General features: G+C 45.0%; 2 protein-coding genes, 2 long non-coding RNA genes and 1 pseudogene across 20 annotated transcripts; 2 read left to right on the forward strand and 3 right to left on the reverse strand.

Annotated features, from left to right (window-relative positions):
- Nucleotides 1-39,484: 39,484 nt before the first annotated feature.
- On the reverse strand, nucleotides 39,485-39,587 carry LOC112428490 (U2 spliceosomal RNA; annotated as a pseudogene).
- Nucleotides 39,588-66,376: 26,789 nt separating this feature from the next.
- On the reverse strand, nucleotides 66,377-75,507 carry LOC105491904 (uncharacterized). Of its 2 annotated transcripts, none has more exons than XR_011607321.1 (3): nucleotides 75,024-75,507; nucleotides 72,270-72,323; nucleotides 66,377-69,388 (listed from the first exon to the last, which is right to left on the reverse strand). It is a non-coding gene; the product is annotated as an uncharacterized lncRNA (long non-coding RNA). The 2 variants fall into 2 exon arrangements; XR_011607320.1 differs by having other exon boundaries at nucleotides 66,377-70,500.
- Nucleotides 75,508-96,522: 21,015 nt separating this feature from the next.
- TDR (testis development related protein) lies at nucleotides 96,523-172,635 on the forward strand. Of its 6 annotated transcripts, XR_011607322.1 has the most exons (7): nucleotides 144,250-148,053; nucleotides 148,753-148,856; nucleotides 150,595-150,880; nucleotides 160,205-160,326; nucleotides 162,183-162,338; nucleotides 162,480-162,638; nucleotides 171,717-172,635. XR_011607322.1 is itself a non-coding variant. In XM_071068691.1 (6 exons), exons 1-5 carry the CDS (start codon nucleotides 96,687-96,689, stop codon nucleotides 162,328-162,330), a joined length of 765 nt encoding a protein of 254 aa, XP_070924792.1. In that variant the 5' UTR covers nucleotides 96,523-96,686; the 3' UTR covers nucleotides 162,331-162,338; nucleotides 162,480-172,635. The 6 variants fall into 6 exon arrangements, 5 of the variants coding, with proteins under 5 accessions (XP_070924792.1, XP_011756946.2, XP_011756945.2 ...); XM_071068691.1 differs by lacking the exon at nucleotides 144,250-148,053 and adding an exon at nucleotides 96,523-96,791 and having other exon boundaries at nucleotides 162,480-172,635; XM_011758643.2 differs by having other exon boundaries at nucleotides 162,480-172,635.
- LOC105491906 (F-box protein 25) lies at nucleotides 160,464-239,522 on the reverse strand. 11 transcript variants are annotated; one of them, XM_071068685.1, is made up of 12 exons: nucleotides 233,569-233,590; nucleotides 233,156-233,296; nucleotides 212,592-212,695; nucleotides 211,106-211,155; nucleotides 208,100-208,192; nucleotides 193,541-193,634; nucleotides 192,193-192,377; nucleotides 184,493-184,675; nucleotides 179,817-179,960; nucleotides 175,221-175,247; nucleotides 162,441-174,259; nucleotides 160,464-161,360 (listed from the first exon to the last, which is right to left on the reverse strand). In XM_071068685.1, exons 2-11 carry the CDS (start codon nucleotides 233,287-233,289, stop codon nucleotides 174,170-174,172), a joined length of 1,104 nt encoding a protein of 367 aa, XP_070924786.1. In that variant the 5' UTR covers nucleotides 233,290-233,296; nucleotides 233,569-233,590; the 3' UTR covers nucleotides 160,464-161,360; nucleotides 162,441-174,169. The 11 variants fall into 11 exon arrangements, with proteins under 11 accessions (XP_070924786.1, XP_011756932.1, XP_070924789.1 ...); XM_011758630.3 differs by lacking the exons at nucleotides 160,464-161,360; nucleotides 233,569-233,590 and adding exons at nucleotides 237,885-238,009; nucleotides 239,369-239,522 and having other exon boundaries at nucleotides 165,069-174,259; XM_071068688.1 differs by lacking the exons at nucleotides 160,464-161,360; nucleotides 233,569-233,590 and adding exons at nucleotides 237,885-238,009; nucleotides 239,427-239,445 and having other exon boundaries at nucleotides 165,069-174,259.
- Nucleotides 239,523-250,514: 10,992 nt separating this feature from the next.
- LOC139355957 (uncharacterized) lies at nucleotides 250,515-253,459 on the forward strand. The gene is made up of 2 exons (XR_011607323.1): nucleotides 250,515-252,362; nucleotides 252,905-253,459. It is a non-coding gene; the product is annotated as an uncharacterized lncRNA (long non-coding RNA).
- Nucleotides 253,460-266,634: the final 13,175 nt, after the last annotated feature.

Below are 266,634 nucleotides of genomic sequence, written 5' to 3' on the forward strand. Positions count from 1 at the left end.
TGGGACCCTGGGAGGCTCTGGAATTACAGATGTAAGCAAAAGATAAGAAACGCCAAGGCAAGGACGAGGCGCCCCGCACGTGGTGGGAGCTTCTACAGGATGCTGGGCCCTTTCCCGGCAGGTGCTGGGCCTGGGTTGCACTCCCACAGCCTGACTGCTGCCCCAGGTCATGGACGTAAACGACTCAGGACCTCCTGGAGAGCAGGCTTCTGTGTAAAGTCGTTATTTTGCTTCCTCACCAAATCCTGCCCCCGCAAAGCACAGTCCACAGAACTTAGGGACGTGTTAAAGATGCGTCTGTTGAATCAAAGTCCTCAACAGAAAGCCTGGCCCCTGCAGTGACCCGAGCAGGCTCCGTGTTGAGAGCAGGCTCCGTGTTGGCTGCTCTGCCCTGGCACAGCTGGTGACTACAGGCGGGTGTGGACGTCAGGCAAACACGGGTTGGACTCCCGGCTGCTCTACTCCCCAACTGAGCGGCCGTGCTCCTGCGGCAGGAACTGCCAACGCTCCCCAGCTTTCCTGGGCACACAGTGGGGCTGTTTCCTACCCCACCAGGTTCTGTGGCCCCGTGATGTCGTCCTAACAGCAGAGCGCCCCACACAGCTTCCCTGCCCTCTTCTCTTGAATTCAGCATCTGCAGTGACCGTGAGCAGGGCCAGACAGCAGGAGCTGGGCCCTGGACGCCTCCACGGGAGAAACAGCCAGAACAGGGATGTGGGGCTCTGCTCCTAGGCCAGCCGGCTCTTTGGGGATGCAGAAATCCACCCCAGGAGTGGCAAGCTGCCCTAGCAAAACCCCGAGCACGCGGTGAGGATGGAATGCCAGGCAGCGTGAGAGGAAACACACAGGGCTGGAGGAATGCCCAGCCCAGAAGCTGCAGGATCAGGCATAGCCACGGCTTTCACCCACTCAGGCCACTGAGGTCCCAGGGCGGCAGCTGTGGGAAGCAGCTGGGCATGCAGGATGCCAGGGACGAGGCTGTTGCTTGCAGAACCTCACCGGGTGTTTCACAGAACGAGTGCAGCCAGATCCAGCCTGTTTCCAGCAGGGCGAACACAACTGCAGAGTCAGAAGCTGCAGCCCCGGCAGGCCCAGAGAAGCCACAGTGGCTGCAGAGAGAAGAGAGAAGCAGAAACGTGTGGTCAGCATTCAGGCGACAGGAAGCGGCTATGGTGTGGTCACTGCACAAGGAACTGACTTGGTCAGGTGGTTTGGACGCGTTTGGAATCTGGCTTAAAGTCCTGAACCAACCCTCAGACACTGCAGAAAGTGGGCTGTGCAGTCTGGGGAATGCTGAGAAGGCGATTCCCAACACGTGGCCTGGAAGTCATGGAGGACTCTGGACGGAGCAGAGCGGAGAGCACCCCTCCTGGGAGCACGTCTGTGGCCTCATCAGGGAGCTGCCTGCGGGGGCCAGGTCTGCACTGTTCCTGCCCAGAGGTCGCAGTGTGGGAGGCTGCACAGCCACTGCAGCAGCGACCCTTCGTTTGGACTGGGCTTTTGTTGCAGGCGTCCTGTCTGCTGTTCTGCATTTGGTGGGACAGGGCTGAGGGTCTGGTGGACAGGGCTGAGTGGAGCGCTCCTGCTCAGTGCACAGGCGTCTGTCCATGAGGAGACTGTTGGGCCCACGTGGGGCAGAACTCACGCAGATGCCCCAATTCTGAGCTAACCCGGAGAGAGGAAGGCACTCTGGGCTGTCTCCTTTGGGAAAAGCTAAGAGTCTTTTCTAGGAGGGAGGAACGATAAAAAGGCATCCGTGACCAGAAGGACAGTCTCTAGCAGAAACCATCAGTGATTTCCACACATCCCAGGCCTTGGCTCCCTGGTTGCGGCTGCTCCCAGTTCCCAGCTGACGTGCAACCCCACGTAGTCAGGCAGCTGAGCTTCAGGTGGGCTGTGCGCGCCCAGCTCGGCTCAGGGCGGTGGAGGTGGCCGGGGCGCAGGGATCCAGCCTCCTTGGACCGCCCCAGACATTAGCCCCGGAGTATTTTCCGCGGAGAATGCTATTAACAGGATCCCAGCTCTTGCATCCCTGAGGGACGGCATGAAGGAGCCCACAGCCTCTCTGCACCGCCTGGCCCTAGCAAGGTGCAGGTTTGCGCTGTTCCTCCCGAGGCGGAAGCCTTCTCGCTCTGGTTGAACGGCCCGCAGGGTGAGGAATCACCGCACCTGCCCCGTAAGAGCCGCTTGCAAGTTAAATGGGGTGAACCCTTGAAGGGCCTGCCGCTCTTTGGATCCAGAGTTTCGGTTGACCGCACACTTTGGTGAGCCAGCGGTCCCTGCTGTGGGGCGCAGCACGCATGTGGACTGCAGACTCACACGGACACACACACGCCGGGGGAGCGTCGGCCCCACTGGATGGTGCTCACACCCCGTTGCTGGAGCCTCCAGGGGCCCTGCCTGAGAAGCCAGTCATGACAGGTGAGGGTGAGGGCGCCGGGGCGGGTTGCTGGGCGTCCCTGGGCACATCCTGCAGGGTCCTCTGGCAGGTCGGGGCCGGGCCGGCCGCTGCATCCAGGTCGACCGCAGCTGTGCCGCCTGCGGGCTGTGATCTGGGCTCCCAAGACCACCCGTGTATGAGGGAGGACAGGTCGGGGGCTGGGCGGGGCGCTGGTTCAGGTGAACCCTCTAGACAGCCCCGCACACAGCCAGCCTTGGCCGTCACGACTGTTAGTGGGGCTGAGCCCGGCGGGGACTTCGGAGGGAAGCTGAGGCTGGTCCCGACGGCCCGGGCTTGGCGTGCGTCTTTGCACCCAGATAAACCCGGGCGAGAGGCCCCATCACAGGCTGAGACGCCTGTCTTCTCCGTGGACCTGACGCGACTCGAGGGAAACTCCTAAGCTCGGACGTGCATTTCCTGGCTCTTTCCTGAGGCTGAGGGACCTGTCCTCGGGGGTTTCCTGGACAGGGGTCACCGGGAAACGTTCACAGGGAGAGGCAGAAGCGGCCACGCCCACTCTTTTTTAGCGAGTGGCTCCGGCAACCCCTTGAGTCCACGTCCCTGAGTGTCCAAGGCCTGGGACATCCCCAGGTGCGGTTTGAAGCCACGGGTGGCTGCAGGAGGAACTCCGAGGGCCGCCTGATCCCTTTTCCCTCCTTCCTTCCCCAGAGGCACCGAGAGGGCAGCCGCAGCCCCAGCCCAGCCCGGCCCCCGAGGTCCTTGCGGGAGGCTGCCCTGCTACCTGCTTCCTGGGAGGGGAGAGGCCATAGAGCTGCAAAACCCTTAAGAGACAAAAAAGAACATTTCCCTGACTTTCTGAGGCTTGACCTGGGCTGCTCAGCGGGGCTGGGAAGCGCAGAGTCTCCTGGACGCCATGGTCATCCCGCGTGGGACTCAGTCACAGCGGCCCCCTCACACCCGGACCCGCTGAGCGGGTGCCAGGGACAGCCCCCAACCCATCCTCAGGGCTGCTCTGCCAGCTGTCCTGTGCACACAGTGGGCACCTGCCTGCCTGGCACTGTGCTTAGAGCTGGAGTGAGCCGCACACAAACCTGCTGTTGAAGGTGCCAGCCCGACGGGGTGCAGACTCTCTTCCAGACCCTGCTTTAGTGTTTTGGGGGTGCGCCCCGGAGTGGAATTGCTGGATTCTGTGGCGATTCTGTTTACTTGTTTCAGGACCTTCCACGGTAGCTGCACCATTCCACATTCCCGCCAACAGTGGACGAGGGTTCCAAGTGCTCCACATGCTCCAGGGACATCCCGTGCCTTCCCTGTGTTGTTTCCATAGCAGCCATCCCAGCGGGTGAGGTGAGCACCGTTTCATGGGCTTATCAGCTCTTCGTGTGTCTTCTTTGGAGAAATGTTGATTCAAGTCCTTTGGCCATTTTTGAATCAGGTTTGGTTTTTTTTGAGTTTTAGGAGTTCTCTATAGATTCTGGTTATTAACCTCTTATGAGATGCATGGTTTGCAAATATTTCCCCCGTTGTGTGCTCTGCCATTTTACTGTTAATGTCATTTGATGGACAAAACGTCTTCGTTTCCACGCAGTCCGCTGTCTGCTTTTTCTGTTGTTGGGTCTTTGGTGTCACCTCCAAGAAGTCACTGCCAAATTCAACATCGTGACAGTTTCCCTGTGTTTCCCTGTGAGAGGTTTACAGTTTTAGGTCTCACATTTAGGTCTTTGATGTATTTTGCATTAATTTTTGTCAGCTGTAAGGTAGGGGGCCCATTTCATTCCTGTGTGTGTGGATGTCCTGTTTCTCGCACCATCGGTTGAAACGGCTATCTTTTCCCCTGAGGGGTCCTGGCACCCGTGCCAGAGCCCATTCGACCTTGCGTGTGAGGGTTTATTTCTGGGTCCTCGCCTCTGTTGCATTGGTCCATCCGCCGTCTTTATGTCAGGACCGTGATGCTTTCATCACTGTGGCTTTGCAATAAAATTTTGAATCAGGAAACATGAGTCCTCCAGCTTCATTCTTTTTAGGATTGTTTTGGGTATCCAGGGTTCCTTGAGATTCCATATGAATTTAGGGTGGGTTTTTCTGTTTCTCTGAGAAACATCCTTGAGATTTTCCCAGGAAGATATATTGCTTTGAGGGCTTTAAAGCTTCCTATAAATATTATTGTACTTTGGGGGCCCTTTTGTTCCCACACTGTGTTTTTGAGATTTACCCATGCTGTGAGTACCTCACTGAATGCAGCATGTACTACATCACACAAGTGCATCCTGATCCATTTCCCCTGGACAGATGTGTTCATTTTTTGTTACAGCAATGCTGCAATACACATTTTTAGCTGTGTCTCCTTGGGCTTGAATGTGAGAGGTTTTCTAAGGCGTAAACCTCAGAACATGATCGCCACGCCATAGGGTGTGCACAGCCTCTGACGGTCCTGGGTGGCACCACGCTGGCTCCACACTGGGTGTACGTTTCTCAGGCCACCAACAACGTCCAAGAGCTCTGGCCAATCTACCCCCCTCCATGCGTCTCAGTGTCTTTGTCTGGCACTGCTGATGGCTCTGGCTAAACGGCTCTTTGCCATGGGGCGTCCTGCACACCGTGGGGCGTCCTGCGCACTGTGGAGTGTTGAGCCGCATCCATGGTCTCCACCCACAGATGACAACGATACCCCCAGCTGTGAAACCAGAAATGACTCCACACATTGTCAAATGTCCCCCAGGGCAAAGTCACCCACTTGGGTGCTATGTTGCCTGCCGATGATCTGAGTTTTTGTGCATTTCACATGTCTAAGTTTGCGTGTCTCTGAGCACTGGTGGGACTGAGCACGTACGTGGCTTGTGGCCACTCCTGCTTCCTGTTTGTGAATGTTATATTCATAACATCTGCCCCTTTTTTTGGGTTTTTCACTTTATTCTTATTGTTTTGTATATTTCTTAAGTATTCTGGATACTTATCTTTCATTATCCTATTCTAGTAGTCACTGTCCCCAAAACAATGTTCATAAATTTGGTCTTACAAAGATGACAAATATAAAACATTGAATTTTAGAGCTGCATACATTTTTTAAAACATGGGCTTTAAGAACCTTTGGTCTATTTGATCTTTTTTTTTTTTTTTTTTTTTTTTTGAGATGGAGTCTCACTCTGTCGCCCAGGCTGGAGTGCAGTGGTCAGATCTCAGCTCACTGCAAGCTCCTCCTCCCAGGTTTACGCCATTCTCCTGCCTCAGCCTCCCTAGTAGCTGGGGCTACAGGCGCCCTCCACCACGCCCAGCTAGTTTTTTTTTTTTTAATATTTTCAGTAGAGACAAGGTTTCACCGTGTTAGCCAGGATGGTCTCGATCTGCTGACTTCATGATCTGCCCGTCTCAGCCTCCCAAAGTGCTGGGATTACAGGCTTGAGCCACCGCACCCAGCCTGGTCTATTTGATCTTTCCCTTCCTTTTCATCTGAAACAAGAAGAGATCATTTTTAAACATTTCTTGCAGCCTTGGCATTCATCATTATTATTATTATTTTACTGCTAATTAGAAATTGTCAGCAAGACTGGATGAAATCAATAGTTTTGAGAAAAACTATCTCAAAAGCAGATGTTATCAAGATAAACATGACAGATAATAGAAAAACAAGACCCCAGGACAAGTCACTGCAACATCAAAATTCAAGACTGAGGAACAGTCACAGCCTCCCTTGTTCATTTATGCTGCAAAATTTTCCTCTCCTGAGCACAAAGGTTACAGTGGGACTCGCAGCCCTGCCGGACACCTCCAGCTGGGGCAAGTAGAGCCTGTGTCCTGGGGAAGCAGAGATGCAGTCTGAGTCTGTTCCAGCTGTGGAGCTGTGGGAGTTCTAAGCAGCACAGGACATCTGCCCCAGCCCTGGAAGGACAGGGGCACCTTTGGGAAAAGAGGAGGGTTTGCGTTCCAGAGCGAAGCATGGGCTTTAAATCTTCCTCTAGAAACAAGTGCAGGATTGACTGAGCATGGGGGGCTGGCAGGGGGGCGGCACCTGCAAACCTTCACGTCACCCTACGAGGTCATCCTAGAAAACTAGTCAGTGCCTATGAAAATGGCAGTTCTTGGGAAGATGAGAACGTTCTGGAGATGATGGTGTGGACGGCTGCACCGGTGTGAAACGCTCAGTGCCAATGAACAGCACACTGAAAAATGGCTTCGGTGGAAAATTTTATGTTGTGTATATTTTACCACGATGTAAACAAACAACAACAACAACAAAACTCCTAGCATTGCCCCCACTCCCTGGCAGTGTCTACTGTGGGAGGAGAGACCGAAATTCCCGGACACACCCAGGCCTCAAGACTTCTCGCCCAATCCGTCACCACTTCCTGGTGCAGACATTGGACTGTTAAGGCCCCTCTACTTCCCGCTCAGGTCACAGACCCCAGGGCACATCCCCACCATCCCCACCATCCTCACCCGCCTGCATGACCAGGCTGCCGCCTGCCCTGCACACCTTTCTCTGAGCAGCCTCCTCTCTTCCCTCTGGCAGCTGAGTCACCTTCACCACCTCACTGGGTCTGGAGCAGCCAACTCCTAACACTTTCACATTCACAGATGGGGAGCAGCGGCACGGGGTGGGCATTGCCAGTGTGTGGGCAGCACCAAGGCAGTAAACACAGAGGATGGCGCAGGCACCTCTGTTCTCCTCCCAGTGCCAGGCTTCAGGCCATGTCCAGCAGGGGAGGGTATGAGTCAGCTCTGCCTCATGTGCGTGATCATGGGAGAGTGTGAGTCGACTGTGTCTGTGTGGGTGCTCACGGGAGGGTGTGAGTCGGCTCTGTCTGTGCGGGTGTTCACAGGAGGATGTGAGTCAGCTCTGTCTGGGTGTTCACAGGAGGGTGTGAGTCAGCTCTGTCTGTGTGGGTTCTCACAGGAGGGTGTGAGTCAGCTCTGTCTGTGTGGGTGCTCACGGGAGGGTGTGAGTCAGCTCTGTCTGTGCGGGTGTTCACAGGAGGGTGTGAGTCGGCTCTGGGTGTTCACAGGAGGGTGTGAGTCAGCTCTGTCTGTGGGTGTTCACAGGAGGGTGTGAGTCAGCTCTGTCTGTGGGTGTTCACAGGAGGGTGTGAGTTAGCTCTGTGTGGGTGTGAGTCAGCTCTGTCTGTGTGGGTGTTCACGGGAAGGTGTGAGTCAGCTCTGTGCGGGTTCTCACAGGAGGGTATGAGTCAGTTCTGTCTGTGCAGGTGTTCACAGGAGGGTGTGAGTCGGCTCTGTCTGTGTGGGTGTTCACGGGAGGGTGTGAGTCAGCTCTGTCTGTGTGGGTTCTCACAGGGGGGTGTGAGTCAGCTCTGTCTGTGCGGGTGTTCACGGGAGGGTGTGAGTCAGCTCTACCTCGTGTAGTTGATCATCTGCGTGTTCCACATGCATCCTGGGTTAGCGTGTCGGCAGTTTTTGCTGCCATTATAAAGCCCTGAGTGTTGCTGGGAAGGGGGTGCTGGGTGGGACCATGTGATCATGTGTGCTCAGTTTGGCAGGTGCGGTCGTCATGTGACTGGGCTCACAGAAAGGAGCTTGTCCCTAAACTTTCCACTCTGACCCCAACCTTTGGACTGGCTCCTGGCCTGGCCTTTGGCCTCCTGGCTGAAATGGGAGGAACCTGGGGAGGGGGCGAGGACCGTCAGAGCCTTAGGACTGATTCTCAGCCATCCCCTGGGCCCATCACCTTGGAGGTGCTTCGTGTTGGGGTGTGGGATGCGAGCGATGGCCCGAGTCCCCCTGTCTGGGTTTGCATGGCCCCACGAGCCCTTCTGAGCAGAGAATGCTGCTGGATTCAAGCCAGCTTAGCGGTGCCAGGCCCTCCCTCCCATCTCCTTCAGTCTTGACGTTGATCTCGAGCTGGGGTGGTCCTGGGACCCCGAGGTTCGTGCGGGGAAGGGCTTGCAGGAGGACACACAGGAGGGGAGCTGGGAGGGGGGCTTGTTTACCTCAGCACTGGGTGAGCCCAGGAAATGTTCATGAAATCTTCTGAAAGGGAAGCAGGAAGGATTTTCACCCCAGGGCTGTAGCTTCAGGGACTGCGTGAAGGTGTGGGTGGGGATGAGGGGAAGGCCCCCAGGGCGTTACTCCCATCTCAACGTCCTCCTCTGGCTTTGCTTTCTGTTGTGCGGCCGCAACCTGAGGCTGACCTCCATGTGTTAAGAAAGGCAGCCCTGAGCCTTTGGTCACCCCAGGAGTTCCAGAAAACACCAGGGAGTCCTCTCAGGCCCCTCCCAGCCCCTGGTGGTCACTGACGGGCCTGGCCAGGGTCGCCAGCTGCCTGGGGACCGGGGAGCAGCCACATGCCCTGTGCAGGGGAGTGGTTGCCAGGGAAGGTGCAGGCGGAGGCCCTGCTCTCCATCACAACGGTCCTGTTTATGAGATCATCACTCTCAAGAGGCCAAAAGTTGTGACCAAACTTCAACAAAAACTCCCAGTAAAGTAGAATTTCCACAGCAGACAGTTAGGACGCGGGTCCACCCACAGCCAGCTCTGAGCTGACACAGGGGCCCTGGCCAGGGTTCCATCCCGCTCTGCCTGCCTGGGGCCCTGGCTAGCCTGCAGATAACATCAAGTAATTTCGTAATTTCCACACACAGCACTTCAAGAGCCTCATAATGAACCGTCTAGAAAGACTCTAGGCCCCGTGTTGCTTCCTCATGGCACCTGCTTTCCTTCCTCTGCGGTCTGGGGCAGGGACAGAGAGAGGACCATTTAGATGAGAATGGAAGGGAGGGGAGGGGCTGCTGGCTTCTCGCTCCCCAGGAAGGCTCCCCTGCTGAGGCCCCTTGAGCTGGGAGTGTCCTGCACTGTGGTCTCAGCACGTTCCAGGCCCCCCGGCCCCTGTTCTCTGCTGGGCCTCCCCTTCCCGAGGGAACTAGGGGAGGAGGCTGGGATCTGCCCAGAGCTTGGTCCTCACCTTCCTCTTTCTGGGCTCCCCAGCCTGTCAGACCCTTGCTGTCTCTTTGCTATGACCACACAGTTGGACAGAGGCTTCTCCAAGGAAAAGGCAGAGGCCAGGGACCAGCAACCCCCCTGTGGCTGAACATGGAACTCTCAGGCCAAGAGGAGCCCCTGGGGCGAGCAACAGCCCCGTGGCCTTGCTGTTGGGTTCAGGCAGTGCAGGGAGGCACCACGGGCCTCCGTGAAGGCCAGTGAAATGGACAGGACAAGGTGCTTGACCTGTGGCTGGAGAGCCATCTTCTCACCTGCTGGCCGCGTGGCTCTGGGAAGGCACTGACACTTCATAAAACTTGCCTGGTGTGAAAAATGATGGTGGTCATATGTCCTAACTCAGAAGGCTGTGCTGGGAGTTAGATGTAACGTAGCGCAAGTGCCTGACCCCTGGGAGAGGTGCAGTGAGAGTTTGTTGAAGTTGGCATGTGAAGTCGAGGCTCTCAGTGAGGTGCAGACTTTTCCTGTCCAGGGATGGGAGAGAAGGAGCCGTCATTCACTCAAGCACTTCGTTTGCCATCACCTGGCGTGTTATACACCCCTTTTTAATCCTGTAAGGTGAGTGTTCTTATCTCCAGCTCAATCTGAAGCTCAGAGAGCCTGGGCCAGTGCCACAGGTCACACAGCATGTCAGTGGCCGCATGTGAGCTCAGACTTGGATCTGCTGCTGTCTGTCTTCCCGATATCCATGACCTTGACTGATGCAGGTGTTCATCGATGCCTCCATCCCCGTCCTGCTGGAGCGCAGAGCACGGAGGCCTGGCCCTCCGAGGAGACAGAGGGGGTGTCAGGCACCATGACGAGAGCTTAGGGAGTACCAGGCTGAGCTGTGCTTTCCTCCTCCACAGCACAGCTGGGGTTGGGAATCCAGAGGGTCCCAGCTGGCCCTGGAAGGCAGATTCCAACCGCCAGCATTTCCTTAGCTCTCCCTGTACAGCCTCCCGGATCAAGAGACTAAAAACTCCATGATGTGATGTAAGTCAGCAAATATAAAAAGCAGAAAATCTTCACTCTGCAACCGAGAGACAGGACAGGAGTCCAGGGGCTCAGGGTGAGGATGGTATTGTGATGAGAGACAGACCCCAGCTGGAACACCCTCTAGGCAGGCCATCAGCCACAGTTCCATATTTAGGAGGACCTTGACAAGGTCATTCATGATAAAATTATCCCCCGGCACAGTGTCAGTTCTCGGAGGGACCCGTGCCTCTGCAGGCAGCGCGTCCGTTCGGTTGTGTCCCGGGGATCTCTCTCCGTTGCTTACCTTTGTACCTGCAGCAGGTGCGCTAGGCACTGTGTTATGTGTGTCTCAGAGCTGAGTTCATGTGCATTTCTTCATCTAAGAACCTGCTCAGAACGACCCACTCCTGCCCCTGCAGACCTGGCAGAGGCTCAAACTTGGCTCAGGAGACAAGTACGGTCTTTGGAGCAGCCCCCGGGTCACGCCCTTTGAAGCCGCGAGTGCCCAGGTCCTCAATATTTGGCTCTGAGTAGAATTGTCAGAGAATGGGATTTTCTCAGCCATACAATTTCCAAGTAGACTCAGGCCTAACTCCCAGCAATTTGTACGTCAAACTCTACAGATAATTCTGTGCAGTCTATTTTCACTCTTCTTTAAAACAGCCACAAAATATGCAGTTTCCTTTCCCTGAGAAAATGGCAAAGAAAATTAAACACAGAAGGCCAGGGAGGGTGCGTGGAAATGGTTCACATGTTCAAAAGTTTTATATGTATAGAAGAAAGCTGTGAAGTGTGAAGTATATTTTCTATTGTAGAATGGATGAAAATGGAATAAAAATAATATTCTTTGCTAGGCAGAATAAATAACTTCTTTAAACAATTTTATGGTATGAAGAAATCTGGACCAGTTTCTTAAATGGGATTTCTGCCACAAACCTTTGAAGAATCACGTCGTCTTAGCCCAAGGTGAAAACTACATTGCGTAACAGAGAACATGACCATGATCCACGTACACATCCCCCGGCAAGGCAGGACACAGGCCAGCGACAGAACACTTGAGACAGGCCTACAACTGCGCATGGTTCAGAAGCAAGTTTCAGCACACTTGCTGCTGTGAGACTCCATTTCCGTCTAAAGAAGATGTGTGAGTTCTGTCCTTTGTTATTATTTTGAATGTCTTAAGACATAATTTGCTTACCATAAAATTCACTTATTTAAAGTGTGTAATTCAGCAGCTATTAGTATATTCAGAGTTGTACAATCATCACCACACTGAATGTGAGAACACTTGTGTTACCCCCAAAAGACATCCGTGCTCTTTAGACCCCACCATGCACCCAGACCCCGTACCCTCAGCCCCAGCAACCCCGAATCTACTTCCTGTCTCTGTGGATTTGTCCACTCCTCTGGTCGTGTCCTGTAGACAAGCACGACACTACGTGACCTCCTGTGTCTGGCTTCGTGGTTTCAGGGCTTATTCCTGTGGTAGCATGAACTGCTGCTTTCCTTTTTGTGGCTACGATTCCATTGTTGGAATAGGTCTTGCTTTATCCATTCATCGGATAGCAGGCATTTGGGTTGTTTCTACTTTTGGGTGATTGTGAAGGACTCTGATATGGTTTGGATTTGTGTCCCCACCCAAATCTCATGTAGAATCTCATTGTAATCCCCGATGTTGGAGGAGGGGCCTGGTGGGAGTGATTAGATCACAGGGCTGGAATCCACCTGGCTTTCCTTGTGACAGTGAGTTCTCAGGGAGCCTGACTGTTTAAAAGTGTGTCGCTCCTCCCCCTTCACTCTCTTCCTCCTGCTACAGCCATGCAGGACGTGCCTGCTCCCCCTTCACCTTCACAGGATTGTAAGTTTCCTGAGGCCTCCCCAACCATGCTTCCTGTACAGCCTGCAGAACCAGGAGCCAATTAAACATCTTTTCTTTAGAAATTACCCAGTCTCAGGTAGTTTTTTATAGCCGTTCAAGAATGGACTGATACCGACTGTGCTGTGAGCAATCATGTACAAGCTTTGGCGTGAATGTGTTTTTGCTTCTCTTGGGTCTGTGCCTAGAAGTGGATCATGTGGTGACTCTGTGTTCACCTCTTTGGGAAATTGCTGGACTGTGTTCCACATGGTTGCACCATCTCACATCCTCATCAGGAATGTGTGCATTACCTTGGTTCCTCATGTCAGTGGTTCTGATGTCTTCACATCCTCTCTAATCTTGCATCATCTATCTGTCTCATCTAGCCATCCTCACAGGTTTGAGGTGATGTCTCATTGTGGTTTCAATTTGCATTTTCTTGGTGGATAATGAAGTCGAATATCTTTGCGTGTGCTCATTGGCCATTTGCGTGACTTCTTTAGAATCATGTCTATTCAGATCCTTCACTAATGTGTAGTTGGGTTTTTTTATTATTGAGTTGTAAGAGTTATTTGTATATTTTGGATACTAGTCCCTCATTAGATTAGGTATATGATTCACAAAATTTTCCCCCATTCTGTGTGTTGTCTTCTTTATTGGTGGTATCATTTGCAACAAAAAAATTTTTAATGTAGCCAATTTATCTACTTTTTTCTTTCATTACTAGTGCTTTTGGTTCATATCTAAGAAATCATTGTCTGATCCAAGGTCACGAAGACTTACACCTGTGCTTTCTTCAGACAGTTTTATAGTTTCGGTTCTGACACTAAGGTCTGTGGTCCATTTTGAGTTAGACTTTGTGAGTAGTGTAAGAAAAGGGTTCAACTTCATGTTTTTACATAAAATCCACTTGTTCCAGCATCATTTATTTAAGTAACTGTTCTTCATGCACACAAAATGGTAATTCTGTGAGGTGATAGATGTGCTAAATAGCTTTATTGTGGTAATTATTTCACAATCTACACATATATGAAAAAGTCCTACTGTACAACCTAAATACATACAATTTTTATCATTGATACCTCAATAAACCTGGAAAAAATAAACATTTTTAAATTAAAAAATAGAGGACTATTATTTCCCCTTCGAGTTGTCATAGTATTCTTGTTGAAAATCAATTGACCATAAACATAAGCATCAGGTGGAGGAGGTTTCCTTCAACTTCTAGTTTGTTGAGCATCCTCTTAGCATGAAAGGGTGTTGAGTCTCCTCAAATTTCTTTCCTGCATCTATTGGGAAGCCACATGGATTTTGTACTTTATTCATATGGTGTCTGTTACATTGGTTGTTGCTGTTACTTTGGTTGTTGCCAAACCAACCTTGAATTCCTAGGATAAATTCCATTTACTCATGGTGTGTAATTCCATTTATGCATTGTTTTAAGTTGTTTGCTAGTGTTTGGTTGAGGATTTTTGTGTCTGTATTCACAAGGAACATTAGTCTGTAGTTTTCTTTTGATATCTTTGCCTGTTTTATCTCTGGGTCATACTGTTCTATAGAATGAGTTAGGAAGTGTTAAACCGTTTTCTATTTTTTGGTAGGATTGGTATTGACAGTATTGGTATTGATTATTATGGATGTTTTATTTATTTATTTATTTGTTTGTTTGTTTGTTTGTTTGTTTATTTTATTTAGAGAGAGGATCTCCTCTGTTGCCCAAGTTGGAGTACAGTGGCACAATCATGGCTCGCTGCAGCCTTGAATTCCTGGGCTCAAGCAATTATCCCACCTCAGCATCCTGGGTTGCTGGGACCACAGGTGTGTATCACTACACCTGGCTATTTAAAAAAAAAGATTTTTTATAGAGATGGGGTCTCACTCTGTTGCCAAGGCTGGCCTGAAACTCCTGGGCTCAAATGATCCTCCCACCTCAGCCTCCCAAAGTTCTGGGATTACAGGTGTGAGCCACTGTGCCCTGCCTTTTTAAATGTCTGATAGAATTTGCTAGTGAAGCTGCCTGGCCTGGGTTTTCAAGGATAGTCTGTTTGGACTATGATATCAAAATACCCCATACTGGGTACTTTATAAACAGCAGAATTTATTGCTCACAGTTCTGGAGACTGGACAGTCCAAGATCACAGCACCACCAGATTTAGTATCTAGAAAAGCTTTGTTCTCTGCTTCATAGATATGGTGAGTTCTCACTGCATCCTCACATAGCAGAAGGGAAGGCAGCTCTTGGGGGCCTCTTTTATAAAAGCATTAATCGTATTCATTTTCACAGGGCCTGCATCACCTAATCACTCTCCAAAGGCCCCACCTCCTAATAACATCATCTTGGTGATTGAGTGTCATATATACATGGTGGGTGGATACAAATATTCAGACCATAGCAAAGAATTTATTTATTTTTATTTTTCTGAGAGACTTGCTCTGTCACCCAGGATGGAGTACAGTGGCATAATCTTAGGCCACTATAACCTCAAACTCCTGAGTTCAAATAGTCCTCCTGCCAGAGTCTCCCAGGTAGCTAAGCCTACAGGTGCACATACCACCACACTTGGTTAATTTTTTCATTTTTATTTTTTAAAGAGATGGTCTCACTGTGTTGTCCAGGCTGGTCTCAAACTCCCAGCATCAAGTGATCGTTATCCATGGCCTCCCAGTGTGCTGGGATTACAGGCATGAGCCACCACATTCAGCTGCAAGGAAGTTTTAACATTATTAATTTAATCTCTAATTGTTTTAGATCTATTTTCTTTTGAGTTGGTTTGGGTAGTTTGTGTTTTTTCAGGAATTGTATCTAACTTTGTTGGCATATAATTGATATTATTCACTTATAATCCTTTTTTACTTTTGTAAGGTCATTATTTTATAAGATGTCCTCCCTTCCATTTCTAATTTTGGTAATTTAGTCCCTCTCTTTTTTTCTTAGTCTTTCTAAAGGATTGTCATTTTGTCAATCTTTTCAAAGAACTAACCATTGGTCTGGTTGATTTCTCTATTGTTTTTCTATTCTCTGTCGGTTATTTCTGCTCTAATCTTGATTATTTCCTTTCTTCTGCTGGTTTTAAGTTTAGTTTGCCCTTCTCTATCTAGTTTCTCTTTTTAATTATTTAATTATTTTTAAAATTTTTATTAACATATAGTTGACAAAAATTACATATATTTACTGCATATTTGATATATATATACATTGTTAAATGGTTATATCAAGCTAATTAACATATCCATCACATCACACACTTATCTTTTGTTGTGAGAAATTTTTCTAGTGTCTTAAGGTAGAAAGGTTATTGATTTGAGAGCTTCTTTTTTAATATAAGCATGTAGAGCTATAACTTTTCCTCTGGGCACTGCTTTAGCTGCATTCTATAAATATTGGCATGATGTACTTTTGTTTTCATCCTTCTCAAGGTTTTTTCTAATTTCCCTTGTAATTTCTTCTTTCATCCATTGGTTATTTAGGAGTGTATTGTTTAATTTTCAGATATTTGTGCATTTCCCAAGTTTCTTCCTATTACTGATTTTTAACTTAAGTCCATTGTGCTCAGACAATATACTTATGATTTCAATCCTATTTAAAGGTATTCAAGTTTATTTTATGGTGTATGCACCATATTGTCAATTGTGGAGAATGTTTTATGTGTACTTGGGAATATGTATTCTGCTGTTTTTGGTGAAGTGTTCTGTAGGTGCTGGTTAAATCTAAGTTTATTTAAGTTTTTATTTCTGTGTGGATCTTCTGCCTATTTGTTCTATAAATAATTAAAAATGGGGTATTGAAGTTTGTAAAAACCATTATTAAATTGTCTACTTCTCCCTTCAGTTTCACCAGTTTGCTTTATATATTTTGGAGTGCCACTGTTAGGTGCATATGGGTTTATAATTGTTATATTGTCCAGATGAATTGACTCTTTTATCATTACAAAATGTTCATCTTTAGTAACATTTTCTGTTTTAGGGTCTATTTTTTCTGATGTTAGTATAGCCTCTCCAGCTCTGTCATGGTTGCTGTTTGATGGCATATGTTTTTCTGTTCTTTAACTTTCAACTCATTTATATTTTTAAAAGCTACACTGGATTTTCTACAGAATATGAATACTTTTTCTATAGGAAGTCAGTGTACATTGTAGCTACTATACAGACACACAGACACACACTTGATAAGCCGGTTTCTTGTTTCCCTTTATTCAATCTGGTAATTTCTGCCTTTTGATTGACTTGTTCAATTGATTCACATTTAAATATTATTTTTATTGATTATTGGATTTATATCTACCATTATGCTTTTTGTTTTCTTATTTATTTATTTATTTATTTTTTGAGACAGAGTCTCACTCAGTCACCCAGGCTGGAGTGCAGTGGTGCAATCTTGGCTCACTACAACCTCCGCCTCCTGGATTCAAGCGATTCTCCCGCCTCAGCCTCCTGAGTAGCTGGGATTACAGGTGTGCGTCACCACGCCTAGCTAATTTTTGTATTTTTAGTACAGACATGGTTTCACCATGTTGGTCAGGCTGGTCTCGGACTCCTGACCTCGTGATCCACCCACCTTGGCCCCCCAAAGTGCTGGGATTACAGGTGTGAGCCACCACGACTGGCCCACTTTTTGTTTTCTATATGTCCTTATTATTCCTCCATGTTCTTGTATTGCTTTTTGGTATTAAGTGGATATTTTATAATGTAATACTTTTTATTTCTTAAATGACTTCTTTACTGTATTGTTTGAGTCATTTTCTTAGTGGTTGCTCTAGGGCTTACCATGTACATCTTAACGTCAAATTTAATTTTAGATTTATACTAGCCTAATACCAGTGAAATATAGAAACATACTCCTGTGGAATGAGTTCAATTCCATAGACTTCATAAAACATAGTTTCATTCCATAGACTTCTTTTTTGTGCTCTTGTTTAATATATTGTCCCTGTATATGTTACAAACCCAACAATATATTGTTGTAATTACTACTTTACATAATCTTAAGTCTTTTAAGGAAGTTGAGAGAAGAAAGGAGAGAAAGTATATGTTTATAAAGTTTGTTATATTAACCTCCTGATTTACCATTTCTGATTCTCTTTTCTTCCCCCTGTGGATTCTGGTCACTATCTGATGCCATTTCTTTCACTCCAGTACAGCTTTGTTTCAACCCGCCTTCTTTGTGCTGCTATTTTCAAATGTATTACATTTCTATATGTTATAATACAAATAATATAATTATATACATATTCTTTTATGTAAGTATTTTTTAAATAAGTTAAGAGAAGAAAGAAGAAATATAGTATACTGTCTTTTACAATTATCTACAGAATCCCCTTGTGCGAGACAGGTCTCCCCGGGGCTCCCTCCTGCACAGCGGGTCACTTGCCCTTGCTGCTCTCAAGACTTTCTCTTTATTTGGCTTTCCACATTTTCAAAGGGGGCTGGGAGGTGGGAAACACAGGTGGCCAGAGCCCCAGACTGGGCGCTGGGGGAGTAGGGCCCCCGTTTTCTTCTCCACGTCTGCACAGAGCAGAGCTCCCGTTTTCTTGATGGGCTTGGAGGGAGGGGAGAAGGAGGCTGAGGCTCAAATGCCACAGACTCTCACTGTTCTTACCAAGATTTACTGAATTTTCCTGAAGAAATAGTTTTCAGTCTGTGTATGCCCTTAGGATCATTTCAGAGACTTTAAATGACGTTTAAAACCATTTTCTCCAGTTAAATGATTGTCTTCTCGGGGCAGTCCACCACTCCCAAGGTGGTAGCTGTGTCCTCTACCTTTGAAAATTCCACCACTGATCTCCAACTTGGTCAGGCATTTGGGGGACCACGTCTCAAGTGGCCCTCTCAGTCTGTGTACTCTTGCATTAAGATTACACGTAGCAGTGTAGTCCATGACACCAGGTTTAACCACCGTTTTAATAGTTAATATCATTGGGTGCTGTTCCAAGCGTGCTGTGTGTGATAACGCAGTTAGTCTCATCACAGCCTGGAAGGAGGTTCCAGTCACACCCATTTCATAGCTGAGGCCTGGAGGATTTGATAATGTTGCCCAAGGTCTCTGAAAGAGAGTGGGGTGGGAGGGGGAGGCTGCAGTCACTCAGTCAGTTAGCGTGTACCCACTGAGCTTATGCCAGGCACTGCTCCAGGCAGTGAGGACAAACCAAGCACCAAGCACTTACAGGGCAGTGAGGACAGACTAAGCACCAAGTACTGAGCACTCAGAGGGCAGTGAGGATAGATCAAGCACCAAGCACTCAGAGGGCAGTGAGGATGGACCAAGTACCGAGCACTCAGAGGGCAGTGAGAACAGATGGAACATTGCGTAGTGAGCACTCAGAGGGCAGTGAGGATGGACTGAGCATCAAGCACTCAGAGGGCGGTGAAGATGGACCAAGGGCCAAATACTGACCACTCAAAGGGCAGTGAGGATTGACCGAGCACCAAGCACTCAGCAGTGAGGATGGACCAAGTACCATGCACTTAGAGGGCAGTGAGAACAGATGGAGCACCAAGCACTCAGAGGGCAGTGAGAACAGACTGAGCACCAAGTACTGAGCACTCAGAGGGCAGTGAGAACAGATGGAGCACCAAGCACTCAGAGGGCAGTGAGAACAGACTGAGCACCAAGTACTGAGCACTCAGAGGGCAGTGAGGATGGACCAAGCACCAAGCACTCAGCAGTCAGAGGGAAGTGAGGATAGACTGAGCACCAAGCACTCAGCAGTCAGAGGGAAGTGAGGATAGACTAAGCACCAAGCACTCAGCACTCCCCAGTGGGGCCAGATGAGGAGCAAATGGATAAACACGCAGGTAGCAGATGACAGGGAGTGATCAGTGCTGAGAACGGTGAGGCAGGCGTGGAGCCATGAGCAACGGCGACGCTCGGGACATAGTGGGGGAAGCCCTCTGAGGAGGCATCCTCTGGCTGCCCTGAACCGCCAGGAACATCCCAATTTAGAAGACGCTCCCAGCAGTTGGAGTACTTCCCGCTTTTTATGGAAGCGCTTCATGAGGGCACCAGTACCACTTGGAATCGTTTGGTCCCCACCGCCTGTGCCCCGAGTGAACTCCTGCCTTCTTCCATTCTCAGTTTCCTAGCCAGCTAAACTGGAATCATATGAACTGTCATACAGTCATGGGTGGGCTGGGACAAAGAATCAAAGTAGGAACCAGAATTATTCCATTGGTCCTGAATCGTTTTTCTTCCTTCTGGGTAGTTGCTTGCTTATATAATCAATGTCTCTCTCTCTCTCTTTCTGTCTCTGTCTCCCTCTCTCTCTATCCCTCTTTCTCTCTCTCTCCCCTTCTCTCTCTTCCTCCCCCTCTCTCTTCCTCCCCCTCTTTCTTCCTCCCCCTCTCTCTCTTCCCCCGCTCTCTCTCTTCCCCCATCTCTCTCTCTGTCTCTGTCTTCCTCTCCCTCTGCCTCCGTCCCCTCCCCCTCTCTCTGTCTCTCTCTCTCCTTCTCTGTCTCTGCCTCCCTCTCCCCATTCACTCTGATTCTCTCTCCCCAGCCCTGACTTTATCTGCTTTTCAGCTCCATTTCCCAGATGCGTGTGTTGTGGTCCCCAGATACCAATTTCAAATTCCTGGGAGCAGTGCTCTGGCCATACATATCTGGGTTTGTTGTCCAGCCCTGAGTCTGCTTAGCCAGGAGAGCATGACCAGGGGGTGCGGGGCTCTGTCAGCCTCACCCACGTGGCGGGAGTCTGTCTCGGGATGGCGGCTGCGCACACCTGGCCGACAGGAACCTGTCTTCAGCAACTGCCAGTTAACGCCCTCCCTCTTGCCCCTCCTGCCGCACAAATGGGAAAATGCAACGTTACAGAGATCTGTGCCCCAGACACCACCTGGACACAGAGAAACTGTCATGAGCCCGCGTGACTACACTTTTCAGGTTATGGAATTTCTTTTAGGTGTACCCTTGAGTTTAATATACTTATTAACAACTTATCAATACAGAGAAACAAATTACCAGAGGTACAGGGTGTTTTTAACAGACTTTCTTCTCTCGCACATTTCTGGGCATGGCGTGCACTAAAGGCGACAGAGGGGAGTGATGGGCTGAGAACGTGTGTGTGTCCTCTCCAACAATTCCCAAACATCTACATTTTCAAGAAAACAGCAATCGAGGTCATCTGGAAAATTGTAACTTAGTAATTCATTAGGTTAATTTCCCTAGGTTCTCTGTACTGCATGAGACCACAGCATATTCATTAAAGAGGAAAGCAGAATATTGACAGAAAACAGGGTTGCAAATTTGTAACAAGATGTTCTATCAGAAAATGAAACGCAATTTTCTGTCCTCTCTGAGCTTTTACCAGGTAGCTCATAGCAATGGGTGTTTTCTCTGTCATTCCACTCAGTTCTCGCTCGAGTAAACCTCCAAGCAATAAGAATGTTGTCTTTCCTGTTTAGACTAGACTGATTGCCTTTCCAGGACAGTCCATTAAGTTGATTTCCAATGGTGATGGGTCAGAGGCGCGCCTCCCCTGGGCCGATCAGGGATAGTTCATAGCACTTGCCAAATAGCTGTCTGCAGCTGCAGCCATCACCGTAATCAACACTGCCATTGTCTGAGCCTGCCCTTTGCAGGAATGGCATCAGCGCACCCAGGCCTCATAGAGACGACAGCCACCCCGGGCACTGCTGTGATCCTTGCTTTGATCATTGTCCTGTTTATGGCTGAGGAAAGGAGGGCTTAGGAAGATTAATCTTAGTTATCTCTTTATCCTAGCAATCGGCACATATCTGTGGATCAATAAACATTGTATTAAAATAATGAACACAACGGATCTCCCTTAACCTGATTTTCCAGGAGTTCTAAGCAGGCTTAAGACCGAGAAAATAAGAGGAGGAAAGAGAGAGGGGCCGCCTTAACCAGCTGTGGTGCTGACTGGGGCAATTCCAGGTCAAGCTTTTGACTTTGAACTGTCTGCTTTCGACTTTGTGTGATGAGTGACTTTTTAAGCAATGGACCAGGAACCCAAGACTCAGATGCCGCGAGCTTTGCGAGGCGGGTGAGAGCTGAGATCTTCAGTGGCCGGCGGGTCCAGGGCTGCTGGGAGCGGGGTGTTATCTGCTCCAAGGTGGTTTGAATGAGGCAGTGCCCAAGCCCTTCTGACTGGCTGAGGTGAGCCTGTGGCTCAGTCACGCACTCTGTCCCTCTCCTAATATATGCAATCCCCAGAGAGCAGCTCCCTGGTGTCACGCAGCTGAGGAACCTAACTGGCTGGGTGGGTTGTTCCTGTCCAGCTTCCACCTGAATGAAGGATGCTTTTTCAGATCAACAGCTACCATCCACAGCTGCCATCGTGTCAGGCACAGAGCTGGGCATCAACAAGTGTATGTTGGATAAAGAATGAATTGATGAAATGAAGTGAATGGAAAACATTGACTCAACACTCCTTCATACTTATTATTTAGTCCAACATGAAATACTAAGGAAGAGAAATCCTAGTCTTTATCCATGAAGAGCTTAGAATTTGGAAGGGGTCATAGACACGCGCACATGACCATTAGTGATCCTGACACGGTCCCACTAGTAACCTGACAAATCTGTAAAAATACTGCATTGAGTAGGCAGCACCTGTCTAGACAGATGCCAAGGGGGTTATAACACTTGGAGTCAGATGAATCAAAAGTGCAAATGCTAACACAATTCCAGAACTGAGAGAGGTTAAATATCTGTAAAAACATGAAACCATACCCAGCGGATTTGGCTTAATGAAGACGTGTGTCGGTGTTTCTTTTGCATTTCCGAAAGGTGGGCCCCAAGTCTCAAAGCGAGAGAGTTTTCCAAGGGTCTGAGATAAGGTTCCTCAGACTCCACCCCTCGGTGGCTGGGAAGCTGTTTGTGGGACAGTAGGCGATGGCCGGGACTGCAGACAGCTGACAGAGGAGGCGTCAGATCATTACAGAGGAATGTGAAATCTGGCCTGTGGGCTTTCCAGAGCAAACAGCCTGTTGTGTACAGGTGATTCATGTACAGAAATTCTCAGACACTGGTCGAGTCCCCACAAAAGGTTTTCCGGGTTATTTCTTCAAGGCTGTCCTTGTTTCAACCACTTGTCTGCAGTGCCGGTGCCTCCTGGGAATCCTGCTTGCATCTCTGGGCAGATTCCAATGGGAGGCGGCCCTTGCTACAGCTGCACCTGCCTCCTCCATCACCACCTGCCTGTCACCTGGGAGTCAGGCCTGCTGCGCTGGAGCTGGGGCCAAACCAGTACCAAGAGCCAGCCAGGGCCTGGAGTGCTCCCTGATGACATGCGGGCAGCGGGTGAGCATTCTAAGCATTCTAAGGCTGACACTTCTGGTTCTGGGCAGTCGCTGAGACCTTGGGAAAGAAATAGTCCCCCAGCCCTGCTTTCACTTACAGATGGGAACAGCAACTGCCCTGAGTTCCTGGGAGGAGAAACATGCACGGTGCCCGGCCTGTGGCACCAGAGCTTTAGGGCACTGGTCCTTCATCGCTGGCCATGAGATAGCAAAGCTTTGAAAGGCAGCTTGATGGAGTGTCCAATCCTTGTGGGAATCTTCTCTTCTTGGCAAAAGAATGAATAAGTGAATTTGGTCATGGAGAACATTACATGCTAGAGGCATCTTGGTAACCACCATCTGTGTTTGTAGCAAAGCACTTGATACATATTTGCCAAAAGAATGACCAATAAATCAATACAACTCTTAAAGTTTTCAAACCAATTTGAGACTTTATGCAACTCTTGAAGCTGTTTCACAGATAACGAAACAAAGGCACAAAGAAATTAAGCCATACGGGGGCCTTGGAGAGATTATTGACCAAATATTTTGTGTTTTATTTATCAGTTTTGACTAGGATTTTATAATTTACTCATATAACTTTTCATATATTTTCCTTTTCTAATGTATTGTCTAGATTGAGTCTCATGAATATTGAATTTTTATTTTAAAAAATTTGGATCTGTCTACACATATGAAATTCAACCCATTAGGCATTCTTATAATTTAAACAACTGTTCTTACATAAGAAGAGTAAAACATTTAAGATATTCCTTTGTCTCACAATTTCTGAACTGTACCGAACGAAAATTCTCTTTCATGTTTGGCATATTTTCCACTTCAAATGCGTTTTATCCACATAATGAGGTTCATAATTCATTCTTTAGTGTTTTTATTTTGCACATTCTATGTATATTATGCATGCATCTGCACAAGTACTTTACTGGTCTCCAGATTTTATTCACGGGCATGTCATTTTAAATAAAAACTGGAAATTGAAAGTCTTTGTACTTAGCTAAATTAACATTAATAAAAGATACAACAAATCTGCAAGATTTTCTTCATCCATGGAAATGAGGCCCTGAGCATTTTCAAATGTTGAGACCTTTCAAACTCTACTACTTACTGTGTTAGTTGATTCATGTTCAGGTTGCTCAAACCCTCAGGACTCGCCCAGACATCCGAAAAGCAGGCGTTGCAGTGCGTTCCTTTGTTACTCTGCATTGTCGTTGTCTTTGAGCCCTTGAGTAGGACATGGAGCTTGGAAAAGACCGAATCTGGCTCAGTCACGCATGCTCCATTGGCTCCAGTACTTTGCTTTTCCTCTTTTAATCATAAGAAATTGAGTTGAAAGAGAAATAAAGAAAATCTATGTCTTTTATTTTGTGAGGGAATGTATTCATGCTGCAGAGTATAGTGTTGGAGGCAGAGAAAGATAGAGCGCGCTAGCTCCAATCAAAATGGATCCATTTCAGATGGGAAGGAAGATGTTCGTTAAGGACAGTCACGGGAGCATCTGGCCAAGAGTTGATCATTTCCTTCCTTTAACGCTCTGGTGCATTCAAAACCAGCCGTTGAGCTCCATGGTACCCGAATCCCTCACTCTCACCACGATGGCTTGTTGCAAATACAATTCATCCTTTCTTACATTTATTTAGGGACAGCGGCTCGCTCTGACATCCAGGCTGGAGTGCAGTGGCGTGAACCCAGCTCATTGCAGTCTCAACCTCCCAGGCTCAAACAGTCCTCCTGCCTCAGCCTCCTGAGTAGCTGGGACTACAGGCATGCGCCACCATGCCCAGCTAATTTTTGTATTTTTTGTAGAGACGGGGTCCCTATATTGCTCGGCTGGCGTCAGCTCCTAGGTTCAACTGATCCCCTTGCCTCAGCCTCCCAAAGCATTGGGATTACAGGCATGAGCCACTGCACCTGGCATGATTTTCTATAATGAGATTTTTAATGAGCACTAACATCGTATGTAATCCATATGCAATAGTATTTATATAACTTTTTGAATATTTGTGATGTCACCCTTTTTTGCTCCTCTAAAAAAATCATATATTTAAAAACTTAGTGGAAGATGCAATCTAGCCGGAAATCCTGATACTAGGTTTTAGATATGGTCCTTCTCCTCAGGCAGACCCCGTGAACTCTGGCGAGTCTGTGGCAGCCGGCGGGGTGGGTGTCTTACTCGGGTGCATGCTCCAGGGCACTCTGCTGACAGCGTCAGGTCTCAGGAAGCACAGTTGTGCAGAAAATCTGAGATTCTCCCCACAGGGTGTTGTGTGCTTGGGCCCTACACAGTAATTATCTGTGACCATTTTGGAAGCATAATTCTGCAGCAAACTGCATTTTAGAGTAAAGGATGTGGGGTAATTCATGACATGATTTACTCTAGTCTCCATGTAGTCACTCTTTGGTCTGGGTTACATAAAAAGAAAGTCTAATAAACTAAATTGCAGTTGAAACACAGTTGAGCTTGGCCCACAGAAAAGAAACCAGCAAAAAATATCATTTGTCTCTGAGGTTGATATGAATGACCCTGTTAGACATCTATTTTCTCCAAACTCACTTTGGGACACTTCATCTCTCAGAATAAGACTCATTTTCCCAAGTCTTTCTGAACCAAACCACGATGCGTTCCGGAACCTTCGTAGGCAGTGTCTAGAGTGTTGCGATGAGGTGATGCTCAGTCTTTACAAATGAGAAAGACAAACTTAGAGACAGCTCTGGATCACAAGAGAGAATGGCAGCGGCTTTTCAATTTAGGGCAATCTAAAATAGGAAAATTAACACCCAGGGCTCACGTGTGGAATATAATGACAAATTGTTCCAAGATAAGTCAACATATTAACTTCCTTTTAAAAATTCACTTGAAGATAAAATAAATGGAATTGGTTTTCACAACAGTTAATCAACTCCACTCCACTGGGCTCTGCACCCTCAATGTGAAAATCTAATTGCAATAGTTGAATATATACTTAATTGTAAGGCACTTTATTTTAGGAAATGGAAGTCACGCTTAGCACTTATTCCCCTGGAAAGAAATAGATAAGTTACGGTATTTGGTAATTGGGTAATGTTTGGAGAAAGATTTTGCATTATTTTTCAAGCGTTTTTCAAACAGATGCTGGTTCTACACAAACCCAAACCATCCAGGAAGTTCAGTAAATCAGACAACTTGTGTTTTGTTGGCAGAGACTGACCTCCTCCCTCGCCATCTGCAGAAAAATGTGCTACTAAATATTTATTACACCCCATCAGATACTAAATCATAGTTACATTTAAAAAGACACACATTTCACAAGGTCCCCAGAGCCCCTTCTAGCTACTCAATGACTCATGGGCCCAGGACATCATGCAGCTCTCGCGCCGGGAACTCACAAGACAGACCCTGCCTGACTCCCACCCGGCCCAGGACGCTGTTATTGATAAATGCAGCATTACTGAGCAACTGAGCTGTTCGCTTTGTTTGAGGGGTTGCCATCATCCTCGCAAGAGCCCCGGGGGATGCAGCATGGTCCCTCCTGGCAGGGGAAGCATCCGCTCGGAATGCGGGGGGCTTACAGGGATTCGGTGGGGGCACCAGAGATGATGCTTGTGCTCCTGCCAATCAATCAGCCATCAGGATCAATCAGTTCTGGGTTTTCTATTTAGTCCCTCCTCTAAGACTTCACCCCATCCATCATTTTCATACCTTTAGGGGCAGGTGAAGAAGTTTAACCTTCACTCAAGACAATGGGATATGATTCAAGGCTAAAAAGAAAATAACTTTCAAGCCGTGAAAAGACGTGGAACAATTTAAATGCAGATTACTAAGTGAGAGAAGCCAATCTGAAAAGGCTGCACACTGTGTGATTCCAGCTACAGGACATTCTAGAAATGGCAGAACTATGGAGACAGGAAAAAGCCCAGTGGTTGCTGGGATTGGTGAAGAGAGGGATGAAGCCACAGAGCACAGATGATGTTCAGAGCAGTGAGTCTGTGAGATACTGTGATGGCGGGTACAGGTCATTACACATTTATCTAAACCCACAACATTTACAGACCCAACAGTGAGTTCTAACCGTTCTAAATGATTGACTTTAGTTAATAATAACCTACCAGTGTTGGTTCATGAATTGTAACAAGGGCGCCAGCTAAGACAAGATATAAATAATAGGGAAAACTGGAGAGAGGAGGTATGAGGAAACTTTGTACTTTCTGCTCAATTTTTATATAAATCTAAATTTCTCTTAAAAAGAAAGTATTTTTAAATGCAATATTCAAAGTTATAGCATAGAGAGTATGATCTCAATTATACGTATAAATACTGGAAAAATACACCAAAATGTTAATGGCTACCTCTAATGATGGACTATGGATAGTTTTGTTTTTTTTCTGTATACTTTACTGAATTTTCTTATTTTTATGCAGTGAAAATATGATTCTTTAATCATTAAAAAAGTGTTTCATATCGTTTTGTTTAAATAAGACACAATTCCACAAGTGCAACTGTACTTCAGGGAAAATAGAAAAGAATTTTGAAATTGTTGTTGTTTCAGAAAATCTAGGGACCATGTTTTCTGTTATTACACAGACCAAGGCACATTCCCCAAGGGACTGACACTAAAATAAGAATAAATGTTGGACAAGTTCATGTGTGTCTCTAGCTAATTCAAGGCAGCAGAAGTTATATAAAAGTATTGGTGTACATTAAGACAAGGGTTTGAGAAAGCACGTTGCAATTGTTTAAACTCCCCCGTGGCAGAATGAGATCCAACAGGAAATCATAAGGATGCACTTGACTCTCTTAAATTCCACTCCATACTGGAGTGTGTATGTCACACTTCAAAGTGTGTATGTCAGAGTGTGTAAGGCAGAAGGATTGCTTGAGCCCAGGAGTTCAAGACCAGCCTGGGCAACATAGTGGGACTCCATCTCTACAAAAAAGGTTTTAAAAATTAGCTGAGCATGGTGGTTTACACCTGTGGTCCCAGCTACTCAGGAGGCTGAGACAGGAGAATCACTTGAGCCTGGGAGGTTAAGGCTGCAGTGAACCATGATGGTGCCATTGCAGTCTAGCCTGGGGGACAGAGCAAGACCCTGTCTCAAAAAAAAAAAAAAAAAAAGTTTCTCTGGTGCTCTGGGGTAGAGGCTGTCTAGAGTAACTCTCCTCCTGGTACAAGATCTTTACTAACAAGCCTTTCCCTTATCAGTGTCAGTTCCTTTACAAAAGAGGAAACTTACACATTAATTTAGGCATTTTATGAGGAGGCAAAGAGCATTCTTGTGTTGGCTCTCAATTTTTTAATTTTTTTTCACTGCAGCCCCCAGCTCCCAGGTTCAAGTGAGCCTCCCACCTCAGCCTCCTGAGTAGCTGGGACGACAAGCGCATGCCACCACACCCACCTAATTTTTTTACTTTTTTCTAAAAACGGGGGTCTCCCTATGTTGCCCATGCTGGTCTCAAACTCCTCGGCTCAAGAAATCCTCTGACCCCAGCCTCCCAAAATTCTGGGATTACTGGCATGAGCCACTGTGCCTGGCCTTCAATTTCTTTTAGCTCAAACTAATCAATATGCTATTGTTGCATATTTTGGGGTAGCAAGTTCTGGACCCCTTAAGTTAAAGCAAACGATGTTAGTCCTAATCCAGCCACTGAACTTGGTATTCTGACATTGGACAAGTAGCCTCAGCCCCTCAGTCTCCATCTCCTCTTCTTTAAAGAGAAAATAATAATCATTGCAAACCGCCAAACTTGCAGAGGTATGCAGAGGTTCAAAGCAAACGTCAGATGTGAGGAAGCAGCATTTGTAAATTTAATTCAATCAACTTCTGTCTGGCATCTGATATGAGTCAAGTCATGTGTTGGGCACAGAGGGCAGCTCAGAGATAACCCTGCTGTGACCTCGGATCTGATGGTGCTGCCATGATCACTTCTGTACAAATTCAAACTGCTGTCTTCACTTGCAAACCAGAATTACAAGGAAGACTTTCTTGAGCTCATGAGTTCAATCTGAAATCTTACAGAATGTAGAAGAAAATTCAGGGACATTTGTAAAGTTGCCACCTAGGAAAGATTTAATCTCCAATAAACATTATAATACACAGAAAGCCAAAAATAAAATATTTACACATCCTGAAAGATAGTGGTCATTTGTGACATTGTCACTTTGAAAGCTCCTGTATGGGAGGATCCTTTATGAGAAGGATCCTTCAAAGTGACAGATCCTTTCAGCTCGACTTTCTTTCCTCAAAAATGAATACTAGGATTTCCACTCATGGGAAGATGAAGATGTAATTTTCTCTATTCCTCATGTTAAGTTCAATTAAAAACCACACAGCATATAGAAAGGAAACAAAAACTGAAAGGTGAGAAGAAAGCATACTGACTGGGGACCCCAGCATTGAGAAGTGATACGAGGTGAGCCATGGATTTTTCCTGGTGTATCCCAGACCTGGAGCTGAAGAAGCCAGGAAACTGCAACACAGACAATAATAGGCCCGAGGGAAGCCTGCTCACACCAGCCACAGGACCAGAAACCAGGGAGCTTAAAGAGAGAATGTTCAGGCAGAGAGAGCTGGGGCCACAGCTTCACTTGCGCCAACCTTGCTTGCACCAGCAAAGGGTATGGGGGCCTAGACTCCCCCACTCAAAGATCTGCAAAGAGGCAACAAAACCAACAAAGCTCTGCCTGGGCTGACGACAAAACCAAGAGAGAAGGTACTGATCAGCATCAGGAATGAGACAGGGCATCACTACAGACCCCACAGACATCCAAAGACAATGAGAGAACACCATGAACAACTTTACACAGATAAATTTGACAACTTAGATGAAATGGACCAATTCTTCAAAATACACAAACTTCCACAACTCACCCAATATGGAACAAACAATTCAACTATACCTATATCTATTAAGGACATTAAATTCGTAATTTAAGAAGTCCTCACAAGATAGCTCCAGGCTCAGATGGTTTCACGGGAGAATTCTAACAAATATTTATATGAGAATTAACACTAATTCTACACAATCACTTTCAGAAAACAGAAGAGAGAATGCTTCCTGATTGATTTTATGAAGCTGGTATTACGCTGATACAAAAATCAGACAAAAAGACAGTACACAAAAAGAAAACCATGAACCAATACTCCCCATAAATACAGATACAAAAATTCTTAACATAATATTAGCAAATAGAAGTCAGCAATGTAAGATATAATTATTCACCCATGGCCATAAGGTTCATTGCAAAATAAACACACAAAAATCCATTGCATTTCTATATACTAGGAAGGCACACGTGGATACTGAAATTAAAGACATGATACCATCTATAATTACTAAAAAGAAATGTGTGTGAATGTAACACATCCTCTACAGGACTGGTGTGCTGAAAACTAGACAACACTGATGAAAGAAACCAAAATCTAAATAAATAGAGGTAGCTTACCAATGGATTGAAAGACACGACATAGTAAGGATACCAATTCTCCCCAAATTGATATACAAGTTTAGCAAAATTCTTATTAAAACCCCAACAATTAGCTGAGCATAATGGCTCACACCTATAATCCCAGCACTTTGGGAGGCTGAGGCAGGCAGATCACCTGAGGTCAGGAGTAAGACCAGCCTGGCCAACATGGCAAAACTCCATCTCTACTACAAGTACAAAAATTAGCTGGATATGGTGGCACACACCTTTAATCACAGCTACTTGGAAGGCTGAGGCACAAGAACTGTTTGAACCTGGGAGGCAGAGGTTGCAGTGAACCAAGATTGTGCCACTGCACTCCAGCCTGGGTGACAGATTGAGATTCCATCTCAAAACCCAACAATTCATTTTTTAAATATAGACAAAATTATTCCAAAATTTGATGAAAAGGCAAAGGAACTAAATTAGCTAAAACAATTCTGGAAAGAATAAAGTGGGAGGGAACACTTTATCCAGTTTCAAGACTTATTTTACAGTGACAGAAAAGACAGTGTGACACTTGTAGAAGGGCAGACCCTGGATCAAGATGAGAGACCCCGAAATAAACCTGCGTGAACTCGCCGTGCTGACGTTTGACGAAGGTATGTGTGCAGCTTGGGAGAGGAGGTCTCTGTCCACAAGCAGTGGGAGGCACCGGACCCCTGAGGCAAAAACAAGCCTCAACCTGAGTCTCACATCTCTTACAAAATTAGCTCAATGTGGACCCCGGACATGCAAGTCAGGAAAAGTGCAGGAGAAATTCATCAGGGTCTACCAAGGCAAGGAGTTCTTACTCTTGGCACTAAACACCCAAAGGAAAATGATTACAAATTGGACTTTGGCAAAAACGTAAAACTTGCTCTGTGAAAGACCCTGCCAAGAGGATGCGAGACAAGCTCCAGGTGGGAGCGGCCCACACAAATCCCACACCAGACCGGCAGCTTGAACGCTCAGAGAACGCTCACACTCCAACAGCACAGGAAAGCCAACACTGCAATCAGAAAATGAGCGAAAGATCTGTAGAGGCATTTCCCAAAGAGGACGTAGAGATGGCAGATAAGGACATGAGAACACTCCACAGCATTAGTCATCAGAAAACTGCAAATTGAAACCACTGCGCCCCTATCCCGATGGCTAACATGACAGTGACAGTGCCAGGCCCTGGGCCAGGGAGAGGCCGCTTGCTCTGCTTTGCTGCTGGGAACAGGAGATGGTGCAGATGCCCTGGAGGGCACCAGGCAGTGGCTTTAAAAACTAAACCTGCGGGCTGGGCGCGGTGGCTCAAGCCTGTAATCCCAGCACTTTGGGAGGCCGAGACGGGCGGATCACGAGGTCAGGAGATCGAGACCATCCTGGCTAACACAGTGAAACCCCGTCTCTACTAAAAAATACAAAAAACTAGCCGGGCGAGGTGGCGGGCGCCTGTAGTCCCAGCTACGCGGGAGGCTGAGGCAGGAGAATGGCGTGAACCTGGGAGGCAGAGCTTGCAGTGAGCTGAGATCTGGCCACTGCACTCCAGCCTGGGCAACAGAGCCAGACTCCATCTCAAAAAAAAAAAAAAAAAAAAAAAAAGCTAAACCTGCAACTACCCTGCAACCCAGCATTCATACCCCGGGCACTCATCCCAAGGAAACGAAGACTTACGTCCACACAAAAGCTGTGCACAAGAGATTACGTCAGCTTGTCCTTCAATGCCTGAAGGGTCAAATTGCCTTATGTCTGACCATGAAATTCTACCCCCACGCTAAAAGGGAGTGAATATGATACCATAACCTGGATGAATCTCCAGAGAATTGTGCTGAGTAGGAAAAAAAGTTAATCACAGAAAGGTATAGACTGCATGATTCCAGTTACAAAACATTCTTCCAACAAAATTAGAGAAAAGGGAGAGCAGAGGAGTGGCCGTCAGGGTAGCAGGGAGACACAGGGCTCAGGTGCAGCCGTGAAAGGCATGACTGGGTTGCATCTTGGCCAGATGGGTGTTGACACCGGGCTGTGCCGATGTGACATGGTTTTGCAGAATATCAGCACTAGGGGAAGGGATGAAGATAATGTAGGAGCTCTGCATAATTTCTTACACCTGCTTGTGAATTAAAGGGTTTAATTTAAAAGATGAATTACTAAATCCCTAGTTATATAACCGCTTATCTAATTTTTAAAGAACTTGGATCTAATAAAAATATTACATATATTTCATCTAAAAGCACTTAAATCTGGTTCTTTAATCTGAAGCTCCCAAAGTAATTTCAGGAGTCACCACTGGGACATCAGCTGTTGGGGACCAACTAAAAACAAAACAAACAAACAAAAAAAACTTCAAGCTTCCTAGTGCCTTAGAATCCATGGAAATAAATCGTATTCCCATTTCTACAGAAGAAACCACAATTTGTTTTCCATGGTGTCATTGTTGCAGTTGAATAAACATGAGGTGAATCATAATGGGCTGCAGCATCATTAAACACGCTGGGTGTCCTGGCCTAGAACTGGTAGGAGGCAAATGCATCTCAGGAGGACACAGCTGTCGCCCGATCTGGGAGGGGCTGTCACATGCAGGAGGGTTGAGGCTGTGGGTAGCTGCAGAGGCAAAGCGTGGGTGTGAGCTGCAGGGGCAGGCTGCTTTTCCTCAAAATGAGAAAACGGCAGCACAGGTCAGCTCACCTTGAGGGGCAGTGGCAGAGTCTGGGGGGCCTGGGTGTTGAGGTGGGGTCTGGCAAGGGGGGTCTGGGCACTGAGGCGGGGTGGAGTGTGTGGGGTTCTGGGCGCTGAGGCGGGGTGGAGTGTGGGGGGCCCGGGCGCTGAGGCGGGGTGGAGTGTGGAGGGTTCTGGGCGCTGAGGCGGGGTGGAGTGTGGGGGGCCCGGGCGCTGAGGCGGGGTGGAGTGTGGAGGGTTCTGGGCGCTGAGGCGGGGTGGAGTGTGGGGGGCCCGGGCGCTGAGGCGGGGTGGAGTGTGGGGGGTTCTGGGCGCTGAGGCGGGGTGGAGTGTGGGGGGTTCTGGGCGCTGAGGCGGGGTGGAGTGTGGGGGGCCCGGGCGCTGAGGCGGGGTGGAGTGTGGAGGGTTCTGGGCGCTGAGGCGGGGTGGAGTGTGGGGGGCCCGGGCGCTGAGGCGGGGTGGAGTGTGGGGGGTTCTGGGCGCTGAGGCGGGGTGGAGTGTGGGGGGTTCTGGGCGCTGAGGCGGGGTGGAGTGTGGGGGGCCCGGGCGCTGAGGCGGGGTGGAGTGTGGGGGGTTCTGGGCGCTGAGGCGGGGTGGAGTGTGGGGGGTTCTGGGCGCTGAGGCGGGGTGGAGTGTGTGGGGTTCTGGGCGCTGAGGCGGGGTGGAGTGTGGGGGGCCCGGGCGCTGAGGCGGGGTGGAGTGTGGGGGTTCTGGGCGCTGAGGCGGGGTGGAGTGTGGAGGGTTCCGGGCGCTGAGGCGGGGTGGAGTGTGGGGGGCCCGGGCGCTGAGGCGGGGTGGAGTGTGGGGGGCCCGGGCGCTGAGGCGGGGTGGAGTGTGGGGGGCCCGGGCGCTGAGGCGGGGTGGAGTGTGGGGGGCCCGGGCGCTGAGGCGGGGTGGAGTGTGGGGGTTCCGGGCGCTGAGGCGGGGTGGAGTGTGGGGTTCCGGGCGCTGAGGCGGGGTGGAGTGTGGAGGGTTCTGGGCGCTGAGGCGGGGTGGAGTGTGGGGGGCCCGGGCGCTGAGGCGGGGTGGAGTGTGGGGGTTCCGGGCGCTGAGGCGGGGTGGAGTGTGGGGTTCCGGGCGCTGAGGCGGGGTGGAGTGTGGGGGGCCCGGGCGCTGAGGCGGGGTGGAGTGTGGGGGTTCTGGGCGCTGAGGCGGGGTGGAGTGTGGGGGGTCCGGGCGCTGAGGCGGGGTGGAGTGTGGGGGACCCGGGCGCTGAGGCGGGGTGGAGTGTGGAGGGTTCCGGGCGCTGAGGCGGGGTGGAGTGTGGAGGGTTCCGGGCGCTGAGGCGGGGTGGAGTGTGGAGGGTTCCGGGCGCTGAGGCGGGGTGGAGTGTGGAGGGTTCCGGGCGCTGAGGCGGGGTGGAGTGTGGAGGGTTCCGGGCGCTGAGGCGGGGTGGAGTGTGGAGGGTTCCGGGCGCTGAGGCGGGGTGGAGTGTGGGGGACCCGGGCGCTGAGGCGGGGTCGGCCGTGGGAGCTGATGGTGCCCTTTGCAGCCTGACTTCCCCCCACTCCCTGACCCGGGCCCTCATTGGTGAGAAACCTGGACGTATCCTGGGACGTTTGAGGCAGCCACGCAGCATCCTGAGGGTGGCCGTATCTGCCCTCTGTCTACTCACAGCCCCATGCTCCTTCAGGGGGAGGACGTGGCTCCCCCAGGCTGAACCCCACTTCTGTACCCACAAGCGCCATGGGAGAAACTCAAAAGAGCCCGCTCGCTGCCCTGATTCTCTTTCCTTGTGAGCCAGTGTGGAATGAACGGGTAGCGGGATGCTGAGTGCCAGCGTGGCATTATTTGTGGATTATTTGTGGATGCCTCGTTTTAGTCACGGCTGGGTCCTGACCTAAAGCAATTTTTCTGGTGTACTTTGTGGTCAAAAGAATTTGAAGCCACTGCTTTGGGGCCTGTATTTTCTAAGGGGATGTTTATTTAAAATGGGGCCTGCGTGTGCCCCTCCAGCCTCAGGGAGGGGCCTGGGTGTGCCATTGGGTGCCTACTGGCCCACCAGAGCCTGGCAGGTCCCAGGAACTCTCCTTGGTCTTGGGGCTCCCCTGTCCCCCCTTGGAGGTCAGAGTCAGAGTTTCTTAACCAGGGCATTTTCAAAACCCTCCTCGTTGGGCGTGATCTCCAGAGATCCCAGTCCTAGTGGTCTGTGTGGCTCAGCCCTCCCTCCCATCCAGGGTCTCTGAGAGAGCTGCCGGTGAGTCCTGCAGATGCTTCAAGCTCGAATCCATTGGTCTGTGTGGTACGTGGTACAAACCTGGAGAGGCCTGCGGAGAGGGAGAGAGAATGAGATCAAGACAGATCCTGCGGGCGCGTGTGGTATGAGCGGAGGGCTTGCCTGGGTATCTCACACAGCCTGCACTGAGGGGCCAATCAAAGCTCATCCTGCTCTGTCCCTCTTGCTTCCCGCTGCCCAGCACCTCCCTTCCCTCCAGGCCTCCAGCACCTATGCCTTCTGACCCCTCCGTCAAGGTGCTCTCTGCCTGTGTGTCTCTCTGTCTCTGTGGGTGTGTGTCTCTGTCTCTCTGTGTCTCTCTCTGTCTCCTCCTCCTTGTTTTACTCCCTCCCACTTCCTGGTAAACCTCCTCACTGGAGGGGCAGCCACATGTCTTTCTGATCATGGGTTTGTCGCTGGTTGTGGAAATTCCCGTTAAAAATATTTGCAGTTGGTGCTTTGAGCAGTGGGATGTGCAAAATCATGCAGGGCTGCCCTCCAGAGCCATGAGGTTCCAGGCGCAGCATAAGTGGCCCTGGAGTGCCCTCGCCCCTGCCTGCCCCCTGCTCCTGGCCAGGCAGTAGCTCCCGGCTTCTTGCTGCTCTCTCGATCCTGATCCTGATGGTCACAGTTCTGTCAATGCTTGGGGGAGGTGGGAGGGGTGGCCTGTGCTGTCCAGTATCCCCTCGAGAGAGTTCTGGGAGCGTGGCAGTTCCTGTGGAAAAGCCCTGCCATCTGGATGACACTGAGCAGTTTCAGGACATAGAAAACCCTGTGAGGCTCCAGACAGGTGAAACGTGGCAATGCCTCTAAGCGGTGACTCCATGGCAGAGGGGGCTGAACGAGGGGATTAGAACCCAGGCTGCATGGCAGGCAACAGCCCCTTCCCACTCCCAATGCCTTCCACTGCTCCTCTCTGTCCTCTCTGTGCCAGGAGGAGTTGCCAGATGCACTCCTGCCCAGCTGTCTCCTCTAGCTTTGCAGTTCCAGGACTGAACCAAGGCAGCCACCACCTACCACATGGTGACTCCATGTTCTAAAGAGCCCAGATTTGGTAGAAGGAAGCTTGGCTTGACGCCCCATTTGCCAGGTGACCGTGGATAAGTCCCTTCATAACCCACACAATGGGAAAAGTGCCCATCATGTCATTATGCAAAGACAATATTCATGAAAGCACTTTATGAAGTGTGAAAGTACAAGCTTTTGAAAATATTAATACTTAAAGTCTTTCCATCTACCCCTAGTGGTCTATAAGGGTCTTCACACATTTTTAAGGCAGGCTGTGTATCTGAGCGTCTTTGTGCCAAGTCTGTATTTCCGTGTCTTCCCTCGTCATTAGCATAGTAATATCATAGTAATATTGCAGCGGCAAATCATGGGTTGGGAGAGAGGTCTTAGAAGCCAAGAACAATGGAGCTTTCTGAAATGTTTGTCCAAGTTCACGGGACTTGCCAGCACCACGGGCACTGAGTTTTCTAAATGGAAAAAGAAGAGCTAGCATGCATCTGCCCTGTGACATGCTCTGTGGAGTCCTAAGCAGGACAAAATGAGCCAGTGAAGAGAAGCGGGTACACATCTCATTAAAATTCTGCATTAAGCCTGAACTTGCAACCTCTTACAACGCCTCTCTGTGACACTAAATGTGGAGAATATTCACATTTTGTTCATTGGAAAATGAGGGCTGGAAACAGAGACACAAGTGGTGTGAACTGCTCCCTACTCATGTTTCACCCTTCATCTGCCTGGCAGCCTCCCTGCAGCCTCCCTTCTCGTCTCCCCATCACCTCCTCCCTCACCTCCTAGCCTTTTCTCAGTTCCTCCTGCTCTATTTTCTCTTCTCCTCGTTCCCTGTCTGTCAGGAAGCTTGGGCTGTGCTGGTTTACACAACTCTGTGCTGCGGGAACCACCTTGCTCCCTGCCTCGTGTAGCTTATGGCCTATGGTTCTTTTTATTTTAATTTCATTCATTCAACAAACATTCCAAGGTCTACAGTGTGCTGGGAGCATGTTTGGTTTACAAAGAGAAGTAAGAGGCTTCCCTGTTCAGGGACTCAGCATCTGAGCAGATACGGGGTGCTCTAAACTGGCACCGCTGAGTGCATGTCTGGGAAGTGCCTGTGAGTTCAGCGAATCCAGCAAGGCTCTCTTGGTCGCCCTCAGACCGAGAACCTGTGACCCTGGTGGGGTGAGGAATGAGCCGTGGCCACTGCCAGAAACTCTGTTGGCTCCTCCTAGATAAGTCACACAGAAGGGGCATTGGTGACCTCGTTGGTGCCACAGAATCTCCTGCTCCAGCCCTGCTGTAGACCTACGGCTTTAGTTTACTCGCTTTATTATGACCCGTTGCCCTCAGTTCTTTTTGACCTCTCGGTAGGTGAGTGTCATGTTCTGTTCATTTCTGCAACCCCAGTACCAGGTGTGGCACCTGGTGTGTGGCAGATGCTCCGTAGATGTTTATTGGACTCCTAAAAGCAGCATTGCGTGGGGTGCTCTCCATCCTAAAGCAGTGGTCCCCAAGCTTTTTGGTACCAGGACCAGTTTCATGGAAGACAATTTTTCTACGGACCTGGTGGTAGGGGGGATGGTTTCAGGATGACTCAAGCATATTATCTTTATTGTGTACTTTATTTCTATTATTATTACATTGTAATATAATTATACAAGTCATCTCATGTCAAATCAGTGAGAACCCTGAGCTTGCTTTTCTGCAACTAGATGGTCCCATCTGAGGGTGATGGGAGACAGTGACAGATCAGCAGCCATTAGATTCTCATAAGGAGTGTGCAACTTAGATCCCTCCTGTGCACAGTTCACAACAGGAGGTGTGAGAGTCTATCCATGAGAATCTAATGCCATTACTGCTCTGACAGGAGGCAGAGCTCAGGCATTAGATTCTCATAAGGAGCATGCGACTTAGATCCCTCATGTGCACAGTTCACAACAAGGTTTGTGCTCCCATGAGAATCTAATGCCGCCACTGCTCTGAGAGGAGGCAATGGGGAGCAGCTGGAAATACAGATGAAGCTTCGCTCACTCACCTGTCACTCACCTGCTGTGCAGCCCAGTTCCTTACAGGCCACAAACCAGTACTGGTCCTTGACCCAGGGGTTGGGGATCCCTGCCCTGATGTGCCCTGCAGTGCTCTGATCAGTGGAACTGGCTTGGTGAGAGAGTTGTACAGAGGCACTTAAAATATCCAAATAGAGAATAAAGCATTTCTCATCACATGTGGTTAAAAGTGGGTGTGTTTCCAGGTGATAGATTGTTTGGCTTGGTACCCAGTCTGGTACCCAGCCCAGGCCTTCCCACGGGACCTTCAGGAGAGACAAGGCCCCATCCCAGAGTGTGCCTCATTGAACAAGGATTTTGAGGAATGGCAGCTGCAGGAGAAGCTCTAAGAAGTCGCCCTTTTGGAAGGGGAGTTTGCCTCTGTGAAGGAATCTCTACCTACCGGGTATCTCCTCTGGGATCCAAGAGGAGGAGGAAAACTCAGTTACAAGAGACACTTGTTGAGGAGAAAGCTCTATTGCAAGCCCACAACAAGTTGTGACCTCGGTCACCTGCCTTTCTGGTCACCTCCCCACTGCTGGCCACCCCCACCTTCTTTCTTTGTTTTAGTTGAAGATAAGCTAGGGTTCTGGGCCACCTCCTGCAGATTTGTACATCTTCCCCTGGAGTCTCCCACCCATGCATGAGGTGTGTGGATTAATAAACTTCTGTTTTTCTCTTGTTCATCTGCCGTGGGTTACAGGCATCCAATTTTTCTTCTCCTACAGGGAAACAATTTGCTCCACTGGGAAGAGGGGAAAAGGTCACAGAAAGGCAAGTTGACCAGAAGACCCCTCACAGCGTCCCCTTATCACCACCTCCTCTGTCTCTAGGGAAGGCGTGGGGGCTGGTGGTGCATTGGCTAGGTACAGGGGCAATGGCCACAGCTGGGACCACTGTGGAAGCCCCCATACTGAAGACCCACTGCCTGATCTCATCATTTTACATCACTCTGTGACCTATGACTTTGACCCTCTCTCCTAACTGGCCTGGCCTGGTGGGAGCAGTAGCCACTTATTTAGGTCTAAGGACTCCAGGCTCTAGGGCTTTGCAGATGCAGGCAGATTTGGGGCCTGAGCAGAGGCAGGAATGAACTTGGAACACAACCCTCAGAAGTTCTGAGGTAGTCCTGGCCATGGGGTCCATGCAAGGACTACATCCCACAGCTTTCTGCTTTCCACTCTGCCATCAGTGCCCACACATGGTTCAGGAGGTGGAGATCATGAGATGGCACCTGTGTCCACGCACTCGGCTCTAGTTCTGCTCAAGGCTTGTGGTATTGCTCATGGAAACAGAGGATGCTGGAAGCAAAGGGCTGGTTTTGCCGCAGAACCACAGCATCTGTGGGCGAGTATGGGGGTTCAGGCCATGTCCAACCAGCTGGCCCCTGCAGCAGGACCTCCACAGCCTCCAGCCTCTGGGGACTTTAGGACCTAATGGAGACTTTTATTGGCACAGCTCTAAGTTGTTCAGCTCAGTCTCTTTCAGCAATTCCCGAATTGCAGCCTGTGTGTAATGAAAACTACCAGCAAAATTAAAAGCAATGTGTCCTCTACTCATAATTATTTTTTAAAATAAAATTTCAGAAACTAATTATCGAAATTTTATAAGCTGCATCTGCCTCAAATTCAGTTAAGCCTAGTAGCCCTGCTCTGTTTTATACATCAACACCCAAATTATTTGTTGCTATTTAAAACGTAACTTTCTACATATTTTTAAGGTTTTACTTGTAATTTTTATTACACTCATACATGTAAAATTCTTAAACGGCTAAGAACAGGTACTACACTTGATCTTAGCCAAAAGGGCAAGAATCACTGCATGCAAAGCTTTTAAGAGCCCAGCATTACTGCCTGGTTTGTGGTGAAAGCAGCTTCTTTATTCCACCCTCAGTCCCTGCGGCTGTCACTGTGTCTCTTGGTGTTTCCCTCCTGTGAGTGAACAACATGCTTGTGTTTCATGTTGTTTATTTTGGGGCTCATCTATTGATTTCCTTCAATGATGGAGGAGGACTTAACCTTTCTGCTAAGCACATGCATGCACCCACACTCTCTGCACCCTCTTCTCCTCCAGTGTGATAGCCACACTCTGTGATGACCTCCGTATTCCAGGTTGCCATCCTGTGATCACGCAGAGCTTATTCTCAGCTGAGCTGTGTAATTGTAAAATGATTAAATTTTCCTTCATGCACTCCCTGTTTCCTCTGGGGTTGGGAGCTGTTGCATTTTAGTTGTTATTTCCTTAGACTTCTAGGAAGGGACCACTGTTCTAGCCACGCACTTCCTAACAGAAATAAGAAAGACCCTTGCATGATCAGGCACATCGACGGTCCAGCCATGGTGTCCCTGAGGCCCCCACTGCCTCAGCTCCCGAGGCTCTGGCCACATCTCCCTGTGTCTCCCTGCTCCTCACCTTCAGGACTCCCTGAGAGACCCTGTGTGGGAGGAATACTTTGAGACCTGCAATGTCTGGAGACGTTGCCATTCTCTCCTTGACCTTTTCTTTCTGGGACCAGGATTCTAGTCTGCAAGTAACATCTCTCAGAACTGAGGAGGCCTCGCTTCCCGCCCTGCAGACTCCGGTGTTCAGTCTCAGCCATTCCAGTTCTGTCACGAGAGTGCTGGGGCCTGTTGCTCTGGCCCCTGGGCTGCTGGTGAACTCTGCTTGCAGTGTCTGGGCAATGAGGATGTGGATGACACAGGTGTTTTTACTCTGTTCTTTCATGCATGTGCTGCTCTCTCAATCTGGGCTCCTGTCTGCAGTTCTGGACCACTTGTTTATTTCTTTGCTGATCTCTCCTGTCTGACCTCTCTGGTCTCTCTTCTCATTAAGTGGGTATTGGAGTTTCTGGGTTCTCTATTTCTTTTGTCATTCCTCCCTAATTCTTCATCTGTGCATCTTTTTATTCTGTTTCTGGGAGATGTAAATGAGTCTAATATTCAACATTTCTATTAAATTATTTATGTGTATTGTACTTTTAATTGAAAGATTCTGTGTGTAGTTTTGTGGTGTCTGTTCTTATTTCACGGCCTCCCTGTTTCTCTGTGAATATCATAGGTTTGTCTGCGTCCTACTCCCTCCATCCACCCAGCTTCCTCCAGGTGTCTCTCTGGGTCTGTGTTATGTTAGAGTCTCCCTGGGTCTCTGGCCTACATCCTCCACATAGAACCCCCACCCCACCCAACCCGCTCACATGCAGGAAGCAGCCTCATGTGCTTCCAACGGGAGTGGATGGTGTGTGGGGAGGAGATGCAGCCGGGCTCTTTCCCAGTCAGGTTTCCTCCAGTCGTCTGCATCCCTCTCCTGAAGGCCTTACTGGGCATCCCTGCTGTCCCATGGCCTTCCTGGATTCCACTAACTGCCCAGGCATGTCCTTCAAGACTGGAGCTGGTGCTGGTGGCAGGGCTCTGCAGCTCTCCCATGGTTTCCCAAGGCTGCCTGCATGTTTGCCATTAGTTCCTTTTTGATTATTGCTTTTCATTAGCAGTTCCTTAATTAAACTTTCCTCGATTTACCAAGCTTGAGCGTGTCATAGATTTCCTGCTGGGACCCTGGCTGAGAACAGCTCTTCAGCCAAGTGCCCTTGGCTAGACCAAGGCATTAACAACTGTAGGCAGCATATGGGGGATTGCTTACGAGTGGCCCTCACCTCACAGCAGTGGAAATGGCCCAGTTCTTCCACTGGGAACCCCTAAATCCAAAGACTGCATTTTTAGATTTTCCCTCCACAGCCAAGAGAGGGGTATGACCTCCTGCCTGGGGGTATGAGTCTGGCCTTTGACATTCTGGGAGCTTGGGAGGTGGGTGAGGTATCCCACTCTCCACAGGGGGGCTCCACTCACCCCTCTCAGCACAGTGTCCTTCACCCTCACTGCCCAGCTGCCCCTGCATGCCTGAGGTGCCTCACAATCACCTGAGCTCCCTGACGTCCCTGACTTCTGAAGTTTCCTGAGTCTGGTGCAGATCTCCTGGGTGGTAGCTGGGCTTCCCTGTTCCTGCTCTGCCTGGGAATGCTCAGTCCTCCCACCTGGCTGACTCTTCCTATCTTCTCCTCTTTGAGTTTTGTTTTTATGCCTTTCAATTACTTTATTGCCCTTTTGATTGAGAGGTGAAGGAGCAAAGATGGGAGGTCTCTGTCTCTCCATCCTCAGCCCTGCTTTGCTTTACAGCAAAGATATTGTTGGTAAAAAAAAAAAAAAAGAAAAAAAAAAAGAAAAAAGAAAACCCTTATCCATGAGTGATGACCCCCAGTATTTATAAGCAAGTGTGGAGAGAAGAGCAGCTTGCATGTGAGCCACCCAAGGGGTGGACAAACGGACTGGGGCTCCTTGCACAAGGTCCTCTTGTTCTTGTTCCTGTCACTCTTGGCTGATGAAGAACCAAGGAGACTTCCATGATGACCCAGAAGAGAACCACAGTGACTGGCAGGAGGCAGGGGAGGTGACCAGGACCTTCTCACCAGGGACACTTTCCTGGTCTCATAGGCCGGAGCCTGCTCCCACAACCAGGTCAGCCAGAGGTGATTGCATGAGAGACAGAGTGAGCAACACTGGCTTCCGAGGTCCTGGCTGACCTTGACGGTGACCAGAGGAAGGTTCTCAGGGCCCCAGTGGCCCCCGGAGAACCTGCACTCTAGGGCTCATAGGAGGCCCCGCTCTCTTGGAGGCCATGGTGGTGAGGAAATGCTGCTTCAGGGGCCTTCTCAGCAACCCATGCCAGTGCCAGGCCTGTGTGGAGGAGCAAGGGGGAGAACGATGAAGGCGAAACCAAGGAACTGTGCTTAAAACGTCCCCTCGCTGAGCTCTCCTCACAGAGCTCACTCACATCCCTCCCCTCACAGCGCCCACTTCACATCCCTCCCCTCATAGCACTCCCCTCACAATGCTTGCTCACATCCCTTTCCTCACAGCGCCCCCCCTCACATCCCTCCCCTCAGGGTGCTCCCCTCACAACAACCCCCTCATAGCACTCTGGCACAGCGCTCCCTTGGCATCCCTCCTCTCAGGGCGCTCCCCTCACATCTCTCCCGTTAAGGCGCTCGCCTCACAATGCTTGCTCACATCCCTTTCCTCACAGCGCCCCCCTCACAGTGCTCCCCTCACAACAACCCCCTCACAGTGCTCGCCTCACAGCGCTCTGGCACAGCGCTGCCCTCACATCTCTCCCCTCATGGCGCTCCCCTCACATCCCTCCCCTCACAGTGCCCCTCTCACATCCCTCCCCTCAGGGCGCCCCTCTCACATCCCTCCCTTCAGGGCACTCCCTTCACATTTCTCCCCTCACAGCGCCCCCCTCACATCCTTCTGCTCACAGCACTCCCTTCACATCCTTCCCCTCACAGCGCTCCCCTCACAGACCACAGACCTCCCCTCACAGCCCTCCCCTCACAGGACCCCCCTCACATCCCTCCCCTCACAGCGCTCCCCTTACATCCCTCCCCTCACGGGCACCCCTCACATCTCTCCCCTCAGGGCTCTCCCCTCACAACATCTCTCCCCTCACAGCGCTCCCCTCACAGCCCCCACTCACATCCCTCCCCTCAAAGTGCTCCCCTCACTGCGCTCTGGCACAGCGCTCCCCTCAGGGCGCTCCCCTCACATCTCTTCCCTCATGGCGCTCCCCTCACATCCCTCTCCTCACAGTGCCCCTCCCACATCCCTCCCCTCACAGCGTCCCCCTCACAGTGCTCCCCTCACAACAACCCCCTCACAGTGCTCCCCTCACAGCGCTCTGGCATAGTGCTCCCCTCACATCTCTCCCCTCACAGCTCTTCCCTCACAGCTCTCGCTCACATCCCTCTCCTCACAGCGCTCTGGCACAGCGCTGCCTCACATCGCTCTCCGTGTTCCCTCACGGCACTCCCCTCACGGCACTCCCCTCACAGCGCTCTGGCACAGCGCTCCCCTCAGGGCACTCCCCTCACATCCCTCCTCTCACAGTGCCCCCCTTACAGTGCTCCCCTCACAGCGCTCTGGCATAGTGCTACCCTCACAGCTCTCCCCTCACAGCGCTCTGGCACAGCGCTGCCTCACATCCCTCTCCGTGTTCCCTCAGGGCACTCCCCTCACAGAGCTCCCCTCACTGCCCTCGCATCACAGTGCTCTGGCAGGTCTAGAGCCAAGGTGCCCAGGACATTCCTGCCGCCAATGTGTTCCTTTTTATTTACTTTTTGAGACGGGGTCTTACTCTGCTGCCCAGGCTGGAGTGCAGTGGCCTGAGCTCTGCTGACTGCTGCCTCAGCCGCCCAGTTAGCTGGGACTACAGGCACCACCGCGTGGGTGCCTGGTTCCTGTTCCTTTATCCTCCTCTGGAGTACTCTTTCTTCTCCCTCTCAAACCTACATGGATTCCAACCTTTGTTCTCTCTCCTTTCGTTCGGAATATCTCCTTTCTCCAAAATCGTAGAATTGACTCATAAAATATGGGAGCCAGGAAAGACTTTAGAGACAGCCTCAGCCCATGAATTTTGGCACCAGATATGAACCTGAAACCCTAAAGTTCACAACACTGCAATGGGTCAGGCCCTGCTGCGCTGGTGGAGGTAAAATGTACTGAGCAGAGGAGAGAGGCTGGCAGCATGGAAGAAGCTGACTGGGCTTCAGGGCTAGGTGCTGAGGGGAGCAGCTGGGTGCAGAGCCTCAGGACTACACCTGTGTGAGAGACAGAGACACGGAAAGAGGAGGAGGAGGAAGAGAGATAATGTGTTATTATGTACTACAAATGTAGCCTCCTCTCAAGATTTTGGGGGAGATTTCAGAAAAGATACATTTGGCTTTTTTCCTTCATTGGCCGTTTTTTGTCCTTGTTAGTTACTGCTCTGTGTCACTGACTTTCCAGATGGGATTTTTCAAGCTGACAAACTGTGGACTCCTGGAGGCGCCCTCCTTGCTTGCATGCGGATGTCTGACTCCCATGCATCTCCTCCAGGCCTGGCTGCCTGCTGCTGTGACCTCCACGGCTTTGTTCTTTATGAGTGTGTTCCATCACAGTTCCTTGGCCACGTCCACTCACACAACTGCGGATTCATTGAAGGGCCTGTGCATTATTCACTCCTGTCCCCTGAGCACAGAAACAGACACATAATAAAATGTGTGCAGTGACTCGGTGCCCCACATCCGGAGGTAGTGCCTCACTTGGCCTTCAGAGAGCTTTCTCCTCTCTCTAACAGACACATATCATAGGAGAAGGCATGCATAATTTTTCATTGCTCAGAGCAAGAGATAACATTTTGAAGACCATCTCAGGCTTTTATTCTCGTCCCTTGTATAACTTAAATAAACGATGCTTTGGGAATGGAACAGTGCACAGCTCGCAGTGCCTTGCTCTCTGAGTGACAGTTCATCTGGGGCATCTTTGTTGGATGAAAGGGAGAGGTGCAGCCACAGCAGCAACAGGACTAAGGGCTCCAGGGCACCTTCAGGTCATTGACAGCATTTGATTATTTGCAGCTGTGGGACTGAAACCCTTGTTTCCTCACTGACTGTCAGCTGGGGCCACTCTCAGCTCCTCAGGCACCTGCACCTGCATTCTTCTCCCAGGGCCACATCCATCTTTAAAGTCAGTGACGGCAATGAGCCCAGTCCTTTGCATGCCCTGAATCTGTCTGACTGCCCTTTGCACCAGCTGGGGAAAGCTCCCTGCTTCACCAAATATGTGGTGAGATGAAGCCCCTGCCAGGTAACTTAACACAATCATAGGAGCAGCACCAGGTTCAGCGGCATCCTTAAAACTCTGCTGTCTCAAACTACCTCCATCCCCAGCAGGCACTCCAGGAGGCCTAGAGGAGAAGCCATCCCTGTAGGGGGAGCCAGGAAGACAGGGCCGGCCGCTTCTTCCCACCAGTGGTGCTTCTGGCAGGCCAAGCCCATCAGAGCACCTGGGGAGAGCCTGGGCCCCATCTTAGGAGCCAGCCTGCAGTGCACGAAGGAGCTGAGCCATAGATGGAGGTAAGAGAGAGGATGTACATCCCGAATGAGCTGTTCCTCAGCTCTTTTTTTGCTTTTATAAATGTGATCTTTCCCTTTGTTTGTAGCTTCTAGCTTGTTATTTGCTTAATGAAAGCACTTGGATTGTGTCTTTTAATTTCATACCAGACTGTCTCACCAATTCTCTCATTGTTTGAGGTTGTTTTTCAGTTCATTCTGCCAGATTCTCCAGATATATGGTCTTTATCGGCCTCCTAATTTTGTTATTGCTATTTTATTTTATGTACATAACATAAGTTTACCATTAGTGACATTTAGTGCATTCACAATATTGTGAATCACCTCTGCCTATCTCCGTCACCCCAGTAGGAACCCCTGTCCCCACTAGAAGTCTCTCCCCATCCCCTGGCCCCCAGCCTCTGGCAGTCCCCAATCTGCCTCCTGTCTCTGGGCTTGCCTACTCTGGATATATAAGTGGAGCCATGTAACATGTAGCCTTTCATGCCTGCCTTCTCTCACTTGGTATAACGTTTTCAAGTTTCACGTATGTGTAGCGTGTATCAGTGCCTCCTTCCTTTGTGTGGCTAAATAACACTCCATTGTCTGTATACACCACATTTTTGATCACCCGTCTTCAGCTGATGGGCGTATGGGTTGATTCTACCTTCTGCCTATTGAAAATAAAGCTGCTATCAATGTTCATGAGCAATTTTTTTTTTGAACACCAGTTTCCAATTTGGTGTGGGGGGTTATATACCTAAAACTGGAATTGCTGGGTACTTGTTAAAACTCTTCCAGGGCAGCCTCACCATTTTACAAATCTAAGGCAAGGTACCAATACAATATAGGAATTCCAATTTCTCGGTCTTGGTTCCAAGATGGTCAAATAGGGACAGTGCTAGTCGACAGCTCCCAGTGTGAGCGACGCAGAAGACGGGTGATTTCTACATTTACAACTGAGGTACCAGGTTCATCTCACTGGGACTTGTTGGACAGTGGAAGCAGCCCATGGAGTGTGAGCCAAAGCAGGGTGGGGCATCGCCTCACCAGGGAAGTGCAAGGGGTTGGGGAATTCCCTTTCCTAGCCAAGGGAAGCTGTGACAAATGGTATCTGGAAAATCAGGACACTCCCACCTTAATACTATGCTTTTCCAATGGTCTTAGCAAATGGCACACAAGGAGATTATATCCCACGCCTGGCTAGGAGGGTCCCACACCCACGGAGCCTGCTCACAGCTAGCACAGCAGTCCAAGATCCAACTGCAAGGTGGCAGCAAGGCTGGGGAGGGGCGTCCACCATTGCTGAGGCTTGAGTAGGTAAACAAAGCAGCCAGGAAGCTCCAACTGGGTGGAGCCCACCGCAGCTCAGCAAGGCCCGCCTGCCTCTGTAGACTCCACCTTTGGGGGCAGGGCATAGCTGAACAAAAGGCAGCAGAAACTTCTGTAGACTTAAACGTCCCTGTCTGACAGCTTTGAAGAGAGTAGTGGTTCTCCTAGCACAGAGTTTGGGATCTGAGAATGGACAGACTGTCTCCTCAAGGTGGGTCCCTGACCACTGAGTAGCCTAACTGGGAGACATCTCCCAGTAGGGGCTGACTGACACCTCATACAGCTGAGTGCCCCTCTGAGACAAAGCTTCCAAAGGAAGGATCAGGCAGCAACATTTGCTGTTCTGCAGCCTCCACTGGAGTGGACCTCCAGCAAACTCCAACAGACCTGCAGCTGAGGGTCCTGACTGTTAGAAGGAAAACTAACAAACAGAAAGGAATAGCATCAATATCAACAAAAAGGACATCCATACCAAAACCCCATCTGTAGGTCACCATCATCAAAGACCAAAGGTAGATAAAACCACAAAGATGGGAAGAAACCAGAGATGAAAAGCTGAAAATTCTAACTATCAGAGCACTTCTTCTCCTCCAAAGGAATGCAGCTCCTCACCAGCAATGGAACAAAGCTGGACGGAGAATGACTTTGACGAGTTGACAGAAGTAGGCTTCAGAAGATTGGTAATAACAAACTTCTCCAAGCTAAAGGAGGATGTTCGAACTCATTGCAAAGAAGCTAAAAACCTTGAAAAAAGATTAGACGAATGGCTAACTAGAATAAGCAGTGTAAAGAAGACCTTAAATGACCTGATGGTGCTGAAAAGTATGGCATGAGAACTATGTGATGCATGCACAAGCTTCAGTAGTTGATTTAATCAAGTGGAAGAAAGGGTATCAGTGATTGAAGATCAAATGAATGAAATGAAGTGAGAAGAGAAGTTTAGAGAAAAAGAGAGTAAAAAGAAATGAACAAAGCCTCCAAGAAATATGGGACTATGTGAAAAGACCAAATCTACCTCTCATTGGTGTACCTGAAAGTGACAGGGAGAATGGAATCAAGTTGGAAAACACTCTTCAGGATATTATCCAGGAGAACTTCCCCAATTGAGCAAGGCAGGCCAACATTCAAATTCAGGAAATACAGAGAATGGCACAAAGATACTCCTCTAGAAGAGCAACCCCAAGACACATACTTGTCAAATTCACCAAGGTTGAAATGAAAGAAAAAATGTTAAGGGCAGCCAGAGAGAAAGGTCGGGTCACCCACAAAGGGATGTCCATCAGACTAACAGCAGATCTCTCGGCAGAAACTACAAGCCAGAAGAGAATGGGGGCCAGTATTCAACATTCTTAAAGAAAAGAATTTTCAACCCAGAATTTCATATTCAGCCAAACTAAGCTTCATAAGTGAAGGAGAAATAAAGTCCTTTACCGACAAGCAAATGCGGAGAGATTTTGTCACCACCAAGCCTGCCTTATAAGAGCTACTGAAGGAAACACTAAACATGGAAAGAAACAACCAGTATCAGCCACTGCAAAAACATGCCAAATTGTAAAGACCGTCAAAGCTAGGAAGAAACTGCATCAACTAACAAGCAAAATAACCAGCTAACATCATAATGACAGGATCAAATTCACACATAAAAATATTAGCCTTAAATGTAAATGGGCTAAATGCCCCAATTAAAAGACACAGACTGCCAAGTTGGATAAAGACTCAAGACCCATCAGTGTGCTGTATTCAGGAGATGCATCTCATGTGCAGAGACACACATAGGCTCAAAATAAAGGGATGGAGGAAGATCAACCAAGCAAATGGAAAACAAAAAAAAAGCAGGTGTTGCAATCCTAGTCTCTGATAAAACAGACTTTAAACCAACAAAGATCAAAAGGGACAAACAAAGAAGGCCATTACATAATGGCAAAGGGATCAATTCAACAAGAAGAGCTAACTATCCTAAATATACATGTGCCCAATACAGGAGCACCCAGATTCATAAAGCAAGTCATTAGAGACCTACCAAGAGACTTAGACTCCCACACAATAATAATGGGAGACTTTAACCCCCATTGTCAACATTAGACAGATCAACGAGACAGAAAGTTTATTTTTTATTTTTTATTTTTTTTGAGACAGAGTCTCGCTTAGTCGCCCAGGCTGGAGTGCAATGGCGCGATCTCGGCTCACTGCAAGCTCCGCCTCCCGGGTTCATGCCATTCTCCTGCCTCAGCCTCCCGAGTAGCTGGGACTACAGGCGCCTGCCGCCTCGCCCGGCTAATTTTTTGCATTTTTAGTAGAGACGGGGTTTCACCGTGTTAGCCAGGATGGTCTCGATCTCCTGACCTCGTGATCCGCCCGCCTCGGCCTCCCAAAGTGCTGGGATTACAGGCGTGAGCTACCGCGCTCGGCGAGACAGAAAGTTAACAAGGATATCCAGGACTTGAACTCTGCTCTGCACCAAGTGGACCTAATAGACATCTACAGATCTCTCCACCCCAAATCAACAGAATATACATTCTTCTCAGCACCACATCACACTTGTTCCAAAATTGACCACATAGTTGGAAGTAAAGCACTCCTTAACAAATGTAAAAGAACAGAAATTATAACAAACTGTCTCTCAGACCACACTGCAATCATATTAGAACTCAGGATTAAGAAACTCACTCAAAACCACACAACTACATGGAAATTGAACAACCTGCTCCTGGATGACTACTGGGTAAATAACGAAATGAAGGTAGAAATAAAGATGTTCTTTGAAACCTATTAGAACAAAGACACAACATACCAGAATCTCTGGGACACATTTAAAGCAGTATGTAGAGGGAAATTTATAGCACTAAATGCCCAAAAGAGAAAGCAGGAAAGATCTAAAATCAGCACCCTAACATCACAATTAAAAGAAATAGAGAAGCAAGAGCAAACACATTCAAAAGCTAGCAGAAGGCAAGAAATAACTAAGATCAAAGCAGAACTGAAGGAGATAGAGACAAAAAAAAAAATCCTTCAAAAAATCAATGAAACCAGGAGCTGGTTTTTTGAAAAGATCAACAAAATCGATAGACCACTAGCAAGACTAATAAAGAAGAAAAAAGAGAAGAATCAAATAGATTCAATTAAAAAATGGTAAAGGGGAAATCACCACCAATCCCACAGAAATACAAACTACTATCAGAGAATACTATAAACACCTCTACGCAAATAAACTAGAAAATCTAGAAGAAATGGACAAATTCTTGGACACATACACTCTCCCAAGACTAAACAAGGAAGAAGTTGAATCCCTGAATAGACCAGTAACAGGCTCTGAAATTGAGGCAATAATTAATAGCCTACCAACCAAAAAAAGTCCAGGACCAGACAGATTCACAACCGAATTCTACCAGAGGTACAAAGAGGAGCTGGTACCATTCCTTCTGAAACTATTCCAATCAATAGAATAAGAGGGAATCTTCCCTAATTCATTTTATGAGGCCAGCATCATCCTGATACCAAAGCCTGGAAAAGACACAACAAAAAAAGAGAATTTTAGACCAATATCCCTGATGAACATCGATGCAAAAATCCTCAATAAAATACCGGCAAACCAAATCCAGCAGCACATCAAAAAGCTTATCCACCCCAATCAAGTTGGCTTCATCCCTGGGATGCAAGGCTGGTTCAACATACGCAAATCAATAAACATAATCCATCACATAAACAGAACCAAAGACAAAACCACATGATTATCTCAACAGATGCAGAAAAAGCCTTTGACAAAACTCAGCAGGCCTTCATGCTAAAAACTCTCAATAAACTAGGTATCTATGGGATGTATCTCAAAATAATAGGAGCTACTTATGACAAACCCACAGCCAATATAATACTGAATAGGCAAAAACTGGAAGCATTCCCTTTAAAAACTGGCACAAGACAGGGATGCCCCCTCTCACCACTCCTATTCAACATAGTGTTGGAAGTTCTGGCCAGGGCAATCAGGCAGGAGAAAGAAATAAAGGGTATTCAATTAAGAAAAGAGGAAATCATATTGTCCCTGTTTGCAGATGACATGATTGTACATTTAGAAAACCCCATCATCTCAGCCCAAAATCTCCTTAGGCTGATAAGCAACTTCAGCAAAGTCTCAGGATACAAAATCAATGTGCAAAAATCACAAGCATTCCTATACACCAATAACAGACAAACAGAACCAAATCATGAGTGAACTCCCATTCACAATTGCTTCAAAGAGAATAAAATACCTAGGAATCCAACTTACAAGGGATATAAAGGACCTTTTCAAGAACTACAAACCACTGCTCAGTGAAATAAAAGAGGACACAAACAAATGGAAGAACATTCCATGCTCATGGATAGGAAGAATCAATATTTTGAAAATGGCCATATTGCCCAAGGTAATTTATAGATTCAGTGCCATCCCCATCAAGCTACCAATGACTTTATTCACAGAATTGGAAAAAACTACTTTAAAATTTTTATGGAACCAAATTAAGCCCACATTGTCAGGACAATCCTAAACAAAAAGAACAAAGCTGGAGGCATCATGCTACCTGACTTCAAACTGTACTACAAGGCTACAGTAACCAAAACAGCATGGTACTGGTACCAAAATAGAGATATGGACCAATGGAACAGAACAGAGCCCTCAGAAATAATGCCACACATCTACAACCATCTGATCTTTGACACACCTGACAAAAACAAGAAATGGGGAAAGGATTTCCTGTTTAATAAATGGTGCTGGGAAACCTGGCTAGCCATATATAGAAAGCTGAAACTGGATCCCTTCCTTACACCTTATACAACAATTAATTCGAGATAGGATTAAAGACTTAAATGTTAGATCTAAAACCATAAAAATCCTAGAAGAAAACCTAGGCAATACCATTCAGGACACAGGTATAGGCAAAGACTTCATGACTAAAACACCAAAAGCAATGGCAACAAAAGCCAAAATAGACAACTGGGATCTAATTAAACTAAAGAGCTTCTGCACAGCAAAAGAAACTACCATCAGAGTGAATAGGCAACCTAGAGAATGGGAGAAAAAATTTGCAATCTATCTGACAAAGGGCTAATATACAGAATCTACGAAGAACTTAAACAAATTTACAAGAAAAAATCAACCCCATCAAAAAGTGGGCAAAGGATATGAGCAGACACTTTTCAAAAGAAGACATTTATGCAGCCAACAGACACATGAAACAATGCTCATCATCACTGGCCATCAGAGAAATGCAAATCAAAAGCACAATGAGATACCATCTCACACCAGTTAGAATGGCAGTCATTAAAAAGTCAGGAAACAACAGGTGCTGGAGAGGATGTGGAGAAATAGGAACACTTTTACGCTCTTGGTGGGACGGTAAACTAGTTCAACCATTGTGGAAGACAGTGTGGTGATTCCTTAAGGATCTAGAACTAGAAATACCATTTGACCCAGCCATCCCATTACTGGGTATATACCCAAAGGATTATAAATCATGCTGCTATAAAGACACATGCACACATATGTTTATTATGGCACTATTAACAATAGCAAAGACTTGGAACCAACCCAAATGTCCATCAATGATACACTGGATTAAGAAAATGTGGTGCATATACACCATGGAATACTATGTAGCCATAAAAAAGGATGAGTTCATATCCTTTGTAGGGACATGGATGAAGCTGGGAAGCTGGAAACCATCATTCTGAGCAAACTATCACAAGGACAGAAAACCAAACACCACACGTTCTCACTCACAGGTGGGAATTGAACAATGAGAACACTTGGACACATGGTGCGGAGCATGACACACCAGGGGCCTGTTGTGGAATGAGGGAGGGGGTAGCGATAGTGTTAGGAGAAATACCTAATGTGAATGACGAGTTAATGGGTGCAGCACACCAACATGGCATATGTATACATATGTAACAAACCTGCACATTGTGCACATGTACCCTAGAACTTAAAGTATAATTAATAAATAAAGTATTCCAATCTCTCCACATCTGTGCCAACACTTGTTGTTTTCCTGTTTTTTCTTTCACCCCGACTGGAGTGCAGTGGCACAATCTCAGCTCACTGCAGGCTCTGCCTCCCAGGTTCACGCCATTCTCCTGCCTCAGCCTCTCAAGTAGCTGGGACTACAGGCGCCCGCCACCAGGCCCGGCTAATTTTTTGTACTTTAGTAGAGATGGGGTTTCACCATGTTAGCCAGGATGGTCTCGATCTCCTGACCTCATGATCTGCCTGCCTCATCCTCCCAAAGTGCTGGGATTACAGGTGTGAGCCACCGCACCTGGCCTTCCTGGTTTTTTTTTAAAAAGTATAGTCATCCTAGTGGGTGTGAAATGGGTGTGCAGTGGTTTCCATTGTGGTTTTGATTTAAAGCAAACTAAATATCCCCTGAAAAGGACTCCATACTTCTATATTTGAGTCCTTGTGGACAAACTGTAACTTAGCTTAATAGGCAGACAAGATTGAAAACCTAACTTAGGAGTATGTGCCTGTAACAACAGCTGAGTCTTGGCCAATCCCTGCGGCCATACTACAACCTCTCATAGACTGCTAAGTGTTCAAACTGTGTTCAAATAAGGCAAACACCAACCTGTAACCAATCCAGTTGTTTCTATACCTCATTGCTGATTTCTGTATGTCGGTTCACTTTTTTGTCTATAAATTTGTTCTGACCATGAGGCATCCCTGGAGTCTGTCTGAATCTACTGTGATTCTGGGGGCTTCCCAATTCATAAATTGTTCATTGCTCAGTTAAACTCCTTTAAATTTAATTCGTCTGAAGTTTTACTTTTAACATATATGTTTGTTGGCCATTTGTAAATCTTCTTTGGAGAAATGCCCATTCATTCCTTTGCCCATTTTTCAGTTGGGTTGCTTGTCTTTTGTTGTTGAATTAGAAGAGATTTTATGTATTACAGATAATGCAATTTGTAAATATTTTCTCCCTTTACATGGGCTGTATTTTCACTTTCTTGGTTGTGTTCTTTGATGCACAAAGTATTTTATTTTGATGAAGTCCAATTTATCTACTTTTTCTGCTAGTGTTTTTGGTTTCATATCTAAGAAATCATTGACAAGCCTAGGGTTGTGAACATTTACTGCTCTGTTTTCTTCTAAAGGTTTTATGATTTAAGCACTTGTATTTAAGTTTTTGATTCATTTTGAGTTTTTGTATATGTTGTGAGAGACGGGTCTAACTTCATTAGTTTGCTTGTGGATTTCTAGCTGTCCCAGATGCATTTGTTGAAAAGATTATTCTTTCTCCATTGAATGGTCTTGTACCCTATTGAAAATTTAGACATACAGTCTTAGTCCTAGTAAACAACTTTGTCTCCTCCTTTCTAATTTGTATGCTCTATGTTGTTTCTTTTATCTAATTGCATGCACTGATGCCTCCAGTATAATGTTATTCAATAGTGCTGGTACTGGGTATTTTTGGTTTTTCTTGATTCCAATGAAAGTACTAAACTAGCAAGCATATTAATATTTCATATTAGATATGTTTTTAGTAGTAAAGAAATATTTATCTCATTTTATTCAATATTAAGGAATGTTTTAAAAATATGTTTACAGTAATTCTGAAAATGATATAATGTCTTTTCAGAATTATTAATATGATAAATGTTAATAATAGATACTCTATCATAGAACCATCCTGCCATTCCTTGATCACTTTGCACTATTTTAAATGTGCTACTGTATCTCTACATTTTTCTTTCTGCTTTTTATGTATTTATTTGTTGCTCAGACCATTCTTGTAACAGACTATGTTTTATTTACATTTTTATTGATATGTATAGATGAGATTAGGGATGACTTGTATTTTTCTTTTTGGCGCAGTTTTTCAGGTTTTGGTCACTAATGTTATTCGCTGTGTAGAAAAATCTTTTACCTTCTTTTCCAATGCTCTGGAAGAGTTTTTAAATTATTGGAATTATCCACTATTTAAAGTTTGTTACAATTCTCCTATAAAAATGTTTGCACCTGTTGCTTCTGGGTGTCGGTGGTGAGCACCTCTTTTTTAAAATAAAGTGACTAATTTAGATTTTCCATCTCTTTTGAGATCCATTTGGTCAATATTTTCTTAGAAGATTGCCCATTCTTCTAGGATTTCAAGCTGATTTGAATAGCATTGAGCAGATGGTCTCGTGCTGCTTTTAATTTCATCTGTTTCCTGTTATTTTTACCTCATCATTCCTTATTTTGTATACTTGTGCTTTCTCACCTTGTATTCTTGACAACATTATCTATCAATTTATCTTGCTTTATTTTTCAAAGAATCAGCTTTCTAATTTGTTAGTCCACCTGTTATTTTTTTTCTATTGTATTAGCCTGTGCTTCTGTCTTAGCTCCTTCATTCTGGCTTCCTTCAGTTAATTTTGCTGTGTTGTTTCTAATTGTTGAGTTAGATGCTTAATTAATCAATTTTCACTCATTCTTTTTTATTACTATAAGTGTTTCATACTATGAATATTTATCTTCTAGCTCGATTTTTTGATGACCTCAATACATTTATTCTAAAATGCACGTGAAAGCAGAAATGCTTATTAGTAGATGTAGTAACTCTTTCATTGGAGATCAAGGCAGGAAAATAACCTACCAATAACAAGCCACAGTACACAGCCATGGCATCAAAAGATTAGAGACTGGTTATCATTGAGGCTGCAGATGGACACATGGGTTATTTATACTACTCTCTTCTGTTATATATTAAAATTTTAATGATAATTTTTAAAAAATTCACTATAGTGCTGACATAGGAACATTTTCATAGATGAAGGGAAAGGAGGGTTCAAAGTAGACCCACGTAAATGATGACAAGGACATCACAGAACGATGGAAGAATGACAGTTTGGCCAACGGTATTTAGAAAATCACAATGTGGATAAAACTGGTCCTACATTACAACGTTTAAGCAAAGGTAGATTCCAGATGGGTTAATTTCTTAAATAACAAAAAATGAAACTAGGAGCCGGGTACAGTGGCTCATGCCTGTAATTCCAACATTTTGGGAGGCCAAGACGGGAGGATCATGTGAACCGAGGAGTTTGAGGGCAGGCTGGGCAGCACAGACCCCATCTCCACATTCAAAAAAAATTAAAAAATAAATTTTTTTTAAAAAAGAGACAAGGACAGTAAGACTAAGAAACTTTGTAGGTTGGGAAAGATATTTTAAGACAAGAATCCCAAAGCACCATCCATAAGGTTAAAAAAAAGATAGAATTTTATGTCAACATTAATAATTTCTGCTCACTGAAGTCTATGGTGGGCAGAGTTCATAAGCCCATGCCATGCAAGGGGAAAATACTTGCAATGTTTCAGACACCCAGGATTATATTTAAAATATACAAGGAGTTCCTGCAAGTCATCACGAAGAAAGCAGGAAACCCAACAGAAGGATGTACAAGTGCTGTGGATGAATATCTGTGGTGAGATGTGACCCTCCCAAAGCTGCTGGGTCCCTGCTACCAGCAGCTGTGGAGATGAGTCAGGACACAGGGGCCTTTGCAGAGGTGCTGGGTGGGGGCCTGGACAGGAAAGGAGCCTGGTTCACCGGATGGGCCCGGGGATGTTCCTGGGGCCTTTGCAGAGGGAGGCAGGGGCCTTGCCCAGGAATGTGGGGCCTTGCCCAGGAATGTGGGGCCTCTGGGAGCTGGGAAAGGTGAGGAAGTCGGCTCTTCCTGGAGCCTCCGGAAGGAACACAGCCCTCCCGACCCACATTCAGACTTCTGACCCCAGAACTGCGGGAGAAGATAAGTGTGTGTGTTTAAGCCACTGCATCCGTGGCCATATGATAGCCACCACAGGAAGCCAGTTCAAGAGACACAAGCACCATGTGTGTGCTCATAACCTCAAAGTTACTGCAAAGGAGAGAAATGCAGATGAAAACAATGAGACACCACTTTACACCCACATGTCTTGAAAAGCCCGTGAAGTCGAGCCCCGAATGTTGGTGAGCACAGTGGAGCGGCAGCACGATCCGGCATGTGGGCCGCGGTCAGGTGGGAAGCGTGGGCAGGTGCCGCCTGGTGAAGGGGTCCCCAGCAGAAGCCAGGGGCAACCTGGAGGCTCCCACAGCACCACGGATGGATGCGCCAAGCAGAATGGAGAGAACAGAGTTAGAAGATAGTGCAGTCGACAACCCAGTACCGCTCACAAACACAGCCAGGCACAGGAGCTGCAAAGCCACTCATCAGATGCGTCCTGCACTCAGTCTGGGATGTGGTGACCAGGTAGTGAATGGGACACTGAGTTCCCAGCCTGCAGTGGTGACAGGAGCACAGGTGAGCACAGGGCCAAGCACACTGGGACTGAGACATGAGGAGGGAGAACAGGCAGCCCAGGCAAGGCTGCACCAGCAAGCAAGGAGAGGCTTCCGGGGAGCACCAGGGAGTGCCCTGAGCAGCCCTCAGACAGGAGTAAACGCACAGGACCAGGACCACCATGCCTGATGGGCCTCAGGCAGTGCATCTGCGGACAGCACCTCCCCACAGCTCACACACTCTGCCTGAGTGACTCCGCCATGCTGAATGGCATCTCGAGACCCTCATTGGCACTGCCACTCATGTCACTGAGGGGCACCTCCATCACCTGTGCCCAGCTGGGCTCCGTGGTGGGGGCAGTACTGAGTCCCAGGCCCTCTGGGAACTGACTCTGGCACTCAAGCACATATGAGCCGGCATGCTGGCGTCGTGAGGAAGCCATCACCTGGCATCGAGCAGACATGGTCCGGTCACCCTGGGGCTTATGTCCCTTCAGAGGGGACATAGAGATGCCAAGTCCATGCTCCTTGCTAGGGCCCAGGTGAGGGACACAACATTCAGTGCATGGCACCAAGGTACCCGGCACCATCATGTCCTTGGTCCCATGTGCTGTGGGGAAGTGAGTGTCCACACCTTGGAGGGAGGGGTCCCAAGCAGACCCTTGTCTTGTGCTGAGGTCACTGTCCACACTGCCAGGGCCACAGGGCCCACGGATCCACCAGCCTTGCTGGGGTCTCTGCTCGGGGCTGTGGCAGATGCTCTTCTGAGGCCAGGTAGCTGCTCCCTGAGAGGAGCAGCTGTGCCAGCAGCATCCTAGCTCAAGGCCGCTTGGGTTAAAGCTGCATTCCAGGGGCTGCTGTCCTGTGTCTTTACCAGTCCCGTTTCCTGCACTCCACGGCCATATACCCATCAGAGGCCCTCAGTGACTTCACGAAGGACCTGAGGAAGTGCAGGGCGATGGCGGCCATGGAGCCACGGCGGCTGCTTGGAACTGCTCCAGCCATGGGGCACCACGAGACCACATGGCCCACGCCTCTCCGACGGAACAGACCAGAGCTAGCTGGGGAAGGACCGTGATTCGAGATACAGTGCGGTCTGCGCAGCGAACCTGTTCGTCAGCAGGTTCCAGTTCGGGAGAGGGATGATTTGTACCTGAGTTTAGTACCCACAGCCGGAAATGTGGATGTTCCTAGCGAGGCAGCCACGTGCTGCCACTTCAGCAGCCGGGGGACAGGGGTCTGCAACGATGCCTTGAACAGTCTCCTGTGGACTTCAGCAAATCCGGCAGAGTGTTTGGTGGGAGGGAGGGCAGGGGCAGGGGTGCACCCAGCATGGTCTATTCCTGGTCTCCAGTGCTCACTGTCATAGAGGATGTCCGGTGACTTTCCAACTCGTTACATCAATTTTCCTTCAATAGCCACAATGAAGCCGTTAAGCCCCAGAGGATGATCCTGGCAGCTTGTGGCACTTTGGGCTTTAAAACCAGTTGCATATCCCAGTGGCTTTCACCGTAATTTAAAGGACTGTGCCAAGGAAAGTGTTTTGACAACACATGAAACACGTCCCTAGCCGCATGTCTCCCAGTTCCTGGGATCTGGGGGCAAGGGACACATCTGGGCTTGGGTGGTCCTGACCACGCCCGCCGGTCATTGCTCGCTGTGAGTCCCCTGCAAGGTTGCAGACTACTCTGTCCTCATACTAGGGCAGAGAACTCACCCCTGCTGCAGGAAGTGGGTGCCCCTGGCCCACACACAGCAACATGACTTAGGGATCAATGTGGTCTGTGCCACGTGGTGTTCACAGGAGTCCCCAGGCCAAGCTCCCAGGCAGTGTCAGGACCTGAAGGAGGATCTGAGCCCAGGGACGCCTGGCGCAGGAAGCAGGACCACAGTGGCCCAGAGGACTTGCGGGTTAAGCGATGTGGGCCCTGCCTTCTGTGGGGCCTCCTCTCGCTCACGTTCAGAAGAAAAGAGAGGCCCAGGCAAGTCCAGGGATTGGCCGGGCTTGGACTGCCCAGGTCCTGTGTCAGCCTCCGAACCTGGGAACGGCACTGCTTAGGGAGGGCTGAGGAGGGCTGGGGAGGGCATCAGATGCTCCCTGGAAGGGAGGCGAGTGCGGTTGGCAAATCACCAAGAGCCCAAGGTGGCAGCTGGGAACTGGCTGGGATCCTGACCACGGAGGCTCCGACCCTGGCCACAGTCCACAGAGTCAGCCTGACCCGAGACAGAGCCACTGAAGGCCTTCCATGGGGATCTTCTGGCCAGAACGTCCAGGAACAAAGGAAACAGCCTGCCACTTGGGCCCTGGGTCTCCAAGGCTGTGAGCCCAGAGCTCTGCCGTGGGAGAATGCTGGTGGCCTGCAGAGATGGGCAGGAGAAAGACAGAGCGAGCCAGGCTGGCCCCTTCGCTGGCATCCAGCCTACTTCGTTCTTTCCTTCACGGGCTTTTCAGGTTGAAATAATTTCCAGCATACAGAGAAGGTTCAGGAATAACAAAGATAATTCCTGTTTGCCAATTATACCCTCAACCCAGAATCACCGACCTCTAACCTGTTGCCCTGTGACTTCTCGTCCGCCTGCCCATCCCTACCTCTGTTCCAGCTCTGCCTCCCGCCCTCCTTCTGCTTCCCAGCTCATCCATTTATCATCCATCATCCATCATCCATCACTGTGTCTGGTGGAGACTCACAGGCAGGCCAGGGAGCGGAAGTGGAGACGGTCCTGCAGCATTGCGGGGGGACGGTCCTGCAGCATTGCGGGGGGATGGTCCTGCAGCATTGCGGGGGGACGGTCCTGCAGCATTGCGGGGGGACGGTCCTGCAGCATTGTTGGGGGGACGATCCTGCAGCATTGTGGGGGGGATGGTCCTGCAGCATTGCGGGGGGACGGTCCTGCAGCATTGTGGGGGGGACGGTCCTGCAGCATTGCGGGGGGACGGTCCTGCAGCATTGTGGGGGGGACGGTCCTGCAGCATTATGGGGGGGACGGTCCTGCAGCATTGCGGGGGGGACACTGGGCTTTCTCTGATTGATCTTAAATTACAAGTACGAGAAAAATCAGGGAAGGTGGCTGGGCGCAGTGGCTCACTCCTGTAACCTCAGCACTTTGGGAGGCTGAGGTGGGCAGATTGCTTGATGTCAGGAGTTTGAGACCAGCCTGGCCAACATGGTGAAAACCCGTCTCTACCAAAAATCCAAAAATTAGCTGGGCATGGTGGCGCGTGCCTGTATTCCCAGCTACTCGGGAGGCTGAGGCAGGAGAATCGCTTGGACCTGGGAGGTGGAGCTTGCAGTGAACCGAGATCGCACCACTGCACTCCGGCCTGGGCAACAGAGTGAAACTCTGTCTCAAAAAAAACAAAAAATCAGGGAAGGTATTGGTTATGAGTCAAGTCCTGGCTGCATGGGGCAGCGACTGCTAAGGGGTCACTGTTTGGCCTCCTGGACTCGCTCCTGGAGCAGTGGCCGCCCCCTCGCCATGGCCAGCTCCAATGCAGGGCCTGTGTCAGGCTGGGAGTGGCTCCGGGAATAGGAAACCAACCCAGTGGGGCTTAGCATGCCTTGGGGCAAGTCAGGCTCCTCATAAACTGTTGTTAATGGATGAGTGACTGATTCAAAACTAATAAACGCGTGCAGAACCCTAAAACACTGGCCTTTCAATGATGGAGTTGTGGTCTCCTTGTGCTCCTTGCAGCTCGGGCTGTGCCGCTGCCCACTGCTGAGTCTGTATTCGTGGAGCCTCATTCGGGTATGGTTTCTTTTGAAATAATATCATGCTGTCATCTCAGCTGCAAAGCAGGCCTCTGAGGTTTCCTTATCTGCAGCCGTACTTTTAGTAACAATTAGGCCAACACCAGAACATACAATTCTCCCTCCTGCTACAGAAGTGCCAGCGGCAAGAGGACCCTGTTCCACCAAAACCGTTAACAAGTCGTCAGTGTTTCCTGGGTTGACGTCAGCGTCAAGGAAGCCATGTCAGCGTCTTGGGAGAAGGGTGCCAGCGGCTGAGAGGGCGTCACAGGCACGAAGGGGCCAGGCTAGTTGGCAGCACTTAGGTGTAATTTTAAACTATTTCCAATAAGAAAAAGTAGTTCCCACCTCTTTCTCTCTCGTTTCTGCACTGATACTAGTGACTCCTTCTGTATGTAATTCTGACCCTTAAATTAAGTCACATTAAGGTCAGCCTGAAAGAAGTCAGCGCCCGGCTGCAGGGCCGTCTCCTGCCGTGTGCCCTGGCTCTCACTTGGCTGGGTCACCAGCAAGCCCAGTGGCAGGTCAGTGATTACCCAGGTTCCAAATTGGTGCCCACGGATTTCAAAACAGGCAGGAATTATTTTTCTCTGACAGGATCCCTGGACTAAGAGGAAAAGGGGGAAAATTTTTTAGTCACAATATTACACTGAGTGTGATTGGAGAATGATGAGATCATTACAAAGTACTAAAGATACTTTTTAATGCAGTTGTGTTAAGAAAAAGATTTGTTTTACACTAGGAAAGGAAGCAAGACAATATTCAACCTTTTGGAGACAAAATTTACCTATTGAGATAAAAGAGACTTCTGGATATGACACAGGAGTTCCTTTTGGAAAGTAAAACTTCCTGCGGGGGCGGCAGATGGGCAGCTAGCTATTAACCTTCGGTGCATTCATTTTGTTCTCTTCTTGTTCTATGAAAGTATCTTTTTCTTTCAGCGAACAGATTACTGGGCATTATCTAAACTCCTTCCCCTCTGCCGTTCTTGTCTTTAAACAAGCAGCCGGAGTTCAGCTATTTTTCACCAACATCTGAACAGGCTTCAAAGCCTGAGACCAGATTTCCTTCCAGGAAACAGGAACGGAGGGAAGGGGCTGTAAAATGACTCCATTCCTGCCCCGATAAGGAATCCTCGGGTCTGAGAGGGCTCCTGGCCTCTGGGTCTACGCTGAAGCTTGTTTTCTCATGCAGAGATTTCCATCTGTACACAAAACAAATCCCTCTTCTCCTTTCTCACAAAGTGAATGGCTCCTTCTGCTCTCTCCCTCTTTCAGAGTTATTTGTTGGAGAAATCTAGGGATCAGAGATTTTAGTAATAATTGCACTTTGTTAACACTACATTCCTCCCCAGACCAACACAGCCCAGTTCACGGAGGGAGGAAGGACAGAAGGATGAGGAGAGAGCACCACAGGCTTCATACCGGCTGCTGCCTGCACTGTGCGAAAGCCAGTGTGGCCCAGCCGTAAGGCCGGGACGGTGCTGACCCAGCCGGTGTGGCGGGCGACCGTGTTCTGGCCCTGCCTCTGCACCACCCCCAGGATTCTCACCCAGCTCTGCCTGTCCGCATTCTACTTCTTGCCTCCTCATTGATTATTGAGGGGAATACAAAAATCTAAATGCTCATGAACTGTTTTATAATTATTTTTGATTTCTAATTTTGCCAGTTTGAGGGCAATGTGAGAGGTTTCCAATTGCAGAGTTCAGTTTACAGACATCAGTGAACGCTCAGAAAGTATCCTCAGTGGCTGGGTCTCTACTGGGTCAGCTATGCTTTATTTTGTCATTCATGGATGTGGAGATTTTCCACGTTTTCTTGAGAATTATATCTTTCAATTCCTCTCCCATAAATAGGCATATTCACTCAGTAATTGGCTAAGCATCCTTGGTTTTAATCATTCTAGGCATAAATTAAGGTACCTTACTCCTAATTTCAGAAACTGGACATAAGAGAAATTCCGTTTCCTTCTTAGGCATCCATAAGGAAAACTGGTATCTCATTTAGAATGAGATAACAGTGTACCGTGGCAGGCTGCTCAACAGGATCAACCCAGATGTTCATTCACTCTATTTGGTTTTGTTCTGTGGACTGTTTTAATTGTGTGAACTAGAAAGTCCTTCTTGGACAAATCCCAAGTACACGGATAAAACATTAGGAAGTTACAGGTATTCCTGACAGCCTCTTCTTCAGAAAAGCAGCTATCATAATAAATAGTATCAATTACTTATCACATCGTGAGGCACGTTTGTTCTCATGGATTGGTGGTTTGGAGTCACCTGCCTGCTCTTCTCAGAGGGCCACACTGTGAACACCGTCAGAAGATCACAGGTCTGGGCGTTCGCAGGTCTGGTCCCCACACGGCTGTTTGACCTCTGGGCAGCCAGGTGACCCCTCTGTGAAAGGTGAATGATGTAGCACAACGATGCTTGTCACTTGCGGAAACCAAATATAAAATTGTAAGCCCCCCATGCAGCTAGCAGACCCTCCGCAAAGGCATTCCAAATTATCCTGAAAAATGAGTTCAGGCCATGATGGGAAGTGGGGGTCAGGTGCACCTCACAAACATCAGCACTAGACCTAAGACAGACAAGAAACATTTACTACCCGTTCTCTCCAAAGCCCGCTACCCCAAGGCTTCATCTTCAGGATAAAACTTTGATCTCCACAACCGCTTATTGTAACCCAGGCCTGCCTTCCTATTGATTTCAGGTTTTTATTTATTTTTTATTTTTATTTTTATTTATTTATTTTTATTTATTTATTTATTTATTTTTTTGAGACAGAGTCTCGCTTAGTCGCCCAGGCTGGAGTGCAGTGGCGCGATCTCGGCTCACTGCAAGCTCCGCCTCCCGGGTTCACGCCATTCTCCTGCCTCAGCCTCCCGAGTAGCTGGGACTACAGGCGCCCGCCGCCTCGCCCGGCTAATTTTTTGCATTTTTTAGTAGAGACGGGGTTTCACCGTGTTAGCCAGGATGGTCTCAATCTCCTGACCTTGTGATCCGCCCGCCTCGGCCGCCCAAAGTGCTGGGATTACAGGCGTGAGCCACCGCGCCCGGCCTGATTTCAGGTTTTTAGATAGTAACTCAACCAGTTGCCAATCAGAAAATATTTCAATCTACCTGTGACCCAGAAACCCCCACTTTGAGTTGTCCCCCGTTTCCAGACTGAAGCCATGTATACCTTACAGGTATCGGTTCAGGTCTTTGCCTGTAACTCCTGTGTCCCTAAAATGTATAAACCAAGCTGTGCCCCGACCGCCTGGGCACACGTTCCCAGGACTTCCTGAGGCTGTGTCACGGGTGAGTCCTTAATGTCGGCAAAACAAACTAAGTTGATTGAGACCTGTCTCGGGTCCTTTTTCAGTTTACACATTTGACCCGGTGTCAGAACCACCTGGGGGGTAGGCTGGGGGTTAGGAAAACTCAGACTCCAGGCCCTGCTCGAGTGTCTGACCCAGTGGGCCTGGATGGGGGCTGGACGATCTGTAACAGGGCCAGGGCTGCAGCTGCTCCAGCCACACACCCAGCAGTCACTGTTCTGGGAACATGATGTGACAGGGCAGTAAGAGAGGGCCAGTAATTCCTTTTAAAGCGCCATACATTTTAATAAGCCAATTAAAAAATTGGATGCCAAAAACCCACTCAGCCTCTGTGCATAACGATTCTATTTTCTGAACCAGAGCTCTCGATGCAAACGTGGTAAGTGTGAGTGTGTCCCTGTGGAACCAGAGCTCCCAGGGCCCCCAGCATCTGGGGCTGAAACCTCGGGGAGCCCCGGCTTTAGGAGGGCATCGTCCCCGATATGTAGGCCCAGTCTTGGAGAGGCTTGTGGCACGCACAGGATGGGGGCACCCACAATTCTGCCTCTGCTGTGATCTCAGGGAGAGGAGGCTCCGAGCAGCTGCCGTGGCCGAGGGAAGCTTCTAGGAAGGCAGGGGCTGCACTGGGGCTGCCGCAGGCTCCTCTGTTCCGTGGCCACGCAAGACAGCAGGCGTGGCAGGCAGACGAAAGCAAATGATTGTGCTTTTATTTTGGGGGGTTTTTTGTTTGTTTGTTTGTTTGCTTTTTCTTTTTCTTTTTTTTTTTTTTTTGCATTCTGCCTTTGCGCATGGTTTTAGTGACTGGCTTGATTGCATCTCCGTGAACCTCCAGGGTTGCTGAGAGACCACAGGTGCCGGGTCCTCTTAATTGCATTCTGTGATCTTCCTTTCATTTTATGTCTCAAGGCCTCAGTGTACTTTGCAAACACCTTTTCTCTAGAAGGTGCCTCTGAGAGACGTGCCAAGCGCTTGGGCCTCCTTGATGTGCATCAACCAGGGACCGAGTGCATGGACCCCATCAAGGCCTCGGCCTGGCCTGTCCCTGGCTCCCAGGATGCCTGCCTTTCCGGGGCCCTCCGGGACAGGCCTGTTTCCCCTCTTGGATGCTCTCTTTCCTTTTGGGCATTTCCACATTTAATGCGTCTTCGGTGCCTCTGTAATCTACTGACTCCACATGACACCCCCCACATCATAGTGAGCTGACCTCTGAGAACATTTCCTGTCTACTCAGCACGAGTGTAAAATCTGTGGGCATGTTTTTGTGGAGATTTTATTTTTAATTTTAAATTTAAATTGCTGATTGTGTGAAAACATGACTGGGCTTTTTCTGTTTTCATTCAGAAAGGGTTTAGTTTACAACTGAATAAGACTTTTTAGGACAAGGACAAAGCGTGGACAGAAACAGCACTAAGCGTGAAGGTGAGCCGTGGACTTAGGAATGCCCGCACCTTTCTCACCTGTGCCCCCAGCCCCACCTTCCTTCCTGAAGGAAGAACTCTTGGAATGTTTTTCCCTTACAGGAAGGAGAGCCGTTTGATCTGTAACCGGATCTTGGTTGTTTTATAAACTTATGAGTGGATTTTTATATTCACACAGGAAACGTTTAGAAGAATGACTGTAAGCTGCAAACACACTTGGTCTTGCACTTTTCCTCAAGCACTGCAATTCTGTTAGAACACTGCCTGTTTAGCTACTTAACATCAAAGCGTCAGAGACTTTTGAACTGGAGTGACTCCATTTTGCGTGAGGGCTGGGAAATGAGGCTGGGACCCGCTGAGCTGCATTCCCGGAAAGAAAGGCATTCCTGGCCTCTAGATGTTTACCACGAAGGGAACAGATTAATGTTTACTAAACAGACCCAGGCTTGAGAGTGTCCTAATATCCTGATATCTTGGGAACAAAGGCGTTCCTAATTTTGCTTTAAAGATAATCATAAGAATTCTTGCAAAATATAGTAATTAAGAAAATTAATACTTTATCACAAACCCTTGTAGCAGAGCACATCTCCCCATGACCTTTTTTATCCTATACATAAACAAGCGTTGTACCTAGGGTGGACGCGTTCCTCCTCTCACTGTTGGGAACATCCTGCTCTGTCTACAGAATAGCTGTTCTTTCACCACTGTACTCTCTTAATAAACTTGCTTTTACTTTGCACCGTGGACTCGTCCTGAATTCTTTCTTGTGCGAGATCCAGGAACCCTCTCTTGCAGTCTGAATGGGGACCCTTTGCGTGTAACAAAAGTATGCCAAGCCAGGCTTCCACTGGCCTAAATCCCCACCCGCTCCCCTCACAGGCCAGCGGCAGGGTGTCCTGGCAGTTAGGGCCATACCGGTGTTTCCCGGTGTTAGCTGAAAAACCAAACCATGTGAAGTATTTAAAAAGGTTTATTCTCAGCCAGTAGTGTGATCACGGCCCAGGGAACCATCTCCAGAGGTCCTGAGAACATGTGCCCAAGGCAGCCGGATTACAGTTTGGTTTCATACATTTTAGAGAGGCAAGAATTGTGGGTAAAATCGTAAATCAATACATGGAAGGTGTACCTTGGTTTAGACTAAAGAGGTGGGACATCTTGAAGGGGGGCATCCAGGTCAGAGGTGGATTCAAAGATTTCCTGATTGGCGGTTGGTAGAAATAATAAAGCTTTGTCTAAAGAGGAAGTCAGCAGAAAGAGATGCTTGTATTAAGATAAGGGGGCCGGGCGCGGTGGCTCATGCCTGTAATCTCAGCACTTTGGGAGGCCGAGGCGGGCGGATGACGAGGTCAGGAGGTCGAGACCATCGTGGCTAACATGGTGAAACCCCAGCTCTACTAAAAATACAAAAAACTAGCTGGGCGTGGTGGCGGCGCCTGTAGTCCCAGTTACTCGGGAGGCTGAGGCAGGAGAATGGTGGGAACCCAGGAGGCGGAGGTTGCAGTGAGCCGAGATTGTGCCACTGCACTCCAGCCTGGGCGACAGAGCGAGACTCTGTCTAAAAAAATAAATAAATAAATAAAAAGATAAGGGGGATTGTGAAAGCCGAGGTTCTTGTGTAGATGAAGCTTCCAGATAGTAGCCTTCCGAGAGAAGGATGGAAAATGTCTCCTTTCCAACCTCAAAGGTGTCAGGCTCGATTCAACTCTCCTGGATCTGGGAAAGGCCTGGCAGTATGAATGGAGACTCGCTACAGATGCAAATTTCCCCCACAAAAGGCTCTGCAGGGCCATATCAAAATATGTCAAGGAAACATTTTGGAGTGAAATACTTTGATTTCCTTCAGGACCGGCTATGTCATGTGGTTCTGCTCCAGAGTCAGGTTGGAGTTTGGTCCCCACAGAGGGTCTGTTCTTACTCATTTTGGAGTTAGTGCTGGTCAGCCGTGGCTGCCCTCCACTGGGACGGCGTATAATGGGAGTGTCCTCCCTCCCTCCTGGAATTCAGTTTTTCAGGTTTCTCTCAGTCAATTGAGAGCTTAGGATGTTACCTTTGGTTTACAACTGGAAAATCTTCCCTTTCAGATGTCAGAAATCTGCTTTTCACGTTGCCCCCAAGATCCATTGTTGGTGCAAAATTCCTGTCTACCAGCCATTGGTCCAGCCTTCTTCAGACTGCGGTGAGGGTGGAGGCAGCGTCAGGCAGGGAGCTCCATGCCTCTCATCTCAGAGAACAGGGGTGTTTGCAGTTGCTCTTTGCAAGAGACCTGGAGGTGGTGCTGCCTGTGTCAGCCTGAATGGAAGAAGCTGATGCAAATTAAGCTAAGTAGAGGGTTTATTTGAGCCATGCTTGAGTCTGCAACCCAGGAGCAGAGATCTGAGGTGCCCTGAATACACACTTCAGTCAGCAGCAGTTACCAGTAGGTTTTTAAAGAGTAAGAAGAGGCAGTTCCCCAGCTGTTTCCCAAGAGTTCACCTTAAAATAACGCAGGCTCCTGACGGGCTGCGCATGGTTCTTCGTGCCCCAAATCCCTAGAGTGTGGAGATAATGGGTGAGGCAGCCGTTCTGCCGTAGGCGTGGGTGTGGCAAGAGGGGCCTGACTGGCTCCTGGCTGGGATGAGCCTCTGTCAGCCCAGGGCAGGGGCTCTGGGCAGAGCTGGGTTACGCGATGAGGAAAGAAGAGACTGAAGTGTCTGCCAGCACCCTCTTCCCAGACCGGGCTCCAGGGCCTGTGACTCCTCTGCAGCCAGGCCTGAGACAGGGCACACCCCCTGCTCCTAGATGGGAGACCGAATACACAGACAGACAAGGGACCAGTCAATTGTAAAAATAGAATTCAGGCCCCTGATGCAGAGTAGCCAGCCAGGGAAGCAGCCCCCGCCGGGCAGGAGGGCCGGCCACGCGCGCCAGGAACAGGTCCCAGAGGCCAAGCAGTGGCCCCTGTGACAAGCAGCCCCAATGTCCTCACATGACCCTGCCCGGACATGTGTCCCTGCCCGTAGCTTCAGGTCAGCAGAGAAAGTTCAGTGCCCCCTCCAGTCCCACAGTGCACCAGCTCCTGGAGAGCCGCCCCTGCCCCGTCAGGCCCACCTGGGCCTCTTATTCCTGCTCCTCAGCCTGGCCGTGTGTCTCCTGCAAACGCAGGGACAGCGCCGCTCCCTCGCCTCAGCCAGCTGTGGATGCCTCGGCCTGTCCACGTCCATGCGGCTCCTGCCCTGAGACTGGGCACCCTGGCTTCTGCTGCTGCCCTGGACACCTGTGGTGTTGCGAGGCATTTGGTGTTGATGTGTTTTCTGTTCTCAAAGTGTCACATATTCTCTTGGTGTCTATGATCCACAATATCTGGGGATGAATTGGCCAACCAGCATATACACTCCAAGCTGCTACGTGCAGTTTGGAGGAAAAAGCCCCCAAATCAACCAACCCTCAGCGAATCTCACTAGCCCATCAAAAGTTCATGATTCAAGTCACACTTTTAAACACTGCAGGCAACCACATTACCTGTGACAGCGGGCAGGGGCGCAGCTCCATCCGTGTACTTGCTTTACGTCCTCTCCGGTATACTGTGTTTTGGATATGACGTATTTTTCTGTGTTTCTGAACCTGCTCATCTTAACAAAATATATTCATCCAATTCGCAGAATGGAAACAGTAATTTTTTTTTTTTTGAGACAGAGTCTTCCTCTGTCACCCAGTGACATGATCTTGCCTCAGTGCAACCTCTGCCTCCTGGGTTCGAGTGATTCTCCTGCCTCAGCCTCCCGAGTAGCTGGGATTACAGGCGTGCACTACCACACCTAGCTAATTTTTTATATTTTTAGTGAGATGGGGTTTCACCATGTTGGCCAAGCTGATCTAGAACTCCTGACCTCAGGTGATCCGCCCGCCTTGGCCTCCCAAAGTGCTGGGATTACAAGTATGAGCCACCACACCTAGTCAGAAACAGTATTTTGTTGTTGTTGTTTTTAATATGAGGCCTCACTTTGTAGCCCAGGCTAGAGTGCAGTGGCACAGTCGTAGCTCACTGCAGCCTTGAACTCCTGAGCTCAAGTGATCCTCCTGCCTCAGCCTCCTGAGTAGCTGAGACTGTCGGTGTGCTCCACTAGGCCCAGCTCATTTTTTAATTTTTTGTAGAGAGAGGAGTCACCTGTTGCTCAGGCTGATCTTGAACTCCTGACTTCAAGCAATCCCCCGTCTCAGCCTCCCAAAGTGAGGGGATTATAGGCATGCACCACCACTCCCAGCCCTAAAGTCCTTCTTATCAATCAGTGAAATTATAGCCTGTCTGTTTTGACCACCCGCGTCAGCCACATGCAGGGCGGTCACCCATGCTCCTCTGGGAGGGACTCCGCGGGCATCAGAGCCGTGAGAACGCCACCTCCTTGACGAGGTCAAATACTGCATTTTCTAAGAGAATCTCATTTTTAATGGGCAAGGATCTTTTGAAAAGACCTTGGGACATGGTGAGGTGAGTTGCTTTGTGAATGGATCCATTTAAATTTGTTCAGTCAGCCTGTCTGTTTTGAGTACCTGCTTCCTGAAAGGTCCTAGCTCTGAGCACAAACATGAACAAGGGGGAGGCATCTACTCCAGGGACTCTCAGTGTAGCCGGACACACAGTTGTGAGGACGATGGCTGCGTGGCCAGAGCTGTAATAAATCACGGAGCACTTATCTCCATCTGGACACTGTCATGGTGCTGAGAAACTTGGCTGGGAGCATTCCTACAGAAATACACAGATTTGTATTACTGAGAATTTTTAATGTCTTATTAAAATTCTTATTACATGATGTTAAATGGAAAAAGGCTGGATGAAAAATTTGAATTTAGAGTACAATTTTTTTTTTTGAGATAGAGTCTCGCTCTATTGCCCAGGCTGGAGTGCGTGGCGTGATCTCAGCTCACTGCAACCTCCGCCTCCTGGAGTCAAGCAATTCTCCTACCTCAGCCTCCCAAGTAGCTGGGATTACAGAGGCGCACCACCTTGCCCAGCTAATTTTTGTATTTTCAGTAGAGACGGCGTTTCACCATGTTGGCCAGGCTGGTCTCGAGCTCCTGACCTTCTGATCCACCCGCCTCAGCCTCTCAAAGTGCTGGGATTACAGGCGTGAGCCACTGTGCCTGGCCTAGAGTATAATTTTTTAAAGGGCAGAAAAAGAGTGAACAGAAATGTTCTTAAACATTGAAACAGAAATTCTGAATGAAGTTTCCCCAAATGCAATGAATGTCATCTAGGTGTGTATTGCTGCTAAAATAATGTTAAAGAAATAAAATAAGTTAATTAAACAAATTATGGTCTGGAAGTCAAAATCTGAAACAGGCTCGCTGGGCCTGAAACCAAGGTGTTGGCAGGCCTGGCTGCTTCGGGAGGCTCCTTTTCCTTTTCTTGGCTTCAGAGGGTCCCAAGCTCCTGGGCTTAGGCCGCTCCATCTCTGCAGCCAGCAAGGCTGCCTGAGTCCTTCTCGAGATCTCTGGTCCTCTCTTCCGCTCCTGCCTCCACTCCTAAAGATACTGGTGGCTATGTTGGGCCTACCCAGATAATCTAGGACAATCTCCATATTTTAAGATCAGTGTTGGTGACGTTAACTGCATCTGCAAGCACAATCCCCCTTTCCTCTTTTACATAGTCACAGGTTCTGGGGCTTAGGACAGGGACATTTTGGGGGAAGCCATTATTCTGCCTCCCAAACTGTGAGCGGCAGGAATCAATGTTCGTTGCTTTATTTCGGCATTTTCTCAGCATTGTTTAAATTTTTTAAATGAACACATATTTAATTCTTATACTTTAAGAGTTTGTTGTCTTTTTCCTTTAATTTTAGGGGAAACTATTTTTATAAATGACTAAATCATATTCTGGGGTCTGGATGTCCCTGCCTGGGGATTTTGTGGCTAGGGTCCAGGAAGAACAGCTCGCATAGGTAGCTTAGTGAGGACCCTGCCTGGCCTGAGACCTTGGGATGGCTCACACCTGCTTGGAGGTGATTTTGGATCTTGACGCTGTCCTTCCCACATTTCCCAATCAGCGCATGGACTGCAGCTACTTTGGGGATCCGGTTGTCACCAGCATTAACCTGCCAACCAGCCCAAGCCAAAGGGGCCTCATAGGAACATCCTGGGCGTGATGCCAACCAGCCCAAGCCAGAACCATGCTGAGCATGGGGGCCACTTTCCCAGGGCAGACTCAGACCTCGAACTGGGGGTGTGCGCCCGCTCCCTTCCCTGCACACGCCCTGCCTCACTGGGGGTCTCTGAGCCCTCCTCGGACACAGGGCACGCAGCCCTTCGGGGTGAGGATTCTGGCTGAACCGGCCCAGCAGGGTTCCTCTAGAAAAAGTGACACAGAAGTCTAAATTTGAGGCCTGGTTGCGAGAGGGTTTGGAGGAGCCTGGCTGGAGAGGTTCAGGGAGAGCCTGCCTGGCATGCCTCCGGGAAGGGGCTGATGGAGGCTGCTGTGTGGCCCCCAAGAAGAAGAAGGAATGGTGCAGCACTCACCCTACTGCGGCGGGCGGGCTGGGCTCAGACTGGTCACCGCCGGTCACCGCTGGTCTGTGGGAGGACGAGAGGGAGGGGAGGTGGAGGAGGCGATTACTCCTGAAAGGAGATATTGGAGAGTAGCCAAACTTCCAGCCAGGCTGGACCCCATCCTAGGGGATGACTGGGGGCCACCTGTGAGCTGTGTGGCTGGAGGGAGGGCAGGGAAGGGAGCCTTGGGGTCTCATCACAATTTTGAGTCACCAGGCGTTGGCCAAAGGCAGCATGGGCTTTCCCTGCGTTTGGTGAAGTGCCAAGTTGATTGGCTTGATTATTAGGTTATCAGATTGGCGAATTTCTTGTTACTTTGTGCTTTTCATTAGCTACCAAGTAGCCTATTATGAAGTGCATTATTCATTAAAGCAGGAAAAAAACACACACAATATATTTTAAAAGATATAGAATATTTTAACACCATTATAGCAAATATTTTACTGCTAAACGGGACAAGCAAATTGTCTAAGGAGAAACCTTTAAAAATAGAATCATTGAAAAAAATAGGCAGATGCCAGTGGCCTCAGCCAGGGAGCAGTAAACCTGAAAAGGGCTGGGAATGACCAGGCCATTGTTGACTGATACCTGAGCTTCCTCACATTGTTTCACCCAGAGCTTTTCTGGGCAAACCGTGGAGCAGCGAGGGCGGGTCCAACTTCCTGCCCCCGGGTCTGGCCTTACTCCTCTGGGGTTCGGAATTTGCCACCGAGAAAGCAGGAAGGTTGGCCTGAGACTGCAGTCACGTATCCTGCTGTGTCTCTGCTTTAAAAATGTTCTGCATTGACATCTTCACAAAAGGCAAACTCCATGGTGGACGGGGACCTAGCCGTGGGTCAGCACCACCCCCTCCTCCTCCACTTCCTGTCCCTGCAGGAGGTCAGGCCTAGGCCCCGGCACTGACTGGAACACACGGAGGGAGACGGGCTTGCGTCCTGCCAGTATTGCTGGTGTGTGGTGCGTGTAGAGTACGTGTGCCTGTGTTATGTGTTGTGTATGGAGCGTGTGTGTGGCATGTGTGTATATGGGGTGTGCCGTGTGTGGGCTGTGTGGCATGCGTGTGCATAGCGTGTACTGTGGGTGGTGTGTGGATGCCCCGAGCTCAGCCTGCTTTGGCCCGGCCAGCTCCCAGTGAAGGAAGGAGAAATAGCTCTGGGCTTGGGAGGAGAGAGGCCCCAGCCCACAGCTCTGCGCCCGCCCACCCTGCTGGGCCTGCCCCCAGCTCTCTCTTCCTGGCCCTGTGGTTCAAAAACAGTTTTCCAGTCTAGGCCTGGCTGTGCCTCTCAGGGTGACTGCAAGCCCCTAGAGATCAATAATCATAGCAAAGGCTTGGTAAGCACCTCCTACAACCACACACTATTTTAAGATCTTCACAGCCACTCCATGGGCTAAGCGCTCCTATTACTCCTGTTTGACAGATGAGGAAACTGAGGCACGGAGACAGCATGTGATTTACCCAAGCCCTGAAGCTGGCGGCTGGAGCCTGGATCTGCAGTCAGGCTGGCTGCCTTCTAGGGTGTTCACCTCCACTGCTTTGTCGTGACTATAGGTCACAGACTTTAACAATGCGTATGTTTATGAGTTTCAGTTTCCACATTTTAAAGGCATATAAATATAATTATTTAAATACAGGATAGCATTTCACAAAGCTTCTCTCCTTGACCAAACTCCAGTTGGACTCCTGAGTTTTTTTTCAGCTATGCCTATCCTTGGATGTCAATCAAGAAATATGATGAGGCAAGTCTCAATCATTTTAGGAGGTTTATTTGCCAAAGGTTGACGTGTGCCCGGGAGACGGGTCTAGGCCTTTTTCTGAAGATGATTTTGAGGGCTCCACATTTAAAGAAGAAAGAGCAGGATATTGAGAAGTACACAATTTTCATGTGAGGGGGCATAGGGGGAAAGTATGCTCAGTGAATCTGCATTTTTACGTAAGATAATATAGACAAATGGGGCAGGGGAGCAATCCGATGTGTATTTGTGCCAGGTGGGCAGAGGGGTGAGTGCACCTGTAATGAGAAGCTGTCCATTGACATTACCATGGTGAGCTCTAACAAAAATGCTTTAGGGTATTTTTACTGTAAATAACAAGATAATTAGGGTAAATATCTTGGAGTTCCCTAGGGATTTCCTTGTGGGCCAGATATGTGGGAAATGTGTAGCTTTTCACCTTGTAGCCATCCTATTTAGGAACCAAAAAGGGGAGGCAGTTTTGTGTGACCCAGTTCCCAGCTGGACTTCTCCCTTTGGCTTAATGAGTTTGGGGTCCCAAGATTTATTTTCCTTACACATGGACACGTCCTCAAGAGACTGATTTAAGCAAGAATCTGAAGTTGGTTTAGTAGGAACCCCTGACCCTCGACACCTGATGGGGTTCCTCACCCCACCCCACCCCCACGTGATGTCTGATGGCCCCACCTGTCTTCAGCAAGAAGCCTGCTCTGATGCCTAACCCTAACCCTGACTCCGGCCCTGTTCCTTGGCTATAGATTCCTGCTTTTCCTTGTCAAATTTGGGGTTGAGCCCAGTCTCTCTCCCCCACTGCAAAACCCCATTTCGGTGGTCCCCGCACCTATGGCGAAGTCCTGAATGGGGTCTTCCTCACCGCGCTCTGACAGGTGCTGGGGAATCGTTCTGCCATTGACAGCTGTGGAACCACATCTTGGATGAGGTCAAGTTCACCACTGGACCCCGGACCTCTCACCCAGGCCCCTGAGCGCTCACCTTTGAAGCCTCTGTGTTTGCTTCTGATTCAAGGGATTCACTGGAGAGTCAGGCTCCAGGCAAGTGTCCTCTGGAGGTCGGGACAGGCTTCGATTCCTCAGGGTCCGCGCATGCTCCAGGAGCGGGGCTAAGGCTGGCTTTCCTTTGAATGGTGCCTCCTGGGCTAGAAGCTCTTCTCCCAACCCTGCACACTGAGTGGGACTTCTTCTGCCTCCTGGGCTGGAAGCTTCTTTCTCCCGGCTCTCTCTCTGAGGCCCCCTGTTCTCTCTGTTGGATCCAGGGCTGCTTCTGTGGACTGAACCCCCTTCTTGAGCCCTGTGGACTGCGTGCTCCACCTCCCACCCCTCCCTGCTGGCCGGAGTTTGCTGAGGGTCATGTGGAGCTTCTCCAGCCTCTTTGGAACCTGAAGCTCTCCCCAGGTTCTGGGCACTCCTTCTTTTTCCCTGCTTCCCCTCCCTGCAGCCCTTGGCAGGCACCCTTCATGCCCGACCACCCTCCGTCGACCTGCCAGACCTTCCCTTCCCACCCCAACCCCTCAGTCTCTGGAACTTAGGGCCCCGCCCTCAGAGGGACTCTTGAGGGACTCAAAGAATCCCTTCAAGGAGTTCTATTGAAATTGACTTAGAGATATATGAGCACTTATACTAATTAAATATTTCCCAACTCTCAGAATAGGAACTACTCCAAATGCCTTTTTGAGCTTGCACGGCTTGAGCAAATCTTTGGTAAATAAGATTAGTTTAATATTGTCAGTATAATAAAAACACTGTGTCTTCTGAGTTTTTAGCATTAAGTGTAATACTTGGGTTTACTAGCCAAATAAGGTTAAAGGAGTTAACAAGGAAATAACTTGAGATGATTAGTCTTGTGTAATGTTATGTCTGCCTAAAAGAGTTTCTTGTTAGTAACTTGAAACCTTGAAGTTATACTAGGTTAAATTAAATAATAGATATTCATTAAATATCTGCAGCCCAGGGAGTTATATTCCTTTGGGGGTATACCCAGTAATGGAATTGCTGGGTCAATGGTATTGCTGGTTCTAGATCCTTAAGGAATCACCACACTGTCTTCCATAATGGTTGAACTAATTTACATTCCCACCAACGGTTCCGACTTCTCCACAGCCTCACCCACATCTATTGTTTCTAGACTTTTTAATAATCACCATTCTGACTGGCGTGAGATGGTATCTCATTGTGATTTTGATTTGCAGTCCTCTAATGATCAGTGATGATGAACTTTTTTTCATATGTTTGTTGGTCGCATAAATGTCTTCTTTTGAGAAGTGTCCATGTCCTTTGCCCACTTTTTGATGGGGTTGTTTTTTCTGGTAAATTTGTTTAAGTTGCTTGTAAATTCTGGATATTAGACCTTTGTCAGATGGGTAGATTGCAAATTTTTTCTCCCGTTCTGTAGGTTGCCTTATTGCTCTGATGACAGTTTCTTTTGCTGTGCAGAAACTCTTTAGTTTAATGAGCCATTTGTCAATTTTAGCTTTTGTCACAATTGCTTTTGGTGATTTCATCATAATTTTTTTTGCCCATTCCTATGTCTGAATGGTATTGCCTAAATTTTCTTTCAGAGTTTTTATGGTTTTGGGTTTTACATTTAAATCTTTAATCCATCTTGAGTTAATTTTTGTATAAGATGTAAGGAAGGGGTCCAGTTTTAGTTTTCTGCATACGGTTAGCCAGTTTTCCCAGCACCATTTATTAAATAGGGAATCCTTTCTCCATTGCTTGTTTTTGTCAGATTTGTTGAAGATCAGATGGTTGTAGATGAGTGGTCTTATTTCTGAGGTCTCTGTTCTGTTCCATTGGTTTATATGTCTGTTTTGGTACCAGTACCATGCTGTTTTGGTTACTGTAGCCTTGTAGTATAGCTTGAAGTCAGGTAACATGATGCCTCCAGCATTGTTCTTTTTTTTTTTTTTTTCTTTAATTTTCTTATTTTACTTTGAGTTCTGGGATATATGTGCTGAATGTGCACTTTTGTTACATAAGTATACATGTGCCATGATGGTTTGCTGCACCTATTAACCCATCATCTAGGTTTTAAGCTATGCATGCAATAGGTATTTGTCCTAATGCTCTCCCTCCCCTTTCTCCCAACACCCCAACAGGCCCCAGTATATGATGTTCCCCTCCCTGTGTCCATGTGTTCTCATTGCTCACCTCCCACTTATGAATGAGAACATGTGGTGTTTGGTTTTCTGTTCCTGTGTTGCCCATCAACGATAGACTGGATAAAGAAAATGTGGCACATATACACCATGGAATACTATGCAGCCATAAAAAAGAATGAGTTAATGTCCTTTGCAGGGACATGGATGAAGCTGGAAACCATCATCTGGCTTTGTTCTTTTTGCTTAGGATTGACTTGGATGTACAGGCTCTTTTTTGGTTCCATATGAATTTTAAAGTTTTTTTTTTCTAATTCTGTGAAGAATGTCAATGTTAGTTTGATGGGAATAGCACTGAATCTATAAATTACTGTGGGCAGTATGGTCGCTTTCATGATATTGATTCTTCCTCTCCATGAGGATGGAATGTTTTTTCGTTTTTTCTGTGTCCTCTCTTATTTCTTTGAGCAGTGGTTTGTACTTCTCATTGAAGAGATCCTTCACATCCCTTGTTAGCTGTATTCCTAGGTATTTTATTCTCTTTGTAGCAATTGTGAATGTGAGTTCATTCATGATTTGGCTCTCTGTCTACTGTTGGTGTAAAGGAATGCTTGTGACTTTTGCACATTGATTTTGTATGCTGAGACATTGCTGAAGTTGCTTATCACCTTAAGGAGCTTTTGGGCTGAGACAATGAGGTTTTTAAAATATAGGCTCATGTCATCTGCAAACAGACAATCTGACTTCCTCTCTTCCTATTTGAATACCCTTTATTTCTTTCTCTTGTCTGATTGCCCTGGCCAGAACTTCAAATACTATGTTGAATAGGAGTGGTAAGAGAGGGCATCCTTGTCTTGTGCCAGTTTTCAAAGGGAATACTTCCAGCTTTTGCCCATTCAGTATGATATTGGCTGTGGGTTTGTCATAAATAGCTTTTATTATTTTAAGATATGTTCCATTGATACTAGTAGTTCATTGAGAGTTTTTAACATGAAAGGATGTTGAATTTTATCAAAGGCTTTTTTTTTTTTGTATCTATTGAGATAATCATGTGGTTTTTGTCATTGGTCCTGTTTATGCGATGGATTACATTTATTGATTTGCATATGTTGACCCAGTCTTGCATCCCAGGGATGAAGCTAACTTGATTGTGGTGGATAAGCTTTTTGATGTGCTGCTGGATTCGGTTTGCCAATATTTTCTTAAGGATTTTCACATCAATGTTATCAGGGATATGGGCCTGAAGTTTTCTTTTTTCGTTGTATCTCTGTCAGGTTTTGGTGTCAGGATGATGCTGGCCTCATAAAATGTGTTAGGGAGGAGTCCCTCCTTTCCAATTGTTTGGAATAGTTTGAGAAGGAATGGTACCAGCTCCTCTTTGTACCTCTGGTAGAATTTGACTATGAATCCATCTGGTCCTGGGCTTTTTTTGGTTGATAGACTATTTATTGCTGCCTCAATTTCAGAACTCATTATTGGTCTATTGAAAGATTTGACTTCTTCCTAGTTTAGGCTTGGGAGGGTGTATGTGTCCAGGATTTATCCATTTCTTCTAGATTTTCTAGTTTATTTCTGTAGAGGTAAACTCTAGTATTCTCTGATGGTAGTTTGTATTTCTGTGGGGTCAGTGGTGATATCCCCTTTATCATTTTTTATTGTGTCTATTTGAGTCTTCTTTTCTTTTTTTTTTATTAGTCTAGCTAGTGGTCTATTTTATTAATTTTTTCAAAAAACCAGCCTCTGGATTCCTTGAGTTTTTGAAGGGGTTTTCATGTTTTTATCTCCTTCAGTTACACTCTGATGTTAGCTACTTTTTGTCTTCTGCTAGCTTTTGGATTGGTTTGCTCTTGCTTCTCTAGTTCTTTAGATGTGATGTTAGGGTGTCAATTTGAGATCTTTCTAGCTTTCCGATGCAGGCATTCAGTGCTATAAATTTCCCTCTTAACACTGCTTTAGCCAAGCTTTCTGTTAACCTTTGTTATGTCTTGGATTACTTAAGAAAATGGAGATTTCTTGCCTTTAAAATAGCTAAGGTTTTTAAAAAATATTTTTGACAGTTTTGCCTTCCCAGATCCTAAATGAAATCTTGTTTTTGAACTGACCTGAAACTTCCCAGAAGGTCCCAGATAATTCCAAAGGACTTCTTTCACTTTTGCTATGTTTTTTTTTTTTTTTTAATTTTTATTATACTTTAAGTTCTAGGCTACATGTGCACAATGTGCAGGTTTGTTACATATGTATACATGTGCCATGTTGGTGTGCTGCATCCATTAACTCATCATTTACATTAGATATATCTCCTAATGCTATCCCTCCCTGCTCCCCCCACCCCACAACAGGCCCCAGTGTGTGATGTTCCCCTTCCTGTGTCCAAGTGTTCCCATTGTTCAATTCCCACCTATGAGTAAGAACATGTGGTGTTTGGTTTTCAGTTCTTGCGATAGTTTGCTGAGAACAATGGTTTCCAGCTTCATCCATGTCCCTACAAAGGACACGAACTCATCCTTTTTTATGGCTGCCTAGTATTCCATGGTGTATATGTGCCACATTTTCTTAATCCAGTCTGTCACTGATGGACATTTGGGTTGGTTCCAAGTCTTTGTTATTGTGAATGGTGCTGCAATAAACATACATGTGCCACTATGAAGACACTTTTGCTGTGGTTTGAATGTGTCTCCCAATGTTCACGTGTTGGAAATTTAATCCTTGATGCCACAATGTTGAGAGGTGGGGCCTTTGGTAGGTGATTAGGTCGTGAGTGCTCTGCATGAATGGGTTAATGGAATGGGTGAGTTATTGCAGGAGTGGACTCTTGTAAAAGGATGAGTTCAACCTGTTTTCCTCCCGACATCCCACCACCTTCCACCATGGGATGATGCAGCCAAGAGACCACTGCCAGATGCAGGCCCTCAACCTTGGACTTCCCAACCTCCAGAACTGTAAGAACTAAACCTCCCAGGTACTCTGTTATAGCAGCACAGCACTGACTAAGACAACCTGTAGGAGAATGTCAAAACCTAATTTGGTTTATTTGGTATGTTGAATTGCATGAAAAGTCATTGTTAAATAAGAAGGGGTGTGTATCCTTCTTTAGGTTGCATTTATATAGGTAAATCATCTTAATGTAACTCTTTCAGAAGTTGTGCAGAGATATGGACAACTGTCAGTGCCTGCAATGGCCATGCTTTATCCAGTTCGACATTATTGGTCACAATTTCAATTGTTATTATTAAAAAAAGTATTTTGTCAAATGAATTCTCATCAGATATCTAACCATACCCATTTAAAATCTTTTGTTATTCACAGATGGTTTTGTGTTACTCAGATTCTTCCCTGAAAGCATTTGCAATCAGGTATAGGCCAGAATGATTTGTGATGGCATCGCTTGAAAAACTTTGAGACCTGTATTAGTCAGGATTCTCTAGAGAGACAGAACCAAGAGGAGAGAGAGATAAGAGGGGATTTTTTTTAAGGGAAATTGCTCACATAATTATGGAAGCTGAGAAGTCCCACAACAGGCTGTCTGCAAGCTGGAGACTGAGGGAAGCCAGTGGTATGGCTCAGCTCAAGTCTGAAAGTCCTAGAACCAGAGAAGCTGATGGTGTAACTCTCAGTCTGAGTCCAAAGGCCAGAGAACCTAAAGCTTTGATGTCCCAGGGCAGGAGAAGAAAGATGTCCCAGCTCCAGAAGAGACAGAGAGAATCTGCCTTCCCTCTGCCTTCTTGCTCTTTCTGGGCCCTCAATGGCTTGGATGATGACATCCACATTGGTGAGAGGAGGTCTCCCTTATTCAGTCCACTGATTCAAATGCCAGTCCCTTCCAGAAAAACCTCACCGACATACCCAGAAATAACACTTTACCAGCTATCTGGGTATCCCTTAATCCAGTCAAGTTGACACCTAAAATTGACCATTACAAGACCATGCTGGGCTGAATCAGAATTTTTAGAGCTCTTCTGGAGAAGCTGATAGTTCATGAAACTGCTATCTCAAGGTCACACAGAGCAAGTTTTAACCACATGGGACTGAATGAACGGATAAAAGATGATTATGGTTATTGTCTGGAACACTGATGATCCTTTACTGTTCTCTTTTCTGGACATAAGAAACCCCTTTCTCTTTTCTCTTAAGTTATTGTACTTTTGTAAACAGAAATGAAACATTTATTGTTTCTCCCCTCCTGATTGCTCCCGGATTGGAAAACTCTAATCGAGTATTTTTGTTTTCATGGCAACACAGTTATTTGCATGCGTTCAATAAGACTATGTTTTACTTGTAACAGGATACATTGGATATATTACCAAGGCTTTTACTGGAATGTCACATGTGAAAATCTGCATAGAATCTGAGGTGACCAGATAGCTTTAGGGAAGTAAGGCTAACTCCAAAGAACCAATGCTTACAGAGTCCACTTGGAAAAACCATCCTGGTACCTCAATTACAGGATTCCCAGCCTTGCAGGTAATTAAGGAAAGTCACTTCCTGGCAGATTCAGGAAACTTAAGATATCTTTGGGACCTCTGGTAGAGAAGAATTCACCCAAATCTATAGATACTGCAAGCAAAGTCTGGGTGAGCTCCTGAATTGAAGAATCTTCCTTGAAGATGTTTCCTTGAAGAAGCTTCAAGGAATCCCCCACAGTAGATCACATATGTGTAACCTGTGTGCCCACTGCTGAATAGGCCACTCCAAAAGTTCACTGGAACACCCACTGCCTTCACCAAAAACATTAAACTGCACACCAGGAAACTGTCAGATCACCACTGTGGTCTTCACACCTCCATTGAATGATGCTTTGAGCTTAATTTAGAAATCTTGACTAGCTGCCCTGTGGATTCAGAAGCTGGGTTTCCAACCATTAGTTATAGCTTTTCTTTTTTTTTTTGTTTTTGAGACGGAGTCCTGCTTTGTTGCCAAGGCTGGAGTGCAATGGTGCAGTCTCGGCTTACTGAAACCTCTACCTCCCAGGTTCAACTGATTCTCCTGCCTCAGCCTCCCGAGTAGCTGGGATTACAGGTGCCCACGACCATGCCCAGCTAATTTTTATATTTTTAGTACAGACAGGGTTTCACCATCTTGGTTAGGTTGGTCTTGAACTCCTGACCTCAGGTGATCCACCCACCTTGGCCTCCCAAAGTGCTGGGATTACAGGAGTGAGCCACTGTGCCTGGCTGGCTTTTCTTTTATTTTCAAAGAAACATCCTTCATTAAATGCCTGACTGCTCACACCATCCTGCAAATGCCCTTTACCACAAAGTCTCACCAGATGGATCTGCTGGTCCTTAATAAACAAGAGGGGACACAACAAGGAATGGATTTACATTGTTCAGAGGAAAGAAGGACATTTGATTGATGGCAACTCTCTCCTGCACCAGATAGCCTCCTGAGCCCTCTCCTCCACCAGGCCTGACCTGGGGCTTCCATCTCCACCCGCAGGGCCCACCTTTAGCAAGAACCCTGCTAGGCTGGTTTATCCAGATCCGCCCCACTCTCAATACCTGATCACGCTTAATATTAGTCAAATTCCTCATCCCCACCCTCCCCCAGCGATCATCCTGGCCTGCCTTCTGAAGAATCCTGGTCACTCAGCTTAGCCAGAATCCCCCTTAACTCTTATGTTTCCTCTCAGCATTTTTCATCCACAGACCCCCACCCTGCTCCTTTGCTGTAAACTCCCAATTTTCCTTGCTGTATTTGGAACTGAGTCCATCCTTTCTTTGCCACTGCCAAACCCCCGTTGCAGTGGTCCCTGCACCTGTCACAATGGCCCCTGAAAAAAGTCTTCCTCCCTGTCTTAACACATGCCATGGATGACTTTTTAACAACTTTAACAACAATTATAATTTTTAAAAAGGAAATAAATATTACCCTTGTTAATTAAGATTTTGGTTGTGACTCATACAAGACACCAGATATAAAAGTGCTTTGAAAATAAAGCCTGCTGTGCAAGGATAAGTGTATTTATTGTTCTTATAATTGTATAATTTCATTGCAGTGAAGTGGGAATTAATGAAAAGGCAATGGCCTCTGGCATGGTAATGAGAGCATGGCGGTCACCACTGGCCTCAGCAAGGTGAGGCACCTTGGATGGGGACACTCTCCCGGGAGGGGGCCCTAGGGGCTGGGGTGGGGCACTTCTGCTTGTCCTTGCCTTCATACTTCATTTAGGAATGTGAGTGGGCAAGGCTGTCCTGATGAGGAATAAAGGCTGTGTCCAGATCCCCTGAGCAGCCTCAACACCCCACACAGAGCTTGTCTGCCAATGAACAAGTGGGTTAATGGTTTTAGTGCTTCACACATTGCATGCACCCATTGTGTGCTAGTGGGGCTCTGCAGGTGGTGGGGGTGTCATGCTCAGAGTGTGAGTGAAGAGCTGAGGCTCAGGGTTGGGCAGGCACTCAACCTCCCGAGCCTCACAGTGACTTGCACGACATCTGAGTGCCAATACTGTGCCCCATCCATGTCTCATCTGTTCATCTCTGTGACCCCATGAAGCCATATCATCCCTATCTTATAGGATGATCATAGCTACCATGCTAAAATGCCAAAATGCCTTGCTCAAGGTCACAATAGTTAGGAAGCTATAGAGCAAAATTATTTATATTTGTCAAATAACTTTTTAATTTGAAAAATATACAAAAGTACCAAGACAAAAAACAAATTTTGTATATATATGTGATTGTTAGTATTATTATGGTGTACTTTATATTTAATGGCAGAAGTATGACCTTTTATATATGCACATTATTATGTATATATTTGGATATGGTCACAAAGGTTATGGTAGGGCTTTGAACATGAAAAATAAGATAAATGAATTAGAAAATATCAATCATATTTAATTTAAATTTGTTGTAAATTTCCTATCCGTTGCAATGTTTAAATGTTTTACATTTTATAGAGCATTAAATTTCTTAAAACTTCAAAACAGCAGATAAGTTTTAAATACTTTGCCTACATAACACATACTAGATATATAAGGTTTATACAAAATGTGTGTGTGTGTTATAATTCATACATCTATGACTATACAAACCAAAGTGGAATTTTCTCACTCTGTTCCCCCAAGCTTACCCCTCACAGGTAACCAGCATTACAGTTTGGTGGAAATCCTTTCAGATTGTGTGTTTTCTTAGTAGAGCTAAAATTGCAGTCCAGGTCAATTTGCTCTGTTCTTTCCATTAAATATGAAAATGTATATAAAATACTAACGAATGCCTGGCATAGAGAAAGCAGTCAATATTAGATGTAACTTTTATTTTTATTTTATAAATACTGTTCAATGAAGAGAATTAATTGATCAATTAGTGAATATTATTTGGCAAACACCTTGTTCTTAACACTGTAGTATATAGGTGTAGTACATATGACTATGGTATAGTCATAGAAGCATGTATATGAGAAGGTTTACAGAAGGTAGGCAAGGGTATAGAGTGTTATATTAACATACTCTTACAGTTTCAGGTAGTGCAGAGAGAAATGTGGGTGGATACAAATATAAATTTTAATGTATCAGGATATAAAGGTTGATCTTTAAGGCCATATTGATCTTAAAGTTTACAGATTACCTGAAGTCTCCAGATATTATTAATTGTTTCCTTGATATTAATAAAAACCACTTTCAGGAGAGTGGAAGTTTCTCTGTGAGTTTCACTTTAACTTGGTGAATATAACCACCAGGAGTAGGGAGCGCAGACTCTGTTGAATACTCATGCCCTCCGTGGTCCACAGGTGTTTGAGGAATGGGCACCATGGCAAAACATAACCCACCTCATTGATTTCAAAGTCTGAGAGGAGGGCACTGGCCCACCTAGCCCACTGGGGCTACCACCACGTGGGAACCAGAGGGTTGTCCCTCCACTACTACTGCCATTGTCCCTGTCATGCTTGCTACCCAGGGGCCCAAGGACCTACCCACTCCCCTGGCCCACTACTGTCACCACTGACACCTGAGCAAGCCACCTGGAGGACCAAGATTTGGCTCAATCAGTGCAGCAGAAGCTGCCCTGAAGCCCAAGGCCAGGCATGCCTGACCTGCTGCTGCCACCACTGGGGCCTAAGGACTGGCTGCCCTGTGTCCCTATCTCCAGCAAAACTCTACCACAGCCTCCACTAACAATCGCACCCTAAGCCACTGAGGAAATCACAGATACCACTGACACTATTTACAGCCAAAGAAATCATATGGAGACTAGACCACTGCATGCATCCAGAATCAAAGCCAAAGTGCCCTACCCAGCCAAAAGCATAGATACATCTTCAGAAAAAATCCTCTCCTACAAAAGTAAATTTAAAAAATTGGAAAAAGCAACAGTTATACCAGATACACAGATACCAACATGAGGATGCAAGAAACATAAAAATGCAAGGAAATATGACACCTCTAAAGGAATATAATTCTCCAGCAATGAAAAAAAAAAAAGCTGTAAAATCCTGGAAAAAAATTCAAAATAATGATATTAAAGAAGTTAAGCAAGATACAAGAGAACACAGATAAACAATACAAATAAATCAGAAAAACAGTTTACAGTATAAATGAGAAGCCAGGCGTGGTGGCTCACGCCTTTGATCCCAGCACTTTGGGAGGCCGAGGTGGGCGGATCATGAGGTCAGGAGATTGAGACCATCCTGGCTATCACAGTGAAACCCCGTCTTTACAAAAATACAAAAAAAATTAGCCGGGCGTGGTGGCGGGTGCCTGTAGTCTCAGCTACTAGGGAGGCTGAAGCAGGAGAATGGCCTGAACCTGGGAGGCGGAGCTTGCAGTGAGCGAGATCGCACCACTGCACTCCGGCCTGGGCGACAGAGTGAGACTCTGTCTCAAAAAAAAAAAAAAAAAAAAAAAGAAAAGAAAAGAAAAAAAGAATATACATGAGAAATTTACCAGAGATATCATAAAGAACCAAGTATTAGTTTGGTGCAAAAGTAATTGCAGTTTTGAACCATGAATTTTAAATCATTATAATAGGCTCAACCACATCTTTATTAATCAAAATAGGAACCATTACAATCAACACATTTTAGCCAATGAGAAATAAGGTTGTTTATTCTTGTAGTGTAAAAATCCGTGCTTTGGGATTTGATGAACTCCTGGAAAGCATTTTCTGCATCCTGCAGGTTGTGGAGGCATTTTCCCAGAAAAAGTTCTCAAGATGCTTGAAGAAGTGGTAGTAGATTGGCAAGAGGTCAGGTGAATATGGCAGATGAGGAAAAACTTCGTAGCCCAATTTGTTCAACTTTTGAAGCAGTTGTGCGATGTGCAGTCAGGCGTTATTATGGAGAAGAATTGAGCCCTTTCTGTTGACCAATGCTAGCTGAAGTCATTGCAGTTTTCAGTGCATCTCACTGATTTGCTGAGCATACTTCTCGGGTGTAATGGTTTTGCTAAGATTCAGATAGCTGTAGTGGATTGTCTACCAGCAGCAGACCACCAAACAGTGACCATGACCTTTATTTTTGGTGCAAGTTTAGCTTTGGGAAGTGCTTTGAAGCTTCTTCTCAGCCCAACCACAGAGCTGGTCATCGCTGGTTGTCATAAAAAATCCACTTTTCATTGCATGTCACAATGCAAATGAGAAATGGTTCATTGTTGTTACGTAGAATAAGAGAAGATGACGCTTCAAGATGACAATTTTTAAAAATTTTCACTCAGCTCATGAGCACTCACCTATTGAGCTTTTTCACCCTTCCAATTTGCTTCAAATGCTGAATGACCATAGAATGGTCGATGTTGAGTTCTTCGGCAACTTCTCGTGTACTTGTAACAGGATAAGCTTCAATGATTGCTCCCAACTGGTGGTTGTCAACTTCTGAGGAGGAGCCATGAAGAAGCTCCTCATCTTCAAGGCTCTTGTCTCCTTTGCAAAACTTCTTGAACCACCATTGCACTGTACATTCATCAGCAGTTCCTTGGCCAAATGCGTTGCTGATGTTCTGAGTTGTCTCCACTGCTTTACAGCCCATTTTGAAATCAAATTTGCTTTTTGTCTAACATCATGATGAAATATTCAAATTTTCAGTGTCCATGAGGGTAAAAAGGAAACAAAAAGGATAGAAAACCTTTTAAACAAAATAACAGCTAAAAATTTCCCAACTCTAACAAGAAGTTTAGATATTCAGACACAGGAAACTCTGAGATCCCCAAATGGATACAATTCAGAAAGGTCTCCATAGCACCTTATAGTCAGACTGTCAAAGGTCAAAGGCAAAAATAGAATTCTAAAAACAGCAAGAGAAAAGCATCTTGTCACTTATAAGGGAAACTCTATCAGACTAACAGCATACTTCTCAGCAGAAACCTTATAGGTCAGGAGATAATTGGACAATATAGTCACAGTGCTGAAAGAAAAAATGTTAGCCAAGGATACTGTACTCAGCCGAGTTATAGTTCGTAGATGAAGGAGAAATAAAGTCTTTCCCAGATAAACAAAAGCAGAAGGAAATACTCACCACTAGACTGGCCCTAAAAGAAATACTTAAGGGAGACTGTATTAGTCTGTTTTCATGCTGCTGATAAAGGCATACCCAAGACTGGGCAATTTACAAAAGAAAGAGGCTTAATGGACTTACAGTTTCATGTGGTTGGGGAAGCCTCCGAATCATAGTGGAAGGCAAGGAGGAGAAAGTCATGTCTTACACAGATGGCAGCAGGCAAAGAAAGAGAGCTTGTGCAGGAAAAGTCCTGTTTTTAAAACCGTCAGATCTCATGAGACTTATTCACTATCATGAGAACAGCACAAGAAAGACTCATCCCCATGATTCAATTATCTCCCACCAGCTCCCTCCCACAACACGTTGCAATTATGGGAGCTGCAAGATGAGATTTGGGTGGGGACACAGAGCCAAACCATATCAGAGGCCTACATCTCAAAGTAAAAGGACAGTGTCTGTCATCATGAAAACACATGGAAGTATAAAACCCACTGGTAGAACCAACATTCAAATAAGGAAGAGAAAAGAATCAAATATTATCACTACAGGAAACCACCAAACCACAGTGATAAACAATAAGAGAAAAAGAAAAGAACAAAGGATATACAAAACAACCAGAAATCAATTAATAAAATGACAAAGATAAGGCTTCATATATCAATAATTACCTTCAATGTAATGGATTAAACTTTTCACATAAAATATATAAATATGTTTTATGGATTTAAAAATCATCTTTAAGTGCACAATAGACAACTGTTGAAACAAACGAACAAAATATGACCTAATTATGTGCTGTGTACAAGAAACTCACCTCAATTGTAAAGACACATATAATCTGAAAGCAAAGGGATGGAAAAAGATAGTCCATGCAAATGGAAACCAAAGGTAAGCAGGAGTAGTTATATCAGATAAAACAGTCTAAGTGAAACATACTAAAAAAAAAGACAAAGAAGGTCATTATATAATAATAAAGGGATTAATTCAGCAAGAGGATATAACAATTCTAAACATATATGCATCAAACACCATAGTACCTAGGTAAATAAAGCAAATATTAGATCTCCAGGGAGAGCAAGACTCCGATACAATAATAGTTGAACACTGCAACACCCCACTCTCAGCATTAGACAAATCATCTACACAGAAAATTAGCAAAGAAGTATGGGGGTTTAAACTGTACTTTAGACCAAATAGACCTAACTGACATTTAGAGAACATTTCACCCAACAACTACAGAATATACATTCTTCTCATCAGCACATGGAATGTTCTCCAGAATAGACCATATGTCAGGATACAAGACAAGTCTTGACAAATTTTTAAAAATCAAAATACCAAATATCTTCTCAGACCACAATGAAATAAAACTATAAATCAATAACAAGAAGAACTTTAAAAACTGTACAAATACATGGAAATTAAGCCACATAAATCTGAATGACCATTGAGTCAAGAATGAAATTAAGAAGAAAATAAAAAAATGTTTTGAAACAGATGAAAATCAAAACACAACATACCAAAGCCTTTGGGATACAAAAAAAAGCAGTGCTAAGAAGGAAGTTTTTTTTTTTTTTTTTTTTTTTTGAGACGGAATCTCTCTCTGTCGCCCAGGCTGGAGTGCAGTGGCCGGATCTCAGCTCACTGCAAGCTCCGCCTCCCGGGTTTACGCCATTCTCCTGCCTCGGCCTCCCGAGTAGCTGGGACTACAGGCGCCCACCACCTCGCCCGGCTAGTTTTTTGTGTTTTTTTGGTAGAGACGGGGTTTCACCACGTTAGTCAGGATGGTCTCGATCTCCTGACCTCGTGATCCGCCCGTCTCGGCCTCCCAAAGTGCTGGGATTACAGGCTTGAGCCACCGTGCCCGGCCCTAAGAAGGAAGTTTACAGCAATAAATGCTTACCTCAAAACAGTAGAAAGGCTAGGCGTGGTGGCTTATTCCTGTAATCCCAGCACTTTGGGAGGCAGAGGTGGGAGGATTGCTGAGGACAGGAATGAGACCGCTTGGGTAGCACAGTGAGACCTCATCTCTACAAAAAAATTAAACAAATTAGTTGAGTAGGCTGGTCGCAGTGGCTCACGCATGTAATCCCAACACTTTGGAAGACTGAGGCAAGAGGATCACTTGAGGTCAGGAGTTTGATACCAGCCTGGCCAACATGGTGAAACCCTGTCTCTACTAAAAATACAAAAAAAAAAAAAAAAAAAAAAAAAGCCAGGCCTGGTGGCAGGTGCCTGTAATCCCAGCTACTTGGGGGGCTAAGGCAGGAGAATCTCCTGAACCCAGGAAGCAGAGGTGGCAGTGAGCCGAGATCACACCACTGCACTGCAGCCTGGACCATAGAGCAAGACTCTATCTCAAAAAAAAAAAAAAAAAAAAAAAAAAATTAGTCGAGTGTGGTGGTGCATACTTGTAGTCCCAGCCACTTGGGAGACTGAGATGGAAGGACCACTTGAGCGTAGGAGTTTGGGGCTGCAGTGTGCTGTGATCATGCCACTGCACTCCAGCCTGGGTGACAGAGTGGGATCCTCTCTCAAAAAAAAAAAAAAAAAAAAAAAAGTAGAAGTATTTCAAATAAACAGTCTAATGATGCAACTCGAGGTACTAGAAAACCAAGAAAAAAACCAAACCCAAAATTGGAAGAAGGAAATAAATAATAAAGATCAGAGAAGAACAAAATGAAATGGAGACTAAAAAAGATACAAAGGAACAACAAAAGGAAAAGGTGTTTTTTTGAAAAGATGGGCAAAATTGATAAACTGCTAGCTACACTAACCAAGAAAAAAAGAGAGAAGTTCCAAATATAATCAGAAATGAAAAAGTAGGCATTACAATTGATAACACAGAAATACAAAAGATCATTAGAGGCCCTTATGAACAACTGTATACTAACAGTCTGGAAAACCTAGATGAAATGGATAAACTTCTGGACACATACAAGCTACCAAGACTGAATCAGGGAAAAACAGAAAATCTGAACAGACCAATAATGAGATTGGATCAGTAATAAAATGTCTCCCCACAAAGAATAGTCTAGAACTGCATGCCTTTACTGCCAAATTCTACCAAACTTACGAAGAAGAATTAACACAAATTCTCCTCAAATTATTCCAAAAAATTGAAGAGGAAGGAATTCTCCCTGAATCGTTCTATGAAGCCAGCATTATTCTGATACCAAAACCAGACAAGGATGCAACAGAAAAAGAAAACTACAGGTCAATATCTTTGATAAACATAGATGCAAAACTTCTCAACAAAATACTACCAAAATGTATCCAACAGCACATCAAAAAGATGATATACCATGATTAAGTGGAATTGATCTCAGAGATGCAAGAATGGCTTAACATAAATCAACCAATAAAGGTGATACATCACATCAACAGAAGGAAGGACAAAAACCATATGATAATAGATGTAGAAAAAGCATTTGATAAAATTTAACATCCCTTCATGATAAAAACTCCCAACAAATTAGGCACTGAAAGAATATATGTCAATATAATAAAGGCCATGTGATAAACCCACAGCTAACATCATAGTGAATGAGGAAAACAGAAAGCCTTTCCCTTAAGAATTGGAACAAGACAAGAATAACCATACCTACCATTCCTGTTTAACATAGTACTGAAAGTCCTAACCAGAGCAATCAGGCAAGAGAAAGAAATAAAATGCATCCAAATTGGAAAAGAGGAAGTCAAATTCTCACTCTTTGCAGATAACATGATCTTATATTAGAAAAACCTAAAGATCATAACTTGATCTTACATTAGAAAAACCTAAAGAAAAACCAAAATACTCTTAGATCTGATAAAAGCAGTTATATTGCAGAATACAAAATCAACATACAAAAATCAGTAGTATTTCCATATACCAATAATGAACTAGTTGAGAAAGAAAGAAAAAAGGCAATCCCATTTACAAAAGCTACAACAAACAAACAAATAAATAAAACAATGCTAGGAATAAATTTAACCAAGGAGGTGAAAGATCTCTACAAGGAAAACTACAATACACTGATAAAAGAAATTGAAGAGGACACAAACAAATGGAAAGACATCACATGCTCATGAATTGGAAGAATTAATATTGTTAAAATGACCATACTGTCCAAAGAAATCTACAAATTCAATGAAAACCCTATCAAAACATCAATATAATTTTCATAGGAAAAAATCCTAAAATTCATGTGGAACCAGAAGAGAGCCCCAATAGCCAAAGCAATCCTGAGTAAAAAAGAATAAATCAGGAGTCATCATACTACCTGCCTTTAAAATATATTACGAGGTTATAGTAATCAAAATAGCATGGAATTGGTATAAAAACAGACACAAACACCAATGGAACAAAATAAAGAGCCCAGAAATAAATATATGTATTTACAGCGAAATTATTTTTGAAAAGGCACCAAGAACAGACATTGGGGAATGGACATGCTCTTCAATAAATGGTGCTAAGAAAATTGGATATTCATATGCAGAAAACTGAAACTAGACCCCTATCTCTCCCAAAATACAAAGATCAACTCAAAATGGATAAAGCTTTAAATGTAAGACCTGAAACTATAAAACTCCTAGAAGAAAATGCAGAAAAAACACTCAGGACATTGGTCTATGCAGATTTTATGGCTAAGACCGCAATGGCACAGGCAATAAAACCACAAATAGGCAAGTGGTACCAAACTAAAAAGCTCCTGCATAGCAAAGGGAACAATTAACAGAGTGAAGACAAACTGTTGAATGGTAGAAAATATTGCAAACAATTCGCCTGACAAGGAACTAATATCTGGAATACACAAGGAACTAAAACAACTAAACAGTAAAAAAAAAATTAATCATCCCATTAGAAAGTAGGCAAAGGACATGAATAGACATTTCTCAAAAGAAGACATACAAATGGCCAATAAGTATATGAAAAAATGCTCAACATCACTAATTATATGAGAAATGCAAATCAAAACCACAGTGAAATATCATCTTACTCCAGTTATAATGGCTGTTATTAAAAAGACAAGAAATAGGCCGGGTGTGGTGGCTCACGCTTGCAATCCTAGCACTTTGGCAGGCCGAGGCGGCCAGATCATGAGATCAGGAGATCGAGACCATCCTGGCTAACACGGTGAAACCTGTCTCTACTAAAAATACAAAAAATTAGCCGGGCACGGTGGCATGCGCCAGTAGTCCCAGCTACTCGGGAGGCTGAGGCAGGAGAATTGCTTGAACCCGGGAGGCAGAGGTTGCAGTGAGCTGAGATCGCGCCACTGCACTCCAGCCTGGGTGACAGAGTAAGACTCCATCTAAAAAAAAAAAAGAAAAGAAAAGAAAAAAAAAGACAAGAAATAACAGATGCTGGCATGGATGTGGAGAAAAGGGAGCTTATACACTGTGAGAATGTAAATTAGTACAGCAATAGATTTCTCAAAAAAAAAAAAAAAAACCACTAAAAATAAACTACTATATGATCCAGCAATCCCACTATTGGATATCTAAGGAAAGGAAATTATTATATCAAAGGGATATTTGCATACCCATGTTTATTGAAGCATTAATCACAATAGTAAAGATATGGAGTCAACCTAAGTGTCCATCAACAGAAGAACAGACAAAGAAAATGCGGGGCATATACAGAATGGAATAGTATTCGGTCATAAAAAGGAATCATATCCTGTCATTTGCAGCAACACTAAGTGAAATAAGCCAGACATAGACAAATATCACACGTTCTCACTCATATGTGGGAGCTAAAAAAATCCTGATATCCTGGAGGTAGAGAATAGAATGGTAGTTACTAGAGCCTGGGAAGGTGTGTGTGTTGGGGGAGAAGTAAAGTGAGGTTAGTTAATGTGGACAAACATGCAGTTAGAAGGCAATGTTTGATAGCGGAGTAGGGTAGCTATAGTTAGCAACAATGCATTGTATAGTTCAGAATAGCTAGAAAGGAAAACTTGAAATATTACCAACACATAGAATTGAAAAATACCCAAATATCCTAATTTGATCATTACACATTACATGCTTGTAACAAAATATCAAATGTACCCCTAAATATGTAAAATATTTTGTATTCTTTTTTTAAAAAAGTCAGAGAGGACTGAGGGTACAACTGTCTTCAGATCCAGCCTCTGCCTAATTACCTCCACGGATAAGAAACTTGTTGTAGTTTTTAAACAGCTTTGGTTGCTAGAAAGTTCTATATGGCACCCCAAACCCCACTCCTATTTAAAATTAAGTTTGCCAGAGCAAAATCTCACTAAGTTGAGCCTTATGCATTTTGAATTCAGAGACTGATGACACACTTGATCTTCACTTAGTAAAAAATTAAGAGTTCCTGCACCAGTGAATTTTCAGTGGCCAAATTAGCCAATAAGGGCAATTCAGTTTAAAATGAATAGCTCCCTCCAACTGAGGCCTCAGTAAATTAAAGGATTGTTTAACCATGACTTTCAAGATCCCAAGTGAATTTTTAGTGGTAACAATTGTATTTTTATGACACTGGATTGTGTAAAGTATGCCTCTTATGGACTTTTAACAATAGCATGACTTAATTATATAAAACTCATAGAGGAGGTAATTAATGAATCATCTAACTCGGGGAAGTTCTCAAAATTCCAGAAATGCCTGCTGCTCAGTAACAGCCCTTTCACCTGTCTCTCTCTCCCACCCAACCCCCTTCCCTCTCACTTGTGTCAGGCCTTTAGGTTGTAGATATCCTGACCAGCTGTGCTCTTCTGCAGAAGAAAGCTAAATGTCTAAAATATTCAACAAGTTAGCTTTTTGATTTAACAAGCCTCTCCTTCTTCCAGATTGTAGTGGATTTGCAGGGGCTTACAGTTTAATGACAATTCATGGAGTGGATGTCGATAGACTGAGAGGAAGCCAGCTGTCTGGGCATAAATCCTGTGTTCCTTCGCATTAGCCAGGGGGATTTGTGTTATTTGTCCAAGCGTTCTGAGTTGGTTTTAAATTGTAGCGTCTTTGAATGGGCTGTGTTTGGATCCTGGTTTTGTTTTGCAACCTCTGTTTGATGGTTTTTGACTTTTATCAATTTGTGCTTGCGGTGTGCTTATTTTGACAGCACCCCGGAGAAACACCATACCATCTTGCATTTGCAATTTTCTAAGCCTTCTAGCCCAGGAGGTCTGGCTTATTAGGCCTGTTTGAAAGGAGCATATATACATTTTTAACATTCTTAATATTTGCGTGAAGAGGAACTCTCAAATTGTCTGTACTGGGTGGAGTGGTCCTTAGTAGGCGCCCGTGTTTTATTCTATTTCGTGATGTTTGTGGCTGGTGGGTTTAGCGGTCACGGGGTAGGGGTGTCGGTGGGGGTGCTGCCCTCCTCTCTGGGTGATGGTATAGTTAGGTTAGTACCATTAGATTAGTATCTGGCTCTTCCCACTCGGCTGAGGGGCCCCTGCCAGGCCCAGTCCCTGCGCGTCCCGCGCACGGCCCCGAGGTCCCCCCAGGCCTTGGGCACGGGCGCCACCCCCTCGGTTCTCGGGGATCCTGGCCGGCAGCTCCCAAAGACAATTCAGAGCCCCTTTCATTTTAAAAGCTTTGCTGCTCATCACTTCTGGGAAACTCTAAAGGTACATTTCATTTTTTTAAGAGTTGTAAAGTTACGAAGCTTGCAGTTTTTCAAGGGAGCTCATAGTTCTGGATCCTCCTTTAAAATGCGCTTTTACATGACTGCACACATGAATACGTATTTGGTGAGAGAAAGAAGCGATACGAAGTGCGTCGCGGCAAAAATTAACTTGCTGGGCGGGTGCGGACGCCCAGGAAGATCCGGACGTCCACAGTCCCCAGTTCCCGCGGGTCCGTCCCGGGCTCGGGGGTCGCTTCGCCGGCTCCTTTCGGCCTGGGAACCAGGCGGTTCTGTCCTCAGGAATCTGTGGGCGCCTCTCCCGCTCCGGACTCTGACAAAGCCATAGCCACGCGGGAAAACTTTCTCCGGGCCCTGGGCCCCACCCCGGGCTCCGCGGGGGCCCCAGGGTGTCTGCGCGGCCCGGCACCCCGACCCCATCCCCGCCCCCCACCGCCGTCCGTCCGGGCCGAGTCAGCGGCGCCCCAGGGGCCCCACCGCCCACCCGGGCTGGGCGCGGCCTCCTCTCGGCGTCCCCCGCTATCCTGCGACCTCGGGCGCCAGAGGGGACGAGTCCCGGACGCCCCGGAGGCCCGGCGCCCAGGCTCCGAGGGATGCCCTGAAGCGCTGGGGTACGGGCGCAGCTCCGCGGATCCTGCGCCCTCCACCTTCACCTCAGCTCTCCACCTTCACCTCAGCCTAGCGGCGGCCGGAGCGTCAGGGGCGCGCGTGCGCACTGCGCCTCTCGGCAGTTGCCTTGGTGACCCGGGCGGACGTAGCCACGCCCTCCGGCCAGGGTCGGGGAGCGGGTGGGGGGAGGGGGAGCCCGGGATGAGTGGGGGTCGGTGCGGAGGAAGGAGGGAACCTGTTGAGGGGAATTTGCGGGGGCCGGGTCGGGGCTCGGGGGTAGAGGAGGACCCAGGGAACAGGGGAGAGGGCAGGGCCAGGGGCTTGGTGAGGGCTCAGGATGGGGGGGTTCCCGGGTGAGGAAGCAGCTAGGGGTAGGTGGGGGCCAAGGTGGGGGGACCAGGTGACGGGGTAGCCTGGGGTGAGGACGTCGCTCAGTAGAGCAGCGAGGGGCGAGGGTCTCGCCAGGGCGGTGGCGGGGATGGCACTGGGAGGAGGGGACCGAGGCTGACCTGTCTGTGGGGGATGGGATTCGGAGCCCGGTCGAATTTGGGGGCGGGTCTGGTCCTGGGGAAGGTTCGGGGGCGGACCTGGTCTTGGGGAGGGTTTGGGGCGGGCCTGGGGAAGGTTTGGGGGCGGGTCTGGTTCTGAGGAAGGCTTGGGGCCGGCCTGGTTGTGAGGATGGTTTGGGGGCGGGCCGGGTCCTGGGGAGGGTTTGGGGCGGGCGTGGTGGGGGGGGCGGGTCTAGTTTTGGGGGACGCCCCGCCCGCCGCCTGGCCCCGCCCGGCCCACTGGGCCCGCGTCCCGCAGGAGCCGCACAGAGCGTCCGGTGGCCGGTAGGGACGCGGACCCACACAGCCTGACGCACGGACGGAGGGACGCCGGAGCCCGCCCGACCATGTGGAAGCTGGGCCGGGGCCGGGTGCTGCTGGACGAGCCCCCCGAGGAGGAGGACGGCCTGCGTGGGGGGCCGCCACCGGCCGCTGCCGCCGCCCAGGCGCAGGTGAGGGGGTGCGCAGGTGGGGAGTGCGAGTAGGCCCGGGGCGCGCAGGTGGAGGGCGAGGGTGGGCGGCGCGCAGGTGGAGGTGCGGGTAGTTAGGGGCACAGTTTGGGCGCGCAGGTGAGGTTGGGGCTGCGTAGCCCCGGGGCGCGGCCCGCTAGGTGCCCGAGTGCGGAGTAGGAGAACTTGACCCGAGGCTGGTCCCGGGCTGAGTTTCCTCTGTGGTCCGCGTGGACCCCCTCCCCGCGTTACTGGCCAGGGCTGCCGGCGTTCTCGTCGATTGCAGGGGGGCCCAGTGCCCCCCACGCGTGTTACTCGGGGCGCAGCCCCTGGAGAACGGGGACGCAGGGCGCGCACCCCGCAAGCTGGGCGTCGTGGGCCCAGGACGCCGAGGTCCACGCCGGGTGCTCGCGTCCCGGGCGGAGCTGGCGGAGAAGGCCTGAATCATCGCGCACCCGGACGGCCTCCTCGCGGACACTGAGCAGCTTTGGACGACCGCAGCTCAATGTTAAGTGGGCTAAATATTTGTTTGCATAACAAGTATTTTCTGAAATCCTTGATTTTTCTGAAGGAAGCCGGCAGAAGTCCCTTATACTGAAAACTGAGAGGCCTTTGCCTGACGAGTGTAGAGATATGTTTGGTATGTCTAGAATTTTTTAATTAAAAGTGCTCCCAGGTGGGCCCTGTGTGCCTTAGACGTGCGCCCCCTCCCCCCGTCCCCCTTTTTCCATTGCAGTGCTCTTTTTCATGTACAATGAAATTTAGGTCAGAAATCCAGCTTTTTTTTTTTTTTTTTTTTTTGAATGAGGGTCATAAAATATCTTTTTCTGTTAAACGTTTGGCAACTTCCTCCTGATGCTGTTAGGGCTGAATGGAAGCTAAGGATTTGTACCTTTCTTCCGAGGACTTGGAAATAGTTTCCGAGCAGAAGAGTTTCTCTTAGGGACTGGAGTTGTTTCTTCTTGATAGACATTTCCTATGAAAGTTAAATTCTGTTCCCAACTCATGGAAAATGGAGCCGATTATGTTAAGCGCTTAAATATGGTTACTATCTGAACTTGTCTGAGAAATTTCTTTTAGGTAGTGTTAGTGCTTACCTACCCTTTTTTTTTAAAATTTCAAAATAGTTACTCTAAACAGCTCTCTTTTTGAATGTAATGATGAGAATTTATATGTGGCTACAGAGTTAACTGCAGAAACTATAACTAATGTTGGTCAAAGATGAGCCATATTACTCTTTCTGGATAGAGCCTTGAGAATTTTAAACTGAGCCTTCCTATGTTCTCCCATTTTTCCTAATTAATCCTGAAACCCACTTTTTTTTTGTTAAGTTTTTATTTTGAGACGGGGTCTTGCCTTGTCGACGAGGCTGGAGTGCAGTGGCGCAATCTCGACTCACTACAGCCTCAACCTACCTGGGCTCAAGCGATTCTCTTCCCTCAGCTTCTGTAATAGCTGGGACTACAAGCGTGCACCACCTCACCTGGCTAATTAAAAAAACCCGTTTTTGTGGAGATGGGATCTTGTTATGTTGTCCGGGCAGATTTCGAATTCCTGGGCTCAAGTGATCCACCGGCCTCAGCCTCCCAAAGTACTAGGACCACAGGCGTGAGTCACCACGCCTGGCCTTAAGTTCTTATTTTGAAAAATTTCAAACATGCAGAAAAGTAGAAGAATAGGAGATTCTTCCTCATATCCTCCACCTAGATTCAATCAGTGGCAGTGCCTTCGATAAAGCTCCTTTTCTGATTTTCTGTTTACAGAATTAACATCTGTACTGTGTGTTTTTTTTTTTTTTTTTGAGATGGAGTTTCGCTCTTGTCGCCCAGGGTGGGTTGCAATGGCGTGATCTCACCTCACCGCAACCTCCGCCTCCCGGGTTCAAGTGATTCTCCTGCCTCAGCCTCCTGAATAGCTGGGATTACAGGCATGTGTCACCACGCCCAGCTAATTTTCTATTTTTAGTAGAGACGAGGTTTGTCCATGCGGGTCAGGCTGGTCTCGGACTCCCGACCTCAGGTGATCCGCCCGCCTCAGCCTCCCAAAGTGCTGGGATTACAGGCGTGAGCCACCGCGCCCCGCCTGTCATCTATACGTCTAAAGTGTGTATGGGTTTGGTGGGGAGAAAAAACTTTAATAGACTTTATTTTTCAGGTATCCAGTTTTAAGTGCCCAGTAAATTTGAGCAGAAAGTACAGAGAGTTCTCATGAATCCCCGGCCCCCCGGTATCATCACCCGCAACAGAGTAGTGCGTTTGTTACAATTTGTGGACCTACACGGGCTCATGGTCCTCACCTGGGAGGGCTCACGCGATGTGCATTCTATGGTTTGGACAAATGTGTACTGACGTGTGCCCACCATTATAGTACCACACACAGGAGTTTTGCTGCCCTAGAGACTCTCTGTGCCCCCTCCCTCCCCAGAACCCCTGGCAACCACTGATCTTTGTACTGTCCCCATAGTTTTCCAGAATGTCATTCGGTTGCATTCAGTGTGTAGCGTTTTCAGGTAGGCTTCTCTCACTTAGATGCATTTAAGGTTCCTCCGTTTCTTGTCATGGCTTGTAGCTCATTTCTTTTTAGCACTGAATACTATTCCACTGTCTGGCTGTACCACAGTTTATCCCTTCACCCTATGGAGGGCATGTTGGTTGCTTTCACGTTTTGGCAATTATGAATAAACACCAGTTTATTCACAGACCAGCTGTAAACATCAGGTGCAGGTTTTCGTGTGAATGTAAGTTTTCAACTTACTTGGGTAAATACCTAGGAGCCTGATTGCTGGATTGCATGGTGAGAGTTTAGTTTTATAAACACTGCCAAACTGTCTTCCAAAGTGGCTGCACCAGTTTGCACTCCCATGGGCAATGAATGAGATTGTCTTTTGCTCCACCTCCTTGCCAGCCTTTGGTGGTGTCAGTATCTAGATTTTGTCCATCCTAGTAGGTGTGTGGTGGTTTCTCTTTGTCTTGAATTGTGCTTCCCTCATGACAAATGACATGACCATCTTTTCAGATGCGTGCTTGTCATCTGTGTCCCTTTTTTGTTGAGGTGTCTGTTTAGATCTTTCACCCCATTTTTTAATTAGGTGGTTTGATTTCTCATTGTTGAGTTTTAAGAGTTCCTTGTATGTTTTGGATACTAGTCCTTTATATGTATGTGTTTTACAAAGATTTTCTCCCAATCTGTGGCTTCACATTCTCTTGACAGTGTCTTTTTCAGAGCAGAAGTTTTTAATTTTAATGAAGCTTCACTATGAATTATTTCTTTCATGGATGTGCCTTTGGTATTATATTTAAAAAGCTATCACTGTACCCAAGGTTTTCCCAGTTATCTGCTACTTGTAAATTTTGACTGATTTTTATGTTACTTTATTAAGGGTATCTAAAGTTTGTGTTGAAAAACATTGCTATATAAAAATAGAGAAAATTTGTGTTAATTATGACAAGTTAGTCATATTCTAAATTTAATTTCTTCAAGAGGACTGATCTTTATTGCAAAGCTAACTTAGAATTAAGACAAGTTAGAATTAAATTTAAATTAGAATTAAATTTTAAAATTCATGAAAAGTCTCATAAAACTTCTGCCTACAAAATTTTTAAGTTGAGAGAAGTGGGAATTAATATGCAAATAGGATTTATTGAATCTGTTAAATTCACTGTCATGTTAGAAGTTCTCAGTTCTGTTTCATTCTTAGTCTTTTGTCCTACCCTCCAAATCTGTCAGTCAGTGTAATATTGAACGTGCAGGTTGAGAGCACATTCTGCTTGATTCTAGAAAGGCATTCAGTTTGCAATCATACCTGTCCTGTTGCCTTTCTTGAACATCAGGTTACACAGCTTTTTTTTTTTTTTTTTTAGTGAAAAAGTAGATCATGTTTGGTTCTAATAAATTTGAAATGTGAAGCATTCAAACTTACTTGGATTTAAGAGACACTTAACTATTACTAAAATAATTTTAATATTTTAGAAAATACATTTCTTTGAGCATCTTTTAGGCTATGGGCCTTTTTTTGGGTCACAAATACACATCTATTTTGTATTTTGTATTAAAATATAACTGCAAGGTTTATAAGGAGGATCATTCATTGCAATCCTTCAACAGAAAGATACAAGTTTTGATGAATCTGATGTTACTTAAAGAAGAACTGCTAATGCATATGGTAAAATATTTCTTGAGATTGTTAAGTCTTAAATTCTTCCCCATGGGAAACATTGTTAAGTTCTTTTGTATATCTGTCCATGAAACATTTATGCAGATACATAAGTGTGTGTTCAGAAACAAAGATTTGCTGTCTCACTGTTCACATTTTTCTGTACTTTGAGTTGTTCTCTTCATAGCATGTGTCTCATGGAGTGCTTCCCATTTCAGCACTGCTAGCTGGAAAAAATCCATTTTAAGGCTATGTGATACTAAATGATATTAAATTTCTGTGACAAAATTTATTTCATTGGGCCTCTTATGGTGGATATAAAGGTTGCTGAGCCGTTTTCTAACCTCTGCCCCTCAAAGTTTTATGCAAATAGTAGGGAAAGAAGTGCAGAGAACTGTTCAACATGGATGGTTTAGATGGGTCTAACAGGGACAGTGTAGACAAGTTCATCAGTTGCCTCTAAACTGGATTGCATAGGGAGTTGGCTAGCCTTAACTAATGGCTTTCTAAACAAAACTCAGAATTTTCGGCATATTTTCACTTACAAACTTAAAAGGCTTAGACATATTCTATAGACATTGCAAAGAAAAAGGAAGAAAGAAATCAAGGACTGTTTCAGGTGTTGTAAAATCATGCTTGGAGATGAGGAGAGCCAAGGAATAGTGAATCTTAGTTTAGATGACACAAAGTCACTATTTTATGGCACTGTGAGGCTCTGTGACGTTTGCTTTAGTGGTGTCTGGGAAGAAAGGAGTGGAGTAGACTCAATAGCTGGTGTTGATGAGTGCTCTGAAATCTAGAAAAGGCCTGATGTTCTACCAGAGGTCGGGTGTGTGGGGAGGCAGAGGACTTTCCTTGCATAGCTAACATTTTATTACTGTTTTCCATTATTTCTCTTTAAAAATAAAATTCTTTTCTTATGCAGACTTTAACCTGCAGTGAACACCTTCACACCTGCCTTTTCCCATTTGCAGTAAGTTGTAGCCCTTACCAGTACATGAAGAGCTTCCTCATTCTTTTGTCTGTATTTGTGTGTTAAATGTTACACAGTCATCCTACTTCATTCAGGCCACTGTAACAGAATAGGATAAACTGGACCGCTTCAACAACAAACATTTATTTCTCCAGTTCCAGAGGCTGGAAGTTTTATATCAGGGTGCTTCGTTCTTGGTGAGGGGCTGCTTCTTGGTTTGCAGAGGGCACTGCCTTCGCACTACATCCTCCCGAGGCAGAGGGAGCTCCAGCTTCCTACCCCCATATTAGGACACTCATCCCATCTTGGGGGCCCCACCCTCACGACTCCCATCTCACCCCGATCACCTCTCAGATACCCACCTGCATATGCCATCACATGAGGGAATATGAGTTCTGGGAACACAAACGTTCAGTCCACAGTAATTGCATTTCCTTACATGGATATACAGGTTTTTAAATACAAATTTAAAAAACGAGTCCCCCATTGATGCCTTTAGGGGGTTATTTGTAGTCTCTATTATAGGCCTGCAGCATGGTTATTTCACTTGTCTAGAAGTGGAGCTGTCCAAGGATGCATGCATTTGTGGTTTTGATGTCTCCAAATTGCCCTCTGAAAGAGGCATCCTGGTTTACATTCCAGCCAGCAGCCTATGCGAATGTTTCTCTCCAGCGTGGTGTGATGCCCATGTCTTCAAGATATTAGATCTGATGGGGGAAAAGTCTGATCTTAATGTGATTTTAATTTGCCTTTCTCTTATTTATATTCAATAGCTTCTTACATGTTTACAAGCCTTCTTATATGTTTACAATGAAGACCTCTAAAGACTTCTCCACCAGACCCGTTACCATGTCATTGAATGTATGGAACTGTAGTCAAGATGACTGTATTTGCATGAAAGTACAGTTGGGTAGTTTAGATTTGGACTTGGTTTCTGGTGAGCCATGATTGAATCTACACCCCATCTCTGCCTTTTGCTAAGCCACTTGACCTAGTCAAGTGTCAGTTTTGTTTTTTTAGCTGTAAAATTGGGATAAGTAGAGCTATCACTAGTGTTTATTGAGGCGGTGCTTAGCCCCTGTTCATAAGACCTTGATATGGGTTGATGCCACCATCTGACACATGGGCACAAAGCAGGAGGGACCGGGAAGGCCACATGGCTGCCAACAGACTCTCTCTGACCCAGCTTTAGTCAGGACCTCGCTTTTGTCCTGCCCAGCCTCAGTAGAAGTCCCCTCAGTGAGAACCTTCTTACCGTTGATGTCTGATTGAGTTCCTCATCCCCTGGCCTTGATATCTGAGTTCTTGGCCCACCTGTAGCAAGAATCCCCCACCCTTGATGTCTTCTCTTGGTCACTTTCCATCTCAAGACCCCTTTGCGGTTGGCTGCAAATCACAGCTGTCTTTGCCTGTTGGAAGTTGAACCAAACCTCTCTCCTCTATTGAGATAGCCTTGATTGAAGTCTCCCTGTTTTAACAATGCCGCAGAAGCTTTTTCTTTATCAGTGGTGAAAGGTTGCAGACATTTTGTTTTAAAAACAAAAACCCTTCCCAACGAAGAAAACTTAACAATATAGGAAGAGAAAGAAAATAATTTTATTATGAAGGAGCACTTAGGATGGAACACATTATAGGCACAGATTGTGAAGATGAAAGAAATCATACTCTTATATAGTCAAGTAGGTACAACCCATTGTATTCATGTTTTCAAGATAAAATTGCTAAATTTATCCTATCTTTACAGGGAGGCAGGATTTGCAACTTGGAGTCAGGTGACAGTTGAAGTTAGGCCCTTCTTCTCTGGGAAATTTCCTCTTGTGTTTCAGGTAGTTGTGAGACTGATAGGCTAATTTAGCATTCGACTTTAAAGGAGTCATAATTCTCAAACCCTGGCAAATTCTTACTTGTTTATAAGCCTAATGAAGACTTCTAAAAACCTCGTAGTCCCCATGGCCAACATGTGCGAACCAGGTTGTCCTGCCCCTGGGATGAAATGAAAAAGTGAAAAGTAAATGAAATCATCCATATCCAGCCCTTAATATTTTTCTCTGGCAAACAGACACAAGGAAGAAAAAGTAGGTCTTGTTATTGAATAATAGAAATAGTTAATGCTTTTTACTGACTTAGGATTTGGCTTTCTGATATCCCTTGCTCCAGAACGTGCTCGTTGGCCGAGTTGATGTGGACAGTGGAGTGGGGTGCGGTGCAGGCAGGAGGGTCCTGGGACAGCCGCATTCAGGCACTTCTCACTTGTGCGACAGACATTCAGACAGTGCGAGCCTCTCCGGAGGACCATCTTATCCTAGGCTGAATGCTCACTGCTCTATCCCCAAGACCAGGAAGGGAGCCAGGCCCACGTGGGGCTCAGCAGTGCCCGTGAGAGGAGTGTACCTGGTGTGGGGTTTCCACATTACGGCACCCGATGGGAGTTGCAGAATTGAGTCAGGATGGGAACTCCGGAATCTGGAGCAGGGAGCAGGAGTTCTCCAGCCTTAGGGGAGCTGATGTCGATGCAGATTCATTCTTGGGTAAACAGATATTTGTAGGGTTAGTCTAATTGGACTCTCATATGAGCTGAGTCAGATATTCAGTCAGCAGAAGCACTTGAGTCAAGTCTCTGTGGGTGATTACTTGAGAGGAAGCAGGAAGGGTCAAATTATATTCTAGAAGGGAAGGAGGATCCTGCGCGCTGCTTATGCGCTCTGGATTCAGCTGGCTCCTCTTAACTGATGCTTGGGGAGCTCCTGCCTGTGGAACAGAGTGGTGCTTTCCTCCACTGAAACATAGCAAAACATTTTCTGGTGGCCACATTAAAAAGTTTTAATTCAATATTTAAAATTGATATATTCAGCATATTACATCAATAGGTAATCAATATAAAATTTGTTACTGACATCCTTTACATTTTTTTCATACTCAGTCTCAAATCTATGTGTATTTTACATTTACCAGCACAAGATATTAATAAATGTGTATCAATTTGGATGCTAAGTTTTCTTCAGAAATACTTGGTCAGTATTTAGAGTTTATAAAACGTACAGGTGAAAGACTAGGTTGCTTTATCTGAGTTGTTCCAAACATACTTAAAAGTTTTCCGGTAACTGAAATGAAATGTTTTTAAATTGAAATTTGAATAATTAGAAACTTATTTCTACTAGCCTTATTTCAGGTCCTCAGTAGTGTTTTTAGTGAATGCCAACTGATTTGGAAAGCACAGCTTTAGGATCTTCTCCCAGACTCATATCAGCTCACTAAAGACAGTGGTGGATTCTTCTACTTGCTTGGGCCTGTGGAACTCCTCAAGCAATTAGCTAGGTAAATTCCAGGTGTCTCGACTGTGTCCTTTTAGTAAGCCACTGAATGGTAGAATGATGAGGGCTTAAATATCTGCCTCTCAGGCCTTAGCATATTACTCTTTATAATCTTCACCTGTAAATGTTAATAATAGGTTGAAATTTTTATTCCTGAGAGTTTAAAACCCTAATTGATAAGATGTACTTTTACTGATTTTTGCGAGAACTTAAGGTGGCATGACTTAGTGTGTCTAAAAGCTGCTATTCTTACCATTAGAGTTAGTCTGTGGGTTTCACTTTGTGTCAGTCAATGTCTTGAAAACTGAACGTCACTGAATGTGGAGCCTAACTTGCTCAGCCGGGGCAGGTGGGCTCCACCCCTACACTCAGACCTGCCTCAGGTGGGCACTTGTCCATACGATGGGAGGCACTGCAGTCTGTCTTCTGCTTTTTAAAGATCACCTGTTGGGAGGAATGGGCGACTTGGCTTTACGTCTGCATTTGGGGAGTGGATGTACGTTTGGGGCTCATCAGCCTTGCTGTAGAACTTAAAAGCCAAAGACTGAAGCTCAAGAGGATTTTACCTGTTATTTCAGAGAGAGCTGAGATGCAGTCCACAGACCAGGGTCACTTCCTTTTGTTTTCCTGTCAGCTCAGCACAGGGAGGTTGTTTTATGTTCGTTTGATCCTTCACCCCATGTTAGCTGGCATTCTGTCTTGGTGCTGTGTGTAACCAGGTGAACCACAGTTTCTGCTTTGGGTGTCCCGTGGGGGCTGCTGTGAGGGAAGACTGCCTGCTCTCACCTTGGCTTTGTCTAGAAATGGTTGGACCTGTGAGCTAGGGTGGTGCAGCTGCTCCCAAAGACTTGGAAACCAGGCGAGTGTGTGGACAACCCGCAGACCAGTTTGAATCTAAGGAGAGGACTTTGGGGCTCTGGGTGTGGCTTTTTTCAAGATATTAATAAATGTGTATTAAAGAAAACCATGATGTAGCTTTATAATCTTTCAGATGGAAGTACAATATTCTGTACAAAAACGTTATAAACTAAGTGGCAGATATTAGTTCTAGCGTTTGAAAGATAACTTGAGTCCTTTTATGACGGCTGCTGTTGTGTGCAGAGAATGGAATGCATTTTAGAATGTGTTTTGTTTTTAGTCAGAGCGTGTCTTGGTTTGGAGGATAGAATCCTGGATGATGGTACTTGTGCCTGCCATGTGCTGGGCATTGGAGTGAGTGTTTTACAGCTGTTGCAGCTTCTCACAATAGCCCAAAAAGTAGTCACAGTTCATCTTCATTATTTGTGGATTCCACATTTGCAAATTCAGCTACTTGCTAAAATTTATTTGTAATCCCCAAATCAGTACTCGCAGTGCCTTGAAGGTCATCCACAGACTTACAGAGCAGCAAACACTCATCGTCACCCATTGAGCTCCTTCCTAACTGAGGCATGTGTCTTTCATGCAGTCTGTTGAGAACTACTTTTTTTTTACATTTTTGTTTTTGCGTATGATTTCACTGTTTATCACAGCCCCCACGTGTAGTGCTGAAGCACTGTGTAGTGTTCCCAAGCACAAGAAGGCTGTGACGCTCCCTTGGTAGGGAGCACCTGTGTTAGAGATGGCTCAGGCATGAGTTACAGGGCTGGTGGCTGAGAGTTCGGTGTGAATGAATCAACAGCAGATGTTAAATCAGGCATCTTTAAACAAATGCATGTAAAACAAGGTCATGCATTGTTGATGAAAAGTTGTTATCAGAGGCTCACAGGAGCTCTAGCCTTGGGTTTCCCATAACAACAATAATTCAGTATTTGCTAATTGACTGTTTGTGGCAACTTTATACAACATAACTACTGTGAATAATGAGATTAAACTGTATTTTACATTAGGTGATCTTAGAGAAGTTAAATAACTCGTGTAAAGTTACAATCTTATAAATAATTTGTGTTAGTAGCCACCAATAGGAATTCGAATCCAAGTTTCTCTGGGTTTATATTCTTTGTTGCATTCTCTTACCTTATAGGTTATGATAAATTTGTGATACCATTTTTCTTCATTTTCCAATTTTTTTAATATTAAAAAATAAGGCTTCAACAGTCAGTGCCTTTGGAAAGCACTGATAAAATTGTGTTTTGGGTCAAATTCCAATACAGTAAACATCACAGTATACTTTTAATTTTTGTCATGCTTGAGTTTTGTATCAAAGAGTTTCTTGATGGAAGTCTTACTATGGGAGATAAACAGTTCTCTGGTAAATTAGCAAGTGAGAAGCGCGAGAACATTGCGAGAAAAGAGAACCAGTGTACATCTGCCTACCCTCTGCTTTATATACTTCCCTTTTTACTTAATGATCGGGGGAGGGGGTTGAACTGACACAGGAGGGCTGTACAGGGGAGAACTGGGAAAATCCCATTAAGGAGTGGAGACTTCGTTTCTTAGCTGAATGTTGAAGAATTCTGAGTAACACCTTGGTTGTATTTTGTAAAGATTACCTGTCTAAGGAGGAGAGGTTGGGGGCAAGATGCTGATGAAACAGCTGGGGTTCTAGTCAGGGAGGTCAGTTGTGAAATGAGAACCTGAGTTTCAGATGGAGGATTTGTCAGGACAGGTAGGAAAAGGTGAGCTTGCCAAAGAGCGCTGATGCGAGCTGGTGCCTTTGGATGTGAAGATGAAGGCAGAAAAGCAGCTGCAGGTGAAAGTTTTGAGCTAGGGTGGTCTGGAGAAGGCGTGCCCTGAGAGTCCCAAGGAAGTCCCTGGGGTGGCCTGGCTGTGGGGGCAGCCCGATGAGGCTGCTGATGGATGTGCTGGCTTTGAAATGATATCTGCTGTCCGGAGTTGAGGAGCCCAGCAGTGGCACGGGGTCGGGAGGGAGAGCCTTTCGTGCTTCTGGCTTGTGACACTGTAAAAAATGTACAAGAACCTGGTTCTCCGTTTCAGAACTCATAATTTGGTTGATAAGTGGTTGAGACCAGGAAGAACAAGGGAGACAGCGTGGTGCTAGAAAAGCCTGTCTCAAGTGGTCTGGAGGCAGGCCTGGGTCCCAGCGCCGTTACTCATTTTGGGACATTGGGGCAAGTGAGTTCATCTCTCCAGACTTCCTGTTTAAGTGAGGGCTCTAGAGCAGGAGTCAGCAAACTTTTACTGTAAAGGAACAGATAGTAACTGTTTTAGGCTTTGTGGGCCATGCAGTGTCAGAACCACTCAGCTCTGCAGTTGCAGGTGAAAGCAGCCATAGGCAACATGTAAATGAATGGACGTGGCTGTGTTCCAGTATAACTTTATTTACAAACACAGGCCTTATTTGCTGACCCTTAGTTTAGACTAAAGTTTCTTTGAAATCTCTTCTGACTGTAAGGTAACTTATTAGAGTTTGTGATACAGAATTTGTTGTGATTTAGGGTAAAAATAGGAAGTCTTAATGCTAAACTCAAATAGCATTGTCATGAAGCTCACTTATATTCTTCCTGAGCTTCCATTTTATTAGTAAGTGTGCATTTGTATAGTTTTAAGCGCTTTTGCATAAATGGTCTTATTTGGTCCTTATCCTATGATAAAATGAATAAGATGATACTCAAGGAGAAGACATTTAGAACAGTTGTGATTGTATTCATGGTCTTCACCCTAACAGACTATAGAAGCTAAAAGAGCTGGAGTGCATTTCTGTAGACAGCAAGAAATGTGTGGTGGGTTCATCGTCTTGCTAGGGAGCCTGGGGGCTGATATGTGCCCTTCTGAGACAGAATGCACGTTTCCCCCAATAGCAGGTTTCAGTGGGTACATGGCTGCCCCAGAGCCTGAAGTCCCAGCATGCTTCCCCCTGCAGGGCTCATGACTGAGTGCTAGCCACCACATGTGAGTAGACACAACACAGGCACCTTCCTAGATGTGTGCTGCTGCCTCTCTTTCCCCTTCACAGAGGTTAGTGGATGTGCTGCACTCTCTTTCACCCTGTGGATGAGAGCAGTGTCCAGAGGTGGCAGAGGAGTGAGAGGCAAGAACCTGGATTTCTGACACTGTTGAACACCTAACCGTTCTCCTGGACTTAGGAGAAAAAGAAATATAAACCATGTCTTTTGTTCGTTTTGTTCTGCTATAGCAGCAAACTGTATCACAGCCAGGAGATTTTATTATGCACCCACCGCAGGAGCCCACTGTTTGTCAGAGTGCTGCTTGAAATCCCCCCATTCCTGTCCCAATTTCTTAAACCATAAAATATTAGGTTGAAATAATATCCGGTGTGATTTAGTGTTTTCTTGTAACTACTTACATCTCCTTTTAGCTGTTCTTTGCCAGATATTTGACTATGGTTAATACTAAGCTTATTGACTGAAGATGATTAATATTTCTTTTTAAAATAAAGTTGTTTATAGTGATGGTTTTTTTTTTTTTTTTTTTTTTTTTTTTTTTTTTTTTTTGAGACGGAGTCTGGCTCTGTCGCCTGGGCTGGAGTGCAGTGGCCGGATCTCAGCTCACTGCAAGCTCCGCCTCCCAGGTTCACGCCATTCTCCTGCCTCAGCCTCCTGAGTAGCTGGGACTACAGGCACCCGCCACCTTGCCCGGCTAGTTTTTTGTATTTTTTTAGTAGAGATGGGGTTTCACCGTGTTAGCCAGGATGGTCTCGATCTCCTGACCTCGTGATCCGCCTGTCTCGGCCTCCCAAAGTGCTGGGATTACAGGCTTGAGCCACCGCGCCCGGCCATATAGTGATGATATTTTTAAAAAATGAAGTTTTGTCCCCACAGTATAATTCAGACATTTGTTTGATGTGGAAAGAAGTTATGCCAAGAAAGTTTAGAGAAAAGGCAGTCTGTAACTGTGATTAAGGATGGCATCCTCACACCTTTTCATTTTTGTCATAGATAAAAAAAAAAAAAAAAGTGTCCGTATGTGTGGTTTCTTCTAACACCAACCAATTCTTCATTACCAGCTGGGTGTCCTACAATTCAGTTTCCTTCTGACACTCCCTACCCAGAATTAGCACAGACCTTATGGGTCTGGGTGGAAAGTAAAGAATGGAAGTCCACCATTCTAAATTTTGGGGGGGTTACCTGATGGACTGGTTTCTGTCTCTCCCGACTCAGTGCTGAACAGGAACTGGCATACTTTGGATGCCTAGCGGCTTCAGAGAGAAAAAGAGTTAACTGGCTTTTTGTCGCATCAGAGACCCAGCAGTGCTGTGGATGGAGGTCGGGACAGTTCAGCGCAGTCAGGAGAGAACACGTGGTTTTTGGCTTATCTCTTAGGCAGGAATGGGAAGAGTGGAAAGTGCATTCAACATTCTGGCTTTTCAGGGGGCTGCCCAAGAGACTGGTTCCTGTTTTGCCTGACTCAGAGCGCTGATAGAACCAAGCATACGTTGAATGTCTGGGGGCTGCTGTGAACAAGCGAGAGCTCCGCAGCCTTTTGCCCTTCCAGATAACTTGCAGTGCCACAAACACCAGAGGGATCGAGAGATTACAAGCAACTGAAAAGAAACTGGCAGACCTCTCTAAATGGGACATTACATGTACAAGCCCAGAGAAGTTCCATCCCCTGAAAAGGTTTGAGAGGCCCCAGAATCTCTAGCTGAGCTGACTGGTGAAGGTCTTCTCCTGTACCAAGCCAGTCCATAAAGACTGGGAGAGGTGGCTGTTTTTTCAGATGCCGCAAATCCCAGCAAAAAATAATGAGACGTGAAGAAACAGAGAAACATGGCCTAATTAATGGAACAAAATAAATCTCCAGAATTTGACCCTAGAGAAATAGAGATATATGAAATACCTGACAAAGAATTCATAATGATCATCTTAAAGAAGCTCAGTGTGCTATGAGAGAACAGAGATAGTCAACCAAATGAAATCAGAAAAAAAATGCAGTAACAAGAATATCAAAACAAGACAGAAACTATAAAAAAGAACCAAACAAATTCTGGATCTGAGAAATAACTGAATTGAAAAATTAACTAGAGGGATTAAAAAGCAGACCCAATCATGCAGAAGAAAGAATTGGCAAACTCAGCAGCTCATTTAAATTGATCAAATCGGAAAAAAAAAAAAATGAAAAGTAAAGCCTAAGGGATTTATGATACACCATTGAGTGGACCAGTATACACATTATAGAAGTCCCAAAAGGAGAAAAGAGAAGGGAGTAGAGAGCTTATTTGAATAAAGAGTGGTGTAAAACATCCCAAATATGAGGAAGAAAATGGACATCCAGATTCAAGAATCTCAGAGGACTCCATGTAGGATGAAACCAAAGAAAGGGTAAAGAAGTCCACACTGAGAAAGATTTTAATCAAATTGCCAAAAGTCAGTGATAGAGAATTTTGAAAGAAGAAAGAGAAAAGTGAGTTGTCATATAACAAGGGAACTTCCATAAGATTATCAGCAGATTTATCAGCAGAAACATTACAATACAAAAGGGAGTGGGGTGATACAGTTCAAGTACTGTTAAAAAAAAAAATATAGGCCGGGCGCGGTAGCTCAAGCCTGTAATCCCAGCACTTTGGGAGGCCGAGACGGGCGGATCACGAGGTCAGGAGATCGAGACCATCCTGGTTAACACGGTGAAACCCCGTCTCTACTAAAAAATACAAAAAATTAGCCGGGCGCGGTGGTGGGCGCCTGTAGTCCCAGCTACTCGGGAGGCTGAGGCAGGAGAATGGCGTGAACCCGGGAGGCGGAGCTTGCAGTGAGCTGAGATCCGGCCACTGCACTCCAGCCCGGGCGACAGAGCGAGACTCTGTCTCAAAAAAAAAAAAACAAAAACAAACAAACAAAAATATACCCAGCCAGCCAAGAATACTATAGCTGGCAAAACCATCTTTCAAAAATGAAGAAGAAATAAAGACCTTCCTAGATAAACAAAAGCCAAAGAAGTTCATAACTACTAGATCTACCTTATAAGAAATGCTAAAGAGATTCTTTGAAGTTGAAGTGAAAGGATGCTAAACAACAATATGAAAGCATATGAAAAAACTCTGGTAAAGGGAAATATGTGGACAAAAACAGAATCCTATAATGTTGTAATGGTGGTGAGTAAACAACTTTAAATTCTGATATAGAATTAGATAAAAGCATAAAAATAACTATAAAACTATGTTAATAGATAAAAATATAAAAATATATGATTTGGTTTTTTAAATTTTAATTTTTAATTTTCATGGGATCATAGTAGGTATATATATTTAGGGGGTTTGATGGTTAAAACTGAGTGTCAACTTGATTGGATTGAAGGATGCAAAGTACTGATCCTGGGGCATGTCTATGAGGGTGTTGTCAAAGGAGGTTAACATTTGAAACTGTGGACTGGGAAAGGCAGACCTACCCTTAATCTGGGTGGGCACCATCTAATCAGCTGCTGGCACAACCAGGATATAAAGCAGACAGAAAAACATGAAAATGCTAGACTGGTCTAACCTCCCAGCCTACATCTTTCTCCTGTGCTGGATGCTTCCTGCCCTCAAACATCAGACACCAAGTTCTTCAGCTTTGGGACTCGGACTGGCTTCCTTGCTCCTCAGCTTGCAGACATCCTGTTGTGGGACCTTGTGATTGTGTAAGTTAATACTACTTAATAAACTCCCCTTTATATATATATGTATATACACACACACACACACACACACTATTCTGTTCCTCTAGAGGACCCTGACTGGTACAGGGGTACATGAGATTTTGATACAGGCATATAATACATCATAATCACATCAGGGTAAATGAGGTGTCCATCATTTTATGCATTTATCCTTTGTGTTACAAACAATCCAATTATACTCTTAGTTATTTTTAAAAGTACAATTATTTAATATTGTTGGCTATAGTCATCCTATTGTGCTGTCAAATACTAGATCTTATGCTAACTATATTTTTGTACCCATTAACCATGCTTCCTTCACCACCAACTCTACCCCTGGCACTACCTTTCCCAGCCTCTGGTAACCATCCTTGTACACTCTTATCTCCATGAATTCAGTTGTTTTAATTTTTAGCTCCCACAAGTAAGTGAGAATATGCAAAGTTTGTCTGTCTTTGGCTGGCTTATGTTATTTCACTTAACGTAATGACCCCCAGTTCCATTCATGTTGTTGCACATTACATGATCTTATTCTTTTTATGGCTGAATAGTATTCCATTGTGTACATGTACCACATTTTCTTTATCCATTTATCTGTTGATGGATACTTAGGTTGCTTCCAAATCTGGGCTATTGTGAACAGTGCTGCAGTATACATTAGAAGCGCAGATACCACCTAGCAGTGGGATTGCTGGATCCTATGATAGTTCTGTTTTTAGTGTTTTGAGTAACCTCCAGACTGTCCTCCATAGTGGCTGTACTATTTTACATTCCCACCAACAGTGTACAAGGGTTTCCTTTTCTCCACATCCTCACCAGCTTTTGTTATTGCCTGTCTTTTGGATAAAAGCCATTTTAACTGATGTGAGTGATATCTCATTGTAGTTTTGACTTGCATTTCTTTGGTGATCACTGATGTTGAGCACCTTTTCATATACCCATTTACCATTTATGTTTCTTCTTTTGGGAAATGTCTACTCAGGTTTTGTGTCCATTTTTTTAATTGGCTTATTAGGTTTTTTCCTATAGACTTGTTTGAGAACCTTTTATGTTGTGATTCTTAATCCCTTGTCAGATGGGTTGTTTGCAGATATTTTTTCCCATTCTGTGTGTCGTCTTTTCATTTGTTGATTGGTCCCTTTGCTCTGCAGAAGCTTTTTAATTTGATGTGATCCCATTTGTCCAGTTTTGCTTTGGTTGCCTGTGCTTGTGGGGTATTACTCAAGACATCTTTGCTCAGTCCAATGTCCTGGAGAGTTTCCCTGATGTTTTCTTTTAGTAGTTTCATAGTCTGAAGTCTTAGATTTAAGTCTTTAATCCATTTAGATTTTATTTTTTTTGTATATGGTGAGAAATAGGGGTCTAGTTTCATTCTTCTGCATATGGATATCCAGTTTTCCCAGAACCATTTATTGAAGAGATTGTCCTTTACCCAATGTACGTTCTTGGCATCTTTGAAAAAAATAGGTTCACTGTAGATGTATGGATTTGTTTCTGGGTTCTCTAATCTCTTTCATTGACCTGTGTGTCTTTTTATGCCAGTTCCATGTGGTTTTGGTTACTCTAGCTCTGTAGTATAATTTGAAGTCAGGTAATACGATTCCTCCAGTTTTGTTCTTTTTGCTTAGGATAGCTTTGGCTATTCTGGGTCTTTTGTGATTCCATATACATTTTAGGATTGTTTTTTCCATTTCTGTGAAGAATGTCATTGGTATGATTAGGACTACATTGAATCTGTAGATTGCTTTGGGTAATATGGACAATTTAACAACATTGACTATTCCAGTCCATAAACATGAAATATCTTTCCATTTCTGTGTCTTTTTCAATTTCCTGCATCAGTGTTTTATAGTTTTCATTGTAGAGATCTTTTACTTCTTTGGTTCAGTTACCTCCTAGGTATTTAATTTTATTTGTACTTTTTTGACTTTTTTTCAGATTGTCTGCTTTTGGTGTATAGAAATAAAAGTCTGTTGATTTTGAATTTATTAGTTTTAATAGCTTTTTGGTGGAGTCTCTCTAACTTCTGGCCTCAAGCCATCCTTCCATCTCAGCCTCCCAAAGTGCTGGGATTACAGACGTGAGTCACTGTGCTGGGCCTATTTGGTGGAGCCTTTAGGTTTTTCCAAGTATAAGATCATGTCTGCAAACAGTGATTATTTGATTTCTTCCTTTCTAGTTTGGATGCCTTTTATTTATTTCTGGTGTCTGATTGCTCTAGCAAGGACTTCCAGTACTATGTTGAATAGTGGTAAAAGTGGGCATGTTGTCATGTACCAGATCTGAGAGGAAAGGATTTCATTTTTCCTTTCAGTATGAAAAATCGAAGAGGTGGGAATATGTCCAAAGCTATTCTACAAGGCTAGTATTGCCCTGATACCAAAACCAGACTAAGACATATCAAAAAGAGAAAACCACAGGCCAGTATGATGAACATAGATGTGAAAATTCTCAACTAAATACTGGCAAACCAAATTCTACAACATACTAAAAAGATAATTATGATCTTTTTATCCCAGGGATGTAAGGATGGTTCAACATATGCAAATCAACCAATATGATACATCATATCAACACAATAAAGGACAAAACCCATATGATAATTTTGATTGATGCTGAAAAAGCACTTGATAAAACTCAACATCTCTTCATAATAACGCTCAAAAAACTTATTGTTATTATTTGCGTAGTAATAGCCATATGCAACAGGTTCATAGTATCATACTGACAACCCAATGGTGTATTTTAAAGAACTAAAGCATGGGCATGGTGGCTCACATCTGTAATTCCAACACTTTGGTAGGCTGAGATGGGTGGATCACTCGAGGCCAGTAGTTCAAGACCAGCCTGGCCAACATAGCAAAACTCTATCTCTACTAAAAATACAAAAATTAGCTGGGCATGGCTACAACAAATACTGCAGAAGTTCAAAGGCTCATGAAAGCCTACTCTGAGCAACTATATGCCAATAAATTGGAAAATCTAGAAGAAATAAATACAACCTATGAAATTTGAACCATGAAATCCAAAACCTGAACAGACCAATAACAATAAGATCAAAGCCAGAATAAAAAGACTTCCAGCAAAGAAAAGCCCAGGACCTAATGGCTTCACTGCTAAATTCCACCTAACATTTAAATAAATACCAATGGCAAATGTACTCAAACTGATTGGAGAGTTTCGTCCATTGACATTCAGTGTTATTGATAAATAATGACTTACTCCTGCCATTTTCTTATTTGTTTTCTGGTTGTTCTGTGGTCTTGTCTTTCCTTCCTTCCTGTCTTTCTGTTGGTGATTTTCTCTTGTGGTATGTTTTAATTTCTTGGTTTTTATTTTTTGTGTATCCATTGTATGTTTTTTGATTTGAGGTTACCGTGAGGCTTGCAAATAATATAACCCATTATTGTTAACTGATGACAATTTGACACTTATTGCATTAAAAAATGAGCAAAAATTAGGAAAAACTCTATCCTTCACTTCATCCCCCTGATTTCTCTTTGTTGTTTCCATGTATATCTTATTGTATTACATCTCAAAAAGTTATTTTTAATTGGTTCAAAAATAAAATATGAGTACTTTACACACTATAATATGGCGTTATAATATTCTGTTTTTCTATGTAGTTAGTATTACCAGTAAGTTTTGTATCTTCAGATAATTTCTTCTTGCTAATTAACATCCTTTTCTTTCAAATTGAAGAATTCCCTTTAACATTTCTTGTAGGACAGGTCTGGTGTTGATGAAAACCCTCAGCTTTTGTTAGTCTAGGAAGATCTTTCTCCTTCATGGTTCAAGGATATTTTTGCCAGATAATCTAGGGTAAAAGTATTTTTCCTTCAGCGCTTTAATTATGTCATGCCACTGTCTCTCTTGACCTGTAATGTTTCCACTGAAAAGCCTGCTGCCAGACCTATTGGAACTCCATTGTATGTTATTTGTTTCTTTTCTCTTGCTGACTTTAGAATCCTTTCTTTATCTTCGATCTTTAGGAGTTTGATTAGTAAATGCCTTGAAGTAGTCTTGTTTGGGTTAAATCTGCTTGGTGTTCTATAACCTTCTTGTACTTGAATATAGATGTCTTTTTCTAGTTTGAGAAGTTCTCTGTTACTGTCCCTTTGAATAAACTTTCTACCCCTCTCTCTTTCCCTACTTCTTTTTTAAGGCCAATAACTCCTAACTTTGCTCTTTTGAGGCTATTTTCTGGATCCTGTAGGCAGTCCTCATTGTTTTTTATTCTTTTGTCTCATGTCTCCTCTGACTGTGTATTTTCAATAGCGTGTCTTCAAGATCACTAATTCTTTCTTCTGCCCGATCAATTCTACTGTTGAGACTGATGCATTCTTCATATGTCAGTTGAATTTTTCAGCTTGTAAATTTTTCAGAATTTCTGCTTGATGTAAAAGCTTCATGTAAAAACACTTATTTCAATCTCCTTGTCAAATTTATCTGATAGGATTCTGAATTCCTTCTCTGTGTTATCTTGAATTTTGTTGAGTTTCCTCAAAATAGTTACTTGGAATTCTCTGTCTGAAAGGTCACATATCTCTGTTTCCTCAGGATTGACCTCTGGTGTCTTATTTAGTTTGTTTGGTAAGGTTATGTTTTCCTGGATGATCTTGATTCTTGTGGATGCTTGTCTGTGTCTGGGCATTGAAGAGTTAGTAATTTATTGTAGTATTTGCAGTTTGGGCTTGTTTGTACCCATCCTTCTTGGAAAAGCTTTCCAAGTATTCAAAGGGACTTGGGTGTTGTGATCTAAGTTTTTTGTCACTGTATTAGGGGCACCCCATGCCCAGTAATGCTGTGACTCTTGCAGACTTTTAGAAGTACCAGCTCGGTTTTGATTAAGATCCAGGAGAATTCCCAGGATTACCAGGCAGAAACTGTTGTTCTCTTCTCTTACTTTTTCCCAAACAAATGGAGGCCCTCTGTGCTGAGCTGCTTGGAACTGGGAGAGGGGTGACACAAGCACCTTTGTGGCCACTGCCACTGGGACTGTGCTGGTTCAGACCTGAAGCTAGGACAGTACTGGATCTTGTTTAAGGCCCTGCTGTAACCACTGCCTGGCTACCACTTATGTTCGCTCAAGGCCCTAGGGCTCTACAATCAGCAGGTGGCAAAGTCAGCCAGGCTTATATCCTTCCTTTCAGGACAATGAGTTTCCCTGGTCCATGAGTGTATCTAGGGATGCTGTCCAGCAGCCAGGGCCTGGAGTCAGAAACCTCAGGAATCAACTTAGTGCTCTGTTCTACTGCAGCTGAGCTGGCACTCAAGCCACTAGACAAAGTCCTTGCCACTCTTCCCTCCCCTTTCCACAAGCAGAGGAGCCTCTCCCCTTGGCCACCGCTGCCCCAGGCCCTCGGAGAGTACTGTCAGGCTATTGCCGATGTTAACTCAAGGCCCAAGGACTCTTCAGTCAGCTCGTGAATGCTGAAAGGCCTCAGACGTATCCTTCAGGGCAGTGGGTTCCTCTTTGGCCCAGGGCAAGTCCAGAAATGCCGTCCGAGTGGCAAGGCCTGGCATCAGGGACCCCAGGAGCTCAATTGCTGCTGTACCCTACTGTGGCTGAGCTGGTACCCAAGCTGATTTTTAGTTCTTATGATGGTGATTTTTGTGTAGATAGTTGTTAAATTTGGTGCTCCTTCAGGGAGGTTGATTGGTAGAGGCTTCCATTCAGCCGTCTTACTCCACCTCTAGTCCTCCCCCAAAAATTAATTTGTGATGGAATAGCATAAAGGGGAGACATAAAGTAATACAATTATGTGTTGGGTTGAATTAAATTATCAGTTTAAAATAGATTATTATAAGACGTTTTATGTAATCCCCATGGTAACCAGAAAGAAAATGCCTGGGGGATACACAAAAGAAAAAGAAAGGAATAAAAACATTTCACTACAAAAAATGAAACACAAAGGAAGGCAACAAGAGAGGAAAAAAGGGTCAAAATTACTACAAGACTTACAGAACACAATTAACAAAGTGGCAATAGTAAGTCCTCCCCTATCAGTAATTACTTTCCATGTAAATGGATTAAACTCCCCAACCAAAACGCATGTGGTTGAATGGATTAAAAAAAGATCCAATCACGTGCCGTCTACAAGATACTCACTTTAGATATAAGGACACACATAAGCTGAAAATATGGAAAAAGATTCCATGCAAGAGGTATTCCATGTTCTCTACTAAAAGGGAGTAGGAGTGGCCTACTTCTATTGGATAAAAGTAAAAAACTGTCACAAGACACAAAGAAGGACTATGTAGTTGCTGTGGGATAATTGAGGAATTGGATACCCAGGGGTTGAGGAGGAATTATTTAATTATTTAGGTGCACTGACTCAGTCGGATTAACATCCAAAGGACTGAGCCCCAAACAAAGAGTCAAACTGCCTTTTAAGCATTTCGTGGGGCAGGGGGAGATCTGTGCAGGGGGAAGTGTATTACACAAGCGAGAAACAAAGACAGTATTTGATTAAGACATGCATTACATTATTTCTTACTTTTCAAGGAGCAACATGTTTTACGACTTGAGATTATCTGTCTAGTGACCTTGTAGCTGCACAGCTAGAGAAACAGTCTTCGCAATGCCCGGGAAAGGGAGAGATAAGGCTCACTAGTCACACAGAGAAAAACAGGCGGTTAATTTTAAAGGACTCCAGCCCTTTCTCTTCCTCAAGGGGAATTGGGTTTTCTTACATACAACTGAGTTTTTGCTTACGCAGTCTTTAATTTCTTTTAATTCCTGTTCCATAATGACAAAGGGGCCAGTTCACCAGGAAGATACACTGATTATATCTGCATCTGACAACACAGTGCTCAAATGTGTGACACAAACATTTAGAGGATTGAAGGGAGACATAGACAGTAGCACAATGTAAATAGGGGACTGTCTGACCTTATATGTAGAGAACCCTAAAGATCCCAAACACACAAAAAATGTTACAACTAGTGAACAAATTCAGCAGAGTTGCAGGACACAATATCAACATGAAAAGTCAGCCACATTTTTACACTAATAATGAGAAATCCAGAAAGGAAATTAAGAAAACAATTAATAAAACACTTAAATAGCATCAAGTAAAAAGGTACTTAGAAATAACGAAGGAAGTGAAAGACTGAAAAAATATAAAACATTGCTGAAAATTATTAAGTAAGACATAAGTAGACACCCTGTGTTCATGGTTTGGAAGACTTATATTGTTAAATTGTCCATATTACCCACAGCAATCTACTGGTTCAATGCAAATCTCATTGGCTTTTTTTTTTTTTGCTGAAGTAGAAAAAAAATTCTAAAGTTCATATAGAATCTCAAAGGACCTGAATAGCTAAAACAATCTTGAGAAAGAAAGAAAAAACTGGAAGCCTCACACTTTCCAACTTGGAAACGTACAACTACAGTAATGAAAGCAGTATGACATTGGCATAAACATGGACATACAGAACAATGGAACAGAATGGAGAGTTGGAAATAAGCCCGCATGTATATGGTCACATGATCTTAAACAGGGCTGCTTGGATTACACAATGGAGAAAAGATAGTCTCTTCCGCAAATGATGTTGGGAAAACTGGATATTCATATGCCAAAAATAAAGTTGGATCTTTTTTTTGGGGATGGAGTCTCACTCTGTTGCCCAGGCTGGAGTGCAGTGGCGCGATCTCGGCTCACTGCAAGCTCTGCCTCCTGGGTTCACACCGTTCTCCTGCCTCAGCCTCCTGAGTAGCTGGGACTACAGGTGCCTGCCACCATGCCCAGCTAAATTTTTTGTGTTTTTAGTAGAGATGGGGTTTCACCATGTTAGCCACGATGGTCTCGATCTCCTGACCTCGTGATCCACCCGCCTCGGCCTCCCAAAGAGCTGGGATTACAGGTGTGAGCTGCCGCACTTGGCCAAAGTTGGATCTTTAGCACCTGTACAAAAATTAATTCAAAATAAGATTAAAGACCTAAATCAGAAATTATAAAACTCCTAGAAGAAAACAGGGGAGAAAAGGTTCAGGGCATTGGATTTGGCAATAATTTCTTGGATATGACACCAAAACACAGGAAAAAGCAAAAATAAATTGCAGCATATCAAAATTTAAGACTTACATGTAACAAAGGAAACAATAAAGTAAAAATGCAGCGTTTGGAATGGGATAAATATTTGTCAGCCATATCTCTAATAAGGGGTGAATATCCAAAATATGTAAAGAACTCCTGTGACCAAACAATAACAAAAAATCTGGTTTAAAAATGGGCAATGGACTTGAGTAGACATGGGTGCAGAGAAGATACACAAATCACCTATAAGCGTGTGAAAAGATGTTCAACATTGCTAATCATCAGGGAAATACAAATCAAAACCATCATGAGATGTTACCTCACAACCATTAGTATGGCTACAAACAAAAAGGCGAAATAACCAGTGTAACCGAGGATGTGGGGAGATTGGAACACCTGTGCACTGTTGGCAAGATTGTGATAAGCTGTAGCTGCTGTGGAAAACTGTATAGAGATTTCTCAAAAAGTTAAAAATAGAATTATATGTTTCAACCATCCCACTTCTGTGTATATATCCCAAAGAAAGGAAAACAGGATCTCAAAGAGATTTGCACACCCATGTTCATTACAGCACCACTTATAATAAGAGGAGAAGCAGCCTCCGTGTCTGTGGATGGATTAATAGATAAGGAAAATATAGTACATATGTTCAATGGAATGTTATTCAGCCTTAGAGAAGAAGGAAATCTGATAATATGCTGGTACATGGATGAACTTGAGAATATTATGCTTCGTGAAATAAGCCAGGCACTAAAAAACAACGAATGCATGGTTCTACTTATGTGAGGTACTGAAAGTCGTCAGGTAACTGAGCAGCTAGGCTTCAAACCGTGTTTTAAAACGTTTTCTTTCCACTTTTCTCCCCAGCCACAGGATGTAACTTTGAAACAAACTGCGTATGTGTTTCATTTTGAAATACAGCCTCTGAATGTGCTGTGACCTCCATTCCATTTCTTTCCCATTCTGTGCCTTACACACATTTATTTAGCTGGATGCTGGTAAAGCACACAAATTGCCCACTTCTCTGCATATATTGCCTTAGAAGCTTCAGAGGCCAGATGCTGATTTGGACCAGACACCTCTGGCCACAATGGCGCCAGCCCCTTCGCCAGATGGAACAATAATTCAAGATGAGCCATCAGAGTGGGTCACGTGTCATGTGACAACTCCTCGCCCCACTGCCTCTCTGCATTCCAAACCCTCTCTTTAAAAAGTACATTTCCTCCACCAATTGAAGAATGGATTTTTTCACTCTCTTTTAGTCACGCCTCACTATTGTTTTGGGTTCTTTCTACAAGCAGTGAGCAGCCCAACCCTTTGAGGGTTACAGCAAACTCTTAGAGAAAGTAGAATGGTGGTCACTAGGGGCTGAGGGTGGGGGAAAGGGGGATTGTTCAGTCTGTACAGAGTTTTACAAGATGAAAAAGTTTTAGAGATCTGTTGTACAACAGTTTGCATGTAGTTAACACGATTGAACTCTATACTTAAAGGTAGTTAAGATGGTAAAGTTGATGTTCTAGGTATCCAGGCTACCCTTGCTTCTACTCAGCTGACTCTAAACTGGGGGTTTCCCATGACTCTCCGTCATGTCTAGTAGTTCACAGAACTCCAGAAAGGTCATTTTTCAGGATTGCTGGTCACTTGAAAGGATACAGCAGAGGAACAGCTCGACAGAAGAGACATAGCAAAGGGCAAAGCATGGGGAGGGCACCCAGCTCCCACCCCTCTGTGAACACGCATGCTCCCAGAACCTGGATGGGTTCACCAACCCAGAAGCTCCAGAACTCTGTCATTTAGCTTTTTAAATGAAGGTTTCATTACTTAGGCATGACTGATTAAATCTTTGGCCATTGGTGATTGGATTCAATCTCTAGCCCTCCTCCTGTCTCTGGAGCTCAGAGGAGGAGGTGGCTGTGGGGCTAAAAGTTCTAGTCCTGAAATCATGGTGTTGGCATTTCTGGTGACAGCCGCCATCCCAAAGCTCTCTATCCTCCTCTCATTAATCATCTCGTTAGTGTACGAAAGACAGTGAATTCCAATACTTTCAGGAACTCTGTGTCAGGAACCAAGGATAAAGACTAAACATTAAATTTTTTATACTGTACTCCAGTATTTGATTTGTTAATAAATTTGTATGAATTTCAAATTAGACTTTCTATTAAGATATTAATGTAAATGACTTTTTAAGCTAAAAGACATGGTGGAATCTATTTACTTTTTCAGTTTTTTTCCATTTGCCCTAAGGCTTAGAAAGGAATTTCTTTCCCTGAGATCAGATTCTTTTAGTTCCTTTATGGCTTCTTTTAAAAGGAATAACTCTTTAACTGTGTCGAAGTTATTTTGCTGTGAAAACAAGATCCTTTTCTCTCAAAATAGTTACTCAGCTTTCCCAGACCTTTGTTCTTTTTCCTTTATTTGTCATGCGCCTCTTAACGTATACTAAAATCTCTGTATACGGGGGTTTGTTGGGCTTTCCATCTGTTTTCTTTGTTCTTTTGTATACTTTTATTCCATTTCTACAGTTGTCTTAGTGAAGTTTTCTAATACATTTAATAACTGGTAGCACAGGTTGCCTTTTATTAGACTTATAAATATGTGTACCCATGCCTGTTTGCTTTTTTGTGTGTGTTATTGAGCCAGTTATTGTTGTCATCTTCTCTTTTTCAATAGACTTTTTTTTATGGCAGTTTCAAGTTCACACCAAAATTGAAGGGAAGGCACAGAGTTCTTACATGCCCCCTGCCCCCACACATTCCCTACCTTCCCTGCTACCAACATGCCTCTCCAGAGAGGTGCCTTTGTTACAATTGATGAACAAACGCTGATGCATCGTTGTTACCCAAAGTCTAGAGCTCACATTAGTGTTTACGCTGGGTGTTGTCTGTTCTGTGGGTCTGGATGAGTGTACAGTGGCATGTACCCACCAGTATAGTATCAGGCTTAGTGGTTCCACTGCCCTAAGACTTAAAATTCCGCTGTGCTCTGCCTGTTCATCCGTCCCTCCCCTGAACCCTTTGCAACCACTGATCTTTTTACTGTCTCCATAGTTTTGTGTTTTCCAGAATGTCATTTGGTTGTAATTGCACAGTGTGTAGCCTTTTCAGATTGGCTTCTTTCACTTAGTAAGATGTATTTCTTGGCAGAAAAATCCAAACTCTGTAAATTATTTGAATAGATTTATTCTGAGACAAAATGACAATTTTGCTGTATAGCCTCAGGTGATCTTGAGAACATGTGCCCAAGATTGTTGGGCTACAGCTTGATTTTCTACATTTTAGGGGGACAAAGTTACAGTTATAAATCAATACATGTAAGGTATATATTGGTTTGGCCTGGAAAGGCTGGACATCTTGAAGTGGGGGCTTCCAGGTTGTAGGTGGATTTAAAGATTTCCTGATTGGCAGTTGGTTGGAAGGGTTAAGCTCTGCCTGAAGTTGGAAAGGAATGGAATGCTTGGGGTTAAGATAAAGGAGGTTGTGGAAGCCCAGGTTCTTGAGGCCTCCAGGGAGAGGCTTTAGAGAGAATAGATGGTAAATGTCTCTTGGCAGACCTTAAAAGGTGTCAGATGCTTCATTTAATCTCTCATTATTCAGGAAAAGACCTGGGAGGGGTAGGGGTGCCCTATAGAGTATGAATTTTCCCCACAAGGGACAGCAGTGCAGTGCCATTCCAAATATGTCAGATGTATTTTGGGGTAAAATATTTTTATTTCCTTTAGGGTCTGCTGTCATGTGATGCTGTACCAGAGTTAGGTTGGAATTGATTGTCTCACTGATACAAAGAGTCAGTTCTGTCCGTCTTAAGGTCTCTGTTTTAATGTTAATGCTGTTCAGTTTTGCCTGAATGCCAAAGGCAGGAAAGTATGAGGCATGTCTGACTCCCTCCTTCCCATCGTGGCCTAAACTAGTTTTTCTGGTTTCTTTGGAATCCCCTTGGCCAAGAGCGGGGTCCATTCAGTCAGTCAGGAGGCTTAGAATTTTAGTTGGTTTACACGTTTAAGATTCCTTCACGTCTTTTCATGACTTGATAGTGCATTTCTTTTTAGCACTGAATAGTATTCTGTGATCTGGATGTACCAGCTTATCCATTCACCTACCGAAGGGCATCATGGTTGCTTCCAAATTCTAGCAATTCCGAATAAAGCTGCCGTAAACATCCATATGTAAGTTTTTATGTGGACATAAGTTTTCAAGTCATATTTTCAAGTCATTTGGATGAATACCAAGAAGCGTGATTGCTGGCTTGCATGGTGAGAGTGTTTAGTTTTATAAGAAACTGACAGACTGTCTTCCGAAATGGCTGCACCATTTTCCCACCAGCAGTGAATGAGAGTTCCTGCTGCTCCATGTCCTTGCCAGCATCTGGTGGTGGTGGTCTGGGTTTTGTCCATTCTGATAGGTGTGTGGCCGTGTCTTGTTGCTGTCTTAATTTGCATTTCCCTGATGACAAATGTTGTGGAGAGATGCTTATTTGCCATCTCCGTGTCATCTTTGGTGAAGTGTCTGTTAAAGTCTTTTGCTCATCTTTTTTATAGGGCTGTTTTCTTATTGTTGGGTTTTAAGAGTTCCTTGTATGTTTTGGACAACAATCCTTTATCAGATGTGCCTTTTCCAAATATTTTCTCCAAGTCTATGGCTTTTCCCCGCATTCTCTTGAATGTTTTATTTGTATTCCACATTCCTGAGGGACATGCCATAGTCCCAGTAGTGATAGTGGCTCACTCTGTCTGGGGAGATTTTATGAAGAGGGAGTAGGTTAGATGTGAACCTCCTGAGACCTGTGTGTTTTCTTCTCCATTCACACCTCCACATTTAGGAACCGCTCTACCAGACCAGTGCAGTAATTTGAGGGTAAATTATATATTTTTTAATGTTCAGCCATACCATTCAGGCATTCAGGTATGATTTTTCTCTTTATTTATTCAAATCTTCTTTTTAATGTAATTTAGTAAGGAAACTTGTAAGTTGTTCTTTTGGACATTTTAACTGTTGTTCTTGTGAATGGCATTTCTTTTTCTATTGTCTAACTAATAAAGCTATTTATTTTTATATCTTTTATATCCAGCCATTTTTTATTAGGTCTAATCGTTCTTTGATGCTCTCCCATTTTCTAGTTATGTAGTCATTGTCTAAAAGTAATTATATAATCTGTAATTCAGTATATATATTTAGCACATACTTATTTAATTATATAGTGATAAAAATTATATTTTCCTTTCCAGTAACTGTAACTTTTATTTCTCTCTTATGCCTTGTCTTGATTATAACTTAACAATTAATTGTCAGTAAGTAGTAATGTTAGAGGCTGCCCAGTCCTCTTCCTGACATCAGTGGGTTGTGCCAACTAGAATGTCATTTATTTTGATAGTACAGGTTGAGCATCTCTAAAAATCTGAAATGCTCCAAAATTCAAAACTTTCTGAATGCTGACATGATCAACAAAAATGCTCATTGGAGCATTTTGGATTTTGGATTTTCAGATTTGGGATGCTCAGCTGGTATAATGCAAACATTTCAAAATCCAAAAATATCTGAAATCTGAAATACTTCTGGTTCTAAGCATTTCAGATAAGGGGCACTCAAAGTGTACTCTCAGTGTGCTAATATAGACAGTACTTTACATGCATAATGTATATACTCATAGTTTTAATCAGAGAGAGATTTCCTAATTTTACATTTTTTTCTCTCCGAATGATTGATAAGTGAGCAGTTACAAGTCGTAGTAAATACAGAGCAGAAAAGACACTGAGAATGAGGGGAAGAGAACCTATCAGTGAGCGTGTACTTGGATCTCTGGCTGTGCACAGAACATATGTCAGTGCTGTCTTCTGTTTAGTGAACTTCAGGCCAAGGAGGCTCTGTGTGATTCCCACAAGGTTGCAGGGCTGGTGAGTGGAGCCCTGAAACCTGATCTGTGTCTCCAGTATTGATGGAATATTTAATCATACATATTAGCCGAATTGGAATAAAGTCTGAATTGTATGACTTTTCCTGATTATCTTTTGCAGGATAAATACCATCATGATCCAATTCCTTCATTTTACAAAGTGAGAATCTTGATTTTAAAGTAGCCTTCCCCCTGAAAGAAAACTCTGCTGCCTGTTGGTGCCATTCCTTGGAGAACTGGGGTGCGAGAAGGCTGAGAGGTGGTAAACTGGCACACTCAACACATGTTCCCAGTGCTTCTCAGGTGGGCCTTCCCCTATAGAGCTGGAACGCAAAAGTGGACATTTCCCAGTGTCCCGGGGAAGGGCTGCATCCCCACTCAGTCACTGAGGTGACTGGAAGTGGAGAGAGGGCTTCAGGCTCCTTGACTTATGTGGGTCCGGCAGTCACAGGGTGGTTTTGTGGCCACACGGTTCCTCGTGTTTCCATACACAGAGCTAAGGTCATGGATTTCTGAGGTCAACAGACTTGGCAGTGGTGTCCCGGTCACTGCATCGAGGCACATGTGGATCTAGAGTCTGCGTTCAGCGTCCTGTCCTCAGTTTTGTGGTTGTGTGGGTGGCAGTTCCCCTGGTGGGAGGCAGGTGTGAAGATCCAACTTCGTTTTCTTACATGTGGCTTTCCAGTTGTCACACACCCACTTGTTAAAAAGATTATTCTTTCCCCATTGAATTATCTTGGCACTCTTCTTGAAAATCAATTGACCTTATACGTATAGGTTTATTTCTGGACCCTTAATTCTTTTCCATTGATCTGTCATTGATGAATGCCACTGATTCCATTGATGTGCCAGTACCACACTGTCTTGATTACTGTTGCTTTGTGGTAAGTTTGAAATGGCAAGTGTGAGTTCTCTTACTTTGATCTTTTTTGAGATTATTTTGGCTTGAATCCTTTGTTGTTTTGTATGCATCTTAGAGTCAGCTCATCAGTTTTTACAAAGAATCAGCTGGTATTCTGACAGGGGTTTCATTGAAGGTGTAGATCAGTTTAGGGAGTATTGCCATCTTAATGTTATGTCTTCTGATTCATGAAAATGGAATAATTTTCCACTTATTCAGATCATTTAAACATTTTAAGCATATTCCTAAGTATATTATTATCTTGATGTAATTGTAAGTGGAATTGCTTTCTTAATTTCACTTTTGGATTGCTCCTTGCTGGTGTGTAAGAACACAATTGATTTTTTTGTGTATTCATGATGTGTCCTGTAACTTTGTTGAACTCTTTTATTGGTTCTAACATAGCTTTTTAGTGGATTTCTTCATATTTTTTATGCAAAAGATCATGTTAGCAAATGGAGATAGTTTCACTTTCTTTCCTTTCTGTATGCATTTTACTTTTCTTGTCTAGTTGCTGTGGCTGAAATGAGCATAGTGTTGAATAGAAGAGGCAAGAATGGGCGTCCTTGTCTTGTTCCTGATCTTGGGAGGCAAGCTTTCAGTCTTTAACCATTTATTATGTTGTGTTAACTGTGGTATTTTCATAGACACCCATTATTAGGTTGAGGAAGTTCCCTCCTTTTTCTACTTTGTTGAATATTTTTATCATGAAAGAGTATTGGATTTTGCCAAATGTTTTTTCTGCATATGTGGAGATGCTTATATAGTTTTTGTTTTTTATTCATTTGCTATATTAATTGATTTTCAGATGTTAAGCCAACCTTTCTTTCCTGAGATATATCCCACTTGATTATGGTACATAATTCTTTTCATATTTTACTGTTTTTGGATTCAGTTTGGTGACATTTTGGTGAGTAAGTTTTTTTGGTCCATATTCATAAGAGATACTAGTCTATAATTTCCTTTTCTCATGGTGTCTTTGTCTAATTTTGGTATCAGCGTAATAGTGCCATCACAAAATGAATTAGAAAATGTTCCTTGCTCTTCTACTTTTTTTTTTAAAGAGTGTGAAGAATTGGTATTAATTCTTTAAATAGTCGGTAGGATTTAGTAGCAAACATATTTGGGCCTGTGCTTTGCTTTTTGGGTAGCCTTTTGATTACTAATTCAATTTTTCCACTTTTTTTTTTTTTGAGATGGAATCTCACTCTGTCACCCAGGCTGTGCAGTGTCACAATCTTGGCTCACTGCAACCTCCACTTCCCAGGTTTAAGCGATTCTCCCACCTCAGCCTCCTGAGTAGCTGGGATTACAGGCATGTGCCACCATGCCCGGCTAATTTTTGTATTTTTATTAGAACGGGGTTTTGCCACGTTGGCCAGGCTGGTCTCAAATTCTTGGCCTCGGGTGATCTGCCCACCTTGGCCTACCAAAATGCTGAGATTACAGGCATGAGCCACTGTGCCTGGGCTCTCCACTTGTTATAGATCTATTCAGATTTTCTGTTTCTTCTTGAGTCAGTTTTGGTAGTTTGTGTCTTTGTAGGAATCTGTCCATTTTTTCTAAGTTACCTATTTGCTTTGATGGACAGTTGTTCATAATGTTTCTTTATATTCTTGATTTATATAAGATCAATAGTAATGTCTCCTCTTTCATTTCTGATTCCAGTAATTTAAGTCTTTTTTCTTGGTCAGTTTAAAGATTTATCAATTTTCCTGATTTTTTTGTTGTTGTTGAGACAGAGTCTTGCTCTGTTGCCAGGCTGGAGTGCAGTAGCACGATCTTGGCTCACTGCAATCTCTGCCTCCTGGGTTCAAGTGATTCTCCTGCCTCAGCCTCCCAAGTAGCTGGCACTACAGGCATGTGCCACCATGCCCAGCTAATTTTTTTTTTTTTTTTTTTAGTAGAGATGGGGTTTCACTGTGTTGGCCAGGATGGGCTCAATCTCTCGACCTCATGATCCACCTGCCTCGGCCTCCCAGATGGCTGGGATTACAGGTGTGAGCCACTGCATCCGGCCCCAATTTTGTTTTTTTAAAGAACCAAATTTTAATTTTGTTTATTTCTCTTCTGTTATTCTCCATTGATTAATTTCTGCTTTAATCTTTGTGATTTCCTACCTTTTGCTTCCTTTAGGTCTAGTTTGCTCTTTTTCCACTGCCTTAAGATAGAAGTGGCCGGGTGCGGTGGCTCAAGCCTGTAATCCCAGCACTTTGGGAGGCCGAGACGGGCGGATCACGAGGTCAGGAGATCGAGACCATCCTGGCTAACACGGTGAAACCCCGTCTCTACTAAAAATACAAAAACTTAGCCGGGCGAGGTGGCAGGCGCCTGTAGTCCCAGCTACTTGGGAGGCTGAGGCAGGAGAATGGCGTGAATCCGGGAGGCGGAGCTTGCAGTGAGCTGAGATCCGGCCACTGCACTCCAGCCTGGGTGACAGAGCGAGACTCTGTCTCAACAAAAAAAAAAAAAAAAAAAAAAAAAAAAGATAGAAGTTTAAGTTGTTGATTTGAAATCTTTATTTCTTTCTCTCTATAGACATTTACAGCTACAAATTTCCTCCTAAGCATTGCGTTAACTGCATCCCATGTTTTTTGTATGTTGTGTCTGCACTTTATTTACAAGTATTTTCTGACTTCTTAGACCCATTGGTAATTTAAGAGTGAGTTTTTAAATTTCCACATATTTGTGAGTTTTTCCTGCTTTCGTTTCTAATTTCATTCCATTATGGTCAAAGAATGGACTTTGAATAGTTTTATGCTGTTAAATATATCCAGGTTTGTTTTGTCACCTAGCTTATGATCTGTCCTGAAGACTGATCTATTTGCACTTGAGAAGAATGTACATTCCATTGTTGGAGTGTTCTATAACTATCTGTTAGGCCTTATTAGTTTGTAATGTTTTTCCACATCTTCTGTTGTTAATCTTCTATCCATTATTGAAAGTGGTGAAATCTCTGTGAACCTTGGATTTTTTTAGTTCTCCCTTTATGTCTGTCCATTTTTGTTTCTTGTATTTTGTTGCCCTGTTACTATGGACATATAAGTCTTTGTTATATCTTCTTGATTGGCTGTTGCATTTATTTTGATGAAATTCTCTTTAGCAACATTAAAAAAATTTTTTTAAACTCTTTTGTTTACATAGTCACTTCAGCTCTGTTGTGGTTGCTGTTTGCATCTCTCTACTTCCTTCATTTCACTTTCAATCTGTTTTTATCTTTGCTTCTGAAGTGTGTCCCCTATAGGCAGCATTTAGTTGGATTGTGTTTTAAAAATCCAGTGTGATAATATTTGCCTTTGATTGGAGTTTTAATCCATTCACATTTAATATTAGTAGAGTTGGATTTATGTCTGCCATTTCCCTTTTTGTTTTCCATATGTCTCATGCCTTCATTTTATTCCTTTACTGCTTTCTTTTGCATTGTGTATACTTTTAAATGTAACGTTTTCATTTATTACCTTACCATCTGTAGCCAATTTCTTAGCCTGATATAGCTTTGCTTCTGCCTTCATCTTTTGTGGTGTTACTGGCAAATATATTACATACACATTACATTTCTATGTAGTATATCCCTATTCTTCTATGCAGTTGCTTTTCAAATTAGTTCTGGGAAGAAACAAAAATGCATCAGTACTGTATTTTAAAATTATATAATTACCTTTACTGGTGCTCTTTGTTTTCTCATGTGGATATGAGTTGCTGTACGGAGTTCCTCATTTTCAGCTGAAGAAGTTCCTTTAGTGTTTCTCATAAGGTGGGTTTGCTAGCAAGAAGTTCAGATTTATTCATCTAGGAAAGTCTGTATTTTACCTTCATTTTTGAAAGATGGTCTTTGCTGGGTATAGGATTCTTGGTTGAGAATTTTTTTTCCTTCATTGAGTGCTTTGATTGTGTTATTCCACTGCCTTCCGGCCTTCATTTTTTTTTTTTTTTTTTTACTGAGAGTCAGCTGTTAATCTTATTGGGGCTTCCTTTATAAGTTATTGGTCATTTTTCTCTTGTAGCTTTCAAGATTATCTCCCTGTCTTTGGGTGTTATAATAAAGATTACCTCTGATCTTTTGTCTCTGGTTCCTGGCACAGAGGTTCAAAAACTCTTGGAATTTCCTGAGAAGAGTGTCATCTTATGCTAATGAAGAGACTTGAGGCTGGCCGCTAGATAGCCTCAGGATGGGGGCTGGTTACCAGGAAGGCAAACGTGCAACTAGAGGGTTGGAATTTTCCAGCTGCCAGACTTCTGGGGATAAGAGAGGAACTGGAGACTGAGTGCAGTCATGTGGCCAATTATTTAACCAATTATGCATACCTATTTAAACCCCAGTAACAACTCTGGATGCTAAAGCTTAGTGGAGCTTCCTGGTTGGTGAACACACTGGCGTGCTGGGTGAGTGACACACCCTGATTCCCTGGGGAGTGGGCACAGCTCTGTGCTTCCTCCTGGAGGTCACATCGCATGTGTCTAAATTTGGTTGCTTGGTCTGTCACCCAGGCTGGAGTGCAGTGGCACAATCTTGGCTCGCTGCAACCTCCACTTCCCGGGTTTGCCCTAAACAGTTCCCAGCTTGACTTTTCCCTTTAGCTTAGTGATTTTGGAGTCCCAAAATTTATTTTACTTTCACAGAACTTATGTTAAAAAGGAAACAGGCATAAAAGTTTCGAAAATTTGCAGTCTGACAATGTAATAGAAAAGAAAAACCCATTTTTGGGGGAGAAATTCAAGCCAGCTGCAGAAATTTGCGTAAGTAACAAGGAGCCAAATGTTAATCACCAAGGCAATAGGGAAAATGTCTCCAGGGCATGTAGGAGACCTTTGTGGCAGCCCCTCCCATCACAGGCCTGGAGGCCAGGAGGAAAAAATGGGCCAGATGAGGCAGGTCCAGGGCCCCCCTGCTGTGTGTAGCCTGGTACTTGGTGCCCTGTGTCCCAGCTGCTCCAGCCATGGGGAAAAGGGGCCAAGGTACAACTCAGGCCATTGCTTCAGAGTGTGCAAGCCCCAGTCCTTGGCTGCTTCCACTTGGTATTGGTCCTGTGAGTGCACAGAAGTCAATAATTGAGGTTGGAGAACCTCTGGCTAGATTTCAGAGATGTATGGAAATGCCTGGATGTCCAGACAGAAGTTTGCCGCAGGGGCAGAGCCCTCATGGAGAACCTCTGCTAGGCCAGTATGGAAGGGAAATGTGGGGTTGGAACCCCCACACAGAGTCCCCTCTGGGGCATTGTCTAGTGTAACTGTGAAAAAAGGGCCATCATCCCCATCCTCTGATCCCAGAATGGTAGATCCACTGACAGCTTGCACCATATGCCTGGAAAAGCTGCAGACATTTAATACCAGCCATGAAAGCAGCTGGGGTGCAGGGGACATACCCTGCAAAACCACAGGGGTGGAGCTGCCCAAGGTGATAGGAGCCCATCTCTTGCATCAGCATGAGCTGGATGTGTGAGACAAGGAGTCAAAGGAGATTATTCTGGAGCTTTAAGATGTAATGAGTGCCTCATTGGATTTTGGACCTGCATGGGTCTGTAGCCTCTTTGTTTTGGCCAGTTTCTCCCATTTGTGCAGGAACATTTACCCAATGTCTGTATCTCCATTGTAGCTAGGAAGTAACTAGCTTGCTTTTGATTTTACAGGCTCATAGGCAAAGGGACTTGCCTTGTCTCAGATGAGACTTTGGATTTAGACTTTTGAGTTAATGCTGAAATGAATTAGGACTTTGGGGAACTGTTGAGAAGGCATAATTGTGTCTTGAAAAGTGAAAGAAATGAGATTTGGGAGGGGCTGGGATGGAATGATATGGTTTGGCTCTGTGTCCCCACCCAAATCTCATCTTGAATTGTAATTCCCATAATCCCCATGTAACAAGGGCAGGACCTGGTGAGAGGTGATTGGATCATGGGGATGGTTTCCCGTATGCTGTTCTTGTGATAGTGAGTTCTCATGAGATCTGATGGTTTTATAAGGAGGTCTTCCCCCTTCACTCATTTGCTCTCTGTCTTGCCTGCTGCCATATTAGACGTGCCTTTGCCTTGTACTTTCCCCCGTTTTTGTAAGTTTCATGAGGCCTTCCCAGCCATGTGGAACTGAGTCAATTAAACCGCTTTTCTTTATAAATTACCCAGTCTTGGGCAGTTCTTTATAGCAATGTGAAAATGAACTAATACACATTTTATCTGTAGCAATCTGTCTTCAAGTTCACTTAATTTTTTCTTCTCTAAAGTCTACTGTAAAGCCCCTCTGGTGATTTTTTTTATTTCATGTATTATACTTTTCATCTCTAGAAATTCCAGTTGGTTCTTTTTGATAATTTCTGTCCCTTTACTGACATTCTGCCTTTGATGCAACATTACCATCATACCTTCCTTTACATACTTTCTTTATCATACTTCCTTTTTCATACTTTCCTTTAGCTTTGGTAACATATTTATAATGGTTCTTTGAAGTCTTCTGTTAAATCCACAGATCTGGCAGTTTGTGTTGCCTGCTGTTGTTTTCTGATGTATGCCTTTCTTTTTTTTTTTTTTTTTTTGAGACAGAATCTCGCTCTGTTGCCCAGGCTGGAGTGCAGTGGCGCGATCTCGGCTCACTGCAAGCTCCACCTCCCAGGTTCCCGCCATTCTCCTGGTTCAGCCTCCCGAGTAGCTGGGACTACAGGTGCCCGCAACCACGCCCAGCTAATTTTTTGTATTTTTAGTAGATACGGGGTTTCACCATGGTCTCGATCTCCTGACCTTGTGATCCACCCACCTCGGCCTCCCAAAGTGCTGGGATTACAGGCATGAGCCACTGCGCCTGGCGCCTTTCTTTTTCTTTGGCAGCCTCAAAACTTTTTGTTGGAAACTGGACACTTCATATGTTTTATTTTTATTTTTTAACTTTAAGTTAAATAGTGTAGGTGAAAGTTTGTTATATATGTAAACTCGTGTCACGGGAGTTTGTTGTACAGATTATTTTGTCACCCAGGTATTAAGCCTAGTGCCCACTGGTTAGAAACTGGACATTTTGGATGATACATTGTAGCAACTCTGGGTACTGAGTGTTCCCCCTTTCCCATTCTTGCTGTTGTTATTTGTCTCTTTATTTGCTTAGTGATTGGCTGGATTATTTTAGAGAAGTCAATTCTCCACCGTGCGCCGAGTGGCTGAGTGGTGTTTAACTCCTGATGTGGCTCCTGGTGGGGAAGGGCACTGTTGGGTGTGGCCCCTCTTACCTGGGATGAGGGAGGTGTGGTAGCCTTTCTTCCTCTGTCCCTGACCCCATGCAGCTGCTAAATTCCAGTAATTGCTGCTGATTGCTCTGTGGTTTAAAAAATGTCCTGGGGCATACACTGCTCTACAAATGAATCCAATCAAACTGTGGCTTCTTTGAAGGAATAGTTTGAGGTCCCTGCTTGATATTTGCTCTGACCCCAAGAAGGATACTTCCAGCTGTCTTATTCCCTAGTTCTTCCCTGAAAGCCAGCAGCCTACAGGTTAGCCTGTGTCTCAAATCTCCTTCTGGTATGGCTTGGCCCTGTGTCCCCACGCAAATCTCATCTAGAATTTCAGTCCCCACGTGTTGAGGGAGGGAAGTGATTGGATTATTGGGGCAGTTTCCCCCACACTGTTCTCATGATAATGAGTGAGTCTCATGAGATCAGATGGTTTTAAAGCGGCAGTTCTTCCTGTGCACACTCATATTCCCTCCTGCCTTGTGAAGAAGGTGCCTGCCTCCCCTTTGCCTTCTGCCTGATTGTAAGTTTCCCAAAGCTTCCCAGCCATGCTTTCTGTTAAGCTTGCAGAACTGTGAGTCAATTAAACCTCTTTCCCTTATAATTACCCAGTCCCAGGTATTATCCTTTATAGCAGTGTGAGAATGGACTAGTACCTCCCAGTTGCACTTCACCACAAACTCCAGTGGTGCTGGAACTCCTTTATGTTTAAACTTCTCCACACTCTGTGCAAATGAAGTGGGCTCCTTTGGAAAGAGATTGTCTTCCACAGCTCTGAAGGTTAGTGCTGGTCCATAGCTACTGCTTTATGTCCTGCTTCTCCACCAGGGACATCTCTCCGCCAAGGCTCTGGAGCTGGGGATGGGGACAAAGGCAAGCTGCTCTCCGAGTGACAGTCCTGCTCTGGGAACTGCGCATTTGCTGTAGTGGAGAGTCCTATCAGCTTGCTTCTCCTGGGGTGGAACCATCACCTCTCGAGCCCAGGAAGGGTGATCAGGGCTCCACTGCTTTCAGTGCAGCACACACACAGCAGCGCCTCCTTCCTGTGAGTGGAGCTGGAAGAAGGGAGTCCTCACCTCTCCGTAGCATTCAGCTGGGGCTTAGCGTCAGCCACAGGCAGCTGGGGACAGCATGTGAGATGCTGAAGTCCAGCTCCTCCTGGGATGAAAGTTGTCCCACTTGGAGCTGGAGTGAGGGAACCTGTGCTGTTGGCTGTGGCTTTCCTGAGTGGATTCTCCCCAACCCCTGAGCTGGGGGGCGGGGGGGTGAAAAGGGAGTGGTCTTGGTTGCTGGTCTTTTGTACCAAATGTTTAAGCATTTTCTTGAATAGATACTTGTTCACTGTTTGCCCTTAGGAGCATTTCCAGAGGTCCTACATGTGTTTTTGTTGTTGTTGTTGTTTAAATAATTTCAATTTTCTTACAGCAAAAACAGGGAAATCTGGAGTATTCATTTCTTGAAAAAATAGCGTTCCTGTGGCTCTGCCCCTCTGTCTGTGTGGCAGGGAGAGCGGCCATGGCTGAATGGGTGAGGAGAAAGAGGAAACCCAGACCCCCAGCCGTTAGGCCACAGCGGTGTCCATGCCCACATTTCCAGACAGCTCCCACTACCCTGCTGCTTAGGGACCCTGTCCTGGCTGGCACTGGGTGAAGCCAGCAAGTTGATATGTATGTGCTGACTTTGGGTGTGATTTGAGGGTTTGTGTGGCTGCCTCTGGACCCAGCAGTTTGAGAGTTTTTCATGTTCATCGGAGGATGTTTATATAGCAGCTCACGATTTCCCTTCTGGTACACACAAGCCTGGGCTGTGAGAATAATCATTTTTCTTACTGTTCTCAACCTAAAGCCTCGGTAAAGCACTGGCAGGTTGCATTGGTTTCTGTTGGCCACGCGTTCCCGCTGCTGTGGCTGGAGATCTGCAGGGCCTTCATGGGAAATGGCTGGAAGTTGATGGGAGCTGACACTGGCTTCTGGCCATGGCTTAAGTTCCCATCTGAGGTATTTCTAGCAACCCTCGTGCACCTGCAGTCTGGATTTCGGTTCGCAGTAGTCATGGATTATATTTCCTCATCGGGATTGCTCATTCTAGTTTTATAAAAACAGAAGAGAAATTTTACACGTCTTCAATATTGTGAAAAGCAATATTTATCCTTTTAAAAGATCCTTCCCACCCCTGTTTCACAAGACTCATAATGAACGTGTTATTAAAACTGCTTTAGCACTTGGTGGCAGAGGTATTTGTGGACTTGTACAGTTAATGCACTTACAGAATTAATCCTTTTCAGTTCTTTACAAACCTGCTGAAAAGAATATTTGTACCAAGGGTGGCTATAGCTGTTTTAGGTCTGTGGGTCCATTTGCAGGTGCACAGTGTTGAGAGGTTTTGGTTTTAGATTACATAAGTAATTCCAAATGTGTTAATTAATGTTTGTTTTTATGAGGCATACAAAATTATGTGATTATGTGTATTGTTTTTGTAAATTGAATATGAAGCCATCATGTATGAAATATTTTTATTTCATCAAAATACTTTGTTTAAAACTGTGGGAAGTAAAAGTTCCCCTTTCCCTAGTCCCAAATCCTTCTCCATATAAGTAATAACCATTATTAATATACACTTAGTCATTTGGTTTCCAAATACGTATCTCAAAAAGGACATAGGTAGAAGTTTTTCAGAATGAGAAATGATTAATAGTGCCCCTCATGAGCTTAGAATGAATTTATAAGTCTGGGTTCCAAAATGCGAATGAGCAATGCGAATGAGCAGAGAACACGTGTTCATTTGTCTCAGTGACTGTCTTGAGTGCCAGTTTCTGGTGTGTTCAGACTTAACTGGCATCAAGATCTTCAGACTGACTGTTCTGAAATAAATGGCAAAGTCTGTTGACCCAGATTGTAACCTGGTGATCCTTACAGGAATTGCCAGTTCACCAAACAGGGCTGGAGTGGCGACTTCTTATTCCCAAAACTGCAGGTATTGAGCGTGAGTGGTTTGAAGGTTTGGACTGTCTGTGTGCGAATCAGGGTTTGTGGCAGAGCCCAGAGTCTGCCTTTTTGAACATTCTGCAAACTGGATCCCTCCTGCAGGGAAGGGGGCTCCGTTCTCACTTCACTTGGTGAGGGGGTTTGTTAGGGGCTCCTGGACTGCTCTAGGCCCGCCCCCTGCCTCCCCTGACCGACTTCAGGACTCTTGAAATAAATACTTTATTGCTGCACCCCCAGGTTAAAACTCAAGGAAAAAGAAAACGCTGCCCGAAACAGGCTGTCTGGAGCATATCAAAGGAAACACAAGACCCAGTGCTGCAGTGGGGCCTTTTCTGAGGCCGGTCCTCCTTTTGTTTTTAAAATATATGTTTGCAGAAATTAACAGGAGGAGAAACATCTCCTGGAGGTCACACAGCTGGCATCTGACAGATGAGCAACCAGTGACAGGGCTGCTGTCAGAACCCAGGGCAGGCTCAGGTGGACTGGGTTCCGACACGGGGCTCTGGATTCCGTGTTGGTGTGTGCTGAGGTGGGCGTGGGTTCCAGTGTGTGGCTCTGGATTCCGTGTTGGCTCGTGCTGAGGTGGGCGTGGGTTCCAGTGTGTGGCTCTGGATTCCGTGTTGGCTCGTGCTGAGGTGGGCATGGGTTCCAGTGTGTGGCTCTGGATTCCGTGTTGGCTCGTGCTGAGGTGGGCATGGGTCCTGGTGTGTGGCTTTGGATTGTGTGTTGGTGTATGCTGAGGTGGGCTTTAGTTCCAGTGTGTGGCTCTGGATTCCGTGTTGGTGTGTCCTGAGGTGGGTACAGGTTCTCATGCCTGGCTCTGGATTCCATGTTGGTGTGTGCTCAGGTGAGCGTGGATTGCTCTTATGTGGCTCTGGATTCCATGTTGGTGTGTCCTGAGGTGGGCAGTGTGTGTGTCTCTGGATTCCGTGTTGGTATGTCCTGAGGTGGGTACAGGTTCTCATGCCTGGCTCTGGATTCCGTGTTGACATGTGCTGAGGTGGGTTTTGGTTCTAGTGTGCAGCTCTGGATTCCGTGTTGGTGCGTGCTGAGGTGGGCACAGGTTCCGATGCATGGCTCTGGATTCCATGTTGGTGCATGCTGAGGTGGGCGTTGGTTGATGTGTGCTCTAGATTCCATGTTGATGTGTGCTGAGGTGGGCATGGTTTCCAGTGTGTGGCTCTGGATTCTGTGTTGACGTGTGCTGAAGCAGGCATGGGTCCTGGTGCATGGCTCTGGATTGCGTGTTGACACGTGCTGAGGTGGGCATGGGTCCTGGTGTGTGGCTCCGGATTGCGTGTTGACACATGCTGAGGTGGGCATGGGTCCTGGTGCGTGGCTCTGGATTCCATGTTGACGTGTGCTGAGGTGGGCATGGGTTCCAGTGTGTGGCTCTAGATTCTGTGTTGGTGTGTGCTGAGGTGGGCATGGGTCCTGGTGCGTGGCTCTGGGTTCCATGTTTGTGTGTGCTGAGGTGTGCCTAGGTCACCCAAGCCAGTTTTCTGAGTCAGACTGCGTTCAGGCAGGCTGGGGGTCAGATCAGCAGCCCCTCCGGTGGGAGCCTGGTCTTGCTATGGCCGTGTAGTCCCACCACGCCCTGAAGGGTCCTTGCCTGGCACCCTGCAGTTTGGTGAACATGGCTGTGGGCCTTCGTGTAGCCTGATGGGTCTTGTCTGATGACTGTGGGATTTGGTCTCACAGTTTGACCTGGATGTCAGGACTGGGTTCAGCAACCAATGTTTTGTAGAATGGCCAGTTTCTCAATAACTTCAGTGTGTTTAAAGATAAGTTCACTGTGAGTTTCAAAATTTAGAAGGGGTGAAAGAAGACTAAGCTGTTCTGTGCCTTTTTGTTGTACGTAATTGAAATCTTCGCCTCTGGGGGGCACTGTGTTTTGTGTTCCCAGGATCACAGCATTTCCATGGTATTCAGGAAGACGGGGGGTGGTAGCCAGTGGTGATGCCAAGAAGAGGCCTGGGGCCTGTGCTTTCACTCTTCCCAGAGTCCTCCTTTACCTCGTCACCACCCCTAAAACAGCTTCAAGACACTGAATGCCAGCGCTAAGCCTTTGTCCAGAACTGTTCTGGGGGTGGGCTTTGGAGAGGGTGGGCTCTGGAGAGGGTGGGTCAGGGTCGTGTACAGCTCCTTCCACATTCCCCTCTTTTCATCTTCACAAAGAGCTGTATTGTGTGCCTGTGACTGCAGGGATGCCAGCGCCCTGTGGTTGATACCAGCAAACCATCTGTACCATGTCCCATGCTGGCACTGCACACGCTCACCCCGCTGTGATGCAGTGTTCCTCATGAGAAGTTGGGATACCTGGCCTAACAAAGATTTCTTCTTTTGCCCTGACATATGAATTTAAATACCTTTAAAATGTATACCAGGAAAGGGCCAGGCGTGGTGGCTCGCGCCTGTAATCCCAGCACTTTGGGAGGCTGAGGTGGTTGGATCACTTGAGGGCAGGAGTTCAAGACCAGCCGGGCCAACATAGTGAAACCTCATTTCTACTAAAAATACAAAAGTTAGCCGGGCATGGTGGCCATCACCTGTAATCCCAGCTACTCGGGAGGCTGAGGCAGGAGAATCACTTGAACCTAGGAGGTGGATGTTGCAGTGAGCCGAGATCGCGCCACTGCACTCCAGCCTGGGCAACAGAGAAAGACTCCGCCTCCAAAAAACAAAACAAAACAAAAAACATATACCAGGAAATTTGTTTTATTAAAATATTAAAATTACATGAACTCTGGACTGAACTGGGAGGTACAGGTTATGTGGCATGCACTGAGCTGACCCGAGCGTTATGCTCATGTTCTTGTTAACCCTCTCTCTGGATTCTGTCCTTCACAGGTACTCTGGTGTAACACTTCCTGATCTTGCCCACGTTATTGGGATGGTCTCAGGTGTCACCGTTCAGCCTTGCTGTGCTTTTTCCTGCCCTGGTCGTCAGGACCCAGAGTTGCCCGGAGCAGCCTGGAGGTTTTCTCCCAGGGCCAGGGTCCAGTACACCTGCCCTTCCTGTGGCAAAAGGAGAAATTTCCATCTGCTTTATCGGGATAAATCAAACCTTAATGCTCGAATTTTACATTTGATGAAAAATAGGAGAAAACGCAAATGACGCTGTATCTTGGACATTTTGTTTAAGATTTCAAGATTACAAACTGTGAGATTAAGTATGAAGGATGGCACTTCTGAGAGTGTCACTTGGTTAGATGAGGGTCTGTTTTCTGATTACAGGAGGTAAAGATTGGCAGGTTCAATTCTTCTAAACAAAGCCTTCAGGGTTGCCGTACCCAAGCTCTGTGCTCATGGACAGGATCTGGACGTGCACGCTGGTGGGGCCTGCGGACGAGGCCTACGATTCCCTGTGTATTCAGTGCTGGCCAGAGGTCCCGGCCTGTCTGCACATTTTTGATAAGACACTGCCATTTAACCTAACAGGAATAATTTTGGTAAATTATGGATATTAATTTTCTTTACAATATTTCATAATTTTCTTCATGAAACATGAAGCACTTTTTTACAACTAAGGTATAGCTAAAACAGGAAAAAAATCATTTTTCGTTGTTTTGTGCGGAAACTTACTTTCTCATTTCTGTGACCTAACTTCTTGGTCATCACCAGCGTTTTACAGCACATCTCATCTGTCTTCATCGTTTTGGATGTCGCTTTCTCTCTGAATTGAATCTCAGTTTTAAAGAATGTTTTACCATCATTCTCCCTAGTCTCCAAGACGCGTTTGGGTTTTTTGTGCCTTCCCATAGAACAGACTCTGCAGGGCTCTGCCCGCAGAAGAGGAGAACTTTCTTCTTCATGCCCCACACCATGAGCAGCACTTACGCTGACACCACGTAAGAATTTGTCCACCTCAGGACAATGTCCATGTCCTCCCTGGGCCTTTCAGGAAGCCCCACCTCGAGGGCCAGCCTTGCTGGCTACAGGAGCAGAGTGCTCAGGCAAGGACTTTCCCTCCCGTCCCTCCCGGGGGATGCTCAGAGGGAAATGTGGAGACTTCAGGTAGAGACCAAGGTGTCTGGTTTTGATGGATTTTTTCTGAATTATTAAGTCCAGCTGTGATGACCTCGGCCCCAGAAGGACCATGCCTGGCCTGGGCTTAGGGACCCCAGAGGTGCTTCTGAAACCTGCTGCTCCTCCCAGCTGCACGTGGCCGTTGTCTGCCCGCATAATGGATGAGTGGTGGCCTCGCAGCAGTCCTCATGCTCACACTTCGATCATGTCTATTTGTGCACCTTCTAGGACTCCAACCTCTTCTAATTGCTCACCTGGCAATAGAGAGGGATTCCCTTGCTGGTTCTCCATGGAGGCGCATGTGAGAGCAGGGGCTCAGGAAGCTGGTGGTGGGATGGAGCCCTAGCTCCAGGGTCATCTGATGGGATGTGCAGCAGCCAGCCAGGTGCTACAGGGACACTGGTGTGGTTAGTGGAGACCACACAACTGAAAATGTGGGTTCTACTGCCAGCCCAGTGTGGTGTTCAAAGGGTGGAATTCCTGAAAAATTCTATGCAGAAATGGGAGATTAAGGCATGCTTGTCAGGAAGGCTGGCCTCCTCAGGGCTAGCATGCTGTGTGTGGTGGCTGGTGACTGACCTGCCTAGCAGGTGGCCAGATGCTTGAGTGTGAGGTTTGTGGGCCTCAGACTTTGGGTGGGCCTGAGACTTCCTCATCCCGAGGGTGAGTGAAGTTAGAAGGGAGAGGAAGCTGTTCCCTGTGCACATTGCTGCACTGCCTAGGGGATAAGGACATTTCTATATCTCACAGTAAGAACAAAACAGAAAAGAGATTTGAAGGCAAAGGAAGTGGGGAGAAGGGCGAGCCCCTGGAGGCCAGCAGATACCCGTAAAAGCAGCAGGGGCGTTGGTGTGCAGAGGTGAGTTGTGTTCAAGCCACGTGCACTGACTCTCCGGAGAGCGTGTGTAATGTGCGTTGGGGTTTCTGAAGATCACATTTTAAGATGCTGCTTTGGGTGGTGGTTTTGTTTGCTAGTGTGTTACAGATTTGCCTTTAGGTCTGAGGCCTAAATTTCTGGCCCGTAGGCTGGGGAGACACTGTAGCAGTGCTGTGTTAGCTTTGAGTGAGTTCCAGTCTCATGGGTTTGATAATATTCGTTGCGTGAATAGATGACTGTCCAGATGTCACTGGGGTTTGGGTGGGGAGGGTGTGGGTCACCTGGTGTCCCTAAATGGATGTGCCTTGTTTGCCTATGTTCTGAGATGGCCTGTGGCCCAAGATGCTCTGCATCTCAGTTCATGGGAAGCTCCGGGAGTCTGAGCCATTGCCATCACTGTCGTCTTCATTAAACTGAGGCATTTACGTGACTCTTGTTCTCGGCATCGGGTGCTGTCCGGAGCACTTTCTGTGGCCTGCGTTTAGTTCTTGGGTAGGTGGCTGTTGTTCTGCTCAGCCAGCAGGTGAGAGTGCTCAAGGCAGGTTGGCGATGACATCTGAGGGCCAGGAACAGAAAGTGGCTCCCAGGAAAAACACTGACCACTCATCAGGAAACCACTCCTCCTTGCCACCAAAATCTAGTGGAATGTACCAAGTCAATGATCTCTGACAGATCCTTACACCTGAGAAGATTTACTGTCACACAGAATGAGCCAGTTAACTCCTTGTCTCCTGGTGAGAAGAGCATTACCGAAGAATGGTCCAGGAAACCGTAGAAGTCCCACAGCTCCCCTGGGACTTTTGGGAAGCTTATGTGTGAGAAAGACTAAAAATTTATGAATTAACAGTTTATAAACAGTGAAGAAGTTGGTGGAAGAGGATAAGGAGGCCAAGAGTGCACAGGACATAGCACATCTCTGACCTCGCAAAGGAACACTGGTGCCCGTGTGCTTCAGTTCTGTCTGGAGACATCAGACGCCAGTGGTGCATGCTGTAGTAAGCCAGGCACTGCAGAACACGGGGCTGAAAGGCCATGAGCTTCACAAAGGGCTCTTCAGAGAACCTTCAGTCTGGTGACACTGGCCGGTGAGCGGGAACAGCAAGAGCTCTGTGCACTGAGGCTTGCTGGGAGCCTTACTGGCCTGTTCTTTGTAATCCCATAACTGTGTGTGTTTCAGCTTCCCCTGCCCCCAGATATTGCAGCCATACATTTGTACTTCTGGATCTAAGTGAAGACCATCCACTTATCTTTTTTGTTGTGCACATTCACTGTTTATTTCATTTCTAGAAAACTTTTCTCTCTGAGTAAATTTTATTTGTAGATTTTTCTTCTTCAGTGACATCTGTTTGATCCCATCTCTACAAAAAATACAAAAATTAGCATCGTGGTGCATGCCTGTAGTTGGTAGCCTGAGGTGGGAGGATCAGTCAAGCCTGGGAGGTTGAGGCTGCAGTGAGCTGTGATCATGCCATTGCACTGCAGCCTGGGTGACAGAGAGAGACCCTGTCTCAAAGAAAGAAAGAAAAAAAGATCTCTGTTTGAAGTTCATAGAGACTATTTTTTTTGGCATCTTATTCCTAATAATTTCAATGGAAACAATAGGTAATAATTTATATTTCAATAAATCTCATTTCCTGTTGATTTTCCTTATGATATCCAAAATGGAATCTTAGGGTAATCACGTTGTATTAGTCCATTTACACACTGCTGTAAAGAACTACCTGAGACTGGGTAATTTAGAAAGAAAAGAGGTCTGACTCACAGTTCCACGTGGCTGGGGAGGCCTCAGGAAACTTAGGAGGCAAGGGGAAAGCAAGGCATATCTTAACATGGTGGCAGGAGAGAGAGAGAACAGGGAGGTGCCACACACTTTTAAATGATCAGATCTTGTGAGAACTCACTATCACGAGAACAGCAAGGAGGAAATCCGCTTCCATGATCCAGTCATGTCCCACCAGGTCCCTCCCCTGATGTGTGGGGATTACAGTTTGACACGAAATTTGGGTGGGGACACAGAGACAAACCACATCATTCTGCTCTTGGCCTCTCCCAAATGTAATGTCCTTCTCACATGTCAAAACCAGTCATGCCTTCCCAACAATTCCCCAAAATCTTATTCCAGCATTAACTCAAAAGTCAAATCCAAAGTCTAATCTGAGACAAGGTAAGTCCCTTCTGCCTATGAGCCTGTAATATCAAAAATAAGTTAGTTACTTTCAAGATACAATGGAGGTGCAGGCATTGGGTAAATGCACAAAAGGGAAAAATTGGCCAAAACGAAGGGCTACAGTCTGAAACCCAGCAGGGCAGTCATTAAATCCTAAAGTTCCAGAATAATCCCTTTACATGCCATGTCTCATATCCAGGGCATGCTGATGCAAGAGGTAGGCTTCCAAGGCATTGGGCATCTCCATGGACCTTGTGGCTCTGCAGGGTACAGCCCCATTCGGCTTCTTTCACAGGCTGGCATTCAGTGCCTGTGTCTTCTTCAGATGCGTGTTGCAAGTTGGTGGTGGATCTACCATTCTGGGGTCTGGAGGACAGTGGCCTTCTTCTCACAGCTCCACTAGGCAGTATTCCAGTGGGGACTCTTATATGGGGGCTGCAACCCCACATTTCCCTTTCATGCTGCCCTAGCAGAGGTTCTTCTTGAGGGCTCTACCCTTGCAGCAGATTTCTGCCTGGACGTCCAGGCATTTCCATACCTCCTCTGAAATTGAGGCAGAGGCTCCCAAACTCCTGCCTTCTGTGTACCTGCAGGCCCAATACCATGTAGAAGCCACCAAGACTTGGGCTTTGCACCCTCTGAAGTCATGGCTGGAGCTATACCTTGGCCCCATTTAGCCACTGCTGGAGGTGGAGTGGCTGGGACACAGGGCACCATGTCCAGAGGTGCACAGTGAAGCAGGACCCTGGGCCTGGCTGAGGAAACCATTTTTCCCTCCTAGGCCTCTGGACCTGTGATGGGAGGGGCTGCCATGAAGGTCTCTGAAATGCCCTGGAGACATTTTCCCCATTGTCTTGGCAATTAACATTGGCTCTTCTTTCCTTATGCAAATTTCTGCAGCTGGCAGCTTGAATTTCTTCCCAGAAAGGGTTTTCTTTTCTACCATTTGGAGAGTCAGACTTCTAATTTTCAAACTTGTATGCTTTGCTTGCCTTTTAAACATAAGTTCTAATTTCAGATCATCTCTTTGTGAACACACATGACTGTATGCTGTTAGGACCACCCAGGCCACATGTTGAACCCTTTGCTCCTTAGAAATTTCTTCTGCCAGATATCCTAAATCATCTCCCTCAAGTTCAAGGTTTCACATATCTCTAGGGCAGGGGCAAAATGCCATCAGTCTCTTTGCTAAGGCAAAGCAAGAGTGACCTTTACTCCAATTTCCAATAAGTTCCTCATCTCCATTTGAGACTACGTCATCCTGGACTTCATTGTCCATATCACTGTCAGCATTTTGGTCAAAACCATTCAACGAGTCTCTAGGAAGTTCCAAACATTCCCACATCTCCCTGTCTTCTTCTGGACCCTCCAAACTATTCCAACCTCTGCCCATTACCCAATTCCAAAGATACTTCCATATTTTCAGGTATCTTTATAGCAGTAGCCCAATTCTCTGGTACCAATTCTCTGCGTTAGTCTGTTTTCACACTGCTATAAAGAACGACCCGAGACTACGTAATTTATAAAGAAAAGAGGTTTAGTTGACTCAGTTCTGTATGGCTGGGGAGGCCTCAGGAAACTTACAGTCATGGCAGAAATGGAAGCAAGGCACATCTTATGTGGCAGCAAAGCAAGGCATATCTTACATGGCGGCAGGACAGAGAGAAAGGGGAGGTGCCACACACTTTTAAATGATCAGATCTCATGAGAACTCACTATCATGAGAACACCAAGAGGAAAATCTGCCCCGATGATCCAGTCATCTCCCACCGGGTCCCTCCCCTGACACATGGGGATTACAGTTTGACATGAGACTTGTGTGGGGACACAGAGCCACACCATATCACACCTTTAGGACATGTGGGTGGTGTGTGGAGCAAATAGCATCTGAAGGTAGTGATGACAGATTAAGGGAAGGGGGTGAGCAGTCCATGGAGGGGTGAGGCACAGGCTTGTGCCTAGTGGTGTTGGGACAGGGCAGGCCTGGGAATGGTGAACGTAACAACTTGGCAGTGAGACATTAGCTCAAGCCCCAGCTTTGCTTCCTGGCCATTTGCGTGAGCCAAGTTCCCCAAGGTCATGAAGCTTCACTGTGTCTGTCCCATGGGGCACTGCTCAGAGTGAGGGATGTGGTAGGTGGGCATTGCACACACAGTGCTGGGCACATAGTGACTGCACCTGGTCCTTCCTCCAGAGTCCAGACGGGTCAGCCTCTAGAATTACGTTCTTGAGACTTCTTGATAGGATCCTGCTACATGCTCTGTCATGCCATGGGCCCTGAGCATCAGACGTAATCCTTTACCTGATGTACATGCAAGTGTGCCAAAGCTGTCAGCATGACATGGGTTGTGTGATAGGTTTTTGTGCAGTGTGTGATGTGGAAAGCTGATACCTGATGCCGAGTGTTTTTGTTGTGATGGTTTCTTTGGCCTGGGTACTGCCATCATGCTCCTATCCCAGGACCTAATTCATAAACAGCTCTCCAGTCAGCTGTTGGAGGGCCTGTCCCCCTGTCTATAGATGCAGACCTCTGCCCAGACAGGGAGTTGAGGGTCTGGCCTATGGGAATAAAAGTGGGACCCCTTAGTCGTTGGTTAGTTTTCAGGGTCGTCTCTGCCCTTTGCCCCTTCTTGAGGCTGTGTTACACCCTGGAGACCCCCAGGCATTGCACCTGGCAATCACTGGGTTACCTCGAAGGGTTGATTGAATTGTATTCATTATCTTTGTCTCGGATCAGTGTCATCCTGCAGCCTCATTTCAGCTTTCAGGATTGCTTTATTTTTGTATTATATTTTTAACAATGCAAAGTATTCAAAAGCTAGCTCTACCCTGTGAGAGACCCTTCCCAGCCCTAGCAATGTGATGATAAACCCTGGGAAATGTTAATCAGTGAATATGAAGGGCCCTCGACACACGCCAGGTTGTCAGATGTTTTCTCCATTCTTTCTTCTTAGTAATGGATTTCATTGTATCCAATATGCTATTAATTATAAGATACTTTGATTTCAGAAATGAAAAAATTGTACAAAATCATTTGTTTACAGTCAACAAAATTATTTCTTCTCAGAAATCTACACTTGTAGAGGTTAGGGCAAAGGTCATTGTCTCCATGGAGGTGCTGACGCTTAAAGGTAGTGGCAGAGTTGTTCCAGGGGACCTTGGAGAGGCCCCCCTTCTAGGGGACCTCGTAACAGCCTTCTCAAAGGTCAGTCTCCTACGTGTTTTTGTTGTTGTTGCTGTTGTTTGTTTTTTGAGATGAGGTCTTGCTCTGTTGCCCAGGCTGGAGTGCAGTGGTGAGATCACAGTTCTCTGCAGCCTTGACCTCCTGGGGCTCAAGTGATCCTCACACCTCAACTTCCTGAGTATCTGAAACTACAGGTTTGCACCACCATACTTGGCTAAGTTTTTGTATTTTTTATAGAGACGGGGGTGGGGGGTGTCTCACTTTGTTCCCCAGGCTGGTCTTGAACTCCTGGGCTCAAGTAATCCTCCTGCCTTGGCCTCCTAAAGTGCTGGGATTTCAGGTATAAGCCACCATGCCCAGCCCAATCTCCCAAGTTTTAAGGAGACCTAATTCTTAATTGTGAGGGAAGCTTCGTCTGATTTTAAGCATCATTTTCATAAGCTATTTAGGCAAAGTATAATTATTGACTAGTCTTTTACTAAATTTAGATTACTCAGCATCACTGATAAGCTGTTAAGCTGTTATGGACCATAATACCAAAACAGCTGAGATGACTAGTAGCTAATGGGAGAAAACTGTGTACACACAGGTATGGAAACCTAAGATGTAAGTTCTGCCAATTCTTTTTTCTAAATTTCAACTCCATGGTTATTGGAGTAGAAAGCAGAGTTCTATTGATTCATGACATCACATTTGACATTTTTCTTAACCTTTTATTAGGTTCAGGGAGCAAGTTTCCGAGGTTGGAAAGAAGTGACTTCACTGTTTAATAAAGATGATGAGCAGCATCTCCTGGAAAGATGTAAATCTCCCAAGTCCAAAGGGTAAGTCACAATTGTGTAAGAAAATGATCATTTCAGGAGAGGGAGGAAGTCACTGAGGAGGTAGAAGTGAAAACTTGATGGCATAAATACAGTGTAACTGGACACGCTGTGGGGTGTGGCAAGTCCCTGTTTCCCTCCCCACTGCGTCTGTCCCTGTTGAGTGGCAGATGGTCATGGACTTCGTGATGTGTGCTTCGGAGTTAACATCCCCCTTGTGAATAAACAGAAATGGGCTGGGCACCGTGGCTCATGCCTGTAATCCCAGCACTTTGGGAGGCCAGTGCAGGCAGATCATAGGGTCGGGAGTTCGAGACCAGCCTGGCCAACATGGTGAAACCCCATCTCTACTAAAAAAAAAAAAACAAAAAACAAATTAGCTGGGCATGGTGGCATATGCCTATAATCCCAGCTACTTGGGAGGCTGAGGTGGGAGAATTGCTTGAACCTCTGGGAGGCTGAGGCAACAGAGCAAGACTCTGTCTCAAAAAAAAAAAAAAAGAAATGAGTTGCGTTGTTCGATGAAAAACAAACTATACTTTGGATAAAAGGTTATGAGGGTCTCTGTTGGCATTTTGAAAGGTTATGGAAACGTGGAAAATAACTTAGAATTATAAATTGAACTTATTAGCCTTACAGCAGCCTGTAGCCACACTTAGGATTTTTAGTAGTTTCAGAAAAAAGCCAAATCAAAACAGCAACATCAAAAAACGACTGTTAAAAATGCAAAGGATTGACTGGTAAACTGTAAAAGATTTTAGAAAATTTAATAAATTTAAACTGACCTTGCGAATTTATCATCAGTGTTTCAGAATTTTAAAAGTGTAAAGTTGAAAATATAAGTTCAGTGACTACCCAATGATATTACCAATGGCATATTTACTCTGTGTTATGGAAAGTTGTTTGATTAGAAGATGAATCCTGGTGAGTCGACAAGTACAGAGTTTGCTTTTGTTTGAGGACTGTGGGCCCCCGGTCTGCTTCTCGGCACTTTTGTGCACTGAGGACAGACACGTGGCCTGGCGTGCTCTGATGGAGCTGTGACTTCACCAATCCTCATCTGTAGAAGACGGGTAAACTGGTTCACCTGCTGATGAACTGGTCAGGTGACCTGCTAATACATCAGCATCTGGAAGGAGAGGGCCTGGGCACTGGTGTTCTTACAAATGTTCCCAGGTGATGCTCACGGACAGTCAGGGTGAAGAGTAGTTGAAGATCTTTCTTCAGTAGCTGTCGCTCACTACCATTTCCTTTTTATAGTAGATGGTGTTCTGAATTCTTATTTTTGTTGAGTAAATTACCTACTAAATGCTTGACACAACCTTGCTATATTAATAATCCAATTGCAAACCTATTTGAAAAATTGAATAGATTTCCCTCCTTGTTTCTTAATCTAGACCCTGGATTCTCATAGATCTGATTTGCTCAAAATCTTGAGTACTACCTTCCTATTGCCTTGAGGATCTCTCTTGTGTAATAATACTTATTTCTTGTCAGAACTAGTTATTTGCTTATGTATTGCCAAGTGGTGTCCTAAAATATGGCTTTTACACACTTCATTAACAACATGTAGTGACTGATTTTTCCTTAACTTTAATATTTGAAACTTTTCTTATAGACTTGTGTTAGTTTTCTAAACAATTTTTTTAAATTTTAAAGAATTTTATGTTTGTAAAATGGATACAGCTTGAGACCCTAAGACCACTGGGTCACCAACACCTAACTCTTTCATCTCCTATAGAACTAACTTACGATTAAAAGAAGAGTTGAAGGCAGAGAAGAAATCTGGATTTTGGGACAATTTGGTTTTAAAACAGAATATACAGTCTAAAAAACCAGATGAAATTGAAGGTTGGGAGCCTCCAAAACTTGCTCTTGAAGACATATCGGCTGACCCTGAGGACACCATGGGTGGCCACCCATCCTGGTCAGGCTGGGAGGATGACACCAAGGGCTCGACCAAGTATACCAGCCTGGCCAGCTCTGCAAACAGCTCCAGGTGGAGCCTGCGCTCGGCAGGGAGGCTGGTGAGCATCCGACGGCAGAGTAAAGGCCACCTGACGGACAGCCCGGAGGAGGTGGAGTGAGGGGGCTGCGTGGCAAGTGTGCCCCGGCGTGGTGGCCTTTTATTAGTATACCATGTAGTTGTTGAGTCTTTTCTGTTAGAAGGAATAGAGTCTACTTTTTGCCTATATTTCATATTTGGACCTCTGTTTCATTGTTTAATGAACTCTCACACACACTGTGACTCCTTGGTGAACACATGCAGGGATTGTACATTTGATTGCCTTATTGCAGAAATACCCATCAGTCCATGTTTTGCAGAAACTGGAGATGTGAATTTTTGATGCTGTCCCATAATACAGCAGTAATGATTTGCAGTTTGCCACAAATCATCTTCATGCTGCCCTCTGTCGTCGTTCTGTTTCAGGACTTCTATCCCTTTTTCTTGTGTGTAGCACATACAAATGCAGCAGTCATGCAGTTCTTTTCTTTTGCCAGAAAATTACAGTCAGGAGGTAAGATGAATCTTCCAAAGTTAGGTTAAATTTTGTTTAACTTGACAAATTAAACTTTGTTCTTATTAAACAAATATTTAAACAAATACTGGAAAAGCAAAGGTTATATTTGGGTGTAAAATGTCAGTATCTTAAAATGCATGTTCATCTTTTGCTGAGGGAGGAATAGCCTCTTGTGTGTGCACTGGATAGTAACCATGGTTCTTTTTTGGAATTTTATTTTTACCTCTTTTGAACTTCTAAATCGGTTCCTTTATTTTCTTAAAACATTTGCTCTCTCTTTTGTTTACAGATTAAAGAAGTATGATGATAATTTTATTTAGGAAACATTGTCTTGCTCATTATAGAGTGAAGACTGTGCATAAAATACTGAAGTGCCTCTTTTTTATTAGGCTCATATGTTTGTTCTTGCAAAGCGAGATGCCGATTGTGATTGGTGTCAGATCTGTGAGAAGCTGTGTCTTCTCCACAAGAACCAACAGCCAGTTTGAGAGCATCTTGCGCTTTCTTTTTCTGTCTGCTTTAGTGTCCTTGACAATGTGATCCTGCACAGTATCAGGTGCCAGTTATGTGTCCCTGGCAGGTTGGCACTTATCAGCAAGTCCTGCAGATATCTATCTTAGGTAAAAGTGGTTTGAAAGAAAAGGTATATTTTTCTTTTTTGTTTAAAAGCAAAATAAAACCTCCAGTTACACTGTGCATTCCCCTCACATACAAACAAGACACAAACCCTTTCCTGAGTTGCTCGGCATGCACTTGTGTGCTGTTTCATGTGTGTGGATGTTCCTTCCACTTGCTCCTGTGGAATAACTGAGTGTGCCTGATGGCAGAACATACTGCAGTGTTACCAGCGTCTGCATGTTTTTTTAATAGAACAGGTTTACTTGATCTGTCATCTGTTATGGAAAAAACAGCAATTACTTTTGCATCAACCTAATACATCCATTCATCTAGCTAAATCTATAATCTGTATCAATCGCTTATACCTATCAATCATCTGTATCTATTCACCTACCCTCTGTCTGTCGTCTCTCAGTCTGCATCCATCTAGCCTTCTGTCAATCATCTACTTTTTTTAATAGAAGAAGAAGTTTACTTATCAAGTCTTGAAAGGGGGACATGCTTCAAGTGGTGTTCAAACAAAAATTCCAGTTTGTATTAGAACCTTGAAACGGGGACGTTGTGGAGGTTTTCTTTGTTCCGTCACACAGAGACAAGTTCATAATTTTTAATATAACAGTTAAGTTGACAAATCAGAAGTTTCCTCAGGTAAACAGTCGTAACTGTCTTTCTCCCTAGAGAAGTGCTTGCTGGGATAGTAAAAACATCCACCATTTCATGACTTCTGCAAATGCTTTCAAGCGGAAGTCAGTGTAGGCTTGTTTTTGGCTAACATGGTCTTGCTGCGCAGGAATGTAAACACTGTGTTTGAAACTCTGGAAATCACACGTGTGTGGGGAGATGGGGACGCTGCCCACGTAGTGGGGAGCTCTGTGGTGTGATGGCAGCGGTTGCTGTGCCTCTGTTGGAACGCTAAGTGCCTGCAACTCACGTCAATCATAGAATTGTGACGCACAGTTGGCAAAATGGTTCTTTATGCTATTTCTCAAAATTTGAGGACAAACTCAGATTGGGATTGGAATGTGCACTGTAAATCAGATTTTTCTTATCTACAAAGACTAATGTAAAAATGATTTTTTCTTCTGTGCCTGATTAAATTAACTGTGGTTTTTAATATAAATATTTATTGATGTGCTTTGGGAGAAAAAATATCTTTTCTTGAAAGAACTTACCAAAGCAAATTTGTTATCTTCACAAGTTAATGGGAGAATGTGGTTTTTATTCTGGGTGTTTGAATTGTGTAAACACACAGCTTCCCTGTGTGGAGACAGTTGTCCTGTGCTCCTTCTACTGTACTTTTTAAATTTTTTAATAGGAAAGTGATGGGTTTCAGAGAAGGGTTCCTCCTTAGTGTTGAGGCTTTTTAAAAATAAAAATATTGTTTCTAAGCTCTTTCATTATTGGTTTGCATGATTACTGGCATCTGCTTACGATGGCTTTAATCACTCAGAGCTAATGGCACCTTTCCTATTTAGCCTCATTTTAGAATGCAGTAAACACATGTGGACTTTTCACGAATAAATGAGCAACTTCAACCTTGGTTTTCATGATGTGTCTTTTGCGTATTTGAACGGCCTGTGTGTGACTGAGTCCTCGGTGCAGGGCCCTCCACTCTGGAGGGCAACAGTGTGGCGGGGCACCCCGGCTGCTGTTTTTGGTTCTTTATTTCATGAGTTCTGTCCTTAAGCAAGATTTTACTCCTCCGAGTGGAGAAACATGAACATAGTAGCAACAATTCTTTCTATTTATCTTTAGGAAAATGACCATCTCTTAGGAACAAGTCTTTTAGAAAGCAGCGGCCTGTTCTAGAGAATGCTGCTCACTTCCCGTGGGAGCGGGACCCTGGAGCCCGCAGTGCCTTTGAGGCCGTTTTTTGGGTGCAGATGCTTTGCAGGGAGGCGCAGGGCCGTGTGGGATCCCTCTTCTCAGACCTGCATCCTGAGCAGGTGGACTCCCCGGCCTTCCTCGCTGACCTCATGGGTGAGTGTGGACTGCACTGTCACCTACTCCACCCTCGCCGGGGAGCATGGATGGCATGGGTGCCCACTCTGCCCCCCCAGCCTTGCCTGGTGCCCTCAGAGCCTAAGCGTGAGCTTCTCACCCACACCTGCCATGTAATTCCGATCGTCCTCTGGCTGTCTCACAGGTGAGGGAACCATTCTGCCCTCTCTTACTCTCCCAGTTTAGTTTTAGCCATGAATGCGCTTTGAGTTTTTTTGGTCATTCTTCAGTTGATATTTGCTTGATCAACCAAAAGACCAGCCAGCAGGGCACACTTGAGTCAGCTCTGAAGAGATCAGTTGGCTAAGGTGACTTTTCCAGATCAACATTTACTTGATCATTTTCAAAAAACAAAAAAACCCCTCAACTGCAGAGTGCACTCTAGTCTGGGTGACAGAGTGAGGCCCTGTGAAAACAACAAAAAAATGCTTGGAGTAGTCCAAAGGTTGTTTAAACAGTGCTGAATGACTGAGATAGCTTGCTGCTGCTGTTTTTTTCCTTCTGGTAAAAAACCAGTTTTAGCCCAGCTGATGAGGTAGGAATGCACTGTGAGCGGCCTCGGCCTCGGCCTCGGCCTCGGCGGAAACAGAGTGGCCCTCCTCATCCAGGTGCTGTGTTGCTTGGTAGAAGTGTCTTTGCCTGGGGCTGCGACTTGCGACGTGAACTCTCTGACCCAGCACCCGCCAGAACCAACATCTGGGGATTTAAACTGCAGCAACAAGTGATTCCCCTCTTGGCCTGCGGTTCTGTCATCCCAAAATTGTTCATAGTGGTGGATATAAGACATCAAAACGAGGGCTGAATCAGATGAAATTATGCTCAATTCAGCCTCAGATTTAAGTGATTTATTGTTTTGTAGTTCTTCATACCTACTAGAGCTGCTGTGGTGGCTTTGTCAGTGGTTGGCAGTGGCCACCAGCCCTCACCCTGCCACTGGGGCTTGTGCATTGACATCTGGTTGTTGCTGCAGCCCTGAGGGGCACAGGGGCAGGCCACCGCCACCACCTCTCACTGGCCGCTGGGCTCAGGACTGCTCTGCTGTTAGGGAAGCTGCAAGTCCAGCCAGTTGACTGCACCTATTTAAGGAAAAGCACTACTCTGTTACCTGAGAACCTTTGAGATTCCTACTGTGAAGGAGGAATCACATGGAAATGAAAACTTAAGCTTTTAGCTAATAACAGAAAAGTGAACTAGCTTTTGGCCGTTGTCCAAAAGTGTAAAATTCTACTGAAAGAAGACAGCTCAGTACTTCAAACATTGGAGCTGCGTTGTTTGGTAACCGAGCAGTCTCTGCAGTGCCCGGCAGTGCCCTGAGGCTGCTCAGTGTGGCCCTTTCACTGAGGCCTTGGCCCGCAGCACCAGCCCTGAGAAGGGGTCCCGGCTGCTGACTTCAGGCTCTTTTCTGTTTATAAAGTCAGAGTGTTCTCAGAGGGCTTTGAGGAGAAAATAGTGAAGCTTGAAGGATATTGGTGAATCTGTGAAATACTGAATACTTCCTAATCTTAGATTAGGTTTTCTGCATCTTAGATTAGTCTTGAATAGCTATAAGCAAAGGCGCTTGTCTGTTTAAACACTTTAATTATAAAGAGCTAACGGCAGGAGGCACGGGGTTTGGGCGGGTGAGGGGCCTTGTGGAATACAGCTGGTGCCCATCAGCCCCTGCTGGGAATTCAGCCTCTGCTGGGAATTCAGGACTCACTGGTGTAGTTGCTGTAAAAGCTGCCACCTCCAGGAAGACAACTCTGGGTGTTTGTGGTGGGGGTGGTGTAGACAGTGACATTTCCCGTGAGGTTTGGGCAGGAATGCGGGGCCTTGGGAGCGAGGCAGCAGGCGGGCAGGCGGGGACGGGTCCGTGCTCAGAGCCACATCACCCCCCGGCAGCATCCTGAAGCCCACCGAGAACTTGGGCTGAGTGGTGTGGCCCAGTGTGGGAGGCAACTGGCACCACACGTTTCTCCGGTAGCTTCTTTGGCTGTGAAGTGTCCAGGTTAGGGGCTGATCACCACCACTTCATCCGTGACCCTTTTTCTCCTGTCTTGAGAGGTCAGCGGAACGGTTCCATGGAGCCGCCCTCCCTTCAGCCCAGATGCTCACACCAAGCTTCCTGGTTGTCCTCCTCGTCCTGGCTGTGTTCAGGGTGTTCTTTCTGTGGGGCGTCTCTTCCTTGCTGGGCTGACAGCCCTGGGACAGCAGGGACGCCACACCCCGGGGCACACTGCTAGGGACCCTTGTGTAGTGAGGAGCCAAGAGCAGCTGCTGTGGAAGGAAGGCGATGTTGACTGGGATTACCAGTACAGGTCCTGACAACTGGAAGGTCACAACTAGTATGCAGTGTGCCTGCCTGCCAGGCATCCCTCTGCCCATCCTGAGGAGGTGATGATGCCACCTGTGAGGCCCCGTCCTGAACTCACCACCGTGTGGGTGTTTGTTTGCAACTCGGCCTCAGAGACCCTGTTCCTCCTGCACAACGGGAAGCAGCAGGCCTGTCTCTTAGGACTGCTGTGAGTCACTGCGATGGCCCAGGAGCCTGCCACGTTCTGAGGTCGTGAGCACAGCACCCGTTGTTGTTACTGGGAGTTCTTAACCTGCGGGGGGCGGGGACTCCCTCTAAGGGCAGCACGCTGAGTACTGGCAGCCTTATTGATCCAGTCCTGCGGCTAGCCCCGACTCTACCTGGGAAGCCACAGGCTTCATTCACAGCGACAGCCGAGAAGGTTTTACTTTTAAATGGCATCAGCAGGTAGGTAAGAGTTGATGACGCTGCTGGCAGGTGAGGGACCGGCTGTGGACTTCCATCCCTGGTTCCACCTGCCCGCCTGGGCCAGGGTCTCTGAGATCTTGGATGTGGGTTTTATCTCCTTGTTGTCAATACCTGGTGCTTTTATCTATCGTCAGTACCCTGTACTTTTACTTCTCTGCTATGTTGACTCCTGAGAACATCAGATTTAACAATGCATTTATTTTAAAAGCCACTTTTTCTTGGCAATCTGTATTTTTTAACACAAGACAATCTGACGTTAGCGCACTGGTGTGGGCGGCCTTTGATGAGGCAAACCCACCTTTTGCTGCCACGTTGCCTCAAGAACACGGGTCATCTGGTGATGCGGACACATTCCCGTTGGAGCTGGAGTGTGTCCCCCTTGCTGCTGTGAAGAAGCACAGTAAGACGTGATAAATGATACATTTTAATAGTTGTGTTTAAATGAAAGAATTTTGGGGTGAATTTTACCTCTGTTCTTAATCTTTCTGGAATGTGTCAAAAAATATTAGAAAAGAATACTGACTATTCACAAAGAAACACGGTGCGTGTATACCTGTGGTGCTTCCTAGATACGCCATCCGCTGTCTCAGCAGCTCCACCTTGGATTGCGGGGAAGCGAGGCAGCAGCTGGAAGCCTGGGGTCCTGCTGGTGCCGTCTGTGAAGCTTCACCTCTGCCCGTCACGTGCGTGTCCTGCTGTCTGGCTGCGTGCGCGCTTCATGTACGTGCTCACCCTGAGGAGGTGCAGCTTCCATGTGGGCATCATGGGAAAAAAGTCATAATTTACCAAACGGAGGCAGGCACAGCCTGGGGTGGATTCAGCTCAGAGCAGTCCAGGCACAGAGGAGACCGCCTGCCAGGCAGGAATGTTGCAGTGTCTGGGGCTTTCTACTCCACTGGGTTGAAAGCCTTAGGGGGCGTCAGGTCCGTCGCTTTCCGTCTCAACTTGAGCACGGTGAGCTGAAAATGCACCCCTTGCTGACCCCCGCTCCCTCCCCAGGTGAAGGCCATTGGCCTCCCAGAATGTCAAGCTATTAAATTTAGGCAGTGACTTGGCACAGTGAAAGGCTGGGCTGGGAGGGAGGTAAACAAAACAAAATCAGTTTACTTCCCCCGAGGAAGTAAACTATTTTTGATTGAATTAATATATTTCAGTTCCCTGAAGTGGAAAACTCCAGCTCATACGGCCAGCTGTGTTTGAGGATTCAACTAAACTTTCTGCCAAAAAACCTCAGCTGAGAAATAAAACTAGAAGTGAGCAAAATGAAAACTTATTATTTAGGTTGTTTATGTACTTGTTCTTAGGTTATTAAAAAATAATCTAATTTTTAAACAGTGACAAGTGGCAGGGCTGCCTGACCATGCTGCCTGCCTGTTCCTGTGGGCTTTGGAAGGAGGCTCGGCTGCCTCTGCTGCTGCAGTCGGCTGGGATAGGCTCAGGCAACATCTATGTGAGCTCCTGTTGCTTTTTAGGGAGGGGACAGGTGGAAGGGCTTAGAGCAGCAACACCAGCCTGTGGCCTTGCCCTGCTGGGCCCCAGCAGGCACTGACACCTGTGTGCGCCACACCCGTCACACACCTGTGCTTTGCCCTTGCCTCCCTTTGGGGCCTTAGCACAGTCCTGCAAGGCTGGCATTGCTGTGCCCATTTTGTAGATGCTGAGTGAGGTCTGAGAGTCCCGCTCTTGAATGCCTGGAATGAGTTTGTTCTGTTGCAGGTGGAATGACAAGTGATGATGGGGGACTGCAGGCTGAGGTGGGGAGGAAGGGCAACCTTGATTCAGTTGTGGCTATGTATGCAGCATTTCCCAGGAATGAGGCAAAGTATCACAGGTGCAGAGCTGCTCACACAGACCACCAGGGACAGCCTGCTCAGGATGGGCAGGCTCGAGGCCAAGGCCACGTCCCGAGTCTGGGCAGGAAAGGGCTGTGCCTGCGCCAGGTCTGAGCCACTGTGAGAGTGTTGGGGCTCCCTTCTGGAAGGCGCCTCCCACTACCATGACCTCTGGCGTTTCCCTAGGGGGGTCCCCCTCTGGTGTGGGTTTTGGGGTCAGATGCTGAAGTTGGGATCTTTGCACCAAGGCAGACACCTGTTTGGCTCTGAGTTTGTTTTGAAGCTGCTGGGCCCTGATGGGGTTTGGTGCTGTGTGGTTCTGGGGCCTCTGTGTCAAGTCTGGGCCTCCCCTGGCCAGGTGGGTGGCATCCTTTGTAAGGTGTGCGGTGGCCCGAGTACTGTCTCAGGAGGCCATGGCCTATGCCAGCAACATGAGTGCAGCCTGGGCAGCTCCCTACTCTGGGCCTCTCTCTACTGATCTGAGCTGTGCTCTGTGGGGTCCACTTGTGGGCCCAGCCTCAGCCTGGCCCGACTGCAACATGTTCTATGAAGTACTCAAAACACGATCAGCTTGAAGGCGCACCCTTCCCAACCCTGGCCTGCTGCTGAGGTCAGGGTCTGAGGTGCTCTCCGTGGAGGAGATGCAGCTTTCAGGCCTGCATCCCAGCTCTGCACGCAGCCCCTGCCACCTCCCTCCCAAATGCCAGGAAGCCACTTTGTCTCCCTCCATTCTACGTGAAAGCACCTTCCCAAAGCTTCTCTAGTGTTTCAGGGTCTTGGCCCAGGGTGGTGCTTTCACTGGGACATGGTCCCCAGGGTTTGTAGGAGCCAGATTTGGGTCCCCTGCTGCCTCCCAACCCCAGATACCATGGCTGCTTCCTGTGCACCCACCGCATAACAGCCACCCTCACAGGACACCCACAGGAGACGCCCGCGTGACAGCTGCACTGGTTCCTCCCATGGCTGAGCCCTGGGCCCGGGGAGTAGAAGGCATTGGAAGCAGAAGGGAGACCTGCCCTGGTAGCATGTACCACTGGGGTTCTGAAACGCCCTTCCATTCACAGGAGAAAAGTCAGGGGTGTGGTTGGGGCTGGGCCTTCTGAACTTCAGTTCTTGGAATTCTCATTTTTGTCACACGAGTGCCATCTATTCTGTAACATACTTAATACTCTTTAAAATTGATTAAAGAATTGCTTGCTGAGGAAGCTGGTGGGTGAGGACAGGGTTGGGGATGGTGGGAGGCCCTGTGAAGAGGGGCTTCAGGGCTGGAACTGCTGAACAGCCAGTGGAGGGGCCAAGCCTGGAGAGCGTGGGGCAACTCGTGTGGGAGGTGTTCTCGGGCAGGCTCACCTGCAGCCTCTTAAAGCATGTGCTTTCATAGAATCCTCTTGCAGATCCTGAGGTCCCTGTGCCACCAAGGGTCCAGCTCACCTGGCTGGCTCCTTGGTGCCCTGACCCATCGGGTCCTCTCACCTGTGTGCCACCCCCAAGAGGCTTTTCTTTCTTCTGAAACAGGCCCTCTTCTGTGAACCACTGTCCATTGCGGTCCCCTCCCGTTTGTTTTGTTCATTTTGTTCATTTTCTACTCTTGCTTGTTTCTCCCTTGACGCCATGAAGTCCATTTCTGGGTCTAAATGCTGGTTCTCAACCCTAGAGAGGATCAATGTCCGCACATCAACAGGAAGTAGAGCCGGTGGCATTTCTACCTCACCCAGTGAGGACCAGGGAGGTTGTGTGAGGTAAGGCACAGCTCTTGGGGGGGGGAGGGCTAGTGTCATACCCCCAATCCTGCCTTCCCTCGAGGCCAAGGCTGGGCCCTGCAGGGCTTTGTCCCATGGGCAGACATTTTCATCAGAATTAGGTGCTATTTTCTTTGTGTGGAGCGTGGATTTGATGGAAGGTCATGTAGCTCGGGGAGGTGGGAGCGAAGTCTCTGGACAAAGTGGGAAAACTAGTGGGTTACTGAGTTTTGAAGACATTTCTAGGGCAACAAGGTATCTTTAGGAATTTGGTCCATGGCAGCCTTGGGCAGATATTTAAAAAGACAGGCTTGAACCTGGAATTTGCTTTTAAAGTCTGCCAGCTGCCCAGGGTCATAGGTTCATTTGCCCAGGCTCCTGCACATTCTGATTTTGTCTGTTGGGGCCCAGGACACATGGAGTCTCTGTTCAGTCTCTATCCTTAGAAGGCAGCTTCAAGCCGGGCTGTCAGAGCTGACAGTCAACACACGATGGATGTCCCCGCTGCCCTGGACCGTCTTCCTGAGATTCTGTGTGCCTGCCCACTCCTCCCAGAGTCTGGAAGTGCACTGCAGCGTGTTCCTCCGGCTCCCAGAATCGGACATCCGTTTCATCTCCGAGGAGCACATCCTGAATAAAAGTTATTCTAATTTTAACAGCAGGAAATGCTAAGCTCAATGGTGAACTAGAAAGGCCGTCTCCCAGCAAAGTCTAATGCACCTTAGGAATGTGTGACAATTTGTTTGTTTTTATTAAAAAAATTTTCTTTAGAGACAGGGTCTTGCTCTGTCACCCAGGCTGGAATGCAGTGGCACGATCAGGGCTCAGTATAACCTCCAACTCCTGGGCTCAAGTGATCCTCCTGCCTCAGTCTCCCGAAGTGCTGGGTGTAGGCCACTGCGCCCAGCCATTGTGACCATTTAAATAGTGATTTTCCCTCAGTGGCTCTGACACAAGAAGCAGACAGGACAGGATGGGGTGGAGGATCGTGGTCAGAGTTTTACTTTTTTCTCCCTTTAAAGTGTTTTTCATTCCTGAGGCCAGTGGGGTGAAGGAAGAGAAACAAACCACACTTAATCCTCAAATAGTGGTTAATTCTCATAATTAACCGTGTGTATTTTAATTTGGCTTTTTTGGGGTGGGGGGAGGTTGACAATTTCAGTTTTTAAATTTTTTATGATGAAAAAATCTATGCAAAAGTATATAGTACAATGGACACCCATAAACTCAGCTACTGAAATTCAATAATGGTTGTATTTGTCATATTTGCTTTGTGTGTGCATACATATATTTAGTTAACCATTTAAAAGTAAATTACAGACACCATATCACCCCCAAGTACTTCAAGATGTATTTCTTAAAAAAAAAAAAAAAAAAAAGATGCTGTCTGCATAAGTGCAGTATCATTGGCACACTTAACAAAATTAATTTCCTATATCATCTAGTGTGTGTGTGTGTGTGTGTGTGTGCACGCCCAATTGTCTGGAAAATTGGAAAATACCTTTTACCTGTTTTTCCCCCAAAACCATGATCATGCATCATATATGGTGGTTCTGTCTCTGAAATCTTCTCATGTTGGAATCAGGAGCCCCCTGTGTCCCTCCCTTCCCTCCCAGCTTTTCCTGAACACACTGTTGTTTGAGGTGTTTAACTCACTCCTCCATCCTTAGCACTTCCTACAAACAAGAAGTTGGATCTAAAGGCCGGGTTAATCCCAGCTGCTGCTTTCTTTCAGGGTAGCTCTTGGGCCTTGTGCACAGCAGGGTCACATGGTGTCTGACATCCACCATTAGTGGTAACATTAGGCTCAGGTGGTAACAACTGGATCTTTAACCTTACTCCCTTTATTCCTTAAGCGTCTCTCAGTTGTGCCCTCTCTATGCTTCTCGAGGGCTGTATCCTGGTACCTCTTCTGCAAGCAGAGAGCCAGGGATGTGGCCCACGACGTGGGACAGGTACCTGCTGTCCTCCCTCTCAGATCCAGAAAAGAGGTCACAGCAGTGAAAATGCAGGTGAGATCATTTGATCCCCCCCCCCCCCCCCGCAAATGTAAGCAGCTTTCTGGTAGGCACTAGCAAACCAATTTCCATGGGAATTAGAAACATGCTAACCACCTTGAGATCAGAAGACACTGTTCTGTTTCCACGCTACAGGGATCCTGTGAGTGTGACTCATGTCACAGCCCATCACCTTCCCCTTGATAGATCCTGAATGGAGGAGGAAGGAGAGGAGAACTTGAAATGAAGGCTGCATTAGTGGACATCGCTCACACAACAGCCAAGACGCTACAGAGCCCCTTGCTTTCCTGAGAGGTAACATGATTGTGTGGCCTTTGGTTATAAAGCTGTGTGAAACTGAGTAAGTCAAACTTAATTCAAACTTAATGCCATTGGAACTTTACTCTGGAGTCTCCAAAAGGGAAGAGGGAAGGAGGAAGGGGTACAAGGGTTGAAAAGCTGAGCACTACGTTCGCTGTCTGGGTGATGAGTTCAAAAGTAACCCAAACCCCACACCATGCAACATATTTATGCAGCAAAGCGGCACATGTGCCCCCTGAAACTACAATTTAAAAAGCACTCAGAAAACTGTTGTGAGTATTGGAAGGAATGCAGCTATGCAGCTGGAGCCATGACGCATGCAGCTGCAACCTCTGCCTTTCTTTCCCTGTAAACGACCAAATGCACTGGAGACGAGGTCCCTGAGATCACTGCTCCTCACTTGGTGGAGTGCACCATCTGTAATGGGGCAAGTCGCCGTAGCGCACACACTGGTCTGTGGAGAACAGCATGACTCGGACATCTCAGCTCCTGCCTGTGAGCGAAGCCTTAACTTTCCCACTGTGGAACGCTGACCCTGTTGGTGTGGGGCCCATCCCCCAGGTGGCCGTCCTCAAGCTGTGTGCTCGAATGCACTCGACACTTCCCTGTATTTTCTGAGCCTCATTTAAGGCTGACAGCTGATTAAGTTGTACCAGCTGTCCATCAGGTAGATCAGAGTCCAGGGCAGTGCCCAACTCTGTGTAGACATGGGGGCCCCAAAGAGGTGCCTGTCTGGGTTATGTACAGAAAAACCGGTTTACTAAATAAGCTGGTGTTTTGAAATGTGACACTTAACTTTTTAGAGGGAAAACATAGTCATTGGGGAGTGACTGCACCTCCGGCTTTCCCCACACGTGGCTATCCTTTCAGCCACGTGTGGCAGTGTGCGCCATCTGCTGGAAGAGCAGGGTTTGGGGAAGGGGTTAACAGATAAGGAGCATGAATGGTGCTGAGCCCGTAGGAGGGGCATGGGCAGTCCCGAGTGAATGTTACATAGGAGAGCCAGGGTTGATGCGGCTGCGGCCTCGTCTCCTCACACCAGCAGGTGAGTGTTAAAGGCAGGCCTCCTGCTGGTGGGCTTGTTTTCTCCTGGCATTTGTGCCTTGGGAACATGATGCTTTCCTTTGCGCCTTTCTCTGACTCAGAGACTGGCTTCATCACCACTGAAGGGCTTGTCACCTTCATGAGGTATTCCATTCTCTGGAGTTTGGTTACTATATCTCCAAGACCTGCTGTTTCCTGGCAAATCTCCATCCACTAGGTTTCTGATTATGTTTGAAGGTTATCATCAACATGCTGGCATCTTTGTCTTTTGGTGACCAACTGTTCCCTTACCAGTGAGCAGTGAGTGGTTTCATCTGTTTCAAGTGTGTCTATCAGTAATAAACAGTGACCACCCCCCACCCCCTCGGTGGCTATCAGTTTGCGTGGATACACTTAAATATTTTTGTATTTTTTGAGACAGGGTCTCACACTGTTGCCCAGGCAGGAGTGCAGTGGCACAACCACAGCTGAGTGCAGCCTCCACCTCTGCCTCCTAAGGAGCTGGGACTATGTTGTGCCACCATGCCTGGCTTTTTTTTTTTTTTTTTTTTTGGAGAGATGAGGTCTTGCTATATTGCCTAGGCTGGTCTTGAACTCCTGGGCTCAAGCAATCTCTGGCCTCGGCCTCCCCAAGCGCTGGGATTACAGGTGTGAGGGACTGCAACTGGGCCCCATTTAAGTATTCAGAAATTAATGTCTCAGCATGGTTTTTCAGAGTTGCAGGTATTTTCACTTACTGATAAAGGGGTAGAGTTTTAGTTTTTACAACAAGTGATGATATTGATCCCTTTGGCATTATAGAGTTTTAGGAAAATATTTTTTAAAATTAAGATAATTTATTTTCAAGAAAGCTGAACAAATCTGGATGGTGTAGGGGTGACGAAATACCTTTTGAGTTTTGAGAAGTGATTTTTTTTCATTCTTTGGAAACTAGAGTTTTAGAAATCTCTTCTCCCTGGAGACTTTAAAACTGGTGCTATTTAAGACAGAAGGATATGGTGAGAATTTTTATTCTGTAAGAATCTTCAAAGCTCAGCATGAAGATGCACATCTTTCCCTTGGGAATCCAGGTTAGAGAAGTGCAAGAAGGCAGTTCCCTCTGGAGTCTCCTTTCCTGGGAGATGCAGCTCCAGATGGGTGGGTTTCTGGGCAGGAGGGGTGAGGAGGGTGGTGTTTAGTTAACTATTTGGGATCATGTTATGCATCTTCAAAAAGCAATATAAAATATTGGAAAGCTATTTCAAAATAAGGATAATTACCTTGAAGTAATTCTCATAATTCATGGGTAACATTTTTATGTGTGTATTTTGGCTTTTTAAAAAAGCTTTCTACAATGAAAATACATTATTTTTACAATAAAAAGTAACAGGTATAAAAAAGTAATGTTATATAACTTTTAATGGAAAATGTCAAATAGATACAAAAGTATAAATCGGGTTGGCAAGCGAAATACAGGCCAAAATTGGGTCCACCCCCTGTTTTTGCACAGCCCAAATGTTAAGAATGATTTTTACATTTTTAAACAGTGAAAAGAGGTAAAAGGGTAATATCTAATGACATAAGAAAAGTATGTGAAATTCAGATTTTATTGTCCAAAAAGTTTGACTGGAACATAGCCACATGTACTGGTGCGTGGCGTGGCTGCTTCATGCCGCTACTGCAAAGTGGCAAGAGCGCCACATGGCTAGAAAAGCCAACAATATTTACCATCTGCTCCGTTACCGAAAAAGTGTTGAGCCCTGCTTTACACCCCAATGTGTACCTATCCTTGCAGCCTCAAATTACTGGCCAGCCTTGTTTCATCTATAGTTACTCCCAGTCCCACGGATTCAAAGGAAATCCCAGACATCCTATAATTTCATGTTCATGTTGTTGAAATTTAAAAAGTCTGAAAATTCACCAAGAAGATGTAATATATATGCACCAAACATCAGAGCCCCAAAGTATATGAAACAAACATTGACAGAATCAAAGGAAGAAATGGGTAGTTCCATGGTAAGAGTAGGAGACTTCTTTCAGTAACAGCCCACGTTCAGTAATGGATAGGACAACCAGACAGAGGATCAGTCGCAAGACAGAACTTGAACAGCATCATAGCAACTGGACCTAACAGACACAACAGCAGTACACACATTTTTCTCAAGTGCAAATGGACCTTTCTCTAGGATAGACAGTATGTTAGACCACAAAACAAGTCAAGAAATTTCAAAAGACTGAAGAAATAAAATACCTTTTCTGGCCACAGTGGGATGAAACTAGAAATCAGTAACTAGATGAAAAACTGTAAAGTACACAATTTTGTGAAAATTAAACAACACTCTCAACCAGCGGATTAATGGGGGAAATCACAAGGGAAATTAGAAAATATCTTGAGATAAATGAAAATTTAAACATAACATACAAAAAACAGGCACAGTGAAAGTGGTAGAAAGGAAATTTATAACTGTAAATACAAATATTAAAAAAATTAAGATCTCAAGTCAACACTAAATTTACATCTGAAAGAACTAGAAAAAGAAGAGCAATCAACCCAAAGCCAGCAGGATGGAGGAAATAATAAAGATTAGAGCAGAGACAAAAATAGAGAACAGAAAAGTAATAGAGGAAAATAAATGAAACCAAGAGTTTGCTGATAACCAAAACTGACTTCTGGCTAAGAGTGACTAAGAAAAACAACTAAAAACCAGAAGGAGGGGACATTACAACTGAGTACTATGAGCAATTATATATCAATGAATTGGATAACCTAGATGAACTGGACAAATTCTTGGAAACACACAGCAGTGTATCAAGACTGAATCATGAAGAAATGGAAAATCTAAACAGACCTATGCTAGTCAAGAGAATGAATTAGTAATGAAAAGCCTCCCAACAAAGAAAAGCGCAGGGCCATATGGAAATTCTACCAAACATCTGAAGAATTAAATCAATTCTCAGACTCTTCCAAAAAACTGAAGAGGAAAGGACACTTCCAAATGTATCCTATGAGGGCAGCATTATTCTGATACCAAAACCAAACAAAGACAAAGACACTACAAGAAAAGAACACCACACATCGGTATTCCTGACCAAGATTTTTTTTTTTTTTATCAGTATTCAACAAAATACGGCCAACACAATTCAGGGGGACATTGAAAGGATTACACATCATGGCCAAGTGAGATTTATAGCTGGTATGCAAAGATGTTTCAACATGCTCAAGTCAATAAATGTAATACATATTACATTAACAGAATGAAGGAAAAAAAATGTGGTATCAACTGATGCAGAAAAAGCATTTGAGACGTCATGCCCTTTCATGATAAAAACTCTCAATAACTGGGAATAGAAGGAAACAACCTCAAATAGAGGCCATATGAAAATCCCACTGTAAACATCATATTCAATAAGACTGAAAGCATTTACTTGAAGATCAAGAACAAGACAGAAATACCCTGTCTCACCACTTTTATTTAACACAGTACTGGAGTCTTAGAGCAATTAGGCAAGAAAAAGAAATAAAAGGCATCCAGACTGGAAAAGCAGCAGCAAAATTATCTCTGTTTGCAGATGACATGATCTTATATGTAGAAAATCCTAGTGTCTTTGTATAGACAATTTCAGTAACATTGCAATTTACAAAATCAACACAACAAATCTATGATATTTCTATACAATAACAAGCAACCTCAAAAGGAAATTTAAGAAAATTCCATTTATAATTGTAACAAAAAACTGAAATATTTAGGAATAAACTTGAGGTAAAAGACTTGTACACTGAAAACCATAAAACATTGCTGAAAGGAAGGTCAACACAAATAAATAGAAAGCAATTCCGTGTTTATGGTTTGGAAGCCTTAATATTAACATGTCCATAGTCTAAAGCAATCTACAGATTTCATGTAATCTCTATCAAAATATCCCAATGGCTTTTTTTTTTCCCATCCTGAAATTCATATGGAATCTCAAGAGACCTCACACAGCCAAAATCATCTTGAAAGGGAACAAAGTAGGAGGTCTCTCACTTCCTTATTTCATAACTTATGACAAAGCTACAATAATCAAAATGGTGTTGTAGTGAAACAAAGAGTCATATAGACCAATGGAATAGAATAGCAAATCCCTAAATAAACCCTTGCACATATGGGTCAAATGATTTTTGATGGTGGCAAGACCATTCAAGGGAGAAGGGACAGTCTTTTCAACAAATGGTGCTAAACAAGTGGACATTCACATGAAGCTAGATCTACCTCACACCACATATAAAAATTAAAATGGACAAAAGGCCTTAACTAAGAGCTAAAACTAAAACATTTAGGAGAAACATAAGGGAAAATTTTAACAACATTAGATTTGGCAGTGATTTCTTAGATATGACACCAGAGGCACAGATAACTAAAAGAAACACAGAAACAACTTCCATGCATCAAAGAAGAAAACAGAGTGAAAGGCAATCCACAGAATGGGAGAAAGTATTTGCAAATGATATATTTGAAAAGGGTGAATACCCAGAACATATAAAGACTTCTTACAACTTAACAAAAATGCACACCTGATTGAAAAAAGGACAAAGAGCCCAAATAGACATTTCTCCAAAGACGACATAGGCCAACAAACAAAAAGATACTCAGCATCACTAGTCATTAGGGAAATGCAAATCAAAATCACAGCAGGATACCACTTCACACTCATTAGAATGACAATGATTAAGAATAGGTGTTGGCAAGGATGTGGTGAAACTGGACTCTTCAGTAGGAATGTAAAATGGTGCAGCCACCATGGAAATCAGTTATGGCAGTTTAAGAAATTAAACACAGAATTGCCATATGATTGAAAGCAGAGGCTCAGATATTTGCACACCCATGTTTACAGCAGCAGTATTCACAATAGCTAAAAGGTGGAAGCAACTTAAGTGTCCATCAACAGATGAGTGCACAAACAAAATGTGGTCTACCCATAGAACAGAGTATCAGCCTTAAAAAGAAATCACGACACATGCCATAACTTGGATGAACCTTGAGGACATTATGCTAAGTGAAATAAGACAGTCACAAAAGGACAAATCTCTTCTGATTCCACTCATACGAGGTCCTTACAGTAGTCAAATTCAAAAAGACAAAGAAAAACAGAGGCTGTCAGGGGCTGGTGGATGGGGAATAGGGAGTTGGTGCTTAATGGGTACAGAGCTTCAGTTTTACAAGATGACAGAAGTTCATCTTGTAAACTTGAACTTGTGGATACATGGTAGAGAAGGCTGCACGGTATGAATGTATTTAATGCTACTAAATTGCGTACTTAAAATGGATAAGATGGTAAATTTCATGTGTATTTTAATACATCAAATTCTTTTAAATGACATTAGAATTGACTACATAGGTAGATAATAAAAGCCAACTTGCCTTCATCTGTGCAACTTTCTCAAATGATTATCAAATAAAAATGAAATTTCCACACAAAAACGAGACAGTTGAGGTGTCTCTCCTATTTGACACAGATGCCCTCATTTTTTTTGCTCTCCCTTAAACAGGAAGAACAAGAGCATTTCAAAGGAACCCTATCCTCAGTGAACCCTGGTTACGGTCCAAGACCCCTGTGGCACCAGCGGTGCCTTCTCCTGCTTGTCCCTCCAGCTCGTGCTCTGGGCATCTCTGTTCTTTGTCACTCTGTGGACTTGAGCCAGTGAGGATTGGAAGGGAGAGGACCAAGTACAAAAAGAACAACTAGGAGGGTTAACAGCCTCTCCTAGGCATTTGCGTGAAAAGCAATGGCAGATCCACGTGGCCTGTATTGGGGCAGATGCCCTGGGGAGCGACTCCTTCATCTCACAGATGCTGAGGGTGGGAATGGCAGCAGCCATGCACTGCCTGAGTTTAGAGAGGACTGCTGGGGGTGCGTGTGTAGGTGCCACGCTACCACCTAGAACACACTGTCTCACGCTGTGAGCCAGGGCTTTTTAGGCACACAGTGATGCAGTTCCTGCTGGAATTCTGGAGGCAGAGGCTACACCTGAGCAGCTCCTACCAGCTCAGTGGCATTGAGCCCATGGGATGCGGGGGGACACTGCTTTCCAAAGTTGAGAGTCTGCTTCCTCTATGCAGAAACAACAGGTGGGGACAAGGAGTGGGGCTTAAGTGAAGACAAAAGCAGCAATTCTGTTGAGATAGACATGGGTGCAGGGAGGTTGAGAGCAGGGTGGATGCTGGTGTCAGCCATCAGAAGGCCCCAATGGCTGGTGCTGGTTAGTCATGTATGCAGGTCCTTATTTTTCCTCCTACCTGTTGCTAATCCCTTGGCTTTGTCATTGGGTAGCATTCGATATTGCACTAGATAGGGACTAAAGGGAGGTGAGTGGTGTCCATCACGTGCACACATCATAATGAAGAGAGGGAGATTAAAAACTCAAGTTTCATAAGCCAAGCTCACTTCTGACTTTTTTCAGAGGGCAGCACCCTTTCCTTTTGATAATTCTGAAGATAAGCAGAACAGACTAGGTTTCATAGTCCATTTATCTACTAGGTTAGGCCTTCGCAATGAAAAGAAAAACCATTACAAGGCATTGCCAGAGAAAATGGTCTTATCCTCTTAAAGGATAATAAAACAAATGAATTTCCAAAAGGGGAGATAAATTGAAGCTTCTCAGTGACTTCAAATCTTATGTGGAGTTCTCTCCAACATTTAAAGAAGAGTTAACAAGAAACCACCACAAACACTTCCAAAACACAGAAGAGGGAACACTTTCTAAGCTTATCCTATGAGATAGACACCAAAACCCAAGAGATCACAAGGTGGTGGGTGGCAGGTGGGGTGGGGGGGTCTTGGAACCCATCCCCTGTGGATACAGAGGGCTGGCTGTTCCAACACACCAAATCCAACAGCTATGTATAAACGGTATCATAAACCATGACTTAGTGGGCTTTGGCCCAAGAATGCAAGGTTGGTTTAAGATACAGAAATCAGTCAATGTAATAAACAGCACATTGATCTTATGAAGGCTAAAAACCACATTATCTTCTCAAGAGATGCAGAAAAAGCATTTGACAAAATCCATCACACCCTTTCATGATAAAAACAAACTAGGAATAGAAGGGAACTTCCCCAACCTGACAGAGGGTATCTATGGAAAACCCAGGGTTAACATCATAGTTAATGGTGAGACTGAAAGCTTTCCCCTAAGAGGAGGAACAAGACAAGGATGTTTACCCTTGCACTGCTATTCAGTATTGTACTAGAGATTCTAACCAGCGAAGTGGGGCAAGAAAGAAGAATAAAAGACATCTAGGCTGAAAGGAAGAAGTGAAACTGTCTATTCACAGATGACATGATTTTGTACATAGCATCAGGAATCTACAAAGGTGTTAACAGAACTGATAAATCTTATATGACAGTTTGGTTCTAAAAGCAGCATTTAAGGCAAAAATTGTTCACAGATCATTAATTTTTTTTCATAAAGTAGACACAGTTTGCTGTGTACAGTCCTGTACAGGACACACACACAGTGCATACAGAGATCCTGTACATCACGCAGTAAACCGTGACAGCTACAACTTGGTCTGCTCCTGAGAGGCTACTGCATGCCTTTCCAATTTGTGTGTATTCATAAATTAGGTGAGGAATATGACTTTCTGACTCTCAAAATAGGCAAAAGGAAGTTGTAACTGGGTGTCAACAGACACCAGCCCTGAGTGAGCAGCACAGACTGGGAACAGGTCCGAGAATGACTGGAGATTCTATCTTGAGAGTGTCTGGCATTGCCTTTTGCAGGAACGATGGGTGAGTGAAACTTACTGCCTGGCTTTAGGCTCTTGGTGTCCTAAATTATCGACTTCACTGCAATGAAGGCATCAGAATGTAATTTAATCTCACAGGAGTGGCATCTCTACTTTTGGAAGGCCCCGTGAGAGAAACTGTATTCAAAAATACCATTCCAATGTGGAGATTTATGATTCCTCTTCTCATCTCTGTTTGGTGTTGTCTGATCTTCTGTAAGTGCCTCAAAATTGTCTTTATTCTGTCTTTATACCCTCCATTAACCTTTCAATCTCTCCCCAGCAATGTAAACCATCCCTGCTTACCTGCCCAGCTCCCACAACTTGTTCCTCGAACGCACCTGCAGAAGGCTGTGACTCATGCACTGGCAGTGCGGCTAGCTGTGTCCATGGCCTGTGGAAATATGCCAGCCCAGCAGAACAGCTGGAATCCTACACTATTAATATGGTTGTTTTCCAGGCAAGTACTGCGCAATTTATACAAGTTAAATGCACGTATCTGTGATTCGATAGCACAGCTGAGAACTGTTATAATGTCTAACAATTAAATGACAGTAATAGTATATGACAAATTAGGGGAAAGAACCACAACTTCAAAAGGATAGTTTCCTTCTAAGAAGAAACTAATATGAAAAAAAACTAACATCCCCCCCCCGACAAAAAACAGGCAAATAACACATTAAGTAACACATTACTTTTTGGTAAGTAATTTACCAAAAACAAGAAAAGCAAATGGACAATAAATATATGGAAATATTCAAGCTCACAATTTATCATACATCAAATTCTTCACTTATTAAAACAGCACCAACAGAAAAAGAAATACCTGTGCTTCAGGGATAATGGAAACTCCACGTACTTACTCCCTTTCCTAGATTAAAACAATTTCTTTTTTCAGCTGGACGCGGTGGCTCATGCCTGTAATCCCAGTACTTTGGGAAGCTGAGGCAGGTGGATTGCTTGAGCTCAGGAGTTTGATACCAGCCTGGGCAACATGGTGAAACCCCATCTCTACTAAAAATACAAAAAAACAGCTGAGCATGGTGGTACATGTCTGTGGTCCTGACTACTTGGGAGGCTGAGGTGGGAGGATCACTTGAGCCTGGGGGACAGAGGTTGCAGTGAGCCGAGATCATACCACTGCACTCCAGCCTGGATGACAGAGCAAGACCCTGTCTCAAAAACTCCAAAAAAAATTTTTTCATAAACAATCTAGAAATATATTTAAAAGCCTTAAAATATGTTTGACTCATGATGTTTGACTCATGATGTTGACTACTGGTTTATTGTAAGGAGACGGCCACATTGTTATGTGTGATGATGCTAATCACAGTTATTGATGCTAACAGCGAGACACTCGGGAACCCCAGGATGCTGTGATGATAAAGCCTGTTCCATCTGGGTGATTCTACGGAGCTAATAAAAACCAAGTTTCCAAATAACATTTAGGATATGGTTCTGTTTCTAAAAAAGGTGGGGTGGAGGGGTTGTGAAATAACAGTGGGATACAGGACATTTATGGTTTTATGAAAAACTAACATATATTCATGGAGGCCCCAGGTATTTGCATCACCTCAGGAGAAACTATAATTTGACAAATAAATGCATTCTTGGCCATTTGTGTCAGTTCACAGAAGTGGGGCTGAAAAATCCAGAATCTTTTTTTAGTCCTATTTATAAAAGCTATAAAAGTATAATTTTATTATGCTTAGAGGAAAAAAAAAGTAGAAATGATTTTCTTGGGTTCCTTGACCCTATTCGAAAATGGAAATATACAACAATGCATTTCTATCCTATGCCTGCTGAGGGGATTTTTCATATTCTTTTCAGCATGCACAATAATCTTTGGGTGGTGGGACTGATTTTCTAATTTTCTAAAATGGACATGCGTTATTTTAAAAAGAAAGCAATCTTTTAAGGATTTAAATATCAAAATCACTAACAACATTTCTCAGTAGGATGCAAAACTGACGGTTTGTATCAATAGATAAACATCATTTATTACTTTGTCTATTAAAGTAGTTTCAACACAACTGAAGTTCAGACTGCACTGGGCTGTTGCCATCACAGTCCGGGATTATGCACAGACCAGCCCACACCCCGAGCAGGGGTACCCTTGCCAGAACCTGTGCTGGATGCCTTAGGACCACAGAGACCACTGCCCGTTGTTGGGCTGTGTGTGCACAATTCATACCCCGACCCATAAGCCCTAAGACAAGAATGGCTATCATTGCCCTGGGTTCACTTTCTATTCAAAGAGGACTCATCTGGGCACAGCCAATGTAGTAGTTAAAATGCATTTTGAGAAAAAATAAATATTCTGTACAATGTATTTACAAGGATCAACTGTTTTGTCACCCACCCCCAATTAGTATAAAATTGGGAAACTGTAATTTGACAGTTAAGAAGCATATTATTGGCTGTTAGTGTCAGGTTAACAAAGAATGTGGAGCTGACTACCTGAAACATTTTTGAACTATATATATATAATATGCAAAATTTCACATTTTAATATGCTTAGAAGAAGAGTTTAAAGTAGAAATGATTTCCTTGGCCTCTGACCTTCAATGATGAAAATGCAACCATGCACTCCCCCTGTGCAGAAGGGCAGTTCTTCCCAGGCTTTCTGGAAGCGGGGCCTCCCAGGAGCCTCCACCCACCTCACAGAACACTCACTATGAGCCCTGCACAGACAGCATGATGCACAATCTCCAACAGGGATGGCAGGGGCAACTCTTAAAACTTGAAGAGGTCGATGAAGTGCTGCGGAGACACAGGCGTGAAGCAGCTGTCGGGGTCGGCCGCCGTGCAGGGGTGTCCTGAGTCCTGTGGGGAGGTGGGAGATGGTTAGGAGGGGGCCCACCACCAGCCACACTCTAGTGATGGTGGTTGGGGGGTCGTCAGCTGCTTGTTGACATGGACCCTGGGCCCCACCTCAGAGGTACATGAGAGAGAACTTGGATGAGAATGATCAACACAAGGGCAGCCGCAGCCGATTCTACGCAGAGGTTTTCCATGGAACTCCTGCTCAGGTAGGGCAGGAGACGGCGGCCCCAGGTCAGCCCTCCAGTGCCGAATCTGGTATTGAGTCAGAGGAGCCAGCTGCTGACACCACCCTGCATTGCCCGGGAATCTACAAGGCCACAGAAGAAACCACTGGGGACTTTCTGTCCTCTGGTCCCAGCCATTCCTTTGTCCTGTCCTGTTCCTGGTGCACTTTGGCGCACAGGGTTCCCTCCACCCACCATTCATCCCTCAATCAGCCTGGGCTCCCTGCACAGGACAGGAGCGTGGGGACACATGGCCTCAGCCCCTGAGGCTCCTGCTTGCTCCAAGGGAGCTGGCCATGCTCACATACCTAAGGATCCAGAATTTTATTTAATATGAGAAGCGACAAAAGAAAAATTAATTTTGTGGATGAAGGCTGGCAGAATCTTAGGAGGAACGTAGGTAGACGGGACCAGAGGCCTTGGGGTCAGTGCTGGGTCTCTCCATGGCATGCCCTGGCAGTGCTGCCAACCCAGGTGCTGTGTGGTGAAGTGTTTATGGGCACGTCTAGCATCCTCCCTCAGCACTCAGGTGTTGTTCTGCGAAATATTTCATGAACACTCTCGTCCTTGCTGAGGTGATCAAAGTGGCCACTCAGCCCTGCTCAGGGTCCTGAGAAAGCTCAAGTCAGCGAGAGCTGGAATCGAGCTGGGCGGTGACCAGGATGACGTGCACGAGATGCAGCCCAATGCAACGTTTTCATCCTGAACACGGGATGTGTGGCAAGACAGGGAAGTACCTTGAATAGTAAAGCAAGGTGGTAGTCCTTTGAGATCATGAAGAAAGAATCAGGAAGGAATGCAGTGAAGGGAGGGAAAAAAAGGAAAAGATTAGAAAGAGCCAGACTGTAAGCATTCAGGTTTGATTCATATTATTAACGAAAATAACTAAAAACATCAGGTAACTAAATTTGGACAGTACAAGGTTATTTAAAGCAAGCAAACAAGGCATCATCAGATAACCCAAATTCCCAAACTACTTGAAGACAGTCTTAAGACAACATATCTTTACCTTTAAGTCTTTCAAATTGGCAACTAATGAGGCTGCCGTGCTAAATAACCTTCAAAATTATTCACTGAAAAAGAGATGCTATTTCCATGTGCAGTTTATATTAAAATTTGTAAGTTTTTTGGGGGAAAGTTCTGTTATTTAATGTCCAAAGGGTCTGCTCTGTGCTAAATAAGGCAAATTAAGTCAATTCCACACTTTAAGCCAGCCCCCACCTCTGACACTTGTTTCTTCAGACCAGTGGGTGTCACTTTCCAACACAAACCCAAGCCTCAGCTGCTGCCCTCCTGTGCTGTCCTCCCCCGCTGGTTCAGGCCGCACCAGCGAAGCGGTTCCCCCGCAAGACCAGGAACACCATGGAGACCTCATCTTAGATTCTGGCTCCAACTTTGCTCCTGATGTCCACACAGGACTGTGGGGTCAATGTCAGGTGTCCAGACCTCTATTCTGGCAACTGATACACCAAGAAAAAATAGGACATAAAAATGCCAAACGGCTCATCCTGGCTTCCCTGACCCAGCCGACAAGTCTACAGTTTTTAACTGAGGTTTTGTACAGCCAGGAGATAACGCCACCCCTCTCAGTGACCCTGAGTGCAGGGTGCACCAGTGTACCCGCCGAGGGCCATCGAAGTCAGTCTTTGGCTCCAGAGCTGAACTCAGCCCAGTTACTTAAAGACTGCGTGAAAGGCTAAGGCAGGTAGAAAAGTTAAAAAAGAACTCCAATATAGTAGAGCCGGAACAGATGGGAAACCAGCTTGGGAGCAGATGAAGCAGCTCCACAGCACTGCTGACTGGAGAGCTCCAGGCTTATGTACTGTGGGAAATGATAAAACACCAGATGCCGACCTGAGACAGATGCACCGTGGTGTCGGCTCATGACCAAGTCCCAGGGCCAGGTAAGAATTTACCGTCACCAACACCCAGTCTCATTTTCTTACTAGCTTTGATATTACTTGAGTTTCTCAGTCAACACAAACTCCTGGGATGCTAAACAAACAAAAAACAAGCAGTAACCCTAACCCTAAGTGCCATTTTCTGAGTACCAGCTATGTGCCAGGTTTCCAGGTGCAGGACTGTTGGACATTCACAGCTCCTCTGTGTGATAGTTCATGGCATCAAACCAAGGCCCTAGGAGGGCAGCAAGCTCAGGAGACCCTGGAGGCAGGTCCAGGTCTGCCTGACTCCAATCTGGGTTTGGCCTACCAGGCCACTCACCTCCGGTTAGCCACACTGATGGAGCAGATGGGAGACAGGGCAAGAAGTACCTGACACCTTCAGGGGTTAAATTAGGAGGGATGGCTCTTTTTGAATACTTCCATGCATGGATTCAGAACTAAAAACGTGGACTGCCTTGTAGAATGATACTCAGTGGGAGAAGCTGTGATGGGGCCATTCACTGTAGCTGCAGTGAAGTGGACATCACAGCCTCCAGGGCAAGACATGAACCTCCCAGAACTAAGAGATGGGCAGCTGTCTTTGCTAGGAGAGACTTGTTCTCAATTTTCATGACTTGATCAAGTATGATAAGGTTCACTAAATACAAGAATGGCAAAGCAAATTCTTTTGGAAGGCTACATCATCTCTCAATTTTAAAAAATCAGAACTTACATATTTCAGGAAACTAAGGCAGCACATTCTTATACACATGGAGCACCTGTAATCCAAAAATCTGAGATGCTCCAAAATCCAAACCTTTTGAGCACTGACATGATGCCACAGTGGAAAACTGCACATTAACAAGTACATAAAATTACTAAAACATTGTATGAAATTATCTTCAAGCTCTGTGTAAATGAAACAGATGAAAAAAATCTGAAATCTGAAACACTTCAAGTCCCAGGCATTTCAGATAAGGGAGATTGATCTGTACGGCCCAACAATGCAGAAGCGAAGGAGTGTTTTTCTTTGTTAGTTGCTTAGCAGATGGGGAGAGCTCCAATATTCATAAATGTTGTTCTAAGAAAAACACTATCACATACAAAACTGAAAGCCTTCTACCTCTTCTATGAATGGTATTTTCCCCCATAAAAATATCGTTGCTTTTAATAGTTCTATAGTACAAAACAATCTGCTTAGGAGAAAAAAGAAAAGTAACTCTTAGGAGAAGCACTAACTCAACTTAGAAATTACAGTATTGTGTCCACTCTTACTCTGTGACTGAAGACACAGCCACATGTTTTCAGTGTTAATATTTCAGAGAAGAACAGGTGTCAGTCCTAGAAGGAACTACACAGAAGGGGGGCCCTGTTCCCTCCAGGGTCAGGTGTCAAAGCTGGGTGAGAACCTGGACTTCACTCAGTTGACCCCTTTCCTTCAGTCTACAAGCATCTGCCTGTGGCTTCTACTGCAGACAACTCACCCCCATATTGTGCTTTTTGTGCCATGTAACTGGGGAGAAAAGAATAGAATGAGGGCTCTCTCCTGTATAACCTAATCTTCCTGATGAACTGATTCGCTGACCTCACCAAGTTGAGAATAAACTGGAATCAAGATGTTCCCTGCTCTTGAGGGATAATATTCTACAAGACAGTTGTACTACTGCAGAAACACATAACACAACTTGCATCTTTTTAATTTCAGGAAAGACAGAAGTCATACCAAAATATTAAAAATCAGAAAATCTCATATTCATGTATGATGCTGTTTACCTTTGACATACCAAACAAAACTATTAAAATAATACAAGAAAAACACATCTTTACAAATTCTTTGCTCAATCATGGATTAATTTTTAAAGCCACACTTAGAATAAATGTAATTTGAAATGAAAAGCAGTTGTCTCTTTCCAACAGCCTAGAGCTTGCCTTATGACCTATCTGATAACAAATTTAGATAAATGTGAAGCAAAGGTAAAATCACAACAGGTTACGGTGTCTATCAGGCAAAAGCCTCATCTCCCTAGACCTAGAGAAGGCAAGAGGCAGAGACAGCCCACTCCTGCAAGAGGCAGAGACAGCCCACTCCTGCAAGAGGCAGGGCCTCATCTAGACCAGGGACAGTCAGGGGTTCCCTCTGCAGAGCAGCCGGCAGCTCAGCAGGGTCACTCCAGGACCAGCTTCTGCCTAGTTTCAACACTTTTTTTCCCCCATGGTGAAATCTCACAACATCAAACATGTTCAAATGCAAGGCAGACCATGGAAACATACTCCAGGGTGAAATAATATTAACATGTTAAGAAAGAAGTGGATAATAGCCGGGTGCCATGGCTCATGCCTGTAATCCCAGCACTTTGGAAAGCTGGGGCAGACAGATTGCTTGAGCTTGGGAGTTTTGAGACCAGCCACGGGTAACACGGTGAAACCCCGTTTCTAACAAAAAAAACAAAACAGACAACAACAACAAAAAAATCAGCTGGGCATGGTGGCTCACCCCTGTGGTCCCAGCTACTCAGGAGGCTGAGGTGGGAGGATCACTTGAGCCCAGAAGTTGGGGCTGAAGTGAGCCATAACTGTGTCACTGCACCCAGAACTGCGTGGGTGTCAGAGCAAGACACTGCTTCAAAAAAACAAAAAAAAGAAGTGAATTAGTTGGGCATGGTAGCACCTGCCTGTAGTCCCAGTTACTCGAGAGGCAGGAGGTAGAGGCTGCAGTGGGCCGTGGTGATGCCACTGCACTCCAGCCTGGGTGACAGAGCGAGACCCTATCTCAAAAAATAAAAAAGAAAAAAAAAAAAGAAACAAGCAGTTATCTCTGACTGTGAAAAACATTCTTTTCAAACATACAGTCTGGATGGTGAGAACAGGAAGTAACTGGATGAAGGGAAGAAACTTGCAGATAAGTAACAATAGTCTTGTTAAGTTCTGATCATATGAATGAGAAAAATGCAGATTTTAAAATCTGGGACTTCTCTATGGATGCTTTTTCTCTAAGAATATGGCTTTGAGAAATGAAGCCTAAGCTGGTCCTGGCCCTACACAGATGGTGGGGACATAAAGGGCCAAGGGCTAAGTCTGGGGAAACGAGGAAGGTGCACTTGTCCTCAGATGGGCAGAGGGGTCACACTGCAGCCTTCAACCTCAGGCTGGGGGTCAGCAGGGAACCTGGAGCTGCTGCCAGGAAAAGCCAGTGGCCGCAGTCCACCTGCGATGCCCTCCTACATGCTAACTTCTGCAAAAAGGAGAAGCGTTTTGGTTTGCAGCATTTCTGGTTTAAGCCCAAGATGAATGAACATCTATTCCCCTACCCCAATATTTGGTAAAATATAGCTCCTTAACTTACTTGTAACAGTACTTTCTACTTTTTAGTCTTACACTTAGAATATAAGTGATTAGTTTGTTTCACCAAATTTTATTCCTGAAATTCCAAGAGTGTATTTAAATCAGTACCTTCCAAAAGAGAATGCTGCAGTGCCGACAGAAATGCAGCGTGTCTCCGTACTGCTCCTTCGCTGGGTAATGTTTCTGAAGTGCAAAGTACATCAACTTCCATTCAATATGACCTTTTTCTGAAAGGATCAAATGTCTACAAAACTAAACAAACAAAACCCCATTCAGAATCAGCATAAGACGACTTTCAAAGCATAATATTAGGTGTAAAACTTTTTCATTTTATTTTAGTTTTTAATTTTTTTTAACTTCAATAGCTTTAGCGGTACAGGTGGGTTTTGGTTACGTGGATGAACCGTACAGTGCTGAAGTGTGGGATTTTCGTGCTCCCATCACTGCAGAAGTAAGCATTGACCCACCATGTAGTGTTTCATCCCTCACCCTCCTACCCTTGTCTCTACTGTGTATTCTACCGCTCTGAATGCCTTTGTGTACCCATGGCTTAGCTCCTACTTATAAGTGAGAACATAAGGTATTTGGTTTTCCATTCCTAAGTTATTTTACTTAGAATAATGGCCTCCAGTTCTATCTGAAATTATTTTTCAAAGGCACTGTAGTACATAAAACAATTATTTGAAATTAAACTCACTTGGATTAAATCAATGAGTGACAAATCAAATAAATTATGCTATGCCTGTATAATGGAATACCAAGCAGCTGTTAAACAGACTTAAATATTCCAATCCAGAATAATGTCCATAATATATTAAATTAAAATAAGCTACACACATATTTGATAATGGACTTATATCTAGAATACATAAAGAACACAAAACTCAATAATAAAAAGACAAATAACCCAATTTAAAAAAATGGGCAAAGGACTTGCAAAGACATTTATCTAAAGAAGTCACAGAAATGGATGATAACCTCATGAAAAGATGCTCAGAATCCAGTCATCAGGGAAATGGAATGAGACCCACTTCATGCCCACTAGAATGGCTTTAATCAAAAAGTGAAATAATGAGCAGCATTGGGGAGGGGTGGCGAATCGAGAGACCTCACACTGCTGGGGGAATGTGAAATGGCGCAGCCACTTTGCAAAACAATCTGGCAATTCCTCAAAAAGTTAAACAGAATCCACCATATGACTCAGTCATTCTACTCCTAGGTTTATAACCAAGAGAAATGAAAACATGCATCTACACACAAACTCGAACATGTTCAAGGCAGCATTATTTGTAAAAGCCACAAACTTTTATCAAACAAACTAAATGTCAATCACCTGATGAATGGATAAACAAAATGTGGATACAGAGAGTAGGATATTATTCAATCTTGAATGAAGCTCTGATTTATTCTACAACATGGAGTCGTAAGGACATCATGCAAAGGGTAAGAAGCCAGTCACAAGACAACAAATGCCATAGATTCTTCTTATATTACACGTCCAGAACAGGGAAACACAGAGACAGAAAGACAATCAGGGGTTGCTTAGGGCTGGGAATGGTAGCTGAAGGGCAGAGTTTTGTTTGTTTTTTTGTTTTGTTTCCTGAGGTGATGCTGATGTTTTAGCTGTGTCCCCCGCCAAATCTTGAACTGTAGTTCCCATAATTCCCATGTGCCGTGGGAGGGAGCCGGTGGGAGGTAACTGAACCATGGGGGCAGGTCTTTTCCATGCTGTTCTTGTGATAGTGAGTAAGTCTCACCAGACCTGATGGTTTTGTAAAGGGCAGTTCCCCTGCACACGCTCTCTTGCCTGCCGCCCTGTAAGATGTGGCTTTGCTCCTCCTTTGCCTTCCACCAGCATTGTGAGGCCTCCCCAGCCATGTCAAACTGTGAGTCTTTAAAAATTACCCAGTCTCGGATATGTCTTTTATTGGCAGTGGAGAATGGACTAATACAGATGTCAGTATCCTAACACTGACTGTAGTGATGGCTGATAAAGTGGAGGGTATCTTAATAAAGGTGTTACCAAAAACATCAGTGTTACAGAGTGACCTTCAATTACAGTTTTGAAAACGACCAGTGCACAGCTAGATAAATTAATGTGTATGTTTGAGTGCACATGAAAGCCTGAAATGAAACAAAATGCATGGGCTAAAGGAGTAACAGGGATGCCTTGGGGTGGGGGCCTTTAACTTGTTTGCACAACACTGTACTAGTCTTTAAGGCTGTTGCTGCAATGAGCATGTTTTACTTTTCATAGCTAAAAACAATCACTTGTATAACATACTCATACTTCAGTCATGGCTTTTGAGGACTCTGGAAATTATCATGGAGTCAATGAGGAAATCCTGTTTCTAATAAAATTTGAAAAGAAGACTACTTGCAAAATAAAAAGTAGTAGTTATCAGCCTGTTTATATTTAGTATTAATTTCTGTGTCCTCTAGGCAGGCACTGTTAAAACATTAGTTCCCAGAGACTAAAAACAACCATTTGTTGTCTCATTTCTACTTCTTACGAATTCTGTGCTATACCAGTGTTCACGGGGAGAATCCCCTCCCATGGTTTTTCTCCTAAATAATGATCTGTGATTTTTCTGAACTCAAATGCAACATCCCACCAGATGCTCCAGTCAAGAGCATTTAGCTGACTTTTCCTTCCATACTATCTTGAACCAGTCCGGTTTTCTCAGGTATCTAGTTTTTATTTTGGGGATGCTTCCTTATCTATGCTTTCTCATAAAAGCTATTTCTGATATGCTTTTTTTTTTTTTTTTTTTCAGGGCCTTAATGTTAGTTACTGACGCCTGAAGAACAGATCATTATTTTCTGATGCTGTGTTTTTATGATTCAGATAAGAAAATGTGTACAAATGAGATGCACCTGCAGGTGCTAATTGCAACTTAACTATTCTAAGATATCAGTGCAGAACAGACGTTTAACTTATTTAAAGCAACTCTTTTAAGAATGGCAATGACCACAGAAATGGCCAAAAGACATCCTTAAGTATGTTTAGGGTCTGGATGTATAAACACCTGCCAGGCACTCTCATTAACGCCTTTTGGGAACAGCTCGGGCCTGCACGTGATAGGGAGTGTCCCAGGGCAAACTGGGAGGCAGAGGGTTCATCCCAGATGACCTTCATTTACCTCTTTTCCTAGGATCTAAATCCTCCCCACAAAAGTCTATCCACCCCCTCCCCCATGCCCAGTGCTGACTTAAAATTCGATCCACTGATTTCTCCTACTCAAATTAATATTGGAATTCTTTTGCTTCTCCCGAACAACTCCACTTGAGACCGTTCTCCCCAAGGTATCCATAACCTCTGCTCAGCTAAATCTCACAGGCTTTTCTTTGTCCTATTAATCTCTCTGTCCATGGCTTTGAGGGTCCAGCTCCCCCCAGGTTCTGAGGCACTTCATCTATCACTCAGCATTGGGGTTGGTGCCCTCACGCCCTGCTCAGGCTGATCCCATTGCCTCCTGTCCTCTCCATATGCATGTGTCCAGGCCCTTGCTCCACATGCCTCTCAGACACACTCCATGAGGCCCGTGTTCAGGCCAGCCCCTTCCTGTGGGAGCCCCCATCCCGTCCCGTCCCGTCCCGTCCCATCCCGTCCCGTCCCGTCCCGTCCCATCCCATCCCATCCCATCCCATCAGGGTCATCAGGTCCCATCCCATCAGGGTCATCTTCTGATGTCTTCCCTGTTGCCCTCGTGCACTTCCTGGCCCATAACTCTTATTTTCCTGAGGCAGGATCCTGATGGATCCTCTTGTATCCACTCCAGCCTAGTCCTCAAACAAGAACAGAAGCTCTTCTGAAAGCTGCAATTCCATGTGCTTTGCTGGCTCCCCTGAGCTCACAGGACACAGCCAAAGATTCTTCATGTGGCTTGGCGTCTGCTGTGCTTCCTCACCATCCACCACTCACACACACAGCACCCTCCCCATGGTAGGGTCCTGCTCTCTGCCTAGGCCCTGTCCACTGCCCTGCACTCCAAGGGTAGACTGTGCTCCTCATGAAAGGCACCCAGTCCCATCCTAGGTCTTCACAGTGCTGACCACAGTTCCAATCCCACCCCATGAGGGGCACAACGCGCCTCCCTCCAGCCACCTGCCTTCCCTGGCTGCGCCCAGCCCCAGGCAGAGCAGGTGCCTTGGACATCTGTGGGGTGATGAGGGGAACCCCCAGTTTCTGCAGAGACCCAGGAACAGGGACCACAAGGTCTCATCGTGGATGCGGAATGAGCAGACCACCCTGGAAAGGCCTCGAGCACCGACAGCAGAACACACCTTCTGCTGCCCCACGTGCAATCCCACGTGCAGCAGGCAAAAGGCAGTGGCGGGGCGTGCTGTGGACACTCAGGAGTGCCATCTACCAAGTGCTGAGAGCACTGAGGCACACAGAGGGCGCCTGACTTTTCAAAGATGTGCAGCTTGGTCAAAAGCAGAACTGGAATCTGATTCATCAAATCAGGAGAAAAGGCAGTCAGTGAGCCAGGGACTCTACGCACCTCGTTATCAACGGGAGAGAAAAGAACTCAGCTCATGCTTTGCTGTTCAGTTTTGGGTTATTTTAGAATCATGGTTCTTTTTCAACAGGAAAAATAAACCTTACATTCTGTAGGAGAGAAACCACAGCAATCTCAATAAATTCTGATTGTTCCTGGTTCTTTCAAAGTGGAAAACACTCAGCCATTCTTTCTCTTCAGGTGAGTTTATAGGGTATGGCCCCTAGGCAGAGTCTACTAAACTCCTTGCCTGAGGGGACACTGCTGCATCCCACTCACCTGCTTTTCAGCAAAATGGTACTGACACAGCTTCTTCCACAGCTGTCTGTCTTCACTGAGCATATACAGCGTGGGGGTCACCTGGCCTAAGGTGATGATGTCCCATCCGTCTGAGAACCGGTAGAGGATGTTGTTCAGCATGTGCAGAGGAAGGTCACTGAGGGTGAGGCCATTGTTCACTTGCTGAAAGGAAAACACAACAGCATCTCACTGAGAAGATGGCCAGTGTTTGTTCACACAGTAACTGAAGAGTCAAGCTGGAATGAATGCTTCAAAACATGGCAACACAAAAGGAGCTCTCCAGGTCATGCATTGCAAGGCATCAAGGGGCCTGCATCCACCACCCTGGGGAGGGCTGGAGGAGGAGGGCAGGGGAGGGCTGCACAGCAGGCCAGAACCAGGCTGTTCCTGGGTGAGGCCCCACTGCTGCACCTCCCCATGCGCCACGTGTCTATCAGCATCAGGAGGTCAGTACTCCTCTACGGCATCGAGACACACCTGGAGAAGAGCAGGGTCTGCAGACGTGGCACTGCTGCCCAGATGAATCCAACGCACCACGAGGGCAACATGACACCCGTCACCAGCAGGGGGCACGGCCTGCGCCACACCGTCTGGGTGGCCTGGACAGCCCCTGGGCCTTGATGGGTCACAGCTGGTCACCCCAGTGATGAGGGAGGTTGACCACATCATCTGCAAAGCCCCTTCTAGCTTTGTGGGTTTTTTCCCTTTATTGAGGTGTAAGTGATAAATGGACTCTGTCTATACTGGCAGCACGTGGTGTTCTGTGCTTGTATGCGTTATGAACCAATGGCCATAGCCCAGCTCGCTGTCTGTCACCTCAAGTCATAATCCTTTTATTTTTGTAGTGAGAACATTTAAGACCTACTCTTAGCAAATCTGAAGTGAAGGATGTATAATTATTAACTGCAGTCATCATGCTGTGTAGACAACCTCTAGAGTGGACTCCTCCTGCACTACAGAAACCTTTCACCCTCCGTCCAACATCCCCCAACCTTCCAGCTTTACATTTCTATGACTTCAAGTTTACAAACCATTTCTCCCTCACGCACACCAGAGAGTAAATGCAGGGCATCTGCCCTCAGAAGATACACGTGTGTGCACGTGCCAGGCTGAGGAAGGGTGGCTGTCCCTGGCCCCGAGAAGTGGGCTCAGTCAGTTCAAAAATTAAACTGCTCTGAGGTTGACCTGAGAAAGCCCTGGGTTGAGTGCATACTGTTTCAGACTTTTCAGGCCCCAGTTGTATCTAAATGATTCCCTTCATTCTCACTAGAAGCACCTCTTCCTGACAGTGGGGTTCTGGCTGTTTGGGCGGGACAGAGGCTACCTGGTCCCGCCTCGGTTCCTGACCTCAGTCTGCTCACCCGCGAGCTTCTGATTTGTATTTTTCTTTTGTTCCCAATAGGTTGATATATGTACTTGGCCACAGGGAGAGCTAGCTTCCTTCTGATGTGTTGTGCCCTTCTATATTCCTGCTGCACACAAAGCACAGTGACCATCTATTTTGGCTAGAATGAGCTAATTCCATGAGTTTGGTTCTTGAAATTGCCTGACCTCTGTGGACAGTGGAGTGTAGGGAGAGGTGACTGGGGCACCCGTGCCTTGACACCCCATTTTCTTCTCCTGCTCCCCTATAATGCCCTCGCGATGGAAGCAACTTCCTAGGACTTCAGAATGGAAACTGCTGCAGGGCGCTTCTCCTGCATCCCTGTGGGCAGCATGAGGATGGACCACCTGTGATGCACTCTAAGCCGCCTTCACCTCATCAAGCACACTATGCATCTGCCAGACACGAGTGGGGCCTCAACACTGCTTGACAGTTTGTGAAGTGCTCTAACATTCTGGACATAATCATGGAGCTTTCATGGACTGCACCACTGCACCGTGTTGTAGGCTATGGAGCTGCACAGTCCAAGAAACACCACTTCCCCAGCAGCCAGCATGGTGCCGGCAGGCTCTCAGCAAACGTCTTTGTTCATTACTGATGAGTCTGACACATTTGATTCCAGTCTTAGCCTATCCTTCCATCTTTATTGTCTAGCATATGGCAGAGAGCACATAGAAAAGAGAAAATGGCCAGGCTGGGTGGCTCACACCTATAATCCCAGCAACACAGGAGACTGAGGTGGGAGGATCACCTGAGCCCAGGAGTTAAAGCCTGCAGTGAGCTATGATTGAACCACTGCCCTCCAGCCTGGGAGACAGAGCAAAACCCCATCTCAAAAACAAAAACAAAACAAAACGAAATGATAACGTGCATGTAAATTAATCCCCAACTAAAAGTCTAACACTCTTACAAGAATTATGTCTTCCAGGTGCTTCATTCTAATTCCTATTGAGAAAAATTTCTGTAGCAGACAGGAGTTTACAAATATTCTGCTGCTAAAATTACAAAGTTTAAAGGGAGTATGAAGTGGTGGTATGAAGGTAGTACAAAGAAAAAAAATCCTGGATTAGTAGTTATAGAGTCTGGTGTGACAACTCGGCATTTGGGATTTCTGGCAGAGTCCAGTTTTACAGCCCTGTTAATGGCTATAACAAGAGGGTGTAGCAGAAATGCCAGCACTTCTCATCCAAACGAAATCTCGAAATGTGACAAGGCACAAAAGTCTTGCTGAACATGTCAGAAATCCTGCTGCGTTTTTTGCCACACCTCCTCCACTGATTAGCTACATGCTCTCTGCCATTATGAAATCTCTCACACCTACACCGCAATGGAAGGAAGAAACGATGCTGCTGTCTGCTTCTCTTGCTTCAGGATAGTCTCAGCTATTGCATGCGACTGTTAACAATTCCCGTTTCTCTGTGGAAGCACTTCTGCTAACAGAAACTTGTGTTGCTATTATCATTCTATTTTACACAGACAAAAAAAAAGAGATACAGATGAGTTGACTGGCTTGCCCAAGGTCGGGGTCTAGCTTCAATCAGGGTTCAGCCTCGAGCCCAGTCTGCCTGGTCCCAAGTCTGTGTTCCCAACTGCTCTGCCCTTATCCACGGGAGGCCCATCCCCTCACTATGTGGTGAGTAACTGAAGTCTCCCTCAATTCTTCTTTCCCTCGCACCCACTTCAAAGTCACCAGTCTAGTCTTTTGCTGAAGTATCCCCAAGTTCATCCTTCCCATTTAACTGTCATTCCTCATGAATGCAGTGAGGGTTTGCTTCCCTCCAACCTGGCTGGTCCCTGCCTGGCACTGAAGGGGTACCTCTAAACATGGACCTTTCAGTGACCCTTGGCAGAGAGCAGCAAACACTCTGCAATGCCCATAAAGCCCTGAGTCTGATCCTAATGCCCTGCACCTTCTTCCCAGCAGTACACACGTTTGGCACACCACACTCTATCAGCCCCTAGACGCAGAAGTTCCCACACCTTCTCACAGCAGCCAGCTCTGCAACTTCTGGGAATTTTGTTAGCCAGTTTACTTTTCGTTGGCGGCTTGAAGTCAGTCATAGTGGGAAAGTGACAAATGCTACAAATCAAACCTCTTGCCTCTGGAGAGCCAGTTGTTAAGCACTGACCAACAGGCCACCACCTGGACACTTTCCCCTCATTTTTTTTTTTTTTTTTTGAGATGGAGTCTCGCTCTGTCGCCCAGGCTGGAGTGCAACGGTGTGATCTCCATTCACTGCAACCTCCGCCTTCTGGGTTCAAGCGATTCTCCTGCCTCAGCCTCCCAAGTAGCTGGGACTACAGGTGCCCGCCACCACGCCTGGCTAATTTTTTGTATTTTTAGTAGGGACGGGGTTTCACTGTGTTAGCCAGGATGGTCTCTATCTCCTGACCTTGTGATCTGCCCGCCTTGGCCTCCCAAAGTGCTGGGACTACTGGTGTGAGCCACCACACCCAGCCCATTCTTTAAGCTCCACCTAAAACATCACATCACTAGTGAACCAATGTAATGTCACAGCCCTGTGTGCATATCTGTTATAACCCACTGAGTTCTGTGACTCACCGTGGGCTCATCTCCCTGGGCCCTCGGACACCCCACACTAAAGGCCACGCCTGCTGATCCATGTGTCCCACCTCCGAGGGGCCTAGCAAGCACATGGGGGCATCCAGGAAGTGCTGACTGGGTGAGGAAGCATATGAACACGTTCCTGTGTGTCCACTCTGAGTCACAGAGATGTGCACATGAAAGCACTTCCAGTTCATCAGCACTGCCATATCTTCAAATGCAGCTTCAACAGCAAAGTATATTTGTTTTTCAATAAAAAAATTTCTGATGTTCTTAGGAACTTTTCAACATAATATATACTAAATTTCTGCTTACTTTTGGGACTATGAGAATTTAGATTTAAGGGGTGTCGAGGTATTTCTTTTCTGAGATGGAGTTTCACTCTCGTTGCCCACACTGGAGTGCAATGGCACGATCTCGGCTCACTGCAACCTCCACCTCCCAGGTTCAAGCAATTCTCCTGCCTCAGCCTCCCGAGTAGCTGGGACTACAGGTGCCTGCCACCACGCCCGGCTACTTTTTGTATTTTTAGTAGAGACAGGGTTTCACCACATTGGCCAGGCTGGTCTCCAACTCCTGACCTCAGGCAATCCACCCGCCTTGGCCTCCCAGAGTGGCTGGGATTACAGGTGTGGGCCACTGCGCCTGGCCAGGGGTGTCAAGGTATTTCTTGTTGGGATAATCTAGAAGACAAAGACGACTGTCAGCGCACTGGAGAAAGCTGGTCCCTGTATCCTGTGAGGCTGACATGGCGGAACTTTAGGCGGTGTGCTTGAAGTTCCACTGTCAGGGATCCAGGAAGGCTCTCAGCTGCTCTGTTCTAACCCCATCTGCTCGAGTCACCTCAAAATTCACATGAATAAGTGTGAGGTAGCAATCCAGCATCAGCCAGCGGGTCAGGAGACCAGATCTTTACCTTAAGCAGCCTCAGACCAATTTGGCTGACTGAGTCCGGCATCCACAAATGCAGCTCAGTTAACTGAGTTGGTAAAGTGCTCTTTCTACTGGTTTCAAGTAACATTCCCAGAGAGGTAAAACTCCTCTGGCCAACTCCTACAAGGGAACCTGACCCTCCTCGAGGCTGGAAGCAGGGCACAGGGTCCAGAAGCCAAGATCCTCACAGAGGCACATGCCATGTTTCCTGCTTCAGAGAGCACTCAGGGACTGAGGTGAAGAGATGCCAGGCAGCATGCAACCACTAATGAAACAAAAGAAACCAGTTCAAGGTCTTTGATGGTAAGATTTGAGTGGACATGACGAAAACTGGCACCTTTGTGTTATCGGTGCTTTCTTATTCCTCAAAGATAAATCATTAATTTCACTCTTGTGCCTTATTTTTCCCACTTGATCAACATGGCACTACCCTAACACCTAACCTTCTGTGCTAAGGCAGAGAGGTACTGCCATGGGAGTGTGCTCTGCCTACCAGGGCTGTGGGAACCATCCCAGGCCAAAAGCAGAGTGTCTTCCTTCACAGGCTATGGGCAGCCCTGAGTGGGCCAAGCTGGGGCCACATGCACTTCTGTTATCCCTCAGCCCGTGCCTCTTCCCAGGTAGTATGAACGGAAAGAAGATCCAGAAGGAAGCTCAGCATACAGCTGTGCCTTCCTGCTCTGTCTCAGCCCACCCAGTCAAAGATGCAAGCTTCTCCCTTGCTTTCTCCTTTCTCTCCTCTTGGTGAGGTGTGGCCCAATCCTTGGAGCTTTGTTGTTGTCTCCACTGGTCCACATCTCCCCACTGGCTCCCCATCTCTCTCCAAAGAATGGAGAGCCACTAATCCCACCTGGAACTTCCCAGCCAGACCAGAAAGGCTGCTTCCTGGCCTTTCCCGAACACCCCCATCCTTGGGATCCTGACCATGAAAACCCACCATGGACAAGGACACACCCTCTTCTCTCCCCGAGAAGGTCACTCGCTGGACATCACTACCATGGATCTATCTCATCATGAGAAGGTCACCCGCTGGACATCACTACCATGGATCTATCTCATCAGGAGAAAGTCACCCGCTGGACATCACTACCAGGGATCTATCTCATCAGGAGAAAGTCACCCGCTGGACATCACTACCAGGGATCTATCTCATCAGGAGAAGGTCACCCGCTGGACATCACTACCAGGGATCTATCTCATCAGGAGAAAGTCACCCGCTGGACATCACTACCAGGGATCTATCTCATCAGGAGAAGGTCACCCGCTGGACATCACTACCATGGATCTATCTCATCAGGAGAAGGTCACCCGCTGGACATCACTACCAGGGATCTATCTCATCAGGAGAAGGTCACCCGCTGGACATCACTACCAGGGATCTATCTCATCAGGAGAAGGTCACCCGCTGGACATCACTACCAGGGATCTATCTCATCAGGAGAAGGTCACCCGCTGGACATCACTACCAGGGATCTATCTCATCAGGAGAAGGTCACCCGCTGGACATCACTACCAGGGATCTATCTCATCAGGAGAAGGTCACCCGCTGGACATCACTACCAGGGATCTATCTCATCAGGAGAAGGTCACCCGCTGGACATCACTACCAGGGATCTATCTCATCAGGAGAAGGTCACCCGCTGGACATCACTACCAGGGATCTATCTCATCAGGAGAAGGTCACCCGCTGGACATCACTACCAGGGATCTATCTCATCAGGAGAAAGGGGACTTTGGCCATGTGACCTGGTCACTCATGTCAGGACTTCTACAGCAAGCCTGTGCCATGCGTGTCTTACAGGCGGACTTTTAGTACAACTCACCTATGCATGGGGGAACGCAGTAAAAGAGGCAGCCAAGAGCCAGCCTGTGCAACGCTCTGAACGACTACAGGGTCACACCAAGACAACCGAGCAGGGTCCAACGTTTATAACAAACTTGCTTAACTCTTACCGACGCTGAATGTTACATTATTAATGATAATTTCAGACTCAAAACTAGGCAATCATCACTCTTTTTGTAAGTCCCATATTTAGATGGCAAATAAACAGCCAAAAGTTAAGGCATTTGAAGGGCACTTGAAAACCATTCCTTTATGTGGAACCTGGGGTGCTATGATAAAAGGTTAACTATGACCCTACCAGTACAATCTGCAGAATCATTTATACCACTAAGGCTACATAAGTCACACCACTAAGATACATCTTCAGTTTATTCTTTTTCTTATTAGTACTAGAGTTAAATAAAACACTATGTAAATACCTGGGGCAATGGTGTTAACATTTTTCTGGTTGAAACTAGTTACCAGAATTAAGAAAAAATATCAAACACAACTGATGTGATTTGCACCTTCTTTTGGCCTTGTTCATTGTTGCCAAGAACTATAAACACATCCCCAAAAAAGACAGCAAGGAAGAAGACAAAAAATTACTAACTTGGGAGAAGCAACAACTAAATAAATAGAGAATTACTGGCAATACAATTTAGCCTTAATTTACTGAATGTTATTCTAATAACTGAAATATTCAATTTCCCATGAAGGTAAATCTGTTTACATCTAATCACCCACAGGATCAGCCTGGTTTAATGATTGCTATTCCCACTGCCTTTCCAATAGCAATTATAAGCCATTAGGGGTCTTTGGTCCTTTTCTATTTTAAAACGATTTAATGAATACTTATGAAAGCATCAGAAAATCTTTCAAAAAGCTATAGCAGTCTTTCATGTGTGCTTAGAAAAGATAACAACTTTTGTAATACAAAGAGTGTAGTAACTCTTATGCCGATATATTTATACCTTAGTCATCTGAAGATCCTGTAGCTGTTGTTGCCAGGCGAGAATAGTTTCTAATCGGCAAATCCAAATATTGATGTTTCCCACTAATACAGACTTCCCTACTCCTCTAATAAGAATGCAGAGGGTAGAGCTTAGGTCTTGCAGAAGATCTTTGATTAAGCGAGGATTGTGGTGGTCATCAAGAACTGGAATAAATAAAAATAAAACTATGGATTGACACAGTTAAGCAACACTTTAAAAAACAATCCGGTTTCACAACCCAAATGTCCACCGATAGATGAACAAACAACGTGTGATCTATACATGAATAGAATATTATTAAGTCTAAAACAGGAGGGAAATTCTGACACACAGTCAGCATGGATGAACCCTGAAGACATTATGCAAAGTGAAATAAGCTAGTTACAAAAGGACAAATATATAACTCCACTTATATGAGGCACCTAGAGTAGTCCAATTCATAGAGACAGAAAGTAGAATGATAATTACCAGGGGCTGGCAGGGAGGAGGAATGGGGCCTCAGTGTTTAAGGAGACAAGAGTTTCATTTTGGGACAATGAAGAGGTTCTGGAGATGAATGGTTGTGATGGGTGCCCAATAATATACACGTACTTATGCCACTGAACTGGATGCTTAAAAACTGCTAAAATGGTAAATTTTATGTTATGTGTATTTTAGCACAATAAAAAAGATGTAATTTCACTGCAACCGAAAAGTGACATCATTTTTGAGATATCACAAATATAATGAGATTTTTCAAAACTTTAAAATTTTATCTGATAAATTTTCAGTTGGGTCTACAATTTTGCCTTTAAAATGGTCAGTTTATACTTTCTTTTGTACTTATCATAAAGTGGCTACTTTAAAGTGGCTTAAATATGGAGTCATATATTCCTATGTATGTATAAAGTCATGGTGTAAAATTTAAAATTCCACTTACTAACAGCCAGTAACTTACCAAGGCAAGTTCATTAAATTAAAAAGAAAATTACTGGCTTATCTGATGCCTAAGTGAGTAAGTCACAATCCTGCTAATTTTGGAAGCATACATCTAAAATGAACTGTGATTAGCTAACCATGAAAAGGTAAAACAGCTTTTTAAGTTCTGGGATTAGTTATTTTTCCTAGTATATTGCTTTGTATGCAAAAGCAACTTTAAAAAAAGTAAACAGCAGTAACAGAACACTGGGAACTAGAGGGATGACCTGTATTTCTGATGTTATCACATTATTTACACAACTGTTTTTGACAGCATGTGTACTAGGTAAAGATAAAAGAAAAATCCCATCTCGTTGCACCAAATTTCTAATTAAGATTTAGAGTATTAAAAATACAGTGATCATCTTACCCTTTTGAACGATTTTATCCAAAATATTGAAGTAATTCTTTTGTGCCACACCACTCAATGAAGTTAACTGGGATTTTGCAATTAGCTGCAATAGCTTAAAGGAAAGACAAAAAAAAAGCTGAGCAACATATAAATCTATTTAATATGGAATTACAAACCACGGCGATATAACACACATGCATGAAGATTTCTAACATGCCATCCTAAATTAAGCCACTGTATCAGAGTCCGGGTACAGGAAACAGTCACTACCCATGCAAACCTGAAGAGACCTTCGTACAAGGGAGCTGAGGCAGCCGTGGCCTGCAACTCTGTCTTCTAGTCTTGTAGGCATTCATTTACTTAGTGGAAGCATATCTCCTCCCAGAGCCCAGGCTGCAAGAGTCTGAAACGGAGCTTTTAGCTTTCCAGTCTCTGTACCACAAGGGCATACCAGAGAGAGGCTAGAATGAATGGTTGGGCACTAACAAATATTTTCACAGCCTAAGCCCATACTCGCAGTTGTTTGCTGAACAGACAATCAGAAAATCAAACAGCCCTTCCATGTAGAAATTAAAAAGGAAAAACATCACCAAACTCATTATTAAATAGCATTTTGTATTTAAAAACTCATTATTAAATAGCAAATAAATTGCATTAAAATAAAATACTGTAGAATTTGTATTCTAGGAAGCCACAGTAACAAATCCCTGTGACAGAACCTGTGAAGTAGAGGTCTCCTGTGGGAATGACAAGCAAGGCCCTCGCCGCTGCTCTGCTTGCCCTCCTGGGATGCTCTGCTCTTCCAGTTGCCCCTACTCTGATGTGCATTATGGCAGGAAAACGTAGGCTGCTGCTTTCCTTTAATGCTTTTTGTCCCACTTTATTTTTTATTTTTGCCTAATACATCTTTTCATTCTTGTATTTTCAACTTTTGTAAATCACTGTTTTAGGTGTGCTTCTTACATACAACTTCGAGTTGGGTTTCACTTTTTGATCCAATCTGAAATCTTTTACCAGCCTTCAGGTTATGTGTATAAGGTTATGTGTTTACATGTATAGACACAACATGTTTGGTCTTAACTTTATGACATGTTTTTGTAGCTTTTTTTGAAAAAGTTTTCATTCTGTAGTTCTTCTGAAACTTAGAAATGCTTGCACTATTTTGTCCTACGGGTTACTTTTGGAATTTTAGCTCTACGTAATTCCCTCTCCTTTGGAATCCTCACACAACACATCTTCGCGTTGTTAGTTTCCTGTTCCACATTGTGATAAAACTGCCATTCATCTTGCTCCTTCCTTCCATCCCTCTCCTGTACAACTTGATTTTCGTGAACGACATCTTAGTGCCTCCCTGTGATTACAGGTGAGACAGTCAACAAATCTCTAACCACCGACCTTTTCTCCTCTGCCCTCCGCTCACACTGCTCCACCACCCTCAGCCACACAGCTGATGCTGTAGAGATTCACTGACATCCAGTCTGATGGACGTTGTTTCTCCAGCCAAAAATGCTCATGAGAACAATAAGTATTCCCTGAGTTCTCACATGATCAATACTGTTTGTTTGCAGCCTGGCAACCAGACAGTTTGACTGGACATAAAATTTATGGGCCATCCTTTCTTCCTGGAGGATCCCATAAGTAAGGATGACTCCACTATCTGAAGAATTTGGAGAAATTTGAAGCCACCCTGATCTCTTCCCTTGGTAAGAGATGACACGTTGTTTACCCATTGGGAGGTTCTTGCCTCATCTTCAGAGTTTAATAATTCCTGTAGGATGTGGCACACTCATGACCTGTTCTCAGTCAACCTTCCCCAGCATAAAATTTGCCCTCTCACAATGTACGCTTCCATCTATTTTTACCTGAGCAGAATTTTCCTGAACATTATCTTTAAATATTTGTTCTGTCCTTTTGTTTTGTTTTCCTGCTTGAAGATTCCAATGATAAATACGCTGGAACCCCTCTCCCTGTTCTCTACAGCTGTAATTTTCTTTCTAATTCCTCTTAAACTCATGATTATGGTTTCATTCTTATTAATTTTCTCATTCGTACTATTTCCATCACCTTTTTTTGTGTTTCCCAAAACATCTGTTTTCTCCTGGGCCCTTCCAATCCCACCTTCGCCTCTGTGGTGGTTCTCCCGGCAGATGCCATCCTTCCTTCTGCCAACTTGGCTTTGTCTCCTGCTGTCTCACTTGGTTATACAGGTTGAGCATCCCTAATTCCAAAATCCAGAATCCTCCAAACTCTGGAACTTTTTGAGCACTGACAAGTGGAAAATTCCATACTTGACCTCAGGTGATGGGCTGCACAAAATTATTAAAAATACTACATAAAATTACCTTCAGGTTATGTATATAAGGTGTATGTGAAACATACATGAATTCCAAATTTAGACTTGTATCCCAGCCCCAAGATATCTCATAATGTATACGTAAATATTCCAAAATCTGAAAATATCCAAAATCGAAAACACTTCCAGTTCTAAGCATTTGGGATATGGGATACTCAACCTCATTAAAATCTCTTTTCTGTTTTGTGGCATTCCTGCACTGGGATCTTCTGCTACAGAACTGCTTCGTGAGTTTCCTGTTTTTTTTTTTTATTCACGATTAACTGTCTGGTCATGATTCCATCCTGCTTCGCAGACACATTTCCCACAATTTCCTTAGAGAATATCCGTGCAGTGACATCACCTTCTTCTCTAACAGGCATTTCAGAGTGAGGTGGGACTTCCTAGGGTGTCGGTTTTGCAGAAGCCCTCAGGGTAGGGGGAACGGCAGCTTTCAGCCTTCCCAGTTCCAGCACTCTGTCCCCCAGCTGCTACCTGCATGTACGTGAATCCCTGGGTGACCCCACAGCCCATGTCTCTGAGTAAAACTGGATCTGGGAAGCCCTTTGCTGTCAGTGGTCCTCCCTGGAACTTCTGCACTCTGCAAGCTGGAGTTGAACATCTGTGACTCAGGCTCTCAGTGCATAGGGCCTGTGGGGCTCATCTTCTAGACTGGGCCCTGACAAGTGCTTTTGTGAGCCTGAGCCCTTCTGCTCAGTTCTGCCTATACTATCACTGCCCAAGCTTAGCTACTTTTGGTAAGCTTCATGCACATTTTAGAGTCTGTGAATTGCATCTGCCTCTTACTTCTCTGAAAATGGAGTTTTTCATCCCTTCCTTCCAATTCTTCCAGCCTTTCTTGATTTCCAGAATGAGCAATCACTAAGTCGTATGCTCAGTCCCAAATAACATTATAAACGTGACAATTACATGATAATCTTTGGGGGAAAAACATTCTGTGATTTCTAACATATTTACATAAAAATATCTTACACTAAAATACACCAGTTGAGGGCACTGGCCAGAGATAAGATCAGGTTACGCCAAGCAAAGCTGAGAAGACCATTGTTAAAATTTCAATCCTGTTCCTTTATCTTTTCAAATTAACTGAATGTTGTTATTGAATTTCTTCCTTGTTTTAATGTTGAATAGCACCCCTTTTCCCTGCCTCACTTTAGAATCAATTTAGAGACAAAGGATTCAGGCCAACTGAGGTTATCAGCATTATTGCTCATAATAGCTGGACTGGCGGATGCGATTCAGATTCACACAGCAATGGATTTCCTAATCTGAATCCTAGACTGAGATGATGCCAGCAAGCCCTAAGCATTGCTTAATAACCAAAGCCTCCCCAGATAGGCTTCTTGCCCTACAACACTGAAGACATGAAAGAAACAGACCAAAATGTACAAGTATCTTTTATTCCTCAAAGGAAAAAAGAAGAGTTACACGTGTCTGTTTCTCACCAATAAGAGGGGTCAGGGCAGAGGGAGTCTGGGAGAGACAGTTCTACCACCACGGTTCCCAAAGCATCGTCTAGGGGCCTCTTAAGGGAGCCCAAGGTCTAAACTATTTCCACAGTTTCACTAAGATAGGATTTTCCTTTTCTACCCTGACATTCATTAGTGTGCAGTGAAGTGCTCCAGAGGCCTCAAGATGCTACCTTACAGAAGACTGAACTCAGGAGCAGAGATGAGGAATAATCCCCTCCATCACATCAGACACCAGGAGGGTGTGCCAAGGTGTGAGATAGTCCTGTTTTTTTGTTGTTGTTTTTTTTTTTAAGACGGAGTTTCACTCTTGTCTCCTAGGCTGGAGTGCAATGGCACGATCTCGGCTTACTGAACCTCTGCTTCCTGGGTTCAAGCGATTCTCCAGCCTCAGCTTCCCAAGTAGCTGGGATTACAGGTGCGTGCCACCACGCCAGGCTAATTTCTGTATTTTCAGTAGAGACAGGTTTCACCATGTTGGCCAGGCTGGTCTCAAACTCCTGATCTCAGGTGATCCGCCCACCTCGGCCTCCCAAAGGCTGGGATTACAGGCGTGAGCCACTGCACCCAGCCCAATCGTTACTTTTAAATAAATGCAGAAATATTTTACAAATTGTTTTAATTTCTAATGTGGCAAACATTGATAGATATAACTCACATGACCCAAATCTCTTTGGGGTCCTCAGTAATTTTAAAAAGTGAAAAGGACCCTTGAGACATTTGGTTTTGGAACTGCTGCTCCACTAGGGGAGGAAATACCAGGAACAGAGAATACGTGTCCCCTGGGAGATAAGCCTCCCCGACCACCTCCCCTCCCATCATCGAAGTACGTTTTCTACATTTCTCTAATATCATGTTTTAAAATTCCTTTTAAAAAGACTGCACTCATCAGCAGAAGGCATGGGATTAGCCTTCTGATCCTTTAGAAGCACGGTCAGTTTCGACTAGTTATACACACAGGACTACAAAATGGACACCACCAGGCATACGTAAGCATAGAGGTGAGAAGGGCCGTGGTGTTCATAGTTGAAAAGATTGCATTTCCGGTTAAAATGGTAATTAAGATAACAGGGCAAAAGACATTTAACAAAGAAACCATCATCATTCACAAGCCTCTAATTAGCTATAAAGCAAAGTCTGTTGGGAATTTAATGAATATTTGTTAAAAACACAAATACTGTAGGAAGTTTTTTATACAGTCATGGGTCGCTTAACAAGGGGGTTACAATCTGAGAAACGCATCGTTGGTAATTTCATCACTGTGTGAACATCACAGAGTATATTACACAACACCTATACAGCTAGACCACAGACCTTATACAACATGTTCATGCACTGAACAGCAACTGTAACATAATGGCAAGTATCTGTGTATCTAAATCTACTTAAACACAGGAAAAGTACAGTAAAAATAGGAAATAATCTTACGTGGCCACCACACTACACGCGGTCGGTCACTGACCAAAACCTCGTTATGTGGTGCATGACTGCGTATCTCCTCAAATCTGACAATTCTAAACAAGTAAAGATGTGGAAGAATTAGATAAACAGAAAGAAAGTACATCCTTCAAATAGAGAATCTGTATTTTTCTCACACATCAATAGAATATTTATAAAAATCAATTACAAAGAAGTCCACAAAGGAAAACTTAATCATTTCAAAGAATTAGAGATCTTAAAGGCCAAGCTCTCTGGTGATAATATAATAAAACTAGAATTCGATAAAGTTAAATAAAATCACAGCTATTTGAAATTCGAGGTCCATTCCTGAACACTCTTGGATCTGGGAGCAAATTGTCACTGCATGTGTGCCTGTGATCCTGAAGGGCCTCACCTACATGGGGAAGGGAAGAGAAACAACAATGTCCGCTACCTCTATTTTTAAAGTCAGCCTTACTACAGAACACAGAAAGTATTCTTCACTGGGCAGACCAAATCAACTTTGCTCAGTCTTCACCTTTGGGTTCCTTTAGATTTGTAATTAACTGTAAGCATTTACTGAGTGATTATTATAAAGGCACCATCTGAAGTACCTGATGCCCTTCTAATGCCTGTAATGCCCCTGTGAGGTAGGTCTTACTATTATCCCCGCTCTACAGATGAGAAAACTGAGGCAGGGAGAGAAGAAGCTGGCCCCAAGGCCACATCACTGAGGAGGGAGGCGCCAGACCTGGAGAGCAGGGGGATCCCACAATCTGTGCTTGTGCCTTCCTGCTCTGCTGCTTCCCATCTAGTGTGTGTGCCAGACAGAATTAATAACCTGGAACAGCCCTCAGTGATCTCAACTTTGATTATCTAATTTTAAAAAGACTTCTTAAGTTCATTGTCTTTTACAAAAAAGGGATGTAATCTAGCAAGTCAATGCAGAACCATGCAGACTTTGTAGTTTTCATCAATTCTCTGGAAGCTCCAGCCACTTTCCTCGGTCCTTTAGCAGTGTGTGGACTGCCTGCCCACCCCTGCCCCGAGGTAAGGAAGCACCACACTACAACCTCATGCAGGCTGGACTAAAACATGTCCTCCACTTCAGGCTTAGGAACCAGCGCCCCTCCTACAACTCACAAGTTGCTCAAGCAGTGGTCTGTGAGAGGTGATTCTATTTTGGGGGTTGTCCCTTTTCTCTGCTTTTCTTGGGAACCATTTTGACTCTCTGTCAAATGTTCACTGACTTCTAGCACTGGCAGAAAGACAGACTGCTTTTTTATCTGAAACTGAACTGTTACACAACATATAATTTTATTTTGGTAAAAGCATTCTTAGTTGCTCGTTTAGTCATACTCTACAAATTATCTTGTTGATAGGATAAATATGGTAAGAATTAAAGAAAAATGAAGATGGCAGTGGATACTTGCAGAGTATTATTAATACGGGCATTTCAAACTTCCAATATAATCTGGATATTTGCCTGGAGAACAAGCTCTTTTTGGCATGCCATCTAATGAGGAGACTTATGTTCCCAGTGTGCTCAAACTGCCTGACACCACCTATCCACCATTGTCAGCAATTTATGTTCAATTTTTCTTAAAAACATCAGAGCTACAAGGTCAAATTTAATTCAACTGAGGTCAAACTCTCGGATGAGCCGAGTAGCACTTCCTTCAATGGAAATGGACATTTCTGAATGGTGACAACACCGTCATTTCTTGGACTTTCTTTAACAAATCTGTTCTTAGGAGCATTAGCATACTTTGTTAATACACTTTAATCTGGCATTTTTAAGGGGGCAATTATAGGGAAGTACCTGGAATTAAATAGCCTACAACCAATTCTTGAATCAACAATTAGGAAAATTGAAAAATATATATGTAAATATATCTTTTTCTGTATAAGTAAAGTCCCGCTAACTTAGGAAATTAGAGGACATCTTCGTGTAGAATCTTTTTATAAAGTGGAAATAGGCCGGGCACAGTGGCTCACGCCTGTAATCCCAGCACACTGGGAGGCCGAGGCAGCCGGATCACCTGAGGTCAGGAGTTCGAGACCAACCTGACCCATATGGCAAAACCCCCTCTCTACTGAAAATACAAAAATTAACTGGGCGTGGTGGCAAGTGCCTGAAATCCCAGCTACTCGGGAAGTTGAGGCAGGAGAATCTCTCGAAGCCGGGGGTGGGGGGCGGAGGTTGCAGTAAGCCAAGATTACACCACTGCACTCCAGCGTGGGCGACAAAGCTCTGTCTCAAAAAAATACAAAATAAAATTTTAAAAAAGTGAAAATAACTTCCTCTGTTTCTGACTATGCAGTTTGCTTGAAGGAAAAAAACAAAAAAGCAACCTGTAGGTTCAGTACAACAATCAGCAAAAATGTAATTATCTTAGAGTATCTTAATAGTTCTTCAAGTAGAATTTATGGAGGAGTTTAACTGTGGTAAAAAAATAATTGGAGTAACTTAGAAAATATTTATGTATACAACAGTTAGTTTGTATGCTCAGTCACTCATTCATTTTAGGAATAACAAGTGCCTACTACTTGCCAGGTGCTTGGGATATAGCAGGGCCTACTGAATAAATTAATATACAACCATAAATTAGCATTGGATTGTGTCGCTTAAAACAACACTCACCAAACAAAAGCTTGATTAGCAATACGATCTGAAATTTTAAAGACAGCCCTTTTCGACAGTTCCATCTAATTTGCCAGGTCATTATTTTAAAATGTCATATGGGATTGCTGGGTCAAATGGTATTTCTGGTTCTAGATCCTTGAGGAATCATCACCACCACACTGTCTTCCACAACGGTTGAACTTATACTCCCATTAACAGTGTAAAAGTGTTCCTATTTCTCCACAGCCTCTCCAGCATCTGTTGTTTCCTGACTTTTTAATGATTGCCATTCTAACTGGTGTGAGATGGTATCTCACTGTGGTTTTGACTTGCACTTCTCTAATGACCAGTGATGAGCATTTTTTCATATGCTTGTTGGCTGCATAAATTTCTTCTTTTGAGAAGTGTCCGTTCATATCCTTTACCCACTTTTTGATGGGATTGCTTTTTTCTTGTAAATTTGTTTAAGTTCTTTGTAGATTCTGGATATTAGCCCTTTGTCAGATGGATTGATTGCAAAAACTTTCTCCCTTTCTGTACGTTGCCTCTTCACTCTGATGATAGTTTCTTTTTTTTTTTTTTTTTTTTTTTGAGACGGAGTCTCGCTGTCACCCAGGCTGGAGTGCAGTGGCCGGATCTCAGCTCACTGCAAGCTCCGCCTCCCGGGTTTAGGCCATTCTCCTGCCTCAGCCTCCCGAGTAGCTAGGACTACAGGCGCCCACTACCTCGCCCGGCTAGTTTTTTGTATTTTTTAGTAGAGACGGGGTTTCACCGTATTAGCCAGGATGGTCTCGATCTCCTGACCTCATGATCCGCCCGTCTCGGCCTCCCAAAGTGCTGGGATTACGGGCTTGAGCCACCGCGCCCGGCCGATAGTTTCTTTAGCTATGCAGAAGCGCTTTAGTTTAACTAGATCCCATTTGTCAATTCTGGCTTTTGTTGCCCATTGCTTTTGGTATTTTAGTCATGAAGTCTTTGCCCATCCCTATGTCCTGAATGGTATTGCCTAGGTTTTCTTGTAGGGTTTTTATGGTTTTAGGTCTTATGTTTAAGTCTTTAATCCATCTTGAGTTAATTTTTGTAAAGGTGTAAGGAAGTGGTCCAGTTTCAGTTTTCTGCATATGGCTAGCCAGTTTTCCCAACACCATTTATTAAATAGAGAATCCTTTCCCCACTGCTTGTTTTTGTCAGGTCTGTGAAAGATTAGATGGTTGTAGATGTGTGGTGTTATTTCTGAGGCCTCTGTTCTGTTCAATTGGTCTATATACCTGTTTTTGGTACCAGTATCACGCTGTTTTGGTTACTGTAGCCTTGTAATATAGTCTGAAGTCAGGTAGCATGATGAAAAGATTATAAATCATTCTACTATAAAGACACACACACACACACATGTTTACTGCGGCACTGTTCACAATAGCAAAGACTTGGAACCAACCCAAATGCCCATCGGTGATAGACTGGATAAAGAAAATGTGGCACACATACACCATGGAATACTATGCAGTCATAAAAACAGATGAGTTCATGTCCTTTGCAAGGACATGGATGAAGCTGGAAACCATCATTCTCAGCAAACTAACACAAGAACAGAAAACCAAACACCACATGTTCTTATTCCTAAGTGGGAGTTGAACAATGACAACACATGGACACAGGGAGGGGAACATCACACACCAGGGCCTGTCGGGGGTTCGGGGGCTAGAGGAGGGATAGCATTAAGAGAAATACCTAATGGAGATGACGGGTTGATGGGTGAAGCAAACCACCATGGCATGTGTATACCTGTAACAAACCTGCACATTCTGTACATGTATCCCAGAACTTAAATTAAAAAAAAAAAAAAATTGAAAAAAAAAAGTCATGACGCATTTAAGAAAGTCACTTAATTTACATGAGAGGAAAATAAAAGTTTATAGACTTAGAAAATGACATCTTAATGAAAAAGCTCTTCACGGCTGTCAGGATGACTGCACTTTTGGTCTCTGTCCTTGACTCCATTGTGACCTTCAGCCCATCTCTCTGGGCCCCATTTTCTCATCTTTACCTCTTGGGTCATAAATGGATCTCCATGCAGCTGTCATCCCTCTGCCTAAATCCTCCTCAAAAAAAAAATAAAAATAGTGGCTAACACAGAGTACAGACTGTTCTAAGAGCTTCCTATGATGGAATAATCTAATCTTTATAACAGTGCTCTGAGGTAGATGCTAAAATCTACCAGATACTATGGATGAGATAATGAAGTCATATGCTTGAGATCCCTGAGTAAATAAATAAGAAAGAGAGAGAACTCCAACAGCGGCCATGTGGCTGCAGAGCCTCTCTCCCTCCCTGCCTCACCCTCAAGTCCACACCGGGGAGGGCTGAGGGTCACTCATTGAGCATCTTTCCCATGCGCTGCTGTGAGGCTGCTGCTATTAACTTGCTGCTATGGCGTAGTCATTAGCAGAAATTATGAAAAAAATTGAAAAAAAAAAATCTTCAGATAGCCAGAGATTCTAGCCTGAGATGTCTTTCCTTACTTGCTTATTATTATCTGTAAAAACAGGGTCTCCCTATGTTGCCCAGGCTGGCCTCCTGCCTCGGCCTCCCAAAGTGCTGGGATTGCAGGTGTGAGTCACTGCACCTGGCCACTTTCCCCATTTAATAGATCCCTAGGATACTGGGAAGCAGAAGTCCATCTCCAGACATGAGGAGCAGGCAGGCTAAAGGAAACAGCACTGGGGGGTCTTGGAGGGGCAGAGCAACGCCCAGGGACACAGAAATTTTTGAATAAAGACAACAGTGACCGACTCTTTGCCTACATCTAAAGCAAATGAAAACGTAAAAATAAATGGTGGCAAGACACTAAACTAAAAATACTCTACCCCTGAAAGTATGTGACACTGGATGTACTATCTAATTGGTCCAGCCATAGGCAGAGAATGAAGTACTTCAGATAATTTACCAAATAACTAAAATTAGATATATAAACTTTACAATTCTGAAAACGTTTTTCCTACAGATGTGTGTAGCAAACACAGCATATTTAACATTTTTATAAATTTCAGTTGCACACCGTGCAGCTTTCAGGAAGCTTTCATGCCGTGCACTGCCCTGCATGCACCTCCCAAGCCTGCGGCTGTTCGCGCCTGGCTGTCAGAAGCCACCTCCTGACTGCCAGTGGGGCGAGGGAGCAGGCTGTTCTTCTCAGTGCTATAAGCAAGCCCAGGACTCCAAGGGAATGACAACAAATGTGTAAAACCCACAGTCACATTAACCTACAGGCTCAGGACCCAGTTCTACTTCCTCCAGACAGCTTTTGGGTACTGGTCTCCCTCTCTGTGTTTACAGCCGTCCTGGGTTTGCTGGGCACCTCCGAGTTCATGGAAGTGCAGCTCCTCACTGCAGCTGGGACATACTTACTCCACTTTGACAAACGGGGTGTTATTTTCAGCAGTGGGTGAACAGCAGTGAACAAACCAAGCCCCTGCTCCTGGGGCTCAACTGGGACGGGGATACAGACAACTTAAACACTTGACCACTGGCACACCTGAGGGCCAGGGAGGTGCTGCTGATATGATGGGGGTGGCGAGGCCAAGGTCCCAGCCAGGTAGGCTTGCGTTGGTATTGCCAAAACCCTGTGATCACTGGCAAACAAGATTTCATGGTGGGAGTGTGAATAGAACTGGATTTCAAAGTTTCTTGAAAAAAATAGTTAGAAAAAACAAGGTACGTTGATCTGCACACAGGAGGTGCTCAGCGATGCCAACACTGACGGGCTCCTCCTGCCTTGAGTGAAAAGCATCTGCCCCTGGACAGTGAACAAAAGCTGGGGCCATTTTATGCCTCTAACACCACACCTGGCTCAAACTCAACTTCAAAGATTAGAGTAAAAACGAAATTTCCATTCCAAACTACGTATCTTTGACAACTGAAACAATCTGTAATTGAACACTATATTCTATACTAGCTTTTATCCTAAGACTAGTAATTATTGATTAGTCTCAGTTTAAAATTCGTAAGTTTAGATGGACAAAATGATTTTACATAAAACAAAATGTTAGTTGAAAGATACAGGCTGGGCATGGTGGCTCACACCTGTAATCCCAGCACTTTGGGAGGCCGAGGCAGGTGGATCACTTAAGGTCAGGAGTTTGAGACCAGCCTGGCCAACATGGTGAAACCCCATCTGTACTAAAAATACAAAAAAGAATTAGCCAGGCATCATGGTGCATGCCTGTAATCCCAGCTACTCAGAAGGCTGAGGCAGGAGAATCACTTGAACCCAGGAAGCAGAGGTTGCAGTGAGCAGAGATCGTGCCACTGCACTCCACCCTGGGCAACAGAGTGAGACTCCACCTAAAAAACAAACAAACAAACAAACAAAAAAAACCAAAAAAGATACATATTAAGTTTTGCACACAAATTCTTAAGGGCAGATATTACTAAATGCTGTTAGAAAAAAAGGAAACCTTTTATCAAGCATTTCAAAAAAATGCTTCTACGTTTCTAGTTTATAGGTATTCTAATAATACTGAGTGACATTATGGACAACTTAGCCTAAGTTATGGAAAATCATATTATTTAGAAGAACTCCAAGAGAATCCTCTCAGTTGTTGCAGTAAGTGTTGCTATAAACATTTAAAACAGCAAACAAATACCAAATACCTGCACAGCATACATGATAAATGCACTTGATAAAGTGAAAAAAAAAATAGTACACACTGAAAGAAAGCCAATGGAAGAGGGTACTGACATGGGCCAGGGAGGGCAGAATTAGGATGGGGACATGCAGGAGCTCAATCCAAGGCAAGACACAGGCTCAGGCTTTCCCACAGTCACAAAGGCTGCTGCTAGTTTTTGTTTTTAGCAGAAGGTAAGCATGAGCAAATCACCTTTTAGAGGTAACTTTGCTGGACTTGTGAAAGGTCTGGAGCGACTGCAGGAGAGGGAAGGTGGGATTCCCACAGAGCAGGAACACAGATGAGCCAAGCAAGGCTCTGCTTCGAAGGCAGCAATCAACAGAGATGCACAGACCTGTGAGGCTGCTGGGACAGTCATGCAACAATGCAGCCCTTTTGCTTCCTAGGCTCACCAGTTCCCTTGCTCCACCTCTGAGAGGTGGTTTGGAGAAACACAGCCCTTCTCAAGACGGTTGCAAGGTAAGTTTAGTTGGTACATGAGTGCACAGCACATTTTAATTTTTATAGTTATGCATTTATTTTATATGTATTAGACAAACGACCGACAGAAAATTTACCATTTCACAGGTATTAGTGTTTAGGATGAGGCTAAAGTAGGTATTTCTGTTTAAAAAAGTAAATTTGAAGAAAAGCTACTTAGCAAATTATAGTAGTATGTGGTACACAGACAAAAAAAAATCATGCAGTCATTCAAATGACTGAAAATGATAAAATACTGGCCCTGGTCTATGGACTCCCCCTCTGATAAAGCACAAAACACTCGCACCTTCTCCAGAGTCAGTGACCAAAGATGACAGAGCAGGGCACCCAGCACAGAAATCACCAGGAGCCAATGACTTCCTCCTGTGCCCCATCCTACTCTCTCACTCACACCAAGAATTAAATCCTTTTATGTAGACAGATGGTCAAGAATTGCTACTATAAAGCAACTCAGTATGGTCTGAACTATCAGAGAGCTACATGGAGAAATAGTTACTGCTAAACAGACCTCTCTGCTGATGTTTTTCCTGCCTACTTAAGTCTTGAAAATTTCCACAAGGCTGAGTCAAATGTGCATTCCATCATCTACAAGAAAGGTACCTATCGAGAACACCCTGCTGGCCAGCGTGTAAATATCTAAAGGAGGACTCAGAAAACACCGGGGAAGTCCAGCCTGCATGTGTTGGCTGGGCTTCAGTGAAGAATGGAGCACAACAGGAGTTGTAAGTAGTAGTTACATAAGAAGCCCTGGAAATTCTGCTCAGAACCAAACATCATAAATAAAATTATCTAAGACTTACAGTTATTTAATTCCCTAAATTTTCTGTCCTCCCAGTAGCACTTTTAAATGTCTAAAAGCAATTAAAGGAAACATTTTCCAATGTCTCACAGAACCATTAGAAACACAAAATTAATAGCTTCATAAACTATAGCTTCTATTTTATCCATAGAATGAAGGTGCATAAATCACATAGTAATTAATCTTTAGACAAAAGCAAACAATAAATGGAATATATGGCTATGATCCTTTCTTTTTGAGTGTGGCCCAAGATAAAAGTTTCTTCCAAAAGGATATCATTAATGCAATAAGGCTTTTGTGGAATTCTATTCTGTATGAAATTCCTGTTTTCTATTAGCTACTTCTTCCTCTGTGACGTAAGGCTCATTCTTTGTGAAAAACGTGAAGCAGAAAACATTTGCGAAATCATCAGGTAAAGATCCCATGACCGTTCTATCACTGACACGGTACGTAGATGCATGGTGCAACCCCCGGGGGACCACTTTGTGGCATCCTCAGCAACCACAGAGCCACAGGGAGATGACTGTTTGCTCCCACTGAGGCTCTGCAACCTCTGCCACCAACACTGGAGAAATCCTCCAATCTCACTGTTTTCTCCTGAACTTGTTCCCTTCTGTTTTTCGATTATATGCAGCAAACAGGCACACCTTAAAGCTGCCAAAAGCATCTTAAACGTTGTACACTTACAATCTTCAAAATATAATTGTTCACAAGAGTCATCAAAGTAGTTTTTCATGTAGAACACTTACTTTGACCACATAATTAAACCTTCGGATATCTTGAATTGCACTTGAGAAGTCTAACCGATTAAAGGCCTCTCCCAAGGTGCAATAGCCATGCCTCTGGAAGAGCAACACAGAAGTTAAAATTAGTCAATCAGCCAAAAAGAACTGGCAGTTAATGTCAATTAATTGTGCAATTAAAAAAACATTTTGGCAAAGGACATTTGTTTTTATCCTGAAGACTGATTTTAGATTTAGATGAGAGAATAGTAAAATTATAGCAATGCTAATAATTTAAGCTGTTTATGTATAACTGAGACACCGTTAACTGACATTTTTTACCACCTGCTGAAGTAATGACAAAGAAAAATGTATATTAAATATCTTGCTGGTTTGCAGAACAGAAAACCAAACACCGCATGTTCTCACACATAGATGGGAATTGAACAATGAGAACACTTGGACACAGGAACACTTGGACATCACACACCGGGGCCTGTTGTGGGGTGTGGGGAGGGGGCAGGGACAGCATTAGGAGATATACCTAATGTAAATGATGAGTTAATGGGTGCAGCACACCAACATGGCACATGTATACATATGTAACAAACCTGCACGTTGTGCACATGTAACCTAGAACTTAAAGTATAATAGAAAATTTAAAAAAAAATCTTGCTGGTTTATTTTGCTGGGGACAAACTGGGGTGTGGATGACGTTAAGGCTAAGATCATAAAAAAACTGGATTATACTAGGCTACGCAACTAAAAATACATAAATCACGTGCTTAGCTGCATTGTAAGGATGTAGGTGTTATAAATATACAGTTGAAACACAGGACCTCTCTGCGGGGGAGGCATGCACTGCCCAGGTTGGAAGTATGCTCAACCACAAGGATCACAGCTGGGAGAGGCGCTTCGGCAGCAAGAAGGTGCCTCTGAAAACCAGCACTGGGATGGAGAGGGCTGAAGGCAAGTGCTGGTTGTGACCATGGGCAGCTTTCAGGCTGGGAGCACGGATGCCAAGAACCCAAAACACCAAAAAAACTGGTGATTAGATCCACAGGTCCAAGAACCAAAGGAAGAAAATGAAACAATTTATTTTCAGTACTGTAAACACTGCTGCTATTCTCTTAGATGTTTTTCTGCCATGATACACCCTTATCCTATACTGGTTTGTGTAGATTAGCACATTAGGTTTCAGAAGTCATTTTAAACTCCATTTCCATCCTCCATATTTGAAATATTTAAAATCTACAGATTTTCATTTCAAAGTTGTAGAGATAAATAAGCTGGAGAACAATAATAAAAAACATGAGATGATCGATCTCAAATTCCAAACAGGTGACTTGAGATGTCCTAGAGAAGGCAGCTGGAGTCACAGCACCTTTGTCTCTGATAGCTGATATACTCAGAGGTTCATGTGCTTCTGTGCATCAACCCCAATCGCCCTACTGTGTGCACAACTCAACGAAATTCATTTAAAACATCCAAATATGTTGACTGAGTGCCTGCTATGCAGAAAACATTTTCCTGGGAACTCTGGGGGAAAGGAAATGCTAATTTTGATATAGATAATTATCTGAAATCCCTCACAGTTGATACTCCTATTTTATTTCTCTCTCTTAATTCTACATGATGGTGCAGCAGGCACTTTCCAAGGTCACCACCCATCTCACAACTGAAAATTAAATCTGATTCACAGAGCAGACCACAAAGAGCATGTCTGGACCTAGAACCACAGCATGTAACCTCAGAGCGGTGAGACACCAGCTAGCATGGATAAGCAGCAGGCACTTGCTCTATACCAGGTGACGGTGTGGAGACATGACATGGTGCAGGGACACCAGCGCCCAGTCCTAGTTCTGGTCCCTCTCAACCTGGTTCTAGGATCCTGGTTCCTAGGATTCCAGGGAACATTCCCATAGCCTCACAATAAGATCCTCTTTTCCTGCACATGCTAGCTTGGATGGGATCCTCTGCTCTGTAATCAGGATGGCAACAGAGCAGATGAAATATTTAATGGTCTTTCATGAGCACTAAATTTCGTTTTTTAAAAACTAGGTTAGATTCTGTCAAACAATCTTCTAATGGTATATTAGAGTGTATATTAAGGATCTGATTCATTCTATACCCACTAACCATAACCGAATAGATTAAGTTTTCTTTCTCAGAATCTAATCCTTCAGTTTCTAGGAAGCTGGACTAGCTTCAGAGCATCTATAAACATTTCTGGAATATTTAACTTATCCTAAAAAAACAGATGATAGACAATAGTTCCCTAAATTATTTTCCCCAATTGTTGCAAAATAAAGCAAATGCAGAGTTTCTAAGACTATAAAAGGAACTCAACTTCCCTGATCCTAGTAAAGAAACAGGAAACAGCTTGAAGCTCTCTGGTTTGTCTTATGGCTCATGAAAAAGCTTTAGCCTAACTTGGGAAAAGAAAGGCAGGGAAGGAGTTCACACGGCTCTGCGCAAACCCAACCCAATTACTAATTTCATGTTAGCCACTCTTTACGTGGAATGAGGGGGCTCACAGATGTCCTACGCTCCAAAACATGCCACAGGGAGGACACACGCCCATCAGCATCAGAGGTTCATGCTAACACAGAGAAAATGCGTATGACTGCAGGAGTCCATGCTTGGTTTAAATAGGCCTGCTGCTGACTCAGATATGTACAGGTAGGCAGGAACCACACACTGCACATATACCACATGCTAACACACACCATACATCCCACACACCAATGTGTGCAAATACATGCACAACCATACATACACACCATATATACAACACACACCAATGTATGCACAAATACAGTCACATACCACACGCACATGCAAGCACACACAATGGAGAATCACTACCTCAAAAGCTCCTCATATGCTATTATCTGTCAGAATTTGAACCATAGATCTGATATTGCAAAAGAAATGTGTTTTATGCAACTTTATTAATAAATGTATTTAATGTGACTCCACATTGAACAGAAACAATCCAAGATACTCTCTTATTTATAAAAGAATACTTACTTCTTTTGTGCTTTCTTTATGGACATAGATCCATTTTTCACGATAAAAACCTAGAATAAAAATTAACTTGGTTTTTTAAATCTGGCAAATCATTTCAAAAATGAAGATTTTAAAGGAATTTAAATAATTGGACATGTTAACAAAATTATCTGATTTACTATATTCATAAGAAATGCTTTTACTTGGTTCAATGCAAACAGAATTGCCTTGTTTCTTAAATCAGTTTAAGATATGAACAATAATTTCAGACAGTACCAAGTCCTAGTAACTTAGAAGAAAATTAGTATTATTAACGACTGAAGCCATATGAAGACATAAATGATTATAAAATGCAATTACATTACTAAATTCCTACGTACCCTAATAAAAAGTTCTATTCTTCTATTGCTCTGTATGGTACTCCACAGAAACACATTTTTCAGATAAATCTTAAAAGTTTCAAGAATCACACTAACTGTATTCTCCATGTGACCCTATCTTCTTCATAAAAAGTAGTCTCCCCCATATTCACAGTTTCACCTTCTACAGTTTCAATTACCCACAGTCAGTTCTGGCTTGAAAACATTAAATGGAAAATTCCAGAAATAAACCGTTCCTAAGTTTTAAATTCTGTGCCGTTCTGGGTGGTGTCATGAAATCTCACACTGTCCTGCTTTGTCCTGCCTGGGATGGGAATCCTCCCTTTGTCAAGCGAGTCCTACACTACCTGCCCCTTGATCACTCAGTAGCCGTCTTGGTTATCGGATCAACTGTTGAGGTATCGCAGTGCTTGTGTTTAGAGAACCCTTATCATACTTCATAATGGCCCCAAAGTGCAAGAGGAGCGATGGCGGCCATCTTGCTATAACTGTTTCATTTTATTATTGTTGTTAATCTCTTGCTGTGTCTAACTTATAAATTAAACTTTATTATAAGTGTGTATATACAGAAAAAAACCTATAGTATCCATAAGGTTCGGTACTATCCACAGTTTCAGGCATCCACTGAAGGTCTATCCCCTGAGGTGAGGGAGCCTACTATAGACGAACATGTGTCTTGGTAACTCACGGATATACTGCAAGGCAGTGCCATGATAGAGCCCTACGCCCTCTCACAGACAGGTCCCACCTCCAGCCTTCCCCTGCTGCCATCTAACATCCTAAACTACAGCTCTGAATGTCTGTCTCCTGCTCTGAATCTTCAGTCACTTCGAAACTCAAGTCAGGACACCCCTCAGTTTGGCCTCACTGCTCAAGAATGAGTTGAATTCAAGATCATATGCATGGCTGTTTTGTGGGTTGTGCCATCTCTTATTTTGTTTTTGCACATCTTACCCACTGAAACGGTTGAGCTGCAAAAAGTCTGACCACTAAATAAGTGGGTGATGCTGGACACTGGGCTGTTATTTACATATTTGTATCACCTTTTATTTCATAAGATAGCATTGTCACAGTAATTTAGTATTTCAACATAATCGACAAAATAAAATTAATGAGAATGATCTTACTTTGAGTATTTGTGTCATTTCTAAAATGGTCCTTTTTCCTTTTTTTGGATGCATATTCATGCTCTTCATTATTGAATATTTCTCCATCTTCACTATTTAAGATACTGAAATAAAGATATATTCTATTAAAATATTTTTTCAGGGATATCTTCATTTGGCTTTTCTTTTGTAAAACGATACAAACACTTCAAAGTGACAGATTGTGGGCTTGAAATTACAAGGGTAATGTCTAATATATATTTTTTTCATTTTGAGAAATAAGATGTGTCCTGGTTCTTTGAGAATATTATACCGGAAAGTGCTGAACATGTTTTAGAACCTCTCAAGGGTCTTGATATGCTTATCCAAGGTAGTTTCAAACATCGAAATGCTTTATTAAAACATAGAGATTTTTTAAAAACAACTACTAAAACTCCAGAAAAAAAGATGGTAAGAATATGATGATACCCGATACTGACCAATGACTTGCTGTATCCCTTACCCCATGCTGAGTAACCACTCAATATTTCTGCTTACTCCCTATATTTTTAAGGGTTTAGCTGAAGTTAATTATTCGCTGAACATTTTTTTATTAAGCACCAACCAAATACATGTTAATACATTTAAGTGGAACCAGGAGAAGTGACATGTATATTTTTACTATTTAAACACATTTAATTAAAAGTTCTTCTTCTTCGTGAAACAAGAAAATCAAATCATAAGGCAATAACTAGACAATGTGAACACCTTTTACTCTTTAAAAAAATTTCTTCCTTATAGTGAAAAAAAAAAAACCTGTAAATAGTAATAATCCATATCTTCAAAACTAAAGATGTGTAAAATTTTTATTTTCCACACACTGATAACAGATTTTCAGTCTAAAGTGAGGAAGGAAGCTCTGTGGAGACAAGCTGGTTGGTGGAGGCATGCGAGAGTGATGCTCAAATCCAAGGAACTAAAATTGCTTATTTCCCGCTCATTGTTCTTTGACAAGAAAATTGTATACAAGCTCCTTTCTACTCACCAGTATTCACTTTTAGTAAAAACAGCTGACTTTGCCAAATGAGTCAATTTCTCACTGTCAGAACAGACTTAAACAGCAGTGCCAACAGTTGTAAATCATCAAGACAAGCAAAGCGCATTTGAAAAACATACAAACAACTGAACTTTTTGTAGCAGACATTATAACACCAATTTATAGAAATGTGTTGATGTTTGTATTTCATATTTAGTCTTATACCAGTTTGTTATCATTGATTGAAATACTGAATGTAGAAGCTTTAGAATCTAAAAGGGCTTTTCTAATGAAAATTACAAACATATCAAAGGAAAAGCACAGATACAATGTTCTCCAGAAATAGTGTCGCAGAAATAAAGACAGAATACGGAAGGAGAAAGGACTGCTGACTAATCTCACAGGTACAGGGAGAAGGACACTCCATGCAGCTGAGCTCCAACACGTGAGTGTGGGACAAAAAAGCAAGGTGAACCTAAAGACGTCCCATGGACCACTGAGCTGGAATCAATTCTGCCCATAGGTGGTGGGGCCAGGTTCAGATACTTGCAGTAACCGCGTCCTCCTGTGAATCTGGGCCTAGATGGCTGTGGCTCCCTGTGGGCTACCCACACTGTGGATTCCACAGGTGGAGGTGACCTTCTTGGGCACTGCTGGGACACTTCTTGGGCCCACGTGGGCAGTGGTAGGGCTCAGAGCACTTCAGTGTTAGGGCCTTGGGGAGTCTATGTTAGACTTGAGGACTAAGCCTGGGCTCACAAATGACAACCAAGGGAAAATGGCTACTTTAGAGGAACCAGTAACTAGGCTACTATTTTTACAAAGTATTTTAAACGGGCAAAAGCCATTATTTTGGGGTTGTGGGTTTTACACTGTCAGGTAAACAAAAATGTACAAGTAGAGAAGAAAGATGAATGCTTCTGAAATTTAAATTCAATACATTAAAATGTTAATAAAGGAGTATTTAATTTATAAATCTTTCCATTCTGCATGTATCAACTACATTTCATAGCAAACATGTTCTTTTTTTTATAACCTTTGTTTCATGAGCAAGACAAACATCACCTACTCTGACTTAAAAACAAGGGAAACTGCCCAACAATTTGATTAAAAAATGTCAAACACCTTCAACAGACATTTCTCCAAAGAAGAGATACAACAGCCAACAAGCCCATGAAAAGATGCTCCATATCACAAATTGTTAGGTAAATGCAAATTAACACTACAATGAGATACTACCTCACACTCATTATGAGGCTACTGGCAAATTAAAAGAAAGAAAGAAAGAAAGTAACAAGTGTTGACAGGGATGTGGAGAAACTGGATCCCTCGTGCAGTGTTGGTGGAAATGGAGGATGGTATAGCTGCTATAGGAAACAGTATGGAGGTTCTTCAAAAAACTAAACATACAATTACCATATGATCCAGCAATTTCACTTCTGGGTATATTTTCAAAAGAACCGAAAGTGGAGAATGAAAGATACCTGTACACCCAGCAGAGAATGAAAGATACCTGTACACCCACGTTCACAGCAGTATTACTTGCAACAGCTAAACATGGAAACAACCCACATGTCCATCAGTGGCCGAATAAACAAACTGTGGTGTACACTATACACAACATGGAATATTATTCAGTCTGAAAAAGGAAATGCTGACACATGCTACAACAGGGCTGAAACTTGAGGACATTATGCTGAGTGAGATAAGACAGTCACAAAAGGACAGTGTATGATGTGACTTATATGAGGTACTCAGAAAAGTCAAATCATACAGACAGAAAGTAGAAAGCCAGTTACTAGGTCTGGGGGTGCTGGAGAATGAAAAGTTAGCACTTAATGGGGGCAGAGTTTCAGTTTGGGAAGATGAAAAAGTTCCAGAGATGGATGGTAGTAACGGTTGCACAATAATGTGAATGTACTTAACAGCACTAAACTCGTACATTTAAAAATGGTTAGGATGGCAATTTTATGCTATGTGTATTTTGTTGTAATTAAAGATAAAGAGACAATGTGTAAGAGAGGAGAGGAAGTAGCAGCTTGTCTTGTTCATGCTGTCTGAGGTGCATGTCGGAGGGATGGGGTGGGGGCGGGAACTGTTAAAAACAAAGAATAGAACCTCATACAACACAAGCTGAAAATACAGGGCACAAACGCACTTGTAAGAAACACAGAGTTTCCATAAACTTAAAACATGTCTGAATGATGGAGCTAACAGCCCTCAACTCCCCACACCCAGGCCACACCACAGCATATGTCACCCCCTTGCTTGCAAATGTGCCCAAAAGGCAATGACATTCCAAGTTTCCTCTGACAACCCAAGGCCAGCGCATGACTTTCCCAAGTTCCTTTCCATTCAAGAAAAGGAAGAGAAGAGAATAGAGAAGAATCAACAAAACAACTCCAAACAGAAGTAAACTAGAGCCAAGAACAGAACTATTTCCGATAATTAAGCCCCAATTTCTATACATTATAATCCTCATTCTCGTGATGACCTATAACAAGATTTGCATTTTCCTCTGATGGTATTTTCCTTAAGAGATGGACAACAAGGTCTTAATCTTCATCTCCCAGACCACTCTAGGGTTCTAAGCACAGGCTTTACAGGAATGTGGTGTTATGGGCCATTATCTTCAAATCATTTCCACACAAGTCTAGGAAAGTAAGACAGGCTAGGGTAAGCCTCTGGTTTTTAAAACTGCTAATCAAGGGCATCAGTTCTTAACTATATTGCTGTAAGATATGTCAGAAAACTTTTATTACCAGTAAGAAAAATGATATTTGTGAATGACTTAAGTTTTAATAATTATTAAAGTACTATACTACATGTAGTAAAAAATAATACATACTCATAAACTCAACTTTCCTGAGTTGCCATTAGGAAGCAACCCTGCCAAGCCCTTGATTTTGGATTTGTGGCCTCCAGAACTGTGAGGACAGACATTTCTGTGGTTTTAAGCCACTGAGTTTGTGGTTATGGAACCCTAGAAAATGAATACAATTCTCTATCTTTTTAAGTTACTTCAGTTTGATATTGATTATGAAAGGTACATACATGCTATCAAACAGAAGAGACGTCAGGGAGAAAAAATCTCAGCATAAATGCCATGATTCCAAGTGCCAAGGTAATATAACATGCAAAATGTGATAATTTCACCAAAACCAAAACAAAGTGGAACAAACCCTCAAATACAGTTGTTGATAATCCCCACCTGGCCTCCTCTGACATTTCCTTTGGATCAGTTTGGCTGTACCTCTTCTGTCAAGCAGGAGTTGGACTACATTTTGGTCAGCTCCTCCTCAGAAGGGAGCTACAATCTCTGCTCTAACAATCCCCAATGGTTGTCTTAACTTACTCTGTTCATCAATGGCTACCTACTAAACCTAGCTTTTTATCCATACATTTTCCAATCAGGTCATATTATTTTCTCCTGGTAGGCGAATGTTTACATTTATCCATTTTCCTGATACAAAGCTACTTCATATCAGTGTATTATTAGTCTCTAATTATAAAAAGATAATCCAGAAGAAAAAGTCCAGTCAATTTATATAAGTTAAAAGATGGGAAACCTATTTTTAGGATTAACATTCCCTTCCTAAATATCTAACACAACACACTTACAGACTCTTAACACACCCTCGTTACATGAAGGGAGCAGCAGAGCAGAGAGCAATAAGCACCAAGGCCAGGTGGAGCCATAGACAATGTGGGCCCATCTCCCTCCACAGGGAGAAGCAACTGCACTGTGCACAGAGTGCAATCTGGCCGAAGGGAAACGCTGTCTTAAAGAGCTTCAGATGCAGCAACCTTAAAAAAGGGTTGTGCCAGGAAGTCCACCAGATGAGGCTGCAAACCCATCAAAGGGCATCACACACTCTGTGCACAGGGCACACAGAACAATGCCTCCCACATCCTGTGACTTCCTGCGTGTGCCACTGGGACCACCACACCCCCTACCCGCACCATCTTACTTGGACAGACAAAATCAGCCACCTCATGACTAGGGTAGTCACATGGTTTTCAGTTCTATAAATTCCTCCCCCTTAAGAATACATGTCTGTAAAATCAGAAATGATGAAAACTGGACTTGTGAGTGGCTTTGCAGTAGGGATTACAGGTCCAGAATAGAATAGGTTCAGTAACATATTTAAGATATTCAAAGGAAAAAAATACAAGCCAAAGATTTAACATCTAAATAGTGACCATCAAGGATAAAAGTCACACATATTTTTTATGAGTACACACAAACACAGGAAGTATGATGACCAGGAGCTGAGGGACGACCCACTAAAGAATAAGCTCCAGAAACCAAAATGACTAGAGGCAGAGGCAAAGGTGTGGCTGCCAGGTGGTCTGTATTTATTTGTGGAGCTGCTGGCACATAATGGTGATAAAGGTGCAGCATGCCATGGTTACCAGCTCAGACAATGCAGACAAAGAACAACCACCAGAGAAGTGGTAGGGATGGGGAGAAGATGTGCAGGGGCCAACCGGGAGTGGGGTGTCCATCAACTAACTGCAGTATTGGGTACTGTGGGGAGCCAACAAAAGAATCTAAGGGTTTGCTATAAAGGCATTAGGGTAAAAGGGAAAAAAAAAAAAAGAAAGAAAGAAAAAAAAGAAAACAAGAAAGCCCTCTTAAATACCAAAAGGGTAAAAGCAAATAAAATAGAATAAATAAAATAGTTATCTGTCATGTAAAAAACGGACTTGGCTCACCTATTAAATGGAAAACAGTCTTGGATCGGTTCACAAAGCAAAATCAAGCACCATACTGCATATAAGATATACAGCTATAAAAGGTTGGGAAAATATATAGAGAATGTATAGGACTCAGAAAATGTCACAAGAAACTTTATAGCTTAAATACCTATATCAATACAAATTTAAATAATAAAAATAAATTATTTAAACATATAACTGAGAAAACCAGAAAAAGAATAAGTGAACCAAAAGAAAGGGTGGAATTATTACAAATAAAAGCAGATATTATTAAGTAGAAAAAGAATAGAACTAAGAATCCAAAAGCTGGCTCTCAAGAGAAAATAATCAATCAAAACAAACCACCAAGTATCTGATTAGAAAAAAAAAAAAAAGTTACAAGTGCTAACAGAAGAAAATTTAAAAATTGTAAAAGATAAGAAAAAGAAAGGGATAGAGAGAAAAGTGTGTAGATTAAAAGAGACTTTAAAAACATATCAAATTTTAAGAATAAAACAACACTAAATTATAGTGTCTAGGGATATACACTTGGTGATAAAACTATAAAGATTAGGAAAATGATTACCATAAGAGTTTGGGAAGTGGTTATTTTTTGGGAGAGGAAGTAGATTATAATAGAAATGGGACATGTGGGAGGTGCTTCTGGGATGATTATGATCAAGTTCTATTCCTTGACCTGGGTGTGGTTACAAGGATGTTTGATTTATAAAAATGAAGAAAACCATTAAAAAATCATTACAGGCAATTTTATAAAACTCTCTGCAATAAGTTAGAAGTAGATGAAACATATTTTTTTAAAAAACATTAAATTTAATGCTATTGCAATATAAAATCATGTTTTTTTCTTAGAGCTAAACAAATTAATTGTAAAATGCATTTAAGAAGAACAAGAAGGCCGGGCGCGGTGGCTCAAGCCTGTAATCCCAGCACTTTGGGAGGCCGAGACGGGCGGATCACAAGGTCAGGAGATCGAGACCATCCTGGCTAACATGGTGAAACCCCGTCTCTACTAAAAAATACAAAAAACTAGCCGGGTGAGGTGGTGGGCGCCTGTGGTCCCAGCTACTCCGGAGGCTGAGGCAGGAGAATGGCGTAAACCCGGGAGGCGGAGCTTGCAGTGAGCTGAGATCCGGCCACTGCACTCCAGCCTGGGCGACAGAGCCAGACTCAGTCTCAAAAAAAAAAAAAAAAAAAAAAAAAAAAAAAAAAAAAAAAAAAAAGAAGAACAAGAAACTATTCTAAAATTCATATGGAATGAAAAAAGAGCCCAAATAGCCAAAGCAATCCTAACCAAAAAGAATAAAGCCAGAGGCATCACACTGGCATCACACTCAACTTCACACTATACTTTAAAGCCCCAGTAACCAAAACAGCTTCTGTACTGGTACAAAAACAGACCCATAGACCAATGAACAGAACAGAAAACTCAGAAATAAAGCCACACACCTGCAACCATCCAATCTTCGACAAGGCCAGCAAAAACTGCGGTGGAGAAAGACCATCCTATTCAATACACGGTGCTGGAATAACTGGCTAGCCATATATAGAAGATTGAAGCCAGACCTCTATCTTTCACCATATACAAAAATTAACTCAAAATATATTAAAGATTTCAACGTAAGACCTCAAAATGTAAGATCCCGGAAGATAACCTAGGAAACACTCTTCTTGACATTGGCCTTGGCAAAGAATTTTTGGCTAAGTTCCCAAAAACAACTGCAACAAAAAACAAAAATTGGCAAGTAGAATTTAATTAAATGAAAGAGCTTCTGCACAGGAAGAGGAACTACTGACAGAGAATACAGACAACCTACAGAATGACAGAAATTATTTGCAAACTATGCATCTGACAAAGGCCTAATATCCAGAATCTACAGGGAACTTACGCAAAAAAACAAATGACCCCATTAAAAAATGGGCAAAGGACATGAACAGGCACTTCTCAAAGATATACAAGTGGCCAACAAACATGAAAAAGGCTCAGTACCACACAACACTAGAGAAATGCATCAAAACCACAATGAGATACCATCTGACACCAGCCAGAATGGCCATTACTAAAAAGTCTAAAGACAACAGATGCTGGCAAGGCTGAGGAGAAAAGGGAATGCTTTATACACTGTTGACGGGAATGTAAATTAGTCCAGCCACTGTGGGAAGTGGTCTGGAGATTTCTCAAAGAACTTAAATAGACGTACCATTCTATCCAGCAACCCCATTACTGGGTATATATCCAAAAGAAAATAAATCATTCAACCAAAAAGACACACGCACTCATATGTTCATCGCTGTACTATTAACAATAGTAAAGACACAGAGTCAACCTAGGTGCCCATCAATGGTAGACTGGATAAAGAAAATGTGGTGCCCATATACCATGAAATACTACACAGCCATAAAAAAGGAATAAAATCACATCTTTTGCAGCAACATGGATGGAGCTTGACTTAATCCTAAGCAAATTAATGCAGGAACAGAAAACCAAATGCCACATGTTCTCACTTATAAATGTGAGCTAAACATTGAGCACACATGGACACAAATATGGGAACAACAGACACTGGGGACTACTAGAAGGTAGAGGGAGTGGGGGTGGGTTAAAAAAACTACCTATTGAGTACTACCTAACTAGGTGACAGGATCTGTACTCCAAACCCCAGCCTCATGCAATATTTTCATGTAACAAATCTGTAAATAGACCCTCTGTATCTAAAATAAAAGGTGAAGAAGAACCAGTAAGCACAAATAGGCAGACTACTGAGTTAAGAGCTGCAGTGGTGAAGACCCTAGCCCCAGCTGACATGAAAACGCAGTATAAAGCCTCTCTGTTTACATCAGTGTGATGAGAGAAGTCCAGGAAGACAGAGAGAAAACCCCGTAGTCCCAACTGCCCATGGAAATTTAGTATGGGAAAAAGAGAGATCTCAACACAGCAGGGAAGGGCTTTTCGGTTAGTGGTACTTGCTGCAGTAACTGGACAGCTACTGCACAAAGACACAAACAGACTTGTTCCTCACAGCACGCTCCAAGATAAATTCCAAATGGAGTGTAAGTTCTCTTCTCTCTCCCCTGAGGCATAATTCATACACAGCAGAATAGACTTTTAAATACAGTTCAGGGAGTCCTGACCTGTGTACCTCCTGTAACACATACCCAATCAAGACACCATAGAAAGCTCCATATAGCTGTTAAGTCAATCACCAGGGAGGCTCTCAACTCTGCCTCTCCTTGGGAGCTAAGAGGTAAGCCACTATTGCGAGCCCTGTGCTGATGCTGGCCCCAGACACGACTGACAGCACAGTCAGACTACGTGATGTCTGGCTTGCCTATTAATTTTCTTAGTGATAACTTAAAAAGACTTTTAAAAGACGATTTTAGACTTGCATAAGAGTTTCAGAGGCAGGGCACACGGTGTCCCCAAGTTTCCACCCACCTTCGTGCAGCCACAGAACAAGGATCAACACCATAAGAGGAACTCTGGCATGGTACTCCCAGCTCAACCATAGGCTTTGTTGTTTCGCCAGGCCGCCCACCAGAGCCCGTCTGCTCCTGGGCCCGGTCCAGGATCCACGCTGTGCTTAGCTGACACACTTCCATGGCCCCCCATGCCAGAAGAGTTTGCAGTCTCCTCTCATCACCTTGAAGAGTACTGGTCAATTATTTTGTAGAATGTCCTTCAAATTGGGTTTGTCTGCTGTTTTCTCCTGATTCAACTTAGGGAAAACCACCACAGGTGATGTGCCATTCACACAGCACCACAGGTACCTGCTGCGAATACGATGTCACCTTTGAGCTCTTGGTTGGGGCAGTGTCTGCCAGGTTTCTCCACTGTAAAGTATTGTTCCCTTTGTAATGAAGAGCTATTTGGGGGGAGACTTGGCAGATATTCTATTTCTCCTAATTCTTTCATCTATTAGAAAGATTTCACCTTGCTGCATCTGCCAAGGGACTGTGCTTATAACAATTATCATGGTGGCTTTCTATTTCCCTTATTCCTTCTACATTTATTAACTGGAATTATCCTGCAAGGAAGAGCTGTTCCTTATCCCTTACTTATGCATTCATTTATATATTGATATCCGCCTAAATGGATGGCTATTTCTTTTCTTTTTTGGTTATAATCCATTACTACTGTTGTTTATCCTGTGGCTAGAACTGCTCCAGCTTTGGCCAACAGAGCACTTTTTGGCGGGCATCTGCCCTTCTGACATCTGACAGGCTCCCATCACTCACCTTTCACTTGCCCTACCCCAGCCCTGGAACCAAACCCTTCCCTGAGGAGCCCTTAGGATCCAGTATCTCAGCCTGGCTCTGGTTACTGATGCAGGTGTCACTGCTCTAAGGCCCTCTGTGGGCAGACTTAGGAAACAGATGTGTTATATATGCATAGACCCCCATTTCTCTCTCTCTGAAAAAAACCAACAGCCCTAGTTCATGCTGACACCTCCAACCCTGATCCAGAACCACAGGATAACTCTAGTACCATCCTTCCTTATTTGTAACTTCTTCCTAGAATATACACAGTTTTGAGATTGCTCACCCACGCCCCTATGAGAAACAAGTACACCAACTAGAGGTTTTGTCTTCAGCCTTACAGCATCCTGTCAAAACACTGTTTTCCAAAGTTACTGATAGGTCAGCTAATTCCACATCCACTTCACTATGGTTACTGCAGCAGTCCCTAACCTTTTTGGCACCAAGGACCAGTTTCTTAGAAGACAGCTTCTCTACAGACTGGGGCGGGGAGCGGGGGATGGTTCTGGGATGAAATTGTGCCACCTCAGATCATCAGGCATTAGTTAGAGTCTCATAAGGAGTGAGTGCGCAATCTGGATCATTCACATGCACAGTTCACAACAGGGTTCATGCTCCTATGAGAATCTAATGCTGCTGCTGACCTGACAGGAGGCAGAGCTCAGCCAGTAATGCTTGCCTGCCCTCTGCTCGCCTCCTGCTCCGTGACCCAGTTCCTAACAGGCTACGGACTGGTACCGACCCGTGGCCTGGGGGTTGGGGACCCCTGGATTATGGGGTAAGTTTGGAATACCATTTGATTCATCTGTCACAGTTTGTATCATTTGGGCACTCCCCCCAATAACACACACACACACAAACATCCTTGTTGATTTTAGTGAAATTTTGTGGTGCACAGTTCCATGGGTTTTGACAGGTGCACAGTCAAATCTAACACAGTCCCATCACTCCCCAAACTGCCTCTCACTCTCTTTGTAATCGACTCCTTTTCCCCAGCTCTTAACCCCTGGCAACCATTGATTTGTTCTTCTTCCTTACGGTTGTGCTTTTTCTACAGCATCCTTTAAATAGAATCATACAGTATGGAGGCCTTTTATGTTTGGTTTCTTTCACTAAGTAAAACGAATTTAAGATTCATCCATGTTGTGTGAATCAACAGTTTGTTCCTTTTGACCTCTGACTGGTATTCTGTTGTAGAGATGTTACCACAATTTGTTTATTCATTCACCGGTTGAAGGACATCTGGTTTTGAGTGTTGGCAACTACTGAATAAAACTCTATTAACAGTCACATGCAGGTTTTGTGTGAGCATGAATTTTCACTTACCTTGGGTAACACCTAGGAGGGAGACTGCTGGGTTCTAAGGCAGTGTAACATAGTAAGAAGCTGCTACACTGTTTTCCAGAGCGGCTGTGCCATTCTGCATTCCCAGTAGCAGGGCTGGAGAGCATATTCCTGCTAGCACTTGGCACTGTCCTTGCCAGCACTGGGATGCTTTGTGGTTGTTCTTTCATCTTAGCTACTGATGTAGGTCTGTGCTGGTACCTTATGAGGAAGGTGCACAGCCTTCCAAATCACCTGGGCCCACTGTGGCAGTCTCATTCCCCAGAACATACTGTTACATTTCTAGCTGGTCAGCTGCTTGCCCCAAATGGTACTGTGGCCTCAGGCTAGCTGCAGTGTTTATCTTCTGGATTGCTTGCATTTGTTTCCCTAACAATAAATTATGTTGGGCATCACGTGCTTATTTTTCTCTGCTTATTTGCATGGGCTTCTTTGCAATCCATGCAAGTCATCTGGTGAAGTATAGGTTCACCAAACCTGCCCAATTTTTTACTGGGTTGTTTTCTTATTGTTGAGTTCTAAGTGTTTTTTATGTGTTCTGAATACTAACTCTTTGTCAGATATGTGACTTACAAATGTTTTCTCTGAGAGCAGAATTTTAAAATTTTAATAAAATGCAAATATAGATTTTTTTTCTTTTATAGATTGTGCTTTTGGTATGATATCCAAAAAACTCTGCCCAAGATAATGCAGACTTTCTTTTGGGTTTCTTCCCTAAGTTCTACAGTTTTTGCATTCTACATTTAGATATATGATCCATTTTGAGTTCATTTTTGTATAAACTGTGACCTGTATACGTCAATTTTTTTTCTCTTTTTTTTTTTTGCATATACACATCTAGTCTTCCAGCACCATTTGTTGACAAGATTACATTTTCTCCATGGAATATATTAAGAGATGCCTTTACACCTCTGTCAAAAATAAACCAACCACTTTTGTATGGACTTATCTGGGGTTCTCTATTCTCCACTGACCTGTGTCTCTCTCTTTTCACCAACACCACATACCACTCTCTTGATTGTGGTGATTTTATATTTTATAGTAAATCTTGTTCTTTTTTCTTCTTTTTTTTTTTTTGAGATGGAGTTTTGCTCTTGTTGCCTAGGCTGGAGTGCAACGACAGGATCTCTGCTCACTGCAACCTCCGCCTACCAGGTTCAAGTGATTCTCCTGACTCGGCTTCCTGAGTAGCTAGGATTACAGGCACCTGTCACCATGCCCGGCTAATTTTTTTTTTTTTTTTTTGTAATTTTAGTAGAGACAGGGTTTCACCATGTTGGCCGGGCTGGTCTTGAACTCCTGACCTCAGGTAATCTGCCGCCTTGGCCTCCCAAAGTGCTGGGATTACAGGCCTGAGCCACGGCACCTGGCCATCGCTCTGCCTTTCTAATGATGACTTTAGATACCGAGTTTTTAATATGTAGAAGTTCATCTTTTTTTTTCTTTCACAGTTTGTGGTTTTTGTGTGTAAGCAATCTGCCTACTCTACATTGTGAAAATATCCTGTTTTCTTCTTAAAACTTTACAGTTTTAGCTTTTACAGTTCATTCTACAATCCATCTAAAATTAATGCTATATCCACAATAAGAGTTAGTAGTAGAGGTTCATTTTTCCTCACATGTTTATCCAGTTGAAAAATCCTTCCCTTCCCAATTGAACTATGTTGGTTGCAAAAGCTTTGCTTTCTCCGGTTGTTGCACTGTGCATCCTAGTGTTTTGTAAACTATTCTTATCTTCTCAATTTTTTATAAATGTAAACAGAGAAAATATAATTTCTTTTAAAGGGTTCTCTTACTTAATAAAGAAATAGGCTAGGTACAGTGGCTCACGCCTATAATCCCAGCACTTTGGGAGGCCAAGACCGGTGGATCACCTGAGGTCAGGAGATCAAGACCATCCTGGCCAACATGGTGAAACCTGTATCTACTAAAAATACAAAAATTAGCCGAGTGTGGTGGTGAGTGCCTGTAGTCCCAGCTACTCAGGAGGCTGAGGCAGCAGAATTGCTTGAACCCGGGAGGCGGAGGTTGCAGTGAGCAGAGAGCATGCCACTGCACTCCAGCCTGGGTGACAGAGCAAGAGTCTACCCGCCTCCAAAAAAAAAAAAAAAGAACCAACAACGAAAGAAAGAAAAGAAAAGGAATAAAATGTCTAATGTTTTTCGCCCACCAAACTAGCTAAAGTAATTACAAAGACAAGGCTGCTGTAAACATCTTGTGCACTGTCCCCAAAAAGCAGATGGCATGGAGCAGACAGCATCTTTAGATGAAGACATACATGCAGCCACACAAGGCACACAGATGCATTTCAGCCATTATTCCCTCATAATGAAACCCTCCCCTTGTGCAGTGTGTAACTTGCACTGACACACACACATCTTGGGTGAAGTGCGACGTAATGGGAATTTGTGTACACTACTATTCAGAGTATAAACTCGTGCAAAATTACAGAAAGTAATGTGGCAATACTAGAATTTTAAATACACAATTCTATTAGGAACTTAGATTTCATAAATACTCACACAAGTATGCAAAAAGATATTCACAGATGACCCATGCTATACCATTAGAAATAATGAAAAGTGGCCGGGCGCGGTGGCTCACGCCTGTAATCCCAGCACTTTAGGAGGCCGAGGCGGGTGATCACGAGGTCAGGAGATTGAGACCATCCTGGCTAACATGGTGAAACCCCGTCTCTGCTAAAAATACAAAAAATTAGCCGGGCGTGGTGGTGGGCGCCTGTAGCCCCAGCTACTCAAGAGGCTGAGGCAGGAGAATGGCATGAACCTGGGAGGCGGAGCTTGCAGTGAGCCGAGATAGCGCCACTGCACTCCAGCCTGGGCGACAGAGCGAGATTCCGTCTCAAAAAAAAAAAAAAGAAATAATGAAAAGTGGGAAATAGCCAAAATGATGTCACTGGAAGCTTGGACAAATAATTTATGGTATACCTAAACAATGAAATGCCATCATTATAATGAATGAGGAACTCAACATGCACTGACATGGAACAACTTTCAGGAAATACAAGTGGCAGAAAAGGACGAACATGCAATGCATTAGGAGAACATGGTGACACCACCTCACTGGAAAGGGAAAGAGGTGCATGACCTGTGACCCTGCAGTTCTGTTTCTAGGCACAGACCCAGGGACCCTGGGCAAGACAATGAGGATTTACAGGTTATTTCAGTTAATGGAACTCTACCTTCCAGCTGCTCAGGCCAAAGCGTTAGTCTCACCCTCAACCCTCTTAGTGCACCATACACATTCCATGTGTCAGTTCCACCTGCAGAATACACCAAGGATTTGAGCCCTTCCTCACCCACCACCTCCTTTCTCTCCAAGCCATGATCATTCCCCATGGGGGTTAACCCAAGCCTCTTAAGAACTGGTCCCCTTGCTTCTGTCCTGCCTCTTGGAAGTCTGTTTTTAACACAGTAGCCAGAATAATCCTGTTAAAGCATAGGCCTGAACAAATCACTCCTCTGCTCAAAACCCTGATTCCCCACTTCACTCAGAAAAGCCCTAGTCCTTACCATGACAACAGCTACTTCACAGCTGGGACCCAGTAAGGCTGGGATCTTGTCTCCTACTGGCCCCGCTTCCGGGCTCCCCTCCTCAATGCTGGAACCCTGCTCTCCCTGAATATGACAGACGATGTACTCCTGCCTTGAGGACTTTGCACTTTTTCTTTCCCTGCTGGGGAGGCCCTGCCCTCAGACATCCATTCAACCTGTTCTCATTGCCTAAGTTTCCTTCCACAGAAGCCTTCTTAGAGGCCACTCCCTGTAGATTTTCCTCCAGCACCACCCGTCCTTAGCATTTCTTACCTCCCACATATTACCACACTCGCTACACTATGGAACTCATCTTGTCCACTGCCTATCGGTTTCACCAGAATGCAAGCTCCATCAGACATGGGTTTTACGTCTCATTTATCGCTGTGTCCTGACACCACAGCACATAGGAAATCCTCAATACATTTGGACTAAACAGGTGGAACAGCACGTGTATGTCCTGACACCACAGCACATAGGAAATCCTCAATACATTTGGACTGAACAGGTGGAACAGCACGTGTAAGAACGAGACCAGAGACATCTCTAAGTCTGGCTCCTGGGTAGATTTTATCCGCCAACAAAGGAGTAGAGGTAGGACTCTGGCCCATTCCATTTCTAAGGAAACCCTTTCTGGAGGGGGGGAAAGCTGTGTCCTTCCCATCCAGAGCAGAGCAAAGCCACTACCCCTCACGTAGGAAAAATACCTAGGACTCTACCCCTGGGGGTAATCAACAGGCAAAGGGCAACACACTTACTGTTCCCTGTGAGATAATTAACGAAAATGAGCCTCTGTTCAGGTGTTCTGGACAAAAAATAAAGATTCAGGATAAAGTTAATAAAGATGAAAATTTTAAAGCAACTTAAGGTTCTGAGAAGAAGTCTGATGGCTCTGGATTTCCTGGTGACACAAGAGATCTGGTTGTTTTGGAAAGATGGGGAAGGAGGTGTGTAGGGAGCCAAACATCAGAGGAGAGTGAAGGAGGTTTGAAATATTGGTGACACAGAGGGGAGTAGAGCAGGCCAACCAAGCAAACACAGTGGGGCTGTGGGCCGCATGGAGGCCCTACAGGCACATAGCAGATGACCAAGAAACATCAGTTTACAGAGTGAGTGGAAGAATAAATGAGTGAGCAAGTGAAAAGAGCAAATCAACGAGTGGGTGAACAAGGAGGAGCAAGCAATGGGAGAATAAATTCAGGAGAAAGCAAGTGAGTGAATGGATGATGTCCCCGCTGTGTTCTCTGGTTGGAATCTTCTTTCTTACATTTATTAGCTGCTCATGTGCTGGTTCATTCAGGGTTGGGAATATGCCATTTGAGTGTGTTTTTTAAAAAAAGACTGGGGGCCGGGCGCGGTGGCTCAAGCCTGTAATCCCAGCACTTTGGGAGGCCGAGACGGGTGGATCACGAGGTCGGGAGATCGAGACCATCCTGGCTAACATGGTGAAACCCCGTCTCTACTAAAAAATACAAAAAACTAGCCGGGCGAGGTGGCGGGCGCCTGTAGTCCCAGCTACTGGGGAGGCTGAGGCAGGAGAATGGCGTGGACCCGGGAGGCGGAGCTTGCAGTGAGCTGAGATCCGGCCACTGCACTCCAGCCTGGGCGGCAGAGCGAGACTCCGTCTCAAAAAAAAAAAAAAAAAAAAAAGACTGGGATGGAGTTTAGGGTATTGGCAAGAGTGTTACTGAAACAATGGATCATGGAATATAAGCTGGACAAAAGGAGACATGAAAAAAAGATGGATAGGATAGAAAAAATAAGTCAACAGTTGAGGTGGTAGTCAGAAAATCTGGAAGGTGAGAAGATTATGCTTAAGGACTGGGATGCCCAAATTCATGGGTTTGGACCATGGGAGTGGGTGGCTGAGACAGAGAAGAGGAGAGAAGGAGATGCTAGGAACAAAGAGGACAGTACCAAGGCCAGAGACTGTGAGTCCCACGGGTGGACACTGAAACCACCAGGCAACAGCAGGGATTGGGGTGGAGAAAATGACTGTAATTCTTTGCAGACTCTGACATCTGGTGAGCATGACCATGCAGGGGGTGACTGTGCAGAACAGGATCTGAGCTAGAAAAAGGGAACTTCACCCTTCACGTTCTATGCTTTGGGACACATGAATTTTTTGGTGTTTTTCATTTACAATGAGCACATGTTGCTTTATAACTGACAAAACCCACAAATTTGGGGAAGAGGTAATATTAAAGTCAGAGACAACAGTTTACGATCCAGAGAAAATCATTAATTTAAGAAGCACTAACAACAAATACTGCTTGAAACAGTTATTGCTGAGTCCAACACTGAAATTAATTTTCTTTTTCTTTCCTGTCACTAAAGAAAGGCTATAAGGAAGGTCATCTGGATTTTTGCTGAAACCTGTAACAATACTCTAAACATCCTAAGGGGAAAATGTCAATGTGCTAACAAGGATATTTACTTAAATGGATACAGGATGTCTCCTCTCCAAGGTACAGTGGCTTTTGAGCCCAGTACATACTTCAAGGGCTAGAAGATCTCCTGAATTCTCTATCCCTCATGGTAACCACAGACTATGTTCACATTCTCATAAGGGAACCAAAAATGTAGCTTCTTCTATCTTGTTTCCTTGGGGGATGCACAATTTAAAAATGCTTTTTACAGAATTCCATTATCTTGGGATATCCTGGGAACTACTAGAGTTGTAGATAATTTTGGTAGAACCTTAAATTTATGATGGCTCCCATTGCCAAGCCCACTGAGAACCAAATTACCAAAATAAATGTTAAGACATTCAAATTTGAATAGAAAATATAATGTTTTATGAGGTATAAATAAAAATAATGTAATAAAAATGATTTAGTAAATTCAATGCAAAGACCCCAGAAGCACCTCTGCCAAAACTGAGCTGAATGTGTTACATTTGACTACACACTCCCTTGTCAAATGTCAACTTCACAAAAGACAAGGAACAACTTCTTATATATCCACAACAATGCCTCTAGTTATACTGAAATAACAATAGGCAATTACAGTGCCCATAATAACACTGAACGCTGACGGAAAAAGTTAGAAATTCTTAAACATATATAGTATTTAGACACTCTTCTTCAATATCTTTCCTTTATAGGAATCATACAATTTCTGTCGTCAAACATAAAACTGAGTGGCAGCAACACCATGCTGGAGAGAAGACCCAGCCAGATTATTTACTTCATTTCCCCAGCTGAACCTTCAGAGTCCTTCTCAGGGCCACCCTTTTGGCTTATCCACTCAATCTGTGACTCACTCTTTTACTGATCCTGACCCTCTGTCCAGCTGTGCAGACATCACCAAAGGCAGCACTCAACATTTCTCACCTGTCTACTGAAACCCTTAACTGGCTGTCCTCTCTTCAATCTGGATCCCAGCCGACCTACCGTCTATTCTGAATCAACAGCCTAATAAAAAGCTTCCTTAGGTCAGGTTCAAGATGAATCCTCTGTCCACCAAACTAAGCTTAAACCTCAGTAATATCATGAATGTTGTTTGAAAGAGCAGCTTAATCAAGGATTCAGAGTATGAACTGGCTGGCTGCCCCCAGATCAACCATGTTGAATTGCTTAATTTCTTACCAATGTTATCTAAACTTTTAATACTAAAATGAGTTGAAAAGTAAGCAGAAGGATGGATACTAAAGGCCTTCTATTTTCATGCACATTCACAAAAAAGAAAATTAACAAAGTTAGGTAGAATCTTGATTACCTAAATTATTTTTACTATAGTTCTTTTTCTACGTTTAGAAAGTCCACCTTAAATCAAAGAATCGGAAGTACTATGTTTCTCAAAGACATGTGGGGGAAAGAGAAGGCCATTTATGTAGTGATTTTAAATGGTGGTTACATATGGTCTTTCTTATCTTTTTAAAATCTATTTTAGGTTCAAAGTTAAATGTTTTTTCCTTCCAGAGAAAGGATTATATCTACTGCAGTTTCAGGTCACCAATAGCCTCTACCCACAGGTTTGGATTTGCATTTTGGTAGGAACGAACAGAAGTCAGAGGAAGATGAACAAGACGGCAGAGTAGGAAATGGGGGGTCCCAGTACCGCAAAGCAACTAGGTGGGGTAAAGGGTGGTGCTGACTAGTTCTCGCTCACTGTGCCCCACAGGCGGCAGCCAGGGTTGCTGTCATAAAGCCTTTTTGCTCAGGGATGCTTGTGTTAACAGCAGCCATTGGTCAAAGGGGTGGATCTGAAGGTAAGTTTGGGGGAAGGGGAAAGGGAGACAGAGGGGTAGCAAGTTATGCACAGAAAACATATCTCGACTGTATTCTCCAATTCTGTGTGTGCAGAGTAAAAAAAAAAAACAATTCTCAGACATTTAAAATGTGTTTGAGATGATGGGAAAAAGAACACATGAGGGAAAAAACAAATTCCCACAAATTCCTTACTGTAGATGCAGCAGTAACACTGTACTTCAAGCATTACAGCTTTTTTTTAAACTGACATTCTGTAATATATCTCCCCATACTAAAATCCACATTTAATAGTGGCTATTGGGAGTAAATGTGAGACACCTAACATTTCTAGATATAGTCAACCACCTTTAAATTTTTAAAAAATTGCCATAAAAATTGTAAGATAGTAAAAATGACCTAGAAAATTCATAACTGTATAACATTATGCAATACCAACAGCATAATTACAAGTCTTAAATAAGTTTTACAGCTATCAACATTAAATAAATCTTAGCATGGCAGAGAACTGCTACAATATAAGTTTAACATATTATGTGTTATCCTCACAAAAACTAAAATAGAAAATTAATTTCTGCTTCAAATACTGCAAAAGCCAGTCTCTGGTCTAAAGTTACTCAACTTCTGTCAGAAAAACATATGGCCCACCAAGTACACAGTTGATAATTACCCAAATGTAAAATAATATACAATAAATGACTAGACTCATGACATTCCAGGGAGGCTATCTCAACACCTTCCTAGCCCTCCAAATTCTCAAACATTACTGTGGTAGGCACTGCAGTCATCATACTATACCCACCTACCCTGGTTCTGTGCTCATGCAGTCTCTGGTTTTTACCTGGACACATGGCTGGGCCACAACCCCCAGCCTCCCTTGCACTAGTGCTCTAGCCAATAAGGTATGGGCAATAATGCAATGCATGTAACTTTTGGATTGTGCCACTGAAGCACAGGTTGCGTGTCTACCCTTCGGCCCGAGCACAAATGTGGCAGGTAATAAACACACCGTTTTGGACCACGCAGGTAAGACCGCACTCTTGGGATGGCAGAGCAACAAGACAGACTGTGCTTGGCCCCTTGACAACGTTACGAGCAAAGTCATCATGCCAACTCAGGTTTTTAAGGGAGAAAAACTGATGTGTCTTGTGTAAGTCACTATTATTACATCTCTGATATGTGCCACCAAAACTGTATATTTTAATTTCCTCAGGTTCCTCAGCTATAATGTGGGGTTAATAATACCTCTCTCCCAGATTACCGTGAGAATTAAATGTTTTAAATTAAAAAAAAAGAAAAAAGCATCTATGTATGAATATTAGGCAATCTACTAGCCTCATTTTTTAGCTAAATAACTTGTTTCTTCACACCAGCCTTCTGGGTGGGCAAGTGTCAAAAGTTATGGAGCTTTGCAGGGACTTGAAAAATAGGTAAGACCATACATGCTAAATTGTCAAATGACTGGTTCTGCTCAGCTGTAACTTACATGCTGTGACTGATGTTACAATGGTTATTCTCTCTTTCAAGTTTCTGACTACAGGATTCACATCTCTTCCAGCCATCTTCTGTCTTAATCCAACTCCATCCAGGAGATCTCCAGTCCTGACCCAAAAATGGCATAGTTCTCCTATAAAAAAGTTAATTTATGTTAAAAAGTATATATAATGCACAAGTTTCTTTTCACTTAGAACATTTATTCATTAACTTTAAAGATTAAAGTTCTTAACATTTAAATAGCTGCTCATTAATTAAATGTTGGCTGGACAGTAGTGACAGTGACAATAACATAGTACTTTGATTGTACTAAAGTGATAAAATGGGGTAAGTAAAGGTGGTTTTACTAGCCTAACACTGTATATGCCATGAAAGGTTTACCAGAGGTGACATCCAAGCTCATACCTGAAAAACAAGCAGGGGTCAGTGAGTGTGGAATAAGGAATATAATCCCAAACAAGTATTCTCTCTTTGCCAGAAGTTGGGAGCAACCGAAAATGAAATGTACTCATGTTCAGCAACTCCAAGTAGTTCAGTTTGGTTGAAGCTTACAATAGATGAGAGCAAGCAGGCCAGAATTAAGGATGGAGAAGTCATTTGAAGCCTGATCAAGTCAGAGGAGCTGGACACTATTCTGAGGGCAATGAGGGGCCAAAAAAAGGATGTAAGCAGGTAAGTGATTCAATTAGATTTGTGGCTTACAAAGAACTCAGTATCACACTGGGAGAACGTATGGGGTGAGGGTCACCTGGAGGAAAGGAGTTAGGACTGGAGGCTTCTGAATGTTGGCCTTTAAAAGGTGAGAGTGAACAGTGGCAGAAGAAACAGAAGAGCAGAGACTGCAGAAACATTTAGGAGACAGAGTCAAACAGCACTCGATGACTGGCTGGAAACGTGAGGAGGAAATCAAGGAAGTTATCTAGATTTTGTTTTGTAGCTTCTGGTTCTGGGATAAGGCACACAGAAAGAACAGCAGGGTTTTATTAGGGGAGGAGAGATAAGAGATATTAATTTCAGCTTTGGACATGCCACTAGACTCCAGGTATAAAAATTATGACTTAAAAAATGATGCAACTTTGTGATTGACTTCATGAAGTTCATGATTTGATAAGAGCAAGACCTCGAATGCTAGTTCTTCCCATTGACTCGATTTCTGCTCCTCTTGGTCAGTGGTTTACAACTACTGCTGTGCATGAACATCACAGGAAGCTTTTTAAACATTCAAGTGCTTAGTCTCATCCTGGTCCAGTTAAATGTGAATATTTGGGGGTGAAGGCTAAGTTTAAGTAGTTTTTAAAGGTCCACAGATGATTCTCATACACAGTGAGACTGTGCATGAGGCTAAAAACCACCTCAGATGTTCACACTGCTGACTGAAAATGTCACATCCCAGAAAGGCTCCCTGACTCCCTGTCCAAACAGCACCCTTCTGCTGCCTCAACACCACCCCTACCAGCCTAAGCCATTATCTATTGCCTTCATAGTTGTAAGGGCTGTCTGAAAAGATCAATGTGTTTATTATCTGTTTTCCTCCAAGAAAATGCAATGTCTCGTTCAGTTCTGTATTTCATTACCTTGAACAATGCCAGGAATACAACAGGAGCTCAGTAAGTATTTACTGAATGAATAAATATATAGATCCATGGTTCAGAAGAGAGTTAGACTGGAGAGAGAGGAAAATCATGAGCATTTAGATACTAATCAAAACCACACAAACAATATCACAGAATATGTAGAGAGGGAAATCAAGAGAGAAAAGAAAAAAAAAAAACCCTAAGAAATATCACCATTTAAGGGACCAGCAGATAAAAGCCAAGTAGGAAAACTGAAAAGGAAGAGACAAAAAGGTACAGGGAGAAGTAGGAAGTCAGGAGAAAAATGTATTTCAAGAAAGAAATGATCGACAGAAACGAAAATGTTATAAAAAAGCCAAGCATGGCAAGAGTTGAAAATATACGTTGAATTTAGCTACAGAAAGGTAGCTGAATTACTCAAGCAAAAGTGGTTCCTGTAATGTGTTATTTTAATTTCATGTCCCGAACAGACTTAAGGGTATTTCATAATGTAGAATATTTATATCATAGAGAATAATGTAGAATATTTACGTCATGGAGAATAAATGAGAGATGAACATCTCCAAACACCACCTCCCAGCTATATCTAGTATAATAAACAAAGAACCAACTATTAAAAGGGCACTTATACAATCCTAGAAGATACAAAAAAAAAAAGAGGAAGGAAATTACATAGACTTCAACAATATTCCTGGATCAACCACAAATGCTTAATTCTTGACTGGTGTAGGAAATGTATGATGAAGTAATTATTCTTTACATGAAGAAAATCTCAAACCTTGTTAAACTCACTTATAGTCAAAACATATCTTTTTCAGTCACATAATGATTTAAATTCTTGTTTTAGAAAATACTTTAAATATTCCTTAAATTTCAGCACGATTTTGATAAACTGTCTCACAGATCTGCTTCACAACTACTGAACATCCTAAAATGCAAAACTCAATGGCCACGTTCAGTCAACCTAGAGTTATCTAAAACCGTCTCTAATAGCATACAGCTGATTTTATGATTTTCAAGAACATTCCCACCAAAGGCAGCAAAGACCATGAAGTAGCAGATAACTGTTTGAAGTAGCACCTTGAGTCTCATAAAACACATACAACAGAAAACGGCTGCCAGAACATCTCTGATAATTATTATCTCTCAATATCAGCTTGAAACTGTGGATTCAGAAATCTATGTTTAAAAAAAACCAAGTGGATAATCCTGGAAAATATTGCTAACAGACCAAATACAGGATTACTTCAATGACAAACATTTGAGCACCAACTAAATGTTACTATGCTAGGTGTTCCTGCCCTCAAAAGTGTGCAATTTAGCTAAGGAACTAAAAAAGAACAATAGCAAAACACACACAAATTCCATACAAATGTAATATAATAAAGTATGTTCATGTGTAGATATGTGCGTGTGCATGTATACATACATACACATTATGTCCACAATCTTGTAACTTGTGGTAAAGAGAGAATAACTAAATTTGAGCAGAAAGCAAATCAGTTGGGAAAGCTCTGACGAGAAACTAGGACTTGATCTTCGCCCTAAAGTATGGTTAGATCTTAAATGAATGGAGAAGCAAGGCAAAAAATATCAATCATGGGAATGGTGGGTGAATAAGTATAAAGGTCAAAATGTGTGCCATGATTTGAGAAAAATAAGCAGAAAAGATTGCATAAAATGGAGAAAGTTTACGGGAGGACTGGTACATAAGCTGCAAAAATGACTAGAAGCCAGATCATAGAAGAATATCAAAGAATATCAAAGGTGTTTAGACCTTATTCTGTAAGTAATCAAAAGTTTTTCAGCAACAGATTAGTGAGCAGTGTTGTTTTGAGAATAAAAATTTTCTAGGGCTTGTAGGATAGATCAAATGAAAAACATGGAGACAGAAAATAACAACTAGGCAACAAACATCTTGCCAACAGAACCTTATCTAGATGACTTCCTATGTACATCCCGGTATCCTCAGCTAACAAAATATTTTAAAACTTGGTAACACACAAACATCGTACTTATTTGTTGGGATACTATGCCCACTTATCATTTAATACACTTATCTTCTAGTTTCACAATCTCTAAAACATTTATATAAAGAGCCTGCCTAGTGTTTCCATTACTATAACCAATTCTTTTACAACTACCTAAACTCTACAGATAATTCATTTTAGCAACTCAGTGAGAAATGAATAGTTTGGTCTGAATTTCTCAGCTGCTAAGTTTGATTTTGTAAGGGTTGAAAGGAGTGAAATGCAGCCATAGAAATAAAAAAATAGTCCATGCCCAAATTCTTTATTTTCAACACAGAGGAAAAGATTTGTTTTTCTGAAGATATGTGTACCTCACAGATTTGTCATGGTATGCTCTTTGGATCACAATGAAGTTTTATCTTAAAGCATAATCTATACAGCTCATGAACTAAAGCACAAACTCTGGATGCAGATTAAAAAAAAACAAAAAACAAAAAAAACAAAAAAAGACAAGTTGCAATTTAAAAGGTCTGGGGTCTGGATCTCAAATTTTCAAAAATACTCCCAATCTGAGGCATCTGAGTTTATAAATCAGAAAACAATGTTACTAAAGTTTTATAGAATGATGACGACCCACTGCTTTTAATGGGAATGTATTTGTTCAGCTAAAAAATAATGTGAATTTCTAGAGCTTTATACGCTTAATTAAAATTACCTTTGTTTTGGGAATCTGCAAATACAAAAAAACTAGAAATTACTCCTGAAAATTATTAAATTTTTAAGAGCAAGCACTCAAAGGGTGTAGCTTGTATAATTTGCAAATTTTAAGCACATTTTATGCCAATTTATTTCAGAGAGCCTGCAATGATGAACTATTTTAAATCTTCCCTTAATTTCTATTTCATGTGGTAGGACATGTGGGTGAGGTACTTCAGTAGAAAAGGACTTTATGAAGTTCATTTGCTGGTGGAAACTCTTGTCATGACAGACTCAGAACAAAAAAAGGTATTTCCTTCAACAAGCATATTTTTTTCTTAACAATAATAAAGGCAAACATTTATTAGAGCCTACCGTAGGCTAGGCATTACTCTAATCAATCTACATATGTTGTCTCATTTAATCCTCACACTGTCTTCCAAGGTAGAAAACATTATTCTTGTTTTACAAGTTTAATTACCTCTTTTATAGACGAAGACACGGAGGCAAAGAGTTTAGCAGAGCTGGGATTCAAACTGATGGAGTCTCACTCCAGGATCCATGCTCCTAACCACTATATGTTTATAATAGCAGCTCCTGAAAACCCTATAAAAACAGATGCCATTAAATTATAAGCTTTCTAACATTTTTTAACCGTCTATTACATATCACTAATATGATCTCAAGTAATGATAAATCTAAATATAAAGACACTAAAACAAGGAAAACAAGATAGGAAAGAAAACTCCAGTCCATTTCAAAAGACCACATGTGATTCCCTATTTGTTTTGCTTGTAAGTGTGGACAAATTTGATCCAGAAAGGACATCAAAAAAATGGCAAACTGAGGGCCGAGAGTCAAAAATAAGATTTACTCTAAGAAGGACTCAGAGATAATCACAGATTCCTCATGGGAAAGGAAAACATGTAAAGACGAGGAGAAAACAGAATATGAAAGAGTAAACGTCTTTTCTGATTAGGGCCGGATGCTAAGGATTTGGAGGCAGCAAGAGACAGCTTCATAAGGGAAGAAATTATTCTCTAGATTCTTTAGTTTTCAAAATGAGTTTGAATAGGCCCAAGGATAGAAGTGGAATCTAATTGAGAAAAAGGTCAAATAGAGCTTACTGTAGGGGGAAGCAAGCAAACTTAGTGTCTGCTACAAGAAAAACAAGCATGGAAAAGAATTAAAGGGAGGAGACAGAGCCAGAGCCACAGACCAGGAGTAGGGAAAAAGAAGAGTAAGTTAAGGTAAGCAGCAGACGGGGCAGAGTGGCCTGGAGAAACGCAGGGTCACACCCAGGCAGGTGTCCACCGGCGAAGAGGCAAGGGCCGGGCCCGGAGGGCAAACGCGGGCAGGAGTCGTCCCCGAAACACCTTGCCCAGCGAGGCGGACACAAGCTCGGGCCCGCAAAAGGGCCTAGGAGGGTGGGGGCGGGAAGGGGCGGCAGAAGGTGGGCAGGGGAAGCGGCTGAGGACACGCGGTGCACCTGTGGGCGGCTCCCCGAACCCTCCACACCCGCCGGCCGCCCCCGAGACCCCACCTGACGCGCCCGCGGTCCATTGTCCCCCCCTGACGCGCCCGCGGCAACCCCGACCCCACCTGCCGCGCCCGCGGTCCAACGTCCGCACCTGAGGCGCCCGCGGCAACTCCGACCCCACCTGCCGCGCCCGCGGACCAACGTCCGCACCTGACGCACCCGCTGCAACTCCGACCCCACCTGACGCGCTCGCGGTCCAACGTCCGCACCTGCCGCGCCCGCGGCAACCCCGTCCCCACCTGACGCGCCCGCGGTCCCCGGCCCCCACCTGACGCCCCCGCGGCCCCCGCGACCCCCACGTCTTCACCTGACGCGCCCGGCGTCCCCGGTCTTCACCTGACTCGCCCGTGGCCAGCCGTCCCCACCTGACGCGCCCGCTGGTCCCCCGTCTTCACCTGACGCGCCCGCGGCACCCCTGTACCTACCTAGCGCGCCTGCGGCCCCCAGTCTTCACCTGACGCGCCCGCGGCCCCCAGTGCCCACCTGGCGCGCCGGCGACCTGGGCCCGCACCTGACTGCGTCGCCGCGATTATTGCCGGAAGTGGGCCGCTGACTCCCGGCGCGCCGCAGGGAAGCCCCGCCCCTGGCCGCGCTGATTGGCCGGCGCGGATGCGCGTGGCAGTGTTGCTGCCGGGTCCTGACGCCAGCAGCGTGAGCCTGCGTAGTAGGCACCGCCCCTCTGTCCGCGCGTCTAGAGAGCAGGGCGTGGAGGCGCGGAGGCGCAGGGTGGGGCTCGGGTGGGCAGGGACGGGCGGGGTCGGTGCCCGCGATCCCTGCGATCGCCCGGAGATGACGGTGAAGACCTGAGATTTAGGCCTGCGCGGCGGAGGACGATGCCGGTCCAGGTCTTCACGGGAGGACGCCGGCCAGGGCCTTCAGGCGTTCGCGTGTCTTGAAGAGGCGCGTCCCGGAGGATGTGCGTGCCCGTGAGAGCATGCGCGTGCCCGCGCCGCGCGGGTCCCACAGGGGCCTGGGCAGCCCCGCCGCCGCATTTCCATCCTGCGGCCGTGTTTCCACCCGGCTGGGCGCCTAGCCCGGGGTGCCTGCACTCTCGGGCATCACTGCGCGCTCACACTCAGCATTCAGGCACGAGCAGCTTCTCTTTATAAGAACAGTTTGGAATCTTGTCAGATCTTTCTAGAAGGTTGAAATGCCCTGGAAGAGCAGCGTGAATAGTTTTTTCCAATTAGGAAAAAAGAATGTGGGGCGGCTGGAGGGGGAGAGGCAGGCGTGGCCGAGAAGGCCAGGTGATTCCGGGAGCCGCAGCCCCTGTGCCTCAGTTTCCTCCCAGAAACATGGAGGTGGCGGTGAGCTCTACAGGATTTCTATAAGAACAAATGAGTTAGCGTGTGCAAAACATTTAAAACAGCGTCTGGTGTGTAGCAACCAAATATGAGTATTAGTCTTTTCCTTGTTAAAAATGTGTGCATCTACATTTGGTGCACATTACAGGAAATGTATAGTATGGATTCGTATTTTGGAAAAGTAATTTTAGAAGTTATTTCTGATGTGCTTATTATAATAGTGTTTCTTGACCACGTTTTTAAATAATGTGAAGGCAATGAAGTAGGCAATACTGCTTGCACATCCCCAATTTAAACACCTGTGTGTCCCTCCCTGGCTCTCTCCTTTTTCTTCCTTTCCCTCTCTCTCTATTCCTTCCTTCATTCCTTTCAAGGTTGCAGATTATTCCGTTATATAAGTGTATCAATTTATTCGAATAGTCTCTATGACGTCTACGATGGGCTTTAGAATGTTTGCAATAGTTTGCCATTATAAATAATGCTCAGGAGCTCTGTGATTTAACTTGTGAAGGTGTATTTACAAATAAATCTATGATTGGATTGTTGTGTAAACCAAAAAGTGTCTGAGGCAGATCTCAATTGATTTAGAGGTTTATTTTGCCAAATTGTGGACGTGCCTGGGGAAAAAGAAACACAGGTTACAGTAGGATTTATGGCCTATACTTTTTTCCAAATATTTAAAGGGAAAAGCGCCAGCAGGAGAAAGATGGGAGAATAGGCTATGAGGCAAGTGGTCACATTCTTCTGAGGCTCTAATGAGAGTACAGCAAATCTAAATTTCACATGTGGAAAGACAGGTATGGGGGAGGGTTATGCATCTATCTCATACTCAGTAGATCTACATTTCACAAAAGATAAAGTAAGCTTTAGGGAACAAAAGGAAGGCTGTGTGTGTGTGTGTGTGTGTGTGTGTGTGTGTGTGCGCGCGCGCGCGCGCTTTTCCCTTTGGCGTAGTAAGTTTGGAGGCCTGAGATTTTATTTTTCTTCCACTAATGGGTCAAGGTTAACTGCATATGGAGTATTAGTAGAAATTGCCAAGCCAAGACCCCACCACCACAATAGGGGACACAGTAATATTAAACTTAGCCCAGCTGGCCAGCATCCACACAATTCCTAGTGAAAGAATTCCTGTCTGGATGGTAAAGAGGTAAACTAACTGCAGAAACTCACAAAGCAACAAAAGAAGTCCACAGAATAAGAGCAGGAATTCAGAGAGATCCACAGAGTAACAGCAGGAATTCACAGAGTAACATCAGAACCCATAGTGTAATAGCAGAGCCTACAGAGTAACAGCAGGAACCCACAGAGTAACAGCAGGATTCCACAGAGTAATAGCAGGAACTCAAAGAGTAACAGCAGAAACCTACAGAACAGGATCAGAGTAACAGCAGGAGGCCATGCCGCAGCTCCCTCCAACATGGGTCAGCATATGCATGGTCTTGGGTCTTCTTTGTGTGCTTTCTACCAGGCCTGGGCTTAACTCTGTGCTTGTGAAGAGTAACCCACTCAATGCCCTCTGGAATTTCACCGCTGGAGGAGGAGAAAAACCCGAGGGGCGGGGAGAAACGCATTTGTAAACACGTGGTGCAACTGGAGATTGTGGAGCAGTTGCCCAGATAGAAGGCTTGGCATGGGGAAGCAGTGACCAGTAGGGAGGTGCCTCCTTAACCACAGAGATTTTTTGGCAATCAATTTGTTGAAAAATCATGTTTTAAAATTTTCTTTAAGCGAAAAACCTTACAGTATCTAAGGAGTTGGGGAAATGTAAGCCCATCGTTACGGCCACTGTCCAGAGTTAGAGCTCCTCCTGGCAGGAAGCTGGGAGAGTGCTGGTCACAGTATACCAGGTGCCCCCTGCCTCACAGGGGCTTAGGGTGGTGGTGAGCACAGGGGACCCACGCTTCTCCAGTGCACACTACACAGTTGTCTCCTCTGACCTTCCCAAATGCTGCACAGACAGGTGTAGTCCCTGACTCTCAGGACAATGTAGACTTGGTTTCCTTCCAGCACAGGGAATCCCTTCCTTCTTCCTGTTCCTGCCTCTCTGAAGCATGTGGTGTCTGTTTAATGGGGTCTTTACACAACTTGGGAAGACTACTTCTGCTTTCCATGCAGTGATAATACTGCAGTTAGAAAAAATGAACCAAGCCACCAAAACAAAACACTACCACCTGACGTGGAACTGGGAGGGCAACTCTCAGAGCTAATGCGGCAGCCAGGCACCACGACAGTGCCATGGGTACAAGGAGGAGGTGTCTCAGAGCTAATGCTCTGTGCTGACAGCAGCCAGGCACCACGACGGTGCCATGGGTACAAGGAGGAGGTGCCTGGTTTTCAGGAGATTGCCATCTGAACAGACCCAGGGTGGCAAATAACACAGTGAGAAAATGGGGCCATGAGTGCTGTAATTACCTACAGAATGTTTAGGGGGACTGGGAGAAAAACAATCCCCTCTTACAGAAACCAGTTGTGGAAGGTGCTGGAAGGTTGTACTAGCTGTGAGAGTCACAGGCCAGCAGGCAGCTATAGTGAACTCAGGCAGGGCAGTTTGCTTATTTATTTCAAATTCCTCAGTCTTAGGTCTCCTTATCTTTTAAATAAGGAGTTAGAATAGAATTTGGGGGCTGTTCACTCAGGCACCCATGGTGGCTGCAGCACAAGGAGTGAGTGGTGCCAGGATGGGAAGGATAACATGGAGACTGTATGGCCATTGACGTTTGAAAATCTCTGGTTGCTAAAAAGAATCAATCTACAACAGGATTCATCCTGACAGCAGCCAGCAGGCAGCCTAGACCTGGCGCGCCACAGCTCCTTTAGGCCCTGAACCCCTCTCAGCTGAGCCTGGTAGATGCCAGCTGGCCGGCTGCAGCCCCTGAGTGGAGGTTGGCCGTCCTAGCAATATACTAGGGCAGGCGCACAGCAGACGTGGGACCATCATCTGGATTCCTAGACGTGCAACTCCAAGTGAGCACGTAACCTCCTGAGCTCCAGCTCTCACCTGAAAGCTGAGTTAGGCGCACACACGGGAAGGCAGAGGTGGGCCCAGGGCTGGGCTTCTGGTTCCTCTGCTTAAACTCTGCTGCTCCCTGCCCCTCTGCCACCCCTGCAAGTTCCTCACTGACCACGCCTGTCTCATATGTTCTCTCTTCCTCCTGACCTCCTGGGGACTTCAGAAACCCAGTATCTTAAAAAAAAATCTGTTATTTTAGGTTAAGGGCTACATGTACAGGTTTGTTACATAGGTAAACTCATGTCTTGGGGGTTTGTTGTACAGATTATTTCAACATCCAGCTATTGGCCTAGTACCCAACAGATATTCTTTCTGATCCTCTCCCTGCTCCCACCCTCCCACCTCAAGTAGGCCCCAGTGTGTGTTGTTCCCCTCTATGTGTTCATGTGTTCTCATAATTTAGGATATGAGGATAATGGCCTCCAGTTCCCTCTATGTTCCTGCAGAAAACAGGATCTTGTTCTTTTTTATGGCTGCATAGTATTCCACAGTGTATATGTAGCACTTTTCTTTTTTATCCAGTCTATCATTGATGGGCAATAGGTTGATTTCTTCCCTTTGCCATTGTGAACAGGGTGGTGTGGGCTTATGGTCCCAGCTACTCAGGAGGCTGAGGTGGGGTGGTTGCTTGAGCCCATGAGGCAGAGCTTGCAGTAAGCTGTGGATTGCAATGAACATACACATGCATGCATCTTTATGGTCGAACAATTTCTATTCCTCTGGGTATGTACCCAGTAATGGGATTGCTGAGTCAAATGGCAATTCTGCCTTTAGCTCTTTGAGGAATCACCATACTGCCTTCCACAATGGTTGAACTAATTTACACTCCTATCATCAGCATATAAGTGTCCCTTTTCTCTGCAACCTTGCCAGCATCTGTTATTATTTGACTTTGTAGTAATAGCTATTCTGACTGGTGTGAGATGGTATCTCATCATGGTTTCAATTTGCATTTCTCTAATGATCAGTGATACTGAGCTTTTAAAAATGTGCTTGTTAGCCACATGTATGTCTTCTTTTGAAAAGTGTATGTTCGTGTCCTTTGCCCACTTTTTAATGGGGTGTTTTTTTTTTCTTGTAAATTTAAGTTCCCTATAGATGCTGGATATTAGACCTTTGTCAGATACATAGTTTGCAAATATTTTCTCCCATTCCATAGATGATCTGTTTTCTCAGCTGATAGTTTCTTTTGCTGTGCAGAAGCTCTTAAGTTTAATTGGATCCCATTTGTCAATTTTTGCTTTTGTTGCTATTGCTTTTGGTGTGTTCGTCATGAAATCTTTGCCCTTTCCTGTGTCCAGGATGGTATGGCCTAGGTTGTCTTCCAGGAAACTCAGCATCTTATGATTTGTTTCAGTTATTTAAATCTTAGCCCAGCCCTGCTCTCTACTAAAAAAGAAAAAGAAAAAGAAAAAAAACCTGAGTTCCCCATGGAGACTGAAAGCCCTCTGAAGGCGAGACAAAAGTCTTATACTTTTTGGAGCCTTGAATATCTACCTCTAATGGTGGAGAAGGAATGGAAAGAGAGATGCAACAGACGGGCTGCAGATCTAGCTGGAAATGCACAATCCAAAGGGCACAATTTTTGCTGAAACGCCGGGAGGGGCCAAGGCCACAAAGTCATGTCAGATGTGGTATCAGTGTTTGCTCATCATGTTAATGGTTATTTCCATGGTGGCATGGCTTTTTTGTTTCTCTGTTGCCTTACATGAGATCCGAGCAATGAGATGCACACAGCCCAGGCAGGGATGGCAGAATTCAGACCCAGACCAAACTCCTGGCTGCAGTTTGCTCATACAACAGATGGTGTCTCTCTCTGTTGTCATTTGAGCCTGGAATTCCTAGACCTCTCTCCCTATGTCCACCAAATATGAGGCCACTGGTGGCTGGGTATCCAGGCAGCAGGACCTCTCAGCTGGCCCTCAGACAGCCTCTGATTTCACTCACCCAGATCTCCTGCCCACTGTGACTGGAGGGGAGAGGCAGCTCTCTGGGGTCTCCTTCTGAGGGCGCTAATCCCATTTACAAGAGCTCCTCTCCGTGACCTCATCACCTCTCAAGACCCTGCCTCCTAACACTGTCACATGGGGATTAGGATTTCAACATAGGAATCTTAGAGGGGAACCAAACATTCAGACCCTGGCCATGGCCCAGGTAGCCAGGGGCATTATGTCCAGGGTGAGCTGAAAACCCAGCTCTTCTGAAGAGGGGCAGGAGTGTGAGGTAGCCCTTATTTGTAGCGTTTGCTAATTTCTGTTATGTATAGACTCCAACCACGGCTAATTTCACACTGCCCATGAGACAACACTGAATGAGAAGCCGGGAAGGGGTGCACTTGGTCCACTCCCCCAAGCCAATTCCAGCCACCGCCAGCCCCGCACTGGGCCTGTGCCTATTGTAAACTATGAGAGCTGTTGGTGTTTTCTGTTCATTAATGAGTCTTTATTCTAACACATCTTGAGAAGAATGTTTCCATGTGCCAGACTGTCCAGGAGTGGGAATTTTCCAAGTTTCCAGTTAGGGCCACTAGTTATACAAATGATGACAACTTGCCACAGATGCCACGCCACCAGGGTTTTGGCAAAGAAGCTAGTAAACCGAAGATAGGAAAATTGCGTGTTAAACAGCATGGGTTTTTCCAAGCGGTTTTGTCAGCAGAAGTTTATTCCTTTTTGATTGAATTTAAAAATACAGAAAAAATAGAAAGGCAATATTTTCTAATGCAACTGGTCTTAGCAAATCATTATGGTGATATGCTGCACATTCTGGAAAATTAATTTGGCTTATAGAAATAATATGATGAAATGGTTAATGGGCATTCTTCCAATAACTTCTGGGAGAAAAAGAAATTAAAGCCAATTCAACTAGCAGAGATCCTTACTAAGTTAGAAGAGAAAGTAGAATTGAATAAGTGAAGATGTCAACACAAATGATTCCAATCTTTTGGAGAAAAATGCCTGATGTACACATGGAAAAGGTAAAATCGGGACGTAGAAATTTAGCTTCCCTATTTAGGTGAGAAACTCCGCTCCACCGGGAGGGCTGAAGATGGCAAGGGGGATGGATTCATGCCAACTGGGGTCTGGATCTTCAGAACGAAGTTGGTGAAACAACTTGGCTTGAGGAATAAGTCGGTATAAAGGCCAAAGTTTATTTCATATATCCCAGGACCCAGGCTTGCCTGGACAGCCAAGTTCAGTGTCTCTGGCTAGTTGTAAATGAGGGAGGCACTTCCCAGCCTAGTAGCAGCCTCTTCTCTATTTGCTAACCCACATTTTCCACTTCCCAGGTGTCTTGATCCACCTCTGTAGATAAGTGAAGCAAAGAATAGCAAAAATACCCACACTTCTGCCTGTTTTCCGAAAAATTCTCTATACTTTTACTCAACAGAACCAGGGCTCTGATGTTGCAGTCCACATGTGCATAAGTTTATTGTCTCAATTTCTAGGAGGGAGCCCTGCCAAGCAAGTAGAACACAATGTAGGGTCTTCTAAAGATCACCTTAAAAGGCATGAATAACAGTTAAAATACTAATGTCTCCACATGAATCTAAGAGAATTATCAGTGAATTTACACGATAATTTCAAAAGGCAGAGACATTTGGGCACCAAAATTGGGATTTTTGTCTTCAATTAAACTTCAGATGGGCACTTCCTAGTGTCAGGAGTGGGCTCCATTTTCTAGTCCCACCAAAGCACTGGTGGGGATATTTCCTCCTCAGTCACCAGGTTCTTAATCCAGTGCCCCTCCCTCTCATATGGAAAGTAGCTTGCACATGTTCTGGGCCATGGTCAATAGAGGGCTCCCTGTGTAGCTACCTAGGTGGGACTTGGCAAGGTCTGTGTCTTTCTGCTGTCTGATCCATGACTAATGCATAGCCAGCTACTGATGGAAATTCCAAAGCACATTGATGGGAGAAGAGCAACTAATAGGGCCACTAGGCATGAGTGACTTTGTGAAGCTGCTCAAGTGATGTTACAAAGACTGAAGATATTAGCTTAATTTCTGTGCATTGATTCCACTTCCTCATGTTGTACTGTTCCTGTTTGGGAAGCAAAAAAAAAAAAAAAAAAAAAGGAATATTTAATCTTTCTTCCACTTTTCATTTCAGCTCAAAAAAAAAAATCCTACTTCTTTTCAAGGCATTGTGGATGCTGTAATCAACTAGTGAGTGCGGAGTCATGTAGAAGGAAGCAGAGGAAAGAAATGCAAGAATATTATTATTTCGAGATTTTTTTGCCCTACCAGGAGCAAATTACACAAATAGAAAAGATCCTGCTAACATTATGAGCCAGACAGCCTTAGAGGTCCATGGCAAATGGCAGGTATTTTAAAGAAAGAGCTTGAGAAGAAAATAAATGACATACTTTGTGTAGATGTTTCTCCTTCCACTGAAGGACAACTGTACAGTCTACAATACTTGTTGAGCTATCAAACTTTAAAAGGGCACTCATGAGAAGGAAACACAGATCATTGTGATTCTTGCTATGATGTGTAAAGTGCCCTCTGGTTTTACCTTTTATTATCCTAGGATGGAAGGAAAGTTGCCCAGTAAGACAGTATCTGTGCAGTATCACACAAAAACTGTATCTTTCAAGTTGAAAAGTTGGCGTGAAATGAGGCACTTCTCAACCTGAGGACACCCTAACCTGCAGGTGTCTTTTACGGCATGAGTAGTTCCTCACCTCATCAAGGGTTTGCTCAAAAGCCACTGCTTATTAGCACTCCCCTTACTATTTCAGTTAGAACTGCCACTCCACACACTCAGGGACCCCTCACACGTGCTTATTTCTCCAACTTTTAACATACTGTGTCTTCTACCTATTTATTCTGTCTGTCTCTACCAGCAAGACATAAGCGTCACCAGGGCGGAAATTTTTGTCTCTTTTGTCTACCACATCCGAGGTCCAGGCACATAGCAGACACTAAACAAATACTTGGTGAATAAATGAATGAATGGACAAATTACAGAACACATTTCTCGTGTAAGCAGTCTTCTCTATGGATGTTATTGTTCTGGGCCAGAAGAGTCTATTCATTACACAGTGTAACTGAAAGAATGCATGAAGAAGGTTGGTAAAGGGAGATATTTGCAGATTCTGTGGCTGTTTTACTTGCTAAAGTTTGACAGTCTCTTTGCTTGTTTAATACAGCTGTAGAACATTAGGATACTGATTTGCTACCATTGTCAGTACTTTGTATGAAGCTTTTCCTGTATTAACTAGAGATTCAAAGCAGGGAAGATGACAAATAAGAGAAGTGTGGTTATGAACAATAAGAGGCTGCAGAAAATAAAAAGATAAGGGAAAGGAACCTGAAGAAGAAGAGGAAGCCTCACCCCGCACGTTTGTAAAATAGATGAGTCAACTCAGAGGGAGCAAATAAAATACGTCAGCTTGCTATTGATTAAATAGGCTTTGACAAGGCCCTGGGTAGTGTATATAATATGATTTCTATGAATGAGGAGGCCAAGAACCAAACTATGGAGGATAAAAATGCCTCTCCAAAATTATTGCTTAGAAAGCAGACAGATTTCTTAGTTGTGCTTCTATATTAATTAGTATATTGTTACATTATTAATCACTATCACTTTGCTGAAACAATATAGTAGGTGGCATATACTATATGCTTAATATTTATTGCATCAATAAATGGATAAAGATAGAAAAAAAAAAACCAGAAAGTTCAGACAAACATAAGGAAGACACATTTACAAACCACTCATCATTCCACCACTCAGAAATATCCACTGTTCTTTTTAAGTGAAGCCTCAAATGGTTATAAGGGAAACCACCGTCTGTGGAGCTGAAGCCATCATCTGCAGAACCCCAGCCACGGCACGTGTGCTCCTGTATTTCGGGGTCCTCTGCACCATGCTTCTGCACCTGTGGTCCCCAGGCTGCTTGCACTAGAGTCACCTGCAATACTGCACTGTTTATTTCAAATATGGATGCTCAAGCCCTGTCATGCCCACACAGATTTTCTGGGATGGAGTCTGGGCATAAACAAGCAGCTTGTCGCCCTAATGCCCAGCACCACCTTCACCCCGGGTCTAGACACATGGCTCCCAAATCTGCCAGGCTGTGTACCCAGGCTCGCCTGCAGAGCTTGCTAAAGCTCTGGAACATTCCTCCACCAGGTGTCGCTCATTTTAATGGTGGTAAAACTGCACCGTCCATTATCAAACATCTTTCCAGCTGATCCTGGGTAGACAGGCTTGGAACCCTGCTACAGATCAGTGCGTTCCTACCTGACTTTTAAACCCTTAAACTCTTTGTTCCAGTGACTGATTGGGCTTTCACTTAACATGTAAAGCAAATGGAAGTGTTATTGCTCTATTCAAATCAGAGAATCTGGGCAGACTCAGGCTCCCCAAATCTCCACACTAGTCCTGAGGGGCTCTGGGTAAAAGGTGGTCTTCATGGTGACCTCACGTGGCTGGGCTGAACTGCAGCCTCTCTGAAGACAGCACCAAGTCATTTTCATTTATTTGACCTCCCACAGGGGACGTAACAGAGGGTCTGGGTGTGGTCGCTGTGCCATCAACATTCGTGGAACAAATGCAGCACAGGAGGAGCAAAGCGTGACATACTCGGATGTCTGCCAACCTCCAGACGAGGCCCAGCTGGATGCCAATATTCAGTTCACACTTTGCTCTTCCTGTGCTGAGCGGCCAGGTGCGGTGTGGCCCATGTGGGTGCCAGCAAGAAGGACAGATGAAACGCTCGTGGCTCTACTATATAAACTCTGTGTGCCTGGAAAACATTGCTTGACATCCTATGAAGAATGTTGGATTCCAAGAGCAAATGAGCATTTTCCACAGACGCTATAAATAACAGAACGACCACAATTTCCGAGGTAAAACTAAATACTGACTATTTCTGTATGCTTGACCCAATGTCAGTTTCCGAGCACTTTTCATGTGGGTACAGGGAAGTGAGGAAAGTATATTAGACAGCATTTTGGTTGAGAAAATAGGGGGTAGGAAGGATTCTTGGCAGAGCGGTGCCCAGAATTCCCCGTGGTCCTGTAGGCGCTTGGGTACTCATTGTGGTTTGCTGTGGTGTCGACATTTCTCTGCCCTTCTCTCAAGAGGAGGTGAGGGAAAGATGAGTGAAGTGGCAAGTACTTACACCATCCAAATTAAGACAGACAACAGCAACCACGTGACGTGTGTATTTGCCAAAGGGGATAGAAAGAGGGTCTATGTTACATTGTTGATCCTCCTCTGCCTTCTCAGGGGTGTCAGTCAGAGTCCCACTAGAGAAAAAACAAAGAAACATTCAAGTTAGGATCGTTTAAGGAGGATTTAATAAAAGGACTGTGGACAAAATTGTGAGGAGAGTTTAAGAAAACCACAAGGGATGGTGCAGACACCAGGCTGGTAACAGTGAGACCTGAACCCCAAGTTGGCACTTGGAGCAGAAACAATGCCAGGGAGACGTCAGCAGGGCACAGGAGAGGCTGTTACACATACACAGGAGAGAAAGGGAAGACTCCCTGAAAACCCTCAACAGCAGGTTTATGAATATTACGGGACAAGGGCTGCTTCTCCTTGAGGAGGAGTAGAGAAGCAAACTTGCTTACTGTTTCTTCTTTTTTCCATTTTTTTTTTAAACAGGGTTTCACTCCCGCAGCCCACATTGGAGTGGATTGGGGCAATCTCGGCTTACAACTTTCACCTCCCAGGCTCAGTGATTCTTCTGCCTCAGCCTCCCAAGCAGTCGGGACTACAGGCATGCAGCATCACGCCCAGCTAATTTGTCTAGTTTTTGTGTAGGAGGGGTCTTGCCACATTGCCCAGGCGGGTCTCGAACTCCTAGGCTCAAGCAATCGGCCTGCCTCAGCCTCCCAAAGTGCTGGGATTACAGGCGTGAGCCACGGTGCTGGCCTGTTTACTGTTTCTTTGCATGTGAACGTTCGTTCTTTCTGAACTCTCACAGGGTGATGGCTAAATGTGCCACTAAGTGATTTAACCCAGGGTTTGGAAGCGAGCCCTCTGACACCTTAACATCAGAAAGGCAGTTCTCCGAGAGTCAGGCCTGAAGTGAGCATTCTTCCTGGGAAACACCCGTTATTGCAGAGGGGCCTGTAGAAAGGGAACTGTGGTGGTTGGAAGGTGTGCGCATGGCCCTGTGATTTAGGACCAGTTTCCAGAGCCTGTGCCCTGTGCCATGACCTCACAAAGTGCTGCTGAGTTTATATCTCCCCTTCCCCCTTGGGTGGGACAGGAAGGCCAGAGGGGGCTGGAGTTGGGGTTTGCTTTTCCCCAGGTAAGTTAGACTGATGAAAACCTCGGGTCTGTTAGACTCTGGTGAAATAATTCCCCCTGAAGCAGCCCTCACGAGAACAGGGTGTATTTCAAAATAGTCCCTTTCCTCTGGCTGTAAGTAAGAGGGGACTTTTCCACTCTCCCTTTTTTTTTTTTTTTTTTTTTGAGACAGGGTCTCCCTCTGTCACCCGGGCTGGAGTGCAGTGGCACGATCTTGGCTCACTGCAGCCTCGGCCTTTGGGTTCAAGCGATTCTCCTGCCTCAGCCTCCCGAGTAGCTGGGACTATAGGCGCCTGCCACCATGCCTGGCTAATTTTTTCTATTTTAGTAGAGACGAGGTTTCACCACGTTGCCCAGGGTGGACTCGAACTCCTGAGCTCAGGCAATTGGCCTGCCTCGGCCTCTCAAAGTGCTGGGATTACTGGCGCAGCCACTGCACCCGGCCGATTCTTCCTCTCTTTACTATGGGAACCTGGTCGAGCTCTCAGAGGTAAAATTCACCAAGTGCAGGTCCCCCATGACTGGGTCCCCCTGGATTTTTTCTCTCTCATTTGTCCAGGTGGCATCTCCAGAAATTCATCAGGGGCAGCTCAGGTCCCTGGCGCTGGCCCCGCAGAGGTTCTGCTCCTGTCAGCTGAGGTCCTCGGAACCCGCTTGTCTGTGCCTCCAGATTCGGGGTCCGTGCTTTGCCTGGTGACTCAGTTCTCTGACAGGTGAAGAAGAGTTGTTGATTTTCAGTTTGTTCATCCTTTTCCTTCTGTGTGGGTGGGAGCCGGACTGGACCCTGGATCCCAGAGCCGAGAAGTCAGGAAGATGACTCCCCAAGTGCTCAGGTGTGTCTGTCGCCTGCACCCATGGCCCCTCCCCGAGAAAGCAGACCCCCCGGCCCCTTCGAGCCCCTCCCTCCGCGCTGCCCGCCCTGCAGCAGGGCCTTCCTCATTCCCCTTCACCCGCGCTCACCTCAGGTAACCGAGAGGCTGGGTGTGGTCATTGTGCTGTAACCCAGGGGCTGGGTGTGGTCATTGTGCTGTAACCGAGGGGCTGGGTGTGGTCATTGTGCTGGACCCCAGAGCATCTGGGCTCATGCTGATCTGAGCATGAGCCACTGCAGGGGCCCTCAGAGAAGGGAAATAATCCAATGGAGACAAAAGTCTATGTTTTAAAAAAACAAGAGGATCACCCGAAGGACATTATCAGCAGCTTCTTAGCAGTGCTCATCCCTCCTGCAGAAGCAGCTTTCTGGGTTTTGATTAATTCACTACTGGCTGTGAGATAAGGCTAGGACAGTCTGTATAGCCGCTTAGAGATTAGGAAAAACATTTCTTTTGCTGCAAACTCCTTCCTACTAATCTTCCTTCTGGTCTACCATGGGCAGGGTGCACAGGTGGGAAATGCATGCAGCCATTCCACGCCTGAAAACGAACTAATAGAAATCCAGGCTTTGAAGAAGATGCCTCCGGGGCAGCAACCCACCATGCAGCAGGGTTCTTAACAAGCCCCACAACAGCATTGACCTGAATCGCGTAGGCACAGTTTACACGCACAATGAGGGTAAATGACAGGAAGTGTGTCGACACCAGTTAAAAACAGTCAAGTGCTTCTGCACAGCAGGACAACACCTGGCTGCTGGGGAGGCTCAGAGTTGGGGTGCTCAAGGGTGTACAGGTGTAAATGAGCTCCCATCTTGGAGGCTGCTCTAGAAGCTAAGAACGTGCAGACCCGACTAAGGGCTGTAAACCTCATTTTGGGGTGCAGAGTCCCAGGCTGAGGTCTTGGGACCCCTGGGAACATGTTGAGATGTCACAAGCGCCCTTCTAGCAACTGTGGTCTGAGACTGACATGTCTCCAGGTGTGGTTTTGGGTCCACCAAGGTGCTTAGATGCTTTTGTGATGAATTAGATACGAATTCAGTAAAATGTTACTAAACAAAGTGCCTTTTTGTCCTTATGCCCTTTCCCAGTAAATATTCTGAGAACAAAAATATCAAGTTTGTGTTCGCAAGAAATTTTGAGATAAATGTGTTTCATGCTGGCAGAGTCAGGAGCCACAGCAAATACCACGTGCAGGTGCATTCTGCCAGCTCCTGGGCCGGGAGGTGATATGGGACCCGGGCTCTAGCCCACCCGGCTTGGCAGCTGGCCCCCACCAGCCTGCTCAGCCATCGCGCCCCACTGGGCACCGCCCCATCATGGTCCTCAGTGTCTTCCCTCGGGACCCTGGCGTCTTCTAGATGCTGGGGCACACATGGTGATCACAGCCTCACATTTCAGGAATCAGAATGTATCTTAGTTACATGGCTTGTCATAGTTTAATTGGAAGTGTTTTTCCTCTCTTGGTTCCACGAAAGCAATGGTGTTGTCTACATTCTAGAGCATCTTCGTGGGAGCGGAGCACAGCTGATGCTGCTGGAGTCACTGGAGTGCTGGAGCTTAAAGGGTGGCCCAGTCTCAAAGGGCACCAGACCCTGTCCTAAGTCCAGGGACAAGGACTCACAGCTCCCTCAGCCACCCCCGCGTTGCTATGAGGGGAGGACTGCCTTGTCACTGTTTTATAAAAGAGGAAACTGAGACACAGGTGGGTGAGGACTGGCCTGCAGGAGAGCCAGGCCTGCTCGCTGCATATCTGCACCATGAGCCATCTCTGCAGAGGGACAGACTGAAGCTGCCCAATTGACCCCAACACAGTCAGCTGCCGATCAGCTGCTGCATTGGTGACAACGTCACTGAGAGGGAGAATCTGCCCCCACAGCTGCATCTCCTGCTGTCACCATCTCCTCTCAGCCTTCACTTCACTCAGCTTCATTTAATGGAGGATGTGCTCATCTGTTCACAAACTCAACAAATGTCAGGTATTTCCTAAGTGTAGGCCCTGGGTTGAAGCCTCAGTGTGGGAATAAACAGGTTCGCGTCCCCATAGAGGTCATGGTGTAATGAGAAGAGAGACCAATCGCATCACTTGGTTAATAACAGGTTCTGAGATAGCTGCTGAGAGCGACAAGTGTGGGGGCTATGAGAGTCTGCGAACCTGCCCTGAATGGAGACCTGGGCTTTCTGTTCACCTCAAGCGTTGCATGAACTCTGAGGTTCAGAGGCACTCGACAGAAACGGCCGTGCCTGTCGGAGCAAGGCAGACAGTGGAGAGAAGCAGAGAATGTGGCGATCTTTTCCGTGGGAGCCAGGCAGAAACCAGGGAGCAGAAACCAGGTTCACAGCAGGCGGGAAGGCGGAGAACCGCTGCCTTCAGGCAGATGCCCGTGGTGACAGCCAGGCAGATGCCGGCACAGGACCCACGCACCCGTGGCGCCCTGCGGGGGCAGGTGGAGCAGTCACCCAGAGACGCACAGACCCTGATCCCCAGAGACTGAGTGTGTTGGGCTTGGGGGAAAGGACACCCAGCTGAGGTGGACTCAGGCTCCAGGCAGGGCCCTTGGGTGGGAGATCATGCTGAGTTATCCAGGGTTACCCTCGGGGCCCTCATGTGGGAAGGACGAGGCCATCACTGCTGTGACCATGGAGGGGCCTGGCCAGGACCGAGGGCCTTGGAGCCTCTGGAATCTGAAAGAGCGAGAAGCGGGTATATCAATTTTATATGACGCCATTTAATCTTTTTAGAAAGAATGTACCTACGTGAAGTGAGGAGAGAAAGGAGAAGGGGAATTCCTCTCTGGACCCCGTGGGGTGCAGACGCGGTCGGTACAGCACCCTCTCTTGACAGTGACCGTTAGGTAGCAATTTAGAATTCCAGACCCCAGTGTGAGGTCCACTTCACTAACAATTCCAAATCGTCACAAACACACAAACTATCGCTTTAAGAAGAGCGATGGTAAACTTGCTGAATGAAAGTGAACTTATTAAGTCATCAATCTCTGGAAAATAATGATCCAGAGAGGGGTGTGTACGTGGCTGATCTTCCTGGGCTTCGCAGCCGATCACGGGGCCCTTTGGAGGGAGGGGTCAGAAACCTCAGAGCAATGTCTCCATTTCATTGGAATGGCATGAAATGATTCCAGTTCGAAAAGAACACAACGCTGAAGGTCAAATATGATACAAGGCACTGGATATATTTGCTAATTAGCACGTTAAAGAATGAGTCAGCTACGGGAGCAGGAGTGATTGCTAACCCCGTAATAATAATCTCTGACTCTAATTGGAGAGCTGCCCTTTGGAAGCAGAGCTTAGAGAAGCAATTTGCAGAAAACATCAAAAGAGAGATTTAATCATATGTCTTTCTACTTGAAAATGTTAGCCTGTCGCTGTGTCGACATACAGCCATTAATCTACCAGGTGAAAGATAGGAAACTCAGCTGCCCACTAATTCTTTTCAAAGTGTATTTTCTCTGATTGCTTGTTTTCTAACCAGGACACTTACTGTGTATGTGGCAGTTACCTTCCTGCTGCTAAACCGTTAATTGTTTAACTGTCCTGAGGTGATAACATGGCAAATCAGACGACTGGGAGCTTCTCAACATAAATGATGCAGACAGATGGAAAATAGAACCCACATTATCAGCTCAGTACCAGGCACAGGGCAGAGACGAGGTACGGTGTGACCCAAGCAGGCTCCCTAAGTCCCCAGGGTCACAGGCCCCCCCACGTCCAAGCTCTCTGTCCCTGCTGCATCTCGTGTCCACACACTTGGCAATGAGCAGGGCAGGGGAGGGAAAGAGCAGGTAGACAGAAACAGGCCCAGCCAGGGCAGAGTCCTGCCCTCTGATCCCTGCCAGGCCCAGCCTTTGTGGGACACCTAGGAACCCCCCACCATAGGTGAAGTTTGGGGCAAACCCGCGTGTCACTCTGCCTGAATGCCCCACCCCATTGACCTACTCCGTGGAGTACTCGTTGCCCCAAAGCCAGGTTCTGCCCCAGTGTTGGCTGCAGACGGCACCACGGCTGGGGGCCATTGGGAAGGAGGAATGGAGAGGTGGGAGGTGAGAACGCACCTGAGTCCAGGAGCCGTTTCCGTTGTCTGTGATTAGGGTGTCGGCCTGTGATGAGGTGGACAGGAACCAGAGGCCGCCTCCATGCACTGGTGATTCGGGAAAGCTCAGAAGAGGAGAACGGAGTGGGAGAGGAGGCTGAGAGTGTTGAAGGTGTTCGGAGGAGCAAGCCCAGGTGGACGTGTTCTTTGCGCAGCTCACTCCCTCGTCCTGCCTCCTGCCGGGCCAAGGGATGTAGCTGGTTCAGCAGAGCTGCCTTCTTCCCCAGAGGAACGACACGAGCCAGGAATGGCACAGGGCTACACAGAGACACCAGGAAAAATCAAACACGTCGGCAGGAAAAAGACAGTAGGCAGATGGAAAGCATACACTGCCCATAAATATCAGGAACACAAAAGTGCTGCCAATTATCACTGCTCTTATTCAGCAACACATTGAAATTCCAAGCCATTGCCATACAATTTAAAAGTACAAAAAAAACCCAAAACTATAACAATAAAAAAGTAAAGCAAAATATTGATTTTCTTGCAGATGCTATGATTCTATACAGATAGAATTCAAGAGAATCTATGATTAAATTACTGACATCAACACAAGAGTTCGGCAGGATTGCAGAGAACAAGAGCCATACCGGGATTTCTTAGCATTTATTTACTCTGCAGTCACCAGACGGGGAATAGAACCCCAAACGTGGGCCACTCATGGCTACAGTAAAATCTATGACAGTCAGGGTTGCAGCAAAATCCAAAAATATGTGCAAGACCTTCCTTTAGAGAACTATAAACATGTTATTGAAAGGCACAAAGGAAGAATTTGAGGAGGAGAAGCACCAGTGTTTCAGACGGGAATATTAGACTTTGGATAACAGTAAATTCTCCAACATCTTAGCATTCAGTGAACATTCCATCAAGATTCATGAAAATATATGGGGACTTTAACAAACTGATTCTAGAGCACATATAGAAGAATATACGTGAATAAATACCTTCAGAAATGCTCCCAGATGACATGGTGTAGTAATGTAATTGGCTTTAAAAGAGTCTGGGGGAGGAGGAGAGGCTGGTGGGGGAGCAGAGGCAATGAAATTGGGCCTGATTCGGTGATTTTTTGATGCTGAGGACAGACACATAGGAGCTGACTCTCCTATCTCATCTACTTTTGTTTTTAACATTTTTAAAAATAATATAACATTTAAAAGGTTTGAGGAGAAAAAACAGTTAAAACATTTTTTTGGGAAAAAAAAAGCCAAATTGGAAGAGAAAGCAAATATATACAAAGGTATGGTAATGAAAACAGTGTGGCATTAACAGGTCAGCAGAAAAGTGCAGAGCTCAGAGGCAGAGTCTCGCATGGGAGTCGGTGACTCCAGGAGGCAGCTTCCCAAGTCGGGGAACAAGGCACCCAGCACACAGCCCGGGGACTGGGCTTCCATCTGCGGAACAGGGTCCCTGCCTCATTCCACCCTCAAAAGGCTACTTTAGATAAATAGCCTAGATAAAGCCTAGGTGTGGGCCGGGAAGCCTAGATGTGGGCCGGGCGCGGTGGCTCAAGCCTGTAATCCCCAGCACTTTGGGAGGCCGAGACGGGTGGATCACGAGGTCAGGAGATCGAGACCATCCTGGCAAACACGGTGAAACCCCGTCTCTACTAAAAAAATACAAAAAAACTAGCCGGGTGATGCGGCAGGCGCCTGTAGTCCCAGTTACTCGGGAGGCTGAGGCAGGAGAATGGCGTAAACCCGGGAGGCGGAGCTTGCAGTGAGCTGAGATCCGGCCACTGCACTCCAGCCTGGGTGACAGAGCAAGACTCCGTCTCAAAAAAAAAAAAAAAAAAAAAAGCCTAGGTGTGAACAGCCAAAAACTAGTGAATGAAATAGACCAAATGGGTTTTGTGATAACTAGCACCATGAGAAGAGGAAGGAGTGGAGTCATCAATGCCATGCAGTGCCCTTTATGTCAGTAACATGCTCAAAAGACAGGCTTATGTAATGGATAAATGCAAATATATAGATATGTGAAACTTAAAAGACAATAATATAAAAATGCAAACCAAACACCTCAAACTGGCCGCCCGGGGTGGGAGAGGCTGCACCTATATTATTTTAAGGATCCCTCTACCTCGCCGGAGTCCTTTTCAAAGGACTAGAAAACAATGTGACAAAATATTTTGTTAATTCTGGTTGTGGGAATATGACTGTTTTATAAAATTATTTGTTCTTTTTTTGTCTTTAAAATGTTTCAAGGCTGGGCGCGGTGGCTCATGCCTGTAATTCCAGCACTCTGGGAGGCTGAGACCGGCGGATCACAAGGTCAGGAGATTGAGACCATCCTGGCTAACATGCTGAAACCCTGTCTCTACTAAAAATACAAAAAATTAGCCGGACGTGGTGGTACATGCCTGTAGCCCCAGCTACTCAAGAGGCAGAGGCAGAGGCAGAGGCAGAAGAATTGCTTGAACCCGGGAGGCGGAGGTTGCAGTGAGCCGAGATCTTACCACTACGCTCCAGTCTGGTGACAGGCTGTAATCCTAGCACTTTGGGATCTTAAAAAAAAAAAAAAAAAAAAGCAAAACTGAAAAGGGCAAAGAAGGAAGAAATCATCCAAAGAAATAACAAAATAGCTCAAAAATAAGAGTCCAGTTAAACCCTTCTGGGGAAAAGAACTGAAGGGTGTAAGGGCCGGGGGAGGTTGTGGAGTGAGGAAAGAATCAGGAAATAAACGCGAGAGGAAAACCTTCCAGATGTAAACAGATGTAAGCTGACAAAGAAGCCCGAAGAAGTAGAATTGACAGGAAACAGCCCTTGATGTGTGGAACAGATCTGAAGAAGTCACACAGGGTGACACGAAAAACAGCAATGCGACTGCAGTGACCTCCGAGAAGACGGTAGCTTTAGAGATGACAGGAAATAGCATGTGCACAGTTGGTGCTCTTAAAGACTGAAGAAATGAAAAAAATCAAAGATCTGAGAACACTAAGCATCTTAAAAAAAAATGAAACATTTGTACCTGTTTATCTTCTGTTCCAAGAAAAAAAGTGATAAAGATGAATATCGTAAAATACCTTGATTTGTAACCAGACCTCAAGGACAAAGGCATCTTTTGGTAGCTCGAGGAAAAGAAAATCTGTAAAGGCAGGAGAGGTATAGGCCCTGAAAAAGCTTTCTCTTCAGTAAACTCCAACTTAATGTTTCAACTTCACAACATTTACATTCTCTTTATTTATAATGCTCACACTGATTGAGTCTTAGTTTCTCTGACAAAGTGAATTTTTTTTTTTTTTGAGACAGAGTTTTGCTCTTGTTGCCCAGGCTGGAGTGCTGTGGCGTGATCTCGGCTCTCTACAACCTCTGCCTTCCGGGTTCAAGCGATTCTCCTGCCTCAGCCTCCGAAGTAGCTGGGATTACAGGCATAGGCCACCATGCCTGGCTAATTTTGTATTTTTAGTAGAGACGGGGTTTCTCCATGTTGGTCAGGCTGGTCTCGAACTCCCGACCTCAGGTGATCTGCCTGCCTCAGCCTCCCAAAGTGCTGGGATTACAGTCGTGAGCCACTGTGCCCGGCCTGTTGAAGTGAATTTTAACTTTGCCATCCTTGTTCTTGGCCTATTTCTTTGGTTGACTTTTGTCGTTCTTTGGATGGATTTTCATTGGGTTTTTGATGGCTTGAGAAAGATTATCAGTTGCCTTTTTACTTAAACGAAAACGTGGCTGGCTAGAAGAGGACCACACCCCTTCCCTTGGGACCACACAGAAGTGGATGTCTCAGGCTCCAGGGAGGCTAAGTCTGAGGCTGGCCCGGCTCTCCTCCACGCCCCTGTGCTTATTCGTTCTCAAAGGACGTTGATACGTTTGGTTTTCTGCTAAGTTTCATTTTCAGTGTTTTGTTTCAAGTGCAAGAAACTGTGTTTATGTTCAGGCATGTTCTGTACATCTGGGTCTTCCAATGTCTCCAAACTCAGCCACTTAAAAGGGCCTCCGCGTGGACGCTTCCCACACCAGAGCTTGGGTAGGATCACACAGATGCAGCAGAAAAGCCTCACAGTTTCCTGTGTTTTCCAAACACGGCTTTTTCTCCCAGCCTCCTCAGTTGTTTTGTTCTTCTAATTTACTTCGGGTGACTTTTCCTTTTCTTTTTTTTCCAGTTCATCTTTGTTCAAGAAGATCATAATGAAAGCAAACATATTTTTTCTTTTTTTTCCTTTCTCTCTTTTTTTTTCTTTTTTTTTCTGAGATGAAGTCTCACTCTGTCGCCCAGGCTGGAATGCAGTAGTACAATCTCGGCTCACTGCAACCTCCGTCTCCCGGGTTCAAGCGATTCCCCTGCCTCAGCCTCCCAAGTAGCCAGGACTACAGGTGCCCACCACCACACCTGGCTAATTTTTTGTATTATTAGTAGAGACGGGGTTTCACCATATTAGCCAGGATGGTCTCAATCTCCTGACCTCTTGATCCGCTCACCTCAGCCTCCCCAAGTGCTGGGATTACAGGCCTGAGCCACTGTGCCTGGCCCAAACGTATTTTTTTTTTCCTAGGAATTACAGCTGAACATCTTCTTTCTGCCTCTTCTTTTTCAGTGTGACTGCTAACAAAGAAAATGTGGTCAGGCACAGTTGTTGATTCTTGCAATCCCAGAACTTTGGGAGGTCTAGGTGGGAGGATTGCTTGAGCCCAGAGGTTTGAGACCAGCCTTGGCAACACGATGAGACCCCATCTCTACAAAATTTAAAAAATAGCCAGGTGTGGTGGTGCATGTTTGTGGTCCCAGCTACTTAGGAGGCTGAGGTGGGAGAATTACTTGAGCCTGGGAGGCCAAGGATGCAGTGAGCCACCATCGCCAATGCACTCCGGCCTGGGCGACAGAGTGAGATCCTCTCTCTGATTAAATAAATAGGAAGAATAAGAAATAAATTTAAATAATTAGCAGGCACATGTGTTTGACTTCCACTTTCTGGCCTCCACGTAGACGGCGCCCATGTGTTAGTGTCCTCAGGCCAGAGACTGGGCGGGGACCAAGCCTGGGTGCAGGAAAAGGAGTAAGGCCTGCACTTACGCCCACGAAAGAAGGGTCTGAGGCACCTGGACCCTGGGCAGAGGTTCAAGGCCAGGTCTGAAGTGACGGCTGCTGCAGAGACGGGTGGGAGAACGTCCTCTCCGAGGCCAGCACCAGGGAGGCAGCCTGGGGGCCAGAGAGGGTCTCCTGCCCCTGGGGCACCTCAGGCTGCTTCACAACCAGGTGGCACGTGTCTGGACAGAGGGAGGAGGGAAACAAAGAACAAAAGGGACTAAGATGGCGTATTTCCGGGTTCTTCATAACCAACTTTCCCGCACCCAGGGACAGACACAGGTCAACTGCGCAGGCGCAACCTGACTTCCGACCCAGGAAACCGAAACGTACCTGGCCGGGCCTACCACACGGCCCCGACCGGCCCATGTCCAGCCTACTGCCCTCCCACTCCCAGGCCCAAGACATAAAGCCGCTCCGGGCAGACACGCGGCGGGAACTTCGTCGGCCCCTCCTCATATGTGGACCCAGGAACTTCGCCCGAGAACGCCAGAGCGACTTCCTCGGCCTCCACCGCCGGAGACCGGTGAACTTCGCCCTTTCTTCTTTCACATTGGCTAGCTAATAAAGTTTCTTTTTACCTTGCCTACTTGCCTTTTCTCTGGCTCCTGCTCTGGTGGTCGCACAAAACAAATCAGCACGTCCTTCGGAGCCGCTCACCCTGCCCTGCACACAGTCCCGTGGGTCACACCCGCATCTCGGTGCTGAGGGACCGCAGTCCCGTGGGTCACACCCGCATCTCGGTGCTGAGGGACACAGTCCTGTGGGTCACACCCGCATCTCGGTGCTGAGGGACCGCAGTCCCGTGGGTCACACGCGGAATCTCGGTGCCGAGGGACACAGTCCCGTGGGTCACACGCGGAATCTCGGTGCCGAGGGACACAGTCCCGTGGGTCACACGCGGAATCTCGGTGCCGAGGGACACAGTCCCGTGGGTCACACGCGGAATCTCGGTGCCGAGGGACACAGTCCCGTGGGTCACACGCGGAATCTCGGTGCCGAGGGACACAGTCCCGTGGGTCACACGCGGAATCTCGGTGCCGAGGGACACAGTCCCGTGGGTCACACGCGGAATCTCGGTGCCGAGGGACACAGTCCCGTGGGTCACACGCGGAATCTCGGTGCCGAGGGACACAGTCCCGTGGGTCACACGCGGAATCTCGGTGCCGAGGGACACAGTCCCGTGGGTCACACCCGCATCTCGGTGCCGAGGGACACAGTCCCGTGGGTCACACGCGGAATCTCGGTGCCGAGGGACACAGTCCCGTGGGTCACACCCGCATCTCGGTGCTGAGGGACACAGTCCCGTGGGTCACACGCGGAATCTCGGTGCCGAGGGACACAGTCCCGTGGGTCACACGCGGAATCTCGGCGCTGAGGGACCGCAGAGCCGCTCCGCCCCTTCTGCGCTAAGGACAGTCCTGGGCGCGGACCCGCCGCCTCACTGACGGCTCCAGCGCCGCTTAGCGGCAGGAGGGACTCAATGCAGGCTTATTGGGACTCCACGTCCACTGTGTGGAAAGATCAAACATTTGATTTATTTCAGACACTTTGTTTCTGTTTGTCATATATTACAGTATAATGTAGGCTACATTTTACATGTGTCCCACACTTGTGTGTGTCACATAATGCATGTACCACAGGCATCCAGGTGTGACGTGTGCATGTCACATACATGTGTCATACATGTAATACGCATGCATGTGTTGTGTGTCGGCGATGTGCGTGTGTCACGTATCGATGTGGGGCCATTCCTTTGTGCCCTCGTTGCTGGGCTGGTCTCCAAGGACCTTTCTCTCACCTCTTTTCTCTCCTGGACGCCAGGCCCGGAGTTGAGGATCTTCCACATGACCCCAAGGAGGCTTTTCCAGCCCTGTGTCCGGGGATCCAGTGTCTTCGTGGGTGATAAGACTGGTTTGTATTTTCTCATCTATGGCCTTTCTTCTACATAGTGTTGCACTACGCTCTCCTTTATCTCTTTCCAGCATCTGGTGTTTTTTCCATTAGCACGAATCCTGCCATGTTGCAGGGTGTGGTGTTTGCCGGGAAACATGTCCTGTGGCACAGCTCATGTAGAGGACATTGGCTGCACAAAGCTGCAGACCAACAGCAAGCATCACTTTTCTCTTGTACGTTCAGGGATGTGCTTCATTGGTTCAGAAAACATCCTCTATAAATAAACTCCATGAGGCTGGGATTTAAATGCAGGAAGCAGCTGGCAGCTGAAACTACCTGTTGGACTATCTGTTTAAACATTCAAGAAGGATCTTGTGAAGTCTAAAGCAAACACAACAGCTTATTTGAGCTGTATATACGAGAGACTTAAACAAACCTCGTTTAATCCTCTTAAATGGTGCATCTTCCCCGCGGAAGCAGAACCTGCCAATTAGCTGAACATCCTGACAAAACCTCCCAGGGCTGCAGTGTAGGGGAGAAAGGTTTAAAAAGGTCTTTCAGAGGGAAGCCAACTGTGTGTCTGAACATCTCCTTGGGAGCAGTAAATGAAGACAGTACAGTCTAAAGGGAGGTCAGTGCCAGCAAGAGCCCCAGGAGCTCTGCAGACAAAGACAGGAAAAGCTGGGAGTGGAAAAGCTGAAAGTTCACATGTAAGGAAACCCACTGGTCCCTTAGTACAATCATGACTGCCTGTTTCGCCCAGTTCCTGAGTACAGTTGGTCTTTGTTGTGAAAATCAGTCTCAATTGGCCAGTGCTGGTGCTGGGATTGGAGCCCAGGTGGTTACAGCCCTGCTTCCAGGTGTGTAGTCCATGGAATCCCACAGGTGTCCATTCTACGGAAGGTTCCCAGCACCAGTGGGTCTCATGCATGATCAAAGTTAAAATCAGCTGGGCACGGGGGCATGGGGGCAGGGGGTCATGCACCCACAGTCCCAGTGGAGGTGGGAGAACTGTGTCAACTCAAGAGTTCCAAACCAGCCTGGACAGCACAGTGAGACCCTATCTCAAATAATTGTTTTAATTAAACATTTTTTGAAAAATTTTAAGTTAGTCCAAACACTAAGAGAAGAGAGTTAGGGTGTGAGGATGCGATAGTTGTGTTATTAAATCCAACTACTTGGCTTCCGTCGGGGAAGGGCCCGTCCTGCCGTGTGTCCCTTTCGGGGACCATCATGTTCTGCCCCTGTGATGGTCAGCGGGCCATGAACTTGCTCTCACATGTGACGTGCATAGACACTGACATGCACAGACAAGCATGTGCCAAAACTAAGCAAACCAATTAAAATCCATTTTGTGGCTGACTCTTGCTTGCTCTGCGCAAGAATGGTGCCTTCCAGATGGGAGCTGCTCCTGGAGCCCGGGCCCTGGCACAAGGAGGCGTGTGGTGACTGTAGTCATCCGTGTGCTGTGTGGGCAACAGATACGGCCTTGCTTTGCTCAGCCACTGAGATATTGGGGTTCAAGTGGCCATGGCCAACTGGATTAATCCAGGGAATCTGTGCTCTATAAACCACCTTTGGATGGATCCAGGTTCAATTTTGCAAAGTAAACCAGGCGATTTCCTTGGAACTTAGTGACTTTCTGGGTGTAAAGTCCCAGTCCCACGTGGGGTCCCAGCATCGGTGGTCTGGTTGCTGATGAAGATCAGACTCCAAGTCTAAATTTTCTGGAGATCTACGCCTGCCACAGGAGGCTGGTGAGTCCTGGGGTGGCCCTTGGAAATTTTCTGGAGACCTACGCCTCCCACAGGAGGCTGGTGAGTCCTGGGGTGGCCCTTGGATAGCTTCTGTGCAGTAGCAGCTACTGGAAGACCACAAAGATCCCTCAGGCTTCTGATCAGAAGAGCACCGACTTGGTTCTCAGGGACCTGGACGTACCCTCCTGCCCGCCCCCACTGGGGCCTCCGTGACCGCTGGGGAAGGCTGCTTCTGTCCTCACTCAGTGACTGGAAAGCTGCACTGGGTTCGGGAGAATGTTACCTCAATTTAAAGTATTGGTGATATTAAGATGGGAAAATAATCTTTATTTTTTATTAAGAAAATGTGGGCCGGGCGCGGTGGCTCAAGCCTGTAATCCCAGCACTTTGGGAGGCCGAGACGGGCGGATCACGAGTTCAGGAGATCGAGACCATCCTGGCTAACACGGTGAAACCCCGTCTCTACTAAAATACAAAAAAAATTAGCCGGGCGAGGTGGCGGCCGCCTGTACTCCCAGCTACTCGGGAGGCTGAGGCAGGACAATGGCGTGAACCCGGGAGGCGGGGCTTGCAGTGAGCTGAGATCCGGCCACTGCACTCCAGCCTGGGCAACAGAGCTAGACTCCGTCTCAAAAAAAAAAAAAAAAAAAAAAAGTGGTAAATATAGAACATACATAATAGTATATGGAAGCTTTGAAATTTACTGATGAAATGAACCCCTGTGGAGAGGCCGATCCCCCCCAATCTATCAAAATCCCCCAGACCTCTGAAGCTGCTGCGGCTCCTTCCTGGCCCTGCGTTCCTGCTTCCCTGGGAGATGTGGCCACTCTCCGGCATTAAACAAAGTATTCCTTCATTTAAAAAATAGTTTCAATATCTGTACAATACATATTTTAGCATTTCTGAGATCTATTACGACGTTATTATTGTGTTCTCTGTGGCTTGCTTTGTTCTTCTTTTTACCTTTCAAAGATCCCACCATGTTGCTGTGTTTCGTTCAACCAGTGCTGATAGGGACATGTCTGCACTTGTCTCTCAGTGAACACTCACAAGAGATTTTCTAGGGTAAATATCTAGGAGTGGGAATTTCTGAGCCATAATGTGTGTGCAAGCCTGAACATTCATGCTTTCCTCCATATTCACTAGTAGATTCGTCTTCTAGTTGGTAAATGCAGCCACCCCTCAGGCTGGCAGTGTCCCTGTGACCTTCCATATGTGCCAGTGGGTGGTGTGAGTTCAAAGCTCGCTGTCCCCTCTATCTCACTGTGCCTCTCTTTCTGTCTCTCTGTCCCTGTCTCTGCCTCCCCCCTCTCTCTGTTCTTGTCTCTGTCCCTGTCTCTGTCTCTCTCTATGTCCTCATCTCTGTCTCTCTCTATGTCCTCATCTCTGTCTCTCTCTGTCCCTGTCTCTCCCTCTCTCTGTCCCTGTCTGTCTCTGTCTTTCTCTCTGTCCCTGT

This window comes from Macaca nemestrina, chromosome 8, assembly GCF_043159975.1.
Source record: "Macaca nemestrina isolate mMacNem1 chromosome 8, mMacNem.hap1, whole genome shotgun sequence".
Lineage (NCBI taxonomy): Eukaryota > Metazoa > Chordata > Mammalia > Primates > Cercopithecidae > Macaca > Macaca nemestrina.

What these genes read in the sequence shown, in the direction of transcription:
- TDR (XM_011758643.2), top strand. Translation starts at nt 147,805, where the DNA reads ATGGATTTCATTGTATCCAATATGCTATTAATTATAAGATACTTTGAT. An exon ending in TCGTAACAGCCTTCTCAAAG is followed by an intron (nt 148,054 to 148,752) that starts GTCAGTCTCCTA and finishes ACCTTTTATTAG; the next exon opens with GTTCAGGGAGCAAGTTTCCG. An exon ending in AAATCTCCCAAGTCCAAAGG is followed by an intron (nt 148,857 to 150,594) that starts GTAAGTCACAAT and finishes CATCTCCTATAG; the next exon opens with AACTAACTTACGATTAAAAG.
- LOC105491906 (XM_071068685.1), bottom strand. Translation starts at nt 233,289, where the DNA reads ATGCCATTTTTGGGTCAGGACTGGAGATCTCCTGGATGGAGTTGGATT. An exon ending in ATAAAGAAAGCACAAAAGAA is followed by an intron (nt 208,193 to 211,105) that starts GTAAGTATTCTT and finishes TTGCTCTTCCAG; the next exon opens with AGGCATGGCTATTGCACCTT. An exon ending in GGTTTAATTATGTGGTCAAA is followed by an intron (nt 193,635 to 208,099) that starts GTAAGTGTTCTA and finishes CTTTCCTTTAAG; the next exon opens with CTATTGCAGCTAATTGCAAA.